The 288,358-nt window shown below is 38.7% G+C and overlaps 2 protein-coding genes and 1 pseudogene across 3 annotated transcripts; 2 read left to right on the forward strand and 1 right to left on the reverse strand.

Annotated features, from left to right (window-relative positions):
• Nucleotides 1–64,699: 64,699 nt before the first annotated feature.
• On the reverse strand, nt 64,700–202,754 carry LRRC1 (leucine rich repeat containing 1). Of its 2 annotated transcripts, none has more exons than XM_037843813.1 (14): nt 202,349–202,754; nt 161,614–161,731; nt 113,730–113,808; nt 110,875–110,964; nt 94,199–94,255; nt 93,838–93,901; nt 93,394–93,468; nt 90,814–90,958; nt 88,616–88,734; nt 87,182–87,265; nt 73,443–73,558; nt 69,046–69,218; nt 67,725–67,861; nt 64,700–66,171 (listed from the first exon to the last, which is right to left on the reverse strand). In XM_037843813.1, the coding sequence occupies exons 1-14, from the start codon at nt 202,505–202,507 to the stop codon at nt 66,013–66,015; spliced, it is 1,575 nt and encodes a 524-aa protein (XP_037699741.1). In that variant the 5' UTR covers nt 202,508–202,754; the 3' UTR covers nt 64,700–66,012. The 2 variants fall into 2 exon arrangements, with proteins under 2 accessions (XP_037699741.1, XP_037699740.1); XM_037843812.1 differs by having other exon boundaries at nt 67,725–67,864.
• LOC119539919 lies at nt 136,347–137,068 on the forward strand (annotated as a pseudogene).
• Nucleotides 202,755–265,004: 62,250 nt separating the features above from the next.
• Nucleotides 265,005–266,756, forward strand: LOC119539301 (disabled homolog 2-like). Its single transcript, XM_037842730.1, is given in 2 exon segments — nt 265,005–265,801; nt 265,804–266,756. Coding segments are annotated over 2 exon segments (1,620 nt in total). The 5' UTR covers nt 265,005–265,056; the 3' UTR covers nt 266,679–266,756.
• Nucleotides 266,757–288,358: the final 21,602 nt, after the last annotated feature.

The following is a 288,358-nucleotide window of genomic DNA, read 5'->3' on the forward strand; positions in this document are numbered from 1 at the left end:
TGGACTAACAGGTCCCTAAATCCTAAATGCCTTTTTACTTTAGCTGGCTCTGATATATCTCTGTTATTTGAGACCTAAAGGTCTTGATCTTGTAACCCTTTTTGTAAGCAAGTTCCTTTCAGCAAGTTTGGTTTGGAATCCTCCTCTGGTAAAGCTGGGGGCAAGAGTGATGAATGTCCACCCTTGGGCGTCACCCTCAGCCCTCATTCTCGCATCCGTTTTGGTGCAGCAGATATGACAGTTTTATCTCTACTGCCAGTCAAAACAAACCCAAACCCCAGCTCAAGAACATGAGCCAAATGGCGCAGAGAAATTGATTGTACTTAGAGGGTGATGGGAAGAATTACTAGGCTCTGATGCCAAGAGGGCAGCATCATTTCTCACTTCCCAAACTCCCCACTTCTCCTAAATGACATGCCTTGTGTTAATTTAACAGATCCTAAAGGTTAACATTTATTGAGCGTTCACTGTGAGCCAGGAAATAAGCTAAGGATTATATACATATTAATTCATTTAATCTTCACAACAATCGTATGAAGCCAGTACTAGTTTCAGTACCATTTAGCAGAAGTGGAGCCTCAGGCAGAAGGAGATTTAGGTGACTTCTTAGCAGAATTGGGATTCTAATCCCACCAATCTGGCTTTAGAACTCAGGTTCCTGATCACCATGCAATATGGCCACTTGGAATTAAAGGGGCTTACAATGGAAATAGCCAAGAGACAGATGATATAATGAATTAATTTCCTTCTAAGACATAAATAATTAAGGAGATATACTTTATTGAATGAAGAATAGGTGCCTGTCTCAAGAAGAGGAAACAATACAAATAGAGAAGGGAAACCAAGCCCTGAAGACAGGGTTCTCTGACTTCACTACCTTCCCCAGAGCATCCTCTGTCTTAGGAAAAAAAAAAAAAAACAGAACTAATGGGTGCAGGTAACAGAAGACAGAAATATGGTGGTCACTTACAAATCCTGAGGTTTCTAATCCCAGTGTCCACCCAGGGACCAAAGCCTACTACTTGCTATTGAAAACAAAGATATATAATCCCGAGATACCCTGATGATCTTGGTAAAGGCTAGCAAAGAGAAGAGAAAAACAACAGAGAATAAGAGCTTGCAAGTTTCCAAGAGAAAAAGAATGACCTGGGCGCCTATGCACATTCTTCAGAGTAAATGGACTGTCCCTTCCGAATTCAATATTCTTTCCTCAGATTGGGCTGCCCAGCCCTGCCATTTTTCATCCTCCAGAAGGCTTTGGGGTTCATTTTAACATGATATTACAGGAAAATAAGGGCAGAGTAAGGAGGGTACAGGCAGAACACTTTGCCACAGGCCCTACAACCCAGAAGGAGACTCGACCACCGCTTGATATGAGAAACCAAGCTGGAAGCTGGACGGTGACCCTGGTTTGTATATTTTTAGGTTTTCGTGTCTGAAAGGTTCAAATGGCTAAAGGGATTTCAGACAGACTAAGGAGTCAAGAGTGGAAAGAAACAATGCCGTGGTCAAGCTTGGCCTCCTAGTGACTCTCTAATTGTGGTTTTCCATCAAATTCAGGTTTTTTGAATCTTTGAAAAATAAGGTAACAGGCTAGTAATAAGGGCAACAGAGGGAAGCTGAAGATGCTACAATTATCATCCTAGTTCTCAGAAAAGCGATATGCCTACAAAAGCTAGTTTTCCAGTACAGCTTTTGAAAACAATTTCATTCCTATGTGTGCATATCATATTTGTGACAGTTATCAGGGATACAGGAGAGTCTGGACCGAGCTTCCTTGGACTTCTCAGACTGGCTAGGGAAGAAAATGGAAAACAGCAGGGATGCAGGATTGCTAAATTCTTAGCTCCCTTGTCAATTCTGAGGTTTCCAACAACCCAAAAGCTGTTGAATAGCCTTGGTGCTTGCAACATAAGATGCAAATATTCCCATTATACTTGATACACAGGCACAGTGATGAAATACCCAGAGAGATGCTGTATAGTCTCACTGTTCAGGTTGTTCCTAGACATTCCCCCAGTTTCTTGCAGGGAAGGTATCTTTCTTTCTTTCTTTCTTTCTTTTAATTAAAGAAGCTGTAGGTTTACAGAACAACCATGATGCATAAAATACAGAGCAGGGCAGATTTCTTGAATGTGCTCCCATGTAGAAACACTAGGCTTTTATTTTCATGAGAAAGCTACTCTCTTCCTACTTCCTGAGTCCTTTACAATGAGGTACAGAATGTTTTAAAATATAACCATTATAGAGTCAAAATAACATTCATGCTTGAGCTACTTAGTCCTGTACATACTAATGAGATGCTCAGCATGTCCCTACTTAGGAGTCTAAAAATGAGCAGGAATCAAAAACTCCTATAGGGACAATTAAATGAAAGCAGAGCAAAATGCAGTTGTAGTCCTCTAATAAAATCAGGAAATGTTACTCTTTGGACTTTTGTTTTTTGTGTATTTTTAACTTAGTTCTATGCATTTATTTGGCATAAGACACCACCACTAATCTATTTATATCATTTATACCTATTGTTTTGCTTGTTCGTTTTGTTTTTAACTTTTTAAACAACAAAATATAAAATAGAGAACAGATTCAAACTAATTGCCCTGCTATTTTAACTTATTTATGATTCTGATATAGTAACATGTTAAGTTCATAGGTAAGTTTACATGTCAACTTGGCCAGGTTCTGGTGTTCAGTTGTTTGGTCAAGCAAGCATTGACCTGATTTTTATTATAAGGCTATTTTGTGGATTTAAATCATCAGTAAATTGATTTGTATCCATGGCTGATTTCATCTATAATCAACTAAGGAGATTGTCTTCAGCAATGAGAGAAGTTTCACCTAATCAGTTGAAGACCTTAAAGGGAGAACTGATGATTTCAGCACTCAGAAAGAAGAATTCCTAATCTCTACATCAGACAGCCAGCTTTTCTTGGGGAATTCACCAAAAACCTTCATCAGCATTCCCAGCTTGCAGCCTGCCCTATGGAATTCGGACTTGCCCATCCCCACCACCATGTGGGCCAATTCCTATAATAAATCTCTTAATATTTACATACACATATATGTATGTATCCCCTATTGCTTCTTTCTCTGAAAAACCCTGACTAATACAACATCAAATCTTGTTTAAAATTGAAAAATATAGAAGGATGAGAAGATGGCAGCATAGAGAGGAGTGGAAGCTAGTTAGTCCCCTTTGAACAACTAATAAACAATGAGGAACAACTAGTAATAATCTGGAATAACTGCTGGGGACAAACATGACTGTCCACAAATCATACACCAGCTGGTTGGGAGGAATGCCCAAGATCACAGCATAAAATCTGTAAGTAAAAACTGCAGACCCAAGCTGAGAGCTCCTCCCCAACAGCACCCCAAACTGCAAAGCCTCACTGTGCTAGAGAGAAGCACTCTCTGAACAAGAGAATATACCTCAGCCCGGCTCCAACTGAGGTTTTAATTAACAAACTTGGACATCTCAATACAAGCTATGAATCCCCAACAAGCAGACAGAGGCTTTTGGTGATGACTGACTTTGGAGAGCCGGTGGACCTCTCTGGGAGGGAGGGGGAGCCCAGAGGACAGAGAGCTGTCTCTGGCGGATGGGTGAAACTGAGGGTGGCCATGGACTGGCCCTGAAGAGGGGCTTTCTGTCCCTTTTTTGGCTCGGTGGAGAAAGCCTCAGCCATTTTCAGTTCCCAGCACTCTGACCCAGACAAGGGTAAAGATAGCAGAGGAAGAGAGACTATTCAGATGCAAATGATATCTCTCCAGGGGGTGTACCCTCCCTAAGAGGAAAGAGGTGGTACCAAGCTCTACTACCCACCTTCCATTCAGAACCAGATGCCAGAGCCTGGGGAAAACAGCCACAAGTCACAATTCCTTACATCAGTCTGGAGCTGCAGGCTGACAGGTGCCACCTGCTGAGAAGAAAAGCACAGTGGTGTGAGGCCTCAAAGGGTGTATCAGTCTTCTAAGACACACCCTCAGGGAGACATGATACTATTTCCTTCTGAGACCTGAGCCTGTTCTGGTCTGGGAAAACCTGATTGGGGTAACCAAGGAAAGCAGATGCCTAGACAACAGAAAAATACAACCTACACTAAGAAAAACAAAGTTATGGCCCAGTCAAAGGAACAAACTTGCACTTCAACTGAGATATAGGAATTTAAACAACTAATGCTAAATCAATTCAAAACACTAAGGGAAGATATAGCAAAAGAGATGAAGCATATAATGAAAACACTGGGCATATGTAAGGTAGAAATTGAAAGTTCGAAAAACAACTGGCAGAATCTATGGAAATGAAAGGTGCAACACAAGAGATGAAAGACACAATGGAGACATGCAACAGCAGGTCTCAAAAGGCAGAAGAAAACACTCAGGAACTGGAGAACAAGACACCTGAAAGCCCACACACAAAATAACACATAGAGAAAAGAATGGAAAAATATGAGCAACGGTTCTGGGAATTGAATGACAACATGAAACACAGGAATGTATGTGTCATGGGTGTCCCAGAAGGAGAATAGAAGGGAAAGGGGGCAGAAGAAATAATAGAGGAAATAATCAATGAAAATTTCCCATATCTTATGAAAGACGTAAAATTACAGATCCAAGAAGCACAGCGTACCCAAAACAGATTAGATCTGAATAGGCCTACACCAAGACACTTCATAATCAGATAATCAAATGTCAAAGATAAAGAGAGAATCCTGAAAGCAGCAAGAGAAAAGCGATCCATCACATACAAAGGAAGCTTGATAAGACTATGCACAGATTTCTTAATAGAAACCATGGAGGCAAGAAGGAAGTGGGGTGATATATTTAAGATACTGAAAGAAAAAAACCATCAACCAAGAATCCTATATCTGGCAAAACTGTCCTTCAAATATGAGGGAGAGCTTAAAATATTCTCTGACAAACAGACAATGACAGAGTTTGTGAACAAGATACCTGCTCTACAGGAAACACTAAAGGGAGCACTACAGATAGAAAGGAAAAGACAGGAGTGAAAGTTTTGGAACACAATTTTGGGAGAAAGTAGCACAGCAATGTAAGTACACTGAACAAAGGTGACTGTGAGTATACTTGAAAGAGGAAGGTTAGGAGCATGTGGGACACCAGAAGGAAAGAGGAAAGATTAAGACTGGGACTATATAACTCAGTGAAACCTAGGATGCTCAGTGATTGTGATAAAAGGTACAAATATGCTCTTACATGAGGGAGAACAAATGAATATCAACATTGCAAGGTGTTAAAAATAGGGTGGGACTGGGGGGAAAATACAATCAATGCAAACTAGAGACTACAATTAACAGAAACATTGTATTATGCTTCCTTTAATGTAACAAAGGCAATATACGAAAATTAAACGCATATGGTGGGGGGGACATAGGGGAGGGGTATGGGACTCTTGGCATTGGGGATGTTGTCTGACTTTATTCTGCTTTGGTTTAATGCTATCTTTCCGTTTATCACTTCCCAGCTGTCATTTTTTTTTTCCTCTCTCTTTTCTTTTGTCTCTCTACCTTCTTTGACTCTTCCTCCTTTGTGGAAGAAATAGAGATGTCCTTATAGAGATAGTGGTGATGGTGGTGAATACATAAATACATGACTATACAGGGAATACATAAATACATGACTATACAGTTGTTTACTTAGGACGGAATATATGGTGTGTGAACAAAATTGTCTTAAGAAAAATGGGTTGAGGAAGAAGTCTTGAGGGCACTATGTTGAGTGAAATAAGACAGACACATAAGGACAAATATTGCAGGGTCTCACTGATATGAACTAGTTATAATATGTAAACTCATAGACATGAAATATAAGTTACCAGGATATAGAACGAGGCTAAAGAATGGGGAGCAGTTGCTTATTATGAGCAGAATGTTCAACTAGGGTGAATTGAAACGTTTGGAAGCGGACAGAGGTGATGGTAGCACGTTGTGAGAATGATTAACAGTGCTGAATGGTGTGTGAATGTGGTGGAAAGGGTAAGCTCAGAGTCACATATGTCACCAGAAGGAAAGTTGGAGGTTAAAAGATGAGATGTATAAAACAGTGAATTTTATGATGGGCAATGTCTGTGATTAGCTCTACAAATATTAGAACTCTCTCTCATGAACTAGAACAAATGTATGACACTATAACTAGAAGTTCATAATAGAGGGGCATATAGGAAAAAAATATATACCTATTGTGAACTATATACTACAGTTAATAGTATTTTAACATTCTTTTATCAACAATAACAAGTGTACTATACCAATACTATGAATCTATAACGGAGGGGGGAGGTGGTTAGGGGTATGGAAGGATTTGAGTTTCCTTCTTTTGTCTTTATTTCTTTTCTGGAGTAATGAAAATGTTCTAAAAATTGAAAACAAAATTAATTGCGGTGATGGATGCACAGCTGTATGATGGTACTGTGGGTAACTGTACACTTTGGATCTTTGGAAAATTGTATGGTTTGTGAACAATCTCAATAAAAAAATAAATAAAATAAAAATAATCTATTAGAATGATTTTTTTTAAAAAATTGAAAAATATAAACATCCCCAAACAAATCTTACATTTTTGTTTTCATTTTAATCTTTCCTTTCAATGCTGTAAATGGGTTGATATGTAATTGTGTTGCATATTTTAATGCCTCTAAGTGTGTAGCAAATACGTTTTGTTTTAGGATTTTTTATGTTGCTTTCATCTTTGTAAAGATAAAATTCATGAAATAGATCAGTGTCATCCAAAGTGAAGTGCACATACCCCAGCGATGTACACAAAAAAAGATCTGTTAGAATGCAGGAAAAAAATAAAAGGACTTCTGTGTAATTTTTATCACAGCCTTTTGTATCTCTATTTCTCTGTGTCTAGGTTTTACAATAGACATAATATATTAGTGTAGTATTAAGTATACAATTTATAAATAAATAGATACACACATGTTGAGGTTGCACGCTCAAAAGTGAGAAAGGTGCTCTTCTAAACAATTTAGGCACCACTTTTTCGTCGATAGCTATGAAATTGTTACTTTTCCTTGCCAGCCTACCTTTCAATCCTGGGGCACAGTGCCACCTAGTGGTGCCCTGAGATAACACGTACATGATATTTAAATGATTTTTGTAAGAAAAATATTCTTACTCAGATAGCAAGACAAATATTAACATTCTGTATAAGTTACACACAATTTTAACTATGTTATGGGCAACAATGAAACTGGTATTTGTATGGCTTACTTATACTTCTAGGCTCTTCTTTTAAATGCAAGTGCTTCCATGAAGCATCTAGTCTTCTTTCCCGACCTCAAGCATATGTCTCTTTCTGACCTGTCTTCCTTTCCAGTTTGCTTAGAGAAATCCTGTTCTTAAAGAATCATCTGACATTTCACCTCTTTGAATGTTTTTCCTGAGCAAATCAGGAAATGTTATGTTAGAACGCATTCTCTAACTTCAGAAGTAGAAACATCAGGGTGGAAAATAACAAACATGTTTTGACTAAGAATCAGAGCAAACCAGATCATTAGTTGCACACTTCTTCAAATATATCTCCCTTAAAGCATTTGTCCCATTGGCTTACATTCCTTTTATATTATCCTCCCTATTATATTAACGTCTAAAGAGGTGCTTTCAATACAAAGAAAATATATGCCACAAATGCAAGCCATGCATATAATTTTTAAGTTTCTAGTGGCCACATTTTAAAAAGTAAAGAGAAATAATTTATTTAATCCAATATTGAAAATATCACTTCAACCTGTAATCAATATGAAAACATTACTAATGAGATGTTTTGAATCCTTTTTTTTTCATATTAAATCTTCAAAATCTGGGTGTGTTTTACATTTATAGCACATCTCAATTCAGACTTGCCACATTACAAGTGCACAATAGCTATATGTGCTAGTGGCTACCATACAGAAGAGTGCAGTTCTAAAGGACAGAAGTCTGGTGTCTGCTTGCACTTTGTACATGTTCAACAAATGCTTGATAAATACATAATTTAAACTGACAATGCCACTAGATGTACTCTGAGAAAATCTGTCCTTTATATATCATGCATTAGGCCTCTATAAATAGACATGAAGAATCTACAAACAAGTATCTCCTACAGGAAAAAAGTAAGAAGAGTCTATGGCAAATCATATCAATTGCCAATTTTTGTTCAAAAAACTCCCTTTACACAACATTGTGAATGTAATTAATGCCATTGAATGGTACATTTAAAAGGAATTAAAATGCCAAATTGTATAACATATATATATATAATTTGCCATAACAAAATTTTAAAAAACAAAACATACTATTATTGCATAATTGAGATGCTCAAAAGGATTTGTGTGGGAAATGCCACCATGAATTCCATCAACATCAATATAGAAAAAAAATAGAATTAAAAAATCCTTCTAGAGGTAACTTTTATGCACATATATTTCAACATGTTTAAATAATAGTCTTAAAATTAGCAATTGTTAGACTCCTAATTATGTACCTGTACATCACCTTATAATAACCAACACATTCTTAATCACTTTCTAAAATGTCTGTCTGCCCTGCCAGTCACTACTCCCTCTGGAGTCATGAACAATTGCGTCTTTGTCTATTGCTGTATATATTCCCTGTGCCTGTTTTTGCGCCTGGCACGTAGTTGGCTTTCTAAAAATGTCTGTTGATATGGAAAATTTGAGAGCTTGGATCAGTGTACGTTAAATTTTTCTCTAGATTTCTGAATTTCATCATGTTTTCATACATTCCCAAAAACATGGAGTTCATAACCATGTGCTAAGCATTTGGGGCAAACAGGGTTACAAAATACAGCCCCTGCCTTCAAAGAGCTTCCAATCTAATACGACAAAATCCAAAATTTAATACCAGCTCGGGACTCTCTTTCCCTGAGATGCTCTTCCTAGACCTCAACAGCCTTCTGTGTTCAGGATGAAGATTAGGTTTACACATGCATATGCATCTCTGTCCACCAGACTCTCTTGCATACTCTCGTGAGCTTCCTAACAACCCAGAAAAGCAGACTGGCCTGGTGTTGTTTCCCCCTTCTGATAATCCTGAAAGGGTTAAATAACTAATTGAGAGATAAAAATATCAATAAGTAAAAGAATAAGTAGTAGATACCAAAAGTTCTGACTCTTAGTGGAAACATGTTTGTTTTTCCACTATGATGCTTCTACTTCTGAAGTTAGAGAACACATTTTCCAAAACATCTGATCTTTTGTTTATTATGCTCTTGTATTTAGAATTCATTTTTCTTTAATTTGTATCTTATGTAGTAGTTAATACATGAGGATAAAATTAAGGGAACCCCCTCCAGAACTCTAAGTTTAAAACCAGTGACTCCAATAAGGTTGGCAGTCTGTAAAAGTCGTCTTAGACACAGTGTCAGGCCACCTTGGGTATATGTGCAGAGTGGGCTTATGCAACCTTGCAGGGTGCAAAACATGCACAACTGCAGACAGTACCCAGCATCCCTAAGAGCAATTATGTCCTAGGTCAAAGGCAGGGAGAATGGACTGGCAATCAAATGTAGGCCTGACAGAGTATAAACAAAAGCTGAATATTATCAAGCGTGCTGAGACACCCAAAGGAGAATGTGTAGCTGAAGGGGGTGGACCTCAAACCCAACATGGCTTTCACAACAAGAGAATAAAGCACAGAGGAAAGATACCAGATCCAAGCTCTTTTTAGCCTCCAACATTGGCCTAATAGGCCTAGTTCATGAAATGCAGTAAACATTTGATAATTTATTCATTTAAAACTGTGTACGTGGAGGAGGGGAAAGATCACAGCACAGAGAGGAATGGAATTTAGTTAGTCCCCTGGATCAACAAATAAACAACCAGGAATAACTAATAAATAATCTGGAACAACTGCTGGGAGACAACTGTGACTATCCACACATCGTATACCAACCTGGATTGAGCGGAATGGCTGAGATTGCAGCACAGAATCTGTAAGCAAAAACTGCGGACCCATGCCGGGAGCCCCCTCCCCACACAGCAGCCTGAGCTGCAGGACCTCACTGTGGGAGAAAGCAGCATTCTTGGAGCAAGCAAATACAGCTCAGCCCAGCTCCAACTGGGGTTTTAATTAACAAATACGGACTGCTGAATACAAGCAACCAACATAGACAAACCCCAGTGGAGAAGAGGTGGGGCTGATGGAAAAAATAATAATAATTAAAAAAAAAAAAAGAAGGAAAAATAAAGAGGCTTTTAGAGACTGACCTTAGAAAGCCAGAAAACACTTGTACCCCTGGAAAGGGAGCCCAGAAGACCGGGTGTTCTATCTGACCAACAGGCGAAACTGGGGGGTCATAAACTGGCTCTGAAAAGGGGTTTTCTTTCCCTTTTTCTCTCTCTCAACATGAGTGGCTCAGTGGAGAGAGCCTCACCCATTGTCAGTTCGCAGGGCTCTGACCCACACAGGGGTGGAGATAACAGTCAGAGAGATAAAAGAGCTATTCAATGCAGAAAATAACTCCCTAGGGGGTGTATCTTCCCTAAGATGAAGGAGGTGGGGCCAAGCTCTAGGGCCCACCCTTCAGAACTCAGACCCCAGGGCCTGGGAAAAAACAGTCAAAACAGAAACAAACTAAGCTAAGAATTAAAGGGGCCGCATCTCCTTATACCAGTGGGGAGTGACAGGCTGAAAGGCGCCACCTGCTGGGCAAGTTAGGAAAAGCACAGCAGCTAGAGGCCTCACAGGAAAGTCTGTCAATCTTCTAAGACACACCCTCAGGGAAACCTGACTCTGAATATAGCCTCACTCTGAGACCTGAACCTGATCTGGTCTGGGAAATCTGATTGGGGTAACCAAGGAAACCAGATGCCTAGGCAACAGAACAAGACACCTGAAATCCTACACACAAAAGAACAGATAGGAAAAAAGAAAGGAAAAATATGAGCAACATCTCAGGGAATTGAATGACAAAATGAAGCACAAAAATGTACATGTCATGAGTGTCCCAGACGGAGAAGAGAAGGGAAAGGGGGCAGAAGCAATAATAAAGGAAATAATCAATGAAAATTTCCCATCTCTTGTGAAAGACATAAAATTATGGAACCAAGAAGCACAGCATATCTCAACAGAACAGATCTGAATAGGCCTATGCCAAGACACTTAATAACCAGATTATCAAACGTCAAAGACAAAGAGAGAATCCTGAAAGCAGCAAGAGAAAAGCGATCCATTACATACAAAGGAAGCTTAATAAGACTATGTGTGGATCTCTCAGCAGAAACCATGGAGGCAAGAAGGAAGTGGGGTGATATATTTAAGATACTGAAAGAGAAAAACCGCCAACCAGGAATCCTATATCCAGCAAAGCTGTCCTTCAAATAAGAGGGAGAGCTCAAAGTATTTTCTGACAAACAGACAATGAGAGACTTTGTGAACAAGACACCCGCCCTACAGGAAATACTAAAGGGAGCACTACAGGGTGATAGAAGACAGGAGTGCGTGGTTTGGAACACAATTTTGGGAGATGGTAGCACAAGAATGTAAGTACACTGAACAAAGATAACTATGACTACTGTTGAGAGAGGAAGGTGGGGAGCATGGGAGACACCACAAGAAAGGAGGAAAGATAAAGACTGGGACTGTGTAACTTGGTGAAATCTGGAGTATTCAATAATTGTGATAAAATGTACAAATATGTTCTTTTATGAGGGAGAACAAGCAAATGTCAACCTTGCAAGGTGTTAAAAACAGGGAGGTATTTAGTGGAAAAATACAATCAATGCAAACTAGAGACTATAATTAACAGAAAATTGTATTATGCTTCCTTTAATGTAACAAAGGCAATATACCAAAGCTAAATGCATATAAGAGGGGGGCATAAGGGAGGGGTATGGGACTCGGCAATGGTAATGTCTGACTCTTTATTCTACTTTAGTTTAATGCTGTCTTTCCTTTTGGTGCTTCCTGGCAGTCATGTTTTTGTTGTTGTTGTTGTTTCTTGTTTGCTTTTTGTTTTTTTCCCTTTCTTTTCTCTTTTTCTTTTGTCTCTCTACCTTTTTTAATTCTTCCTCCTGCTTTGTGGAAGAAATGAAGATGTCCTTATATAGATAGTGGTGAGAGTGGTGAAAACATAAATATGTGACTCTATAAGGTACTATCAAGTGTTTACTTAGGATGGAATTTGTGGTGTGTGAACAAAACCATCTTAAAAAAAAATGGGTTCTTTGTCTAGTTTATGGATGGATGAGTAGAAAAATGGGGAAAGGAAAAAACAAACAAACAAACAAATAAACAAAGGTACCCAGTGTTCTTTTTTACTTTAATTGCCCTTTTTCACTTGAATTATTATTCTTGTTATTTTTGTGTGTGTGGTAATGAAGGTGTCAGGGATTGATTTGGGGCATAAATGCACAACTATGTAATGGTACTGTGAACAATCAAATGTACAATTTGTTTTGTAGACTGCATGGTATGTGAATATATCTCAATAAAATAAATTTTAAAAAAAAAGTGTTCACTGAGTTCTCAAAAAAAAAAAAAATGGGTTGATGAAGAAACCTTGAGGGCACTATATTGAGTGAAGTAAGTCAGACACATAAGGACAAATATTGCAGAGTCTCACTGATATGAACTAATTATAATATGTAAACTCATAACATGAAATGTAAGTTACCAGGATATAGAATGAGGCTAAAGAATGGGGAGCAGTTGCTTATTATGAGCAGAATGTTCAACTAGGATGAACTTAAATGTTTGGAAATGGACAGAGGTGGCAGTAGCACATTGTGAGAGTAACTAACAGTGCCGAATGGTGTGTGAACATGGTGGAAAGGGTAAGCTCAGAGTCATGTATGTCACCAGAAGGAAAGGTGAAGGTTAAAAAATGGGAATGTATAAAACAGTGAACCTTGTGGCGGGCAATGTCCATGATTAACTGACATATATTAGAAATCTCTTTCATGAACCAGAAAAATGTATGACACTACAACTAGAAGTTATTAATAGAGGGGCATGTAGGAAAAAATATATACCTATTGCAAACTAAATACTACAGTTAGTAGTATTTTAACACTTTCATAAACATTCTGTACAAATATTAGAAATCTCTTTCATGAAGCAAAACAAATGTATGACTCTATAAATAAAAGTTAATAATAGAGGGGTATGTAGGGAAAAAATATACCTATTGAAAACTATATACTACAGTTAGTTGTATTTTAACATTCTATCATCAACAGTAACAAATGTTCTATACCAATACTATGAGTCAACAATGGAGGTGGGGTGGTTAGGGGTATGGGAGGATTTTAGTTTCCTTTTTTTGTCTTTATTTCTTTTCTGGAGTAATGAAAATGTTCTAAAAATTGAAAAAAAAATAATTTGTGGTGATGGATGCACAGTATATGATGGTACCAGGGACAACTGACTGTACATTTTGGATCTTTGGATAATTGTATGGTATGTGAACAATCTCAATTAAAAAAAAAAAAATGAAGGAGAAAGTAAATCATCAGTAAATTACCAGAAAACTGAAAGAGTTCATTACCAGAAGACCTACCCTATGTCCTATAAGAAGTTTTAAAGGGAGTCCTTTGGGCTGAAATTAAATGACACTAGACAATATCTTGAAGCCATAAGAAGAAATAACACTGGAAAAGGTAGCTACATGGGTAAATATAAAATCCTGTATTAATGTGCTTTGGTTTCTAACTGCCCTCCATATGATTTAACAGACAAATGTGTAAAATAACATTAAAAATCTGTGTTAATGGAACACAATGTATAAAGATGTAATCTGAGACAACAATATAAAGGGAAGAGATGGAGACATATAGGAGTGAAGAGTTTGTATACTACTGAAACTAGGTTGGTATAAATCAAACTAGATTATAAGTTTAAGATGCTAATTGTAGTTACAAAGGTAATCACTAAAATAATAACTTAAAAAATAGAAAAAAGAATGGAATCAAAATGGTACACTACAAAAAAACAACTAAATTAAAAAAAAGACAGTAATGGACTAATTGAGGAACAAAAAGTATAAAAGATATACAGAACAAATGGCTAGGTGGTAGAAATCAATCCTTCCTTCTCACCTTAAAATCAATGGATTAAACTACTCTATTAAAAGGCAGAGATTGGCAGATTGGATGAAAAATATGATCCATCTGTGTGTCATCTACAAGAGAATCACTTTATATACAAAGACAAAGAGCAGTTGAAAGTAAAAGGGTGGAAAAAGATATTCCATGCAAATACTAATCAAAAGAGAGCCAGAGTAGCTATATTATTGTGAGACAAAACAGACTTTAAGTCAAAAAAAGATTATGAGAAAAAGAAGGATATTTAGATAGATAGATAGATAGATAGATTGATTGATAGATAAAAGGTAAAATCGAGCAAGAAGATAATATAATTATAAACACATATACACCTCACAGAGCCCAAAAATATTTGAAGTAAAAATTGATAGAATTGAAAGGAGAAATAGATAGTTCTACAATAATAGTTGGAGACTTCATAAAACATTTGAACAGATATCAATAAGGAAATAGAGGAACACCACTCTTAACGAATTAGACCAAATGGACGTATGTAGAACACTCCACCCAAGCACAGCAGAATAGATATTTTTCTCAAGCGTACATGAAATATTTTCCAAGATAGACCATGTTAGGCCACAAATCAAATGTTAATAAATTTTTAAATATTGAAGTCAAACGAAGTATCTTCTCAGACCACAATGGAATAAAGCTAGAAATCAATATCAGAAGGAAACTGGAAATTTTACAATTCTGTGGAAATTAAACAACACACCATAAATAACCAATAGATCAAAGAAGAAATCACAAGGGAAATTAAGACATATCTTGAAACAACTGAAAATGAAAATACAACATACCAAAGTGTTTGGCATGCAGTGAAGTCAGTGCTCAGAGGGAAACTTTTAGCTCTAAATGCCTACATTAAAAAGAGAAAGATCAATAAACAAATCAGTAACCTAACTTCTCACCTCAAGAAACTAGAACAAGAGCAAACTAAACCCAAATTAGTAGAAGGAAATGGTAAAGATTAAAGCAGAGATAAATGAAATAGATAGTAGAAAAACAATAGAGAGAATAAACAAAACAGAAAGTTGATTTTTTGAAAAGATCAATACAGTTGACAAACTTTTAGCCAGACTGACAATGAAAAAGAGAAAGAGCACAAGTAACTAAAATCAGGAATGAAAGTAGGGACATTATCACCACCTTAACAGGAATAAAAAGAAATATAAGAGGGTACCATGAACAATTATATGCCAATACATTAAAATTCCTGGATGAAATTGACAAATTCCTTTAAAGATACAAATAACTTAATCAAATGCAATAAGAAACAAAATTTCAATGGACTTATAACAAGTAAAAAGACTGAATCAGTAATTAAAACCTCCTAATAAATAAAAGTCCAAGAAGAGATGGTTTCCCTCCTGAATTCTACCGAACATTTAAAGATTTAACACCAATCTTTCTTAAACTCTTCCAAAAAAAATAGAAGGAAAGGGATTACTTCCTAACTCTCTGAGGCCAGCATTATCCTGATACCAAAGCCAAATAAAGATAACACAAGAAAAGAAAATTATAGACCAATAACCTATATGAATATAGATTCAAAATGCTCAACAAAATAATGGTAAACCAAATCCAACAGTATATATTAAAAGGACTAAACAGTAACCAAGTGGGATTTATTCCAGGAATGTTAAAGACAGTTCAATATCAGAAAATTAATCAATGTAATATGCCACATTAGTAGAACACATGATTATCTCAATTGATGCAGAAATGGCATTTGACAAAATCCAACATATTTTCTTGATAAAAACACAAAGAAAACAAGGAATAGAAAGGAATGTTCTCATCATGATAAAGGGCATTTAGAAAAACCCATAGCCAATATCATACTCAATGGTGAAAAACTGAAAGCTTTCCCCTTATGATCAGGAAGAAGAAAAGGATGTCTGCTGTCACCACTGTTATTCAACACTGTACCAGAATATCTAGCCAGAGCAATCAAGCAAGAGAAAGAAATAAAAGGCATCCAAATTGGAAAGGAAGAAGTAAAATTATCCCTATTTACAGATGATATGATCACATATATAGGAAATCCTTAAGAAGCCACAAAAAAGCTACTAGAACTAATAAACAAATTCAGCAAAGTTGCAGGATAAAAGAAAAACACACAGAAGTCAGTTGGGTATCTATACATTGGTAATAAACAATCTGAAAAGGAAATCAAGTAAACAATTCCATTTTTTATGGCATCTAAAAGAATAACATATCTAAGAATAAATTTAATGAAGGAAGTGAAAGACTTGTACACTGAAATCTAGAAAACATTGCTGAAAGGATTTAAAGTCATCCTAAATCAATGGAAAGACATTGCATGTTCATGGGAGACTTAATATCATTAAGATGTCAACACTACCTAAAATGATCTACGAATTCAAAGCTATCCCTGTCAAAATTCCAGCAGTCATCTTTGAAGAAATGGAAAAGCAGATCTTCAAATTCATATGGAATTGCAAGGGGCCCCCAATAGTCAAAACAATTTTGAAAAAGAAGAACAAAATTGGAGGACTCACATTTCCTGACTTCAAAACTTGGTACAAATCTAAAGTAATTAAAGCATCGTGGTACTGGCATAAGTATAAACTTGAAAACTAATGGAATAGAATTGAGAGACCAGAGAGAAATCCACATCTGTGGCCAGTTGATATTTGACAAGGACACTGAAGTCCATTCAATAGGAAAATAGCAGTCTCTTCAACAAATGGTGCCAGGAAAACTGGCTATCCATATGCAAAAAATAAATAAATAAAAAAAAGCTCTTACCTCACAAGATATATAAAAATTAACTCCAAATAGTTGAGGGCCTAAATTTAAGAATTAAAGCCATAAAACTCTTTGAGGAAAACATGGGGGAAAATCTCTATGACCTTGGATTTAGCATTGATTTCTTGGACTATACACCAAAAGTACAAGCAACAAAAGAAAAAATAAATAAAATAGGCTTCATCAAAATTAAAAATGTTTGTGCAAAGGACATTATCAAGAGAGTAAAAAGACAACCTGCAGAACAGGAGAAAATACTTGGAAACCATACATTTGATAAGGGTTTAATATCCAGAATATATAAAGAAATCCTACAACTCAACAACAGAAAGACAAAAAAAAAAATTTTAAGGGACCATCAATTTCAATAGACATTTCTCCAAAGAAAATATTCAAATGGCTACTGAGTATATGAAAAGATGCTCAATATCATAAATCATTAGAGGAATGCAAATTAAAACTACAAGATGCTGTTTTACACCTATTAGAATGGCTATTTTTAAAAAAAAAAATGAAAATTACAAGTATTGATGAGGATGCAGATAAATAGGGACCCTCATGTAGTGTTGGTGGAAATGTAAAATGGCACAGCCTCTGTGGAAAACAGTTTGGTGGTTTCTCAGTTAGTTAAACATGGAATTACCATATGACCCAGCACCCCTACTCCTAGCTATATACCCAAAGGAACTGAAAGCTGGGACTTGAACAGATATTTGTACACCAATGTTCATGGCAGCATTATTCACAATTGCCAAAATGTGGAAGCAGCCCAAGTGCCCATCAACAGATGAAAGAATAAACAAAATATGTTATCTCCATACAACGTAACCTTATTCAACCATAAAAATAAGTGAAGTACTGGAACATGCTACAACATAAATGAACCTCAAAGACATCATATTGAGTAGAATGAGCCAGACACAAAAGAATTGATATTTTATGAGTTATCTTACTTGAAATACTTAGAATAAGCAAAGTCACAGACAGAAAGCAGAACTGTGGTTACCAGGAGTCGGGGGAGGGGTGAATGGGGAATAATTGCTAAATGAGTATGAGTTTTGGTTTGGGATGATAAAAATAGTCTGAAGATAGATAGTGGAGAAAGTTATACAATATTGTCAATCAAAGACAAAAAATGGTCTACTTAAAATGGCTAAAATGATTTTTAGGTTTTTATGTTTGATTTTACCACAATTAAAAATAAATAATTTTTTTAAAGTGTGTGTGTCTTCAAGGACTTTGCAAGAGGCAAATTTTATTAAAATTAATAAGAAATAATCAGAAAATAAGTACTTCTTGTCACTTATAAAAAACTAGAAAAATACCAGGAAAATGCTTTTAAACACACACTTAGAATATAATTTGAGGCCCATAACAGATTTCTAAAAGTGAAGGGCACTTAAGAAAGTCAGTTTTACCCATTTTGCATAGTCTTATAAATAATTTAAAGTAATCTGAAAAAGCTCCCAAAGAGGTTTTTTCTCTAGGGAGAAAAAAATATCAACAGCTACAACCTGTGAGGCAACTTTAAGTAACCATGCAATACAATTCAGTGTTTTAAAAGACATCTCTGGCATACCTCTGATTGTTTGCCTCTTCCTGGTGCACCAGCATTTTTGTTGAATTTTTCTTGAACAGCCTGCCAGGGAGGGCCCTCTGAGAACACAGAAAAATTTTATCAAACCTTTCCTCCCACAATACACACATGGCTTCAGAAGAAGTTAGGGTGAATAAAAAAGGAGAAAAGAGTAATTGAATTTTCAATCATCATCATTCAGCTGAAACTTCTAGAGCAAGGCTGGTTAATTCTTATTTGCTGACATGCAGGCCTTATAGAAGTTCACGTACCACCCACTACAGAGAGCAGAAAGCAGAGTGTGAGCTCACTAAGCCCTCATTACTTTTCAAATGTTGTCACTATATAATTTGTGAAAAGAGACATGATTGAACTTTACTGAACCCAAGAGGAGGGGCCAGGAAACTGGTTTACCGCCTTGATTTTTACCTCTTGTTTGGTCATGACTTTGTCAAATCTGACTTTAAGACTGTCTCTTCAATTAATAAAAATTAGCTATATCATCTCAGGGTGAAAAAAAAGTCTCAATACTCCATTCAACTCAAAACTGAAGTTTCCGTTTAAGCACACAGCTTTCTGCTGGGCCTTTTGGAGAATGTATATAAAATAGGGTCCCTGTCTTCAAGGGGCTTACAATTTACTTGAGAAGGCAACACATATAACAATGTACTTCCAGACACACACACATGCGCACATGCACACACACACACAGGATAAAACAGCAATCTAAGGCAGTGTGCACTGAGATTCAGTAGTGGGTGGATAAGAGGGCAGATTCCTAGTCAGTTTGGATTCAAATCCTGGCTTTACCATCCTGTGACCTGGGGTAAGTTATTTAACCTGTGTCTCTGTTTTAAAGTGGAGAGAATAGCTGTACTTACCTTACCAGGTTGTTGTAATGACTAATAAGTTAAAAACAGTTCACTGCAATGCCTGGCACATAGAAGGCACTGAATAGAAAAGAGCCATTATCATTATATAATTGAGAGCTAAATATATGGGACAAGAAGTGCTTAACAAGGGAGAGATCCCTGTGGATTTGTTGATTAGTAAAGGTTTTGCAGAGGAAACAGTTTTAGCATCTTAAATAAGACTTGAAGAGAAAGAGGAGAGGCCTACTCAGTATAGAGACCTGTGAGGGAGAATAAATGAGGGGAATTCAGAGGACCAAAAGTGGGCCCATCTAGTTAGAGTAATTTTTTCTCAATTGTAAAATAAGGGAAGATGTAATAAAGGATGGATGGCCCATTATGGATGAGCTGGACATCAGGAGGTTTGTGATTTTACCCTTTGGGTAACAGCAGGAAGCCTCTGAGGGTTCCTGGCAGGAGAATGAGAAAATGAATCACTGTCTTTACTAAGGTTAATTCTGTAGCACTTGGAAGTGAGGCTCGGAGGGGAAGAGAGATTCAAGATAGAGAATCTATTCCTGGGACTACTGTAATGATCCAGGTGTGAGGGAATGGGGAGTTAAAAAGGAAAAAGTCAGCAGAGATGCTTTCACAAAAGAACCATCAGCCAGTCTTGGCAACAGATCAGTAATGTGTTAGTAGACAGTGTTAGTGATGAGAAGAATGATGGTGTTAGTGACACAAATGGGTACATCAGCAGAGCTGACTTGTTTTTGGAGGCATAAAGAGAAACCCAGAATTCTGTTCTGGACACAAAGACTTTGAAGTAAGAGCACAATATCCAAAAGGAAATCTCCTAAGGGCTGATAGAGGTATGAAATTGTGATGAAGAGATCAAAGGTCAAAATAAAGGTTGGGGATCTGCAGATCATAGAAGCCAGAAGAGTGGATGAATGAATGCTCAGAAAGACACTTGCAAGAGCAAAGCCTCTTTAAGAAAGGAGGTTTGACCTTTTATTTTTCCTTCCACAAGGGGAAAAATGGGGAAGGACTCAAAATGATTACGGGATGACAATTGATGCCAATGCTTTGGTCCAAATCAATAAACAAATAGCAAAGCGCAGTATGTGATTAATGTGAGTCCCTTCCAGCTCCAAAATTCCACATGATTCTGGTCATCTCTGTGTATATGTTATGAATATCTTTAATCATTCTTTTTGGATTATTTTTATTTTCCAGTATTCCCTAATAAGAAAGTTTGACTTTTTAAAGAACAGGAAAATGTATTCTAGAAGCTTATAAGACATCTGTCTACAGAGATAAGGCTTCATTTAACATTTTTTAAGGAAAATCTAGATGCTATAGAAAATTTATGTAAATATTTGTAAAGATATATTTTACTTATATAGGATTTATAGACACAATTTAAATAATTTATATAAAGTGATTAGCATGTTTTGCTGTTTTTTAAAAGAAAAAAAACAGCAAATAAATGCCAGTTAGTTTTAATTTCATTTTCAAAACATACAATGCCTAAGGCAACAAATTACTTCTTAAAAAAAAAAAAATGACAGGCCTAAATCCTTTCCATAAATTCCAAAAATACTCAAACACTTCATTTAATCAGTCAGCAAATACTGAATCCATTAGGAAATAAGGAAACAAACAAACAAAAAAGATGTTCTCTCTCTGCTCAGAGTAACGGATTTTTTTTCCCTTGGCATCTTCTCCTTTATTCCCCACTGCACCACTAAAACAAAATGGTTGTGTAAAACGGACTTCTACTGAAGACTCATGACTAATGGAGAAATATTACAACATAAAGTAGAAACCTTAAAACAGAATATCATACATCATCATACTTAGGAGTTCTTTGGTCTTCCCTACCTCTTAGAAATTTTCACCAGCTCTCTTCCTCCTCAAACCCTGGCCTTCTTCTGCACTTCTGGGCGCCTCTTCTCTTTCCAGGGAACCTGTCCCTGTCACTGCCCTTCGCAGTGTCAGTGTCCTTTCATCCTGTCTTCTCATTGTCTGTGGAAATTTTAGATGCCCTGTTTCTTCATTTGCAGTGTCATTGCGTTCTCCAGCTCCTTCCCAGAATTGTCTTAACTTGCATACTCAGTCTGTAGGTCTCAAACTTGAGCATGGATTAGCATCACCTGAGAGCCTTGTTAAACCAAAGGCTCCACCCCCAAAGTTTCCAATTCAAAAGGTCTCCAGTAGGGTCTTCGAATTTGCATGCAGAACCAATCCCCAGGTGCTGTTGCTACTGATGATCTAGCTACCACTCTGTGAGAAGCCTAACCATAGAATCACCTACTTACACCTAGCTTACCGTTAGCCGTACAAAGGAAGAATCCAAGCTTTCAAATGAAAGTTTTTCTCTATTCTGGGCCTGTGTAAGACAGTCTCCCTTAGCAAAGTTTTCTGTAAATGGAATCAGTTCAGTAAGTACACTGAATGAAGATGACTGTGAGTACAAGTGAAAGAGAAAGGCTAGGGGCATGCAGGACACCAGAAGGAAAGATAGAAGATAAAGACTAGGACTGAATAACTTAGTGAAACCTATAGTAGTCAATGATTGTGATTAAGTGTACAAATATAAGAATGGTTTTCCATGAAGGAGAACAAATGAATGTCAACTTTGCAAGGTGTTGAAAATGGGATGGTATTGGGGGGAAAATACAATCAATCCAAACTAGAGTCTATAGCTAACAGTAACATTGTACTATGATTAGGCTTCCATTAATTGTAACAAAGGCAATATACCAAAACTAAATGTCTATAAGAGGGAGATATAGGGGAGGGGTATGGGAGTCTTGGCATTAGTCGTATTGTCTGACCCTTTTAGTGTATTTTATATTATATTAGTTTTATTTTTTCTTTTTCTTTTTTTTTTAGCCCTCATTTTCTTTTTCTTTTTCTTTTTTTCTTTTCTTTTTTCTCCTCTTCCTCTATCTTTGTGGAAGAAATGGAAATGTCCTCATGTAGATTGTGGTGGTAAATGCATAACCACATGATTATACCAGGAACCATTGATTGTTTACTTGGGAGGGAATGTATGGTATGTTTAAAAATAAACAGAGGGATACAAGTACTGGAGAATATGTGGAGAGAGGGATGTACCTAATCACTGCTGGTAGGGAAGTAGAATGCTGCAGCCCATCTGGAAGGCCGTGTAATGGTTCCACAGGAAGCTAAGTATGGGGTTGCCATATGGTCCTGCAACCCTGTTAGTGGGTATATACTTGGAAGAACTGAGAACAGGGATGTGACTGGACATTTGCGAAATCCCCTTGAGGGACTGGGGAAAATGGTGGAAATATTAAACTTCCCCACCTGGGGAATTACTGATATTCTCACAAGCATTGGGGACTACAAATTTAGAAGGCTGAGCCCTCAATCTTGGGGCTTGCCTTTATGAAGCTTGTTACTGCAAAGGAGAGGCTGAACCTAATTATAATTGTGCCTAAGAGTCATCCCCAGAGAACTTATTTTGTTGCTCAGATGTGGCCTCTCTCTCTAAGACAACTCTGCAGATAAACTCACTGCCCTACCCCCTATGTGAGACATGACTCCCAGAAGTGTAAATCTCCTTGGCAACATTGGACATGACTCCTGGGAGTGAACCTGGACCTGGCATCATGGGATTGAGAAAGTCTTTTTGACCAAAAGGGGGAAGAGAAGTGAAACAAAATAAAATTTCAATGGCTGAGAGAGTTCAAATGGAGTTGACTGGTCACTCTGGAGGGCATTCTTATGCACTATATAAATATTCCTTTTTAGTTTTTAGTGTATTGGAATAGCTAGAAGGAAATACCTAAAACTGTTGAACAGTAACCCAGTAGCCTTGATTATTGAATATGATTGTATAACTATATAGCTTACACTGTGTGACTGTGTGACTGTGTGATTGTGAAAATCTTGTGGTTCACACTCCCTTTATCCAGTGTATGGACAGATGAGTAGAAAAATGGGGACAAAAAGTAAATTAATAATAGGGAGGGACGGAGGTAATGCAATATTTTAGGGTGTTCTTTTTTACTTTAATTTTTATTCTCATTTTTTTTGTGTCAATGAAAACATTCAAAAATTAATTGAGGTGAATACACAAATGTGTAATGGTATTGTGAATAATTGATTGTAACTTGGATAACTGTATGGTATGTGAATATATCCCAATAAATTGAATTAAAATATATATATATAACGAAAAAAGCAAATATGAATATAGAAGAAAATCAAGGAAAATAAGAAAAAGGAATACAAGTTTCTAAAGAACTATTAAATTCATGGTAACTTTTTGTCACTTTATTTCCTTAAATGACAGAAATAAAAATGTTACAGCTATCACGATTTTGTGGGGGGCAGGGGGGTTAATTTTGTTTTGTTTTTGTGGGAAGAAGATAACTGTGATTTTTTTTTAATGCTATAAAGATGTTCTCATACTTTAAAAGGCTGAGAATCACTTAGCTAGAAAATTGTTTTTTGTCTCACAATTTTGAACTGATCTGCTTTTTAAAAGTGAATCCATTTCACTACTGTTCACATATCAGCTCTGCTTCTCCCTAAGGATAACTACACAAAATAAAGACAGTTATTTTTCCTGTATGCCTCAGGGTGTTTTAAAATATATATATAATAATTGGAATGTCTGTGCTAATGCTACTAATCCCAGGTGAATTTCTGCAAATGGGAATATGTGTGAATCTATACTTCTAAGGAATAACCACTTTCAACAACTGGTATACTTTTTGTTTGTCTATGTGATAGATGTAAAAGCTTAGGAAACTAGCCAGGGTCTTTTTTAAAATAACATTTAAATTACCATTAGGTTCCCTATTAATTATTAATAAATAGCTTTCCATGTTTTGTATTTCCTTATGTTTGCATTATTAAATTAGAAGCTTAACAAACTCTGCAAAGAAAAAGAGTCATTAATTCGGATAATAAAGCTCTCTTTTTTTTTGGTTTTAAGTTGTTTTATTTCATTTTCTAACATTTGTATTTTTCTTCACAAATAGCTATAGTCTATCTAAAAAAGGAATTCACCACAAAATTAAGATAAATTATTTTCTTTACGTGGAATCTGCATTTTCTAAAAGAAGGAAGAATGGGGAGAGGGGTTATCAAGAATCTGTAGTGCTAGTGGGACAGCCAACTAGCTCCGTCAAGTAGGCGTATGGATATTGGGATCTGAGGTTTTGGGAAGTGAGGGACTAGAGATAACACATTTGGACTGTGACACCAAAGGAAGGTTCAGAGTGTCTCACACAAAAAAGGGGAATGTTGGTCCTTAGATTCACCAAGACAAAGTTTGAAGCTGTTATGTACCCCAGAAAAGGCCATGCTCTTTTAATCCAGTCCTGCGGGGGGTAGACCTGTTGTGGGTGGGACTTTTTGGTTAGGTTACTTCAATTGAGATGAGACCCGCCTCATTTAAGGTGGGTCTTAATCCTCTCACTGGAGTCCTTTCTAAGAGGATAAAACACATGGAGAAGTTTGGAGAGAAAGTCACACAGAGAAGCAAAGAGACTCAGAGAGAAACTCACAGGGAAAAGCTCCTGAGAAGCTAAGAGAGGACCCACAGAAAACAGAGAGGAAGCCACTGAAGCCAGAAGCTGAAAGCAATGAAACCCAGGAGAGAAGGACCAGCAGACCCCAGCCATGTGCCATCCTAGGTGACAGAGGGGTCCCAGATGCTGGCAGCCTGTTTTCAGAGTCCAGGTATTGTCCTGTTGATGCTATCTTGAGTTGGGACATTTTCAGACCTAAGAACTGTAAATTGTAAGTTAATAAATCCCCGTTGCAAAAGCCAGCCCATTTCTGGTATATTGCATTCTGGCAGCTTTACCAAACCGAAACAAGGGGAGCTGGAAATTGTCACTGTATTTGGTATAAATATCAAGCACACTGATATATAGGGTGGGGGGTTGGGAATTACGAAGTACAGTGCTACTACTCTGCCTGATTGTGACTCTCTCCATCAGGGTTTGGAACAGACAAAAGAGTAAAGAGATGGTTGGGTTCTTTCAGCATTAGGTGGGTGAGACAAAAGAAGGGCACACAAGAGGTGTTCCCAAAAATGATTATAATCTAGCCTGGAAAGAAAGAAAGTGAAATTCTGAGGGGAGTGACTGATATTTAAAACTGCCTCTCAATAAACATCTTTTCTACACAAATCATTCTCCATTTTTTATAGTTTTTCCCTAGGATCAATTTTTTTTAAGTGGAATCAGGTTAAATGGTATGAAGTTTTAAGCTTTCCAAAAAGCTTATGCCAACTTAAACTAATAATCAAAATATAGCATTGACTTTCTCACAAAACTCTAGCCAGTTTCATTACAATATACAGGAAGAAGTTTTCATTGATATTAAAACTTTATTATCACTAAAACAAGTAAATTAGCTCCTATCCTTCCTTGAATCTCCTCCCCAGACATTTCTTTCTTTATTTTTTTCTGTTTTCATTATTAATTAAACAATCTTTTCCACAGTAAATAATTCTGCTTCAATTCAAAATTCTTATAGTAGATGTAAATACTTAAGTCTACAGAAAATTTGAGCAAAATTAAAAAGAAAATTATAATACCAATGACAAAAAAAAAAAATGGTTTCATTCCAGCAGCTAAAATGGTGTGCCCCCTGCCTACTCCCTCATTTCTGGTCACTAAGACACTAAGAATTTAATAACGAGTTAACTAGAGGTGACTCTCATCCTTCTCTTCCTTGTAGCTGATTTAAATCACTGTTTTTCTAAAAGATCTAAAGTGTTTACAGAGGTCCTTATGTCCAGAGTTTATTTCTAAGAAAAAGGATAAAACAACTAGAGGAGAAGCTATGCAACCATGTAAACCAGTCCTTGCATGTATTCGTGAATTTTTTTTTATAAAACTCATCAATACATAGATGTCCTCCTCTATATTTATAAGGTTCTCCTCTAAGCAATTGGCAGTTCTGGAGCTTGAGTAACTTGAGAGAAAGATTTCTGTTTCCTGCAGATTCTGTAATGACCTATGAAATTTAGGGCTGGCAAGACTTGGAGACCATGGGGATGTAGGACTCTTAAAGATTTAGAGACTAGAGCCCAGATCAGTTAAGCCACTTACCTCAGGACACACAGATCTTAGACAAGGACCTGTTCTCCATCTCCTGAGCCAGTTCTGCTTTTGCCATCCCCTCATTGGACAGACTCATGGAAGATAATACACAAACAACGTGTTTCTGCTTGTTTGTGGAAACAAACTTTCAATAACTCCATTTCAGATATGAGAGGGTAACATAAGCTTCTCTAAGTTGTACTATGGTACTGAGAAAATTTCATTTTTGGAAGACTCAAAATTACTAGTAGTTTCTAAATATGTGGGTCCAGGGAAATCATTCATAGTGATGATTACATTATGTGTTTAAACCCCCACAGCATAGCTCACACGTGCACATACACACAAACACACAGACATACACACACACACACACACACACACACACACACACAGCAATACCCAACAAGGGCATTTGCCATCTACAAGGATGCTCCTAAGTGGCAAGGTGGCAACATATCGCCGGGTGGATTGCTTTACCTTTAAGGGTTGTGGTGTTTGCTCTGTCACTCGGGGATATAACCTTGAGTGTTTCCAAAGATGTGGCCACATCCTAAGGAAAGGTGCTGGCAGCAGAAAGAAGAGAAAGCTCCACTTCCTCAATCAAAATCCTCTCTTTGGATGTAGCTTCTTGGCACTTCCCATGAAAATCTTTCCAGTCACTTCTTTCAAAGTTGCTGTTGACTACAATAGCTAAGAGATCACCAGATACTAATCCCCGTTTTGGACTTCAAGAGGAAAAACAAGCAATACACAGCTACTAAAACTATATTAAAGTAGAGTGATAACTCAACATTCATTTACAAATATATTGCTCATCCTACTGGCGAATAATAGTCTAAGGTGTAGACAGCATCTTTAATAGATTATTTCCTTCTTTGCTATATTCAATTCCAGCCCTTTCTTTAAACATTCTGAAGTTTCCAGCCTTATAACCCTTATAAAATGTCCCCTCTTCCATAACTTCACCCTGCCTTAATGAGGGGTGCTTGGGAAAAGCTATTTCTTTTATACATACAAGTTTAAAGGTTTAGCAAGGTTTTAGAAAATTATAGAATGCAGAGGCAAAAGAAAAAAGTTAAAACTGCTTAGAAATAGAACTAACTATTGCATTAAGCCAGTCAAAGAAGCAGGGATTGGGGGGGGGGTTGTATATTTTGCTAACCCAATCTGTAAAATGTTTAGAGCTGGACTTACCCAAATGATAGGCAGTCTACTAAAATACTCAGTAAGCAGTTCTGAAAACTATGCAATGCTGAGAATAATGAGTAATTATAGCAATAAACATCTTTGTGATACATAGACAAAAATTTTAAATCACTATAAAGAAAGCACCTATCTTTCCAAAAGGCCTTGATTTGTCTGAAAGACGATGTCATGTAGAAGCGACACTATATTAACTGACTATATAGATCAAATAATAAGGTAAACTTCTGACTAAATCCTCTAAGGCAAACTCCAGTATTAGATCAGGTATTGGAAATTTCAAACCAACTAAACATAAAAATAAAAATAAAGGACAAAGAGGAGCACAATGTGCATGAATAGTATTTTAAGAGATTATTTTTCACTCCTCTGCATACAGATATTCAATATTTTTTCCATTGTTTACTGGCATTCATGGAACTTATTAATTAGAGTAGTTAAATAATATTCTTTCCCCTCTTTCCTGTCCCTGATACAGAAAAAGGAAAAGCCCATTAAACAGGTCCGTCTGCAGAAAGCACTTCTCAATACCATGGCAACGCACTAACAAACACGAAGGGGACTAGGCCTGAGAAGATGGATAGAATTAGTGCAACAACCACTAGTCATGGGAAAAAAATAACATAGTGTTAGCCAGGCAATATTACCAACTTCACGCCACACTTCTTTGGACCAAACTAGAAGCATGTCTCTTTCATTGTTATTTCATTTTATACATACAAGAGAAATTTCTAAAACTAATCTTAGAAAAAAAAAAAAAAAACAACAACAAAAAACAAATATATTCTATTATGAAGGAAATTTCTCTTACGTTCTCATGTGGGTGCTTTATCTCCTCAAATTTTGGCTCTGGACTGACTCTTCCATTTACCATTACGTGATCTGAGTTTGTCCAAAAACTACCATGAAAATTTTCCTTTCCCTATAATAAGCCCTAGTACAAACTTTACAAGTCAGTCCTTAGGAGATTTCAGAAGCATTTTGCCCACATCCTGGGAGGACATACAGGACTGGGTGGTTGGTATCCTCACTAGTAGCCTCTCAAATGCTGCTGACACCAGACCCAGCTGAGGCTGCAGCTGGGAAGAGTTTAGAATGCTTACTAAGAAACACCTATTACAAGTGCAAACATCTAATGTCTCTTAACTCCGAGAAGGAGTTAAAAGGAAAAGAATTAATTACTCACATAAAACAAGTCCTTCTGCCATTTTCAGAAGGCCATCTTTCAGGAAATTTCCTTTAAGGCCATTAAATCACTTGATCATATTTATAAAATACCTGAAATTATATTGTGCCATAGAGGCACTATAAACATCTCTCCTTGGATCTTTGAAGGGTTAACAGCATTTGTTCACTCAACACATAGTCACTGGGCTCTAATTGTGTGCAAAGCTCTGCCAGGAGCTAGTGATGCTGCAGTGGCAAGGCCAACTGGGAAAATCATATGGGTCAGAGTGGTAGACTGAATTATCTACCCAGACAAAAGACATGTTCTTAATCTTAATCTGTGCCCCTGCTGTGTGAAACCATTGTAAACTGGACCTTTTGAAGATGATATTTCTAGTTAAGTTGTGGCCCAACTGAATCAGGGTGGACTTTATTCCATATTACTGGGTTTCTTATAAAGAGGAGTTGAAGATAACTAAAAGGAAGAAGACAAAAGTGAGTAGAAACCAGAAGAGCAAACACAAGGAGAGATCACCATATGATGGGAGGCAGGGGTGAAGCCAAGGAACCCCAAGGATTGCAGCAAGCAAGCACCAGAACACTACAGACCCAGGAGAAAGCATTGCCTTGCCAACACCTCCTTTTAGACTTCTACCCACTGAAACCATGAGCAAATAAATCTCCTGTGGGTTATATTTCTCTGGAGATCTCTGACTAATACGGCCAGTATCCACCAACAATCCCACATCAGGGCATTGTTATCAGCTAATATCTCCTTTTTTACAGGAAATATTTAAGTTGGGGATCCAATGGTAAATGTCCAGACAGAAGTCGAGCACAGATTTATTAAACCAAACTTTACTGGTTTGAATCTGTTACGTACCCCAGAAAAGACCATGTTATTTTAATCCATTCTTGTGGGGGCAGACCTATTGTGGGTGGGAACTTTTGGTGAGGCTATTTCAATTGAGATGTGAACCAACCCAATCAAGGTGGGTCTTAATCCTTTCCTAGATCCCTTTGGGAAGAGGATTAAAGAAGCCCAGAGAGCTGAAAGAGAAGCACCCTGGAGAAATGAACAAGGACCCACAGGAGCTGAGAGAGAAAACCACTGAAACCAGAACCAGGAGAGAAGGACCAGCAGACGTGGCCATGTGCCTTCCCATGCAACAGAGGAACCCTGGATGCCAGCAGCCTTTCCTCAGAGAAGGGGTCTTCCTCTTGATGCCTTAATTGGGACATTTTCATGGCCTTAGAGACAATGTAAATTTGTAACCTAATAACTCCCCATTAAAAAAGCCAACCCATGTCTGGTATATTGCATAATGGCATCTTTAGCAAACCAAAACACAAACTCATGCAAATAAAGCCTGACTTTCAGCAACAACAAATCTGGCAAAACAACAACAGCAATCCCAAAGAAAGACACCCAGAACCATAATAATTATAAGAAGTTGTTGATGGAACTAGAAGCACTTACTCTTTCACACTCAAGAATTCCACATCCCAGAAACAGCCCTGGAGTGGTCGTAGCACAATCAGTATCCAAGACTTGGTTCCACCTAACAGCTTGCTGTACTTTCCACACAGTCCTTTCAGCATTCAGTTAAATTCCAGTCTGTAACACATATCCCCAGACCAGTGGTTAATTTTTAAACTGAAGACCATAGACTCCTGTGAATATATTTTTGAGGGATTAGAACTTTTTAAGAATTTTAAAGTCATGTTTTCACTTCAATAGTTATTTAAATTTTTTTTTTTTTTACTTAAGCAAATTCTAGAGAATCTGCATGGCACCTAATAACCCAGTTTGCCCAGGCTGTCCCAGCGTGCATTTATATCTATGATCATGTTGATGCTCAGTGAAGTCCAAACAACCACACCGATGAAGGTTTCCCTGGCAGTTCAATGAAAGGGAGAATGGTAGGAGAATTGAGCTGTCATGTGATATAAGTTAGTTAAAGCCTCCAATGTCAAAAGGATCCACACCATTTGGTGTAGATTGTACCCTCAGATCACATATTTTCCATAGCAATTTGCAAAAGTTCATTAACAGTTTAATAAATCAATATGCAATGACTTCTTTTCATTTTTTTTTTTTTTTAGTTTTACAGCATGCTACTAAATTGGCCCATCAAAATAACAGATGTGTGGTTAAAACATTCATGCTTAAAAAGGGAAAATGACAGGAGTCATAGTGATGACTTATATGATGGTCCATGAGCCTCTAAATCAAAATAATCAAAGTCTCCATACACATTCATCTCTTCCAGTAAACCAACTATCTGCAAATCAATGTCAACAGATCAACACCATCTGTCACCTTCATATTCTTCACTGGCTTTTAGAGAGGCAGCCTGGCATAAATGTTAAGTTCACATTCTCTGAAACCAAACTGCTTGGGATCAAAGTTAAGCTCCAACATTTAATAGCTGAGTGGTCTGTGTACATCAACTTCTCACTAAAATAGATGGGTTCATAATAGCACCAGCCTCCTAGTGTACTGTGATGATTAAATGAGTTAAATGTACGTAAAGCATTTAGAAATGTGCCCCACATGTAGGAAGAGCTTCATAAGTGTGAACATTTTCCACTTCACACAGTATAGTTAGTCTCATTGGTAAATTTGATTTGGTTTATAGTCATATAACATGTATCAGCATAAGGAGTATATAATGAGTTTCATGTTTTTATATATAAATTAAAATTAAATTAAAACATTGTTCAGTCAAGATGGACAAATTGAGATTTTTTTTAAAAGAGTTGTATGTACTACTCAAGTTTTAAAAAACTTTTTCTAGCCATTGATTATCCCAGAGGGCCCACATGTTGCAAAATGAGGATTGCAAGTTACATTTTCTGGAAAACAATGTGATTTCTCTATCAAAGACAGCACTGATGGTAGATAACTCTAGATGATAATTAGAGATTCTTCAGGCAGTTTCTTACCTGGATACCTCCCAAAATAAACTAATTATGAGCTAACCTGGGATCCCATTGTGAAGAGATCCACACAGCTTCCAACAGGAACATTTCTAATGAAGACGGGCAGTCAGCCTTCCTGTTTTCCAGTCCTCTTGGATGAAAACAATCATGGCCAACATCCTGAGTTTGTATCTTGGCCACTTGAGAAAATAGGCCTATGAGCCCTGCATCTTTTGGTTCCACCTCTGATGGGCCTAGCTTTGTTGCAACTGGGTGAGTAGAGATCTGTAAAGGAACATGGCTCCTCCTATTGCAAAACCACTTGATTGAGAGGGTGAGAGGGTGAGAGACAGCTACCAGGAAAGGAGTGGAATAGGCAGGAGAGAGCCAACCCACTGTATTGGACCTCATACATACTGAAATCACCTTTAATAAGCAATATTAATCAAGGATTGAGACACTAGTCTGATAAAATAGGAATAATCAAAACTAATTAGAAAAGTAAAATACCCAAACTAAAAATTTAAGAACGTGGCTGATAACTTGAAGTGGCAGCAAAACTAGATGCACTAATTTTGAAAGAAAGAAAGAACACAACTCTATACACGTTGTGTTATGGAAAGACTTGCTTCTTCCCCTAGGAAACCAACAAGCCTCTTGAGGTTTTACAAGAGCAATTTTAGTAAGTGATTAAGGTAAACAGATAAAGCAATAAAAATACAAAATATTAAAAGGAATGGTTACATCAGAGGTAGCCAGTATTTCAAACAAAGATGGCCTTCATGAGAATGCAATGTTGAATTTGTCTAGATAGTGATAAAAGATAGGTTAGCTTGAGATGAAGTTAGGTGGATACCACTTCCAGGAGGAGGGTAGGGTCAGTCCTTGTTAAAACTATTTCTGTAATTAACAAATATGTATGAGTGCTATATGAATGTTAATTGGCATCAACAAATATGTATGCATGCCTACCAATGCTGGACAACCTGACTGGCATAATAAGCCATGCTTAGAGAACAAGCAAAGCCAGGACACATAAATAAATTGATCAGGCTTTGGTGAGGAAGGATTTGCTAACTTATAAGGAGAACATAACCATCATAGGAAAAATCTAAACTTGGATAGACTTTTCATCCATATTTCCAGTTGTGTATTATTTACTTGTGTATTTATTTTTATCCTGGGATGCATCAGAAACTTGTAGATATTTAGGGCCCTTAATCCCTTCCTGGAAAACTTTATCTGTTGTCTCAGCAGTAGGCTCTAGGGATACAAAGATGACCTGCTGGAGAAGAAAGCTCTTTTGCTGTGTGATCCCACAGAGAGTTTTCTCCTGGAGTGGGCTATCCCACACTAACTTTTCAGATACCCACTAGCATGTAAGTCCCCAGTGGCATGGCCTTGATTTGGTTTGTTTTTAGCTATATTCCCTGCACAAATAGTGCTTGGCACACAGAGTTGCTGAGTAAATATTTATTGAATGAATGAATCAATAATGGTTTCCTTTGGCCATTCTAGAAAGCCAAGATCCAGCCCTTAGATGTCATGATCCTTATCTCTTTCTTGTTTGATTTTCTTGAAAAATAATCACTAGCTAGATGTTAAAACACTTGTAATTGTTGAGAAGCTTGGGCTACTGCTGTTATCTAATAACTAGTTATGTTTCCTCTCCCGGCAAAAGTATCTTTGCCTAGTGCTAATCATATCATTTTGTCCCCCTAAAATCCAGAAAACAACTGCCCTCCCCTGGTTTCAGTTTTTTCATCTCTAATGTGAAAATAATGCCCCCACCTTCCCTACCTAAAAAATTGTTTTGAGAATTTAAATAAGTGACATTCAAAAGCTTTCAGGGCAGAGCCAGTACATGCTTGCCCCCAACAAATTGCTGTATCTTTTATTAGGGTATTCTAGGCTCATAACTTTAACTCCATTTCTGAAGACTCTTCTAGTACTGGTTTCCTATCTGTATGTTAGTTTTCTGAGTTATGTGGGCTAGCTGTGTGTACAGAGTACTGTACTGGTATATTTTCTGACAAAAGGGAGAAGATATTTGAAAGGAACTTACAATGATATAGGGATCTACCCTTGGCTACTGGCTACTTTTCTCTCCCTCTTGGCTACATTTTATTATGAAAGTGTTTAAATGTATAAAAAAGTTGAAAAAATTGTATCATGAACACCATATATCCACCAATTAAACTCTACAATTACTGCCATTTTTTCTTTATTTTCTTTATCACTGATTTATCCACCTGTTCTTTTACCAACCCATCTGATTTTTAAAACACCAGTATGCTTCATCCTAAATATGCCCATATATATCATTCACTAAAATTCAATATTTGTTGAAAGTTCTTAAGTTAAAATTTACATACAGTGAAATGCACAAATTTTAAGCTTAACATTTGATCAGTTTTGAGAAACATCCAAACCCATGTAAAACTCTTGCTACATTTCAAAAACCATTTCTACACTAACATTGTATATATAAATGAGCAAGTCGCTAAGCATATAATTTGCATCTCAGCTTCTTGTGTGATGAGAATTCCTAATAACAAGAATTAGGTTGCTCCATTTCATATTACAGGTTGGCCAATACAATTATATCTCTTGCAGTTTCAAAGAATAATTTCTTATAGGTTTATGTTAAATCCAAAAATCCTAAAACCTTACCCATCACTGATTCACAAACATGCTTCTCCAGTCCAGAAGAGAAATGCTTTGGAGAATATTATAAAGCTCATAATGCTAGATGAAAAGTTTCAAAGTTAATAAAGAAAAGATGATATAGTACAAGAAATTTTTAATAAATGACCGAAAAGCTTTTCCCTAAAATTTTCCAGGCTGCCATGCCCAACAGCCACCGACCTGACTCTAATTCACTGTAAAGTTCAGTGAAGATGCTCATGCACAATGGTCCATTCCAGGTGCAACCATGAGAACCTTAAAAATGGTGCACAGGTTTTGAAACTAAGATGGCGGCTAGATGAGACAGGGCAAAAAACACCTCCTTGAAAAACACTAGATAAAAACCAGAAAGTGACCCAGAATACCAGTTACAGCGATGCGCCAGCTGGACGAGTTCTGCTAGTATCACAGGGGCCGTATACTTGGTGAAACCGGGAGTCTGCATTCTGAAACAAGTAAGTAAGCTGGTTGGAAGACCTACAGCCACGTGGCATTGTGGGGAAGTCAGGGCTTGGCATTTGGAGACTGACTGGCTCTTTTAAAAAAGAAAAAAAAGGGAAAAACCCAGGAGCAGCTGCAGTTGCTATAGTGGGAATCACACAGTAAAACACAGCAAGAGGGGGCTGGGCCGGCCTCTCGGTGTCTGGCCTGGAGGATAGCCTGCTGCAGATACCCTTGCGGCTGGGGGAATGGAGGGGAGAGCCAGAAACTGAAAGTAAACCCCGCGGCTCGCAGCTGACTCCCTGGAGGGCTAGATAAACTCCTGCCCAGGGCCATGCCCACAGCCCAGAGCCCTGCCAGGTGTCCCGGAGCTGGGAAGGAGGAACTGTGTGAGGAGGAGGGGGTTGAGATGCTCCATTCGGCCACTTTTGCTTCAGGCTGAGTGCGCTGCTGCACGGCCCGGCAGCCAGGGCTTCCCTTGAGGGACGGCGCATACTGGTGACGTAGCACAGCATTCCCTCAGCTGAGCTCCTGGAGGATCGCAGCTGGGACGGGGGACCCACTCGGAGAACCCAGGGATGCTACACTAAGTCCAGTGGTTACAGCAAGAGAGAGGGGCTGGGACTAAAATGAAATGAAGGCGTAGACTCTTGCGGTGGCCTTGAATCTCCAGGAACCTGGAGGATTTGAATATTAAAGCTGCCCTTCCTCCCTGGCCACCCGTACACATGCCCCACATTCAGGGCAGACGGCTCCAGCAACAAACCCAAACTGAGTTCTCCAACTGAACCCCACAAGAATCATTTCCCCACACACTGCGGGGACAAGGTTGAGAACTGACTTGAGGGGTATAGGTGACTCACAGACGCCATCTGCTGGTTAGTTAGAGAAAGTGTACATCACCAAACTGTGTTTCTGAAAAATTAGATTGATATCCTTTTTTTTTACAACTTGAAAGAACCCTATCAAGCAAAACAAATGCCAAGAGGCCAAAAACAACAGAAAATCTTAATGCATATGATAAAACCAAATGATATGGAGAATCCAACTCCAAACACACAAATCAAGATATTGGAAGACACTCAGTACTTGGCAGAATTAATCAAAGAACTACAATCGAGGAATGAAAACATGGCAAAGGATTTAAAGGACATCAAGAAGACCATGGCCCAGGATATAAGAGACATAAAAGAGATCCTAGAAGAGCATAAAGAAGACATTGCAAGAGTAAATAAAAAAAATTGAAGATCTCATGGAAATAAAAGAAACTGTTGACCAAATTAAAAAGACTCTGGATATTCACAATACAAAATTAGAGGAAGTTGAACAACGGCTCAGTGTCCTAGAAGTCCACAGAACAGAAAATGAAAGAACAAAAGAAAGAATGAAGAAAAAAATTGAAAAAATTGAAATGGATTTCAGGGATACAATAGATAAAATAAAACATCCAAACTTAAGACTCATTGGTGTCCCAGAAGGGGAAGAGAAGGGTAAAGGTCTAGAAAGAGTATTCAAAGAAATTGTTGGGGAAAACTTCCCAAACCTTCTACACAATATAAACACACAAAGCATAAATGCCCAGTGAACTCCAAATAGAATAAACCCAAATAAACCCACTCCGAGACATATTCTGATCAGACTGTCAAATACTGAAGAGAAGGAGCAAGTTCTGAAAGCAGCAAGAGAAAAGCAATTCACCACATACAAAGGAAACAACATAAGACTAAGTTGTGACTACTCAGTGGCCACCATGGAGGCGAGAAGGCAGTGGCATGGCATATTTGAAATTCTGAGAGAGAAAAATTTCCAACCAAGAATACTTTATCCAGCAAAGCTCCCCTTCAAATTTGAGGGAGAGCTTAAATTTTTCACAGACAAACAAATCCTGAGAGACTTTGCCAATAAAAGACCTGCCCTACTTCAGATACTAAAGGGAGTCCTACTGACAGAGAAACAAAGAAAGGAGAAAGAGATATAGAGAATTTTAATAGACATATATAGTACCTTACATCGCAAATCACCAGGAGACTCATTTTTCTCTAGTGATCACGGATCTTTCTCCAGAAGGGACCATAAGCTGGGACATAAAACAAGCCTCAAGAAATTAAAAAAAAAAAAAAATTGAATATACTCAAAGCACATTCTCCAATCACAATGGAATACAAATAGAAGTCAATAATTTTTGATTTGTAACTCCACTATTTACTTCCTACATGATATAAAATACACAAACTCTAATGACAAATCAGTGGTTTTGAACTCAACGTAAAATATGTAATTTTAGACAACTATATAAAGGTGGGGGAATGGAGGAGTTTAGGAACATAGTTTATGTGTCCTATTGAAATGAAGGTGGTATCAAAGAAAAACAAGATTGTTATGGATTTAAGAGGTTAATTTTAAGCCCCACAGTAAACACAAAGAAATTATTAGAGAATATAACCATAGAGATGAAAAGTAGAGTATGGGTTAAGAGAAACGGGGGAAGGGGCAATGGGAGTTAAGGAATGAGTATAGGGTTGCTGTTTGAGGTGAAGAGAAATTTCTAGTAATGGATTGTGGGAAAGAGCATTACAACATTCTAAATGTGATTAATCCCACTAATGGGATGCTAGGGAGGGGGTGGAATGGGAAGATTTAGGCTGTATATATGTTTCCACAATTGAAAAAAAAAAAGAAAAGACAGTCTAAATAGATGACAATTGAATGCCAAGGATGAACCTGGATGGGATTGGAGGATGGAGGACAGGAGGCTCAAAGGGTCACAGTTGAGACATAAGGAAAAGGAAATATAGAATGTAAGCTTTGTATCGTTGTTGAATCTCTTGTACTTCTTAGCTGCGCTTAATGGGATTGCATAAAAGAATGTTCTTGTTCATGGGAATTGTATATGTGAATTATATTGTTTGTTCAAGGATGTGAGCAGCTAGCTCTCATATGTTCAGAAGACAGAGCAATAGATGATGGATGATAGATAGGGAGGGAGTGAGGGAGGGAGGGAAAGAAATAGTGATGTGACAGCATGTTAAAGTTGGTGGATTGCGCTATAGGGGGAGGGGGGTCAGGGTATGACGGAATTCTGTGTATGGGGTTAGTATTGTTTTTGCAACTGTTCCTATAACTTTGAATTTATTTCAAAATTAAAAAAAAAAAAAAAAAGATTCAGTGGCAACAACAACAACAACAAAAAAATGGTGCATAACCAGAGTTCCATGACCCCTAGGAGGTGACTGATGTGCAGGCCCCAAGAGGTTGTGATAACCCTAAAACTACACACAAAATCTACAAGGGACCATGTGTGCATTTAATTGGGGAAGTTCCAAATGGGTAAATGACTCAAAAATTTAAAAGCAAAATCCTGAAAACAAGCTTGAGGATATATTGCAAGTGGGCCCAATTGCCGATAACAAAAGAAAGAAAATACAACCACTGAATCCAAAAGATTAATTCAGACAACCCTTTTAATACGCAGCAAAAAACCACTGACTTGAATTTTACTTCCTTCCTTAACTCCACTTATCATTGGTTATAGATTCCTGTCCATAAAGTATCATTGTTATTACTAACAACAATTCTATATATAGCACAAGTCTTGTAGGTAAGCAAGACAGATATTATTTCCTCTTTGTAAATGAGAAAACTAAGGTTTGAAAAAGCTAAATTACCCACATCACTAGTGGAAAACAGAAGTTGTACCACTGGTCTTCTAAATCCAAAAAATTTCATAACACACATTACAGACAGGCAAGTTCGAAAACTAAAAACAAAAGGCGAGGCTGAAGAAGTGAGAGTTCGTCTGGAGCAATTATGCCTCAGGAGCTGCCAAAGAGAGAAGAAACCATTACCGAGTTTTAGGGACTGTTCCGTTGTCTCCACGGAATCTCCCCATTAACTAACATTCATTCAGAAAAGTTCTCAAAGATCTGAGAGAGAAGGCTTCCTGATCACTGTCTGCAGTATTGTCCCTTTCGATTGGGTCATCACCAGAACTCCATTTCCCTTCTTTCCTGCTTCAATCCTTTCCCATTTCCTACAACGGGCCTTAAACCAGTCTAACACATCAAGAGTATTTGCAGAACAATGAGTTTTCTGGGGTTACTTCCCAAAACCTGGGGTACCTTGAAAGAATGCCCAGGAAACCCAATGGAACAATGCTGGTGGCAGATCAAGAAGAATGAAATGAAGAAATACCACAAGGCCACCTTATGTTTGGTGTTAGCACTTGGTCACCAAATCCAGGCTACCTGGATCTCAACCCCAGCTTCACCATTTACTAGTTCTATGATCTCAGTCAAGTTATTTAATCTCTCTGTGCCTCAGTTTTCTCACATGTAAAAATGGGAAAGATACTTGTACCTTCCTCAACAGATTATTATAGTATTGAAGGAATTAACATTTGTAAATCACTTAGAACGATGCCTGGTATATATTGCGATGTGTGTGTGTATTTTATAATAATTGAACTAAATAGGCTTACTGAAGTCCTTTAAATGATTAAATAATTGTAAAAGTGATTAGTGAACCTTTTATTTTTAGATAACTGAATTCTTCTTGAACAAGGGTTGGTGGGGTGGCAAAGAGAGTCAGCACCCCTGCTGAGAGATCTAGGGTCTGCCAGATAAAGGGAGAAGAGGGGGAAAGGAAGGGTGAGGAAAAAGATCATTTTTAAAGTACAGTGTATGTTCACTCCCTGCAATATGGCTGCTAGGCATTAGGTAAAAACCTTACCTACTAAGGTAGTAGGAAACAGTCCCCAACCTATTTTATGAGGCTCAGATAAACTTGATACAAAAAGCAGACATGACACACAGGAAATTCTGGATAAAATGAACTGGCCAAGCACCAGTTCCTTGAAAATGTCTCGGGCCCAAGTTGAGAGGGAAGTTCAGGAGATTGAGTTAGAGAACCACGATTCTCAGTGCTAACATTCTCAAAGGATGACATCCACAGTGAGTAAAACAGAATCCCTCCAGCCAATCTCCCTCCCCAACAGAGAAAGTGGGTAGCAATACTCTGACTATTTTTGTGTTTGCTTCTGGGTGCAGCATAGAAGTGGCAGGAATCTTTCCCTGGTGCACATGTAACAGCTGTAACAGACAAACAATTTGAAAAACTTCCTTATTTGTTGGTAAAGGGTGCTGAAACGAGCCCTTCAGGAGACCACTCCTGCCATGGCTGCTTCTCTCCAGGTACTTCCCCTGATCTGGCAACTAAATGTCAATGTGGAACACAGCAGTGAGCTTCCCTGATTCATTATACCACCTCTGTACCCCCACCCTTCCCAGGAAACCCATCAGCCCTCTCACCCCCAGCCAGCCCTCTTTGGCTCCCACTTGTCACTCCCTGTTCTTTCATTTCCTCCAGAGCAAGCCTACGGCCCTGTGGAGAATATGGCACCGTTGCAACAATTCTGGAACCCAGGCAATTGACTTGCCTGGGTCTGGTTCCCCCAGGTTGGGACTCACCACTGAACTCCCCTTCAGTGTTGCCTTCTGTGACCACTAGGGGGAGCGGTAGTGCCTGCGGAATTAACCTCCGAGCGAGCTGCAAATAGGACAGAAGCAATAAATAGCAGCCCTGCCCAGGCCAGAGGCGAAGCCTGGGGTGGTACACCAGGTGCGCCCATGGCAGGGGTCTTTAATGGTTATAGGCCCAACCCATAGACTAAATCATAATTAAAATCTTCCCACAAAGAAAACGTAAGACTTAGAGGTGGCTTAGAGGTGAGCTGTCATTAGGATTTAAGGAACAGATAATTCCAAGCTTATACTAGCTTTTCCAAAGAAAGGAAAACAGGGAACAGTCCCCAACTCATTTTATGAGGCTCAGGTAAACTTGATACAAAAAGCAGACATGAACATTATAAGAAAGTTAAACTCCAGGTCACTTAGGAACATAGATGCAAAAATACTAAAAATATTAGCAAACTAAATCAAGAAACGTATAGAAGTGGTAAAGCATAATGATAGTTGGATTTATTGAAAGGTACAAATTTGTTTCAATGTTAGAAAAATCCAGCAATAGAATTCACCACAATAACAGACTCAAAGATAGAACCCATATAAGCATCTTAATAGATGGCAGAATAAGCTTCAATAAACGTCAATAACCATCTACATTAAAAAGTTCTGAGAAAGCAGGATTAGCAGGGAACCTCCTTAATCTGAAAATAACTACGTATTTTAAAAATCTATATAAATAACTCAATTGTAAAACATTACCTTATGTTAAAACATTAAAGCATTTCTTTTAAAATCAGGGACAAGTCAAAGATGCCCCCATTACCATTTCCTATTCATTGTATTGGAGTTACTTGTCAGGGCAAAACAAGGAAGAGAAAATAGAAGTTTTAAGGATTGGAAAGAATGAAATCTCTCATTATTTACCGATAATACGATTATGTATGTAGAAATCCAAAAGAATCCATACACAACATGCTAGATTAATAAGAGAGTTTAACAGTTCTTCAAGATATAAGATCAATACACAAAAGCAATCTGATTGTATATGCAAACCACAAAGAATAAGCAATTTAAAGGAAGATACCAGTGATTTCTGCTTCTGGTAATGGCAGATTAGATTAATTTGCAGTAACCATCCTAGTTAGGGTAACTAGAAAATCTGTACAAAATGTATCTATTTTTAGCTTGGAGGGTAATAAGATAGTAAAGAATTTCTGGGTAAAGATGTAAGAAATGCTTACCAGAGAGGTAGGCAAGAATGTGGATTTGGAAAAGTTGAAAATAAAAGGATGGGGTTGAAGCCTGGTGGGGTAGATTAATATCAGGCAAAATCGACTTTAAGTCAAAAAAGACTTTAAGAGATAAAGAGGGACATTTCATAATGATAAAACATTTATTCCACCAGGAAGGGTGAAGTTTAAATAATAACATCGTCTCACATTGAGTCATAAATCAAGTATCCACAAAGAATACCTGTTGTGTGGCATTATATTTATATTAGGTTCTCAACAGGAAAGACTAGACCATGTTATTTAGAAATTCCTCAAAAGTGGAAAAACTATGAAAGAAAGAGAAAGAAAGAAAGAAAGATAGAAAGAGAGAGAGAAAGAAAGAAAGAAAGAAAGAAAGAAAGAGAAAAAGGGAAAGGAGAGTGAAGGAGAAAGTGATTGCCATAAATGTCAAAATAATAATTATGACTAGAATAGAGGAAATGGGTTGCGATTAGGAAGGGGCACTAGCAAATTTCAATGTTCTATTCCTTGACGTGAGTAGTGATTACATGGGTATTTACTTTCTTCAGTAAGCTGTGCCTTTTCCATATGTATGTTTTATTTAACAATAAAGAGATTTAAAAGATAGCATTTGTAATAGCTGCAAAAATAAGGCATTTTTGTAGAAAATTATAGAACTTTATTGAAAGATATTAAGACTTAAATAAATGAAGAAACATGGATAGAAGACCCGATTTTGTGAAGACATCAGTTCTACCCAAATTAGCATGCAGATTCAATGTAATACAAATAAAAACCCCAAAATGCATTTTTTAGCAACTTGACAAGTTGATTTTGTAATTTATATGAAAGAGAGAAGAGATGAATAAATACTATAATAGGGATCGGCCAGAGAAGCAGAACCAGGAGAAGATGTATATATTGGAAGATTTATTGATTGCAAGGAATTGGCTTACATGATTGTGGGTCTGGCTAACGAAGTCTGAGATCCATATGGAACTCCAAAGGTACAGACCAAAGCTGTCACATACAGAGGAAATTTCCTCTCTCTGTCCCAGGGAAATCTCAGTCCTGCTTTTACAGCAACTAATTCAACCAGGTCCACCCAGATGATCCAACATATTCTCCCTTCTTAAAGTCAGAGGATTAGGGGCTTTAATTACATCTGCAAAATACCTTCCCAGAAACACTAGATTAGTAGTGGATTGAATAAATGGGAACTGCAGGCTAGCCAAGTGGACACAGCAAAAAGCTATTGCAAAGCCCCACGGTAACCACAAAGAACATCAGCACATACACAATCGCATAAAGACTGAAAGTAGAATACAGATTGGGGGAGGGGTAGGGTGGGAAGGGGGAATAGGCAGTTAATGCATAATGGGTGTAGGGTTTTCTTTTGAAGCAATGGGAAAGTTCTGGTAATGGATGGTGGCGAGGGTACCACAACAATGGTAATTAATCCCACTGAATGGTATGCTTGAAAAGTGGTTGAGATGGCAAATTTTATTTTGTATACATGTTTCTCCAACTGAAAATAAAAAAGACAGAGCAACTAAAGAAGCAATGACAATGAAATGCAATACATAATCCAGATGGAATCTAATAATGGAGCAAAAAAGGCTCAAAAGGACATTATTGGGACATATGAAAAAATTGGAATAGTGACTATAAGCTTTACATCAATGCTAAATTTCTTGAACTTGGTAATTACACTTAAGGTGGTTACATAAGTGAATAGACCTGCTCTTAGGAAATGTACATGGAAGTATTATGTGTTCAGGGAGCATGATGTAAACAACCTACTCTCAAAGTTTCCAAAAATGATAGATAGATAGAAAGATAGGTAGATAGATAGATAGATAGATAGATAGATAGATAGATAGATAGATATGGATGGGCAGATAGAGATAGATAGATAGATAGATAGATAGATAGATAGATAGATAGATAGATAGCATAGAAGCTATGCCCATGGTTATGAGAGACACTGGTTCCTATGGAACTTGGATCTTCTAAGCCAGGGTGGGCTCATATAGATAGATGATAGATAGATAGATAGATAGATAGATAGATAGATAGATAGATAGATAGATAGATAGAGATGGATGGGTAGATAGAGATAGATAGATAGATAGATATATAGATAGATAGATAGATAGATAGATAGATAGATAGATAGCATAGAAGCTATGCCCATGGTTATGAGAGACACTGGTTCCTATGGAACTTGGAGCTTCTAAGCCAGGGTGGGCTCATATAGATAGATGATAGATAGATAGATAGATAGATAGATAGATAGATAGATAGATAGATTAGAGGATCTGGGTATCTAGGGAGCAGGAGTACTTTAGAGTTCTCTGTGTGGGGTTTGCATTGTTTTTACAACTGTGCGGTAAGTTTGAAATTATTTCATAATAAAAAGTTAAAAAAAAAAACTACCACAAATAGGGAAGACAGATCAGCAGAAACAGGCTCCCAGATATTAAGGCTTGTGATAATACTATATTAATTAGGCACAGAGTTGTAATTGAGCAGCCTAGATAGCCAATAAACAGACTCACATACATAGTGAAATTTGAAAATCACAGTGCTGGCATTGCAAAACAGTGAGGAAAAATGAATCATTCAGTAAATGGTGCTAGCAAAATTGGTTACTGTGATGGTTTGAAGCTGTATGTACCCCAGAAAATCATGTTCTTACAGCTAATCCATTCCTGTGGGTGTGGACCCATTGTTAAGTAAGATCTTTTGATAAGGTTACTTCAGTTAAGGCGTGGCCCAGGGTGGTTCTTAATGCTCTTTCTGAGTCCTTTATAAGAGAAGGAAATTCAAATAAAGAGAAAAAGTCATGAAAGCAAGAAGCTGAAAGCAATGAAACCCAGGAGAGAAGGGAGAGTCCAGCAGATGCCGCCATGTGCCTTGCCATGTGACAAAGGAGTCCAGGATCGCCAGCAGCTGATCTTTGAGGACAGCAGTGCCTTGACAATGCCTTAATTTGGACATTTTAATTGTCTCGAAACTGTAAGCCTGTAAATTAATAATTCCCATTGTTAGAAGCCAACCTATTTTATGGTATCTGCTTTTGGCAGCCTAGCAAATTAAAACAGTGATCCACATAGAAAATAATTGAAATGGACTCCTACCCCATACTCAACACACACACACACACACACACACACACACACACACACACACACACAGAGTGAGTAAATGGTTAACAAAAACATTTCTTTCAACGTGGGAAATTAGCCTGGGGTTACCTTTTCCTGGTTCCCTTTTCCTTGAAACCTGATAAAGATAGACTGTTAGCTGTGTTACCAGGCAACAAGGCTTATGATAAAAATGACCCCTGATTGATAAACTGCACCTGGCCTGGGAAGACTAAGAACAAAGCATACATGTTAAGTGGGAAGCTTCCCTGATGCTACCTAACCTGTAACTAGGCACTTCCTTTGCCAACTTTCAGAAGTTATGCCCATGATCCGGAGAGATATTGGTTCTTATGGAACTTGGAGCTTCTAAGCCAGGGTGCGCTCATTCCCTCATATCTGAACTGTCACTTGTGAGGTTAAAGAGTAGCTACTGGGGTGCTGGGCAGACCCCCAGTAAAGAGATACATGGATGTGCTCTGATGGCTTGTTTCCCACCCTGAATCCTTCTGGTACCACAATGGCCTGTTCAGATATGAAATGTCTAACTGTTCAAGCATTTTGGGTTCTGTACACACACACACACACACACACACATATTCTAGATGGATTAAGAAACTTAGAAGTGAAAGAAAATTTTTTTAAACATTTAGAAGGCAATCCAGGAGAATTTACTTCTGTCTTCAGAGTAGGAAAGGATTTCTTAATATAAACCTTAAAGGAAAACATTGGTGGATTTGACTATGTTAAATTTTTTAAAACTTCTATTTATCATCTTCATCAAAGACATCATAAGGAGAGTGAAAAGACAAGCCACAAACTGAGACATTTGCAATTCACCTGACAAAATATTGCAAATAAGGAGTGCCTATGACACAATAAAGAAAAATAAAACCCTCTAAAATGGACGAAAGATAGCAACAGGAATTTCACAGAAGAGGAGAAAAGAATGGCAAATGATTCCTTGAAAAGCTACCTGACTTTATTAAGTTAGGAATTGCATTCATTAGCAAAATGCAAATGAAATAGCAGCTATTCCACACCCACCAGACTGATAACAAGTTAAAAGTCTGATAGTACCAATGATAATCGACGATGTGCCGCAATGGGAACTCTTATACACTGCTGGCATGAATATAAATTGGAACTACTTTGTAAAATATCTTGGGATCACCCATAAAGTTGAATATGCACATACTTCACCTTGGAATATAACACTATTCCAAGGATTATAATCAAAGAGAAATTATTGTAGATGCATTCCAGATGACATGCTCAAGAATGATCATGGTAGCATTATTCATAGTAGAAAAAAATGCCAAGTCTCAATCAACACTAGAACAAATATATAGATATTGATCTACTCATACTGTGGAATATTATACAGTAGTGAAAAGGAAGTACAGCTACACATATTGTCATGGAGGAATGTCAAAAGATGCATGTGAAAGAGCAAGACTCAAAAGAACACAATTTAATTCCATTTATATAAAGTTCAAAAACAGGCAAAACTAAACAATGCAATAGTAAGTAATATATGCATGTTGTAAAATTAAAAAGAAAACAAGGGATTGAGAAGCAAAAATTCTGGTGTGGTTTCCTCCAGAGTAAGGGGAAGGAAGGGGCCATCATCACTTGGTATATGCAGAGGACTTCAGGAATACTGGCAAAGTTCTATTTCGAAACTGGCTGGTATATATGAAAGTGCTCATTTAAAATAATTTAAAAAGTATTATTCTTTTAAATATACACATACATAAACTCATCATATGTAGTATATAGTTATTGACAGAAAAATAATTTTAAATATAAAGTATATGCCTTATAAAGCATGGCTGTTGGCTGGTTCCAAACAGTAACATGGTAGAGAGAAGAGGCCTCTTACTAGATTCTCAGAGGATAATGGGGGATAGTGGCCACACTGGTGGTACAGCTCAGTAGCCCTTTCACAAAGCTGTTTCTTTCTGACTCACTTCTGTGGGGCCTCCCCTCTAAAACCAAGGCCTCAGTCCCTGAAGCCAAGGCTTCCCTCGTTCTAATTCCATAGCAACAAATGTATTTATTCTGCACATACCTTGCTGTGAAAAGGAGCCATTTGGCAAATGATCTGCAGCCAAATGAAGGTGAGGCCACAACCACTGGCTCACTGGCTCCCATAACTGTGGAGCCAACAAACCTCAGCTGTGAGACTCCGGATTGCCACTGTTCTTCCATTTGGCTCTTTTTGGCAACCCAGCTAAAGCTAATTCCGAAAATATTTTATCCTTCGTGGCATTTTGACTTGAAAACAACTTCAAATCAAGACAGTTTGCTATGGAGAACATGAAAGTTAAATCCAAGCTCCTCAGGAGGTTTTCTTAACTAGAGTGTCTTCTGTATTCCTAGAGGCTCACTAACTGCATAGGTTCCCTATGATTTCTTCTCCAAAGGACTGGGGAGAAGGCGTGGAAAATAATGCATATTCCCACCCTTGAAAGTATCTGAAGTGTGAAAGATACTTTTTTGAAGCATGTGAGAATGTAGTTAGTAAGAAAATAGGCTCAGTTCTTAATTTCCTTGCGGTGGTGTTTTCCCCCAGTTTTAGCAAGTACACCCCCATTTCCAGTATACCTCCTGTTCCAGAAGCACATCATTTTGTCTTTCAACTTTCTTTCCTTTAATTTTGGCAAAACTCTTTAGGAATAATAGATTTCTCACTGTCTTCACACGGCAAAACACAGGTAGGGAGATTTTAATTGCTGTATGGAATTAAGCCTGACACAGGGAAACGTAATCATAAAATGGCTTTACTTTCCAGGCAGCACTTGATGAAAATTCAGGCTCTCCCTGAGCTCTCCCTAGTTACTCACAGCTGATGCAAACATCCTCAATTCAGAAATGTCAAAGTCCAGTTCCCTGTCAGAGTGCAAGCAGGCACAGAATGCAAAGCTGCACCTTCTCCCCTTCCTCCAGGTAGTGCTTGCCTGGGGCAGGAAGCCACCAGCTCTGCAGAAGAAAGGGCAAAGACAGCATATGTCCTATTTTATCACCTGGTATTTCTCCTCTGCCTCTTCCAGCTTGCTCACCTGGTGCTGGACCTACTGTTTTGGAGAGAGATAGGAGAGGGAGGTGAAGGGAAGCAGGGAAGGAAAGTTCTCCCCTGATAGGCACGTTTAAATCCTTTCTTGCAGTAAGCTGGCTTCCTGTGCTCTGGACTTGAAAACTGTGTGTGAACGACTGTTTCTCTCACTGTTGCCTTTGTGGACCAACGTGGCTCATTCCCCTGCAGTTCCCCTGACCTGACAGATGCATCTGTACCATGGCTGGTTGCTTGCAGGTCCTAGGAACCTAGCCCCATCTTCAGCTTCTCTCTGCTGAGCTGTATTAGCTCCTCCAGGTGGTCCATTGTTAGGATTTGAGATGATCCCAGGCGGAGTCTCTCACAGGCACCCCTACCTCATCACTCTCGGAGGTCAGGCTCATCCCATCCCCACAGCAGCTCTCCTTCACTCAGCAGCTCAGCTCCTGCATCCACCTGCTTGACCTATAGATTTCTCAGGGGAGTGTCAGTCTACAGTCCACTCTGTCTCTGTAACTCTAAAAGGCACATGTCTAGCTCTCTTGGCTTGTTCTGGGGAAGCCCTCTTGCAGGACTTGAAGTGAGAGGCAGGCACCCCTCACTCCTCCTCTTTGGTGGGGTGCAGCACCCATGCAGCCCTTCCTGCATACCCCTCCCCCACACACACACACTCTCATCTCCCAACCCTTCACATCCTTGGTGTGGGAACAAGTCATCAATCTGGTTCTGAGCCGCTAACTTTTCACAAGTCCTACGAAAGAGGATGGTCTTTCTCACAACTCAGTTGGACACTGATCATCGTTGGATCTCAGTAAAAACCTTCATTTAACCAACCATTCCACCAGGTAAAGGACAAGAAAACTAGGTTCTTGGTTTATGCAGGATAACTAGACAAATAATACAAGAAATGAAACGACAGCATGATTGCATCCAAGCAGGAGATGCTCTGGGCATCAGTGTTTCAAGAAAGAGCTTTGCAGATGTCTAGGCAAAAGGGAGTGAAGACACAAGAAAGAACTTAAACTGCAAATACAGATAGAAGGAGTAGGTTGAGTTAAAGGAGTGGGCTTTTGCAACAGGTTGGATAGGGAGATGAATAAATAAAAGACAAATACACCTTGTGTAAGAGACATGGTCTCCTTTTATCATTTCTAAATGAAGCGATCTGTTAGACTCTCTTATAAATAGTGTATGCTTAATAAAGAGAAACATTTAATTACTAGGAGTGGTAAAAGAGGAAAGAGCTGCTCACTCATTCAAACATGTACTATGTGCCAACCTCTGTGCTAGGTGTTGGAGGAATAAAAACCAACAAGATACCATCCTGCCCATGAGTGGTTCATTTCTTAATAGGGGAAGAGCCTAGAAGAGCTTGTTAGAGAAGGAGATCCTGGAAATAAGTCTTGATAGATGACTGGGGTGCAGCAGGAAGACTGTGTTGTAAAGGTCATTCCAGCCAGAAGGAGCTGCACAAACAACACCTCATTGAAGGTTCACGATGCCTGCAGCTGAAGAGGCAGACAGGCCAGATGGACCAGGGTCTCCCAGGCCACTCCAGGAGATTGTACCTTACTCTTTTCAATGATTCGACATGGATTGTTTTAAGGAGGGGAAAACAAAATGAGATTTTTGTTCTAGAAAGTTCCATCTTGGTGGCAGTTTAGAGAATGACACAAGGGTTTCAAAACTGGAGACAGGGACACCAAGGAAGTTTGGGTGAGAGTAGAGATTATGAGGTGGGTCAGCTGAGAAACTGCTGGGAGTGCTAATGCATAACAAAGGGTACAGGCTAAGATGCTGTAACAAAGAAACCCAAAATATAGTGGCTTAAATGACACAGCTGTCACATACACTCCAAACATATATGGATGGGCTAGAGCAGTGGTCGGCAAACTACAGCCTGGACTGCTGCCTGTTTTGCAAATAAACTCTTATCAGTATGCAGCCATGCCCATTCATTTATATGCTTCCTATGGCTGCTTTCTCACTACAGTGGTAGAGTTGAGCAGTCACAACAGAGACCCTTTGGCCAGCAAAGACCAAAATATTTACTATCTGACCTTTTACTATGTTGCTGATCCCAGTGCAAACAGATGTCTCCTAGCCTCTGGTCATCCAGGGACCTGGACTGGGGTGCTCAGCTTGGACATCTTCAACATGGACCTTCCATGATGAGCCCAGGGGTTTCCTGCAATTGTCACCATTTCCCAGTCAGGAGAAAAGGGGTTAGGAAGAAACTTCTGCTGCTTTCAGCACAGTGAGTCACATGGTGCCATTTAGCTGCAGGGGAAGCTGAGAATTGCAGTCTCCAGCCCCGGGCCATGGGCTCAGCTGAAACTCATCACTATCTCATTTTGTGTACCCTAACACATACACACATAAAATGTTCACATTTTGACATCTCTGAAGTCAGAATTCATGTCACAATCACTGTCAGCTTGGATTGAGGTTGTATTCTTCCAGAGCTGTTTGCATCTGCTTCTTCTGACAACCTCAGGGCATGCCTAACATGAGACCACTGAAAATCCTCTACTTGAGATATTTCAAACCACAAGACTGGGTGAATAACAGCTCCTAGCTCCGGTTCTCATGGCAAATTTCCTTGTTCCTACTTCTACCAAGTGCCAAGTATGAAACATTTCTTTCCTGCCACTTATTGTGTGAGGGACTTGGTTCTCATTTGCCCTTCCTGAGGGTGCAGCCTTTTGGTACCCTATCATTGTTTGGTATATCTTTTTAGACTCCCCATTCTCAAGCGTTCTTTCTTTCTTAATGGTAACAAAATAATGGTACATCTTTTAATGATGGTGTTTTAGTTTCCTAGGCTGCTCAATCAAATACCGTGAAACGGGTCAGGTTAAACAATGGGAATTCATTTGCTCAAGGTTTGAGGCTAGAAAAACAGAAGTCCAAATCAAGATATCATCAAGGTGATACTTTCTCCCTCAAGACTGTAGCATTCTGGGGCTGGCTGCTGGCAATTCTTTGTCCTTAGCTTGTCACATGGCAATACACATGGTGGCCTCTCCTGGTCTCTCTATTCCCTTCTGGATTTCATTGATTTCAGCTTCTTACTTTCTGTGGCGCTCTCTCTGTCCGGACTTCAGTTCACTTATAAAGGACTCCAGTAATAGGATTAAGACCCATCCTGACTGAGGTAGGTCACACCTTAACTGAAGTGACCTCATCCAAAGTTCCTATTTACAATGGGTTCACATCCATGAGAATGGATTAAATTTTTCTGGGATACATACAGCTTCAAAGCAGCTCATTAGATTTTATGAAATATGGTAAAAGAGAAAAAAAGGAGAATGCATACTGGGGCAGGTTAAAACATCTGTTGCCAGCTTTGGGTTCCTAGGTTCTTTGCCATACCGCCAGAAACAATTCAAGGGCACAGCACAGACTGAGTAAGCAGGTAGAAAGTTTATTAAGTATGTATATGAGAAGTCATGCAGGTACTCTCACAAGGAAAGAGGTGAGAGGCAAGAGGCCCCAGCACTGTGGGGCAATCTGCTTTTATAGATTTTTGTTCCTTTTGTGATTTTCATCAACTATTTTACTACCCTCTCCTCCTTGCTTTGTGGATGCTTGATCGTAGATGATTCACTCAAGTGGGGTTGGTTGGCCCCAGGTGCTGAATATTGCTTAGCTTTACTTACTCCCTCTTCCCCCTCCTTATTCAGGGCTTTCTCCTACCCTCCCTTCTCTCCACGGTGGCGCCTGAGAGTAGATAGTGCATTTGGGTGGGTGGGCTGCTGCTGGGTGTTTTGCATAAGTGGGTAGCCCCAGGTAGGACATGTGTGCAGCACAGGCTTTCCTGGCCTTGATCAACTGTCTTTGTGCAAGGGCTTCCTCACGGTATCTTCTCTCCCCTCTCTGGTCCCTGCTCTAGTATGCCTCACATCCATTAGAAGTTTTATAAGATGGAGAAAATGAAATTTACCCAAACTACTCTCAGTAAGAAGATTAAATGAAGTTAGAATGAATATTTCAAAGCTGCTGGGTAGGGAGAGACCCCTGAGGTGTCATCCTAAACCACTATACAGCTTTCCAAGATATGTAAGGGGACGGTCTGAGTCCACTATTGGACCTTGGTTTTGCTAAGTGGGGTGTGGAAGGCTGGAGCCCATGGAATTGCTCCACATTTTACAGGAGCCACGAGTGCCAGAGGCCCTTCTCCCCCACCCTTCTTCCACACAGCCCCATCTCTAAAAGTAATTGAAAGGAAATTTAAAATATCAATTAGTAGGGTCCCCAAATATTTAGACTGCCCATGGTGGCCACATATCTCAGCATGATCTTGAGTGAGAACTGATGAGGGCATGAACCAGGATGATGCAATGGGGATGAAGTGACAGGGATGGTGGCTGACGATGTTAAGGTGGTAGAATTGAAGGGCAAAGCTGAGCTGACCCGGGCTTCTGGCTGGGTGTGTGGCAGTGCATGAAAAACACACAGAAAAGGAAGCATATTTGGGGAGTGGGGTATACAGATGGGGACAGATTATGTGTGAGGTATTTGTGCTTTCAACAGGAAGAAGAAAAAAAAAAAAAGGCTGGAAAAAAGAATACCCTAAACATAAGGAAAGAGCTTTTCTTTCCATTTTAAGGACCTTTTAATAATCAATTGAGAATGGATGGAGGAAGATTAGATTATGCTTCTAATGTTTAGGTATTATATAACATACATCTTTCATTCCTAATCCTCATAAAAAAAAAAAAACCTATATTATAAGCACTGCCATTTTTGTGATAAACATGCAGAAATGAGGTTCAGAACCTTGAAGTAATTTGTCAAGGAAACTCTTCAAGTCTCACATTAATCATCACTTAGTCAATAAAAGCTTTCACTTGTCTCTTGAGACTGATCTGCAATTCTAAATATTAAATTCTTTCTAATAATGAATCTGTCCTCAGTAGACTGTTAAGTTCCACGAGGCTGGGAGTCCTGTCTTGTTCACCACTGTGATCTTCAGTGTGGAACCCATTAATATCAGTGATCTTGAGTTGCAAACTTCAGTTGGTTAGTCAGAGTGTTTTTCACCAGCTAGGCTGCCTCACCTGGCAGACAACTGCTCCTTTTTTAGTAGGAATTCTCTTTCTCTTGTCTTCAGTATGTCTTATCACTACTTACACCCCTTCAAGCTTCTCTGTCCTTTCCTTCACTTCTCTGTCTTTCCTTCTTCCATAGTGCAGTAGCCCTTTCATGATCTACTGTATCGTCTCTTACCAATGTCCTACAATTAATTACAAATTAAGGAATTAAAACAGTCAAAACCCAAACAGACAAAAACAAAACAAACAAAACAAAAAAAAAAGCAAAACTGAAACATCTAAACAAAACAAAAAAATTAAGGACTTTGAAATAAAGGCTATTGCTTTATTTTTTAGGGTTGTATTCCTGAAAGATTCGTATACTTCATAACTCATAATGCAAGATTATTTTTTCATAGAAATAAATTTAAATTTGGGGGTGGGGTGAGGGTGGAATGTGTTCCAGAGAACATAAACATACAAGCATTGTAAGCTCAGGGCCTCACTCAGGTGGAATTGACAGTGCAGCCACATCTCCAAAGGTTTTCCATTATCTTTCAGGTCATACAAAATTTTTATGCTAATTTAAGGGTGTACCCGTTTCACTGCTGCCTTTTATTTTCTAAGCATTTGCTCTAATATTTTGCAGAGAATGCTTTCCTCAGTTATGAATGTAATTGTTGGCCTTCTTTCCCTAGTCTTCAGCTCTAAATTCTGATTTGGGGGCATGTTTTCTATCACCATTGTTATCATGTAGTAGATGCCTGTATAATGTCATTGTAAGATATAAAAAAAGATTTTGGTCCATTTTGCAGGGACGGTAGTCAACCAAATTCCTTGAAAAAGTATAAATGCTCATAAACAACAGCATGGTTAACATGATCGTGATAAGGACAGTGGCTACTTCTGTTTACAAGATAACTTTTGCCATGAAGTGAAAATAGCACAAGTCTAGTCTACAATTTATTCAGCTAGCCACCTTTTCTTTTTAGATTAGAACTATTTCATTTTTTCATGCATAAAATAAGTCTGAATTATACATGACATGGTTTGAAATGCACATAAAATGTAACCATATATATTTGATAAAAATTAAAGGAGTCAAGGGTTTTTAGAGATTTTCAGATGAAAATTTCTCTATTTCTCCTGGCATATCTTTAGCACAATGCTATATGCATACACTAACTTTATATTAAGTTGACGATGATGGAAAAAAAGCAAGTATAGGAAATCAAGGAACCATAGGGTCTACCAACTCTTAACTATTTTGTAAAATTGGTAATTTAAATATTTTCTAAGAAAAAGTAAAGTAATTCTATCTCCCTAGCCTTTTGATTAGCTAAAACCATCAATAACAAAATGTATCATCAGTGATTTTGTCCTAATTTAAGAGGTAGAAGAGAGGGAAGGCCCTCACCGGATTAGAAATAAGACTATGTAGCAACCAGAAGGAGGCAACAAAATAACCTATGTAAGTCAGATTCACAAGACAATTAAAGGCATTTGGAAATAGGTGGTTTCATTTGCTAAAGCTGCCAAAATGCAGATACCATAAAATGGGCTGGCTTTTAATGACGGGAATTTCTTAATTTACAAGCTTACAGTTCTGAAGCCAAATCTAGGCATCATCAAGACAATGCCTTCTTCCTGAAGACAGGCTGCTGTCATCCTGGTCTCCGCTGCCACAGGGCAAGGCACATGGCGGCGTCTGCTGGTCTTTCCCTTCTGGCTTCTGGCTTCAGTGGCTTCCTTTCTGTTTCCGTGACTTTCTTCCTCAATTTCTGTGTCTTCTTCTCTGTGTCTTTCTCTGAATTTTATCCTCTTATAAAAGACTCCAGTAAGAGGATTAAGTCCTACCTGGGGCATGCCTCAAATGAAAGACCCACAATAGGTCTACACCCACAGGAATGGATTAGCCTGAAGAACATGATCTTCTGGGGTCTGTTCAGCATCAAACTACCACAGTAGGATAGTGTTTAATTTAATAATTCCACGACTCCTCATTGCCTGTCATGAGACTCAATAAGTGCTAATGAAAAGTGAGTTTAAAAAAGACAATGGCATCCTAGAAGAAAAATTATTTAAAACTGAATACTCAGGAAGTAATCCGATTTGTTTAAGATCAGTGGACTAGACTAACACATCTGTAGTGGATACTGGTCTGCAGCTTAGATCCCCCTTTTAGAAATGGGGTGCTCATGGCCCCAGCTGCTGAGTGAGTTGGTTGCTAAGGGCTCACTGTGGAGTTGTCCCTCTCCAGGAACTGTGCTCCAGTGAAGGGAGCTGGCTTGCCCAGGTTTATACCTCCTTTCCAGAGGTAGCCGGCTTCTGAACACTGGTGGTGGGGGTATTAAGGTCTGCCTTCTTGCCTCACTGGGCTCCAGGGTTCCCAGGTGAATTGGCAGAAGCCTCTGTCGCGTTGCACTGCAATTCAACATGCCCCACTGCCCAAGCCTGCCTTCCTCACTCCTTGACAAGTGTTGTTCCCTGAAAACACTCCCCAATAAATCTCTTCCCTACAAGTCTCCATCTCAGAGTCTATTTCCCAGGGGCTCAATTTCCAACAAAAGTAGAACAAAAACCAAAAGTAAATTGGCTTTTAGTGTAAGTTTTTACAGAGTAATCATGAAACAATTTCCCTAATTGCCATTCAGAGATGGTAAAAGAAAATATTTCAGACAATAAAAGAGCAACACGCAGCCACAAGGATTTAGAAATGCATATAAATGTGTACAATACTCAGAAGAGGGGCTCTGCCAAGGTTTATCTCAGCCACAGTACTGGAAAGCCCCTAGTTCCTTGGGTTGATTCTGTCGTCAACCAGAAAAGTATGCAGAGGTCTCCAGCAATTAACTCGCTAGGATGCAAAATGTAATGGAGAAACCTAGTCTGAGCAGGTTATCAGGTGGCAAAGAAAATGGGGATCTCCATTCAAAATGCTCCAGGTTTGATGAGGCTTTTTCCTTGGATCTTCACAGGGTAGTGAAAAATCACATGTGATTCTTACTCCATAATAACATATTACCTTTCTTCCAAAAGAGTTAGTCAGCTTGAAACCGTATTTCCACTCCAAAAATTAATTTTCACAATAGGCCTGCCCAGTAGGCAAATTTCTTTCTTCTTCTTTTGTAATCATCCTTTTTACCTCCCTACATGTCCTATTTACAAATCCAATCTCCCTTTCATCACTGCCTCTGCCTCACCCATCAACACTCACAAGCAAACCTTACATCTCACTTTTCCCTTCTCTCTTCCCACATTCACCCCAAGCTAATGAGTTTCCACCAACACAACCTCCTGCCAGTTGAACTGTATCATGGATGATAATCAACTGGTAGGAAGCTTCCTAGAGGTTTCATTACAATCTCCACGCCATTTTTATTCAGTGTGACTGCTCCCTCTCTACTCTCAGCCATAGTTCATTGGGTCCATGGTGTTACATATATGTTGGGGGAACCAATCAAGAGCCTGGACGGGAGGAGTTTGTACTTCTATGTCTCTCTCTGACACATCACCACTCCCAATGGGCATTTTATCTGGAAGGTTATGCAGATACTGGGACTGAGACTGGGGCTGCCACTGGAGGTGGCCATTGGAAGAGTTAAATAGACCAGGCTTCTGCCTGCCACTGTGGGCAAGTCAATTTCCTAATCATTCAAATGTGGATGATACCACCAAGCTCATAGTATTGTGAGAATTAAGACTGAATTGAGGTAGCATATGCACTATGACCTGGGTAGTTCCTGACACATAATAGTAGACACTCAGCAAAGGAGAGTTATATTCCTTCTTCTCAGATGTATGAGAAAGGCATGGGATTCCCTTGAGTGTGGACTGGACTTAGTGGCTCACTACTAATAAATAGAATACAGAAAGGGAAACATCAAGTCTTTACAGTGGAGAATTCTGGTTCTGTCTTAGACCCTTGCAAAATGACCAGTTTGGCTTTTTATTTTGGTTTTGTTCTTAGCTTTGTCTTGGATCAGCCTCAGGTCCATGAGTTTCAACCTGATGATCAGCCTTCTCTTTCCTACACCCCTCAATCTTGACAGGTATCTAGGAATCTAACTGGGGGTCGATGTCATTTTTTTGCAGGAGTAGCATGTGGAGCTTCAGGGATGGAGACATATTTTGGAATCTGCTGCATGAAGAGGATGAGTGGATGGTATCACCTGAGAAAAACAGACGGGGAATAGAAGGCTGAAGGCAGAACTCTGGGGAGCACCCAAAATTAAAGGAACCAAGGAGGACCATAAGAGATGTGTGAGGAGAAGCAGAGGAGGGGGCCATGGAAGACAAAGATGTAAGGGTTCATGCTGTAGGACCTGACCCATGATTGAGTCATGAAATCAAGAACAGAACAGGAAATAAGAGTTCCTTGCATATAGTTAAATAAATATTATTTGGAGAAACTTTAGTTTCAGCCATGCATATGTATGTGTTTACCAGGTTGCTATGTAAAAGTTTCCTTCTTAAGTTGAATTGCACTAAAAAAGCTGGAAAAGCCCTGAGGTAGGAGTTTCAAGGAGGAAGGAGGTGTCCACAAGGCCAAATGCAGCAGACAGGTTTAGAAAATAAAGAGTTGAAAGGTATGCCTCGGATGTGGCAACACAGAAGTCACTGGAGACCTGGCCACAGTAGGTTCCGCGGAGTATTGGAGGCAGGAGCCACAGAGTAATGGTCTGAGGGATGTGGGGACATTTCAAGGGGGAGAGAGCAAGACTAGACTGCTTTTTCAAGAAGCTTGGCAGAGAAAGAGGGGACAGGTAGCTGCGGATGGTACATCATGTTTAGGTTTTTTCCTTATTTGAGATGGGACTTCAAACATGCTTATAGAAGAGGCTGAAGATATGGAGCAACTTGGGATAATTGGTAGAGCAAGCTCTAGGAGGAGAAGGATCAGGAGAGTGGCTGGAAGGCAGGCTCTGACCGGAAAGCAAGTCTGGGGAAAGGAGAAAGGGGCCACCATAGAGATAACTGTGGGTGCATGAAGTGGGGAATGGAAACTGGTGGTCCATGTGTGAAAGCCTGAATTTCCTCCCTAAAAATAAGGCTGATAGACAGTGTGGAAATGTGCTGCCCACCACTGTTAAAATATTGAATTTTTCCCTTATCAGATGCTAAATCATTTCAGTTATGGGGACTACAATTATGCAGACTATGTAACGACATTGCCCAGCCAGGCCTGTGATGGTAATGGGGCCCAGGAGGGGTGGTGGAGTGCTTGCTCCAGGTCCTGAGCAGTCTGAGCAGGGGGTGTGTTGCAAAGCAGCCCAGTGTTGCAAGAGGCAAGGCAGGCTATGCTGTCAGCAGGGACCAAGGCACAGGCTCTCTGCATTTGGCACATGTGGGCAGCCAGGGTGTCTAGATGTGTGTCTGGCTGTGACAAGCAGGCCTCGTGTCCAGCACCTTCTGGTGGCAAAAAGTATCCCATGGGCTGTTATTGAGTAGAAGCAGGGGACTCTTGCTTTGCAGGCCATACCGTCTCTGTAAGTAAAAACATTTGGGCATGGCCATGTTCCAATAAAACTTTATTTACAGAAACATGCAGCAGCTACAGTTTAAGGACTCCTGGACTAGAGCATTTTAAGAGGTATGTCATCAAAAAAGTTTTTTTTTTTTTGGTCAAATTATGGCTAAGAGCATCATTTAGATAGTGACTGCTACATTAAACAAGTCCTAAAAATGCACAAATTATTTGTAAATTATTTGATAAATGAATAGCACTACCATTCAGTTCTCTAATTTATGGTATTTATAATTTTGCTTTAGACAACAAAAAGGGATATATTTTAAACTTTATGTATGAATCTATATATTAACATATAATGCCATCCCAGTTCTCTATTTTAACTATCATCCTGGGGGTGATGAGGGCAATAATGAATTTGAGGAAAGTAATGAAAACTTGGACCAGTTGAATAAGGCAACTTGACTAGTTTTCTAAGGACACTAAAATGCTATGAGGCATGAAGTACATGGTTGACGTTTGGGATGCTGCAATTTTTAGAGACACTATGCTTGAGAGATTTCCTCCAACAGTCCAGATATAAGAGTAGATTGTGGGTTTGGCGGTTTGGGGCTATCAGGCACAGACACACAAATGAATAAGATATGGTTCCTCTCCTCGCTCACTGCAAGTCCAGTGTGTGGGCTGATGTGCCCTCGGGTTGGTGAGGAAGTGTTAATGTATTCTAACCACATCTAGCCGCCAGCATCTCCAGGCTTCCCCTTAGGCACTCAACCACAGATAAGCATAGTTTATACTTCTGCTAGTGTGTATTTCTGCTCCCATTAGCTTGTGTAAGTTAGCAAGAAGTCTAAAGATCAACACTTGGCTGAAGGGACCAAAATGTTCTTATGCCTCCATAGGGAAACACACACATTTCAGGATAATAGAAAGAGCTGATAATTATTGAAAGCCTGCTATGTGCCATATGTGTCATCTAGTTCTCTAAAATATCTTGGGGTCAATATTATTCCCATTTAATAGAGGAGTTAATTGAGGCTTGGGAAAATTAAGAAAAGCCTCTCACGGTCACAAAATTAAGGGTTTTAATTTATTTCAATCCAGGTCTGCTTAACTCTAAGCTTTCTGCTCCTTCCCTTACACTAGAGTAGTGATTCTCAAAGTGTAGTCCCCAAATCCGCAGCAAAAGTTATCTGAGAACTTGTTAGAAATGCAAATTCTCAGGCCCCATCTGAGACCTCTGGGAGTGGGGCCCTGTAATCTGCTTTAACACAGCCACAAGGGGATTCTAATGCACTTCCAAGTTTGAGAATCACTGAACAATAAATACCGCCTCCAAGAAAGAGGATACCATACTAAGTGCCAGATCAGCCACAGTAAGCCTGAACAAAGCTAAGGAGCTAAGGAAGGAGACGGCAGTGGAAACTGATTTTCTGGCCCCTCACACCACACTAGGTCATTAAACAGCAATGTTATAACGGTAACCAGTAACTGTGAAGAGACAAAAGAACCATACAAGAACTCCATCATATTTTGTTGTTGGCATTTCTTCCAATAACCTATCTGCTACATGGACTTGCTATTCTGGAAATGAGGAATAGAGGTTTGATAACTTGCCCAGAGTCAAGTTATCACAGCTGACAAACCCTGGGTTCCCCAAGGACTGCTTCTACCCAGGTCCCTACCCATGTTGCAGAGGCACACTGCCTCTACCTGCTGGCAGCATCCCGGCGGCGGAAATGAAGACAGGCAGTCGCTGTTGGGAGGAAGTCAAGACCAAGCAGGTATCTCGTCTAACTGGTGATTTTTCAACACTGCAAAGCTTCAGGTGTACAGGTGAGTGCACAACATGGATGAGGGTTACTTAATAATGTCAGGCCTCTGTATGGTGCCTCCACAGGTGTATCAGCATCTCACATCTGAGAAAGAGGCAGAGCCAGGGAACAGCAACTCCCATAGTCCTGTACTGCAAGGCTCCTGACCCTCAAACATTCCAAAATGATTAAAACCCAAGAGCAACACCAGGTTAACAGACCCAGCCCACAGCCTGTTCTCGAAACTTCACAAACCAACCCCGAAACTTGCCCCACCCATTATGCCTTTGGGCCAATGGGCAGAACAAAAATTCAGGTAGAACATTCAATGCCCAGACAAGTAAGTGTGTTGTTTTGTTTTTTCAAGCAGTGCTGAGTGGGGTTTAAACAAACAGACACTTACACCTACAGCTGAAGAAGAGCTGGAAGCAGCAGCCAGGTGTGTGAATGTGAACAGGGGACACTCAGGACCCAGACAGGAACCAACTGTCTCCCAGGGGATCCCATTTGATGAATTATCTTCTTCAGGTGCTCAGTAACTGCTGTCCCATGGGGTTCTTGGGCAACTTTTTTGCAAGCTGCTTTTCGAAGCAGTAAAACCTCACTTAAAGAGAAGCATTCATGGGCTCTGTATTTATGCGGTATCAGGCGTGAGGTGTCTTTTATTACCGCCCTAGTACAAGTCTAGTTTCTCCCCACGTGTAGATTGCATAAGGCCCTGTCTTTCTGCAGTCAGGGCAATAGAGCCAGTTTCAAATAAAATCAAACACTGCTTAGTGACCTGTTTTCTTTTCTGCCTATTTTCTGCTTCTTTGATTAGATGATAGGTACAAAATAGAAACAATCATTTGTCAAATCTTTCATAACTCTTTTTAAAAGAGAAGTTTTAAATAATAATGAATGAGTCACCTTTCTCACTTCCCCCAAATTACATTAAGCCCAAGTTACAGCACCACTGATTTCCAGGTCTTCATTATCTGTCTTTTCTCCAAGGACTATTAAAGGTAGTGTGGATTGGAAAAAAAAAAAAAAAAAAAAAAAAATCATTCCTAACTAATCAGCTCACTCTAGAGCTAACTGCTAATTTTTGGAACATGTTAAAGCTGTCTCTGAGAGCTGGTTACCAAATGTCACTTGGGTTAACGTTGAAAAACCTATCAGTTGCTTCTGGTCACCCACTAATCAAATAATTTATTTCCAGTTTCTTGAGATTTGTATGCAATTTAAATGGTAGAACAAAGAACCCATGGACATTTTCATAGCACTTACCATAGGGCAATATGACATGGAGTCAGGGGGTGCTGGGGAAGGGTTGGTGGTGGGAGGGTCAGAGGGGTATAATCATTCACCGCCATAGATGGATACAAATGAAGGCCAAAGTCTGTATAAACGGTGACTATATTTCACTCAGTTCCATGCCAGTCTTTGCCCAAAATCTAGGCCTAAAACATATCAACAATTAAAACAAAACATCACCACCACGAATACAACGCTAAATGTACACACAGAAAGCGCTCAGCAATGGCTGTCATTGTGACTATTACCTCACTATTACAAAAAGGCAGTTCATTATTTGTTTAGAAATTAAGTGCTGAAACTTGGAGGATCAACCCAATCGGATTCTTGCCCAGTCAGAACTCAAGACCCCTTAGCTAAAAGTCATGACTACCACAGTGACTGCCCAAACTCAGTTTAAAATTACACTGTCCCGGCCAACTGCCAGGAGCAAAAACTCTTCCACACAGCCTAAACAAAAGTAACCAGATCAAGTTCTCCAGGTTCCTTTCCCTTTCCCACCAGCTGCCTGGTTTTAAAAAAGAAAACACTCCAGCAAGGTGGGAGTGTACTCTGCATCCCCGAATCAAGCTGCATTCATTATTATTTTATTTTTTCCAGTAGGTATTTTCTCCATGGATGATCACAGAGAATCTTAAATCTACTTGGTTCTCCTGACGCAGAAAAGTCCCAGGACACAGCACAGACAGGCATTTGACACAGAACAGACAGGAGACAGGACACAGCAAGAGGTTAAAAAGGAAAACATTATGAAAATCAAAGGAAATAAAGTAGAAATAAGACAGAAATTGAGCACAATAGACCAAAACCTAGAAAATGAAACATGGCAAAGCGGGGGACATTGCTCAGGAAACTAGTTTTGCCATGAGGCTAGTTAGCTAGTAAGACTAGCTCAAGTGAGCATGTTACCTGGAAACTGAACTTAACCACTTAGCTCACCTGACGAATTGAAATCTCCCCCGCCCATCACATAACTCAGGGTTCCATATGTAACACTGTAGGTGAAGAAAGTTTTCAGATAAAGTTTTCCCTGCTAGGAAACTCTTGTGTCCTCATTCATGAACACTACCATCTGATCATATGCCCTTAGCATGGAATTGCAGAGCTGCTAATGACACTACTAGAACAGCAGCATTACCTGTAATAATAGCAGCCACCCACTTGCTGAGAGCTTATGATTTATGTACCCCATTTAATCCTCACTGTAAGCCTATAAGAGGCATTACTGCCCCATTTTAGAGATGAAAGATGTGAGGTGCTTATGTAAAGCCAAGTGGCAGGATAGTGATTCCAAAGGCCATGTTATCCTGACTCCCAGAAATCTTTATCTCCAAAGAGCTGTTTTAAAGGCATACTTGCTCTGATTTTCCTGAGGTTTTGTTTTTTTATTTCATTGTAACATCACCTATTTATGGATGTATTTTAAAACATAATTTGTTTACTTTTCAATGGTTTAGTATTGGTTTTGTTTTGATAATCATTGAAGTTGAACAAAAGGTACATGGGCATCTATTACATAACTCTACTTTCCTATGTTTGAGATTTTTCATAATAAAAAGGTTTTTATTTTGTTTTGTTTTTGTTTTTCCTAAATTTGCTCTTTGGAAAGTTGGATGAGGTAAGTCAACACTAATTGCTGAAGTGAGATTTTCAATTCTCAATGGATGGCACCAAGCTGCAATATCCCTAATCATTTTCTATTAACAAGCAGCTACAGTGCACAGCTGCTTATTAGAAAGTGTGTGCACAGCCTTACCACACACCAGCCAGTGTGCCCATAGCAGGGGTGTCAGTCACTTTTACAAGGTTGGGATGGGTGTTCAGATAACTTTATGACAAAGAAAGACTTTTTCCCAGCCTCTACCCCATCCAGTAAGCCTGTCTTCTTGGGTGTGGTTAATTTCAGAAGAGACGGCATCAGGATTGCTGTAAAAGGTTGGTGCGAGTGATTCAGTCTGCTTCCTTACCTCACGGATATCTAACCAGTAAGTGATTAGACAGAAAGATTGGGTTGGTCAGGACCATTCAGTCAAACGTTTCAGTAGGAAAGAACATCCAGGCAAATGTTTCTCGATTTCTTACCTGTCCCCCTTTTCATCATCAATGAGTTTCATTATTTCTCTAATTTGTTTTTTACTTTTTTTTTAACCTCTGAGGAATAATTTCCTTGTGCAAAAGAGAAGGAAATAAAGAGCTAAGAAAAAAAAGCGGGTGAACAGGTCACACTAACCTCCCTTCCTGCTTTTGCCTGTCACTCCCACAAGACAAACATTTGGGCCATACACTCCCTTTCCTAAAGAGCGTCCAGACTGGGGACCCCCTGACAATGCCATGTAACACCCTCTAGAAATAAGTTCAGGAACTTTGGGCACTAGGCTCACAAGAAAAAGTTATTCTTTCACACTATTAAAACTACAAGAGAGGTCAACTTGAAAAAGGTTTGGTATGTTCTCAAGTTGGCACTGTTTGGTTGGTGTTGTTTTATATTGTGAAAGCCTAAGTTTGTTATCAGCATCCTGGTTTTAAAAAGAATTACAGTGTCATACAGCATATGAAATTGAAATGAAAGTAAAACCCCCAAACTGAAAACAAATGAACAAAAAACAACCAGGTGAGTGGGAAGTAAAGGAGATAAGCCAAAAGAAGCAAACAATTAGGTACATAAAATTTCCTTGAAAAATTTAAATGTACATACACACGATTCTGTCCATCTCTATTCCATTGAAGCCACAATAAACATAGTAAACAGTGGGCTTTATATTAAAATAAACAAAAAACACTATGTAAATTCTATTTTTTTCTTTGAAGTCAAGATAACTCTCCTTAAATAAAACTGATTTGCTGATCTATGATCAGCCTGAGTCAGTGGAGTCATCTTCATAGGCTTTAAAACAACAACACAAACAGAATAAGCCCTATCCTCAAATGGACAAAAGAAAATGCGCCCCCTCCCCAACCCCGATTAAGGAACTTCTCTGGGGGAGCAAGGTATAAAAGTGACTAGTTGAAACCACCTATGTACTTGCAATCCAGTAGCTTTAAAACCACACACATATACACACAAAACCAAAAAAGCAAAGTGAATACAGTAAGTAAATTTATAAAAGTAGAAAAAGGTATCGAATTTGTTGGCTGAAAACTGGTTACCAAGGAGTCCAATTGATCAGACAGCCAAAGCCCAAAGTTATGGGATAGAGTTGAAGGCAATTCTGACTTGTGTCTGTGACGAAGAAGTCTGAGTGAATGCATGTCCCATGGGAGGTTAATCAAAACTGACTATGGTGTAGATAGTTAATGGAAGGGAGTACATTTCCAAAGGACTCGGCTAGGTGCTACCATTTGTATAGAAACAGTAATGATTAATTTTATAAAGCTGTATGGCCAATGTCCAGGATGAGTTTATTTCATGGAGAAAAAATGCAATGTGATTTTCCTAAACACCATGTAGTGACTGGTCCTTTTCATTTCTCTTTTATCACATCATACAAAAAAAGAAATCAACGTGTACACCAAAACATACTCCCAGACCCCCTTAAATTAGCAGTCTTAAAATTAAATCTTGAAACAATATTTTGTTACATTTCAATTCAAACTCTATTTACAAATTAAATTGCACTTATAAAAACACCAACATTTCTATTATGGTTGTAGGTTACTTTGCTTTATTATGGTCTTATATCTGGATATAAAACTTCTAAAGCTTTCTTCAATAAAAATCATACTTTCTTCTGCAGTACATAATTTATTTACCCATTGAACCTTTAAACCAGTTTTCACTTTTTGTGCTTTTCTGCTCTATTTTGTTTTACAAATGGCACATACCTTTGGAATGGGTGCAGTCTCACATCGCACTCATTGTAAGAGACTTACACATGAAAAATTAAAGTGTAAGGAATGAAATATTAATGTTTAACCCTTTGGTTCATTTAAAAAAAATCAACCAACATAATTTACAAGTTGGTAGTAATTCTTCCTTTTGGTTCAAAACAGGTAGATTATTAATTAAAATCCAACACTGCTTTAAAAGTACCACATTCCTATTCTCATCTCACTGCTCAAGGATGCCACTGTTTATAATTGGCTTGACATGAAACAGGATACAGTAAGGCACAAATGGATGGTACAAATAAAAGCAAATACTTTAGGACTGTTTTTTTTCCTGCACAAATACTAAAATATGTACCGTTTTCCAGATAAAATAACAAAAAAGAAATACATTTTTTTTTGTTATGAGACATCTATACAAAATTTTAAAATTTACACCATCTGAGCTGCCAGAAAAGGTTTTAAAAAGTATCAGTTTTTTCTTTCCCCAAACATAAAACTCTCTCTCATCAGTAGGCCCAAGAGAACTTGGGTCTAAAACGTCCCAGCACTTTATGGAAGTGAATAGGGTATAAACTTCCCTTCCTGCTCTTCCTATCCCAACATAAGACAAAAACAAAGGTCAGGTGTTTACAGTGGTGTATTCTACTTATTACAAACAACTGACAATTTAAAAAAAATCACCCCAGGAGGTCACTGGTGCAACAACTGGTTGATGAGCTAGAGTAAGGCACTTCCTTGCAGACAGCGGCACGGGGAGATGATCGCCAGGTTCTGATTAAAACAAAGGACTGATGAGGCTCCTCAGAAGTGGACAGGAACATCTCCACAGCAGGGGAAGACACAGGAGGTAAAACTTGGAGGCGAAATTTATACAGAAGTGGTCACTCGGTCAATGGCATGGTTGACCTCATTTTTGTTTGAATCCAGTCCTTTAGCAGCATTCATATCATTCCGTAAATTCTCCACTGTCTTTTTCATGTTCTTTAACTCCCCTGGGTGTGGAGTGGCTCGCCTTAGAAGTGTTCTCTAAAAACAAACAGTGGAGGGAGAGTTTTGGTTTTATTCTATTCCTCTTTCAAACATGCAGCTTCAAGGCATTTGCATTCAGATATAAATCTTACCTTCTGAGAGATTATGATTTAAAGAGTTAAAATGGGTGGAAAATCTTTCTTTGGAGCTCTGTGCATTGATTGCTTAACAGTAGCTAATAGAAGATAAAAGGGTTTCATATAGCTTATCTAGTCAAGAGAGCAGGATTTCTTTTAGAATAAAAGAATACTTTAAAAAAAATGACATCAGCATAAGATAAAAGTAAAGTTCCATGAACAGTAAGAACAAATTAAAGACTCTAAATTATGGGATATGTGCCCTTTAGGAACAAAGAAAATCCTAAATTAAAATCACTATAGTGTTCTACTATAATCCATAAGTGGTTCTGGTTTCCTTTGGCCCTTGAGGCATGGGAGATGAAGAAAAGAGAAGCAAGAAAGAAGGACTTATTTTCTTATTTTGTTGCTGTGTGTGCTCTTTATATAACCTACTGATGAAAGGCCACTTTCTTCTAATAAAAGTCACAGTAATGGAAGTGAAGTATATGGTATAGGCAATTTTAGAAGACATATTATTTGACATTTTACATAATCTTTGGCTGATAAAACAGCATTTTAATTCTTTAAATAGCCAAACTAGGTTAACAAAATACAGAAAAAGCAGTATTAAAGCAATAAAGTAACTCGTGAAATAATCACACTCTAACCAGTCATGAGGTAAGCATTAAAAGGGTCATTTATGTTGAAGTTATTTGGTCATCCCCAATTCCTAGTTTTGCACTGTACTACTGCAAATGGCTACAATCCCATTTGGTGGCAGCTGTAATAGCATAGACTAAAGGCAATAATTTAAAAACTGCCCTTTGTTTGGGGGGTGGCAAGTATTCCCTCTAAGCTCTGCTTATGAAAATCTCAATTACTACAATGAATTTAAGAAGACAAAGTCAACTGGTCACCCACTCACAGTGATGCTGGATGGCAATGAAACACTACCAAGCATAGGTGAAAGTAAGGGTGAGAGATGCTCTCAAACCTTCTGATCTCTGAATGAAAGTTCATAAGGTAATACAGCGAGGATCACAAGCACTCAACATGAAGGCAACGGTGACCTAGTGATATGAAGGTCAGCTAAGTCACAGGTTATGAAATGTGAATGGAGTCTACATGGATCTATACCATGGTACAGTCATAAATGGGGGTGGGATGGGGTGGAAAGAGACTTAATTCACAAAGAACAACAAAAAAAGAAAATATTCCCAATCATGTCGGAGTGGGGAAGGGGAGGACACATAACAATCACAAAGTAAAAAAGGTATCCAAAACTACACAAAAAAACCCCAATGCTCTATTTGCCTTATGAATCAGTACCTAGTTTTGCCATCTAAAAAAGTTCTTAAATTATGAAGTCAAAACAGGGAATGTACTATTTTAAAACAAACAAACAAAAATCCTTATTAGGTACCATTCTCAATATTTAGAAAGCTTTTAACTCTGAACTTCCATGGAGGCAAAGAATCTCCATTTTCATACCGTTTCATTGTCCTCTTCATCTTTTTCATCTTCCAAAAAACGGATTGCACTGACTCTATGTACTGCACGCTCATTCCAGGCTTCATCGGAGACATCATTTACCAAGCTCTCTAGTGCACCACAACGAGGCAGATTCTCTGCTGTGACAAAGATCACATCAATGGTCATGACACTGGCAACTGCTGTGTACCAATTTTGTAACTGACGAGGCAGAATCCATATGAGAATCAGGGATAGAACACCAGAAATAAGGAAGGCAAACCATTGACTCAACCGCCAAGTATTGGTTTTAAAAAGAAAAAAACAAAAACAAAAACAAAAACACAAAAGGACAGGGTTGCCCATTCTTTTCAATGATGGATAAATCTATTGAAGATCATATAAAATATCTGCTAAGTTAAAATGATTCATATTTCATCACAGAATGTCTCAATCACTTAAAGAACCCTTTCTTATAATTCACTTTTACACATTAACTTTGAAAACTTTCTCATGACAGTACTTTCTATAGTAATACATTCTACCACGTTTTTCTTGTAGGGAAAACCTAACAAAGCTGGTATCAGCAAATTGGCTTTGTGGCCCTCCTGGTTCAAGGGTTCCCATTCTCTCAGGCATTACAGTTCTTTTCTCTCAAACCCAGCTCTCAGCAAAGGACTTAAAATAGCATTTTGACATTAGTGTGAATATTTTTTAAAAACCACGTATAATTTATAAAAACAGAGATACAATGACACAAGACAACTCACTGGCTTACAGACAGTATGCCTGTGGTGTTAACTAGTCTTCTAAACGAACAGAGTGGATTTTAAGTGATTCTCTTACGTTTTTTAGGAGTATATTGTGCCTAACCTAAGTGACCAGCTAAGCAGCACTTTAGGAGATGGTCCCCAGAACATTCTTCAGATTGCTTTTTTTCACCTTTTCAAGTCATTGATCATCTTCCTAGTAAGTCACATAACATCTGAAAGCAATTTTTCAATTTCTTTTGGCAATGAAGCCAGTGATATAAGGCACTTCACAGTGGCCTGCTATTCATTCTACAAAAGCTATTCACATTTTCATCCAGTTTAGTTCAAACTCATTCAAGCTATTATTCAAAACTGAAAAGCCATTTAACAAATTCCAGAAATGCTAAGTAGGTATAGCAGCACTTTTCTTGAAGGATGCAGGGGAAACTTCCCAGGGGACTCCCACAATGACCTCACCTGGGCAGGCTCTAGGGGAACATTAAACAAAATACAAACACATGTGGGAACAAAAGGCTTTATGGACAGACATTCTCAAGGCCACACGGATATTGTCCTTAAGTTAAATTCACCTTGGCAACTTGGTTCAGAAGGCAGCTGAGGAAGTAAGACACAGGTTAAAATCTTCTCTCCTGTGGCATGGTCTGTGTCTGTTTGGAATGTAAGCAGAGGCTGGGACTGGTTGTCAGACAGCCATAAAGCCTTCAACTTCAAGGCAGTCAGGGATAATGGCAGATGCAATAACCTAATTTAAAACAAAAGGAGACATCATGACCTTGTATCTAATTAAATCAATTCCAGGCAATAAAACAGAAAAAAATTAAAAACAGCTTCCGGGATTGGGTTCAAAATGCACAAAACTGTTATATTTACAATTAAGATGCTTGATTTACTCTTCGTAAGTAGATTCACCAGCAGGTTACTGTGTTTTTCCCTTTTCTGCTATTGCTGCTTGCATTAGGATCGCCAGGCCATAGGGTAAAAATGAGGAAATGTTCAGCTAATTACGGGACACATTATTAGTACCAGGAAGTTTTAATTTAAAGAGAAAAAAATGCCAGTGTAATTGTGGGAGGACCTAGAAGCAGGAGGCTCTTGTCTCAACGGCAACAGGCTCATGGACGGGGTCCACATAACACCCTGGGATTACCTGTTTCCAGGAGCACCTGGCAAACTGGGATGAGGAAGGAGATGCCCGAGGGCTGAAGAGTTTAAACCGCAGGTAAGTAGACTCAAACAGTTCATGACTATGGACTCCATTTGCTTCCTCTAAGAAGATTATTTTAGTTATTCCATTTATATTTCTGTCCATTTCTAGAAGATCCCACTTCTCAGACGCCTACATGATAATTAATATCCACATAAGATTGTTTTCAGTTTCAAATGACACAGCGTATGTGAAAGTACTTTAAAAACTGTGATGTAACATCTAAAGATTAGTTTTTTGCTTCCCCAGAGATTTGACAGGTTGGCTACAACCAGTTAAATCTATTTAGTAAATGGGGGGATGAAAAAACTACCCACGAGAAATCATATGTTCTTGAGAGTTGCTAAAAATTACTTTAGTGCAATGGTTCTCAAATGGGGGCCATTTGGCAATGTTGGGACATTTTTGGTTATCACAACAGGTGTGTGTGTGTGTGTGTGTGTGTGTGTGTGTGTGTGTGGAGGGGAGATGTCCATAAGTGTCTTGTGGACAAAAGTGATCCCAGCAGTGGTAAAGAGGAAAGAAAAAAAAGTCCCTGTTCCCTGTGCAGTCTGCACACAGAAATTCTACAGGCTGGGCTGAACCTCTTACTGACTCACTGTGACCTGGGGAAGAAAAGACACACACACTCCTCTGTTTGTCTTGGATGAACCATCCCATCTCAAGTCAGAAAACAGATTAAAAAATAGTCTTACTTTCCACAGGAGTTAATAATTCAGTTTTTGGTTTACTCGGGTACCTTCTGTACACTACATAATAAACAGAATAAACACGAGAAGCTACATTTGTACACATCTCTATGTTCTATTTAGGACCATATCCCCCAGAAATAAAAAGGCCTCCAGTTACTATTTACACTAATGGTACAAGGATTAAAACAAATGAATAACCAAACTGTGAGTCTCTCAACTCCAGTTATAACCACCACCAACCCAGTTCAAAGAGACCTTCCCCACCTCTGACCTGCTAAAGCAATTGCTGTTAAGATTTACTCAGCAACTAAACATGATTTACTGAATAATGGAATATTACCTTAACCTATGATTGAATACTTCTTACATTTTAACTTTTTACCTATTTAACTCTTAGTATAAATATTAGTTTTAAGCAAAGTTTTTAAAAATGTTTAAAATACAGATAAATAGAGAACATGATCAATGACAAAAAAAAATTAAACAATACTGACATATCTAAAATGAAAGTCCCATGGACCCTCAAGTCAAGTCTCCACCCCTCCTACTATTAATATATTGTGCACCGCACAAACAAGTTAAAAAAAAAAAAAAAAAAGTGAGAGCATTACATACTGTTCAACAACTTGCTCTTACTCAATAGCATGGACCTCCTTCCTTGTCACCTCAGAGAGAAACATTTCATTCTTTGGCTCCTTGGTATTCCACAGTAAGGCTATACTGCTACGTTTTGTCTTTTAATATTTTTAATTTAATTTTTTGGATTAGATAATGCATATACACAGTACAAAAAAGGTACAAGCTATCTCCCTGTTAAGAGGCATTGTTTCTAACATTTGGTACTACTAATACTACAATGAAGATGCTCGTATGCCTGACTTTGTGTACCTGGTAGATATTCGTATGGGACCGAGTCCAAGAATTAAGGAATTCTGTGTTCTGTGCTCATGTGTAACTAATGATACAAGATATCTTCTTCTTCAACTGTTATATAGAGTTTAATATTTGTTTCCAAGTGGTACTTTATAGTCATCCTTACTATAAGTTATCCTATCAAACTTGTAAAAGAAAGCCTTTAGAAACTAATATGTAGTCTCCCTACTGCCATTTGCTATTTTTATAGGCTTGTGAGGGGGTAGAAACTTCTGTGGTTTTTGCTATGATGACTTCCCGTGATGTGACATTTCCATAAGATAAAAGGCTGACATGGAAGCTTTTTTTTTTTTATTAGTAGTAGTAGTTTCTGTACTGATACTTTAAATAAGTAGCAATTAAATATTTTAAGAGGCTTAAAATTTGGTTATGAACCTATATACATGGACTAAATGACACACTTAACTGACTCAGATGACAGCTCTGTAATAGACTCTTTAATTGGGTTTTCTCCACCCCAGCCCAAACGAAATAAAAATTTAACTTTCTCTTCTTCTGAGAAATGGAGAATGGGGCTTTACTCATGTAAAACAATAGTTTTTAGACATCAGAGTCATCTTTCTGCTCAAGAATTAGTGATGTGGATTCATGCTCACAGCATGGCAAGAACTAGGGAACACTTTCGGAGTCACTGAGTTTCTACCACTGGAGGTGGGAGATCAGGAAAGAACTGTCCTTCTCAAGTTATAAATCTCATGCTATGCTTAGTCCGGCAGAAATTCAACATTCAATTTAAATTAAACTTGATTTTGCAGCAACCAGTTAATGGTCTTAAGAATCTATCAAGATGCCCTGAAAGCATTAACTTAAAAAAGTGAGCATTCCCTGAGGCCAGAACTCAGCTCTGGACTCCAGCTGAGAAGTGCTGTTTGTTTAGCCCTGCTGTCTATAATCCATTAGCAAGAATGAAAAATGGTAAATTGTGCCTAACCTAAGTGACCAGCTAATCAGCACTTTAGGAGATGGTCCCCAAAACATTCTTCAGATTGCTTTTTTTCATCTTTTCAAGCCATTGATCATCTTCCTAGTAAGTCACATAACATCTGAAAGCAGTTTTTCAATTTCTTTTGGCAATGAAGCCAGTGATATAAGGCACTTCACAGTGGCCTGCTATTCATTCTGCAAAAGCTATTCACATTTTCATCCAGGCCACAAATATTTACCGGGCATCTATTATGTGTCAGGTACTGGACATGGAACAAGTGATACGATAACACATAACTTTAGATATGGGAGGGTCACACATATATAAAAAGGTTATTATCATACAATGCTGTGAGTGCTAAAGTAAGGAGAATTCCCCAAAAGCAGACTCAGAGAGGAGGCTTTTCAGGAAAAGAATAAAGCAAGAGGTGAAGAGAGGTGGGGGGTAGAGCAGGGAATCTCAGTAGCGAGGATAGCCTGTGTAGGCTCAGGGGGAAGAGAGTGCATATGATATTTGGGGTGCTGACAGTTCAGAGCGGCTTAAACAAATCTATATTCTACAAAGGTGAGGACAAAGCATATACCAGAAACTAGTAAGTAGCCCAATACTACCTCTGACCCCAGAACTTGAGAAACGGTACTGCTGTGACCTTGGGAACATCAGTCTGGGGCTTTTAGCTTTTCGTTCTTTGGATTAGGAATCACTGGAGATTCTGGCAACAGCTGTGGTTCCTCTCACCAGAATAATGTCCCTGAATACAATTTTGCTTATGATTTCAGGGGATTCAGAGCAAAGCATATCAAGACCCCCGGTTAAAATCTAGTCCAAACTTATTCAAGCTCATTTTGCAGAAGAAGGAATTATGGGGTCCAGGTTAATTTACAAAAGCTAGCTACAAAAGCTAAGGTAAAATCTAAGCCTCCCAAATCTCAGGCCAGTGCTTTTTTCCTTACAACATGCTACCATTGTTCTGAGATGCATTTCTTCAGAAGCATCCGCTTAAATTTTACCCCATCCTCAGGTTGTCCCTGCACCTCTCTTCTCCACCAGGCTCAATGGCTCCAGTTCCCATATTGAGAACTCTCTGGGGCATGAGTTGTTTGACTCACTGGTAACATATTCCATAAGATGGAGAAAAGGCAAGCAGCAAAGACTGGGGTGTGTGCACATTTGTTTCTTACTCTCAAGCAAAGCAAACCAGAAGACAATCACCTGTTTCCTGCCACATCCAAGACGTGAAGTTCAGTCGCCTGTGACACTTCTGCAGGTATCCGAGTTAATCTATTGTCACGCACACAGAACACAGTGAGGTTGCTGCACCCGCCAATCTACAGTGGGAAAGAAAAAGCATCTTTTTTGGAAGGGTGGGGTGGGACTGGAGTATCCTGTTTATCAAAATGCCATGAAACACAAAAAGGATGTGTAAAACTATATCACATAGTTTTAAGTCTCACCAATGATCAAGCATAATTAACTTTAAATTATACAAAACACCAAGTAGTCTAATAAATTCATAAAAAAAGCTCTGCAAAATACTTAACATACATGTTCTAAACTCAATCAAGAAAGTAAAAAAATACAGTTTTCAAAAATTCATTCTGAAAAGGAAGACATATTCCACTGCTGATATATTTAGAGCAACTGTATTACTAAAATACGTTAATCAAACTACATAGGGCTGGACAAAGACTAACCGGTAACATGGGAGTTTAGCAACTTTAGGTTTCAAAAGTTACACCAAAGATGATACTGATACACAAAAACACACAAATATACATACACCCCTTTGAAGACCTGCTCATTAAATTAAGTTCAGTGTTCCAGTTTATTTAAGGAAAAAAAAGGGTGGGGGGAGACAGGGGAAATCTGGTCAATGAGAGTGTATTAGTTTCCACCATACATCTTTAAATAGTTTTTGGTAATTTACAACTTAGTTTGGTAAATTCACATTGACAAATGCAAAAAACAACATCATCTTAGTAAAAAGTCAATTTGAAAAACATATTTTAATTTCCTCAGCTATATGCTGCTGGCAAAAGCATATAAATCAACATCTGTATCCATATCAAATTATTTACCTTTTTTTTTTCTAAGTAAGCAAGCAATTCAAAGGTAACTAAGCTTTGTATGAGACTGGTCTTCAAAAAAGAACACAAACGTGAAAGAGTTCAATGACTCCCCTGAATGAATTGTCTAGGGCTTTTACAGTCGGGAAAGCTGAACCAAGGGGGTGGAAACTTAACCGGATCCCAGACACAACCTTCCTCAAAACTCCATAATGTACTACATTCTTCTTGTACTCACTCTCCTGACAAGAGTGATTACTAGAAAAAGCTCATGAAGGAAACTACTGATGTCTCTCTGACACATGGAAAAATATTCCACAGAACTTTCCATTTGAGGAAGGGCAAGAGACTTGAATCTTCAATGATATTTAAATATAACTTCTGCCCTTTTCTATTTATGTTTAATACATATATATAACACCCTAAAAAGCAGAATGCATATTTTAAAAGTTGCTACATGATTATCTTCATACACAATCTTTTTATCTTCCCTTAAGAGTCAATACAAAGATTCTGAAATACCATATTTAACCATGGTGGATATAAAAGAAAAATAAACACAGGAAAAACGAATGGACTAACAGTTGTCTGTTCTCATCTGGAAAGCACCCAGATATGTATAAAGGCTTTCTGATTGTTGTCTTTATTTCCCAGTATTCACATACTCACATTCCCAATCTTAACAAAACTGGTATATTCATTCTCCTGTAAATACATCTTGTATTTTTGGTCCCACTGTTTCTTACAGAAATGCCTTTTTTCTTACTGTCTTTCTAAATCTAACCAACCCCAAAGTTAAGTGTCCTCTACAACTCCATAAAGTCTTCCCAGAAGCCTCTGGCCCATACTGATACTTCTCTGTCCTTCCTTCACAACTACTCTTCACTAACCCTCCGACAGCACAAACTACCTCTTAAAGTTCGTTTGACAGAGGTTCTGCTTAATTTGCATATGCTCCCAGGCATACCAGGGAGCTTGGCAAGTACAGTACTCATCCACCCAGATGCCTATCAGTCCACCAACATTTCCCATCCCTGTATGCCTAAACGCTTATTCATTTACCTACTTAGTGAAAGGCTGCTACTTACAAGTCATCATCTGCTTCTAGGTGTAGCAATGGAAACAGCAAGACAAACAGCAAAACGTTTCTCTGTCCTGGTAAGAATCACCTGAGTAACCTCTCATATAAAGCACCCCCCGTCCTACAAGAGCAGGATGGTCAGTGAGGCTTGGTATTTCTTCCTTCCTATGAGGAAAGGATTCGTCCTCCTTACTTAGATGCCCAGGAATTTCATGGGAGTAAAGAAATCAAAATCTTGATCCTTTTGGGGGTAATTATAATCAGATTCTCTCTGATAAATTTTGATGATCCAAACAAAGGTCTCTTCATGGGAAGGAACATCAGAGTCCCCAAGGGGAACTCCTCTCATGGGAAGGGGAGTCTGCACTGTGATCTGGGCTCAGTGCTAGGCCTGTGAGCCATGGGGGAGGTCTGCCATGGCAGCATGTGGCTCAGGCTAGAGATCCTCAACTCTGCCCTCCTAGCCTGGCTTTGAGGAGACAGCATTTATCTTCACTCAAAGGAGGCAAAGCAGATTATATCAATTATTTATATGATGCTCCCTATGGGACAATAAGCTCTTGGAGGATGTATAGAGCTAAGATTAGTACTTGTTACTCTGTGGAACCAAGCTTCATGATTTTGGGTGTCTCATCGTGAAGCTGTGCACTGAACCCCAGCCACCTGCAAGAAAACTATTTGGGAGTCCTATTGTTATACCATGTGAATATTTAAAATTTTTATCATGTACACATATTCCCTATTCAAAAAATTAACTAATTAAAATGGATCAGACACGGTTCTAAAAGTTGTTGGAGAAATGAGTTCTGGACAAGTTAACATCCTCCCTTAACTATTTTTGAGGCAATAGTGTGAACTCCCAATGGACTGTGTAAGCTGTCTCCTGTTTATAGTCTCATTTAATTTTTTTCCATTTTCCTTTCCCACTCTAATCTCAAACACATTTGAGACTGTCAAGGGGTGGAAGGCAATTGTGTTCAAGAGCTTCCTAGCCCTCTGGGTTGTCAAAGCAGGCAGTGTGACCTCCTGATCTCTATTGTCTACAGTTTTTGGAAAACAATGCAAACAGAGAGCTCATGTTGTTGCCAAGTATGCTGGGGATGCCTAATCACCCGTCAATGGCACATGCTGTCCCTAGCAAACATTCACACAAACAGAACCCTCTTTCCAAATCAACCAGGAAGGCGTGGCACAGACCTTTGGTTTTTAGAAAAGATGATTAAGCAGTTGAAACCATACCTCAAAAGATACAGTCTCTATAGACGTCAGAGGGGATGTGGCATGCCAGAGGGAGCAGATGCTTTGGGATCACACATACAGACCTGGGTTACAACCTAAGCTCTGTCATTTTGGGGGTGGTGGTGGGGGTGGTTTGGATATGCTACTTTAACGAGAACAATAAAAGTGCAATTAAATGAAACCACATAGATAATTTAGTGTCCATTACAGAACCTGGTCTATAGCTGCTACTTTAGCTACTGTTTTCCAAGAAGTGAAAATCCCTGATCTAAATAACTAGTTCAATCAACACCTGAGTGCCTACTATGTTCTTGGAACCATGCTGATGCTGGCCATCTCTTCCCTGAACCCACATGAATGCCTTCAAAAAACGTCTCCTCTGCAGTGTATCAAAGGAACATGTTGTATTAACAGTGAAGAATTGACATGAGTTCAGTATTGTGTTATTCATCTCATTCATGCATATTTTTGCTTTCTCTTTTGGGTTCAGGAGGCAGAGTTGACAGACTCCTTAGGGGGTTCATCAGGATAAAATGTTTACATCACTTAGAAATTCTGAGAAGCAGAGTAACTGCTTAAATAACTTATTACCAGTTATGTAGGAAGCTGATATTTTTAAACCTCCCTTAAACCACATAATAGCACCTTCCCAGAATACAAGGGGTTGGACTTGGATTCTCTTAGAATTACAGAATGTAGCTGAGATTCCTTGTTTAGCTGTTTTGTGTCTCTCTTAGTTCAAGATGATATTGTCCTCAACTGCTTGGCACTGATCTAATTCATCTCAAGGAGATGGATCTGCAGATTATTAGCAAAACTTTGCTCATTCAAAATTTCACTATGAATTAATTGCTGCAGATTAGATTACCCTAGAAAAGACAACTGGACAGATTCAGTAATTCAAAGGGAAACCCTCTCTCAGTCACCTTTGTCTGCTTATATTCACTTTGTCAATGCCTGCCCTAAGTAGTTCTTAAACTGGCTGTTGTAAAGTAACTTTCATAATTTCCTTCAGTATCTTCCTTTCAATGTTAATTTAACAGGACTAAACTCACATTTTATTGGCAAAAAGGAAAAGGTACAATAAGTAATATCTGATCAAATACAATATGAAAAGAAATGACATGATTCATAATTTTAGAAACCAGAGTATTTTTGCCTTTTCCATCATCATCTGTGGCATATTATTAAAATGGTCATAAATATTTTGGAAATCATGTGGCTTTGGGATTCCCTGAATTGTTGGGCCTCCAACATCAAAATATCCACTAAAAGCTATTGCATTGTTTTTTTCTTTTTATAAGAAAGTAACTTATGTTGACTGGAAAATAAAAACCACAAATACACACATACAAAAGCACAATAAAAAAAAATAACTCAAAGTAAATCCTACCACAAAGGGATAATAATTTTGATGTACAATCTTCCAGATTTATTCCCATACATTTGTGACTACATATGTGCACTTTAATAAAATTAGGACCAACACTATGATCATTAGCTCCTTTGTTTACATATGACATCAAGAACATTTTCGCATGCCACTAAGTCTCTAAAAGGACTTTTGTTGACCATATGTTATTTCACTCTTCAAATGTCACAGACTAGCAAATTACCCATGCTAGACACTGCTAGTTAGTTCTGCCATTTCTCTGCTGTGTGATCTTGCACAAGTCACTTAACCTCTCAGAGCCTTAGTTTTCCAAGCTGTAGGATGTGGATAACCATTTACCTACATCTCAGAGAACTGCTATGAAAATTAGATAATAATCAGCATAAAAGCACTTGCTATTGTACCTGGCACGTATTGGCTGCTCCTACACACACTTGGCATGGTGCTTGGCACATATTACAAGCTCCAACATAGAATCACTGTAAGGAACATTCTTGTGCTTAATTCTATACATATATTTATGCTTTTCTGGGATAAATTCCAAGAAATAGAATTGCAGAATCAAAGGGTATGCTCATTTTTGAAGTTTTTAATAATATTACCATATCTGCCCCAGACAGGCTGTAGTAATTTATACTTCTATGATAATACTTCCCAGTACTCTCACCAATATTTGTATTATTTTTAAAAAATCTATAAAATTTGGTAATTCAAAATGATATTACATTACTACTTTAACATTTTTGTGAATACTAATGAAGCTAGGCTTTTTTCATATTAATAGCCATTTCTATTTTCTCTTCTGTGAATAGCTTATTGGTTTTTGTGGGGGTTTTGTTTTTTTCCCACTTTCTATAGGGGTTAATCTTTTCCTCAATGACATGAAAAAATTTCTAATAGAGTAAGGAGAGGCCTTCACTTGTGACGTTACAAATATTCCTTGCTCCCAGGCCAAACTTGCATTTTTGATTATCTTAAACCTAATTTTCATGTAGAAAAATCCATCAACTGTAACTTTTGTTAAAAATTTTTATTGTTACCATATATACAACCTAACATTTGCCCTTTAAATCATATTTAAACATATATATTTCAGTGCTATTAATTACATTCACAATGTTGTGCTACCATTTCAACCATCCCTCACCAAAACTTTTCCATCATACCAAATAGGAACCCTGTATATTTTAAGCCTTAACTTCCCCACCCCATCCCCTGCTAACCTGTATTTTAGATTCTGGCTTTTTGTGTCTGCTTATTCTAATTGTTTCAATTTGGTGAGGTCATACAATATTTGTCCTTTTGTGTCCTATTTCACTCAACATGGTATCTTCAAGGTTCATCCATGTTGTCACATGTATCAGGACTTTATTTTTTATGGCTGAATATTATTCCATTGAATGTATATACCACATTATATTTATCCATCAGTTGATGGACACTTGTGTTGCTTCCATCTTTTGACAATTGTGAATAGCGCTGCTATGAACATCAGTGTGCAAATATCTGTTTGAGTCCCTGCTTTCAATTCTTTTGGATATATTACTAGCAGTGGGATTGCCATGTCATACGGTAGTTCCATACTTAGCTTTCTGAGGAAAAGCCAGTCTTCCACATCAGCTGTGTTCCTATTTATCCTCATCCTCTCTAGCACTTGTTATTTTCCATTTCCTTAATAACAGCCATTCTAATGGGTGTGAAATGGTATCTCATTGTGGTTTTGAGTTGCATTTCCCTGATGGCTAATGATGTTGAGCATCTTTTCATGTGCTTGCTGGCCATCTGTATATCTTCTTTGGAGAGATGCCTGTTCAAGTCTTTTGCCCATTTTTTTAAATTTTTTAATTGGGTTGTTAATCTTTTTGTTGTTAAGCTGAAGGATTTCTTTATATATTCTGGATATTAATCCATTTTCAGATGCGTGGAACCAAATATTTTCTCCCAATGTGTAGGTTGTAATTTTACTTTTATAATGAAGTCCTTTAGAAGCAAAGTTTTTAATTATGATGAGGTCCCACTTATCTATTTTTTTCTTTGGTTGCTTGTGCTTTGGGTGTCAAGTCTGAGAAACCACTGCTGTGCCAGTTTGGATGTATTATGTCCTCCAAAATGCCATTACTTTTGATGCAATCATGTGGAGGCAGAATATTAGTGTTGATTAGATTGGAATTCTTTGATTGAGTGTTCCCATGGAGATGTGACTCAATCAACTGTGAGTGAAATGTTTGATTGGATAATTTCCATGGAGTTGTTACCCCACCCATTAAGGGTGAGTGTTAACTGGAACACTGGAGTCATATAAAGGAGTTCACAGACAGAGGGAACTCAGAGCAACTCAGAGTCACATTTTGGAGGAGCTGCAGCTTACAGAGACATTTTGGAGAACACAACCCAGGAGCAAGGAGATGCCTAGAGAGGAACATTGTGGGAGAAAGCCATTTTGAAACCAGAACTCTGGAGAAGACGTCAGCCACATGCCTTCCCAGCTAACAGAGGTTTTCCAGACACCATCAGAGTTCTTCAGTGAAGGTACTCTACTGCTGATACCTTTGTTTGGACATCTTCATGGACCTCAGACTGTAACTTTGTAACCAAATAAACCCCCTTCACAAAGGCCAATCCATCTCTGTTGTTTTGCAAAAAGCAGCATTAGCAAACCAGAACAACTGCCGTTAGAACACAAAGTCCTGAAGATGCTTCCCTAGGATTTCTTCTAGGCATTTGATAGTTCTTGCTTTTATATTAAGATTTTTAATTCATTGAGTTGATTTTTGTATATGGTGTGAGGCAGTGGTCCTCCCTTTTTTTCAAATGGAGATCCAGTTTTCCCAGCACCATTTGTTAAAGAGACTATTCTTTTCCAGTTAAGTGGTCTTTGCCAACTCAGAAAAAATCACTTGGCTGTACATGGGAAAGGGATGATTTCTGAGCTCTCAATTCTATTCCATTGGTCTGTATGTCTGTCCTTGTGCTAGTACCATGTTGTTTTCATTATTGTGGATTTGTAATAAGTTTTAAGATTGGGAAATGTGTGTCCAACAACATCATTCTTTTTCAAGGTGGCTTTAGCTATTCAGGGCCCCTTGCCCTTTCACATAAATTTGATGACTGGCTTAACCATTTCAAAGAAGGTTGCTAGAATTTTGATTGGGATTGCATTGAATCTATAAATTGCTTTAGGTAGCATTGACATCTTAATAATACTTAATCTTCCAATCCATGAATACAGAATGTCCTTCCATTTATTTAGGTCTTCTGTTTGGTTCCTTTTTAAAATACCTATCTCTTTACTTAGATTCATATATGGTTCTTTGTTTTCCTGATATCCTTTAGTTCTTTCTCTGTACTTTCCTTCATCTCCTCGAGCATTTTTAAGATAACCTTTTTAAAGGCTTTGGTCGATATGTCCACATTCTCGTTCTCTTCATTGGTGTTTTCTGTATTTTTATCTTCTTCTTCTGGATGCGTCATCATTTTCTGTTTCTTTGTTTGTCTTATACTCTTGTTGCACACTGTACATTTTAATATTTTAAAATGTTAACTCTGGATTTATTCCCTGAGATGTCTGGGTTTTTTTTTTTGTTTGTTTGTTTGTTTGTTTTTTTGTTTTTTTGGGGAGGGGGTATCACCAGCTGGTGATAAGACAGAGATTTTCTTGAGCTTGATTTTCTTGAGCTTCACCCCTCCTGTCAGGAAGTTCTGCCCAAGGTGAAAGCCATATGCAATGTTTTCCCTATCCTTCTGGGCCTCTGTCCTGGACTTTTACTTGTTGGTTGTTTTGGAATGCCCCCAATTACAGGAATTTTGTTGTCCCCTGTTTCCCAGGAGACAGACCTCCCTCTCCCATGTGTTTGAAGCCCCCAGGCCTTTGTCCCAGACTGTCTGTCTCTATAGTTTTTCACACTCCTTTTGTTGTCTCTAGCTATTTTTGCAAGGAGGGCAAATTCTGGAAGGCAGGTCATCCTTGAGAAGTCTTTCCCAAGTCAGTCTTTCCCAGTCAAAACAGGGCCAGGGACCCACAAAGGAGGTGCAGGCCAGCTCCAAAGTGCCCTGGGTAGGGAACAGGGAAGGGTGCCAAAAGCTTCTCCAATGGCTCCCCAGAGTTGGGCTTCCCTAGCCTTCCCAGCAAATGCAGCCCTTCAGCTAACTGTCCCCTGCAGCTGGAGGAAGTACTGCATCTTTAAATCTCTACCACCTCCGCCCCTGTCCAGGGAGAATTGAAACAATGGCTGCAACCATCTTAGGGAGGGTTGAAACAATAGCTGACTTCAGAGCCGGGACCCAGCAATCTGAATTCACAAATCAAAAGCCATGATCAGTGATCAGCTGTGCCCATCCTGTTTTGGGAGAAGAGGAATTTATGTCCCTTTCTGTCACCAACAGTTAGCCAGGGACTGGACCCTGTGGTGGCCTGCAGTGAGAGTGGGGGATGGACACCAGTAGCCACCACACAGAGAGAACAATTTTTAGTTCTTTACTATAATTTATCTGCCTTTCTCCCACTCTTCCCTGGATGCTTTGCAGTGTTTTTCTGGCCTCTAAGTTTCAAAACAGTTGTTTCAGACAGTTCCTGCCTGTTTAAAGGTTGTTTTGGTTGAAGGATTGAGTTCTGGAGCTCCCTACTCTGCTATATTCCCTGAAAGTTCATTTCATCAACTATTTCTTTTAGGATTTATGATATTTTCTTTCAGGCTTAGAAAAGCCCTCTCCATCTTGAAATATGATCGTCAACTTTATTCTAATACTTTGAGGTTTCATTTTACTTTTTTTATTTTTCTATACTTCATTTTAGAATTTGATAGCAAATGTACACCAAAAGAATTCTAAATTGTTATCCGAAGGCAGAAAGATATCCAGATAAAGACTATTCTATCACCAGAGACATTTCTGAATATCACAATAATATTCATGGGTAATTAATGTTTACTGGGTAGACTACTAAAGAAAACCTTGATGGATGATCTGTAAATCCTATCTGGTCTCATTTGACTAGATAAGTATCATATATTTAGGGTTATTTTCAGTTTAACTTAATGGAAACAAAAGATTGGACTCTCAACTTGGATGTATGCTCAATTTCTTTCAGCCAGAAACTCTTCATGATCCAGGTCGTTAAAAGTAAGATTTGACTGGGGTTATGAAGTTACCGGCTCTCTTTCATCAATACACTATACATGATCACACATATACCGACACCCTGTCTATCTGAACCACATGCTACTACAGTCTGTTCCTCTTATCCCACCACAAATATGAGTGGTTTAGGGATCCTGCTTTTCCCAGAAGCATATATACTTAAGCAACAGGATGAAAAACAAGACACAAATAAGTGGCTTGAAAAATCAGAAGCATGCCGCATTCAGCAAATAAAGCAAATCTAGCCTTTTTATTAGAGATAGAATCGTGCTGACAAACTACAATTTAATGAAGAGAGATGAACTGTCAAGTGATGCCTTTCAGAATTTTTGAATAACTTAAAATGTTATTCACAGAAAAACATTCTTTTGTAAGAGAATAATCTGAGCAAATCTGACAGAACAAAAATGAGGTAACAGGCCATGCAGTCATTAAAATAGAAACAACAGAATTTTAAAGAAAACATCCAATATTTCACAATGAAGGACATACAAAGCAGTCGGCTTATTTGAATCTTCATGCATTTAGAAAGCAAAATGGAAGTTAGAGATGCAACTGTGGTCCCAACAATACTTACAAGATAACAAGATTACCTGACTTTTCTAAATTTCCAAGCAGCTAACAATTAAGAAAACAAGAGACATTCATTGATCTGCAAATGTTTACTACAAATAAATAACACCACAAAACACAAACAGAATCTATTATTGCGACCCACACAGTACAGACATTTCCCCCTCAACCATTTGGAAAAACAAATGCAAATAAATGCTCCAAAGACTAAGGAGCTGTGTGCCATAAAACTGATGATATACAGTACTATTTAGTTTTTTTTTTTTTTTTTTAAAGACAAAATATAGGAAGAACTACACAGTGCACCAGACCAATGGCAATTATGGACTTTCGGCATATAAATTAAATTGGCCAGCATTTCGGTTTAAATATGTCATGCATGCAACTTAATTGTTCAAGGGAATTAATAAATTTTCAAAATAAAAGAATCCAATCAGGAAAGCGCAGGAGTGTGGGATTACCTAAGATGGCATCAAGCTCAGAGGCAGAGCTGAAACACACACACGCACACGCACGCACACACACACACGTCATCCCAGCGCCTGCTGGACTCACTGCACAGAGACTCAGGACATGACGGCAGCACTGCCCAGGCCAACATGATGCAATGCGAGGTCAGGAGGCTCTCTGTGGTTTGACTGCTCAGCCTCAATGGTCAGAGGCAAGCACTCATTCCTGCTGCATTAACAAAGCATGACCCACCACAGAACCGGAGATGTGCTCTTAGTAGGTTTCCTCCTCTGGGAACTGAGTGTGTGTGAGTAGAAGTGAAGGTGTGCTAGAAAAGATCCAATTCCTAAAAGCCTAAACATTCTTTCTTTATCAGGTGGCTGAAGGAAAAGGCACAGACTTTGTTCCTTTATAAAGCTCTAGATACCAGAAAACCATTCATAATTTCCCAGAAGATGGACAAAAATATGATTGCTAAAATGCTGTGAAGCTAGAAATAGTTTCACTTTTCACATCATGAAAAGTTAAAGATCTAAGTGAGCACACAGCACAGAGTAGGTATAACCCTCCAATCAGAAACTTGGGAGTACAAAATTTCATTGTTTTAAAGTGAAAAGAAGATGGATACTAAAAAAGATAGTAATGGTTTTATAAAAATAAAATTCTTATGTTTTGTCTAGAATGTGTTCCTGTAAAAGAGAGAGACTCAAAAGAGAGAGGAATAGGGGAGGTCGTGGACAGTGGTGAAAACTACTGGGAAGTAACATCAAACTTGCAAGTGCTCTCTTTAGCATTTACCTTGGAAAGACTTCTAAAATGTATTAATTTTCTAAAATGTTAAAAGTAAAGATAATTAGACCTTTCTTTACGAAGGCCACACAGATGAAATGGTTGTGCTGAATCTGTATTATTTGAGGTGCCATGTTTTATCTGCCACGAGGATACTCATCTTTGAAGCCTGGTTCTACCAAGTCTTAGCTATGTGAGCCCTGGTATGGAAAGAGACCCACCAGGTCTCAGTCTCATCTGCAAAACAAGGAAATCACCACAACCTCAGAAAGCTGTTGTAAGGATTCAATGCATTTGCATTCAGGGAAGCACCTACTACAATGCATAGCAGTGAGAAAGGATGTAAAAATCCTTTCTATTCTCTGTTGTATATTTACATGTCCAATATATCACTCATTTACATTTGCTATTCATCAGTAATAAAATTAATGTCCTGAATATCAGTTCTGTGTTTGGTTTATTGCTTAGAGACTGGAACCAAAAGGTTTTGACTAGCAGAGTATATTAATTGTGTCCTAGTTTAATCAAGATGCAGATGGAAGTCTTTCTGCTATAAACAGTTTAAAAAGCTGTGTTGGTATGAATGATACATTAGCATATGGTCACATTTAAAATAAATATCCTTATGCCTCTATTTGGGAACATTGGTCAGCACTGAGAATACTGTAGGTCAGAGGGTTGGTTCTAGCCATTTTACCCAGGGAGAAGACTGGGACACTGAGGATAAAACACCAAGTCGAGGAAAGGAAGAAGGAAGCCAGGCCAAGTTCAGACACCCTGAGAATTGGCCCTAAGAAAATAGGAACCTCTCAAGTTCTGCCTGGCTGGCTGGAAGCTTTAAAATTATTCCCAGAAAGATGTTGGAAAGGGTCAAAACAGACATATATGAAGAAAACTGCACCTGGCCCATGACCACACCATAGTGTGAGATCATAGCATAGGGGAAGAGTTCACCAACAGCTCATTTGATGGGGGGGTGGAGGTAGGGGAGGTGGCTTAAACTTAGTTTTAAATTCAGTATTGTCCTTTTCTAGTCAAGGTTCTCCTACTTCCAAATAGAAAGTAAGCCTTCTTTTTAAACAAAGTACTAGATAGTTCCTTGTTTGATTTACTATGGGCTTCCTCCTAATTATCGGCATGTTCTCCCGTCAGAACCTAAATGCCTTTAAATCCACACAGCTACTCTCCACAATGCATGGTGACTTTTCTCCTGTTTGGAGCGTCAACAAAAATAAAATCCCAGAACCCTGGCTTTAGCCTCTGTTGTGGGTTGAACTGTGTCCCATAAAAATATATGTTGAAGTCCTAACCCCAGCACCTGTGAATGTGAGCTTATTTGGAAATAGGGTATGTGCAGATGTAAACAAGCTAAGAAGAGGTCATACTTGATTAGCACAGGCCCTAAATCCAACATGACTGGTATCCTTGTAAGATGAGGGAAATTTGGACACAGACACGGAGATATACAGGGAGAAGAGAGAAGATGGCAATGTGAGGATGCAGGCTGAGATGGTAATTGTGCTTTGCAAGCCAAGGAATGCCTGGCACCACCAGAAGGATTCCTCCCCCATCAGCCTTCAGAGGGAGCAAGGCCCTGCTGACACCTTAATTTCACACTCCTAGCCTCCAGAACTGTGAGAGAATCCATTTCTGTTGTTTTAAGCCAGCTTGTAGTAATTTGTTACAGCAGCCCAGGGAAGCTAATACAGCCTCACACCCACCTTGCTTTATGTGTATGCCTTTGTGAAGAGTTAAATTCACTCTCAGCCTAGACATGAACACTTCCCATTGTAAATTTCTACCCAGAAGTAGAGTCTCATTATGACCCATTTTTATAATCCAGTGTCCTATGGGAGAGTTTAATTTCACATTAAACTCAACAAACACAAAGATACCCACTTCTGCCAAACTCCCAGATTACCCATTTCTGTCAATAGTGCCCCATTCTCTGTACGTCACGTCCAAAAAGTCAATCTCTGTCTTTCTCTCACTTAAAATCTTATGAATTCTCCTTTCCAACACTGTTCATAGTCATCACACCACCCACTTATTCTCTTTAATGTTACTGAGGATCACTCTTTGATATAATCCCTCCAACTGGCTTTACACTCACAGATGAGAGTTCCCACCTTTAAAAAGCATTGCATAAGTCTTTTAAAGTAATTGACATTTTTGAACTCTTGTATGTCAATATTATTAGCATTCTTTAAAAGCAAGCACATACCTCTTTTGGTAAAGACACTAATTTATTTCTGTCTGCATTCAAGTTGCTCAACTTCTTAAGTTTTCCGATGCTCTTAGGCAAGGTCTGTCAAAATAACATTTTTATTATTAATCTATAACATATTTTTATCATGGTATATAGTAAAACAGTTCTTTTCAAGGACTTAAAGATATAATCTCATCCAGCAAGAGAAGCAATAGTTCTTCCTGAATGTCAGGCATTTTTAATGCTCACTTGGGGGATATGGAATTAATTTTTTTAAAATTTTTGTTGAAATGATAGCTATATTTCAATGAAATTAAGTCAAAGGCACAGACAGGGAACAGGGAAACACCTAGTAAAGAATAAATGAATGCTCTTCAACTCAAGTAAGTGATTCAGGATTTATTCAGGATTTTTTCCTTCCTTTTCTGCACCTTCAAGGCTGGGCAATGGTATCTAGGGATGAATATCATTTTTATAATTTTTATGACTACTATTTCATGAGCCTAAAATCAAAAAACAGGATAGGAATATTTGGTAACTTACATCACAGCTGCCACAGGATGGCTACTTGAGCTACCTCAGGCAAGAGGGTGCTAGGTTCCCCCCACCAATGCGGTATCCTTGACCTGCTCTGGCTGGGTTTTTCATTGCTGTTTTTGTTTGTTTGTTTATCTATTTTCACCTAGGAGTATTACTTATTCTTTCTTTAAAGAAACGAGAAAAGAGAAGAGAGGAAAACGGAGAAGGAAAAACAGGGAAAAAAGAGGTGACAAAATGAAGATGGTTAGAAAAGAGAAAGGTGGGAAAGGAAACTGCAGCAGCAGCAGGAAGTGAGTAGGCAAACAAGACCTGCTGCCAGCCAGCTAACCCACCCTGGGTAAGGTGGTGATGTACCTCCATTGCCAAAGTCATCTCTATCCCCCAATTTTAGGATGGGTTTAAGAAGCAAAAATCAAGCAAAGTCCGTCAGATTCCACTCTCTGAACCCCAAAAGAGCATTTCTTAGCCCCAATCTCAGCAAGGCCAAACACCATTTCTTCCCCTTTTCTCCTGCTTTTCCCATTTGTTCACAGAACTCAGGGAGAGGCCAGAGGGCTCCCAGAACGACATGTGACTCCATGAGAGAGGCACCAGCACAGGTACCAGCAGTGGCTTTTCCCTGTACCCCACCCGGGACCTCTGTGGGGTGTCCATTCAGATCCTATATTAAAAGCACTACAACTGGAACAAATACTCTGACAAGGGATCTTAAAAACCATTTTCTTCTCTTAAGCAGATTAAACACTGATATTCTTTCTTTATATCATTCATTTGCTTAACAAGTCCCATTTTTAGATGTTACATGAGGGAATTTCCATTTAGTCCACCCAAATTACAAGTAAGTAAAATCTACTCTAATAAGTCTTGACCATATAGAAATACCCACTTGACTGTGCAAACCATACTCACCAGGAGCCGGTTTTCTGTAAGAACTAATTCAGTGAGGCTTTCACAATCCCCAACTGCTTCAGGCAACTGTGTGAGTCTATTCTGATCCACCTTCAATATTGACAGTTTCTTCAGTTTTCCTGTAAAAGTGTTATTTAAACTCATCAGTTACAATTTTTCCTAATTACCACTTGGTATTTCCTATCTGCTGTTCTTTTTTGTTTTAAACAGTTATTTTTCCCTCAAGTTATGAAACTATATCATTCTCATTTAGATCACTAATGGCTGAGAGTTAAATAATTTTTTCAGAACTGCAAAACCAGTAATTTGAAGCAAATTATTTTAAAAGGCACTACCTAAAAATATCATGAAGTCAAGGTCAGAAAATTAAAAGAAAAACAAACAACTGGCTCTTGCTGGCTCTTTAAGAAAGAATAGGAGCTACTTCGTATCCATATGAGAGAGGAGAGAGACTTTCATCTTACTCCAAGAAACAAGGTCATTAAACAATAAACTACAGTTTATTATTGAAGACAGTGAAAATCCCTATAAATGAAATATTTCTGTATGTGTAAGTATATGCACATGTAAAGAAAGTCAGTAATCTTTGAAAAGCCATATTAAGGACTGAGTCTATTTCACTCAGGGGAGGAAAACTGACTTCCTGGTGATGCCCACAGGCCATGGAGATGAATGAGTTCTCTTCAGAGTCCCCACACAATGAAGGGAATCTTAAATCATTCACCTGATTCTCACTTTCAACTACAAATCAAAGGACTAAGCCAAGAAGCAGATGCCCTTCATTATCTAACTTTCCTTAAACTCTTTGTTTAGCATAATCAATAACCTACTAACACTTTCCCCCAGGGGTTTTCTCCTGCCCTGTCAGGAGATGCACTAGCATTCTCAGCAAGACATACTGAATTCCTAGCACCAGCGAACAAGCCAGAACATCTGACCAAACCAAGCCAACGTAAAGTCTTGCATTGAAAGAAACTTAAATTTTGGCAAGTGGTCTTCTGACCTCTCCTTGAATGCTTCAAGTGTCAGGGTAGTTACTCATTTCTCCAGTAAACAGCCCAATCTAATTTGTAACAAGTATCTTTTTTTTTTTTACGCTCTTTCTTAAATCAAATTGAGATTCACAACCCTTTCATTTTCTCCCATTTGTCCTAGATAATGAAGTAAATCTACTCCATCTCCTACATGACAGCCCTTCAAATGCTTCAAGTCAGCCATCTCATGCCTCCTACTTCTTTCTTCCTATTACAAGCAAAACATCCCTAGTTCCTACAACTGTTTTCAGATTCCATTTTTGATTCTCAGTGAATACTGCTACATAAGGTCAAATCTTCATCAATATTCAAACCAGCCTTAACTGAAAGGTAATGTCTGCATTCCCACAGAGTGCTGTTTTAAGTTAGCACTTTTATCTTGACCAAATACTAGAAAGGACGTGGTCCTCTGTCACAAAGCTTCTCCAACTATTGAAAATCTTTCCAAAAATTCCTTTGATGTTTTGAATAAAAGTTAAATGAAAGTCAAAGACAGCAATCCTATAACAACCATATGGTCAAATATAGTTTCTTACAACTTCTACGTGGCTTTTCTAAGGCGGAACCACCAGTCCATGTCTGTTTATATCTCCTCTGTTTGAGTTTATTTTTCACACTGGACAGAGCTCCTTAGTGGAAAAGGAAATGGTCTGGACCATTTTTTTTTAAAGGAAATACCATAAAATGGTTACGGTAAAGGATTATTCTCAATATATTGGAAAGGCTCAACTCAAGCACACTGTTCTTCCTTTTAACAGTCCCTTCCCAAGGTCAGGCAATAAGGTTGAAGATATTTTTCATAAACTATTTAGGATGCTGAATTAGAAATTTCTTAGTGACTGCTCATAGGCCTTAAACAAAGTCTATTATTTGGGCTTAACCCCTACTGAAATCATTGAGACAAGATGCAGATGAAATAGATATGAATCAATGCATAGAATAATCCCTATAATTCCTATCAAACCAAGCCAACGTAAAATCTTGCATTCAAAGAAACTTAAATTTTATTACTTATTCTTGAAATATACTTTTAAAACAAGCAACAAGAAGACTTTCAGGAGCCACATCAGCAGCACCCAAGAGTGGTGACCCAAGGATCAGAGTGTACTCCAAATGCCTAAGACAACAGCCAGCCTTTAATAATTAGTTATTTTCTATACTTACCAATGCCATCTGGAATTGTTTCTAATAAGTTTTGGGAAATGACTAAATCTGTTAATGAAGTCAGGCCATTGATTTCTTCAGGAAGTCTTTCCAACCTGTTTTCAGAGACATCCAAGCATAGCAGATTCTTCAGATTTCCTATTTCCTACAACAGTGACATAGAAAAAGAAGCTCATGTTTCAACCTGCCATAGTACAAAGGTATTTATTACAGTGATTTTTCTCATTCATATCCCAAAGGAGTCCTAAAGATATATTCTTTATTGTACATCTAAATGTCAAAGCTTGCCTAAATTCATAAAGCCCCTTCAAATGGAAATGAGAAGCTGTATGACCACAGACATGGAGCTAGGAGGGATACCAAACCCTCCACCTTCAGGCAGGCAAGGAATCATTCTCACTTAGCAGAAAAAGAGACTGGCACCAAGAGAGAACAAATGACTTCAGGTCATAAAATTAGGAAAAAGGAAGCTGGAGTCCAGTTCTCCAAGTATGGAGTCAGTCACTGGGAAGACGCTTGTATTTCAGTGTGACCCTGGGATTTTCTCTGGTAAGAAATCACCTACTTTATATTTCTTCCATGACAGCTAGTACTTGTTACCACAAATATCAATGCAATTGCTCCTTGGCAAGCCTGGAGCATACAGACACCCATCAGCATTAAAGAAAAGCCTACTGCTTGCAATGTAAACAGTCTATCCGGGATTAGGAAAATACTTCAGTGAGTTTAACATTCTATTCGAGAGTTACATTAACTTCCATTCACAAAAATGCATATTTTTTTTAATGGATATCTCTTGCATCTGTCTCTACCTTTCTGTTCCCACTTCCCATACATTAAATTCCTATTCTCATTACCCTCTTACCTGGACAACAGCCTCTTCGACTCGAGTCTTGACAACACTTCCCTCAAGTCCATTCTAGTAACTGTGCTTCCTAATTTCCCTCCTGAAAACACTAGTAGCTCTAGTGGTGTAATCTTATCACTCTCCTACTCAAAAAACATCAGTGGCTGCCTGATGTCTACACTGTACTCAGTCTATATTTAAGGCCTTCCATAATTTGATCTATTCTTTGCAGCTTATTGCCTATCTAATTGCATATTAGATAGCCAATAAGCCTATGATTCTCCCTACTTGCCCCCTCTTATTTCCTGTCTATAGGAAACCAGATTACATTTCTACTTATCTCAGGTCAGACCCCTGAAGTTGTTATCTTTTTCATCAATTCCCTTTAACAGTGTCTTTACATATCATTTTATTTCCATTATCAATTGGAAGACAGGAAATAATTCTGATTATTTGAGACTTTCTGGTTTGTTTAGTCCTGGTTTAACACAAGTTTATACTACAGAGAGACATTTTTAAGACAAATGAGATTTAAAAATAACCATTTATAACATGATTATTGGAGTTTTAACTTGTGTTTTAGGATGTGGCATTTTTTACATAGTCATTTATGTACACCTGCTCATACAAATACCCTTCTACCCTTCATGCCCCATAGCTGGTATTTTATTACTCCCCTGATAACTTTGTTGTATTTTTTGACCCTGTCCTTTCACTCCTAAAGTAATAGGAGCTCTCTCAATCAGGATTTCCCACACATTCTTAGAGAAATCTAAGTCTTAATCAAGTCCTTGTTGCTCATCTGTCTGTCCACTTTTCCCAACTTTAGTCCAAACCTCAGAAATAGACTCAACTTGGTTCCTTAGTTCTGTTATTAGCAAATGATGTAATGGTAACCTCAGTGCCATAACTATGACAATTAAAAATTTACTTAAGTGATTTCTTCTAAGGTCAGATTTCCCTGCATTAGTGTGGCATTCCCTACCTAAGTGCATAGCCTGTCACAGCTGGTTCACATGACTGAGCAGCAATGGCATCTGAATTACTCTAAATTACATACACCCATAGGATGAATATATTCTGACTTTAAACACTGTAAAATACACCAAAGAATAAAATTCAATAATAGCTAAAGAAAATAAAAATAAGATTATTTTGTAAGGTTAACAAAAGGCAGGCCTGCTCACTGAGACTCCACAAGATGACTATGCTCTCAAAAGTATGTATAAGACCCCACTTATCTGGAACATGAGTTTTACTCTTGGTAATGGTAGGAAAAATCTGAATATGATGACATGCCAGCTAAACAATAGTATTTGAAAAAAAATATAAAGGCCTTTAAGATTGCTTTTACATCAACTATTAGAGGACAAAATGTAGTTAAAATTATCCCAAAGCACTTGGCACATGTATACTGTCAAAATAAAGGATCCTGGTAATTTACAAATCTGCTGAGCTTGAAGTAAGCAATGTGGGTTAGCTAGGGTGAAACAAAATACAGACCTCACAAACTAAAGGATATATTTACTATCTTTAGGAACGGTGGGTTGAGGTTTTCAGTTTTTCTAAGGCAATGTAGAATGATCAATGCTCGATATATTTTTTCCAAATATGATTTTTTAATCAATGTGTTTGGTTTTCAAGATGTCCATATATATACTGTAGCAGAAAGGAATATATGAAGTTTGTTGCCATTGTTGTTTGGGGGAAGGCGTTATGAAATTACTACTTACCTGAGGTAATTCTGACAGTTGATTTCCGTCCAGCCAGAGATCCTTGAGGTGTAAGAGAGCTCCGATTGATTCTGGCTAAAACAATAAAAATAATGTTACGATAACAAAGACTCGATTTTCACTCTTCTATTAAGAAAGACTGAATCCTAATTCGTTATTTAATAACTGGGTACTGTAGCAGATGTTTGTTGATAAGTCTCCAATATCAAGCACCCTTCCTGAAAGTACCCTCGGTTTCCCCAGCAACCCCAGTTCTTCCAGTTCTGACACCAGCCCCTCAAATCATAATTTTTAACCTGTGTAAACAGAAGCACATTCCTTAACCTCCCCAAACCATATCTGTAGAGATACTGCTTTATAAACATTCTTATGGACTCCCTTAATGTTTTGTGATCATAACTAAGGACAAGGTTAAATTTAAATCTCCCTACTAAATAGACTTACCAAATTATATATTTCATTGTTTCCTAAGTCAAGTTCTTCTAGTCTCCGTAGTTGTGTAAGAGAGCTATTTAAAAAAAAAAAAAAAAAGAACCCAGTCAGGCAGTAGCACCTACAGAGTATTTAGAAATGCTCAGCAATATGGTTTCCTCACTTGGACTAGTTTCCAAAACTAAGATTCATCTGAATTTTATGGTAGTAAACAGTTGCATAGGAAGGACTACCAAAAGAAGGTTGGCATCTCCCAAACTTTCCAAAGGACATGATATTTTTTTGACAAAATACTGTGGTCCTTTGTTGTTGCTTTTGAAATTCTCAAAGAAATCCACTCAGTAGAATTCTCCTATTTTCCCCAGAGACTCACTCAGGAAGATACGTAAGAAGATTCTCTCTCAGTTCCAGTGAAGCCAGGTTATAAAGACTAGAAAGCAATAAAAGAAAAAAATATATAAGGAAAAATTCCTGAGATTCTCCCCCCCCACCACACACACACACACACACACACACACATCCCTAAAGAGTAGCAACTCTGAATAAAACCTTGCATGTCACTTCTCAGGGGGGAAATATGTACCACCATCACATCTGCTCCCATTAAAAACAAACATATCCTCTACCTCCCAAATTTTAATATAAAAATAAAAAATAGCATGTCATGACTACAAGGCACCCTCTCACTCAGTTATCTTGTGCATTTGATATGTGGAAGTAACTCACCAGCCTCTGAAAGACAACCACACCCGGGACCAACATAGAAGCAGATATGTGTTTTTAGACTTTAGAATGTCAAAAATGTGCTGTTACTATAAAAACAATAATGCCTTTAATCTTGTGGAGTGCAAGGCTGTCCTTCAAAATATCAGTTAGATCGTCCCAGATCTAAACTGGGGGGCATCTCAGTCCAGAGATGCCCAAGTGCTCCTCTTCAGATCACACACTCACACAGCAAGCTGCACTCCGGAAATAATTTCCATTTAAATGTATTAGGGATAATGTAATGATGCTTCTCGCATAGTGCTCGGAACTAAGACTGATTCAATAAATGGTAGCTATGATAATGTTGCTTTTATTCTTATTAAACCCCAGAATGGTGCTCTCTTCAGCAGATTTTGCTGCCTCTCGGGTATAATCTGGGTCTATTAGAAGCACAGTGAAATGAGCCAGATGTTCTCCCCAGACACTGTTATTTGGATCAAATCTTGACAGCCAGTGGCAATTCTATGTCATCAGAAACCCTTAACATATCAAGTTATGTCCACACTGGCACAATGCACTGACTCAGAAAATTACTGATTCATCCACTACTCCAGCAGGCACTGTACTATGCTCTATATCAACCAAAAACTCAACATTTTGCTAATATCACTATAGTAACATTCCAGTTTGGAGGAATTTTGTGAGCATACAGAATACAATGGGTCAGACATTATCCCAATAGTCTAATCAGCCTTAATCCTCTATTCTCCCTTCTTCCAAAATAAAAGTCAAAATCATGTGTACTAAAATAGAGTTTCATAACACCTGAAATGTAAATTTGATATAAGTGAATAAGATATAAACATGCTTAAAATCTGTCTGCCTGAAAAGGTAGTTTACCGATACTATGAAATGCACAGATTCTATGTCTCTTTCTTCAATTTTAGGAAACTAAATAATAAAGAATTTTCACAATTAAAGCAATAGCAAACAAACTCTTTCAAACATTTTTCAAATAAAAATTCTTGCTAATAAATAACTATGAATTTAATGCCAACATTCTTCAAATAAAATGTAATTAATTGTGAAGTCCCAGTTATCTAGTTTTATTTCTCTTGACAAAGTGTTCATATAGAAAAATAACAGTGGGAGGGAGAGGGAGGTGAAAAGCACAACTCGCCCTCCCTGCCTAGCATCTACTTCCAAAAGCAATCTATAAATGATGATGGCAAAAAAAAAAAAAAAAAAAAAAAATTAAAAGCAAAAATTTAAAAACAAAGGGCTTTGTTTTCAACTTTAAATTCTCAGGTAACCCCTTCCCAGTTTTACTGGGGGGAGAGGGGTGGTAATCATTTGGCTATTTTTGCATTTGTATTTTTAAAAATCACTGACAGAACTGTCATTTTATCTATTCAACATCCATTATGGTCACGCCTGTTTTGGCAAACTAAGAGCATCCAACTAATAAAGGAGAAAAAAGAGTCCTTTTGCCTCAAAAACTTTACTCATAGGGCATCATCAGATGCATCTTAAAAAGCAGTTCTACACAGGCTTCGGCGCTAAGGTTGGACCAAGGCTCACAGCCTTGTCCTGAGAGTCTCCTGCCTGAAACAGAGAACGGAGACATGGAGATGCTGAGACACGCGGAGACGCTGAGACACTGAGGGGGGAAGGGAGGGATCCACCTGCTACAGCTGACAGTGCTGTGCAGGCTCTTTACATAATCGTCTCACTTGATTAACAACAAGCCAGGATGCTGGCGATACCATTATGACACAGTAAGGCATCGTGTGAGGTTGTGTACTCAGAAAACAGTGAAGTCACAATTCAAGCTTGACCCAGCCCTCACCCGACACTGCCCTGAACCATCTCCAGTGCCCTCCAGTCTCTGGAATCCTCCATACAATTAAAATTGTAAAAAACACTTCTCAGTTTTGGGTGCACATGTAAGTCCTACCTTCTGAACCACTCTGAAGGACATTGGGATTTTTTGTTTTATATTATTTTAAATGTACGCTACTAACTTTAAAATTATCTTTAAATTTTATGTTTTGAGGGTAAAAGGCACAGGCCACTGTTACTAAAAGCAAATAATGCTTGATCAAAAATACTGCAAAAATGCCAACAGATTTGACAACTGGAACTTAATAATAAAGTCATATTAGATTAAATGAAAAGTTCTTCGGCCCCATCACACTTAAACACTCAAATACAATATCCTGTTAAGTAAAAAACTTCTGACCACAAAACCCTAGTTTCTACTGTTTTTGGATAATAGGGAAAAGTGTGGATTTAAGGGTAACAACCACCACAAAAAACTCAAATCTTTGTAACTTTTCAAAACTCAAAAATTAATTAAAAATTAATTATATAAAACAATAGCTATTCTGGGTAATGCTTTTCCACTATTTTAAACTATTTTAAATAAAGAAACTCAGACATTATAACCAGACTGTATGGATTGATCAATAATAGTGCCATTCTAAAAAGAGCACAGACCGAATCTGAGAGGCCTGAGGCACTGGTTCAAATCCCTGCCTTCTCTAACCAACTAGCTGGATTTGCTTGGCTGAGCTGCTTCACCACTGGACTTCAATTTCCCATAGCTAGCCAGTTTTCCCCTTATTTCTTTGGGATAGGCCTTGTCCCTAAAGACAGTCGGGTACCTTACAAGTGTGCTGCCTTGAGTCAGTTGGGTCTTCAGAAAGATGGTGCTAATTATCATGGTAGCCATCCCCACTACTGAAAACCTCCTGGGAGGACAGCCCCGACAGATGCAGAGTTGGCAGCATTAGCCAACCTTTAACTTACCATATAACATCCATAGTAGATGACCCATGGGACAATGGGTCACTTCCCACATGAACCCCACCCTCGGAGTACAATCTGACAATTCAGAGGATCATTACCTGACTCGAGAATGAAACCAGGGATTTAATTCTCACCAGAAGCCCGCCTTGGTTAGTTCCAGACCCAAGAGCAGAACCCAACCAGCCCACTCCAGAACATGGTTCTCCACACTGTTCCAGTAAGCTGACATAAAACAGAATCTGCCTGAATACAGAATGGGACCAGACACATTAATATAAAAATGAATGAATGAATTAATGATCTCTGTTCCTGGTGAAGACCACCTATACAAATTCCATTCAAACATCCCTGCAACTCTAGCAGCATCTAACAAAGAATACACAGCTGAGAAGTAGTGGAGTGGGGTATTAGAACCCAGGTCTGTCTACTTCAGAGCCCAAGCTCTTAACCACTTGACTAAGGTAAAAGGAGACCCAAATGCTACACACATTTATCATCTACTTCAGCTTAAACACCCTACAACAGAGACAAAAGAAAGCATCAGATAATTCTAACATTTTTACAAATGTAACAAAAAAAATTTAGACATTTGAGATGCAATATCAGAATTACTGGGCCCTTAAAACATAATAAAGGTATCAGCAGCTTACTATATGACAGATATTGTTTTAAGTGCTTTGCAAGAATTAACTTTATAGATGAGAAACCTAAAGAAAGGAAACAACCAAGGTGTCACAAAACACGTAAGTGGCAAAGCCAGGATTCACTAGGATTCCTCATAATCCTGCTGCCTCTTGCCCTTGAATTGTTAATTCAGTTCTGCAAACAGATAATACATTAACTGGAGTGCGAAATCAATTATATTCAGTAAAAGTTTCCTTCCCACCCCTGTCCCCCATCTATCTAATTTCCCACTACCAAGACTCTTCCTCACTGGAAATCACCTTTTTTTTTTTAAATGCATTCATCCAGAGTTTTCTTTTATGCAAAAACAAGCAAATAGGAATATATAGTCTTATCCTGTCCCTTTTCACATGAAGGGTAGCATCCCATATACATCTGGCATTTTGCTCCCCTCACTTTAACATACTTTTGTCTCTCATTTCTTATCTGTACATGCCAGTGCTTTTTTAAACTGCATAGTATCTCACTGTTTATATGTACCTTAATTTTTTTGACTAGTCCCTTATTAACAGACATTTTCACCCTTCCATTTTAATTTCTGATCAATTAAAATTCCATGCAACACTGCTGGAATGACTTCATCCTCCCCTCACAAAAAAGCACCTTTTTCTATCATCCCTGCCACTCTCACCATTTCTATCATCAAAGGAGGTTCTCCCCACCCTCTATCCCCACAAAACAAGATTAACAAACTCCTGCAGGAAAAGTGTGTTGAATCACTTCTCAGTATACTAATGCTTACCATTTTACACAGTTCATAGTACCAGTAACTTTCTTTTGAAATTCAGAATGTAGGCCAGCCGTATTTTTAGGATTCTATTTCAGGGACTGGATGAAGTGGTTACTTTAAAGAATTTACATCTGCTCTCACTACATTTTAAAAACCCTTTTTAATCCAGTTGGATTTTTTTTTCCATTTTGGTTGCCAAAATCATTGATTAAAGTAGACCGTTAAAGCAGATGAAGTAAATAAATGGCAGTACACTGTATGAACATTAAAACCTAAAACTATAAATATTAAAACCTAAAACTATAAATATTTATGGCAACAATATTTAATTGGGGAAAATGATACTGATAGGGAAAGGAGGGGGATGCTTACACATTCATAATACTCCTGCTTTTTCAATATGAAATTAGTCATTTAAGTGGTTATATTCCTTATGATGACCTTGCTCTGAAAAACTTAAAAAGAACATCTTTATTTATTCTTGTCTTTGAAACAATAAATATTTTATAGCAAATGCCAGACCACCAAAAAGGTTGTTACATATGAGAATACTTTTCGAAAGATTTATTCCTTTTAGTCAGCATGCACTTCTAATACAATATTTAGCAATTATTATATTATATGTTATTATTATATTGTATAATAATACAATTATCATCAAGGACTCTGTGGCTCATTTAGTTCAAGCCCACTCAAATTAAGATCACCATTCCCAAGGGTAGCAGATACAAAATAAGACCTACACACTCTAGTTCAGTCTACAAGGAAAACCTGGGCCTCCTCACTTCTTATATTTCTATTAGCAAAATGTCATTAAGATAACCATTCAGTGTCTGACAACTATGTTTTTGGGCACTGCACTAGAATGTTACAAATGTTCTTTGCCCTTTAAGAACATTAGTCTCAGAGGTGAAATTTTAATTAAATGGGAAGTCAGAATGTTTAGAGATACTTAGACTAACTTACTTTTTTAAAATTTGAAGTGTAAATTTCTTTAATGGCCAAAAAAAAAAAAGAAAAGGAATCTCATGGAGATAGTTACACAAAGTGGAAGATAATACATGGGCTTCTCAGATTCCCCCAAACTCTCTGATTCCTCCCCGCATTTTTGGATCCTTCCAACCTACACCACCACTCTGCATCACCTGAGTGCTTTGGAAGCTCTGCCTATGTGCACCTGCCTGATCACCAGGTTTAGAAGTGATTGGTTCAAAATGACCTCAGCACATTACAAAGTATTTCCTATAAGAAGAGATAAACTGAAAGTCAGTTTCTCAACTATAGCATACTCCTTCCGTTGTACGAGGCCTCAAGTTTGCCCATGGTCCATTCTTTTTTCTTTTCATTTTTCTGAGATACAATTCACATACCATAAAATTCACACTTTTAAAGTATACAAACCAATGTTTTTGGGTCTATTCACAAGGTTGTTCAACCATCATAACAATCTAATTTCTAAATATTTTTAGCACTCCAAAAAGAAACCCTATACCCATTAGCAATCATTCCTTATTTCCCCGCTACCTCCCAGCCCCTGGCAATCACTATTCTGCTTTCTTTTTTAGTTTCCTACTTTGCTGAAAAGCAGACATCATGAAATTTACTAGCTTATAGTTTGAGGCCAGCAAAACGTCCAAGTTGAGGTGATCATCAAGGTGATGCTTTCTTCCTGAAGACTGGCGCTTTAGCTCCTCTGCCATAAAGCAGGCACATGGCAGCATCTGATGGTCTCTCCCTTCTCTTCTGGGTTTTTTTGCTTTCAGCTTCTTGTTTCGGTGGCGCGTGCACGCTCACATGCGTGCTCGTGTGTGTGCGCGCGCTCTCTCTCTCTCTGTATTCATTGTTTATAAAAAACTCCCAGTAATAAAATTAAGAACCATCCTGAATGGGCTGGACCACACCTTAACTGAAGTAGTCTCTTCAAAGCGTCCTACTTACAATGGGTTCACACCCACAGGAAAGGATTAACTTTAAGAACATGTAGTTCTGGGGCACATACAGCTCCAAACCACTGTACTGTCTCCATGGGTTTCCTTATTCTGGACATTTCATATAAATGGCATCATATAACATATGACCATTTGTATATGACTTTTTAAATTTAGCATATTTTAAAGGATCATCCATGTTGTAGCATGTATCAATGCTTTTTTCCTTTTTATTGATGAATAATATTCCATGGTATAGATACACATTTTGTTTATCCATTCATCAGTTTTTGGACATTTGGGTTGTTACTACCTGTTGGCTATTATGAAAAATGCTACAATTAACATTTGTGTACAAGTTTTTATGTGAACATGTTTTCATTTTCTCTTGGGCATATACTTACGAGTAGAATTGTTGTGTCATATAGCAAAGGTTTAACTCTCTGAGGAACTTCCAGACTGTTTCACAAAGTGGCTGCATCACTTACATTACCACCACCAAAGTATGAGGCTTTCAATTTCTCCACATTCTTGCCAACACTTGTTATTGTCTGTCTTTTTTATTACAGCCAGCCTAGTGGGTGTGAAGAATAATCTTCTTGTGATTTTGATTTGCATTTCCATAGTGAACAAAGATGTTGAGCATTTTTTCATGTGCTTACTGGCTAGCTGTATATCTTCTTTTGAGAAATATCTATGCAAATTCTTAGACCCTTATCAGATATATAATTTGCAAATATCTTCTCCCATTCTATGTATTGTCTTTTTACCTACTTGATAGTGTCCTTTGTCACACAAGTTTTTTTTTATTTTAATGAAGTCCAATTTATCTATTTTTTTCTTTTGTTTCATTGCTTTTGGTGTCATAATTAAGAAACCACTGGCTACTTCTATATTACACAGGATTTACCCCTACGTTTTCTTCTTTGAGTTTTATAGTTTAAGGGTTTACATTTAGGTCTCTCCACTTAGAGTTAAATTTTCCATGTGGTAAGAGTAAGAGTACGATTTCATTCTTTTGTACATGGATATCTAATTGTCCTGGATCCATTTGTTGAAAGATTATTGTTTCCCCATTGAATTGTTTTGATACTCTTATCTACAATCAATTGACCGTAAACGTGAGGGTTTATTTCTGTATTATCAACCCTATTTCATTGCTCTATAGTCTATCATTATGCCAGTACCACACAGACTTGATTACTCCAGCCCAGTCCTCCAACTTTGGTCTTTTCCAAAACTGCTTTAGTTAGTCTGGGTCCACAAGAATTATGGGATCAGTCTGTCAATACCTGCAAAAAAGCCAGCTGGGATTTTGACAGGCATTGAATTGAATCTGTAGACCAATTAGGAAAGTATTGTCATCTTAATAAAATTGAGTCTTCCAATGCATGAAACACAGGATATCTTTCCATTTATTTAGGTTGTTGCTAATTTCTTTAAATGTTTTATAGTTTTCAATGTACAAGTTTTGCACCTCTTTAAATTTCGTTTTACGTATTTTATTCCTTTTGATGCTTGTATAAATGGAATTGTTTAATTTGATTTTTGAATTATTCATTGCTATTGTATAAAAATATAATTGGGCTGGGAGGCACTGCATGGCCACCCTCGTTGCCATCTGAACCCCGAGCCTCTCACCGCTGCTGTATTACCAAGATGTCTCTTTCCAACAAGCTGACTCTGGACAAGCTGGACACAAAGTAGAAGCGAGTCACCATGACAGCGGACATCAATGTTCCTATGAAGAACAACCAGATAACAAAAACCAGAGGATCAAAGCTGCTATCTCAAGCTTGAAATTCTGCTTGGACAATGGAGCCAAGTCAGTTGTTCTTATGAGCCACCTGCGCCGGCCTGATGGCGTCCCCATGCCTAACATTCCTCGGGGCCAGATGCCGTAGTAGTCAGATCTCTGCTGGGCAAGGATGTTTGGTTCTTGAACGACTGCACAGGCTCAGAAGTGGAGAATGCCTGTGCTAACCAAGCTGCTGGTTCTGTGGTTCTGCTGCAGAATCTATGCTTTCATGTGGAGGAAGAAGAGAAGGGAAAAGATGCTTCTGGTAACAAAGCTAACATGTAGCCAGCCAAAACAGAAGTCTTTGGGGCATCACTTTCCAAATTAGGGGATACCAGTCAATGATGCTTTTGGTACTGCTCACTGAGCCCACAGCTCCATGGTGGAAGTGAATCTGCCACAGAAGGCCTGTGGTTTCTTGATGAAGAAGGATCTGAATTACTTTGCCAAGGCCTTGGAGAGTCCAGAATGACCCTTCGTAGCCATCCTGGGCAGAGCTAAAGTTGCAGACAAGATTCAACTGATCTAATAATAGGCTGGACAAAGTCAATGAGACGATTATTGGTGCTGGAAAGGCTTTTTTATCTTCCTCAAGGTGCTCAGCCACATGGAGACTGGCACTTCTCTGCTTGATGAAGATTGTCAAAGACTAAATGTCCAAAGCTGAAAAGAATGGTGTGAAGATTACCCTTCCTGTTGACTTTTAATTGCTGACAAATTTGATGAGATTGCCAAGACTGGCTAAGTGACCGTGGCCTCTGGCCTAACTGCTGGCTGAATGGGTTTAGACTGTGGTCCTGAGAGCAGCAAGAAGTATGCTGAGGCTGTCACAAGGGCTAAGCAGATTGTGGGGAATGGATCTGTGGGGATATTTCAATGGAAGCTTTTGCCTTAGGAACAAAATCCCTCATAGATGAGATGGTGAAAGCCTCTTCCAGGGGCTGCATCACCATCATAGGTGGTGGAGACACTGCCGCTTGCTGTGCCAAATGGAACATGGAAGACAAAATCAGTCATGTCAGCACTGGGAGTAGTGCCAGTCGAGAGCTCCTGGAAGGTAAAGTCCTTCCCAGGGTTGATGCTCTCAGCAGTGTTTTCCTGCCTTTTGTTTCCTCTGCATAGCCCCAAGTCAATTTAGTGCTTTCTGCGTCGTTACTTGGCATTAGCTAACATCCCCCCACCCCCACCCCATCAAGATTCAGTTAGTGGCCAAGAGATGCAGCCCAGGAACCCTTAAACAGCTGCATAGCATCTCAGCTCATCTTTACTACACCCTAATTTCTCTATATTCTTCACAATCCCATTTGAATTTCTTAGTGACTAAACCACTGTGGCTCTCTATAGTGTGTATATTTATATTTTGCCTGCTAAAAGAAAGTGAGTTGTGTTAGCTTAGTCCTCTTTCTGAAGTAGTTTACTCTGATAAACTGTTTCACATTTCACTACTCTGCATGGGAACAAGATGAAATTCCAGTTGCAGGTAGGGAAAAGGATAAAGCTGATCTATAAACAAACGATAAAAGCAACGATTTAAAAAAATACAATTGATATTTAGATATTGATCTTGTATCCTGCAATCTTGCTGAACTCATTTATTTGCTCTTATAGTTTTTATTTTGTGGCTTCTTTAGTTTTGTATATATATGAGCATGTCAACTGCAGGCTAACTTTCCTGTTTTTTGAAAGGAAGAAAATACCACATGTGACTTACTTAAGTACAAACTGTTACAATTGATGTTGAGAAAAATATTTTCAGTATTGAAATGTTCTTTTGGAAGACAAATCTATTCACACATTGCACCAACATTTCAAAACTCCTTCCAAGTGCTTTTGGTGACAGTAAAGTAAAATGCCACTGTTCACTGGGCATTGTTTTCAAGGATATATATAAAAAATCAAATTTTATATTCGGATAGTTTTCTTACAACCTATGCTAGGCTTTGAAACTCTACTCTCTAAGACCCCCCACTGCAAACCTTCTCCCCACCCCCTCCACCACTGCCCTTCCAGGCTGACTGACATTTTCAGTAATATTTTCAAGTAATTGACTTAACTTTACCCCAACTTTTCCTAAAAGGGATTTAAAGAGGTCTAAAAAAAGTGCACATATGCAAAAAGGTACACAAAATAGAAAATGAGGACTATGAAAGGAAGGAAGAAACTAATGCGCTTATTGTGGGCATCACGCAGTAAGGAGAACACAGCATCTTCAGGTAGGAGAGGTTTAAATTCAAACCTCAGCTCTTCCACCCACCAGTGATGCAAACCTGGGCAGATTACTTAGCTCCATTTTATAGATGAAGTTAAAGAAGGTCAGGAGGGATAAAGCTAACCTTATGAGAGAGGGTGTCATACTGAGACAGTGTATGCGCCTAGCAGAGGAACGACTCCACTGTAAATGTCAGCAACCCTCTCTCCCCAATTCCTTAATTCCCTTCATCACATGGAAATTAATACAGCTGCTCTCACGGATCTTTGGAATTAGCTCTAAGCTTTCTGGCAACAAAGGCAAAAAAGGAAATGTGATAAGCGTCAGAACTGTTATTTAAAAGGAAAAGCTAACCAGTTCTTCTGGTGAGGCATTTTTTCCCCTAACAATAAACATAAAAATAAAATCTCTCTCTCATGGCTCTTTATATCAGGAATATCATGTTAATAGGCAATAATTCTTCTTCATAAGAAGGTTTTAGCGCAGTGGAAGCATTTTTTCAGATTTGTTTCTTTATAACAACTCTTTAGAAAACATGAGTGCACAGCATTAAGCCAAAAAAGTGGCCGTACAGAAGCAGGCTCATGTGGTCTTAGTACATGACTTCCAGAGCACTAACTCAATCCATCAAGCGTTATTTCTGTATTCTTACCTATGACTTCAGGTTGGAAGCAAGCAGAGTGAAAGAGGAAATACTGTGTGCCTTGTCACATGCATTTGTTCAGTATGTGAGAACAACACCAGTGCAGGTACATGACACAAAGAGAGTTTAACAAGCGAGATCCCTACTGTCTAATAACACAAAGAGATCCAGCTATATACACTAATTATATACACACAATTAAACAAACACTGAACAATCAGACTTCTGTGTAGAGACAAAGGACTAAAGTATTTATTGTGTGGTGAGTAAAGAGTAGGTCTGGAAACCTGCGAGTCTGGTCTCTATTTCACCTCTTCTAATCATTGGTAAAGGCTTGATAAAAGAGGTTGAATTTCAGTCATTAAATGAGGGAAAGACTCAGATTGTTTGGAAAGAGAGGAGGCAGGTAGAATTTTTTAAAGTTCACCTTCTTGAAAGGCTTTGAACCTTTTTGTTTCACAACGCTTTTCGCTCAGTTTGAGCAGAGCTCAACCTACATCACAATAAAAACTCCATGATGCATGTTGCTATAAGTACTACCAAGTGTCTGAAGCAGTGGTCTCCAAACTTAACTTGAAAAGTTTTTGCAGAAAATGTTTTTAAAGGAAATATTACATTCAACCCCAATTAACAAAAAAAAAAAAAAAAAACACCCACAAAGCTAAAAGTAGAGCCACCATGGTATCAACAGGGATCAGCAGAAACCACCCACTTGAGCACTGGTTCTCACTTTCCACAATATCTTGGAAACCCTGGTGGAACCCCCAGGGCCCCACAAAGCAGAGTTTGAGAACCACTGGGTTTAGAGCTTAACTGGCTTCCAGATATTGTACTTCTAGATTGGCGATCTCCAAACATTTAAGAGTATACCTTCACAATCCTTATATTTATTTTTCAATTATACAGTTGTACTATGTACTAATACATTATATAAGCTGAAAAATATACATAAAAGTAAAATATTTAAAGTAGGAGATAAAAATGAAAGAACCAAATATTTTATATATTTTTTTAAAGACACAAAAATCTTTTCTTCTTTCATTAGAAGGACTGAAAATGCTTTATTTTTTTAATCTTTTGTTATACAAAAGATATGTACAACAAATCTTTACATTTTGTAAACACTGTATACATTTGTTGACATAGCAACTGGTTCTAAGTTATTTGTTTTTATAATTGGTTTAATGGCTGTAACAGATGAGAAGGATACTTTACAAAGTTATACTGCTCCAAGAAGAAAAATGGCCTCAGCGGCTACATTTATTTAATCATCATACTAATTTTTAAAATTCTTTTCTGATTATGGAAAGGTCTTCAATGAAATTTGACTGGCAAAATATGATTTTCCCTGACATCAATTAATTGTTCACTGACAACTAATCAGAAGGCATTGCATTTTTAAAATTTTTAACAAAAGGGTTTTAAAAATCAGTGAAGGTGAGTTAGTTTCTCCCTGATTGTTAAAACCCCACCTTTACTTTGAAGGATTGAGGAATGCACTGATATGCTTGAAACTATCTGACATTACAGAAAAGGGTCAGCAAATTTGGGACCCTTTAGTAAAAGAAAAATGTGTGATTTTGTATGAGATAGCCAGTATACATCTGTGTGGTTGAAAAGAGTTTCACGTTATTCCTCATTTCACTATCAAGTATTATAAACATTCTACTATTGAAAAGATCTGTTTTATTAAATTGACCATACTGAGAATACCCTGTAATGTAGAAAATAAACTGCAATGTTTTGCAGCCAGATGCTGCTGACCCCTTTGCCTTGTGAATTGCTCCATCTTCTCTCTGGGGCCTTCCCTAGACACAGCCAGTTGACCAAGTGGGACACAGGGACTGAGTGGCCATGGCAAATACTCACAAGGCATATTTTCCTTCTTGATTTTCTAAGTAAAAAATGACTAACAGTTTCTTCCCATACATCAATGGGTCATAATGTGCACTCCCAAGTATTCATAATAGTGCACACAAGTACTCAGGATAGCAACAGCGTATGGCTATTTTCACTGAGGTGTCCACTGAAGCAACAGCAAACTCACAGGGGCACCACAGAACATTTTAAATTTGAGAAAGATGCAGCAATAGTCAATAGCTGTGAACTACTTGCTCCAATAGTTCAATTTCAATCTTAGATTGCACTGTATTACTTTCAGTGACATCATACCTTTGCAAAGCTAGGTTTTCAGAGATTGATGCAATAAAAGGTATGTACTGAAAATCATGTGGAAAAGGAAATGAGGCAGTGGTTTGAGAAGCTGAGCTGTATACAATAGGCACTCACATCCCATTAGTAAATAACTGGGATATTTAAGAGTGAAATTAAAATATTTTTCTTCCAATTTATATGTATTATTTTTTCAAACAGCAACTAGGTTGTTGGGACATAAATAATTATCAAGTTCTTTGGCCCTAACCACCTCACAAATGGAACTGAGAAGTATTTCTAGGGGCACTCAGGAAAGGTTACTGAGTCTCTAAGGGCCTATGGGGATGGCAGCGAAGAGTAGTGGATAAACACAGGACTGAAACCAGGACAGCTGTATTCTAGCTCCAACTCTTTCATCAACTCCCTAAAACTCTTCCAATTAACTGATCCTGCGCAAATCTAATACATGATGGGACCAACACTCGCAGGTACCCCCAGCTCTAAGGCTCTGTGAGTCGGCCTGGCCTAGACAAAGGCTGTGGCTCTCCCCTCCTTGTCTGGACTCCCTTGCCCATCCTGAGGGATTTCAAGTCCCTGAGAAATCCATAGCTTCCCCAGGAATTCCAAGTACTGTGCTAGATGCCAAGAGGAGAAACACAGGCCCTGCCTTCACTGATGCTCAAAGAGGCTGATGCTAATATGGCTTCCTAATCTAGCCAAACAGATCTGGGTTAATTTATGCAAAATTAACCCTGATAGTAGTATCATCATTCAAATGACCCATATTATGGATTTTTAAACATTTCTGGAATATCAGATAGGTGTACCTTGTTTACAAAACCACACTCTCTCTGAGAAATTGTATTGGTTACTAGATATTTAGTTAACTACATACATTAAATGCTCTAAAGAAACAGTTTGGGGATCTTTGAGAAACATAAGAATCCCCTTGATGAGGAAACAATACTTTGCTTAAAATGCAGTATATCGTACTACACCAAAGCTAAGCATCAATAATGGGGGGGAGGGGGGTATAAGTGTATGAATTGTTTTTTTTGGAGAAATGAGAATGTTCTCAAATTGACTGTGGTGGTAAATGCATAACTATGTAATTATACCAAGAGCCACTGATTGTACACCTTGGATGGACTGTATGGTGTGTGAATAAAAGCTAAAAAACAAAGAATATAGGATTATGGAGAGAATGTATTCAGAATGTACAAGTTAGTAACTGTATACCATTGAAGAGCTAAAATTTAAAAAGTGGAAAAAGTGTTTGCATGAAAAAAATGCAGTATTATTTATGCAGATTGAGACTTCATCAGCAGTTCACTATTTCAACTGTTTCAAGCACCATTTCAGCACAGTTTAGGTAGCCAGGGGTGCCCAATCTTCTCCAAGGAGGAGTTCGTTCTTTGTTCTTTCAAAGCCTTCCACTACGTGAGAACACGCTGTTACTCTAGCATGCATCAATCTTAAATCCAATGGGAACAAATCATGAAGTTTCTTGCTGTGGTAACAAAATTACTAACAACTAGGAATAGCAAACTCTCCTTTTCTAATTTAATTTCACAAAGTGACCCTAACAATCAGTTAATTCACTTATCTGACCCCATATCATTACTTCCTGGACGATTATTAACCACAAGTTTCAAACTCAAAGCGGCACTTTCTTTTTCTTTTCTTTTTTTTGGGGGGTGGGAGGGGAGGGTTAAAAAAAATACCCAAAAGCAGTATATATAATGCTATAATAGTAACACAAGCTGATTAATTCAAAAACAAAACAAAACAAAAACACACAGCCTTTATATTGATAGATTTCAGAAACAAGAAATCCTAACCTCAACAAAAAAAAAAGGTACAGATATTAACAGAAAAGGTGGGGATAAGGAATATTGTAATTTATTCTAAAATTATCATTATGTAACATTTTCCATTAAAACAGTGTAGTGGAGGTGGAAGAGATACTCTGGTTTCATAAATATATGTTTCTGTCAGAGTATTCAAACAGGAATAAAAAGGCAGGAGCCAGGAATCAGGGCATAGAAGAGGAGCCAATCTAGGTAGCTGTGGGCTAAGAAAGAATGGAAGAATGGCTAATACACTAATTAAATTCCAGCAACCCTGAGGAACAGGACAAGAGCAGTGTCAGTCTGGGTATTTAAATGACTATAATATTTCAGTTTTTTTAAGAATTAGAACTATATGAAACTTCATACCACAAAAGTGAAGTGTAAGTGCATGAAATATACAGCAAAACATTCTCGTTTCCTTTACAACTGTATATACGATAAACTCAGGGTGAACTGGGTGCTACTCGTTTCCTACCCTCCTGAAAGCTTGAGGGCATAATTCCTAACCAGCAAGTCTACCAGCATAATGTTACACTATTAGAAAAGCATTGACTTGCTGAGGCAACTGGGGTCAGCCAGCACAGAGGTAAAGGAAAGGGGAAAAGTATCTGTTAAAAATTCCTGAAGACTTCTACAAAGAGACCACTGCAGAACAGACCTCTGTCCAATAGACTATGCTTAACGGCTTACAGTTGTTCTCAAGAGGCAAGTTTCTGTTTGGTCCTAGAATTTAGGCAGGACACGTAAACACAAGGGAAATCTTCTATGATGCTAGGGAACATTGGTTCATCAGGTTAAGCCCACCAAAGTCAGGCTTTTATTTTAAGTGGTTAAACATGCACAATCAGCCTGATTGAACCCACTCTATGTCCTGGAGGAATGGAAAAGGTCTGCTAAGATAATTCAATTAATTCATCTGTGGGAATATATAACAGAACATTTATTCATAGGCATACATTTTCTTCAAAGAATTTTGTGTTGTCTGCTTTGGCTTTAGAACTCCACGCCCTCTAAGCCAGCAACGTGGAAATGTGCTCATTTCATCCCTCAATTCCACACTTCCTCACTCCCCAATCCCAGTTCTACAGCTCCCAAACAGTCAGAGCTGTTGTTTACAGACACATTCTTGAAGTTTTCAGTGCAGTTATTTGCTGGTTCTCCTCCCCAGCATGGTTTAAAATTACTGAGAGTGGTAGATTCATAACGAACAGTATTTACTAACCACCTACATGACACATGCTACTTTGCTTAAATTAAACACTTTGGAATCCATTCGTTTAAAGAGAGCTTCCAAACAATTGAGGTTTGTCACTAGTAACAAGTAGCAGCATCCTTCTTACCGATTAAAATTCAGGGGTAATTGGAGGCAAAAACATGGGAGGCTATGGTATGATCTTTCTTAAGGGTGATACAGAAGGAAAGGTGAATGGCTTTCAATGCAGAAAAATAAGAGCTGGAAAAGGAAAGGAGGCTGAAGCTGATGATATAAATATCTTTTCGCCCCAATACACACAAACTTCACATAAGAACTTACTTGCCAATATTTTCAGGCAGGGACTGAAGAGAGATGTCATTTACAGAAAGGCATGTTAAATTCTGTAATTCAGGAAAGCTTTCTGGCAACCTAAAACAGAAAATACTGTTAATTAATGTGTATAGTGTGCTAAGCACAACCACAATGATTTCTTCTATATGCTTACTGAAATAACCTCCTAAAAATTACATTATATATGGCATGTTTGCCTTGTTTCCTAAATATAAGACACTTATTAAAAAAAAAAAAAGAACTTAGCCTACCTAGTAGAAGTATAGAGGCACGATAAACACTTGTTGATAAGATAGATTCAAAAGTAATTAAAGAGGAAAGATAAGCAAAGCTTAGGAATAAAGGGAAAATGTGAGACTGCTGTGAAAGAAAATATGAAAGAAAATAATAAATAATTGCTGCAACTACAAGTGACTAACAATGAAAATACTTTATTGAATAGCAGAAAATAAAGAAAAAATTCAATCAGTCCACAAGATTACAACAAAACAAGGGACAATTGCTCAATAATTTTTCTTCCTGGAACTTATAATACGCAGAGCAAAACTATGGATAACATAGAATTAATCAGTTGACAGCCAATTGCTACTTTCCTAATTTTTTTCTTTTAATTTGATTTAAAATGTCAATCACCTGAGGCAATTATATGTTTCACAGTATTCTACACAAAAGGAAATTTTTTATACTTCCCTTAAACTCTACAGAGCAGCAAGGTTTCAAAATAAAATTAACCTGTTATTTGAAAACTTACAAAGAAAGTTTAGTTTTAGTATTCCAATGGTTACCAGTATATAGAAAGGGAAAAAAACATAACTGAAGACAAAAAGATCTCGTTGCATCTAAAATGCTGATGGTCCTTATATGTAAATCTACAGAGACAGCAGAACTGTCATATTTTTCAGTGGGGGAGAGACTTCTAGCTTTAGTAGTAGTCCCTAGATTAGAATCTTTCATTTCTTTTCTTTTTCTATGTTTCTTCTTTTAAAAACAAATCGTATGTTATTGTTTGACATTTGATACAGATATTTCCAAAATTCAAAACCAAATTCAGGTCTGCAAAATGAGATTATTTGCTGGAATTTTCATCATCATTGAAATATATTCTTGAGAATAGTTTTTACAAAGTTGAACCCTCTTTGATAGTATAGTAGAATGACATTTTCACGTATAACTAAAAAGTTGTAATTTATCTGCTCTGAATTTTTAGCAGAAAGTATATATCATTTTATAATTTTTAAAGCTAGCTAAAGTGTTTGTTTGTTTTTTTTTAAATAAAATTAGGAAAATATATTTTTTAATGGCTGGTATATTTTTCTGACCTGGCTGTTAACATTAAAAGCCAAACTAGTTATAAGAAAGCACAGACGTAGATTAGGAGAAACAGGCTCTAATCCAAACTTTCACTAGCTGCATGATCTTGAAAGGATCATTTAATATCTTCGAGCCTCAGTTTCTTAAGCCATAAAATAAGTAGGTCTAGCTAAATGATTTTCAAGGTCCCTTCAACTCACAGATGCCAAGTCTTAATCCTGAAAGCAGTGTACCTGTCAAATTAAAATGTCTTTAAGAAAACATGCTAAAACATGAGGCCAGGGGGAAAAATAATTAGAGCCTCATACAGTGTGGGTGTTCTAGTCTACCAAGTTTTTAGATAATGGTAAATTCAAATGTTTGTAGACAATAGAAAAGGAAATTAAAGAAACCAAAAAGGATTGAGATTAAGCAACTGTGAAATTTACAAAACAAAAAAACAAAACCAAGAGCAGCACAATAAATATTTTCCAGCTTCCCTTATAAACTGTCTTAAGAATGAAAATTGGTTCAGTTCAACATTTACTGAGCAGTTACTACATTCCAGGAATTGTAGCAGGGATGGAGATACAACAATGAATAACAGACGAAACGCACCGGAACTATCCCAGTCTAGTTGAGCAGTCTCAATCAAAACATAACTTAAATATAAAATTTCAAGTGTTTGAAGAAAATACATACAGAGCATCATGGAAGCCCAGAAGAGGGGCTCCATGGAGGAAGCTAATACTCGAGCTATACCTTAAAAGAGGAGTGAGTGGGTTGGTATGGTAAAGATGGGAGTGGGTGAAATGAACTCTCTGGACCAACTTACTTCAGTTATCCTGGCAACACAGATGCCTGGAAGACAGAGGTCAGTGTTCTCACGACTAAGCCAGGACCCAAGGGAGAGGGTCAGGGCAGCACCAGGTAGCCATGCCCAGGCAATGAGCTCTATCATACCAAGGAGGGCAAAGTTGGACTCAGTAGTAAAACAATGACAGGTGACTTTATTTTATCGGAGAGCTGAATCCAAAGAAATCCCCAGAGCTACCGCTAATGCTAGGAAATAGTGGTGTCAATAGGGGTTAAAAAAAAAAAAAAAAGGGTGGTGTTGGGGGGTGCTGGAGAAAAATTCTGTTTTGTTACTGGAGTGGAAAAAAATATCTCTAACAGGACTTCTGTTTGGATAGCTATCATGTAAGCTCTCTGGGAGTTTACACCTCCGTCCTATCTCTTAAAGACCCAACAAGGGTATAAACTACTCTAATCCTTTATATTTCTTCTCTGCTGTTTTGTTCACTCCCCATGTCTCCCCACCCCCAGCACTGTTCGAATCCTTTCAATATATCTGTCAATAACACTCTGTGCCTTTCACTGTTGACATCTGGTACTGTGCTATTTATAAACATCTGTGAAAGTCAACAATCCTTGATAAAGACTGTGAGTCATCTAGGTACACCTAAAATAGGTAATCTGGTTGCATTTTTTACTTGGCTCCCAAAAAGATATCCTTAGTACATTATAGTTAGAAAAGTAAACAGAGAACTTACCTAGTCAGTGGGTTTCCGCTGAAGTCAGCTATCTGTAGTGCTTTACAGAATGAGATGCTTTCTGGAATTTCTGGAATATCTGTAGGAGTAAAGAATACTTCTATCATCTACCACCATTAACAATCTTTATCATCCTCAAGACACATCACAGTTACAATAGAATATTTGGAAAAGACTACCTCTATTCAAATGTAGCATGAATATATATTTTCTGCATTTATTTTATATTTGCTTTCCTAATACAAGTTATATCCCTAATAAGATCACATAAAGAAAAATATTTAAAAAAAAAACAAAACAAAACCACCAAGTCCCATAATCCTATCAAAAGTCACTAGTGGCATTCTGTTGTAATTTCCACTCAACTTTTTTTCCTTATGCTGTAATATGGTTGTGTCAGTATAAGGCATTCTAAAGCACTAGATTTTTAAATTATAGATTTTCTTCTGATTACAAATATAATAATTATCTCACAAACAATTTGGAAAATACAAAAAAGTACAAAGAATAAAATAAAAATCACCAACACTCCCAGCACCCAGAGATGATGTTTAATTTTAATTTGATGTACTTTTTAGTTGTCATTCATTCACATATACAGTGTATAAATATATATTTCCAAATAGTAGGTTCATGCTGATTTGTATTTTTTTTAAACTTTAACATTATTTTCCAAACTTTTAAAACTATCTTTATTTTTCCAAATATTTTGCCATTCTTAGTGGCAGAAAAACTCACTGCATGTATTTCATACTTTACTTAATCAATCCCCTGTTTTTGGATATTTAGGTTTTCACCTAGTTCCTGATGTTATAAATATATTTATGCCCATTTCTGATTGTTTGCTTAGTCCAAATTCTCTGCCAATTAATTTAGGAAGGGGTTGTATATATCTATTTATATTCCCATCACACTGTACACAGTGCCCATTCAACATACCCACACCTCTCTTTCTTGGACATTAAAAAAAAATACTGCTAATTTTTTTAGCAAAACAGCTTGACAATGTTTTATTTTACATTACTTTTATTACTAATGAGGCTGAATATTTTTTCCTATTGTTTACTGTCTACCAAATATTGCGATTTTTAAAATGACCAAAATTGTTAATTTAAATTCATCTTTGTCTTGGTACAAAATCTGATTGTAGCTTTTAGAGTTTTAAAAGCTTAGATCATAGCATTTAACTTCAAGAATAATTTTGTTTTGGACATGTTAACATTGAGAAAGGCTAAAATAGAAACGGTTTTCCTGGTGACGTGCTGTTTCTTCCACCAGTTCGACAAATGCACACTGAGCCAAAACATACCTAATATGTTTAAATTGGGGGTGGTAGAGAGAATGGAGAAATAAAGGGAAAAATGAACGAACTGCTCTAAAATCCTCAAAGTAATCAAATGCTACATGACAGCTTTTAGTCCAAATTTAAAAGCCAAAAACCATTTGAATATGTGGTAATATTTCTTCACACTATTCTCTACGATGCATAGTCATAAAAGGTACTGAAGAATAAACACTATAATCCTAGTTTTATAAATATAATAGCAACACACACACACACACATACACACAGCTTATCTACGGTTAAGTCTGGAATAGATTTTGAAAACTCACAAACATTGTGGGCCCTAAGATGCAAATACAGTGGTATGACCTTTTAATATACATTACCTTCTTTAACCCTCTCAAAAATAAATGATTTTAACTCCCACTATTCAAAACGGACAGGAAGGCTCAGCGAGATAAGTGATTTGCCCATCATTACAGGCCTATTTCATGGAGGGGTGGCTCTCCCACACTGAAGGTATGGCACTGTCATGCTTAAGAATGAATGAACATACATGAATCCCTTAGGGGGCTGACACTGCTGTTCAGGAAAGTGAGGCAACAACCCGCCACGGACTTGCCTTGGTCTGAAAGGTGATGGTCGGCCTGTGCACTCTGTGATAGTCCCTCTTTCTGCCACTACTTTAGGTCTTGTGACCAGTGCATAAGGCTGAGAAAAGAGGTGCAAGTGACTGCACCAGTCACCTCACAAGTGATGAGGAAGAAGATCAAGCTGGAACATTAAAACACAAAGTTTGCAATGGCCTACTGCAATTTCAAAAAAAAAAAAAATCAAGAAATCAGAGGGCAAAGATGAAAACATTTGCAGATGTCTTTAATATTACGGGGAACATCAGAAACATTGCTGAAGCCTGGTAAGACGGGCCAACCAAGGGAACACATTAATGGCAGCTATAAGAAATTCTGGTCAGGGTTCAAGTGGAATTTCAGGATCTGAGGATAACACAAGCAACTGCCAGAGTACACAGCTGGACTAAAGTCCTAAAGAGTCTGAAAGAACTGACCTGGAGGTTCGAATGCCTTCTCTCCTTCAGCTCCACTTACATACAGAAGGGAAGCAACAGACTGCCAAATAGAACATGGCTCTCCGGACTCCAAAGCCCATTTCTTTCTACCATATTCATGTCCCTAACTTGACGAAAAGAATGTATTTGCCTGAAAAATAAGACTTTTAGACAAGGGAGGAAATAATGTGGCTTAAGGAGTCCTGATTACTGTTTTGCTTTAGTCATGTTGCTAAAAAATAACAGAAAGGAAAACTAAGATAGGAAGTGGAACATTTCCTCATTCTTAAATACTCTGCTAAAATGTCCCAAGTTTGGGCTTCACCTTTGTAGAATCTGTTAAAATTTTAACTAAATAATTGTTTGGTGGAGGTCAATCTCTCCTAGTAAACTCCAGACTCACTAGGAAGAGAAACCATGTTGGCCTTGTCTGTGACTGTTTCCCCAGAGCTTGTACAGTATTAAGCATATCCTAAGTAATCCACAGGTACTGAATAAATGAGAAACTAACGTTATTATGTAAGCCTCTGCAAGGATGGTTTCTCTCTCATTTCAGTCATGAAATAGCCTCATGGGGTAAGTATGATCTCTGTTTTACCAGCAGGATAACAGTTTAGACCTTGATCACTGAAAGCCTGCAGGTTATTTCCAACTGAAATCACCTTTTAACTGACTCCCAAACGTTTTGCTGGGGACAAATGTGACATTTATGACTGAACATATGAACAAAAATATCACCTTCTCCGTGAGGTCTAGTCTAACCACTTAACTCATTAAAAAACTGTAATTCAAGTCCTTTCCCCAGAACCCCCTCTTTTGCCACTCACATTCAATTTCCAAATCCTGATATTCTCTAATTATTTTTCCTAGCTTTCTTTTCTTGTCCATTCCTATTACTGACAACCTTGGTCAAGCTCTAATCATCTAGATGACTACGATACCCTCTTAAATGGTCTCTTCCTACATCCAATTTGTCCTCCAGTCAAATACAAATTGCTATAAGAGGAATCTGTACCAGTTTTCCCCATTTACTAGGTTTGCGCCCTTGGGCAAACTACTTAACATATCTGTGCCTCAATTTTGTTATCCATAAAATGGATACTTGACAGGTATTTTTAAATAATGCCTATGTATCACAATCTAAAATGCTGCTGGAGTTCTGAGAAGGGAAAAAACTAAACAAAGAAGGATTCTATTATGCTTTGATCTGATTAAATAAGAACAGTGGAGAAGCATAGGAACGATTCGAACACTTGATACAAAGTGAGGAGAGGGTGAGCCCTGGGGCATGACAGTACAGTTTGCCTGAACTTCAGAATATCTATACCAGAGTATCTGGCAAGAAGGCTGGAAAGATCTCTTGACAGCCTACTACCAACTGCCAGGTTGAGCTGTCTGCAATTAATTTGCTACACAAAGAATTGCCAAAAAGTTTTGGACATGGTTATAAAAACCAAGCTGTACTAAGGGAAGAAGAATCTGATTGGGCTCTTTGACAAAGAGACATTAGGCAGCCCAAAAGTGAAGGCAGGGGCAGCAGTAAGCTTTGAAGTGAGTAAAGGTAAGAGGGACATCACCCACATCATGTTAGTAGGAATAAAAATAAGATACCAGAAAGGTACGACCCTATGTTTTACCTTTTTGTTAATACTGGGTGGGGATCAATAGATGATCTGTTATCTATTGTTGATGAACTGTTGATGAATAGATGAACTGTTATCCACCTGAGGCCAAATAATTTGGAGAGTAAAGCTATTATTAGAAAGGAGGGAATTCAGAGGGTTTTTGGTATTGTTTTAATTATTTGAGAAGCAATAATGATTAAATATAATGAAGAAACATCATTTACACACAAATATTAGACATTACTAACAAGATGAAGGAATATCCATCCCTCCCCTCCAAAAAAAGCTTCTACTTGTCAACACTTAGAGATCATGCTTCTATATAACGTGAAACAAAAAAAAAAATTTTGTAATCATACTTTTCATTAACTTAAACTGGCCTTGTCCCATACATGTCCAAGAATAAAAGCATGAAATTTGATATTTACAAAATTCTGAGAATGAATGTAAAATTAAGCAATTTTCTTCCCTACAACTTTCTTAAGATAGCTTTTCAATTTGGACCCCTCTAAGCTATCACTGTTTCTAAATTAGGATTGATTTGAACTAGTAAGACTTAATTTTACTTAAAAAATAAAAATACTCAATCTGCAGTTTAGCAACATAACCATTACCACAACCTGTGACATGAAATTCATAATCTGGGGGACACTATTCAGCCCTGAATCCATCAGTGCAAAACGTCTCCTCAATACTACCAGGTACACAACAATCCATTCCTGGCACCATTAGCCAAAGGGCTTTTGAGAGAACGTGGCTTTCGCCATGGACACTGTCATTTAACAAGTGATTTTAAAGGACATTATCTGCCCACCCTGGCACTCATATTCTCTTCTCAGCATCTATTATTAACACCCCAAGATGAGATTCTACCCCCACCCCTGGAAGTAATGCATAAGCAAGCTTAGCCTATATTCTTCCATAAGAAATCAGGTCTCTTTTCCCAAATCCTGAGACTCCACAAAGTGGACCACCACCTTTCCTGAAAAGCCATCACCCTTTTAGGGCCCCTCCTGTGATGGAGATAGATTAGACTAAGGGACTTCTCAGGTTCCTTCTATGTATGTTAAGGGCATTTTCTTTCATGGAGAACAGTGGGCAGACAGCCTGTTTGTCTTTGATCATAGACCCCTGTGCACAGAAAAATAGATTCTTTTTGAATGAATTAATTCTTCACTGGCAAATCTTCTTGACTGTAAAAGTAGTCTCTCTTCACCTCCTGAGTTCAAAGCCTACCCAATGGTAGTAAGTTATAATACTAAATTCTCTCCACTGAGAATACCACGAAATACCAAGCAAAACTAAAGTCTTAAATATTTTTGTGGCTCTTCTTGAAGATTATTCAATTCATGCTGATGACATTTGGAAACTGAAAGTTAAAAGAGACTAAAATTGTTTGAAGAAAGCAAATTATTACCTCCATCTTAACTTTGTCCTCTTGTAAAATTACAAAGAATAGCATTTCAAACCTTGGGACATACCATAGGGAAAGTTAGTAAGTTGAAGTTTCATTATTAAAAACGGAGTATGAGCTATACAAGTAATTATACTTATTGCATCAGCATCACTATCCCAACAGTAAAGTGGCTATGCTAGCTTAATTAGTTCAAGGTGCTAACAAGGTCAGGGTAGGGTCCTGGTTCCAGCCTCACTACACTCAGACAGCCCTTTACCTCATAACTTGTGATCGTAGTACAGCAGCAGTAGCACTTTAGCAGTCTTTGATATTTACGTGTGAACTTACGAATTGCCAGATTCCTGTTAGGGTTCATCTCTGTCCCTGAACCTTTGTAGAGCAGTTCATGGAGTGGCTTTCTTTGTGATATACCATGTGCTTATGCTATATTATTTTTTTTTCTTTGATTTGGCTTAATGTCCATGATATGGCATTGAGGTACTACTTCAAATGAACTCATTTAAATCTTTAAGACAGCTCTAAGGAAGGTATGTTATAATCTCCATTCTCTGAATGAGAAAACCAAGCCAACAAAAAGATAAGGACCTCCAAAGTTTACACAGCTACTAACAGGGAAGGCCAGGATTTGAACCTAGGCCATCCATCTCCCTTCAGAGCTGTGATCTTCCCCAAGATGCTACCTTGCCTTTTTTTTTTTTTTTTTTAAGGGGTGGTAATTTTTTTGTTGTTGTTGTTTGAACAGTTTTGCTATCTTGCTTTTAAAAAGAATAAGTGAAGTCAATAAAAACCACAAAATCAACACAAGGGTCCCCGTGCTATACACCAACCATGTGTACCACTGGAGAAAGCCAAGGATATTATCCTGATTATTGTGCAGCTCAATGGAAGGGAGCCAAAGAGGAACTGCATCAGATTATCCGACTTAAGACAGAATTAATTTTTTCTTTACCTAATTCTTCTGATTAAACAAAGCCAAACTAAAATTCATTTTCAAGATACATAGTAATAATATAAAAATAACATCGAGGATATTTTAAAATGAAAATTCCAACCCTATTTAGTTCTGTGGTATGGTTAATCATTACGAGTTTTTTTTAATTTTGACACCATAAAATGAAATATAGTATCTGATAAAGTGCATAATATTAAAAAGTTTCATTATTATTTCTTGCTTCATATAGTTCCTAGAAGAGAAAGAATAAGCATTACTGACAAAAAGGCAATGCGGTGTTATAAAATTTCAATGAAATCTTCCAAGAATCCCCTTAAATATATTAGGCCTCCCTTAGTGCCCAATACTCTTCCTTTGAAACACTTGCTAAATTTCTCTAAACTCCACATCTACATCCAAATATTTACTTTAAGATTTGTTCAAGTTGAACAATTTCCCTATTAGAGTTTATTTACATTTGTGTTTGTGATCTACATTTCACTTGGGTTTTCCTTCTCGTGGAAACTGTTAAGATTTGTATTGAACTCCTTCTATATTAAACAATGTTAAAGTGATGTGGATGATGCAAGAGCAAAATACATGACTGTAAAGAACTTGACCTACCTCTCACCCAACATCCTTCTACCCTCCCACCCTCCTATGAGGACCAGAGGAATTACCTTAGCAGATTACTATCCTCACTCACACACTGAATTCTCAATATGCTAGAGCAGCTCTTCGTATGAAAACATGTGCCATGGCTCGCCCAGGACAACGCCATGCTGGAGCTGATGTTCCTGCTGGCCACCACGGTATCAAGTGTACACAAACACTCTCATTTTCAATCATATAGACACTTTACATTTTATTAGCACAATACTTCTACTTTAGATGAAGATTTGAAATTGCTACCTGACTATCTGTTGCTTGTAGAAACTTTCTTTGAAATGGAATACCTGACAACTGTTATCACTGCCATCTTAGGCACAAGTGCTAGATCCTAGGCAATGGGAAACTGGCAGGGGATAGACTCAAGATCAAGTAAAGCAAGCAGGTATGGCTCCGAAATGTGGAGCTATTGTTCTCCAAGCCATACTATTCCATTTTGAACAGCCATGTGACTCCAAATTATACTGCCATTCACTAAAAGCCTATTAGGTAGCACGTATTTTAACTGATATTTATACATCATCTCTAATCCTCACAACAAATACTTAAATGGACAGTAGTATTCTCATTTAACAGATGCAGAAGCAGGCTCAGAAACAAATTGCCCAAGTCACTCTGTTGGCACATGTTGGAGCAGGGCTTTGAAATTCCAGTCCACCTGACTCACAGCTGTGGCAGACTGTGGAAGTAGTAGCTGAGGATCTGGATAATCAGAGTCTATCAGCTCCAGACAAGCTGATTAGAAAGGCCAGAAAAAATGCATACAGAAGGAGAGGCAGAGGAGTTAGGAACACAAGCTTGAGGTTCAGAGATACCATTTGGCAGTAATACGACACAGAGATGGTGGTGGATGAGTAGTTTGAAGAGCAAGGAAGCAAGAGAGGATGGAAGTGTTCCTACTGCTATGAAGGGAGGGGGCAGAGAGGCATTAGCAGAGAAGAGTGAACAGTCAGAGAAGGAAGAGACCTATGAGAGCAGTTACAGAGGTCAAGAGAGCACAGTTTCAGTTGGTTAACAACAGGTAAGAGAGGTGATATTTAATTAAATGTATTTATTGTTAATTTGAGATCATATTCTGACAGGGGATCTGAACCTCTTATCTTTTACTAAATGATAGTGATAATTTTTCTTATCAAAAAAAAGTTAGCAATCCTGTATCAGAACCCTTTCAAAAAATCTGTATTGCTCCATTAAATCTAAACGTCTAAGAACTTCGGGTAGCATATGCCTACAAAAAGTCTGGCAATTAGCAGGCAAGAGAAGGGATATATAGCTTGAGGAGAATACCAGGGTCAAGGGAAAAGTCAGTTTAATGTGCTTGGATTTTGTTTTGTTTTGTTTGTTTGTTTGTTTGGAAAATCTGAGAAGTCATCAGAGAGCCAGAGAGCCGTGGAATAGAAGAAAACTGTGGAAACTCGTTGCACTCTTTCCTCAGAAGGCAAAAGGAGGGCAGGCACATGGTGTGAACAAGGAAGCCAACAGCATGATACGAGGGAGGCCTCGAGAGTGAAGACGGGGCAGGGAGTCATCTACACATTCACAGAACAGGAGCCCTGGGAACAGAAGGTTTGTAGGCAATGTAAGAAAGCCCATAAACTGATAGCAGGTCCATGGGATGAGATCCACCAATCCACAGGAGGAGAGGCAAGTGACAAAATCCCATGATCTTAAAAAGGAAACTGGAGGCCACAATATGAAAAACGTTCTCAGCAAAAATGAACAGTGCGTCTACTTGGCAATGCTGCAGGAAGGGAGGGAGGAACGGAGGGCCACGTTGACATGAAATGAAGGATCCTATTATGTAAAAAAACTCCATGAATCAAGACCTGGCCAAAGACAGAACTGAAAAGCTACAAGGAATAAAACTATCAGTGATGCTGACAGGCTGTGGTAAAATACAGAATGTGGTAACTTTGGGCACATTCAGTACATCATACTGCTTCATCTAGAATTATTTACTACTAGGATAAAACAAGGTCCTTGTGTGCCAAACAGGATGGCTGATTAAGACAGTTTGAATGCTGTGCTGCTGGATGCCTGACTCAACCCTGCTTAAAAATATCTGGGATTGTCAAACAAGACTAAATATGAATGCATGATCCAAGTCTGCATTTGCTGCCACAGCTGTTCCTCTGGGTGTGCAGGAAAAAAATGCTAAATGGAGATTTTATTTTTAAAGGCATCTCATTTATTCTATTATTCCAACCACCACACACTCACCCAGGAGGCAACAAGCCACGCAGACATAGACTAATTAATCCCTACCCAAGCCGCACGTGAAGGCAGGACGAGAAAAAGACAAAATGCAGACCAGTAAGGCTGACGTGGGTCTCTCTGGGTGTTATGGGAAGGGAAGGTGGGACAGGGAGAGACCCTCTGTATAAGTTTTTTTTTTTTTTTTAATTCAGTTTTATTGAGATGTATTCACATGTACATATATTCACATGCACATCATCCATGGTGTACAATCAACTGTTCACAGTACCATCATATAGTTGTGCATTCATCACCCCTCTGTATAAGTTTTATTTTAAAGTTTTGGTACTTGTACTGACAACTGGAAGATTTTCACATAATTCCATCCACAATTACCAAAATAACCTTTATACCTCAGCTTTTACTCCTCAGCAGAGTTGGCTAAATAAACACAAACATGTACAAGTGCTTAGTCACAAAAAAAAAAAAAACAAAAAGTAAAAATAATTATAGACTATTAAATGTTATAATATGAAAATTTTTTTTTTACTTACCTTCCTCCCAAAACAAAATACATATGATTCTGATTAATGGCTACTTATAACTCAAGAAAACAGGAAATATCAAAAACTTAAAAAAAAAAGTTGTATCCATCAGATACTTCATCATATACTCAAATTCACAGCTCATTTTAATTATATCTACTTAATATATTAAATAACACAACTACTGGTATTTATGAATCAAAATTCTCTTGAGAAGTGACATCTTTCAATGGATGGATACTTTGATCTAGATATTAAGTCTTCTACTTTCCCCCAAGTCTTCTATGTCTTCCCTAGACCACAAGAACCTTTCCTTCCTCTGAACTTCAAATAAGCCCCTGTGATCAGGGCCACGATTCTTCTGCCATGAATTCTATGGTGGCATATTCCATGCTGTCTCACGTTACCTTTTAAAAATAATTTATCTTTCCAATCAGGTTTTGTGACTGGATAATCCAGTGTTGGGATAATCCTCCTACACTTCTTTGTATTCACTGCACACCCCCATGCCATTCACAGTGTCAGCTTAGAGACTCAATCACAGACTGGAAAGAGTCTCGTTCAGAGCTCTAAAAATACTTTCTGGTAACACACAGAATAGGTGAGAGGCGCAGAACCAGTAGTGAACAACACAAAGTTCTCTAAAAGTGCAGAGAGAAGACATTTGGTCCAGATACACTTACTGGCCAGAACGCTGGTTCTCAATAGTTCTCAGCAGCTTTTTCCAAGCACATCCCTGGCTAGGTCCTGATGCAGCAGCTGAGTGTCCGAGAGCCTAAGAATTCTCAAACTTCAGAATACAGAAGAATCACCTGGGGTGCTTGATGAAAGAGCTGTCTCCACTCTGAGCAACTGAGTGACCAGGTCTAGGGATGGGACAAGGAATCTGCATTTTACCCAAACATTCCAGGAAAGTCTGATAAAGAGGATCTTAGGACCACCTTTGATAAACACTGAGGCATTTCACTTTCATGGTTTTGAACCCTGGCTGCACATAAGGTTTACCTGGGGCCATCACCAGAGAGTCCAAGTCGACCTCAGGTGGGATTTAGGCACTGTTTAAAAGAAAAACCACCCACGCAAATCTAATAAGAAGCCAGGTTATGAACCACTGTTTATAGCGTGCTAGTCACGTTAGACTGATTGTTACTAATTGACTCCCATTCACAACTTATGTCCATAATAAAGTGAGTTCTCTCTTAGACTGAAGCAGATCTGGCATTGAAAGTACTGCAGGGCTTAGAGTGGGAGGTCACATAACAATAACACAGGGGAAAGCTGGTTTTTTTGTTTAGTTGAAGAAGAGGGGAGCATGAAGGAAGGAGTGGAGGAAGGAACAGGGTAGGAGGTGCCTCCTCACCATTTTTTAATAAAACTGATTTTCTAAAAAAATTGTTCTACCTGTAATACAAGTACACATTTTAAAAAGTAACCCTTAAGAAAAATGTGCGTGTGAGGAGGGGTATATGGGAATTCTGTATTTTCTGCATGATTTTTCTGTAAACCTACTTCTCTAAAAAATAAATAAATGAGGGCGGGGCAAGATGGTGGAGTGGTGAGGAGCAGAATTTCATCTCTCCCTTAGAGCAGCTGGCAATTACCCAAGAACTATATGAAACAGTGTTTTCGGGGTCTCCAGTAACCAGTCACACAGTGGATGCAAGTTTGGAATTGGAGGAAAAACTGAGATCGCAGCGAACATTGTAAGTTCCCTGGACCAGGGGTCTGGCGCCCCTCCCCACCCAGACTTCACAGACTGTCTTGCTGCCGGCTCCCTGAAGGCGGGGGGGGGGGGGGGGGGGGGGGGGGGGACGACGACGACGACGACAAAAAAACAGCAATCTGCTGAGGGCAAAAAGGGAGGCTCAACCCAGCCTCAACTGCAGAATTGATTAACAAATTAATTAACTAATTTTGGGAGCTGGGGTGCTAAAGAAGGGCTGGGCTCCGAGAAGTGGGGGCACGTAAACGCGGGCACCCATTCCCAGACACCAAAAAAGCCATTTTTTTTCCCCTACATTTTGTTCCTTCTGGCTTCTCACTGACCCCTTATCTTTTTGCATTTCAATAGCCCCCAGCAGGGGTGGAACTGTTGGAGAGTAATTATCAGACAACAGCCCAAAGCATATCTTTAAGTGTTCTATTCTGACACTGACAAAACTTCCAGGCTGGGGAAAGACTTTTAAAAGAGACTCTTTTTTCTTTTTTCTTTTTCTTGTTTTTCTTTTCTACTTTTTTTTTTTTTTTTTTAATCTAAAAGTAATATATGTGGTTATTTTCTATCGGAAAGCCCACGTTGAGGGACTAGGCTGGGCTTGGGGGAGACAGAGTACCCACAGTGTCTTTGAGTTCCGTATTCACTACTGAAGGCCTCCACCCCCGTCTTTAATTGGCAACTCAGGCTGACCAAGGAATCTACCTGGAGAGGACCCAAAGAAGAGAGGGGAGAAGGGAATAATGCCCCTGAGAGATAACTGGAGTTCTGAGGATTGGGAGAGTGGAGGGAAGTCCAGCTCAACTGGCAGTCCTCCTTTTGGGAACTCAGACCCCAGGGGCTGGAATTCAGATTCCAGCTTCAGTCAGCCACGCCCCCAACAGGATGAGAGTCACCAGGAGAACTAAAGTCTACATACCTCCTTACACTGGTGGGGGAGCTGCGGGCTAGCAAGTGCCACCTGCTGGACAGGAGAGGAAAAGCACCAATTCTAAAGGCCTCATAAGAGGGTCTCATTCTCAGGAAAACTCCATACCCTCCCAAAGAGACCTGGGCCTCGCTAGACTGGGAAAATCTGACAAGGGTCGACCATATCTGAGGAGACCCACTCACAAAAAGGTTACATAGAGGCAGAGCAAGAAACAGAAAAAACAAGAGGGGAAAAATTCTGGTCAACTAAATAGAACCTAAGTTAGAGGTCTAGAATAAGTTGAACTGAATAACACAGGCCAGAGAACAAAGCCAACCAACAAGAAAATACTAGGTAAAAGATAGAAAACAAGCTCCAAAATAAACTAATCAAGAAAATCAGATGCCTAGACAACTTAAGATAACAAGCCATACCAGGAAACACGAAAACATAGACCAGCCAAAGGAACAAACTAATAGCTCAGCTGAGATACAGGAGTGGAGGCAACTAATGCTAAATAAATTCGATGAAATGAAGGAAGATATAGCAAAAGAGCTGAAGGATATAAAGAAGACACTGGAAGACCACAAAGAAGAATTCATAAACTTAAAAAAAACAAATGGCAGAACTCATGGGAATGAAGACCACAATGGAGGAGATGAAAAACACAACGGAAGGACACAACAGTAGATTTCAACAGGCAGAAGAAAGGATCAGTGAACTGGAAGACAAGTCATTTGAATTCATACACACAAAAGAACAGATGGTGAAAAAAATGGAAAAATATGAGCAGGGTCTTAGGGAGCTGAGTGACAACATGAAACGCACAAATATACGTGTTATGGTATCTCAGAAGGAGAAGAGAGGGGAAAAGGGGCAGAAATAATAATAGAACACATAGTCACTGAAAATTTCCCAACTCTTATAAAAGACAGAAAATTAGAGATTTAAGAAGTACAACATACCCCAAATAGAATAGATCCCAATAGACCTACTCCAAGACACTTACTGGTCAGATTGTCCAATGTCAAAGACAAAGAGAGGATTCTGAAAGCAGCAAGAGAAAAGCAATCCATCACATACAAGGGAAGGTCAATAAGACTATGTACAGATTTCTCTGCAGAAACCATGGAGGCAAGAAGACAGTGGCATGATATATTTAAGATACTGAAAGAGAAAAACTGCCAACCAAGAATTCTATATCCAGCAAAACTTTCCTTCAAAAATGAGGGAGAGATTAAAACATTTTCAGACAAACAGACACTGAGAGAGTTTGTGAATAAGAGACCGGCACTACAAGAAATACTAAAGGGAGTGCTACAGGCTGATAGGAAAAGACAGGAGAGAGAGAGTTGGAGAAGAGTGCAGAAATGAAGATTATCAGGAAAGGTAAAAGGAGAGGAAAAAATAAGATATGACATATAAAATCCAAAAAACAAAATGGAAGTAGAAAGTACTGCCCTTACAGTAATAACACTAAACGTAAATGGATTAAACTCCCCAATAAAAAGACACAGACTGGCAGAATGGATTAAAAAACAGGACCCATCTATATGCTGTCTACAAGAAATTCACTTTAGACACAAGGACAAAAATAGAGTGAAACTGAAAGGCTGGAAAAAGATATTTCATGCAAACAACAACCAGAAAAAAGCGGGAGTAGCTATATTAATATCAGACAAGTTAGACTTCAAAAGTGAAACAATTAAAAGAGACAAAGAAGGACACTATAAATTAATAAAAGGGTCAATTCATCAAGAAAACATAACAATCATAAATATTTATGTACCAAGCCAGAATGCCCCAAAATTCATGAGGCAAACACTGCGATCACTGAAAGGAGAAATAGATACCTCTACAATAATAGTTGGAGACTTCAATACACCACTCTCATCAATGGACAGAACATCGAGACAGAGGATCACTAAAGAAACAGAGATGTTGAATTGTATGATAAATGAACTAGACTTGACACACATTTATAGAACACTACATCCAACAACAGCAGGATACACTTTTTTCTCAAGTGCTCATGGAACATTCTCTAGGATAGACCACATGTTGGGTCACAAAGCAAGTCTCAACAAATTTAAAAATATTGATATTATACAAAACACTTTCTCAGACCACAATGGAATGAAGCTGGAAATAAATAAAAGGCAGAAGGTCGTAAAATTCACAAACATATGGAGGCTAAACAACACCCTCTTAGAAAACCAGTGGGTAAAGGAAGAAATTACAAGAGAAATTAGTAAATACCTTGAGGCAAATGACAATGAAAACACAACTTATCAAAACTTATGGGATGCAGCAAAGGCGGTGCTGAGAGGGAAATTTATTGCCCTAAATGCCTATATTAAAAGAGAAGAGAGAGCAAAAATTGAAGAGTTAACTGCTCACCTGGAGGAATTAGAGAAAGAACAGCAAACTAACCCCAAAGCAAGCAGAAGGGAAGAAATAACAAAGATTAGAGCAGAAATAAATGCAATTGAGAACAGGAAAACAATAGAGAGAATCAATAAAACCAGAAGTTGGTTCTTTAAGAAAATCAATAAAATCGATGGACCACTGGCTAGGCTAACAAAAATAAATAAGTAACCCTTTTAAATAAGGAGGTTAAATAAGAAAACAGAGTGTAACAAGCATTCCAAAATGAGCTCAAAACATGTTAACATTTTTCAAAGACCTACTATAGTCTAAGAGCTTAAAAATTATAAATTGTCAACCAGTGGATAAAGGCATGATATTTATAATGCATTTAACTTCTTAAAAAGAAACGCATCAGGACTCTTTTACATTGAAATGAATACTGTACCCTTCAAGGTAATCACCATTTGAGAAATGAATATATTCTTTTGGTGTTGCCATTAGACAAAATGCTTTGGAGTTCTTTACAGCGACATTGGCTATATCTCATAACATTTGGAGAAGATTTTGCAGATACAGTGCTATCTCTATGAATTACAGAAAATTCTCCATCTTCCCTTCCCAACCTATCAAACACAGTTTTGCACACGTGATTTGAACATCTGTGGGGGTAGACTGTAACTTGTCCTCTCTTGGTCCGGATTCTTCCATCTGCTTTACCAGTGATAACATCTCAGTCCCTGACATGCACGGTACACAGTAAAAAGTTTTAGACTGTCTGAACTTAATGTATTTGAGATCTGGTACGCTTCTCTTTAAGAAGTTAAAATGCATTATAAATATCACACTCTATAATTCCATAGAAGTACTGAGTCTGTCATCTCTGATTCATTCTATCACCAGAGTCTACCATTTTCTGAATAGATTAATTTTATTCACATAATTCAAGAAATCTGCACCTCTAGGCTGGAGAGAGGGGCTATAGATCCTGCACATTGTTACCCAGCACAATCCATCTAATAAGCACTCCTACATATTAAAAAAGTGACAAAACAGGTGCTCTCTTCCTGTATCTAGTTTCTTTCTGAAACTACAATGGAAAGGAAGGAAACAACTGTCCCAAGGGCAAGATCTAAGAAATCACCCCATTTATTCATTTGTTCATTTATTCAATTATTTAAGAAACTGATATTTAATGGGCCCTGATTATTTATTCAGGCCCTATAGCAGAAGGTAAGGAGACAAAGATGAATAAGAGAGGCACAGTCTTTGCCCACCATGATCTCATAATCCCGTGGGGGAGTCAGGAATAAAATATTAAGCCCAATATAGAATGATCACCCAACACTGGCAATCTCAGACAGGGGAGTGAGTCTGGAAGTGGGAAAGGCATGTTATTCACTTTCCCTTTACTTGCCTCTATCGACTTTTTAAAAAATAACTTTTATTTTGAAATAATTTCAAACTTACAGGACAGTTGCAAAAATAATATAAAACCCATACAGAGAACTCCAACATATTCCCCATCCAGATACCCAGATCCACCAACTTTTAACATTTTGTCACATTTGCTATACCATTCTATTTTCTATTCCTTTAAGAGTAGGTTATATACATCATGCTCCTTGGACACAACAGTTCCATGTACATTTCCTAAGAATAAGGATATTCACTTATACACTTAAGTACAGTTATCAGGTTCAAGAAACTTAACATTGATAAAAGGCTTACAGACTATTTTCCAATTTTTTCATACACCAATAATGTCCTTTTAGGCCTTTTCTCCTCCATTATAAGATCTAATCCAGGATCATATATTGCATCTAATTGTCACTGTCTCTTTAGTCTCTCTCTCTTTTTTTTTTAATTGTGGAAACAGACATACAACATAAACTTTCTGATGTCAACCATTCCGAAGCACACACTTCAGTGGGATTAATAACATTCCCAATGTTGCATTACCCTTTCCACCATCCATTACCAGAACTTTCCCATCGCCCCAAACAGAAACTCATCATGCATTAATTCTCCCTTCTCCCTCTCGCCTTGCCCCTGGTAACATGGATTCCCACTTTCGGTCCGTATGAATTTGCAAATTCTAGCTATTTCATATAAGTTGAATCATATAATATCTTTCCCTTTGTGTCTGACTTATTTCACTCAACATGATGTCTTCAAGGCTTATCCATGTAGTAGCAAGTATCAGATTTTCATTCCTTTTTAAAGCTGAGTAATATACATTGTATGTATATAACACATTTTGTTTATCCATTCATCTGCTGAAGGACATTTGGATTGCTTCCACCTTTTGACTATTGTGAACAATGCTGCTATGAACACTGGCATACAAATTTCTGTCAGGGTCCCAGCTTTCAATTCTTTTGGTTATGTATCTAGAAGTGGGATTCCTGGGTTCCACTGAACTAAACAAAGAAACACAGGGATAAATGCAATCATTAGAGGACCCAAAAGGACGGGATATTATCTCTCTGTGGTCCTCACATTTAACCTTGAATAACCATTGTGAAAATGACCAGTCACCCTGGTTCCATAGCGAATAACCAGGATACAGAAGAGAATAACAGTGACCTTTTGCCTTCTGGGTCTACCTCACTGTGGCAATGGCAAGGCCTGGACGGCTTACTCCCACACCAGACACCGATCAAACATGTACACATTTATGAGCAGAGAGTTATGAAATCCCTCCATTAATTATATCATCATTAGCTGTCCAAGCCACACACCATCATTGTATTCACCCACACCCCTTGGAACCAACAGCTCCAGCAGGAAACAGTGAATGCTGATGTTGATTTTTCAAGCCTTCCTCTGATTGCTCAAAAGCAGCCAAGGGAAAAAGCATAAAACAATAAGTAATGTGTGCTGTAAACCATTGCTTTTGCTGTCACAGACCTCCTAAATGCCAAATCCAACGGAAAATTTTCAATCTGCGTTTAGTGATCATTCTGCCCCATTTTACACTGCAGCTCTTTTTATTTGCTTCCCTACCTTTGTTTCCATGGTTGAGCTCTTGTGATTCTCCTGTTTTCTGGCCATTCCTTTCAAGTCTCTTTCTCAAATTTCTTTTCAACACTGTTTAATAATGGTGCTCCCCAAGTTTCTGCTTCTCTTCAGGCTGGCTCAGACAGGTTGATCCACGATAACAGCTTCATCCACTCTTTAGTAAGCTTTAGTTCCAGATATAAGATCATCTCCATAATACTAAACTCAATGACAACTGCTCTGTTGTCTTGCTTGACGTTTTCTACAGCACCAGTCAACAACGACAACCAATCCTCTGACTATTCTAAGAATCTTACAAGGGCCCCTCTTCCTGCTTTCCCTTACAGTGTTCCTCTGCATGCTCATTAGCCCATCCAATTCCATATTGTCTCCCTGAGTGACCTCATTTATACTCGCCTTTAGTGACTCTCAAACCAATGGAGATGCTAAAATTTCTCCTCTGAGCCTCAGATCCTTAAATTCAGCTGTCTAGTGAACACCACTTAGATATACCAAAGGCATCTAACCCTCCACAAACCAACAAATAAACTTACCTTTCCTTTCTCCTCAGACTTGATCCTTTCTTCAGTGTCTCCTGCCCCTCCTGTATCAGGAAGTGGGAGTTCATCTCAGATCCAGGCTTCTCACTCACCCACCCCCTCCACATCCAGCGAGCCACTTCCTTGTCATCCTCATGCCTGGTCCAGCATCTGTAGGCCTCCTGCTCTAGTGTCTTCAATCCTCTGGCTCCCCTCCCCCAGCCTCAACACCCCTAACACCCAACATGGATACCCCTGTCCCCACTACTCACCCCCTCTCCAGGCTGCCCTTAATTAACTTCATGCTCCCTGCTATAGCCAGGAAGATGTGTGAGCCACTCCCCTGCTTGAAAGTCTTTCCTAGCTCCCCACGGCTTTTAGGAAAAATCTTAGCTGAGCACACAGGTCCTTCATGATCTGACTACCGTCTACCCTGATAACTTTATCTTTTAACATGTATTCCAGGAATATCTTGCATTTCCCCAAATGCATCACTCTATTTCACATCTTCCTACACACATGCACACACATGCTATTTCATCTGTCCTGAAATGTCCTTTCAGTAGTCACTGACTCTACTTGCTACTTGTTTCTCAGAGCTCTCCCAGGAAGCCTTCTTGATACTCCTTTCTTCCCAAGAAATGATGGAGCACCCTGCCTCCTCCCTATGCTCTTTCAGGCACACCTCTGAGATAGGGCTTTCAACACTGAACTGTCCTCACAGATGGACTTGGTCTTTCTATGCCTCTACCCTAAATCCCTTGAGAGCAATGGCCAAAATGACTTTCCATCTCTAGCTCCTGGTGCAGAACTCAAATATGTAGTGTTTGTTAAATATTCAAGAAATGAATAAAACTCATTCTAAAAATCTGTTCCTGCCCCTATGTTCCCTATTTCATTCTAGCCAACACTTCACTAGTACTTTCCTGTGCTCTGCATAATGAAACATTCTGCCTTTGCTTAGAACATTTCTTTGAATTTATCTCTTCCCATTTTGGAGCCCTAAGGAAGAACAGAACAGTTGCTAACACAGGAAAGAGATTTGGGAGATAAGAATGAACTTGAATGGCAGGGGGAAGGAGGTCCAGGAGCCTAAAGCATCTGCTTAAAAAAGTTGCCTCTGAGCTAAAGGGAAGAAATTTCCTTGACATGCTCCAACTGGTCAACCCTGAAGGCTGACTAGACCATGACCGAAACCCAAAGCAGAGACCCTGGTCTAGAGGAAAAGCAGAGATAAGTAACCTTTACCCTCAAATTACCAACATGCACAGCCCCTGAAAAGAGCAAGGCTCTAAAAGGTGTGATGAGTGGGTGGGAGAGCTGCTGAGGGACTTCTGAAAGCAAAAGTGCTCCCTGTGATGGTAATAAAGTACATTTTCCATGATATTTGACTCAATTTATGGCTAACTTCAAACTGCCCCAAGTCCTTACCATGCTGCATCCCCTCAGTTCCTAGCCAGTGAGACAGACAAACTCAATGCAGATAACACCTCCAGGTTTGATGAGGAACACCAATGACTCACTCAGTTCCCTTGAGCGCTTGCTGTCTTAGTTTTGGCCTCTGTCGAGAGATACCAGTCCCCTCAGTCCCTCCAGTGTCACTTGGGTTTCCCACAGGCTCTGGGCTATCTTTTGTTTTGGAAGTGTGTCAGGTTATTGGCACTCAGCCCTCCTAGTTTCTTCTAATTTTCTCAGACCCACTTGTTCATCTTGACCTAGCACTTGACAGCCTCACTGACCGGAAGAAAGCCTATTCTTTAACATTTGCAACACCATCAAACAAAGGGTGAACAATAAAGTTAAATACTTCAAGGCGTCAACTATTAATGTGTATGGTACTTCTACCAAGTACCTTCACAAAACACATGTTAGATAAACATAGAACTGATTGTTTTGTGGTGCCTTAAAAGAAAGTTGGAAATCTATGCTTGTTCTGCTTCTGCTAACATTCTTTCTGTATGTACCTCTGTACATGGCCTCAAGGGGTTATTGTGTCTCCCAGACTTATTTCAACACAAAAATCTTAAATCAGATAACAACTTCTAAACTGCTTACTTATCTCTTTCTTCATTCCTTCTGGTTGGCTGATAACTTAGGGGAAATGAAATTTCCTGGTCTTGTCCTACACCAATCTTACCTTTGAAATCTGTAGTTTCCTATTGGTGTTAAAGTTAAGCATCTCTTTCATATATTCTCCAGAAAGACTAAAAGGCAAGTGTTACTGATTAATCTGTCTTTAAAAAAAACATAAGAGTTTAATAATAAGTGCAAATAATGGCACAGGAAACACTCACAACCTACGAAAAGACCAAGACAGAAGTATCTATTTACTGCATGATGCCAATTTTGTGGAACAGGTAATGAAAAAGAAAAAAAAATTTCAATAAAATATATTAAAACATTAATGACGATTATATCTGAGTAGTGATATATAAATTTTTTACTTGGTGGGGAAGAATTGTGATTCTGGAATCAACAAACCTAGGATTGGATACCAGCTCTACTACACACCAGTCATGTTACTAAAGGCAAAGTTTTTTATATGATATTCAATTTTCTCATCTGTAAAAAGGGGATGCAAGCTTACTTCTTGGAGGAGATGATGTGTGGATAAAAATGAGACAATACACATGAAGCGCTTAGCCTTAGTCTGGTACACAAACAAAAAGCACCCAAAAAAATATTTTAATGATGAAGATTCACATGGTTTTCTTTGTTTCCCATTAATGTTTCTTTATGCTTCACTATTGTTAATTCTCAGCAATGAGGACATACTTTAAAAGTTAACCTGGAAAAGAAATGACCTTAATAATCCATTTCTCTACCCTTCTTAAGGTGCTCCTCTTAGTCTTTTCAGGGATGGGTCAAATGAAATTCACAGTACCAGTAGGAAGTAAACGGAAACGCGCTGAATTAATGCTACTCTAGCTGCAAAGAAGAGGGAAGCTCTTTGGCTAGCTGAGGCAGAGCTTCAGTGAGAGGAACTTTGGAGGGTTAATCGAATGAGAGTCATCCAGTTGCAGGTCAGTGACAGTCTGCCTAGAGAAGATAAGGCTATGGAAATATGTGCCACCATAAGAAAACTCATGTGGGTTTGAGTGATCAATCTGAATTCCAATGGAATGAGGTACTGATGTAACATGTTAGCATATACCACCACAACGACCACCACCACCACTCCCGCCCTTAGCATCCGTTTCAGAGAATTAAATAGCCCATCACAGTACTTGACTTTTACCTCTTTCAAAGGTAAAAATACATAATTATTTTTTTACTTTCCTTGTTTAGACTTCTGGCAGTCCACCAATCCTTTGCTGCAACAACACAACAATTAACTCAGAAGTGTTACATCCGAACTTGTTGAGAAATCCTTGCTATCTTTCACAGGATTATGCCTTGTTTCTAGCCATAAAAGACTGACGAACTGCCTCTTAGGCTGGGCCACTTCCACAGATGTTTGAGTTTACTCACTTTATAGATTTTTATAAGTTTAAATGTCTTAGGATGACTTTTCCTATTTTTATCTCTAAATTCAGAGGGCACCTAGTCATGACATTGTCTATATCCCTTTTCTGGAAATAAAATAAAACTATCAGCTTACATTTATCATCTTCAGTATGTATAAGAAGTAATAAGTTTTGCTCCTCTTGGGTTCCTTATTTCAGCTCCACCACTAACTAGTAGTTAAGATTTGGGAAACATCACCACTTCTTCAAGTCTGTTTCCTTATCTGTCTAACTGAGATTAGTTTGTGGATTAGGTAAGATGGTACATGTGATAAAAGAACACTCCGCCTGGCATAGGGGGCACAGTGCCTAGAAGTCACCTTAGGGCAGAAACCTGCTCCCCTGAATTCTCAGTCCCTCACACCTGCTTCCGACCTCACCCCAAAGCCCTCATTCTGACCTTCATGCCCCAAAATGAAAGATGATGATGACAGGAGCAACTACAGCAGCTGAGTGTTCCTGACATACTAGGCACTGCTCTAGGCCGTTTACATACACAGCCTCGTTTAAGAGTCACAAAACCTCTATGAGGTAGGTGTTGTTATAATCTTCATTTTACACAAAAAGAAACTGAGGTGCAGCAAAATTAAATAACTTGTTCAAGCTGGGCGCCTGAGGTGCGGAGGCACTGGGGGTGGGAGATGGTGGCAGCATGGCGGCTGGGTAGGAGCCATCCAACCCTCCTCTTCCTCACTGTCACTGCCGCTGGGATCCTTTAGCTGTGTGTGTTAGTTGTAAGCCCGTCGCCCGCCAGTCCTCGGGTCCACTGGTTCTCCCTTGCGCAGCCACTGCCGGCCCTGAGGGTCGGCGGCCAGGTAACCCCGCCGGCCTGCGGACCAGGACCATGGAGGACGTGAAGCTGGAGATCCCCACCCTCCCACAGTGCAAAGAAGACACCGAAGAATGGACCTATCCTATTGGAAGAGAAATGCAGGAAATTTCACCCGGATTGTTTTCAGGCCCATATCCTTCTGCTATGAAAAGCAAGGTATGAACTTTAGGTTAGGTTCACTAAGAAACTTTATTAGCCAACTTTTATGGGCTACCTATACTACAGAAAAATGGAATAACCCGTATAATTAGCATAAGACAAGAAATATTGAAGGAAACTTTATTAAACTAAACTTTCAGCAATTATTTAGACATTTAGTCTTGGATATTGCAGATAATCTAGTTGAAAATCTATTTTTTTTTCCCCTGACTAAAGAATTTATTCGTGGGAGCTTACAAACTGGAGGAAAAATTCTTGTCCATGAAAATATAGGGATCTCCAGGAGTGCTGCCTTTATTATTGCATACATTATAGAAACATTTGGAATGAAATAGAGAGTTGCATGTGCTTATGTTCCAGAAAGAAGATTTTGTATCAATCCTAATGCTGGTTTCATCCATCAACTTCAAGAACGTGAAGCCCTCTACCTAGCAAAATTAGCAATAGAGATGACGTCACCACTACAAACAGAAAGGTCATTATTTGTCCATTCTGGTACACACAGTTAGAAGAGAACCCATGAAGAAGATGACAATTTTGGAAACATGTAAGTGGTGACTGCCCAGAATGGCTGACTCAAGAGCAACATTATAGAAGATGTGAATTTCTATTTGGGGAGGAGAAAAAAATACTAGAGCCAATAATAACGTAAAATGGAATGAAAAAAAAAAGTAGTTTCTTTTCAATTATATGTTGCTTCTAAACATGTTTCTCTGTAACTTGTTGGGCAACATTTTAAGATGTTGGACTTCTGCAATAGATGGCACTGATGGTTTCACTCCTTTCTGGGTTTTTTGTTTTTGTTTTTCACTTTGGTTTTATTATAAACCAAGAATTCTGGACTTGCAAAGAGGTATTATTGCAATAATACACTTTTCATACTTGAAATTTATTTGTATGATATAAAGTTATTGCTTTAAACAAAACGCAAGTTAGAGGAGATCTGTTTATAAAATTTGGGTAATTTATAACAAAATAGTTTACTAAAGTTTGCTAACAATTCATTTTATGTTACATATATTATATTTAAAAAATAATTTTACATTTCAGTTTTATGATAGAGTCTCTTACAGAAACATTAACAAAATGAAGGATATGTCACATTTCTTTTTTAGTATAATTCAATACCTTAATTGTCCTTTTATTTTTCTGAGCTCTTCTTGATCCTTCATTAATAGTCTTTTAATCATGTAATTAGCTAATTTTCCTTACTTTAACATGATCCAGCTACTGCTTCCTTTCCTGTAACCTTCCTAATTTGTTTATTCCATTAAAAAAAACTTTAATGAACAAAAGATGATACTTTACTTTATAGCATCAGATTCTCCCCCAAAAAGGATAGCATTAGAAGTTTCAAGTGACTTCCCTTTTTTGCATTACTTACTATGGATTCTTTTGAGAATCTTTTTGTTTTTGTTTTTGTTTTGTCTGAAATGGTTCTAAATAGAATATACCAGTGTAGCACTATTGGCTTTTTCCCCTTATTTGAAACCCAAAAAAGAAAAGTGGCTTGCATCATTTAAAAAATAAAAAGATAAATCCTGACCTCCAAAATTAATATATAGAACAGTGAAAAGTAAGATTAATGTTTTCTGTAATTTGTTTTTTAAACCACAAATTAGTTTAAATTAAAAAATTAAGGTTTGAAGAGACCTTAGTAAATTTGGAACGTGTTCATTTTATGTTATCTTAATGATTCTGTGAGATTGTTCCAGCCTTGATAGAAGCTTTTCTCTGAAAATGCATTTACTAGGGAAAGTGACTGGTGGGAGACCTTATTGTTTTTAATTAGCTTTTTAATAAGTTCTTTAAATTGAGTTAATCCAAATTTCCCCCATAATTTAAATTAGCAAAGTCACTTTATGAATCCTTGGTTCTTCATGTTTTTACTTATATGAATAAGAATTGTTTTAAGAAAAACATTTACGATTTTAATATGTGATGGGAGGGAGGAAAGGAGTTGTTTTTAACTTTGTATAGTTGACGACTTTAGGGTAGCACAAACAAAACTCCTTTTTATTTCACTTTTCTCAGTCCTCTCTTGAGGTGCTTTATTGATGGGGACGATTTCTATACATTCCCTTGATACCAAGAGGTACTATGCAAGGTAACCTATTACACCAAGTTACTTGCTTTGCTTTCCTATGATGTAATAATATAGTAAAAGCTATTTTATCCAGCATGGTGAAAGAGTAGAAATGGATTAAAATGCTTTGTTAATTAAGAGTTAATTCTTGTTAACCCAGGTGATATTCTTCTGATTCCTTTCCCTTCCCCCATTCTACCATCCTGAAAACAGCACAGCATTAATTCCATTGTGGTCAAATATTCTGTTGTGTGATTAGGTCATTTGGTGTGGTGATCTAGCGGAGTCAAGATTTGCATTGGGTGTTCAGAAATTCCAGTTAGCAAAGTGCCAGATAACATGCCTTCCGGTATATAGATTACTTATTAGATAGGTCAGCAAAGATCTCTCTTGCAATTGAATAATCTCTGACGCTTCATTCTGCAAAGAATCTTCATAATTGTAAATTCAGGTTTTAAAAATGAGGCAGTGGAAGAGAACCTAAGATGGCAGCTAGGTGAGACAGGGCAAAAAAACACATCTGTGAAAAATGCTATATAAAAACCAGAAAGTGACCCAGCAATGCACCAACTGGACAAGGTCTGCTAAAACCACAGGGACCGCGCACTTGGTGAAACCGGGAGTCTGCATTCTGCAACGAGTGAATAAGCTGGCTGAAAGTCCCGCGGCCGCGCTACAGTGTGGGGAAACCAGGGGTTGGCGTTTGGAGATGGACTAGTTCTTCGTAAAACAAACAAACAAACAAACAAACAAAAAAACCAGGAGCGGCTGCAGTTATGACAGTGAGAACAGTGCAGCGAAGCACAGCAGGAGCGGGCTGTGCCAACCTCTCGGTGCCTGGCGTGAAGGATAGCCCGCTGCTGATTGCCTCAGAGCCAGGGGGGCAGAAGGGAGAGCCAAAGGGAGAAAGAAACCGTGCTGTCTGCAGCCAGCTCCCCAGCGTGCTGGTGACACTCCTGCCCAGGGCCGGACCCACAGCCCAGAGCCGCGCCAGGAAACCCAGTGTGATGGGGAGTGTATCCCATGGCACCATGCACACGCCACAGTATCGGCCATGGACAGTGGCCTTGGGTGCATACACAGCTAGTTGTCCCGGAGCTGGGAAGGCGGAGCTGTGCGAAGGGGGGAGGGGGGATTGAGACGCCCCATTCAGCCATTTTTGCATCAGGCTGGGAACGCCCGTGCACGGCCCGGCGGCCCAGGGCTTCCCTTGAGGGATGGCGTGCACTTGTGACGTAGCACAGCCTTCCCTCAGCAGAGGTCCTGGAAGATCACAGCTGAGAAGGGGGGCGCACTCGGAAATCCCAGAGACCCTACCTCAATGCCGTGGACTTGTGGGTCAGCGGCAGAAAAAATCCGTGGCACGACTGAAATGAAGGCTTAAACTCTTGGAATAGCCTTGAATCTCCAGGAACACCTGGGAGGTTTGAATATTAAAGCTGCCCTGCCTCCCTAACCACCCAGACCCACGGCCCACAATCAGGGCGGACGGCACCAACAACACACCCAAACTGAGTGTACCAACTGAACCCCACAAGAATCATTTCCCCACACACCACAAAGACAAAGTTGAGGAGAACTGACTTGAGGGGAATAAGTGACTAGCAGACGTCGTCCACTGGTTAGTTAGAAAAGTGAAAACCACCAAGTTGTAGATAGGAAAAATTAGATTGGTAGTTTTTATAACTTGAAAGAACTCTATCAAGCAAAGCAAATGCCAAGAGGCCAAAAACAACAAAAAATCTTAAAGCATATAATAAAACCAGACGACATGGAGAACCCAATCCCAAATATCCAAATCAAACAATCGGAAGAGACACAGTACTCAGCGCAATTAATCAAAGAACTACACTCAAAGAATGAGAGCATGGCACAGGATATAAAGGACATAAAGAAGACCCTAGAAGAGCATAAAGAAGACATTGCAAGAGTAAATAAAAAAACAGAAGATCTTCTGGAAATAAATTGTTGGCCAAATTAAAAAGACTCTGGATACTCATAACACAAGATTAGAGGAAGCTGAACAATGACTCAGTGTCCTAGAGGACCACAAAACAGAAAATGAAAGAACAAAAGAAAGAATGGAGAAAAAAATTGAAAAAATATAAATGGATCTCAGGGATATGACAGATAAAACAAAACGTCCAAATTTAAGACTCATTGGTGTCCCAGAAGGGAAAGAGAAGGGTAAAGGTCTAGAAAGAGTATTCAAAGAAATTGTCAGGGAAAACTTCCCAAACCTTCCACACAATATAAATACACAAAGCATAAATGCCCAGCGAACTCCAAATAGAATAAATCCAAACAGACCGACTCCAAAACGTATTCTGATCAAACTGTCAAATACTGAAGAGAAGGAGCAAGTTCTGAAAGCAGCAAGAGAAAAGCAATTCACCACATACAAAGGAAACAACAAAAGACTAAGTAGTGACTACTCAGCAGCCACCATGGAGGTGAGAAGGCAGTGGCATGACATATTTAAAATTCTGAAAGAGAAAAATTTCCAACCAAGAATATTTTATCCAGCAAAGCTCTCCTTCAAATTTGAGGGACAGCTTAAATTTTTCACAAACAAATGCTGAGAGAGTTTGCCAATAAAAGACCTGCCCTACTTCAGATACTAAAGGGAACCCTACTGACAGAGAAACAAAGAAAGGAAAGAGAGATATAGAGAATTTTAACAGACATATATAGAACCTTACATCCCAAATCACCAGGACACCCATTTTTCTCTAGTGATCATGGATCTTTCTCCAGAACAGACCATATGCTGGGACATAAAACAAGCCTCAATAAATTAAGAAAAAAAAAACAAACAAAAAAAAAAACAGTTGAATATATTCAAAGGACATTCTCTGACCACAATGGAAAACAAATAGAAGTCAATAATTTTTGCTTTGTAACTCCACTATTTACTTCCTACAGGATATAAAATACATAAACTTTAATGACAAATCAGTGGTTTTGGACTCAATGTAAAGTATGTAATTTTTGACAAGAACTATATAAAGGCGGGGGAATGGAGGAGTATAGGAACATAGTTTACATGTCCTATTGAAGTTAAGTGAGTAAAAAGAAAACCAAGATTGTTATCGATTTAAGAGGCTAAATTTAAGCCCCACAGTAAACACAAAGAAATTACCAGAGAATATGACCATAGAGATGAAAAGTCGAGTATAGGTTACAAGAAGTGGGAGAAGGGACAATGGGGAGTTAAGAAATGAGTGTAGGGTTGCTGTTTGAGGTGAAGGGAAATTTCTAGTAATGGATGGTGGGAAGGTGATAGCATTACAACATTCTAAATGTGATTAATCCCACTAATGGAATGCTAGGGAGGGGGTGGAATGGGAAGATTTAGGCTGTATATATGTTTTCACAATTGGGGAAAAAAAAAAAAAAAAGACAGTCTAAATAGATGACAACTGAATGCCAAGGATGATCCTGGATGGGATCTGAGGATGGAGGACAGGAGGCTTAAAGGGACACAGTTGGGACATAAGAAAAAAAAAAAAAGGAAATACAGAATGTAAGCTTTGTATCAATGTTGAATTTCTCGAACTTCTTAGCTGCGCTTAATGGGATTGCATAAAAGAATGTTCCTGTTCATGGGAATTGTATATGTGAATTACAGTGTTTGTTCAAGGATGTGTGCAGCTTCCTCTCATATGTTCAGAAGACACAGCAATAGATGATGGATGACAGATAGGAAGGGAGGGAGGGAAAGAAAGAAACGGCAGTGTGACGGCATGTTAAAGCTGCTGGATTGGGGTGTCGGGGGAGGGGGGGTCAGAGTATGCTGTGTATGGGGTTTGTATTGTTTTGGCAACTGTTCTGTAACTTTGAATTTATTTCAAAATAAAAAATGAGGCAGTAAGGTTTTTTTTTTTTTTATTAGCTTCTTAAATACACATATCTGCTCTAGTAAGCTGGCCAAAAATACAGATTTGGTTATTGATATTAATTTATAACTGGTAATTTTCCACTTTTTCTAACCACTGTTAATTTTTATGATGTCACTAAAGTGCCTGCCCAGCACTGTTTATTAAAGACAATCTCTCAAAAACACTAGAAAAAGGACTGCCATCATCTCTGGTACAATATTAATGTGGACAAAGCATGGCGTTTATTATTTCTTTCATAGGAACATTGCAAGTTTGTTTTTTCTTGGGTTCACTTTTACGTAATGCCCAACTAGTTCTTCTGGTAGCTCATCCTATTCTTACTTCCCTTGGTTCCACTTCTGTGATTCCTTTATTTCCATTGATGTTTTGTAATAGTAAACTAAGATAAATTTAACCAATCATGATTTCCTAGAATATCTGATTAATTTATGTATAACAGAGCACCCAATCAAATATGTAATCTGGTCACAGAACTTAAAGTGAAATTGTGTCAAACCATACAAAAACTGCATTGTTAATGCCTATTTTCGAAAGTAGGAAATAATTTATTGAAAATATTCAAACTGGAATGGCAGTATATGTACCTTTTAATTTCAGTCAATTGGTTCATGTTAATTTCTTATCTATTAGATGTTTCAACAGCAGTTACCTTTGTTTATTGGTATCTATTCTGGTGGAAATGTTAAACAGTGATAGTTTTGCTATACCAACTCAACCACTTAACTTTTTGAGCTGAGTATTGGTGGCCGGGCCGGGGGGAGGGGGGGGGCTGTTTTTGCTTCATCTAATTTTAGAATGTCAAAAAATGTTTAGAACGTCCCTTTTAAGAAAATATAAGGTTTCTAAATGTCTTATTACCATGGTAATTCAAATGAATTAGAAGTATTTAACTGCAGTCTTGAATTACACAGTTGGGATGTATATATCAGGATCTCAACTTGATGCAAAGTAAATGAGCAGTTATCTGGCAGATTTTTTCTTTAATAACTAGTTTAATTCATAATTCCATAACAAACTTCAATATTTACTTTACATTTGTGCATTCATCAGTTCCCCAATTAAGAAATGATAGGAAGTATCTGATAATTACTATAAGATTTTATTTTTTTTTATTGATTAGAAAAAATAAGTTTCTAGGGTCTCCAAATGCTGGATTTTTTGTCCCACCCATCCATGGCAGCTAAAAAAAAAAAAAAGAAAGAAAAAGAGAAAGAAAAAGAAAAAGGAAAGAAAAATCACTCAAAATACCCAGGTTTACATATTAGCTTCCTCTCAAAGGGAGTTGTCATACCTCACAGTTCAAAGTATTTTCTATAGATCAGTAACATTATACTAACATGTAGTTGCAATTTACTATGTAACAAAAATGATTCAAGAAGCAAAATAACCTACAGTGTCTATTTATCTTCGTATAGGCAACTGCTTAATTTACTCTTTTAACAAACATTTGTACTTGGATAAAATGCTTATGTGTATACAGGAATTGTTACAGTGCAAAATGCTGCTAGCCCAGGCACAAAGTATTAAAATTACTTTATGAAAATAATAATAATAATAACTTGTCCAAAGTGGTGACTCCAGCTTGAAAACCTCTAATGACCCCATATTGCTTACAGCAAGTGCTTCAAGGATTCTTCACCAAAAGACTCTACTTTAAAATATTTTTTAAACTAACTTTTTAAAAATTCAAATTTAAAAAAAACACCACACATGCTTGCAAAGGTTTTCATGCTATTAAATATTAACAAGTCAGCGGCCATCAATCATGTTAATCAATGCTTAGATTTCATGCATTTTTGTGCAGGTGTGGGAGGGAAGCTTGCCCTGTTTGTATGATCATACATTTGAATTTCCTATAAATATGTCACTCACTGGAAGGTTGTGAGCTCTGGAGTGCTTTGGGATCATGTGTGTGTGCACATGTATGTGTGTTTACTAGGTTTGCATATGATCAGTGACAAACCATACAATTCCAGCATTCAATTAAATGCCAGGTGTGGCAGGTGCTGTTAATGATCACCAACAGCCATGTTTCTCCTCCGCATTTCCTAGCTCCTTTCAGTTAAATTGTTGACATAAAATTGGCCAATATATCAGGGATGAAAATGTTGTTCACCACTTCTTGGCATGGCCCATAAAAATCTCCGCATGCACAATCCTCCATTTTCTTCCCCTCCAACAAGTTGAAGGAAGATGTGGCCTCACAAGAAGAAATAAGCCTGAATCCTCGAATGACTGTGTGGAGCACAGCCTCTCACCACTCGCCTTCCCATATCCCACTCCCACCCACCACCCAGTCCCCCCTCCCACAAACACACACACTAGACTGTAAGTTGAGCAGTAATAAAATGGCTCATTGTGCTGAGCTGCTGAGATTTTGGTGGGGTTGTTTTTTGTTTTTTGGTAATCTATCCTGACCAACACACAGAGCTTAGCGTTTTACCTGGCAGAGCATACTCTTTACAGCTCATTTGTCAGTTCTACAATAAAAGAGAAGGAATCTCATGTCAACACATATAGTTTCAATTCTTACATTACATGTGGGGTGCTTTTTCTTCAAATTTTTTTTTTTTTTTTTTTGATGAGCCTTAAAATTGTCAGTGAATATCTAACAAGTACTGAAATATTTGCATTTAGTGATACTATTAACCCCATAAATGTATAACAAACATTTGAAAATAATTTCTAACAAATAACAATGACAACCCTGCTGAGGAATCTACTTACTGACTCCCTCCAAATTTGCAACTAAAATATAAGAATTGTTCAAGATTGCCAGTGATTTCAACTTCAAATAAAAAAATGCTCCACTATTCCTCTTTCAAACCCCTTTAAATCAGTTACTTTGAAAAATATCTCTGAGACAATAAGGAATGCTATATAATCCTCTCCCAAAGCAAGAACAAAATAGCTACAACAAAAACCTTTTAGCAACTACTTATCTGCATGAGTCTGTATTTTTACAACAGGAGGCAACCAAACTAATTTACAGAAATAAATCAGAGACATAGACAGGTATATACATAGTTTTTTATGCATATACCTTGGTTTTAATTTTATTGTGTTTAACAAAAGAGCCACATTATTCCTATCATCAAAACTTATAAAAAATTAATTATAAATTTCACTTATAAGATTTATACCAATAAAATGATATCTTTATTTTATTGCTAAACAAATAATGCTTTATTTCTCTATTTTACATACCACACCACAGTGCCAGACACATTACAGACACTCAATAAATACAGAATGAAAACTTACATTTCAGGAAATGGTTATGCTGTTAAAAGGAAATATCTGAAAACCACTTGCTTAGATATTGAGGTACACACTCCTATGCACAGTGTCAAAGTCACAAAACAACTGGATCCCCAGCCTGTTTGCAGCCAACCTCCCTCCTGCATGCACCAACTATTGCTTCTTGCCTCAAAACCTCAGCATCTGACATCATACCATTCCCAAGTCTTCCCCTGCTTCTCTAAGAAATCTCAAAGCAAAAGGTAGCCGCCCTGTAACACTTTCCCTGATGGCCTTCTCACACCTCTCTTCTTGCCCCAGAGCATTTTATTTATACCATATTATAAATCATTAATGTGTAGTTTCTTTTATTTGTCTGTTGTGTCTATAGATTCATCTACCTACGGACAAGAAAAATTGTGCAGTCTTATACATACTTGGTGCTCAATACATGCTGCCTGGAGTAAAAATAATAATAATTATGGGCTACAGTTGATAACTATAAGCATTTTTTTTTTAAAAGCCAGGGCCAAAAGATTTTCAAACTGAAAATAATTCAGAATCATAATTTTCATTATTGGCTTTGAGCATACGTGTTGGTTGGACTGAGGACTAATTCAACACTTGAAAAGCCAACTTAAAATCAAATTAGTGCTATACAATGATCTTCAAACTGCAGTTCTTAGTACTGCACCTCAATCCCTTTCTCTTCAACTGCATCTTCCCTTTCCACGATTTGTCTTTTCTAGCCTAATAAGCTCAGAGCACTGTTTGCAGTGGTAGGAGCAGTTTGCTGTTAACATCCTGAAAAAAAGATGCCAGCCACTGTTTGAAGAGAGCTTTCAGCTGCCTTCAGGCTCATCATCATGGGCTCAAGCCAGATACACATGACAAAGTAGGTGACCTCAAAATCAAAATGAAGCCATGTGACCACTCATTTTCAAACCCTTTTAGAGCTGGAAACTATCAACCCAGTACCCAAATAAATTTCCTAATTAAAAGGCAAGCAGAAATTTTCATCCCAATATGTTGGGGTTTTGTTTTATTTCAGGAGAAATCACTGCATTATTTTTACTTCTTTAACTTGGTCTACTCTTTGTAAATCCACCATTGTTTTGGGAAGTTCAGCATCTAGCAAGAGCATAACATGTAAAGACTGAGTGAATGAATGGATTCAGGAGGGATGGAGGCTGGGGAAAGACAAGGAGCTACTTAAAATAGACAAAAGCAGGTTAAAAGTTCAATTACTGAAGTATTTAGAAAACCTCAGACTAAATGAAGAGCTTGGCCTAAAAAAGTGTATTCGGAGAAGGTGTTTCTCTCAAACTCAGAGTACCATCTCTACTACAGACTTAATTTAAAAAAAAAAGAAAAAGAAAAAGAAAAATGGAAGAGAGGGAGAGGGAGGAAGGAAGGAAGAAAAATATATAAACCTACAACTTATTCAGTATAGTCACAACTTTTCGGGTAACAGCATATTAACAATATTAACATAATAAAGAAAACAAACAACAGTTTATTCATCTATATATATGTTTTAGCAAATCAAGTGTGAAGTGAGAAACCCAGGGAGACCCTTATAGATAGGAGCAAAAAAAAAAAAAGCAAAAGGTGTAAAATATGCTCATCAGGAAGGATCCACCTGTAAAGTTAATCTCAACTTTTTCAGAATTTACAATGGCTTCCACATACCTTCATTTAAACAGTACTCCCTGGGTGTGGGGGTGGGTGGGTAAGTGGAGCTGTAGCATGGAAAGAAAGCATCACTGAAGTCCAATTTGTTTCCACCTCCACTTTAAAAATAATTACTATCATCTGGCATTAAAATGTGATTTCTACCTTAACCCCTCTTCCTAACAAAAGAGAAGGTAAAAGTTAAGACATAATAGGAAAGCAGGAACACTTGCAAAGGCAACAAAGCAAGCTCTGGGGTGGATATTTATCACCTAGTTCTCCAACTGGTAAGGTAAAGGAGCAAGCACAAGGGCACACTTCCCTTCACTGGACGTCTCCTGTAATATTTCAACATTGACAGTGACAAAAACTTCTCTTAGTGTAATATTAAGTCCAGTGTGTTAAACAGGGTGCTAAACTTGGGCCTCGGTAAGGCAGCAAGAAAGGAGAGAACAATGGCTTGACTGTGGCAGCTCTCAAAGTCTCCATGGGTAAAAATTAGCTTTTGGCACACTTCTGGTGAGGGTGTATTACATGTGGATATATGTTACTATTACAAAACAAAATTTAAAAAGGCTGACTGTTCATAACCAAGTAGGAGGACTTCTAGGCATTCTGAATTTACTGCTTGCCAGAAGCAGCTTTTCTCAGAACACTCAGAGGCACCAAGACTTGATGTTAAAAGGTCATTTCAGTAGGCTTCAAGATTGGTTTTAGATTTTATTAAACTAACCCACAGCAACAAACCACAGGCGCTTATCATCGCCCCTTCGTTTAACAGAGGACAACTAACTCAAGCATTTAATCAAAGTCTAGTCTCTAGAAGAGAGTGGGATGATGACCCTGCTGGTGGACAGGCTGTCCATATACTGTGAAGTACTGCCTCGTCCTAGAGGTAAAACTATCTTCTATTTAATTTCTTGTTAACTCAAGTTTTCAAAATCATTTGCAGGGTGTGCAGTCCCTGTCCATGCTTGTTCTGTATGCAATATTACTTGCCCCTTAAAAGAAATAAACTCATAGACTTGGTGGCATGGTATGCTAATACCAACCAGCATTTCCTTAGCTTCCACCACCTTCAGAATTCTGGCCACACTGGTACATCACCTATCACCTTTATTATTTCCTCAGTCTTTTAAAGAAACATTTAAATTTGAATATGATTTATTTTCAAAGGAAGCAATTTTTTAAAAATAACTAACATGAATAGAAAACTATTAACACCAGAAACAGAAGATAAAAATAAACAATAAATACAATACTGTATAGTGTTATTAAATTCTATAGAAGGCACTACAAAAAGAATAAAATTGAAAAAAGGATAACTTTCTCACCCTGATTCAATATTAAAAATTGCTGTTTCACAGTACCATCTAAAATCATCTGTAGCAGCACTGGCGCTGTAAGCCTTACACTTGTGGAAAATCTGAACTAAATGGATAATGATATAGTCCTGTGATGTAAGTCAAATTACAGCATAGACTATAAAATTCAAATAACTAACCCTTGGGGCAGAATTCATGATGTATTAAGAAAGTCTGCCCTGGATTCTTGGATAGCAAGATACTACGATAGGGTAATACAGTCTCTCACATATCCAGAGGTCATCTTCCTCTAACTGCTAAAGAATCAGTAAGAGACAGACGTAACAGAGTCCAGGCAAAGTATGTGCATCTCACCACAGAAGATTGCTTCAAATCTTAATTCTAAGCCGCCCCCCACCCCCTTTTTTAGATGAAAATTTAATAGCATATTCAGATCACACACTCCAATCATCTTTCAGTCTACATTCAGGGTTTCTTTTTTTGTCAGATATATTTTAGTCACTTGCCTGATAAAAAAAAAATCATAATCCACCAAGTTAGGACTCGTCCCTCACCTCTCAGGGTATTTGTACAAGAAGCAGGGCCTTACGGAGCACCTGGTCCCATCCTTCACTGGGGGCTGTGAAACAAGCCCTAGCGCCTCGGGGGTGGTGGGGTGGGCTGCTGCCCAAAGCCCCAGGTCCGCTCTGCTGAACACACTGAGTCATTCCAGGGACTAAACCACACACGCTGGGCTAATGCCAAGCCTCTCTGCTCAGAAAAAATCCTCACAGCCTATATAAATCCAGAAGTATTTGCCCTCTTTCTCCCCAAGCAAACATATTCTTTTCTTATACTACATACAACTTCCTTGACTTTATGCCTGAAATATCAGAAAACAAGGCCACAAAAGTCAACATTAAGAGGCCCTGGCAGGTTTTTTTTTTGTTTTTTTTTTTTGGGTTTGTTTGTTTGTTTGCCTAAGAAATGAGCCTGTAACAACTTATCAGTTACATACTTTTTTAAAATTAAATTTAGTTTTATTGAGATATATTCACATACCATATAATCATCCATGGTGTACAATCAACTATTCACAGTACCATCATACAGTTATGCATCCATCACCCCAATCTATTTTTGAACATTTTCCTTATACCAGAAAGAATCAGAATAAAAATAAAAAATATAAGTAAAAAAGAACACCCAAATCATGCCCCCCATCCACCCTATTTTTCATTTCGTTTTTGTCCCCATTTTTCTACTCATCCATCCATACACTGGATAAAGGGAGTGCGATCCACAGGGTTTTCACAATCACACTGTCACCCATTGTAAGCTACATTGTTATACACTCATCTTCAAGAGTCAAGGCTACTGGTTTGGACTTCAATAGTTTCAGGTATTTACTTCTAGCTATTTCAATACATTAAAACCTAAAAAGTGTTATCTATATAGTTTGTAAGAATGTCCACCAGAAGAACCTCTCAACTCCATTTGAAGTCTCTCAGCCACTCAATCTTTATTTTCATTTCATTTCTGCATCCCCCTTTTGGTTAAGATGTTGTCAATCCCACGATGCTGGCCGGGTTCAGATTCATCCCAGGAGTCATATCCTGCATTGTCAGGGAGATTTATACCCCCGGGAGTAAGGTCCCACATAGTGGGGAGGGCAGTGAGTTCACCTGAGGAGGTGGCTTAGCTAGAGAGAGAGGGCCACATCGGAGCAACGAAGAGGCACTCAGGGGGAGACTCTTAGGCACAACTATAAGCAGATTTAGCCTCTCCTCTGCAGTAAGGAACTTCATAAGGGCAAGCCCCAAGATAGAGGGCTCGGCAGACCAAGCAGTCAGTCCTCAATGTTTGTGAGAACATTGGCAACAATCCAGGTGAGGGAGTCCAATACTTCCACATTTTCCCCCAGCTCCTCAGGGGGACCCTGCATATATATTTTTAGTCTCTGTCCAAATTACTTGGGATCAGTTACATACTTTTTTGAAGAGAAACATGAAACTTGTCTTTTCTCCCTCACTTGAGCAAGTGAGCATCAGGAAAGGTCTAATTTTGCTTCTGGAGTCAAGGCAACCTTAAGCCTAGGTCACCTCTAGCATGGGATCCTTTAACTAGGACTACCCTGAAGCTGTCTCACCTTCCACCTGGGGGTGGCAGAGGCTGAGTGAGCTTGTGCTCATAACCACGTGAAACTGTTAAAGGAATGCTGATAGCAGGCTTGGGGGAGGTGACAAAGATCTTGCTACTCTGTGTGATCTGTGGGCCAGCAGGGTTGGCTTCTCAGCAATGCAAAATTTCAGGCCTCATACCATTCCTACTGCATCAGAACCTGCATTTTTAACAAAATCCTCAGGTAATTCGGTTCCAAGTTTGGGAAGGACTGACCCAATGGACATTAGATGTATGCTACAAACACCCTGCCCTCCTCCTGCATGGTCAAAGCAATGCTCTCTGGAAAATCAGAAATTGAAGAAGCCAATAAAGGCCCCACCACAACAGTGGTCAGCCCTGCTTAAGGCCCTGCTATAACCCAGGGGCTGGGCAGGGACTCAAAGGAACAGCCTCTGATCAGAGAAGGGGCAGCATCAGCTGGGGCAATAAAGACCAGAGGCTCATACAAGCCTCCAGACACCAGCCCTAAACCTTACAAATGCCTGCATCTGCATAATGGAGAGGTCTCTCCACAGCCTCCCAGGCTACAGACTTTGTGATATTTATTTTCTTTGTCTACTATTTTATTTTATTTACCTACTCAGTTGTCTAGGAAATTCACAATAATGTGATTTCATCTGCAAAAATATGAGAGGAAGCACAGTGAGATTCTCCTGACCTGGAAACAGCCCAAGACATATTCCTGCTGGTTATAGTTAAAGGTGTCCTGTTCTGCTCTGTCATTTGTGCAGCTTTTTCAAGAGCTCAGAAAAAGCCCTGAACCTGATCATCCTCCATACTGTCCTCCCCTCATCCCCAACACCCCCCCACCCCACCCCCACCCACACACATCTTCATGCTACTGAGCCAGAGCAGAGCTCTGCCAATCAGGGGAAGGAGTGGTTAACTTCCTCTCAGCATTTCTGAAGTGCTGATAAGGAAGTGCCACCAAACTGCAACACCTACAGAAGGGAAGGCTGAAACTAAGGAAAGAAAAAAAGGGAAAACAGTAGGTATCCCAAGGAGAGGATATTTTTTTTTTTGATACTGGCTTCAGTGGAAGCTTGACTTCTTTAATGAACATGCTGGAAAATAAAAATGGACACATGGTAAGAGGCATGTAGCCCTTCTCTCAAGCTATGAATGTTTGAAAAGAATAGCCTGATGTGGGGCCTTGTGAAATTGGCAGCTGACAATGCAGACTTCCTACCGAGCATCCCATTACAGTCAATAACGGAACTAGAAACTTTCAAGCTCTATGTTTTCCCTCCTCTCAAAAAATTAAAGCCAAAACTTCTCTTTCTCAATTATCTCTGGACCTCTACTTTCCTTCCTAATGCCAGTTTCAAATAGCTATTTTATTTTTTTCAGACTTTATTATTTCACTGACCATTTTAGAGTAACTGCTTCCTTGCAGAAGTAATAGCCAGCCACTCTTTACAACTCAGACAACTGCTAATACCGGATAGACTTAGAGGCAAGTTCTGGCCAGGCCAGGCCAGGATGCCTGCCCCATCCCACTCTCCAGTCTACAGGAAGCTGTCCAACAACAACTTCCGTGCTGAGGGGCAAAGCTGTGCTCTTCGTGCTGCTTGCCACCCATCTCCCAGGGCAGTCAGTCTTTAGGGTGGCCAGCAACCTGTGGCTTATGGCCTATGGATGGCATCAAAACAGGAGCTGGGTCAATCATTCTTCATTTAGAAATTTGTCACTGGCAAACAGATGCTACAGCAGGGGCAAAAGTCATAAAGCACACAAAGAGAGGTCAACAATTTGAGTCGGGAGAAGCCACCACAAGCCAGTGCTAGAAGAGCAGGCTCAGCAAGGAGGGAAGAATAGAGTACCCACGAAGAGAGAAGCAGACATGTTCTAAGACAGTGGCAATAAAATCTCCAAGATGGTCTCAAATGCAAGCTCTGTGCCAATGCTTTTGGAATGTTCAGTTCCACCCTCATTCTTACTATCAAATCCTCCTTTCCTAAGGCCAATCTGGGTACCCTCTCACCATTACCACCACCCCCAAAAAAAAAAAAAAAAAAAAAAAAACCCAAAAAAACCAAAACTGTTTTCCAGTACCTTCAAAGCAAGCAAGAAATAATGCTCATGAAAAGTAAAATTAGACCCTATGTCAATAACACATACATTGGCCTAAAGATAGTTTCCAATGTATGAATTCTATAGATGACAGACCAATTTAAAATCTAGTAAAAGTGGGAAGAAAATCTTTTTTTGTCCTGCATGATTTCAATCAAGTACTGATTATCATTTGTGCTAGTTTGAAACTGTTATGGACCCCTGAAAAGCCATGTTATTTAATGCAATCTTGTGGGGCCAGACCTATTAGTCTGGATGAGGGTGTGATTGAATGTTTCCATGGAGATGTGACTCAATCACCTGTGGGCGATAACTCTGATTAAATTATTTCCATGGAGATAATTAGAGGAGGCGGGGCAAGATGGCGGCATAGAGAGGAGTGGAAGCTAAGTAGTCCCCTGGAACAACTACAAAAAACCAGAAACAACTAGTAAATAATCCAGAATAACTGCGGGGGGACAAACGAGACCATCCATTCATCATACATCAACCTGAATTGGGAGGAATGCCTGAGAACACAGCATAAAATCTGTAAGTAAAACCTGAGGATCCAAGTCGTGAGACCCCCTCCCCCATAGCCCGAGCTGCAAAGCCTCATGGTGCCAGAGAGAAGCTCTCTCCCACCAAGTGAATACAGCTCAGCTGAGCTCCAACTGGGGTTTTAAGTAGCGAGTGTGAACTGCTCACCACAGGTACACATCCCCAAAAAACAGACAGAGGCTTTGGGTGACAACTGACCTTGGAGAGCCAGAGGGTCGCCTTGGACTGGGTCTGAAGGGGACTATCTGTTTCTTTTTCGGCTCAGTGGAGAAAAGTCCCAGTCATTTTCAGTTTCCAGCGCTGTGACTCGGGGAAGGGTGGAGACAGCACAAGCAGAGAGGGAGACCATTGAAATGCTAATGACCTCCACCTGGGGGGTCTGTCTTCTCTAGGAGGAAAGGGGTGGGGCCCTTTCCATTCAGAACCAGAACCCAGAGCCTGGGGGAACACGGCCATACCTCCTCACACCAGTCAAGAATTATAGGCTAACAGGCATCACCTGCTGGGCAGAAAAGCACAGTGACCTGAGGCATCAAAGGGTGGAGCAATTTTCTAAGACACACCCTCAGGGAAACCAGATACTGAATATTTCTTCCCTCTGGGACCTGAGCCTGCTCTGGTCTGGGAAAACCTGATCTGGATAACCAAGGAAACCATGCCTAGACAACAGAAAATTACAACCTACACTAAGAAAAACAAAGTTATGGCCCAGTCAAAGGAACAAACATACACTTCAACTGAGATACAGGAATTTAAACAACTAATGCTAACTCAAATCAGAAAGTTTAGAGAAGATATTGCAAAAAAGATAGAGGCTGTAAAGGAAACACTGGGCATATATATGGCAGAAATCAAAAGGTCAAAAAAACAACTAGTAGAATCTATGGAAATGAAAGGCACAACACAAGAGATGAAAGACACAATGGAAACATACAACAGCAGATCTCAAGAGGCAGAAGAAAACACTCAGGAACTGGAGAACAAAACACCTGAAAGCCTACACGCAAAGGAGCAGATGGAGAAAAGAATGAAAAAATATGAGCAACGTCTCCAGGAACTCAAGGATGAAACAAAGTACAATAATGTACGTATCATTGGTGTCCTAGAAGGAGAAGAGAAGGGAAAGGGGGCAGAAGCAATAATAGAGGAAATAATTAATGAAAATTTTCCATCTCTTACGAAACACATAAAATTACAGCTCCAAGAAGTGCAGCATACTCCAAACAGAAGAGATCTGAATAGGCCTACGCCAAGATACTTAATAATCAGATTATCAAATGTCAAAGACAGAGAGAATCCTGAAAGCAGCAAGAGAAAAGCAATCCATTACATACAAAGGAAGCTTAATAAGACTATGTGCGGATCTCTCAGCAGAAACCATGGAGGCAAGAAGGAAGTGGTGTGATATATTTAACATACTGAAAGAGAAAAACCACCAACCAAGAATCCTATATCCAGCAAAGCTGTCCTTCAAATATGAGGGAGAGCTCAAAATATTTTCTGACAAACAGACAATGAGAGACTTTGTGAACAAGACACCTGCCCTACAGGAAATACTAAAGGGAGCACTACAGGGTGATAGAAGACAGGAGTACGTGGTTTGGAACACAATTTTGGGAGATGCTAGCACAACAATGTAAGTACACTGAACAAAGGCAACTATGAATATAGTTAAGAGAGGAAGGTGGGGAGCATGTGAGACACCACAAGAAAGGAGGAAAGATAACGACTGGGACTGTGTAACTTGGTGAAATCTAGAGTATTCAACAATTGTGATAAAATGTACAAATATGTTCTTTTATGAGGGAGAACAAGCAAATGTCAACCTTGCAAGGTGTTAAAAATGGGGAGGCATTGGGGGAGGGATGCAATCAGCATAAACTAGAGACTGTAACTAATAGAGTCATTGTATTATGCTTCCTTTAATGTAACAAAGGTGATATACCAAGGTAAATGCAGATAAGAGGGGGGAAAGGGGAGGCATGTTAGACACTTGACATTAGTGGTATTGTCTGATTCTTTATTCTACTTTGATTTAAGGTTATTTTTCCTTTTGCTGCTTCCTAGCTGTCATTTTTTTCCCTCTTTCTTTTGCCTCCCTACCTTCTTTGACTCTCCCTCCTGCCTTGTGGAAGAAATGTAGATGCCCTTATATAGATAGTGGTGAAGGTGGTGAACACATAAATGTATGACCATGCAGAGAACCATCGATTATTTACTTGCGATGGAATGTATGGTGAGTGAACAAAACCATATTAAAAAAAAATGGGTTGATGACAAAACCTCAAGGGCAATATACTGAGTGAAATAAGCCAGACACAGAAGGACAATTATTGCAGGGTCTCACTGATAGGAACTAATTATAATATGTAAACTCATAGACATGAAATATAAGGTACCAAGATATACAACAAGGCTTAAGAACAGGGAGTGGTTGCTTAGAATGAGCAGAATGTTCAACTAGGATGAACTTAAATGTTTGGAAATGAACAGAGGTGTCGGTAGTAAGATGTGAGAATAACTAACAGTGCTGAATGGTGCGTGAATGAGGTGGAAAGGGGAAGCTCAGAGTCACATATGTCACCAGAAGGAAAGTTGGAGGTCAAAAGATGGGAATGTGTAAAACTGAATCCTATGGTGGGCAATGTCCATGATCAACTGTACAAATACTAGAAATTGCTTCCATGAACCAGAACAAATGTATGACAATACAATTAGAAGTTAATAATAGAGGGGCATATAGGGAAGAACTATATACCTATTACAAACTATATACTACAGTTAGCAGTATTTCAACATTTTTTCATAAATAGTAACAAATTTACTATATCAATACTACAAGTCAATAATTGAGGGGGGTTGGTTAGGGATAGGGGAGGATTAGTTTCCTTTTCTTTTTTTCTTTTTTCATCTTTCACTTTATTTCTTGTCTGGAGTAATGAAAAGTTTCTAAAAGTTGAACAAAAATTAAGTGTGATGGATGCACAGCTGTATGAGGGTACCCAGGGGCAAGTGATTGTACACTTTGGATCTTTGGATAATTGTATGGTATCTGAACAATCTCAATAAAAATGAAAAAAAAAAAATATTTCCATGGAGTTGTGGGCTTTGCCCATTCAGGGTGAGTCTTGGCTAGTTCATTGGAGTACTTAAGAGTGCTTAAGAGCAGACACAGACATTGATGCTTGGAGACACCTGGAGATGCAGACAGAAGGACATTTGGAGATGCCAAGCTAAGAGATGAAGCCCAGACTTTGCCCCAGAGAAGCTAAGAGAGCACTCGCAGATGCTTAGAGAGAAAGCCACTGGAATCGTAAGCTGAAAGCAATGCAACGTGGGAGCAAGGGACCAGCAGACACCAGCCACGTGCCTTCCCAGCTAACAGATGTGTTCCAGACCCCATTGGCCTCTCTTCAGTGAAGCTATCCTCTTGTTGCTGCCTTAGTTTGGACACCTTTATGGCCTTAGGACTGTAAATCTGTAACCAAATGAACCGCCTTTACAGAAGCCAATCCATTTCTGATATTTGGCATAACGGCAGCATTAGCAAACCGGAACATTGTTCCTACAGTGAAACGATGATCCACAGAAGAATGCCGTATCTGGGCATTCTGAAAGACCCAGACCTGAAGTTCAATAAAAAGAAACTTACAGATTTTGTGGGGAAAGCAAAAACAAAACAGAAAATAAAGCAAAACAACTATGTAATATGGAAGAAATAAAAGGATTATTCGTTTTATAAATAATTTAGACTATATTTGGGTCTATCGTGAGGAAATTATACCAGAGTATTATTTAACCGATGTAAATAAACAAATATGCAATAACAAGCAGGGATACTAGCCTGCTCAGGGAGTGCACCAAGGATTATAAAACATAGGGTTAAACCAGAATACCCATGAAAAAGGGAAAGGATAAACACAATATAAATACCTTAGCAAAATGTTCCAAAAGTCGGGGGAGGGCAATATAATAGTGAAATCTAGAAATCAAAATAAACTGACAAATACACCACACAAACTGAAGTGGACAGGACTAATTCTAAATAAATTAAAAAAATGACAGAACATAACTGTTCTAGTTTGCTAATGCTGCTGGAATGCAAAACACCAGAAACGGATTGGCTTTTATAAAAGGGGGTTTATTTGGTTACACAGTTACAGTCTTAAGGCCATAAAGTGTCCAAGGTTTATGCATCAGCAATCAGGTACCTTCACCGGAGGATGGCCAATGGTGTCCGGAAAACCTCTGTTAGCTGGGAAGGCATGTGGCTGGCGTCTGCTCCAAAGTTCTGGTTTCAAAATGGCTTTCTCCCAGGATGTTCCTCTCTAGGCTGCATTTCCTCAAGAATGTCACTCTTAGTTACACTTGGGGTATTTGTCCTCTCTTAGGTTCTCCAGAGCAAGAGTCTGCTTTCAACGGCCGTTTTCAAACTGTCTCTCATCTGCAGCTCCTGTGCTTTCTTCAGAGTATCCCTCTTGGCTGTAGCTCCTCCTCAAAATGTCACTCACAGCTGCACTGAGTTCCTTCTGTTATGTCAGCTCATTTATATGGCTCCACTGATCAATTCAGACCCACCCTGAATGGGCGGAGCAACACCTCCATGGAAATTATCCAATCAGAGTCATCACCCACAGCTGGGTGGGGCACATTCCAAAGAAACACTCAAAGAATTACAATCTAATCAACACTGATAACGTCTGCCCACACAAGATTACATCAAAGATAATGGCATTTGGGGGACACAATACATTCAAACTGGCACAATAACCAAAGAAGTAAAAGACCTATACAAAGAAAACTACATAACTCTATTAAAAGAAATAGAAGGGGACCTTAAAAGATGGAAAAATATTCCATGTTCATGGATAGGAAGGCTAAATGTCATTAAGATGTCAATTCTACCCAAACTCATCTACAGATTCAATGCAATCCCAATCAAAATTCCAACAACCTACTTTGCAGACTTGGAAAAGCTAGGTATCAAATTTATTTGGAAAGGGAAGATGCCTCGAATTGCTAAAGACACTCTAAAAAAGAAAAACGAAGTGGGAGGACTTACACTCCCTGACTTTGAAGCTTATTATAAAGCCACAGTTGTCAAAACAGCATGGTACTGGCACAAAGATAGACATATAGATCAATGGAATCGAACTGAGAATTCGGAGATAGACCCCCAGATCTATGGCTCACTGATCTTTGATAAGGCCCCCAAAGTCACTGAACTGGGTCATAATGGTCTTTTCAACAAATGGGGCTGGGAGAGTTAGATATCCATATCCAAAAGAATGAGAGGACCCCTACCTCACACCCTACACAAAAATTAACTCAAAATGGACCAAAGATCTCAATATAAAAGAAAGTACCATAAAACTCCTAGAAGATAATATAGGAAAACATCTTCAAGACCTTGTATTAGGCGGCCACTTCCTAGATTTTACACCCAAAGCAGAAGCAACAAAAGAAAAAATAGATAAATGGGAACTCCTCAAGCTTAGAAGTTTCTGCACCTCAAAGGAATTTCTCAAAAAGGTAAAGAGGCAGCCAACTCAATGGGAAAAAATTTTGGAAACCATGTATCTGACAAAAGACTGATATCTTGCATAAATAAAGAAATCCTACAACTCAATGACAATAGTACAGACAGCCCAATTATAAAATGGGCAAAAGATATGAAAAGACAGTTCTCTGAAGAGGAAATACAAATGGCCAAGAAACACATGAAAAAATGTTCAGCTTCACTAGCTATTAGAGAGATGCAAATTAACACCGCAATGAGATACCATCTCACACCAATTAGAATGGCTGCCATTAAACAAACAGGAAACTACAAATGCTGGAGGGGATGTGGAGAAATTGGAACTCTTATTCATTGTTGGTGGGACTGTATAATGGTTCAGCCACTCTGGAAGTCATTCTGGCAGTTCCTTAGAAAACTAGATATAGAGATACCCTTTGATCCAGTGATTGCACTTCTCAGTATATACCCAGAAGATCGGAAAGCAGTGACACGAACAGATATCTGCACACCAATGTTCATAGCAGCATTACTCACAATTGCCAAGAGATGGAAACAACCCAAATGTCCTTCAACAGATGAGTGGATAAAGAAAATGTGGTATATACACACGATGGAATACTACGCGGCAGTAAGAAGGAACAATCTCATGAAACATATGACAACATGGATGAACCCTGAAGACATAATGCTGAGCGAAATAAGCCAGGCACAAAAAGAGAGTCCACTAATGTGAACTTTGAAAAATGTAAAACAAATGGTTTATAATGTAGAATGTAGGGGAACTAGCAATAAAGAGCAATTAAGGAAGGGGGAACAATAATCCAAGAAGAACAGATAAGCTATTGTGGGTAAATTTGGTGTTCTGGGAATGCCCAGGAGGGACTGTGGTCTGTTGGTTTCTGATGGGTGTGGTGGGAGCAGGTTCACGGAGGTGTTGCTATATTAGGTTACTTTCTTGGGGTAGAGTAGGAACATGTTGGAAGTAAAGCAGTTATCTTAGGTTACTTGTCCTTTTCTTACTCCCTTGTTATGGTCTCTTTGAAATGTTCTTTCATTGTATGTTTTTTTTTTTTTTTAATTTTCTTTTTTTTTTTTAATTTTTTTATTTTTCATACAGTTGATTTAGAAAAAAAATAAGTTTTTTTTTAAAAAAAAAACAAGGAAAAAATATGCAGAGCCCCCTTGTGGAGCCTGTGGAGAATGCAGGGGTATTGGCCTGCCCTACCTCGATGGTTGCTAACATGCCCACAGACATAGGGGACTGGTGGTTTGATGGGTTGAGCCCTCCACTATGGGATTTGCCCTTGGGAAGACTGTTGCTGCTAAGGAGAGGCTGGGCTTCCCTATAACTGTGCCTAAGAGCCTCCTCCCAAATGCCTCTTTGTTGCTCAGATGTGGCCCTCTCTCTCTAGCTAAGCCAACTTGAAAGGTGAAATCACTGCCCTCCCCACTACGTGGGATCAGACACCCAGGGGAGTGAATCTCATCTCCCTGGCAACGTGGAATATGAGTCCTGGGGAGGAATGTAGACCCGGCATCGTGGGACGGAGAACATCTTCTTGACCAAAAGGGGGATGTGAAAGAAAATGAAATAAGCTTCAGTGGCAGAGAAATACCAAAAGGAGCCGAGAGGTCACTCTGGTGGGCACTCTTACGCACAATATAGACAACCCTTTTTAAGTTCCAATGAATTGGGGTAGCTGGTGGTAGATACCTGAAACTATCAAACTACAACCCAGAGCCCATGAATCTTGAAGACAATTGTATAAAAATGTAGCTTCTGAGGGGGGACAATGGGATTGGGAAAGCCATAAGGATCACACTCCCCTTTGTCTAGTTTATGGATGGATGAGTAGAAAAATAGGGGAAGGAAACAAACAAACAAACAGACAAAGGCACCCAGTGTTCTTTTTTACTTTAATTGCTCTTTTTTCACTTTAATTATTATTCTTGTTATTTTTGTCTGTGTGGTAAAGAAGATGTCAGGGATTGATTTTAGTGATGAATGTACAACTATGTAATGGTACTGTGAACAATCGAATGTACAATTTGTTTTGTATGACTGTGTGGTATGTGAATACATCTCAATAAAATAAATATTAAAAAAAAAAAAAAAATGACAGAACATCCCTGAACTGCAAGTAGGTCTGTTCCCTGCAAGGAGAGAGATGCTCACCAGAGCAGAGCAGGCAACTCAGCTATGGCCAAGAAAAACCAAGCCTTCCCCAGGGCAGGTTTCCCCTAGTTTCCAGCAGTATCCATGCACTGGGACAAATAACCATATCACCAGCCCTCAACTTCATTTTCAGTAAATTTCCCAGCCAATTTTATAGCTCTGTGAATGAGAATGAACCTATTTTCAGAAAGTTGTCTTTTAAAAAATTTTGTTGTAAAATTTTTCTCATGTGTATCTACATTGATTTAACTATTTAAAAATGGAAGAGTATCATATTAATTTCACCCAAAAATTTATGCATAGCTTTCCCATAATCATCAGGAAAAGCATCTCTAACAACATTTATCCAGCAATATTTACTAAAAATGCTCCAGTGTCAGAAGAGACAAATGGACAACACAAGTGTAATCATTTTCTTACCATTTCGAGACACATCAAGTTCCACCAACTGCATGAAGTTTGCTATTTCTGGAGGGAGCCGCTGAATTTCATTATCACTAAGCCCAAGCTTTCGTAATTTGACTAGCTGGAAAAATTGCTGAAAGACAAAATAGGTTCACACAGATCTCACATTATTTGCAAACATAAACTTTTGATCAATATGAAATGTAAAACAATATGCCTTTTAAAAATCAATGAGGACTGTACCAGTTCAATTTCCTGGTTCTGATATAGGGCTCGTCACTGCAATGTAAGATGTTACCATCAAGAGATACTGGGTACAAAGGATCTCTCTGTATTATTTTTGCAACTTCCTGGAATCTACATTTATTTCAAAATAAAAGGCTTTAATAAATTAATGAGCCAATTCAATGAGTATCGTGACTACTAGTTTAAACTATCCAGTAGGGGGTCACATTTTCTACTTATGGAGATTGATGTTACCTCTGCAATGTTAAATAAATATACGTGACAATCAGAATAAAATCTTTCAAAAGACATTTTTAAAAGGAATTTTTATGCACCAGAAAATACAATATCCCAAAAATGTGTGGAAAAGAAAAGAATTATTTTTGACCTAAGAAGAGTATACACTGGATACTTTCATTCACCATGACAGATTGAGCACATGACATTTTCCCCCACATCTGTACTAAAAAAAAAAAAAAAAAGTAAAGGAATTTAAAGAGCGATGGTTATACATATAACAATATAAAATCCACCTATGGAGACAGTTAAAAATGAGAGGGGACAAAAAGCAAACTAAATGTGTACCAAGTCCTAGAAGCTACAAAACAGATGGACGTGGGTAACTGACAAAAGAAACAAAACATAGCTGAAACTGAAGTCTGTAAGGGTGAGTAGCCAATAAAAAATGAGGTCCAGGTATCTCTGAAGAGAGGAGACCTAGTTAAAAATTTATATAAAGAATAGTTACTTATATCCCCATATCCTTTTCTCTATCATGCATCGCCAAGCAAAAGTCTAGAAATTTTCTCTATAGAAAGGATGACCCAGAGAAGCTCTGGACTCCAAGAACAGCTAAGCACACCTGTGGATTGGGGTGACGCACCCTACTAAAAATGGGGAGACTAAGTCAAAGTCTGAATACTGAGACCCCACCACCCTGCTCCCTGCAGCCAGGCTCCCCAAGCACCAACAGATACCAGTAACCCTGTACAGAAGCCCCAGGTTACAGGTCTCACCCATGCACACAGAGCCTCCAATCATCTTTTTTTTTTCCCCCACAAGTGCCTCCATCTTGAATTTAAACAGAGCTAAAGTTCTCCAGAAACTTGAGGAAAACCCCTAACATACAAGACAGAGAAAGAGTACTCATGGACACATGTGCAGGCACACATCAAAAGAAACAAATACAATGCAGGGAGTAAGAAAAAAACTTCATCAACCAGAAAAAAATATAATTATTACCCTTAAAGAAATAAGATGAAGGAAGCAACATGATGCCATAGAAAGCAAGATTCAAATAAGAAATAAGCACCTAGAAATTTAAAAATATTGTAGCACCAACAAAAGAGACTCTAACAAAAGAGATTTTTTAAAAAGTTAACAATCTCTCAGAAGGTAGAATGAAAAGGCAAGGAGATGGAAAAATGGGGGAAAAAAGATAGAATGATTACAGGACCAGTCCACATGGTACAACATTCAACTAATAGGGATTCCAAAGAGAGAAAACACAGGGAACTGCAGAATATACATTCCCAGTTTGAAAGGGCCAAGTGACCAACAAAACGAATTAAAAACGATGCACGCCAAGACTTATTATAAAATTTCCGAACTGCAAAAGTAAAAAGACTCTAAAGGCTTCCAGAGGGGCTGAGGGAGATGAAAGGTCATCTGGGAATCAAAGTGGCACTGGAAACAACAGCCTTGAAAGTAAGAAGGCGATAGAGCAATTCCTTCAAAATTCTAAGAAAACGTTATTCCCAAACTAAAATTACATACCCAGCCAAACTATCAATCAAGTATGATGACAAAATAAAGATTTTTCAGACGTGCGATGTCTCAAAAAAATTTCCTTCCTTGAACCTTTCTTAAGAATCCTTCAAAATCAGGAAGTAAATTAAAAAGGGGGAGGATCTGGGGTCCAGGCAACAGAATTAGCAACAAAATCAAGAGACACAAAGGAAATTCCCAAAATAAATAGTGAAGGGAATTCCAAGATGTCAGCCAGCAGCAGGTCATGAGACAGCCAGTCCACACTGGAGAAAGAACATGAAGGGTCCCAGAGAGAAGTTTTGGTGTGGAGGGGAGAGGGGGTAAAACTCATCTGAGAGATTATCTGGCATGTCTGAAAGAATCAAGAGATTTACAAGTCGGTCAGAATGTTTAGCAATTAATTAGTAATGGGAATAGGGAAAACAAAGCAAGCAAAAAAAGAAGAGAATTATTAATGCCATGAAAAACATGAAATACAAGAAGATATAATCATAAGACTTGGTTATGAACAATAATTACAGTCATGATACTGTAACACCTACATATTGATAAATCAAAATTTACGTTATGTCACTATTGGGACAATGAGAAAGAAACTGTGTGTGTATGAGCTAAACATCATCTTCCATAGGAGGAAATCAAGAGATCACTGTAAAGTGAAGAAAAAAAAAAAAAATCTAGCTGTAAAAATAGATCATCTAGTAATACAGAGGCAAAGGCAAATAAAACAACAAAGAGCCGGAGTTTCTCAAGGATCAGAAACTGGAGTGAGGAAGAGGAGGGCAAGAGGCTGCTGTTCTTCACTGTCACACTATGCAGTTTATTAGGTTTTATTTGCACATATTACTTTAATAAAAATAGAAATTAAATAAAAGAAAAAGTATCTACTAAGATTGCAGGATGTTTCAAATGATAATTTTGTAGGACTAACTTTTTAACAGCCTATATCTTTTTTTAATTGGTAAAGGGGAATACAATCACACAAGAAGAAATACATTGGTGAAAACAGTAAACAAAAATGGAAACTGAACAACCATGTCATAGTCAAGTAAATGCAAATCAAAACAATAATGAGGTATCATGTTAGGCCTCTTAAATTAGGGGGAATTTAATGGTACTTCAGGCAAAACTGCAGTAAAACGGGCACAATCACACATTGTTGGTGACAGGGCAAGTGGCACTGTCTTTTGGAAAGCAACTGGACAAAACATAAACTACAAAAAGTTTTCACGTCCACTGACATACTAATAATACTTCCCAGCACCTGTCCTAGTAATATAATTGAAGATAAGAAAAATAAATTACAACGCACAAATTTCAGCAACTGCAACATTATTAGTAAAAATGAAAAACTGGAAAACATACATGTTAAATAAGGGAAATGATTAACGTGATTAAATAGTTCCTTATGAGACAAGTAATAGAAATGATTATTATAAAGACCACAGAACTTGAAAAAAGTTTTACTAAACTGAAAAAGAAAACAAAATTACAGGTACATTATGTAAGAAAACATGTGCTAATGTGAATAGACAGGGAGGGAACATAGGAAAAACATGGCTGCATTAGGTGAAAGGAATAAGGCATGAACAATTTTTTTAATTGCTTTTTTTAAAAACAAAAGGGAAAGGTATTTTAAAGTAAAATGTACTATAAATCCGAGCAAATGAGTGCTACCAATTAGCTATATATGATAATGAACAAAGTGCTCAACAAAAGGACTAATCCTTCGGATTTCTTTAATCATGCAGTTGAAGATTAAATTCTTAAGGAAAAGTACTGAAATTTCTTTATGCTGGTTGTACTAAAGCATTAGCTGACACAAAAGCCATTCAAAAGAGTCACATATTTGAATAATTGAGCTTATGCCAATTGTTCAAAGAGTCTGACAGTTTGATAATACATCAATGTGTTTACTCAAGCATGAAAAGCTCACTTTGTTTTCCAGGAAAGGCATAACAGCAAAAGCACAAAAACCATCACCAATTCCATACTTTCAGAGATCATTCTGAAATAATACAAGAAATCAAGTCAATAAAGTACTTAGATCTACAGTGAATCATAAGTTAGTTTTTACGTCTGTGGAAATGATAAACGATAGCCTACAAATTCCCACATCCAACAGAAATGATAAAAGCTAGCAAATTTAAGGTTTTGTTCTGCATGTTAAAAGCATCCTCAAATACAGCCTGTCACATACACTAGTTTATTCAACTTGGGAGACACATACCAGATGTAAAAACAACTCTATATGACATGATTCTAAGAAAATATTAATTCCTCAGTCCTTCCCTCATGATCCTGATTTGATCTTAATATGGCATTCAAGTATTTTTAATTAACTATTTTTTATAAAATGGACACATTGCCACTAACACTTTATTAAATCCTCAAATTTTCAACTTTTTCAGGTAGTTAGGATAAAGCCTCAACAAGCCATATGCACTTCTTCCTTCCCTTGACATTAGCCAGGGCACAGGAAGAACAATTCGTGTAACTTTCTTGGCAGCGTGCCCCAGCACAGAGCAACCATGTGAAGGAACACACAGACACCATTCTTCAACTATATCATGTTTGATTATAGCACACTGGCACACTGAGAGCACATTTTGTACAATTATATGCAAAGAAACCCAAATTGCTTTGGCCTGTTATGTTACATCACAGTCTTCTTATAGGCACCCTTTTCTTTTTAGTAGATACAGTCTTTAATTTGGCTGAACAAAATGTTTTTCTCATTCTCCATTTCTGACAAGATTCTTTTTCCTTCTTTTTTAGTAGAGTGTAGTACCTCCCTTCTTCTTAGGAACGGACATAGGAAATCTCAGTCCTATAAGAGTTATGCCCTTTTTATTATGATATGGCCAAGGATTTACCAACTGTCCCCTAGTTATCCAAATTCCTCCACCATGATGTAGAGAGAACATTAAAATACACATTGCAGACACACACATACACACATACATTGTCACAGAGCCACCTGAAGGACAATATTGTAAAGAAGATTATGAACTCCTGAAAAATTATTTGACTATGAAACATAATAAACAGCACATTTACTCACAGATTTCCCTTCTGGAGGCATTCTTACCCTTCAACTAAATACTGACCCTTTTCCATCCTACATAACTCACATCTCATCCCTTCCTCTGTCATCGCTGACCTGGACTGCTTTTTTGGTCAATAGCCTGTAAAGACAGGGTACACCAATGGTTCTAATCTCAAGGTAAGATAGACACTTAATAAGGTATATGTCTTTTTGTATCATCTGGTATTGTTCTTTCCCATGAGACTTGCAAAAAGTGACTGTGACCTCGTAACCTAGAAATTCTACTCCTAGGTATACACCTTTAAGAAAACAAACAAGTAAAAACCTCATGCATAACTTTATGAGGGAATACATATACGAGAATGTGCCTAACAGATTGTTTGTAATTGTCCCAAACTGTAAATAACCAACCAATCAATAATAAACCTAATAAATAAATAGCAGTGTATTCTTAACAATGAAATTATATACAGCAATGAAAATGAAAGCATAATATGAAGCTTAAAAATTATGTTGAGAAAATGAAGCCAGACCCAATAGAATAAATACTATTCCATTATAACATTGAAAAAATAGCCAAATTAAACTATTTGATTTAGAGATTCACACAGAGATGGTTAAAACTATAAAGAAGAGCAAAGAAGTGATTACTCAAAAATCAGTTAGTGGTTACCACTAGGTGTGAGGGAGAGGATTACACCAAGAAGAGCACGCAATGGGCAACAATACCATTTACAATGATATAGCAGTTAAACTTTAAGGGATTCTCTATACTTGGCAGTGAGCTAAGGATTTTACATGGATTACATGCTTTAATCATCTCAACTTTTCCACAGTGCTGATACCTATATGTATCAGCTTTTGTTGCATAACCACTCCAAATGTAGTGACTCAAAACAATGTGTTTTTGTTTATGTCTTTATTTTCTCACAATTGTATGGATTAGCTGGGCAGCCCCTCTGCTGCTTTCACCTGGGCTCACCAGTGACACTGAAACAGGCTGGAAAATCCATGCCTCACTCGTGTCTGGCAGGTGATGCCAGCTGTCAGCTGGGGCGCCTCTGTTTTCCACAAGGCCTCTTGTCCTCCATTAGACCAGAGTGGCTTCCTTACATGGAGTTCTCAGCAGAGCATTCAAAAAATGCAAATGCGGAGGATACAAGGACTCTTGGAGACTAGGCCTCGAAATTTGCATGATGTCATTTCTGCCACGTTCTGTTGGTCAAAGCAAGTCACAAAGCCAGCCCAGATTAAAGGAACTGGAGAAACAGCCTACACTTGTGACTGGAAGGAGCAGCAAAAATCACACTGAAAAGAGGAATGGGATGGAAGAAATTTGAGAGATTAAATAATCTACCAAAAAATGAGGTAGGAGCCTCAGGTAGGCCACAGAAGAATGCATATTCAAAAATGGATTGATTATGCTAGAAAATTCTATGTTGGTTACAGAGTAATGATTTTTCTAAAGAAAATTAAAATAGAAAACATAATAATATATTGAATAAACTTTGGCTAAGGTAGGGTTTTTGCCTCATGAGAAGATTATAGACAAAAGGAAAAGCCAAAGAAATATTTACAGAATAGTAAAAGGATCAGTTTGGTTGAAGCAGAAAATTCAAAAACTCTGAATCTGAATTCGAAAGAATTTTAACAAACACTCAAAAGTAAGAATTATTAATTAAATAAGTGTTAAATAAAACATGTTTTTTCCCCAAAAGTGTGACCAGTGTGTTTTGGTAAAGAGGTGTGGAAGGAGAATGTTCTTGGGTGAATCACTTGACTTCTCTGCTTCCTTATGTAAAAAATTAGTGTTAAATGATTTAAGGACTCTTTTTAGTTCTAAAAATTATAGAAAAAAAGCAAATCCTATTAGACTCACTATTATAAGCAGAAGGTTAAAAATGCATAAAATTATGGAAAGTAGATTAGCAGTTGTCTAGGAAATGGGACATGATTGCTCATGGGTATGGGGTTTCATTTGGGGTTATGAAAGTGTTCTAAAATTGATGGTGGTGATGGTCGCACAATTCTGAATATACTAAAAAACACTGAATTTTGCACTTCAAATGGGTGAATTGTGTCTTAGGTGAATTATATCTCAATAAAACTTAAAAATGCATGGTACTGACAGACGGTGGTCAATGAAAAAAGTACTCCTTTTATGAACAGAAGACTGAAAAAACAGAAGACATAAAAAGTATACATGTATACTTTTCTTTAATCACATCCCTATACCCATCAGCGAGGCCAAGTTGTTTTAATCTCCAGTTAAAAGATAAGGAAATTGAGGTTCAGCAGCATTACATGGCTTTGCTGACACTGTACATCAGTAATATTCTTTAAGAAAAACTCTAAAATTGGAACATATTGGAGGGTCACAGAGCACATATCTGAAAAACCAAAACCCACTTGTAAAACTATGTCTAATTGGCATAAATATGAAACAAAGTCATCTGGGAGGGAAAAGCAAAATATTTATGCTAGGAGAAGGATAACTACTAAATTATGCCCTTGCTATATTCCATCTTCATTAATGAGTTGAAAGGGGAAGAAAAGAGCATGCTAATGAAACCTGCAAGTGAAAGCACATAACTGACATTGCTGCCAAGCAATCCAGGCAAATAGAAACATGAAAAGAAAAGAATCCAGACAGATAAGAAAATGAATCAACTTCTAGAGGATCCTGGGCATGGAGAAGTAACAAACATCCTGATAAAGGCTTGGGCAAGAAGAAAACAGAAATAGTCAGGGAAAGCAGTAGACAGAATTTGATACAAGTTAGTAATAAGAAACAGCAAAAGCACATATAAATAAAAAAGGCTTGGTTTAGTTTTGGCGTGAAATCAGGAGGTATCCCAAGTAGTCTTGTGGAAACTCAAAAAAGACCACATTGTCTATTCAACTGACAATTCACATTTTTTTATAATGCTGAACAATTTCCAGGTAGATGTAGAATGCAATCAAAATGAGTCACAAATACTAAAGAATTTGAAATGCTGATTCACAACGTAGAAAGCTTATATCCATATACCACTGCTCCAGATAGCATAAAATATAAATGAAATGACATAAATGGCTTAATCCCTCAATAAAACGAACCATTTCCTCTACAATCTGAAACAAGGAGAAATACATTTAGATTGTATTTCCTTGCCTATTGGACAGAGTAAATTCCATCCTGCTCCAAAATATAATTTTTTAATCTCAGCATGTTTCACTGGCACATTCTTACCCAATGAAGAAAAGGGTGCTAACTCCTTTCCTTACATGCCCCTAAAAAGTCACAGGGAAACCAAATTTCAAAGAAGCAAATTAGTTTCCCACTGAGTTTTAGCATGTATACTTGAGCATTTATAATAAAGATGCTTTCTTTACATCTGCTGTGCACAAAATAACTCTTTCCAATTTTTCTGTCTTCTGCCTTCCACTAATAATTTTATCCCCTCTCATTGCTAATATCTTTTAACTTTTTCAAGGTGCCTTCGCACATTATCAAGCTGTCAAGGTTAATGATCCTCAACCAACATGTAACTGCCCAAGGGTATCCCATAATTAGAATAACTCAGGGGTGAATCACTTTGAAACGATGAAATGAGGAATACTTTATTTATTGTGCTATGATTAGAAGAGTGGATAAGGCTGGCAGTGGTTATTGCAACGTTTTGGAGAAGAGAAACTTTTATTAAAACAAGATTGACCAGGACAGCATTACTTTACTGAGAACCTGAATGAGGGAATGAGCTGTGGACATGGGAGGACAAAGCTGATGGCACAGATGGAGAATTCAGGAAATTTGGATTGAGCAGGGTTGGCAAGGTAAAGGAAGCATCAAATATAATGCGGAAAAAATGTGTATATATATGTATATATATATATCAACCTGAATTACTAACAATAGAGGAATGATTAAACAAGGGATGGCAAATTCAAACAATGAGCTATTATGTAGCCATTAAAAATCACGTTTCAGGAGAATATTTAAAAACATGATAAATACCTGTGCTCCAGGGTTAAAAGGGGAGAAAAAGGTAAAATTGTATATACAGTATAATCCCTGTTTTGCTAAGTATATATATAATAGGAATTTTAAGGGAAAACTGCTTCAAAAAAAATAATCTGCTGAGAAAAAAAAAACTTAAGACAAATGAGGATCATTCAGCTTTTGGTATTGAAAACCAAAGGGCACAGAAAACCAGACTCTATTTATCTGTAGGAAGAATTGTTTCCCCTTCAAATTTTAACCAATTATATCATCAAGCAAAACGTGAAAGAATGGAGGTATAACCAGTTTACATACCAAGAAAAAAGTTCTTCCAACAAGATGCCAGATAGTCAATGAAGTTTATTAAAGTGATCTTATAATTTGACAGAGGTTGAACTTTTCACACATTGTACTCAGGAAAATATGACATGACTCAAATGGAATAAAATTTTGTTTAGTGGGCATTTCACCAAGGATTCAATACAATTTATGAAACCTAAGAGCAGTAACAAGCACGATATAATGTGTCTACTACATGAAGGGTTTTGAAGCGGAGGAAAAGATGTTTCAACAAGATGCAGTCTGTAGTCTCAAGGGAAATGGAGGAAATGAAATGAGATAGGTAGCTGGTAATTAAAATACAAGATAGAAAGTGATAATCATAAATGAAGCACAAACTGCCATGAAAGGATAATAAATGTTACCACAAACTATGTCCGTTAAGTTCTTTCGGGGGTGGGGATCAATTATGTGGTTTATAGTCATTCACACCACACCAATGGGATGTAAAAGATTCCTCTGAGACATCAGAATAAGAATTAATTATTCAGAGACGCTGCACTGGAAGAGTCTTTCTGAATTTTCTCAGCAAATACTCCAACAATTTGATCAGCACTCTTAAGTATCTTCTGAAGAACAAGCACAGCAAAGAAAAAAAAAATCATATAGCCAAGACAGATGAGCTGCTGCCTAGGACGAATAGGTTTGTCATCTACTAAGGTTTGTCATCTCCTGCGGTAATAAGTTGATACTGCCCCTAGTCAGGGCTTTGATCTTTTTGGACAGAAAACAAGAAATGGAGGAACTTGGTCATTAACAGAGTGGTTAAAAAATTAGTCTGAGCAGATTACTATCACTTAAAATGTTCAAGAATAGCCCATAATCTTCTAAGGCAACATTTAATGGCACTACTTTAGTGCATGCTAATTATAGGTAAAAGGACTTTGTCTCTTATACTCCTTAATGCTGAAGATCACCAAGTGTTTTTAACCATTATCAAGAGATCGCTGAGTCAAGGGGGTTGACTAACTGGTAAATACAATATATTGCAGCCAATAAACTGCTGAACAGGTAAAGCTGTGCAGCGGTAGCCATAATGTTACTGTATTTATGTTGGCAGGATCATGTCAAAGAATTGCCATACTACTTTTCCAATAAGTAGGAAGGACATTATCAAACTTTATTATACTGGCAAACACCAAAAGAGCAAATAAGCCAAGAATCAGATGCATGCATACTGAAGTCTCAGAGGACCCCAAACAATTTGAATATGCAACGTGGCTTTGTATTTGTTAAGAAGTCACGTGATCTGGATTAATTGTGCAATGCTGTTTGTTCAGACTGTCAGGTCCTAACCAGACTTCAGGCATTTAGAAATACAATGATCTAATTATAATAACTTAAGAGGTTCAACAGTGGAGAAGGGCTTAACTGGCCCGCCAAAATTTTTTTTAACATTCACATAAGCTACAGTAGATATTGTGGCAACTCTGTACTAATAACAATTTAAGATTAAAATTGTGTAATTTTAGTGTAAGAGTTTCTCTCCACCTAGATAGGATTTTGTTCCAAAGTGTTTATAGCTCTAATAAAAGGCAGCCTCATATCCTCAAAATAAACCGTCTCTCAAATTTAAATTTCTCACACATACCAAATTCACAGTTTCCTACTGGCTGACCAAAATAGTTAAGTAAAAAGCAAGATGGAAAAAAACTGAGAGTATATTCCCTAGCAACTCACCAACAGTTATGCAAAAACAAATCTCATGTTCATCACATTTTAGCTGCACAAACTAAATAAATATTAAATTCTAATAGTAATCCAGATGAACAGCCACAAACACAAGGCCTAACTTTGAAAACTGCCTGAACTGCACTAACGTTTAAGGAACAAGAGAAGCCCATTAGTATCCAACAGACTCCATTCCGCTCCCATGTTCTGAAGTTGCATCTGATTGAATGGTAACGTGTAACAAGTCTGCTTTCTTTATGAGAAAGAAAAAGGCAAAGCTCTGTCAAAGCCACTTTTTAAAGCTGCTCTTTCTGACATTCTTTAAATTTTAACTGTTTACCAGCACACTAGATAAGAGGCCAAACGAACATTCCTAGCATTCATTCAATGTAAGAATGTACAGAAATGCTGGACAGTGGCCTGTGGGCCACATAATGAGTCACCCTTCTTCTACCACAGCATCTGACTAAGGACATGGCTCTTTAACTACCACTAAGCTCTTTAAATAAGTTCGGGAGACATGATTATATTTGCTGACCATTGGTTCCTTGATAGAGAAGCTATATATGGTAAGTACCTTATCCAGTACATCACCTCAAGAGTTCTCACAATCAGAAATCTCTTTGTGACATGATCAAAAAGAACATTCAAGAAGAAAGGAATGTAGGAATCCTATAGGATGCTTCCAAATATGAATTCCAAAATAAAATGTGGGAGACAACACCACTGCAATGTCCTTGCCACCATATCACAGCTGCCTCAGTGGCCATTCTAACTACAGTTCCCATACCCACAGGCCCGTGTACGCCATATTCTAGCCCTGGTGGACTATCTGCTGTTCATTATGCCTTTACTTTTCCTGACATCCTTTTTCTGGCTATCAACGTCTTACTCACACTCAAATGCCATGAGCTCTCTGAAGCCTTTACCCAATCACCTGGACAAACTCAAAGCTGCTTCCCCAAAACATTCTGTCTCTGCTCTTTCACTAGACTAATAAGACCCCGTGTAAATAAACCACATCATACACACCAGCATATCCCTCAGAACATCTCAGAACACCTGTTCTGCTGTAGGATCGATATTCAACACCCAGGTGTTCAATGAAGTTATACAACACTATATTTTGACAATGTTCTATTAAAACATTGATTAGAAAATGCATTCTTAGTTTCAAGACAGGATATTTAGAGTGCATCTATGCTTTGTAAGAGACCCCATCACCACCCCAATGGGCCCTAGTCAGGAAAATGAGCGTAAAGAGCCTTTGGTTTTTGTGTCAGAGCAGAAAGAAGAACCCTGGCAGATTTTAAGAATTACTGGGACAATCATTAAGCATACTGATCCCAATGCCCCACCTCAGACCTATTACCATATGATCTCCGGTAGAAGGGCTTGGGAATCTGATTGCTTAACAACAGCTCCCGATAATTCTTATGATCAAGCAAGTTTTGCCAATGCTGGGTTCCATCAGTGGCTCTCAATCCTGATTGCATATCAGAGTCATCTGTGGGAAGCCAGGTATTACCTTGTCTCAAGTGGGCCCAGGGTTGGGCACCTGGGTTAAAGTATGTGTTCTCAACAAGGGTAATATCACCCCCAACTGGGTGGAGGAAGGGCTGGTTGGTTTGTGGTCCTCCACAGTACATAAACAGATACATGTTATATCCCCAGCATTAAAACTTCACGATGAGGTGTGATTAGGGAACAAACGTCTCGAAAGGTTGGGGGGGGGGGGGCAGATAATGGAAATAAGATGGAGAAACACTGGATAAAATTGATGAACAAAGTGAACTGATACCCTTGACATTTGCATAAAAGAAGACACACACACCCATGCTCCGCCTATAGTTGTTCTGAATTGAGTAAGGATTTGCTGACTGAGGAGGGGTCAAACATGATATGGGATTGAATACTGGAGCCTGAACATATGTGGGAACCTTCAGAACAGTGCAGCTTATCAAACACAAACTTATTTAATATATTAACCAGAGGAATTACTGGGGATTCTTTATTTTGTTTTTGCATTCTCAGAGCCAGGATGTGGTGGGACATGTCTTCTTATTTCAAGCTGGCTTGGAAGGTCTAAACTTAAATCAAAATGAGGCTTTATGTCAGAGGAAGAAATTTTTAAAAATTAAAATATAATAAAATAAAAACCCAGACCGACTTCACAAGTGGGGCCCCCCCAAAGGCACAGACTGGCCAGCTGTGGTCATTAGGAGTTCCAAAAGACAGGCGGATGTATAACTTGGAGTAGATATAAAGATCACGTCTGAGCAAGCACACATGAAAGCAGAGGGTAGTCTCAGGGTCCCAGAAAAACGATGACCTGATTTCATGTGTTCTTTTGATACCGATGGAGAGAATGGTCATCTCAGGCCAGCAAAGAGAAACAAGGGACCTCTGATCATGCCATTCCTCTGCTTGAAAAATCTTTCAGGACATTCAATCAGTAAGTTACTTAAACAGGTTAAAGAAGCCAGCAATAACCAGAGAGGGAAAAATGAAAGAATAAGGCAGTAAAAGAGTAAACACCATAAAAATGACAGTACAAAATAGAATCAAAATGATACAGAAATCATAATTTTATAACTAGAGGGCAATTTAAAGATGATCTGGTCCATGGTTCTAAAAACTGGCCTCTCTCCTGCCCCCCACTTTCCCTTTGCCAACCAATTTGCTACATATGAGATCCCACCCTTAGAGAGTTTGATTCAGTAGGTCCAGAGTGGGACCTATTTATGAGATGTACACAACTCCCCAGACAGGGTCTGGGAGGCACAGGTCTAGACCTGATTTTATAGATACAGAAACCAGCTGGTTAGAAGACTCCAGAAGCCAGCTCTCTTCTTTCTCATGTGAAGCTATTCCTCAAGCTCCTCAAGACTACATCTCTATTTCTGAATGCTGACACAGTATAATTTCTAGTTCTATTTGCAGATTTCCTTTTTTCTGAACACTGTCAGCTTTGCCGAGTGCCTCCCTCCCTGTTTCTACAACTCAAAAAGCAGAAAGCACACCTATAATTTTTATGAGACTCCCTATTTTCCACACCAATGACTTGTCTGCCCATTTCCCAATATGAATTTTCATTAAAAAGTGGCAGTAGAGAGAGCTCATGGAATGCTAAAGGGAGAAGGCTAACATGGTATCCAAGCCCCATAGCCATAAAGGAGTGACTGGCTACCCAAATTAGCAGCTTCTATACAGTTATATTTTTAAGGTAAAGTAGCCAAATTTTAGAACTTGGTCACTTTTCAAAGATGTCTTCCTCTACATATAACTACAAATCTACATATCCAAGGTACATATTCAACACTTGGAATCTACTGCCATATGAGGTATATCTAAAAACAGTGTAAACCAAATGCTGAGGGTAAATTTCAGGCCCTTTTCCCACATATACCAGGCAGAAATGAGTACCACACAGAATATGAAAAACATGCTCAGTACAGAGTACCCAAAACAGCAAGGTGACTGATGAAATTTAGTCATGGCATGTGAAAAAGTGAAAGCAGTTAGCTTTGGAGAAGAAATTTGTGGGGAACTTCAAATGGCCTATGAATATTTGAAAGTCATGATAAAAGAATTAGACTTGTTCAGTATAACCCAATAGCAGGAAACTACAGGAATGAAAATGTTCCTCTATATATTGAACTAAAATTCGAAACAGTCCTATAAGGATACAGTGAATCCTCTGTTCAAGCGCAGAGTGAAGCATCAGATGAGTGGTTGATCTAGAATGCACCTCCATGGCCCCAAGGTTCTGCAAGTTCAATTTCCAGGCACATTCTTCTCAAGTTAAGCAAGGTTCTTAGATAACAGCTTGTGATATTCACTCTGGCCTATAATTAACCAGCACCAACTACAGCATTTGCAGGAAGCAGTAAAGCAATCTACAGGTTATCTGCGGTCATAACATAGCATCAAAACTCATGTTAAAACATGATATAACATCAAGAAGAATAAAGGAAGCACTGATCAAGTCAAGTAGCAAAAATGCAGCATTTCTTATGGGTATTGGAGGGAAGGAGAAAACAAAGATTTCAGTAAAACAACATAACCAACACAGTTTTTTCATGAAGAAAAGTTGCAATATATTAACTTCTTTATGAAAATTCAAGTCTTCTCTCATGAGTTACAAAGAACTTTTAAATATCATGGAATTGTGACTCCTATCAATATTTTCCACATAAATATAAGTTTCCCATTTTATTTTTAAATTAAAAAAAAAAAAAATCCTCAAAGATGAGAACAGTATTATGAGTGGGAATGACATGTCCCAGTGAGGGGCTATGAGCAGGCTACACACAGCTTTAACTGGGGCATAACTCTGTGTAGCCATTCTTTCCCCATGTTATGAAGAAGCATATTCCACTAGGACCTAAGATGGAAATAATGGAATAAGAGAATTTATATACAGTCAATGAGATTTCAATACCTGGCTAGCAGCAGATGAGGGGTCATTTGTCTGGTAATCCTGAGGGAACCACAGTCAAAACACTAACCAGTCGCTTCTCTGTCCATGCATCTAATAGGACCTGGCCTACTGCCCAGGAACTACATAGGCACTGGAAAGTTGCCCTCCCTGGTGACCTTTCATAAGATACGTTTTCACTGCTCAAAGTCAATTACTTACGAGGATAATGGAAATGCCAACTTTCCTGGCTCTCAAAATGCCAAAGCTACCCTCCTGGGCTAGGCTATAGCAACACTGATGGAATAAACCTCACCTTATTTCTCCCTGATCTCCCCCATTCCAAGGGTGTACTTCATTAAGATATACTTTCTCTGGCTTTTTGTGGACCTTATTTCAGTGTTGCCCATCTGTTTAAATGCTCGAGGCAAGTTTAAATCATGGCCCTCGGTTTTTCTCCGGCATCTGAGCCTTTGCTATTGCTGTTTCCTCCCCAACTCCTCTGCAATTTTCCTCCCTTGATTGCTATGTTCCTCTTGTCAAGGATCTCTACTCCTTACTGGCCACCTGACACTTTAACAGTGGATGAGTCGTTTCTACATGACCTAGAAATCCACAGCTGGTGTAAAAACAGATAAAAATGGTTTCTCAACAGGAGACAAGTGCAGTAATTGTATTTTCTTTAAAAAGTTTTATTTCAAAATCATCACTGACAAAACCTAAATACTTTTAACTGGCCCCATACAAAAAGGAAAAGAATGGAATAATCTCACATTTAAGGAAACAAACAAACGGACAAAAAACCCTGGCATTAGAAACAAAGCATTAACCTTGAAGTCTTTCCAAAGTCAGTCTATTGATGCAGCACCAGTAACATGGGCCAGAGAAGTTATTGAAAAATTACCCTCTTTATAGCCAACTTTAATAGTGCTAGAGTACGAAGAACAAGTGATTATTTCTCAGATGATAATTGGGACCATCCAATATTCTTAGAGTAAATGAGGATATAAAAGAGAGATGCACGGTATATACCCAGAAGATCGGAAAGCAGTGACACAAACAGATATCTGCACGCCAATGTTCATAGAAGCATTATTCACAATTACCAAGAGATGGAAACAACCCAAATGTCCTTCAACAGATGAGTGGATAAAGAAAATGTGGTATATACACATGATGGAATACTACACAGCAGTAAGAAGGAACAATGTTGTGAAACATATGACAACATGGATGAACCTTGAAGACATAATGCTAAGTGAAATAAGCCAGGCACAAAAAGAGAAATATTATATGCTATCACTAATGTGAACTTTGAAAAATGTAAAACAAATGGTTTATAATGTAGAATGTAGGGGAACTAGCGACAGAGAGCAATTAAGGAAGGGGGAACAATAATCCAATAAGAACAGATGAGCTATCGTGGGTAAATTTAACGTTCTGGGAATGCCTTGGAATGACTACGGTCTGTTAATTTCTGATGGATATAGTAGGAACAAGTTCACAGAAATGTTGCTATATTAGGTTACTTTCTTGGGGTAGAGTAGGAACATGTTGGAAGTAAAGTAGTTAGCTTAGGTTAGTTGTCTTTTTCTTACTCCCTTGTTATGGTCTCTTTGAAATGTTCTTTTAGTGTATGTTTTTTTTTAATTTTTCTTTTTTTTTTATTTTTCATACAGTTGATTTAAAAAAAAACAAGGAAAAAATATGCAGAGCCCCCTTGAGGAGCTGGTGGAGAATGCAGGAGTGTTGGGCTTCCCCACCTCAATGGTTGCTGATATGCTCACAGATATAGGGGACTGGTAGTTTGATGGGTTAAGCCCTCTACCACAGGACTTGCCCTTGGCAAGACTGCTGCAAAGGAGAGGCCAGGCCTCCCTACAACTGAGTCTAAGAGCCTCCTCCTGAATGCCTCTTTGTTGCTCAGATGTGGCCCTCTCTCTCTAGCTAAGCCAACCTGGCAGGTGAAGTCACTGCCCTCCCCTCTACGTGGGATCTGACACCCAGGGGAGTGAATCTCCCTGGCAACGTGGAATATGACTCCCGGGGAGGAATCTAGACCTGGCATCGTGAGATGGAGAACATCTTCCTGACCGAAAGGGGGATGTGAAAGGAAATGAAATAACTTTCAGGGGCAGAGAGATTCCAAAAGGAGCCAAGAGGTCACTCCGGTGGGCACTTTTACGCACAATATAGACAACACTTTTTAGGTTCTAATTAAATGGAATAGCTAGCAGTAAATACCTGAAACTATCAAACTACAACCCAGAGCCCATGAATCTTGTAGACGATTGTATAAAAATGTAGTATATGAGGGGTGACAATGTGATTGGGAAAGCCATATGGACCACACTCCCCTTTGTCCAATTTATGGGTGGAGGAGTAGAAAAATGGCGGTGGGGGGGAGGGGCAGGGAAGGAAGGCACCCAGTGTTCTTTTTTACTTTGGTTGTTCTTTTTCACTTTGGTTTTTATCCTTATTACTTTTGTGTGTGTGGTAATGAAAATGTCAAAAATTAATTTTGGTGATGAATGCACAACTATATAATGGTACTTTAAACAACTAAATGTATGCTTTGTTTTGTATGACTGCAGGTATGTGAATATATCTCAATAAAAATGAATTTAAAAAAAGAGAGAGAGAGAGAGAACTGTGGAGGGGAAGAAAGTCTATTTCATAGGGAGTAGAGGGGGTTTCGATTCAAATTCCAGTAAACCCAGAAATTCCTAAGGCCTCCAGCCATCACAAGCCCAGGACAAGACTCAGGCTCAGAAAAGACAGAGAGGACCCTGGACTTTACTTTCTTGTTTTGAGCTGATATTCTTGTTAGGAGGATTAAATTCTGAAAGACAGTACCAACAAACCCACAGCCAATTAGCAATGATTGTGAAAGGTGTGTTTTTGCATTGTTTTGTTTTCCTTTGCTCTGGGCTCTCAGGGAAATCACTGACATACCAATAACTGGACATAAACTTAAGGAACAGACAACCCAGGGACTATATCCCAGAGTTAACACTCTAAAATATTAAAATGTACACATTTCCCAACTTAAAAAAAAATCATTACAAAGCTATAATAATCAAAACAGCATGGTAAGGGCACAAGTACAGGCATATAGATCAATGGAATCAAATTCGGAGTTCAGAAATAAACCCTTATATCTGTGGCCAACTGATTTTTGACAAGGGAGCCAAGTCCACTCAGTGGGTAAAGAATAGTCTCAACAAATAGTGCTGGGAAAACTGGACATGCATATGCAAAAGAATAAAGGTGGACCCCTACGTCACACCATCTACAAAAATTAACTCAAAATGGATCAAAGACCTAAATATAAGACCCAAAACTATAAAACTTCTGGAAGAAAAATAGGGAAGCATCTTCAAGATCTTGTGCTAGGCAATACTTCCTTAGACTTTATACCAAAAGCATAAGCAACAAAAGAAAAAACATAAATGGAATTTCATCAAAATTTAAAACTTGTGCATCAAAAGACTTTATCATAAAAATAAAAAAGACAACCTACGGTATTGGAAGAAAATATTTGGAAACCACATATTTGATAAAAGATTAATATCCAGAATATATATAAGAAATCCTATAACTTCACAGCAGACAATCTACACAATTAAAAAATGGGCAAAAGACTTTAATAGACATTTCTACAAAGAAGATATACAAACAACCAATAAACATCAACATCATTAGCCATTAAGGAAATGCAAATAAAAACAAAATGAGATGGCATTTTACACCCACTAGAATGGCTACTATTAAAAAAACGAAACAGAAAATAAGTGTAAGAAGGATGTAGAGAAATAGAACACTCTCTCATTGTTGACAGGAATGTAAAATGATGCAACCACTTTGGAAAACAGTTTGGAAGTTCCTCAAAAAGTTAAGTATAGATCTACCATATGACCTGGCAATCCCACTTCTAGGTATATACCCAAAAGAATTGAAAGCAGGAACTCAAATAGATACTTACACACTGAAGTTCACAGCAGTATTAAAAACAAACACCAAAAGACAGAAGCAACCTAAGTGTCCATCAATAGATGAATGGATAAACAAAATGTGGTATATACAATCAATGGAATAGTATTCAGCAGTAAAAGAGAACAAAGTTCTGATACATGCAACAACACGGATGAACCTTGAAGACATCATGTTGAGAAAAATAAACCAGGCACAAAAGGACAAATATTGTACCATCTCATATATATGAAAGCAAATTTATAGAGTCAAACACTAGAATGCAGGTTACCAGGGCCAGGGTGAAGGTAGAGAATGAGGAGCTAATGCTTAATTGGTAGAGTTTCTGTTTGGGGTGATGGACACGTTTTGGTAATGGATGGTGGTGTCGGTAGTACAACATTGTAAAAGCAGTTAACACTACTCAATTATGTATTTAAATGTGGTTAAAAGGGGAAATTTTAGGTTTCCGTATATGTTACTAGAATAAAACTTTTTAAAAATGTATATATCAACCCCAATGAATTATTTTTAGCTTAAAAGCTGAGGCACTTATTAAAATTCTGGTTATCTTATTTGTCTTAATCTATTAACGTAAAGCTAATCCGTTGAATTGTTTATAAACGGGAAGAAAGCTGGATTTTTAGAGGAAGTTTGGACTGTTTCAGATTATTCTGCATATGTGAAAACATGCACAAGAAGACAACAGTGGAGCACTCAGAAAGAAAAGGAAAGAAGAGATGCTGAGGCAGGCTAAGCCCACCCAGGGACACACGTACTTGAACATTCCTAAACACATGGCACACTGTGTTCTGAAAGGGCAGCACCCTCCAGCCTTCCCTCTAGACTTCATGATGCTACTTTCAAAAGAAACATTTAGTTTTCAAGGTAGCTTAGAAAATACATAAAATTCTGAATAAGGAAGTTTATCATATTTTCAAATGTAAATGAATACAATAAAGCCATAGTGATAGTTACAAATTTACCTCTATTTTGATTTTGAGAGCTCAAAGTGAACACAAAAGAACTTTTTACTACACTGTATAGTCACTAGCCACTTTGCATTTCTACCTCAGTGATACCTCTTTCCGCAGGTGTTTCTTTTGCATAAGATTCAAAGACTTTGGGGAAAGATAATAAGGGAATGGATTCTAATCTTAAAAACACCAGTGTTTTCTGCTGGAAAATGAACTCAGTAATTGTTATTGTATAATAAATGGAGAATGCAGACTCAATATCTATTTTGTAGTCCAAGACTAAATTATTCTGAATATAATTACCAAGCCAAGAATGAGGAAGCATGCCAAACGAAAAAGAAATGAGCTCTTTGGTACCATGCTCATCACAATTTATATACTAAAAATATTTAATACATAGGCCAGTGTTAAAGGCACTGAATGAGGATTAAAGTCCCTTTTAAAAAAAAATTGCTCCTGAAACTAAAATTACGTTAGACACACCTTCATGCATTTGCCAAAAGAGCTCAAATTATAAAAGAAAAACTTTCAATTAAAAATTAAATGATTAGCAAGAAAAGAACACAGAGTTATTTCAACTTCCAAAGTTACAAAAGAGAGATGAAAACTAAAGGCAGCAACACGCTTGGGTATGCATTAAACCTGCTTATACCCTGGATACAGGAAGAGTTTTGTTTTGATGGCACCATGCAACTGAATCAAAGTATTATTTTTCAGTGCTAACATTAAAAGCAAATAAAAAATAAAATATTAAAAAAAACTGACCTGCCTGTCTTCCAGAAAGATCAAGGTCTTATTAGACAAAACAAAAAGTTTCACAGGGATGCCTATCGGTGCACAGAGAAGCTACCTTCCTGTGTGGTGAATATAAGGGCAAGGAAAACTTAAGGTTGTCCACTGAGAGCTGATTCCTTAATTTCCTTATAGATACAACAAGCAGAGCCATACTTTATAATCTGGAGAGTCTCTGGGCTGTGGCAGGCCAGACTTATAAACAATTATCACCACGTTTCAATGACCTAAAAGAGGAAGAGACCTGGATGTGAGCCAGGCCTCAGGACATGGGCAGCCATGTGTGTACATGAAAATGTGAGACAAAGGGGTACTATGGCAAAGGAGAAAATAGAAATAGAGAAAGGCATATCTCAAGTAGTGGCCCATTAAGCAGGCCATGGGATACTCTCGTGGCTTGAACTACATTCCATGCCATAAACATGAGTGTTAAATAGAACAAAAAGACATTCAGCATCCATGTGCCTCACATAGTACTAGATGCTGTGGAACATACAAAAAAGCATAAAAACGTGATACGTATCATCAGGGGCTAATTATGTAACTCCCTCTGAAAGGGGGCCACAAATTCAGAGTTGGAACGGAAACTCTTTATTTCCAACCATGGATGTTATGGACTGAATCATGCCCCACCTTCAAGTCCTGGTCCCAATCCTGTGAATGTGAATTCACATTCGGAATTTAGAAGATCCTATTATGGTGAGGCCAAACTAAATCAGGGTGGGCCTTCAACCAATATGACTGGGGTCCTTATAAGCAGAAAATTGGACACAGATATAGAAGACAGATGGCCATGTGACTGAGGTAGAGACTGAGTTATGGATTGCTTCCAAGCTATAATCAGAATGCTACAGACTTCAGAGAAAGCATGATCCTGATTATTTGATTTTGTACTTCCGGTCTCCAAATCTGTGAGATAAATTCCCGTTGTTTAAACCAACTAGTCCATGGTACTTTCTTACACAAGCCTTGGTAAATTAAGACTATAGGTAATTAACTTAATAAATGTGCCAAACAGAGCTGTGTGCTTTATGTATATTTACTGCACTCCTTACAATGCTATTGCATGGTACCAAGATTCTTACTTTGTTGAGGCTCAGATGTTTGCAAGATCATAAAACCTTTAAGGGATAGAGATATGACATAAACTTAAGTTTGTCCAACCCAAGGCCAGCTACACCATCAGCATCAGTGACCTGGGCAATTGCTAAAACTACAGATTCCTGCCCCACCCACCACCCCAATCGAATGAATCAGAATGTCTGGGGATGGGGCTCTAGAATCCATATTTTTTAAAAGAACTTCCCAGGTACTTCTGATAAAGAAACAAGTTTGAATCCCTGGGGTACCCCCGCCAGTGACAGGCCAGAGAAAAGTAGTCTGATTATTTAACAGACGTACAAGAGGTGTGGCACTGAACCTGATTTGTGTGGTGTTGTTCAACAATCATGCCGCTTACAGCCATATGCACACCATTCTTTATAATCATCATGTAGGTTGCCAAAATACCCCAAAGTTTCCTAACCTAGGGTTTCCAGAACCCAAGGGGCCCAAAGTCTATTTTAATATTTCAAAGGCCAACAGAAATTGTATATTTATCTCTAAAAGTCTATATTGTCTAAAGTAAAATGTCTTTGGAAATAGGAAAATTTAACTGTTATCCACTTAATAAATATGGTGTTTCTGGAAGCAAAGTCTGTAAAGCCCCGCCAAAATGCAGGAAATAAGTGGTATATACTCCAACCAGGCCACCGCTGTTCAAATTATTTGCACACCTCCTTGTTTGGTGCTGCCTCAAAGACACGGTGATGAGCAGTTCAATAAACACCGCATCAGTACTTTACTGTCACCTCTCTTTTTACACAGAACTCTGGTATTTCCCAGTCTGATCCACAATCTTATTGTTTAGACTTGGTTCCAATGACCTTAGCATGTCTCAAACATCAAATCTAACTTCAAAGGGCCAAAGACTTGCAAATACTGGTGACTGTCAAATACATTAGCAGGTGGCCTGAAGGTAATTCCCAAAGAGTCCCAGTGGTGTTTTGAAATTTGAATAAAACCTCACGAAGTGATTACTATGAAGGGCAAAACATTCAATTGGATGTATGAGTGCCTTTTCATCTGTTAATTAAAAAAAAAAAAGTTCATCACTCTATAATCATAACTCACATAGTAAATTCACTGAGTTTGAAAACTAAGAAAATATAAAATTTTACTAAACTAATAGAAAAAAAATTGACATATACATTACTTTAACTCAAACTAAATCCCATAGGAAAATGAATTGGAGATAGAGAAGAGAAAAAAGAGGAAGGAAAGAAAATGCTGTAAATAAGCAGAAGTATGAATCAAGAACCAAAATATGAGAGCTAAGGAAGGACACTCCATGCAGAGAAAAGGAATAAAGATGCAAGAGTTTCAGAAGGAGCTAGCAAATTTCTCATCACAATCTGCAGTTCATCTAAACTAGGCTCTTCAGATTACTATCATCTCCTATTAGTCCCCACTGAAAAACTAATTAGCTCTTTATCTTTAAAACCTCTGATCCCCCAAGCCAAACAAGATGGCCAAGTAGGTAAGACATTGTCAAGCCTCTGAGATCCAATTTGCAATCACTTCCTGTGGGAGAATGAATTATGAACCCCTTCAAAAGGGGTACCTGCAGATATTTGGTTTTGTGGCTCCTGGTGGAGTTAATCCATCCAACAAGAAAACCCAGCAACATCTGGGCTTCCTTAAGACTAACAACCTCCACAGCCCACTGTATATTGTCATCCACTCCCGGGTCACACCCTGGAATACTGACTTCAGCCAGAGCTACTTCATTTCAAGCATCCTCAACTCTAATATCTCAGATTTGGTCACAATTTCTTCCATGACTTCATTCCCACTATTATTTCTCTCTGACCACCAGCCCCTTGCTAGGATTCCCTTCTTTCTCTGTCCAGCCTAAATGACATCCTACCACCCCCTTATTCTGTATGTGGAACTGACACCCACAATCCATCTTCACCATCCTAGGCCTGTAGAGTTGAGTACTCCAGCAGAAACAAACAAACAAAAAAACATGAAGACTAACACCACCAAAATTCACCTCCAACCCCAACAATCCTTGCTAGTTCCTGCTCTTAATTCTTCCTATTGCCTTTGCTACTCTAGAAGCACCCGGTGTTCTGCCTCCACCTCCCTTACCTAGCAGACTGCCCTATCTTGCCCTAATTGAGAAAACTACGGCCATGAAGCTTGATCTTTTATTTAGCCACACCCATCCTTACCCTCTTTCCTCAAATTTCTGAAGCCAGTATCAGTCACTCAAACTGAAAACTTTACTGTTATCCTTGGCCCCTTTCTTATGCCCTGGACTATCCACTCCAAATCCAGTGAGTCACCAAATCTTGTCCCTATTTGCTTCCTAAATATTCTCCCTATCTACAGTCTTGTTCCTTTCAAATCAATACCCAAGCTGCCACTGGGCTGAACTCTATAAATTCAAAACTGACAAGACACTCCTCTGCTTAAACTCTGTTTATGACACTCCACCAACAAAATAAAGTCCAATCTCCTTACTATGGCACACAGGACTGCCCAGGATCTGGCACGTGCCTTCAGCACCACTGCTGTGCTGTGCCCCTCTGTCTTGCACAGGCTGCCCTTTGTCTACAGGAAGCTTTTGCTGCCACTACCAGAGTCATGATGACCTGCTCATGGGTTGGATTCCACCCCTAAACCCTGACACCTGAAGGCAGGGACTGTGCACCCCAGCGCCAACAGCACATAGCACAGTGTGGGCCATCAAGGTGTGTCAGCTCCAAGAAGGTCTCAAGGCCATCCAATCTGCTGAATGAGGGTATCACATGAAAAAAGTATCAGTCTTTGGCGTCTGACACACCTGGAGTCTGACACCCCACAGCAGTCATTTACCACCTGAAGTGGCCTTAGGCAAGTGCTCAGCCTCAGTTTTCTCATCTGTAAAATATGACTCAAAAAATCTCCCATATCAGGCTGACATGAAGACCAAACAAAATTTATTTAAGTACCTAGCTAGCCATATGTCTGAAATATTGTAGGCATCAATAAAGAGTCACTGCTGGTATTTTAAAAATTGTAACTAAGACTTTTTTTTATTCAACTCTTCCTAAAGCAAGGGCCTGTGTGTGGGCAGCCCAGACCCTCAGCTTCAGAAACACTTCCTGCCTTTTGGCCATTTTACTCCTCATTAACACCTCTACTAACAGGCAAGAGGGAGAGGAAACATTCTTCTGTCAACATGACTAATGATGTGTTATCTTTCTATGCTACTGTTGACCCTCTGCCAGCAGAACATGCTGACTCAGCCCACACTACCGCCTCCCTCTCAGGTGGACAGAAAACAAATGTAACTCGCCCCGCTGGGGCCAGTGCTGCAGTCTGTGGCCTGCACAGAATTTCCTCCACGATACGGCTAGGCAAAAACTACAGCTGCACTGTTAGCATCACTGGCGCCTAGAATTACTAACTACACCGAGGCAATAAAAGGGAGTGGTTAGATAAAACGAGAATGTGGAAATGTCTGAGGACTTATACATCCACACTACTCCACAAAAAAATAAAATAAATTTGCAACGTAACAAGCATTTTCTAGCATTTTCAGTGCATAAGGCACTGAATTCCCCTATGTCCCAGACAGAGAACTACAAAGTAAGTCCTTGATGACAAATCAAAGGGAAACAGACGGATGCACATGTAGGTCTGAGTCTGACAGACGTCATTAAGGGAAGTGAGCCATAAGGTACTGAAGGAGTACGGAGACATGGGTGGCTATTTCTGACTGTAGACGTGACAGGACTTCACAGAAGAGGCAGCATCTGGATTGGAGAAGAGCCTTCTGAGAAGAGTGGACAGCACCAACAAAGGCACAAAGGTCTGGAAAATGGGAGACCACTGAGTTAAATAAACGTTAGCAATTTAGAAAATAAGTGAATTTTGTACTTTAAATTTTTATAATACCCTATGTACTTATGTTTCTCTTCTCTCATATTTCTCACAAACACCGAGAGAACAAATTCTTGGAAAATTGTTCTCCATATATGTTTTAGTTTCCTAGGCTGCTCAAGCAAACACTGTGCAACTGGTTGGCTTAAATAACGGTAATTTAACAGCTTATGGTTTTGAGGCTAAAAGAAAGTCCAGATCAAGGTGGCAATGCTTTATCCCTAAAGACTGTGGCATTCTGGGGCTGACTGCCTGTGATCCTTGGTCCTTAGTTTGTCACATGGCAAGGTACTTGCCGGCATCTCCTGGTCTCTCCCTTCTCTCCTGGGTTCCATTGATTTCAGTTCTTGCTGCTTCAGATGTGGCTTTCTCTCTCTCATGTCTGAATTCATTCTGCTTATAAAGGACTCCCATAATAGGATTAAGATCCATCCTGATTGGGCTGGGCCATACACACCTTAACTGAAGTAGCCTCATCAAAAGGTCCCATTTACAATGGGTTCACAACCACAGGAATGGATTAAATTAAGAACATGATTTTTCAGGGACATACAGCTTCAAACCACCATAACGCACTTCTTTTTTATTAAAGAATACTTTGAAAAAGAAATCACTCCTGCCAGGGATTTTTTTCCTGAGCAGATGGTCCCTGTGTTTTTGGCAGAAGACATAGGGTTAAACTAAGAGACATAACAACTATCTACTAGTTGTTGTTGGGAAAGGAAGGTGTCTGCAAAAACCAAGCAGACTCTCACTGCCTGCCTTCCTTCTCCTTGTAGCAGACACTGCAGATTGCCCATCCCATATCCACTCCCAACTACCCCATCTCTCCACCCCACATCCACTGCAACCCCCTTATGCCTCCACCTCACATCCATTCCAACGCCCCATCCATCCACCCCACATCCATTCCCAAACCCCTTATTCCTATTCTTGCCTACCTGCCTCCACTATAGAGATACCAAATAAATAAATAAATAAACGAATACATAAACAAATAAAATAAAATAACATAAAATAAAATAACATAAAATAAAAACAAGAAAAAGCAAACCACCACCACAACAAAGCCAGACCCAAGCACTCGGCATTCTCAGCCTCTTTTGTTACTAGGGCTGGCCCCGTGACTCCATGTCTTTTCTTTCTGCTTAGGATGCCGCCATGTGAGGAGATGCATGCAGTCAGAAAGAAGTTAAGTCACACCAGTGCATTGCCAATCTGATGTGCTAACCCTAAAACCACCTTCCTTCAGCTTTCCTGATATGTGAGACAGTTAAACGTCTCTTTCATTTCAGGCATACTGAGTTTTTTGTTATTTGCATTCAAAAGTATTCCAAATATAAGCTTCTCTTTCTCCATGGCTGAACCCTCTTATGAGGGAAACTATGAGCGAACAGAAACCAAGAAGTTAGCTGATACTTCTTTGGACCAAATTACTCTGGACCTAAACCTGAAAACTGACATAAAACATCCTAGAATATATAAATTTAAAAAGACTGTATAAACTAGACATCACAAGTAATAATCCTCCACTATATTTACCTTACAAAAACATTTTTACACAGAATTTCTTTTTTAAATAATAAGTTACTAAAGGAAGTGGAGGTGTGGGGGTAAGGTTGAAGAGCAACAGTCTCATTAGTTTTACTCCTTGCTTCTTCATAAATTCAAGTATGTAGTTACTGAATGGGGTATACAGTTACTGTATGTAGAGATGGAGCCTACATAATACTTTGCCCTCTCCTCCTTTACCATTTTAGAATGAAGATATCAAAAGTCAAGTTATGTGAATAACTGTGACATCTATTAGGTAAAATGCAAATGTGTATTAACTTAATCTTATTTTTATTAATTTAGCATCCATTTGTAGCATTATTTGGAAAATGCATAGTTTGAGAAAGTACATTAGAACCTCTTTATAACACTGACCTTTACAGTCAGGACTAATAACTGCCTTATAAGCTAAACACTGATATCAGGCTTTGGGAACAGGGACAAATAATATAATACCTGAACAGCTAGGAGCAGAATGATAGTGGGTGTACTGCTACGATAAAACCACTACTTGTTATGTTCAGTAAGATTACCCTTATTTGCCAAAATGGATGTGCTTTTATTTTAAGAATGTGTGAAAATACAAGTATAAGTTACTTCCTGAAGGTAAGAAATCTAGCATCAAAGAATGGGGCGCTAATAATCTTCTCTCAAAGATTATGCTTGAATGAGTGTGTTAATATTTGCTGACCTGATTCTTAAAATTATATTTCAGCTCAGAGCTCTGTTGCTTAATGATGCAAAAATAACCCCTGGGTCATGGTTGTCTCTCTGTTCCACTTCACATGATAGATACAACTCATGGCTCATAAGGTAGCATTTTCCCATGTTTGACCTTGAGGCAGGGATGTCCAGTGGTTAAAAGCACTGGCTCTCGAGCCAGACTGTTAAATACTAACTCTGCCACTTCCTGTGTGACCTTGACAAGTCATCTAACCTCTGTACCAGTGTCCTCATCTGTAAAATAAGGCTATTTATGTAAAAAGTGAGGCTCTAGTTGTTGTGAAGATTAATCACAAAAAGTGTTTAGAATAGCTCAAGACACTTCACTTATAAATGTTAGTTGTCTTTATTACAATTATCATTATTCAGGATTCCTCCCCTAAATCCTAGGTCTCATAAAAACTTATTCCTTGCCCCAACTCAACTACTTACCAGTTCGTATACTGTGATTATTCCCTTTTCCAGTCCTCTCCAATCTAATAAATGGCTCCAACATGTCCTCAGTGGATAAAATTTAAAACCTGATACAATGTATCAAATGTATACATTACATCAGCAGGTCTGTCACCTTTACTCCCAAGATATTTCTCACAACCTCACTGCTACCACCCCAGTCTTAGCCACCATGAGCTATTTTCTGGTCTCTTTCAATAAACAGCCTCTTCTCCTAGACGACTTGTGTTCTCTCCTCCCCCTACAATCTAATCTCTACCCAGCAGATTCAGTGAACTTTCCAAAGCATAAATCACACATCTTAAGTGTTTATGACCCACCAGTAGCTTCCCATTTCAAATGAGGAAAAAACCACACACCTTACTAGGATCTCCCAGCTCCTATATAAATCCTGCCAACCTCCTCAACTTTATCTCCAACCATGCTCCCTGTCATATCAAGTGCTCCAGTCACAATGGCCTTTCTTCTGCCTTCAAACTTGCCAAGTTCATCCCCATGCCTTTGTAGGTACCTCTGCCATATTCACATGGGTTGCCTCCTCTATGTCAGTGTAAAAGTCACCTCCTCAGAGAGGCCTTCCTGGACTTAAATAGAAACTTTTGCTCCTATCACTCTCTACTACATTTCCCTGTTTTGTTTTCTTTATAGTTTTTATCACTATCTGAAATTCTTACTTGTTTATCAATTTACTGGCTGCTTCCCTTGCTTAGAATGGAAGCTCCATAAGGATAGAGATTGTATCTGCCTAGCTAGATAGGACAATGCCTGAAACACAGGCAGCACTCAAAAAATACGTGGAATGACTGGGGTAAGAAGGAGGGAGGGTCTGTCAGAATCCAGCAGAGATCCATCCCCAGTCCCCATTCTTGGATCATGCTGCCACAGAAGCCTGACACTACCAGTATCCAGTAAGAGAAGCCAGATATTCTGCAGAAGAATAGACAGTTATAGCCTATGATGCAAACATACTCCTCAAAAAGTCATTTCAGTCTGACACTGACCCACAGATATTCTTAATCTTCAATCCCCAAACTAAGTTTCCTGAAATACAGTCTCTTGTGTACTCAAATCAACCCAAAATGAAGTTGCAAACAATCACCTCTGAATTGCTTGAGCTCATCTTAACAGATTTTAACAAAGAGACAAAAAGTCCCAGCAAAGTGCTCATTTCAGCTCACTTCTAAATGCTGGGAAAATAAAATTGACATAGCAAACAACAACAACAACAACAAACAGCAATCAAGATATGTTTGTGTGTATGTGTGTGCATGTTCATTTTAACCAAAGAAAATCTGCTGATCTTTTTCCCTTAACTGGTTCTGGGAATCAACAACTGGCCACAGGAGGAGAAGCATTTGAAACAGCTTCTCCTCATTCTCAACTCCTTGATTATAATGATTAAGACTAGACTTGCGGTTCTACTAAACCTCCATAGGCTCCTCACTGCACATGCGCACAACTGTGACACAACTCTCCTAAGGTTAGCACTGTGGTATCGTCATAAAATTAGCATCAGAGATCAGAACTCTAAAGGACCTTGGACATCACTCACACCAACCCTTCATCAGTCAAATAAGGAAACTGAGGTTCAGGAGATTATGTCATTTACCCAAGGTCACACTACTAGAGTTGGAAAGAGCAAGGACAAGATCCCATGACTGACTTCCAGGTCAGTGCTATTTCAATCCATCTTGATGCCACCCATATATGAAAGCACTACAGAGAGCCCAGCTCTTCTTGGCATAATTGTGAAGCTCTCACTTATAGGTCTGGCCCAAATCCATTTCTAAATCCACTCTGCACAAGGAGCAAACAACTTCCCCAAGAATGCTGTTCAAGTATGTATTAAATGCCTCCTCTTTGCCAGCCACCCTGTTAGGCAGTAGGAACACAAAGAAGTAAAGATGTGTAGCTTTAAGGAACTCACTTTGGTGGGGGCAGAGATAATCATAAAGAGGGGAGGGTAATGGCAGAGACCACAGAGGAGGGAAGAAATGTTTCCTGGAGGAATGTCATTTCCTGAGCTGTGTCCTATGGGATGAGAAGGAGCCAGACAAAAAAGAGAAAGTACCTCACAGTAAACGGAATAGAAAAAAAAATAACTTAGAAGTATGAAATGGCATGCCACAACTAAAGGCAACTTACTGCTGCAAAGTTCAAGTTGGAGAGAGATGGAAGATGAGGTGTAAGGGGTAAGCAGAGGACAAAATTGTTACCAGACTGTATTCTGCAGGTGTTAGGAAGCCACTGCAGCAGGGAAATCACTCATCACTTCTGTATCTTAGAAAGATCACTCTGACCAGGTACTGAGAAAGGATTTGAAGAAGACAAGAATGAAGGAGTTTAGACTTTACCATAAAATAGTCAACAACAATGATCAACTTTTGGAGGGAATTTTCTATAATCCAGACACTGTTCTCAGCATTTTATATATATTAACTCATTTAATACTCATACAACCTCACGAGATAGGGAGTATTATCATCTTCATTTTACAAATGAGCAAATTGAGGCACAGAAAGGCTAAGTTATTTGTCTAAGGTATCATCACTATGGGGACAATCTCCTAACCACTATGCATACTCTCTTCAAGCAAGAGACAAGGGTGTGAACCAAGATTTCAGTAGAAGGGACAGAAGGAGGGGCTGTTGCATCCAGACATCAAACCAAGTTAATGCCCAAGCTTCATGTCCCCCAAATCCTACAAACTGTCCTGCCCTCCCACTCTAGAAACAAAGCAAGTCACACTAGAGTGAGGGTCTATGCTCCATAACACAATATCGTGTCACTGACAAAAGCTCTGTCTGTAATGCCCTCCCTACCCTTCCCAGACTGACTGAATCTAACTTCAGTAAAAACCAGAGTCCTGTCTTCCGAACTGCCTCAACTCCAGCTAGTCTTCTCCAAGGGCCCACAGCAACTCTTGCTTTGCAGACCCATTTGCCACTTAGCTACATTAGGAATCCCATAACTATAAGTCTCTCCCATAGACTAAAGATTGTAGGCTACTTGAAGGCAAGAATTAGGTGCTATTCTTCTAAAAACCTAGTATACAGACCTGGAATGATTTCTGATTAACTAACCAAAGCCTACCGGGGCTTTTCCAAGGTGACAGAGAAGAATTAGAGTCAAAGATAAAGGGAGAGCCAATGATGGAGCCAGTCTGGAGGCCTATTCGTCCAGCTCCCATAAAGAGCACAGGATCAGAGTCAGGACTCAGGGATGTGCAGCCCATATCTTCTCTCTCCTTTGATATGTCATGTCACCTCTCTAGACTTTAGTTTCCTTGGCTACAAAATAAGTGGATTTCTGCAATTTCTAGGGCTCCATCCAATACCAAAAATTTATAACATTTATATACCCGCACCTAGCTAATATGCTTCTTGAAATTTATTCTAAAAGAAACATTTGCATGGGTATACAAAATAATATGTACAAGAATGTTCAATCCAGCATGGTTCATCATTGCAAAGAATTAGAAACAATTTAAGTGTCCAGCAACAGGAGGCTGGTTAAATGAAGAAATCAGATACATTCAATGCAAAGTAATACTATGGCACCAGCATGAACATTAAAATAGATCATTATATATTGATGTGGAAGATGTCCAAGATATAGTGTTAAGTAAAAAAAGCAGTGGCAAAACAACATACATAGTAAGAGCCCTTTTTTTAGTTTTAATAATAATAAACACATGGTAGGGCACAAAGAGAAAAAATCTATAAGAATACATTCTAAAATGGTTAATGGTTAATGGCTGGTACTCCTCAGAGAAAACACAAGGAAAATGTCACTTTTTTTAATTCTCTGAATTCTTTTAAGCACCCAACGTATATTACTTCTGCAATCAGGGCCAAGGTCATGCCTGCTCAACTAATAGCATGAGCCCCAGAGATATTTATTCAGCATCTTCAGAAAAATGGTGCTGGTTTTCCGAATCAAGTTAAACATATCCTGAAAGGTTTTAAAGCTACTTTCTGACCTTCACAATGCTCAGATGACACAAGCTCCTAGTTCCTACCACAAACCAGCTGACAGCCCCTCCTGTTTCCCTTTTCCAAAGTAATGGGTGTGGACTGTGGAAAGAAAGGTGACCACAATGATCAAGGTGGACAGAGTCCTCTCCATGTGGCCAAACAATCAGGAATCAGTCTGGAACATGCTGTAATTGGGTATAACATCTCCTTCCACCCAACACATGACAAATCCATTCCTTGGCGTTACTGTAAACAAAAATAGCAAATTTCTCCCAACTGAGTTAAATGTTCTGGAATCAAGACTTTACAGCCTAGATAAGAAAACTCTTCAGAGGAATGAGGAAAAAAAAAATAAACTATTCCATCTTACTTCTAAAGAGTCCAAGGTATTTTACACCACACACACACACACACACACACACACACACACCATTAGATCTTCTAAAATACCACATGCAATAGTAAATTAGCATTCCTTGTCTACCAAATAACACCTAAGAGAAAGTTAATGGACATCCAGACATTTTTTCTATGCATTTACCAAGGTCTAGCTCATGATCTCATCACTCTTCATAACTATGTTATGAGGTAAAGGACAAGCACTTCCAGCCCTCCGTCCTGGGTAGAGTTCTAAAATAGGCTAATTTTCCAAGACTCCTGTGAGCAGAATGAGAAGCCTGTAGCACTCACTGCATCTTCACCCAAAAGAGCACAATTTCTCTGTTCTGTGGCACAGCAGGATTGTGGTTGGGATTTTTTTCATCATTGCTAGAAAAGGTTCACACTGCTATTTCTGATTCTCTTGTGTAAATATTGGCTACACATTGCCCCTAAAATTTCAAGTCTGTAGTAAAGGATCCTTTCTAAGGAGATCCCAAGTACCTACCTTTCATAGTACAGAGTCGTTGCAAATTCTGGCAGAGAGGACAATGCACTGAAAAAGTGTGAGACACTCCTGGGCAGAGGGAAGGGGGCTGGGAAAGCAAGCTCATTTTGCTATGTTATCATGCTGAAAGCATGACACAATCTTCGTAAACTCTAGAGAAGTTTAAGTGAATGGTATTACTTTTTCTCCAAGTCGTCAGCTATTATTAAAAAGACCTGCCAGCAACAAGTTTACTTCCAAGTTACTCTACAAAAATAAACAAAAATTCTCCAAGTATTTGTCTTTTAAAGCATCAGCAGAGGATGATGAAAATAAAGTTCATGGCACAATGCGCACAGTACACATTCATATTACTCAGGAAAACAGAGCCCACAGGGTAGCCAATGCTACTGTGGGTGCATTTTTATAAACCTGACAACTACATTCATCTAAACAAAACCAAAAATAAACAAGTGCTTGTCTACCCATAACACATCTGGGTGTCCCCTAAGCAAATGCCTATATACAAAGTTTGCCGTATTTTGTGGGCAACTGACAAGATGAACACAGGAACACCCCACAAGCAAGGAAAATATATCCACAAAAAGGAGGTAGGTGCTGTACTCTATCAGGCACAAGTATTGTGTGAGTGACTCAGGTAGGTCAGTATGACATGGAAGGCGGTAGAGCAGAAAGAGCTCTTGACTAAGAAGGTAGGAAACTCCCAACATTAGAATCTTTGACAAAGCCATCTCCTTCTCTTCATCCTCGCAGAGACTGTATTGTTTTCTCTGGCCTAAACTACTGCAAGGGGCTCCTGAAAGGTCTCCCTAACTCGACTCTGGCCCCAGAACAATCTTTCTAAAACAAAGTTCTAGCTGTACTGTATCTCTGCTTCCACACTTTCACTGGGTCTCTTCTGCCTACAGGAAGGAGTTTATCTCCTTAGCACAACTGACAAGTTTTGCTTTATGATCTGCCCCAGGTTTTCCTCCAGCCACTCCCTCCCGCTCAGAGGCCCCACACTCCAGTCATCTGAAAATGATTGGTTTCAGCAAAAGGGGGATGCTTTTTCCCTCTTCCAGTCTAGTTTGAATGTCACCACCTCTGAATCCTTCCTTCAGCTCCCCAGAGAGCACGAGACTTCTTCCTCAAAGCTCCCATGGCAGTCTGCAGAGGCTCCCTCCTAAGAGTTCACCACACTCCCAGGCTGACTTTTGCTTCCTGCTGAGCTTCCAGTGTGGGCAGGAGAGGATAGTGGAAAGGGCACACGTGGAGTTTGGATGCAAATGCCCTCCCTGGTGCTGACCTTAACCGAGTTTCTTAAACAACCATAAGCCTCAGTTTCTGCCTTAGCAAAACTGAAATTATAATGTCTACATTGGATTGTTATTCAGATTAAGAGAAATAATTTATATAGAGCACTTAGTATAATGTCTGGGGCCTAGTAAAATCTAGACATAGGTGGCTCTTATTATTATTATTATTAATAATAATAATAATAATAAATAGCAGATATTCACTAAATGTTTCTTTACCAAAGAGACTCTAACCCTGGGAAAATCCTAACTTCTCTAGGTCTTGATTTTTTCACCTGTAAAATATGTGCATGGGGTGAAGGGGAATACAAGGAGAGGGAGGGAGGGTTGGAATAACAATCAGAAAACAATTAAGTGCTAAACTATGTAACAATAACAGGAGAGGTGAGAAATTAGAACTGTTTCCCTAATTTGAAAAATATGTGGATCAGAAATAGAAAGTAAAATTACCTTCTTGGACCTCTTCCCCCTGCAGTATTGACTTAAATTATTTTAATTATAATATTATTTAATTATGTCCAAACAAAAAATTAGGTATGTCTTCCTTATGCTTTAGGTCTAAAAATACATAAAGCAAAACAATTTAAAAATCTGATAGAAAAACCAATAAAGTTTTTAAAAATTCAACATTAATTTAACACAACAGATGATATTTTGCACACACTGCACTGTAAATACAGTACTACTTACAGTGCAAGTTCCTTAAAATTCCACATGCCTATACCACCATGGGCTCTGTGGCCCCTTCAGCTACCCATAACTTTAATAAAACACCATGAAACCATTGTTCATACAATTTCCAGCCATCACTAGACCCACAGGCATCATTTCTGAAATAAGTCCATATCTGTTCTTTCCCCATTTAACTAAAGAGAATTAAAGGAGCACTCAATCAAAGATGGGCACTAAAATCTTATGGCACAACTCATTTACAAGGTCATCCAGATGCCAGAGAATCTATAACTATTTTTTACAATTAATAAAAAGAACACAAAATATTGCACTCTGGTTTTGCAAAATAACTTACAAGCATCCAGAAAAATGTCCTCAAACTCTAGCCTGAGAAACACTGCTCTATAATAAAAGTATTTTCCCACAGTATTCAGAAAGATCTTAGACATCTCAGATCTAACTGCATGCTGACACTGTGCTTTACACTCATTATCTCTTTAATTCCCAGAATAACCCTATGACATAGGGACTACTTTAACACCTAAGAAACCCCAGGTGATGGAGTGGAGATTTGAACTATCTGATTCCAGTGCTCCAGCTCTCTGCCTTTTCAAAACAAGCCCCCTTTACTTGGAAAGGGAAGAACCTAGCCAGCAGACAGCAATGGACAATGTGAAGCCAAGGTAAAACAACCAGACGAGAATGAGTCACTGAGAAAGGAAAGACGGCATTTGGAGGAAGAAATAAGAGATTTAGTGATGAGATGAATGGAGAGAAAAAGGAAGGACAGTGAAATCCAAGAACATCTGAGAGACGGGAAGAATGGCTGTCCAGCTCCCCAAAAAGGAACCATTGGAACAAGAAGTCAGTTTGGGAGACGAGACCTAAACTGAAACAAGGGAGGTTTAAGGCAAAGGGGACTGATTTCAATTATTCCCTGTGGGGATGGATGTCCTCTTAACAGGTCACAGTTGGAGATGTGTAGAACTTGAAGTCATATTCATAGAAATGATGTAAAAAAAAAAAATTATTTCAAAGATAAGGTAATTGAAGGTGTCCAGCACAGAAAAGGTGGCGAACAAAGACTAGTGAGACAAGGCCACTAGACTTTAAAAGACTTTAGCATTACTAGTTTCAGTAGACTGGTGTATAGTAGCAGTCAGAAGGTAGGAAGGGGAATTACCATGGTCAAGAAACAGGGACAGACTACACATGACCAGCACATGACTCATTCGTGAGAAAAGCATTTGAGTGTCCACCATGTATCAGACACTGTTCTTGGCTCAACTGTGAACAAAACCATCCCTGACCTTGTAGAGATTTTGTTCTGGTAGAGAATGCAAAGACAAATAAGCAAGTATACAATCTGGAGTTAGAGAGGGAAAAGTGCTTTAAAGGCTAAGAAAAACATAAAGCTGGATAGGGAGAATGGTAGGAGGGCAGGTATTTGAGATACTGTCATCTGACAACCAATAAAAGATCAATTGAATTCTAGTTAAGAGGAGGTAACAAGAAGAAAATCAATTTTTTATCAATGAAGGCTTGAGAGCTTCAAATATTTACTGCCTAACACAAAGTAGGCACTGCATTGGCCCTAGAGAGATAGCGGAAAATATCTTCAAATTTGAAGATACTTGAGAACCAGTGCATGTTGAGGTGAAAACTAAAGATGTCAGAGACACTGAGAAAAGTAAAGAAGCCAAGGATCCCGTCCAGGAAGACAAAACAACTTCAAAATGTACATGACGGTTACTTTTGAAGTCTCTTCCAACTTGAATATTTGCTTATTTTATTAGAAACAGATAGATTCCTGAGCAGTGATATGCTTAAGGGAAGAAAAAGAAGCAGAGGAGGATTTTTGCAGTACTCTGCAATATTCATTCAACAGATAAATGTAACTGTTCATTAAGAAGAACCTACTGGATGCCAGGCTCTCTGATCTTAAGGGTGAACAAAAACATCCATGTGCCTCAAGGAGATTAAAGTCAAACTGTCTGTGTTAAAACAGATCCCAAAGGGATCAAACTGAGAAGTGTGTGGGGTGGGGGGGAGCAGGTTGTGAATAGGGGGATAGGAAAGGGATGGCAAGACTATCATGCAAATTGGGCCAGGCTAAAGATCAGGGTTCTGAAGGTTTCTCTGCAGAACAGGAGTGTAGAGATGTTATCACAAGGTTGAACCACAGCAGAGAAATAGTAGTCCAGGTTCAGTTATCTGCTAGAAGAATAAAGTAAATAAGGATCAAGACCACAGCTGATGAGAATTTTTGGTAACTGGGGGTGCTCTCTTTAACCCATACTCACCACATCTGTATGAAAGTCATTTGTCTCCTTACCAAGCTGTGAGCAGCCTGTAATCTCTATACTCCCAATAACTCCACATAATGGAAGCTCAATAAATTATTGACTGAGGCCAAGTTTTAATGACATAAGTGAAACAGGAAAGGCTAAATAACTGAAGGTTTAATGGGTGTGAAAAGTGGAACAACCCAATTCTTGCTAGTATGCAAAGCTGTTGGATACACTTGAATGCGGATTTCTGGTAACTTTGCCTCTACCCAGCTGGATAGCCCAGAGAAAGTCACTTCAATTCTGAGTCTCCATTCCTTCATTTGTCAAATGAGGGAATTGGGGCAAATCAGAAATTTCAGACCTTTCAGTGGGGAGGAGATGCTTTTCATTATCCTGAGGCCTGGAGAAAGTGTGTGGCTTTGCGGGGGTAGAGGGTACACACACTACCACCACCCCCCTTTGTTTGTGATTCAAAACAAATTACAGCAAGGAGAACATACAGATGGCATGGCTGCCACAACAGCATCTTTTGAAGTTCTTCAGCAAAAGAGACCTGTTGATGATGTGGCAGGTAAGGAGATAGGGTTTGAGGGAAGGGGGCAGGGGCAGCAGTGAACAGTGCTAATGAGTAATACAGATCTCAAAGGTGAAACAGCCCAAGGAATGACACAGAGTCCAGTCACAGAGAATGAAACAAACATTTATGCTTTCAAGGTAGTAGTTGTTTGTGTCTGACGATACACATCCAGGCACTCAAATGCACAATAAGTCAGGGAGAAATAGACTGTACACACCTAAAAGCTATAAAACTATTTTAAAAGCTGTTAGAACAATAATTACTCATAGGCAGACCACCTCTAGCCTTTGAAAAACTTGTTCATTTACTGTAGTTAGAGTGCTGTCAGACCATATTTTGAGCTTCTGAGAAGTTTCCATGTAGTATCAGTAGACCTGATTCTTCCAAAACCCACAATTTCCCATGCCAAGTTGAATTCCTCAGCACTACAGGAAAACCCACAAACTGCAGAAGGGAGTGAAAAGCCAACTCAGTCAAAGGAAATTTTCCAGTTCTATATAAGAAAACAAACAAACAAAACCACTACAAAAAGCACTGAAACATTTCCAGTTGAACAGCTTTTCACTCAATCTTTAATAACTTCATTCTGAGGCTCTTGAAAGCATTAAGGTATATATTCTATATTTCTGAAGATTATACAACTAAAAGCAGTGCATTTGCTTAAGACTTTTAAGTCAAATTTCACAACGCAAAAGAACAGACAAAACCATGTGTTCAAAAATGCCTGCAAAACAATAAATGCCTGAGGGAACTGAATGGCATTTCTGCTTCTAAACTAAATAAAGCCTGAGGGGCTTTGCAAAGATCCTAGTGAGGATAATCTCAGTGATTACACACTGAAAACCGTCCAATCAACTCCACACCAAGCAAGGGAGTTAATCCAAGGAGAAGAATCACAAATCTGATTTTTTCAACACTCTGTCAGCACTGGAGAACACATCAGGTCATTACAACATGCCAGAACATTTCACTAGTGAGTATTTCTGTGACAATGACTTGACTTTGTCTTAACTATGGGACAAGCAAGATATCTGAGTTTCCACACACAGGGCCTCCAGGCCCTCTCCCGGACTCCCAGCAGTCTACCTACTTCCTGCACACCTTTGCATTACTGTACACTGGCTTCCTGCACAACCCTGGATTTGGGATATCTTCCTCCTTAAGGGTTACTCAAGCAAAATTCCCGAGACAAGGTCGAAGGTTAAAAGTTCGTAGTCCCCCGTCCCTCTTTTAAAGCACAATCAGCATGTGTCGCTTGACAAGTTCGGCCGCAGTGGCGTGATTAATTTATGTAAACAACTCTGAAGACGTAACGCATCACTGCATGGACAGAAGTCAGCAGGCTGAAAGTAGCTGCTGCGGGACAGGCAGCTGCAAGCCTCGCCCGCCGAGCAGAGCTCCTGCTGACGTCCACCGCGACTCTTTCCACGCAACAGGTCCACGCAAGCAAGGCCCGAGTGGTGGGCATCTAGGCACCTGCCCACAGTTCCCCAGGCCTACTGTTCCCCTGTTCCCTCCTCCCACCCCACCCCCCATTCCGCGGCCGCTCTCAGGTAAGACATGCGGGTCAATCTACAGGTCTTTCGACGCGGCCCACTCGCGATAAAACCCGGAGAGCATTCCTCGGAAGATGCTGAGATAGTGCGGATCTCCTGCGCGCCGCCCTGGCGACCTGCCTTGGCAAAGGGGAGTTGCGCCCCAGCCAGTGGTCGGGGAACGCGGGGCTACAGGAACGGCCCCGGTAGCGGATGCTGCGCTGGGTCCCTCCAGCTGGGGAAAGCCTGAGCCACCTGGTTTCTCACCTGCTAGGTGTTAGTTCGAAGTTCTTAGACGTGTATCTAAACTACTTATCAGCCCAGAACATTTCTCCAATCGCACAAGCTCTAGCGTCTACTTGGAAAAACATCAAGTCGCTCGAAAAGGAACTTCTACTGTGAACGGGTGTGGGGGAGGCAAAAGGGTAAAGAAGCAGGTGAATGCAGGAGAGGGGTGGTTCCTGTGAGTCCGGCGGGCCAGCCGAGGTTCGGAGGTGAGAGAGGGAGCGAGAAGGGAGGAGAGGGGGCAAGCGGGGGAAGGAAAGGGGCAAGGGCTGGGCTGGCCCCGCCGCGCTCCCCGGAAGGAGGCACGCAGGTAAGGCCGGACACTCACCTCGGGCAACTCGCGGAGCTGGTTGGCGTCTAGCAGCAGCTCCTCCAGGCTGCGGGCGTAGCGGTAGATCTCCTCAGGGACGTAGACCAGCGAGCAGTGGCGCTTGTCGATGGTCTCCACATGACGGTTGCACCGCCACAGGGGGATGCAGTGGAACATCGCCGCCCCCGCCGGAGCCGGGGTCCCGAGCCGCGGAGACCCGGACTCCGACCCCCTCCGCCGCTGCCCGGTCCGCGCTCGTTGGCTCCCTGGGTTCGCTCGCTCCTGGCGCGGGGTTGCGCTGCCGAAATACTCCCAGGAACCTCGGGCGGGAGCCCCAGCCGCGTCCCAGCGCCCCCGCCCGCCAGTCGGTCTGTCCCCTCCCACCCTCCAAGTCGCTGCCGCGGCCACCGCGCGGAGCTTCCTACTCGCCGCCGTCGTGTGCACTGAGCATGCGCGGCAGTGGGTGGGCGCCGCCGAGGGCGTTTCCCGGTGCGGGGGATGCTCCGCTCCGGGTTTTCCGAGCAACCTGGCTCCGGAGAGGGTCGGGGAAACTCGCGGGACTGGCTCTTGCTATTCCCCCCACTCCAACTGGGGCCGGGAGATCTTAGAGCCCTCTGGGGAAGTCAAACACTGGAGGGGCGAGAGGGTGAAGGCGCCAAATGATGCGGGGGAGGGACGGCATGAGACAGCAGAACAACTTTAATTTTTGTTTTTACTTAATTCGCTCCCCTTCCCCAAAACAACTTTCCCTTCCGGGGTCAGACAGGCCCGCCCCGATGCGTACCTTGAGCGCCTTGGACGCCCAAAGCTACGGGGTTCGGTAGGGGGTTTGAGGTGTCTGCACCTCCTTCGCTGCTGCTTTCCGGGCCACTTGTGCATTCTCTCCCCACAGAGCTTCTGCTGACGTCCAATCCCAGAAGTGTAAGCGGGGGGACCTCAGCCCCCCACCGCCTGCAGGCTTGTAACCCAGGAACACAGCCTCAGTAATCACTTTATATACATAGTAATAAGGAACCCCCCTCCCTCAAACTACCGAAAGCATCCGAATCTAAGAGTCTGCGAGATTCTCATGGATGCGAATGCATCCGGTCAGGAGCCTAAGTGCAGAAACTAGAGCTGACAAAGATGAATTTCTGAGTCGGTTATAGCCCGGCAGATGTTGGGCTCTGGAGACCAATCCTGGCCGGTGCGGAAGGGTAAGGGGGACGGCAGATCTCGCGGGGGCGATCAGGTGAACATTCTGCACCAACAGCCCTTCCAGGCAGAAGAGCGAATTTTCCTTGTGGCTGATTGCAGCCCCAGGAGCAGTTGGAGAGGACCTGGGAAGCTCACTATTGGGTGGTAAGGACTATTCCACCCTACCCGCAACTCAGTCCCACGCATCACAGCCAGAACCCTGAACTGCCCCTCTTTTATACAAGTGTTTGCTCTACATTCCCGATCCCCAGATATCCAAACTAGCCCCTTCACAAAGGGTTACCAACCAGATCACGAGCTGCAATCATATTAATGGATTGTTTTCTCTGTGTCTCCTCTGACACCCTGCCCGGCCGCCCCCACACTTTCCCCTTCAAGTGTATTCAAACTCCAGGTTTAACCTGTAGTCTCTGCCGCTACACCACTCCATTTCTCTCACCACCACCACCGCCCCCATTCCCGCCCCCGAGCTGCCCTAGCTAAAATCTGGAGCCACGGAGTTCACGTTTCTGCAGAAGACTGAAAGCTGAGCATGCCCATTGCCCAAGGCAAATTTTGAGCTGAAACTAGTTTTTAAAAAGCGTCTGGGCTCCACCGCTGCGAAACCAGCGCCACGATCCTGTGGGTTAGAGCCGAGCGCGGCCTCAGACTCTCCTCTCTGTTCCAGTTGTGCACGGGAGGGGGCACCTCATCATTTCACCTCTACTAGGAGGACTCCCTTCTTCCCAGACAGTGGTGAGGGTGGTTGCGGGGGCGGGAGGGGTAGTTCCAAGTACTACTGCTGTGTCCCTTTCATTTCTACCTCAGCATGATGGGCTCAACTCTCTCAATCCAGCCAATCTCTTAACTCCCGCTGCCCCACCCACTCCACCCTCTCCTTTCTTTGTCCTGATTTGATTCCCACATTCTCAAGAAAGCTACCTGGACTTTCAACCTTCGCCCTGCTTCCTTCATTCTTGCATTCCAGAAACTTGTATAAAGCCAATTTTGTGCCACCATTAGTAGAAACTGTGCTTGCTGACTGAGAGATTGCAGAACGGTGAGCAAGTCACTCTTGGGAAGTTTTCCAATTGCCTTTAAAAAAAATAAAAATAAAGCCTGGCTGCTTCAGTTTAATCCTCTGTCGACTTCCAGACATTATTGCAGTAGATTATTTTAATAAATACCAAATGTGTTTTAAAGATGTGGAGAATCTTTCTAAGAAATCAGACCTCAGTAAGCATTAGATGTGTGCCTCTCCATGGTGCTCACCCTCTCCTGTGTTATGACTATTTTTGATTGGCCTTATCCCCAGGGAGATTGTGACCTTTTGGTTATTAGGCACTGTCTCACTTGCTTTGTAGATCCCAGCAACTACCACAGTGCCATCTGCAACTTAAATGATCAATGAAATTTTATTGAATTGACTCTCTTGCCAATCAGTGGTAGAATTCTTGGCTTTCCTTGTTTCCAAGGATCTGCCAAGAATCTGAAACATTAGTCCAGTGAAAGAAAAAAAAAATGAAACCTACACTTTGTCACCTGTAGACTAGGGAACCAATTAACTCTTTATCTTCCTGAAGAGTTTTAGGGTTTCTTTCCCCAAATACAAATGAATTTGACTCAATATAAAGAAAATTAGAAAGACACTCTGAATCAGTTTCTTCTTGGAATAGTATAATTCTTTCATTTTTCACTCTGAATCATTTTTCATAGACATTGGAGCTAGAGATATCTGAGTTTCAATTCTGTCTCTCATGCCTAATAGCTTTGTAGCACTGGCCAGGTTACTTAACTTTTATAAGCCTCAGATTTATCATCTCTAAAATGGGAATAATGACCCATTGGTCACTGTCAGGATTAAATGAGATAATGGATGTTAGTGCTTAGCAGAGGCATGCACTGCTTTATTCAACAAATGTTTATTATGCATTGTGTTACCCAGCCTCCTGGATGGTCCCAAATGATCCCCAACCCCTTATTTGTTTTACCAATAAAATATGACAGAAGTGATTGTATGTCATTTCCATAATAAGTTATAAAAGACATTGTGACTTCTCTCTTTGTCTCTTTCTGATCATTCACTTTGGGGAAGCCAGCTTGCCATGTCAAGCAACCCAGTGGAAAAGTATGTGGCAAGAAGGTGAGTCCTACTGACAGTAACTAGCAGGGAACTGAGGCCTCTTACTAATAATGAGTTATCTTGGCAGCTGATCTCATGAAAAATCAGCAATCATTCAATTGGCATTAATGTGTATGTAATGTGTCATTTTTCTCTGCTTTCAAGATTTTCATCTTCTCTTTGGTCTTCAGAAGTTTGATTAGCATATGCCTCTATCCTGATTCAGTTTTACTGAGCAATTTCAATCTGTAAATTTATAACTTTCACCAAATTTGGGAAATTTTCAGCCATTCTTCAAATATTTTTGCATCATTCTTTGTTTTTTCTTCTGAGACTCCAATTTTATAAAGGTTATAACCTATATTATCCCATGTGTCCTTGAGGTTCTGTTTATTTTTTTCAATGTTTTTTCTCTCATATTGGATAATATGGATAATATATTGGATAATATATAATGATTGAGCTTCAAGTTTACTGGTTCTTCTGTCATCTCCAATCTGCTATTAAACTCATATGAATTATAATTTTAGATAGTATACTTTTTAATTCTAGAATTTCAATTTGATTCTCTTTTATAGTTTTTATTTCTCTGCTGAGATTGCCTGTTTATTAGTTAACAGCATATGTTTCTTTGTATACTGGATCATGATTATGATAACTGCTTTAAACTCTTTGTAGGCTAATTCCAACATATGATTCATTTCAGAGTTAGTCTCCATTGATTGCCTTTTCTTTTAAGCATGGGTCACATTTTCTTCTCTCTTCATGTAAAGCAATTTTGGATTGTGTCCTGGACATTATGAATGATAGAATCCCTGGAATCTGTTATAATCCTCTAAAAAGTATTAATTTTTTGTTTTGTTTTTGTTTTAGCAGGCCATTAGCTTGGCTAGAATCAATCTCCTGACTCTTATTTCCTCTGTGGTAGGTAGCTGCTGAAATTTCTGTTCAGTTATTTTAGCCTAAAACTGGACTATTTGGAGGCTGAATTATATATGCATGATTTAAAAGTCAGCCAAAGATTTGGACCAATTTATATGTGGAATTTGGAGCTTCCTGAGATTTCCTTTTCTCATTTTCCAGCTGCTGTAGTTACTAAATCTCTGGCCTATGGTACTTCAAGCCAGTCAGATTGTGGGAAACATCAGTTTTAGCTGACCCCTTGTGGTAGGTTGATTCATGCCCCCATGCCCCCACAAAGACATGTTCAAGTCCTAAACCCTGATCCTGTAGGTGTGAACTCATTTGTAAATAGGCTCTTCAAAGATCCTATTAAAATAAGGCCAAACTGAATCAGGGTCAGGGTGGGCCTTAATCTGGTGGGATGAATAAATAAATTCATGTGTTCACTTGGCCAGGTTATGGTGTCCAGTTGTTTGGTCAAGTAAGCACTGGCCTGGTTGTCACTGTGAGATTTCATGGACTTAAATCATCAGTAAGTTGATTGCATCTATGGCTGATTACCTCTACGATCAACTGAAGAGGCTGCCTTCATCAATGAGAAAAGTCTCATACAGTCAATTGAACACTTTAAAAGAAGTTATGATTTCAGCAGTCAAAAGAGAGAATTTGCGTCTCTACTTCAGCCAGCCAGCTTCTCCTGAGGGATTTATTGAAAACCTTCATCAGAGTTCCCAGTTTACAGCCTGCCCTATAGAATTTGGATTTGCCTATCCCTACAGTCACCTGATCTAATTCCTGTAAAATCTCATAATATTTACATTATATACGTACATACATATACATGCATATATAAATATATCTCTCCTGTGTGTTCTGTTTCCCTAGAGAACCCTGACTAATACATCTGTTATGACTGGAGTCCTTATAAGCAAAGGAAATGTTGGCACAGAAGTACAAGCCACAGGAGGAGACTGAAAGAAACAGATCACCATGTGATGGAGGAAGAGACTGATTGCCAACAAACCACCACTAGAACACCACAGACTTTGGAGAAGACATGGCCTGCCTATTCCTTGATTTTCGACTTCTAGCCTCCAAACTATGAACCAATACATTCCCATTGTTTAAGCCATCCAATTTGTGGTATTTTGTTACAACAGCCCTGGAAAACTAAGGCATCCATATCATACACACTAGTGCCTATACGTGTACAAGACATAAAAACAGGAATCTTAACCAGTGCCATCCTTTTTCCAAGTGTAGACTCCCATTCAGTTTCTACCTGCTTTTGGTCATTCTCTAATACCTGTAGATAGTTTTTTATTTTTTTTTAATATGTTGTCTATAGTTACAGTTATTATCTGTGAGAAGGTTGGACTGATAGTAGCCACTCAGTCATTACTAAAAGACAACCCACTTTCCCTTGCTTTTAAATATATGTATATAGTCATTTATTTACATAGCTTCACAGGTTGTAACAGATGTGAATAATCCAGAATTTCACATTACAAAGATTTTAATCTACTCCTCCATGAAGAGAAGTTACAAATGAGCAGTTATGAATGAGCAGATGAATTTCATTTGCTTTTTAAATTTTTCTCAATGTCTTAATAAATGTGCTAACGATGAATCAAATATTAAACATTTTGCCTTGGTGGAAATAGGCCAAACACTATCTGTTGTGTGGGAAGGTGTAAAGGACTCAGGATTTTGCACTGAATTTTTGAATCTGCCACTACTAGGGATGAGATATTGGGTGAATCATACATAACTCTAATATTCATTTCCTTTATTTCTTAAAAGGAGATGGAAAACGTCACCCTTAAAGAACTGTTCATATGTTTACGAGTTAATGTAGTAAAGAGCTTTCTATATTGCAGAGCACTACATATTAGCCATCTGTCATTGTCAATACTCTTTCCTCAGTTATCAGACAACAGAAAGCCAATCATAAGAGTGCTTTGCTTGGGTAAACAATATGTAAATTTTGGATTGGTAGAAATGAAACTGTCAAGTATTTCAACTATAAAGTATTTCAACAGTCTCTTTTTAAATCACTCTAATTTTATAGTTAAGGTCCCTACAATACAAATTAAATCAATATGGATGTAAGTTTTCACTGAAGGCCAGGGACTATTTCAGAAAAATAAGAGAAAAGGATACCACAGGCAGAACTGGGATTTTACTAATGAGCAGTGCTGTCCAGACAATTCAAAGACCATTAGAAATGAAAGTATGTTGATTAGCTAACCAAAATAAACTCTCAAGGTGTCATATTTCTCCAGTCAAGTTTGAACCATCCATAAAATTGGTGCAAACTTGATTGAGTAATAAGACACTTACTTTTAGGCCCTGCCAGCTTTAAATGCTGTGACGTTTTTGATAAAGCTTTCTTAAAGGAAAAAAAAGAAAACTGTTAACTTCCCAGCTGACAATTCTTTAAAAAAATTTTTTTTAACTCTCAGAGAGCTTATTTTTCATTTCCCAATTTTATCACTAATAAAACAAACAATAAAGATAAGAACAATATATATTTTGAGTAATAGGTTAATATAATACTTAGGTTTTATTGAATCATATTCCTTTACTTAAGAGACCACTCAGAGATCTCAATTTTTATTCATTCTTACTATTTACATTACTGGATCAACTAACAGATCTTCTCCATTTTCCATTTTCTTTCTATAAAACACAAGGGAGAAATGTTTTCAAAAAGACTCCATTGTTTTCTTAATATTTGAGTAGTTGGGAACAAATAATATTTTATCTATTCTACTCATGCCTTGAAAGAGGTAAAAATTAAAGAGTTTGGGAAATATCACTGTCTTAGTTTGCTTGAACTGTATCACAAATACCATAAACAGGTTTTGGATTAACAACAGTAATTTATTGGTTTACAGTTTTGAGACTAGAATGAATCCAAAATCAAGATATTGGCAAGGCTTGCTTTTTTTCTGTTGCATCCCACTGAACCAGCAGCAGGACTCACCCCAAAAGAAGAAATAGTGAGAGACCCAGCTGGTAGTGCCCCAAACTGTCCCACTGTGGGGCCTGTTGAGATTCCGAAGAAAGAGGCATTGAACGCTAGGGTGATCAGTCCTTAAGTATTTATTAGGGGAGATGCAGCTACCTCGCGATAGATAGCGAGACGGCAAGAAGTTCCTGGAGTATATAAGTGCCTATGGCAACTACTCTAGATTGTATAGGGCTGGGGGGAAAAAGGGGGCTGAATGCCACAGGCTTGAGTGAAAGTTTTGGGAAAACGTCTGAGTATGTGCTCTCTTTTCAAAACAAGATGAGGTTAGGATGGGCAGCGTTCAAGTTTATAACAGCTAAAGCTCGGTGTGCTTCCCGGGAGTTACCCGGAGGCTGCTCGAGGAGGGGGAGGCAGGGGTGAGGTCGGTCCTTAGTAGGAGATGCTATGTGTATTATACACTTCCAGATTCTATACATTCTGGTGCTGGTTGCCAGCCATACTGGGGTTCCTCGGCTTGTGTTTCTGCTTCCTGTCATCACATAACAATGTCCTCTCTTTTCTTGGTTCTCTTTTCAGGGTCTCTTTATAAGGTCTCCAATAATTCAGAATAAGGCCCATCCTGCTTCAGTTGGCCATACCTTAACTAAAAATAACATCTTCAAAAGGTCCTGTTTATAGTGGATTCACACCCATAATGATGAGGATTAAGATAAAGAATACATGTTTCTTAGGATGCGTGATTCAGCCTACCACAATCAGTATCTGATATTATAAATTTATCAGTGGAACCAGCTGAATCAGTTTATAGGCAGACAACACTAAGGAACATGCCCTGCCTTAAGAAAGTCAAACATGAGGATGTCTAATCTTAAAGCAGCTATCAATGGGGAGGTTGTTCCTGCTGTGCCAGGATCTGTTGCTTTGCCAAATGAATTTACTGAAAGGCTTAAATGGATAATTCTTTTAATGCAACTGAAACTGAATAATACTTACCAAGTTAAGTTGCATACAACTTTGTAGGTGCATATCTAATACACAGTGCTAGGTATTAGCCTTGAATACTATTTTGTATAGTATTCAACACTTGTGTTCAACAAACACTTGTGAAGACACCACTCTTTCAAAGTCCTAAGCCATTCGGTATGTGAACCCTCACCGGACAGTTTTAATCTCCCTCAGACATGACATGTAACGAAAATTGGGGAAAGTTCACTTCCTGAAATCCACAGACATAGAGAAGATAAGGAAAGTTCATTTGACAGGCTTATTTCAGATTATTAAATGTCTTGAGTGATATCAAAGAGATAATAAGAAATTTCACATTTATATGTAAACACAATCCCCTTCCACATCATAAAGAACAATTATTAACAAAAGCCACCAAACAGAGTTCAGTAAGTCCCAGTCCTGGCTCTTCAACAAAATACCATTGGACTTCGGAGGAGTCACATCTCCTGTGCCTCGGTTTCTCACCTCTAACCAGAGCAGGTGAGATAACAAAGTATATAGGGTCCCTGACAACTCCAAAATGTCTCTGATTCTTTTTTCTCATAATGTTCTGCTAAGAACACCTTTTAGCATAAGTAAATGGCAGAAAGTCCACTGTAAGTAAATTATCCTAGCAGGTTTTCATTTTTGTAAATATTTTCTCTTTTATGGTTCATAGCCAATGCACCTCTATTTTTCACTATGATTTTTTCTCTCCCCCTTCCCAGAAACTGTCATTGTCTCCTCCATTTGCTTCAGAGTATTTACCAGACCCAAGCCCCTTATCTTCTTTTCTTTCTTTATTCATCTGGTTCCTTATTTCTCTCCAGTTCATTGAAAAGGAATAATGCAAAAGCAGAATTTGTTAAGTACAATAGAGTGACAGGCAGTCATAGACAACTGAATAATTAAATATTGTCTTTAATAAAATGGACCCACAATAATTCATACAAACGGAAGACTATGAAATTTTAAACTTCCATTGTTGGATCTGCTTTTTTTATTCCCAACTGGTAATATTTAAATAAAATACATGTTTTAATATTTATACAATAAAAGTTTAATATAATGCATATTTAACATTTGTGTTGTCTTACTAGTTACATTGTACCTATTTTAATATTTATATAATTTTTAGCTTAAACCTGCATGGATATAAATATCAAATCTGATCCATTTCATCCCCTCTTGGGAAGATAATGCAACTAGGCAGTGCTATGAATAAAAGCAGCTAGTGAGAAAGAGGGAAATAATCCACAGGCAGGATGCACCACTCTGGGGAAATGGCTGGAGCACACTGTAACTTAGTTGGAATAATAAACAAGCTGCCCTTCGAGTGTGGTTTGGGAGAGGTATTTATATTTTACCATGACTATCTACCTGATCTTTGGCACTCCCTAAGGAAGGAAGCTGAAGCCTGTGTTTGTCTATAGACCAAAGAGGAGGAAGTAGAAAACGTACCAGGGGACAGCCAAAGGGGAAATGGTTTTAAGAAACAGATTCCAAGGAAAAGTATAGCTTTGCATCAAGTGGGAATGGAAAGCTACAGAAGTTGTGATAATTTGTAAGACAATGCAGACAAAGTCATTTTGTTATTGTTATTGTTATTATTGCTATTATTCCTTGGTGGATTGTGCTGGTACAGCCAGTTACCCAGCTTAGCAACATTTATGTTCCCAAAGGTGTAGGTCCCTATATAAAAGCAGGACTGGCTTTTCTATAATAATAATGAAGTCAGATTGGATGGATCATGTTCCTGTTTGCCAATGCTGCCCTTTTGCAAAACACCAGAAATGGATTGGCTTCTATAAAGGGGGTTTATTTGGTTACAAAGTTACAGTCTTAAGGTCATAAAGTGTCTGATGTAAGACATCAACAATCGGATACCCTCACTGGAGAAAGGCTGTTGGCATTTAGAAAACCTCTGTTAGCTCGGAAGGCACGTGACTGGTGTCCCCTTGCTCCCAGGTTGCGTTTCAAAATGGTGTTCTCCAAAATGTTAGTGTCAGCTTCCAACAGCTATCTTCAAAATGTGTCTCTCAGCTGCAGCTAGCTGTGAGCCCCCTCTATCTGAGCTTTTATAGGGCTCCAGTGAGACAATCGAGGCCCATGCTGAATGGGTGGGGCCACACCTCCATGTAAACTATCCAATCAGTTATCACCTACAATTGGGTGGGTCACATCTCCATGGAAACAACTTAAACCAAAGGTTCCAACTTAACACTGATACCTCTGCCCCTACAAGGTTGCATTAAAGAATATGGCTTTTTCTGGGGGAAATAATATATACAAACCGGCACAGCTCATAATCCTGGGGCTAGTCCTGTAAGACTATTAAGCCATGTGGTAGGCAGACTCTAACATGACCCCAGTGATCTCTACCTCACTCCTTTGTATTATCCCCTACCCTTAACTGTGGGCTGGACATATTGACTTACTTCTAATGAATAAAATACAACAAAAGTCATGGGCTATCACTTTCAAGATCAGATTATAAAAATACTATGGCCTCTGTCATGGGTGATCTTGCTTGCTCTCTCTTAGATTGCTTGCTCTGGGGGAAGCCAACTAATATGTTTTAAGGCAAACCTGTGGAGAAGCCTATGTAAGCAAATTTGGAAATGGAGCTTTTGAGGCTGTCAGCAGCCACATATGTGAGGTTCGCAGTAAATCTTCCCCCAGTCAAGCCTTGAGATGACTCCAGTTCCAGCTGCCATCTTGATTGCAGCCTCACAAGACACTGAGCCAGAACTACCCAAATAAGCTGTTCCTAGATCCCTAACCTACAGAAACTGTGAAATTATAAATGTTTGTTGTTTTAAGCTGCTCAGTTTGGGGAAATTTGCCTTGCATTAATAGATAACTAATACAAACCACAACAGATGACACATAAGTGAAATTAAAGTGAAGCAAGGAAGTCAGAATTAAGGTGGGGAATGGGTTGTAAAAGAGAGATCTGAAGAGAAAATTGTGCCCTGAGCCTCTATGTTGTGCTAGACACCAGTATCGGGCATTTTACAGACATTATCTTAGGTTATTCTCATGAAACTGTAATGCTGGTACCATTATCCCTAATTTACAGATGGGCAACCTTAAGTTCAAAAGGATTAAGTAATTTGTCCAAGATCACACAACTAGTAAGTAGGAGGCCAGATTTTGAAAGTTTTTTAAGTCTATATCTGGAGTGCCTGCTTCTATTATAACCCTAATTGCAATAAAAGGAGAGCAAATACTTCATAACACTAGTAATGAGCTTAACCTTTCAGGCACATGCTTAACATTTTATTTGATAGTATCTGAAGTAGGGTATGGATACAGCACTGTGGAAACATGAAGAGAGCAGCATCTCATTCTGTTGGTAGCATGGGAATGGGATGGAGGTTAGGCCCCCACAGAGGGTCTCCTGGGAGAGCACAGTTAACAAGTAGTGGAAAGAGCTAGATGGCTTGGGCTCCACTGACACAGATTCAGAACAGTTACTAGTTCTGTGACCTGGACAAGTTACTTCTTTCAGTCACAGTTCCCTTATCTGTACTGATTAAATGAGGCAATGCTTATAAATTGCTTGGCAAAGAATCAGGTATATAGTAAGCACTTAATAGATGTTTGCAATTAATAATACTGTTGGTATTGTTTGCAAAATTGACTTTCCTTTGATTAATGATAATTACTAGTATGACCTTTTATACTTATCAATGATTTTTTTAGGAGAGTTAAATATTATTTTCCTTTGGTAACTGGGCAAGAGTTGGGGGAAGAAAAAAAAAAAAGACAGAGTATGACAAAACGGAAAAGGGGTTAAAAAAAAAAGATCTGTTTGTAAGACAGTGATTGTGTAAGGCAAATGAACAGAGCTGGGAGCAGAGGCAGGGAGAGGAGTCTGGCTTGTGGACTCTTGTCTGTAGGGTGTGAAGACCATGCATTCTATTTATCTTCATATTCTCAAGATCAGTGCCTTGCCCACAGTCATTTGATGAACATAAAAGGATCTCATTCATTCTTACCTTCAGCAAATACTAACTGAAACCTACTGTGTGTCATCATTCTTCCATGAGGGTAGTATTGTGAATGTTATATTATAATGAAGCAAGATAGGCAATGAACACATAATATGCAAAATAAAATTGCATATGAAAAGTAAAGTGGTAATTGCTAGGGAGACCTTAAAGCAAGAAAATAGGGCAGTGTGCAGCTTTAGCTAAGGCAATCAGGAAAGCTCAGGATGAAGGAAGAGCAAGAGATGCTAGAGATGACAGCAGCATATCCCTTGCAGTGCTCCTCCATGGCCAGAACCTGCAACATGTCACCCACTGTTGAATTGAGGGAGAGGAAAGAAAAAGGAAAATTAGATGTTACTTTCAGAGTCTCTAATCAATTAACTTCTAAAGTTTAGAAGATATGATTTCTTTTGCAGACAGTTATACCTACATTGTTCTGCCAGTCCTCTCTGTATTGTTTGCAGAGCTGGAACTACAGTGCAAGGAGTGAGGATCCTAGGGTGTATTTGCATGACCCTGAGACAGTGTTCCTCCTTAAATTTTGCACCCCAGGCACCTCACCCTAGTCCCTGCCCTGATTGTTTGATTGGTTATCTGGTTGGTTGGTTGGTGGAGTTTTGCTTTTGCATTGTAATGACTATTTTCTAACAATTATATATGCTCATTATTATAAATGTCAATCAATGCAAAAACTTAGAAAGAAGAAAGTAATAAAGCACCCCAAATCCTACCCCCCAGAAATAGTCAGCTTTAGTACTTGTTCTCTTTTTGTATATAGAGAAAGGTAGAAGGCTGATAGAATATAAGCAATGTAGACAATCAGAGAGATAAATGGGTGTAAAAAGAAGGTATTTTATAAAGATAGGATCATATTATACCTGTTAGTTTTTTAAATTTAATTCTGATTTGCTTTAACTTAACCAAAGAATGCCAAAGGGAAATTAAAGGAATTACTGAAACTCAGATAAATACTTCTTCACCCAAAAGATATTTATTCCTAAAAGATCATTTTCTAAATAGTTATTAAAGTTATCAATTTTTGAGGGTGTTGGAGGGAATGCCAGAGGAACTATATTTTTCAAATGTAGACAGTATTGATTTACTCCAACTAGGAAAGATGAAATAATTAGCACTCTTACCCTTCCTTCAAACTTTTGAATTTTTTGCTTTGGTTTGTATTCTATTCTGAAACCATAATTTTTCAGTATCCTTTAGTTAAATTCTGTAATTGACTCACATTGTTTTTCCTGGTTCTGCCCTTACCCTTTTACAGAGCAATCAGCATTTCAGTGGCTCAGTTTTAAATATGAATGGACTACCATGGATCACCAGACATTTCAGGAATACCGCCAATATTAGAGAGAACAAGATAGGAAAAATAAAACCTCAGAAGAAATAAGAAAAGAATTGGAGTTCCACTTCTAGCATGACAGTGTAAGAGGTCCATGAACCAGCTGAAACTAGAGAAACTATAGAAAACTTAAAACACACACACACACACACACACACACACACACACACACACACAACCATTTAACGTCCCTGGAGGTTCTAGCCAGGGAAGTTAGGAAAATAAATAAATAAATAAAAGACATCCATATTGGAAAGGGAGAAGTAAAACTATCTCTGATTGCAAGTAACATGATCTTGTACATAGGAAATCCTAAGGAATTTACTTAAAATCTATTAGTACTAATAACTGAGTTAAATCAGATTGCGGGATATAAGATCAATATAGAAAAATCAAATGTATTTCTATAACCTTGCAATTAACATTCAAAAATGAAATTAAGAAAACAATCCATTTACAATAGCATCAAAAAGAAAAAAAACTTACAAATAAATTTAATAAAAGAAGTGCAAAACTTATTGTTCCGGTTTGCTAATGCTGTCATTTTGCAAAATACCAGAAATGGGTTGGCTTTTATAGGGGGTTTATGTGGTTACAAAGTTACAGTCTTAAGGCCATAAAGTGTCCAAGGTAAGACATCAACAAGAGGGTACCTTCACTGAAGGATGGCCGATGGCATCTGAAAACCTGTTAGCTGGGAAGCAACGTGGATGGCATCTGCTTTCTCCCAGGTTGTGTTTCAAAATGGCCTTCTCCAAAATGTCAATGTCAGCTTCCAACAGCCATCTTCAAAATATGTCTCTCAGCTGCAGCTGCTCCAAAATGTCACTCTTAGTTTCTCGGAGGTCCTTCTGTCCGTGAACTCCTTTATACGACTCAGTGATCCAATTAATACCCACCCTGAATGGGCAGGATAACACCTCCATGGAAATTATCCAATCAAACGTTTTACTCACATCTCTGTGGAAACACTCAAAGAGGTTCCAACTTAGTCAACACTAATACATCTGCCCCCCACAAGACTGCATTGAAGAACATGGAGTTTTGGGAGACATAACACATCTAAACCAGCACACTTACACTCTGAAACTAAAAACTGTTGAAACAAATTTAAGAATATCTAAATAAATGGAGAAATATGGAGATATTCAATCTCATGTTCATGGATTGAAAGACTTAATATCATTAAAATGACAATATTCTCCAAATTGATCTACAGATTCAACACAATCCTTATCAGAATCCCAGCTGGCTTCTTTGTACAAATTCACAAAATTCATGCGGCATTACAAGGGATCCAGAATAGCCAAACAATCTTGAAAAAGCGGAACTGATTTAGAAGACCCAACTTCCCAATTTTAAAACTTACTATAAAACAACAATATTCAAAAACAGTGTGGTATTGACATATGGATAGATATATAGATCAATGGAATAGAATTGAGAGTCCAAAAATAAACACATGTCTACGGCCAACTGATTTTCAATAAGTCTGCCAAGACCATTCAATGGGAAAATAATACTCTTTGCTAAGTGTGTTCCTAGGACAACTGAATATCCATATGCATAGGAATGGAGTTGAACTCTTACCTCATACCATATACAAAAATTGACTCAAAATTATCAAAGATGTAAATGTAAGAGATAAAAATGTAAACGCTTAAAAGAAAAATGTACATTTTGTGACCTTGGATTTTGCATATTATGGGCGAAGTATCTGAGTAGACATTTCTCCAAAAAAGATATACATGTGGACAGTAAGCACATAGAAAGATGCTTGACATCATTAGTCTTCAGGGAAATGCAAATAAAAAGCCACAGTGAGTTAGCACTTTACACCCACTAGTAGGACTAGAATCAAAAAGTAAGATAAAAACAAGTGTTAGCAAGAATGTAGAGGAATCAGTATCCCCATACACTACTGGTTGGAATGTAAACTATACAGCCACTTTGGAGAACAGTCTGGCAGTTCCTCACACTGTTAAACATAGAGTTACACTATGACCTAGCAAAATTCCACTTCTAGGTATATACTCAGGGGGAATGAAAACATGTCCATGCAAAATCTTGTACACAGATATTTATAAAAACATTATTCATAATAGCCAGAAGTTGTATATAACCCTAATGTCCATAAACTGAAGAATGAATAAACAAAATGTGGTGTATTCACACAATTGGATATTATTCATTTATACAAAGGAATGAAGTACTGATTCATGCTACAACGTGAATGAACCTTAAAAGCGGTATAGTAAGTGAAAGAAGACAGTTATAAAAGACCACATATTATATGATTCAATTTATGTGAAATATCCAGAGTAGGCAAATCTATAAAGACAGAAAATTGATTAGTGTTTGCTTATGGCTGAGAGGAGAGAGAGACAGAGAAGAGATGATAGCTAAAGAGTACAGGGTATCTTTTTGAAGTGATGAAAATGTTCTAAAATTGGCTGTAGTAATGGTCATACTATTTGTAAATATACTAAAAATATCAAGACGAATTGTATGATATGGATTATTTCTCAATAAAGCTGTTAAAGAAAAGAGAATTTTTTAAAGAAATCCTGTAATAGCCTCAGAGAGATGTAAGACAATATTACATCTTAAAGTAAGAACAGGGTGCTATGAGAAAGAAGCTATTAGATAACAACAAAGAGTTCTTGACAATTAAAAATATAAATGATGAAAAAACTCATCAGAAAGGTAAAAGATAAAACTGAGAAAATATCCTACAAACTCAAAGAAAAACAAAACAACTAAGAATTGAAACATAAGGTAAGAGCCAGAGAGAATCAATCAGAGAAGACTGATATGGGGAAATTCTTAAAGAAGTAGTATAATAAAATTTATAACTGTAAATTCTTACATTGAAAAAGAAGAAAGATTTCAAATCAGTAACCTCACACTTGGAGGAACTAGAAAAAGAAGAGCAAACTAAACCCAAAGTGAGTTGAAGGAAGCAAATTTAATAAACATTAGAGGAGAGGTGCATGGAATAGAGAATAGGAAAACAATAGAATCAACAAAACCAAAAGTTGGTCCTTTGAAAAGATCAATAAAATTGACAAACTTTTAATTAGACTGACATAGGAAAAAAACAAAAAGGACACAAAAAGGAAAATTCAGAAATGGAAGAGGGGGACATTTCTACCAACCTCTTAGAAATATGAAGGATTATAAGAGGATCCTATAAACAACTGTATGCCAGCAAATTAGATAACCTAGATGAAATCGACAAATTCCTAGAAACACACAAATTACCTAAACAGAATCAAGAAAAGACATCAAAACTGCTGTAGTTTTCCATTTCTACTGTATTTCAGTTGTGACCTACTTTTAATAAATTTCATATGTACTTAAAAAAAAAGAAATAGAGGATCTCATCAAACCAATAAGAAGTAAAGAGATTGAATCAGTAATCAAAACCTTCCAACAAAGAAAAGTCCAGGACCAGATGGCTTCACTGGTGAATTTTATGAAGGATTCCAAGAAGAGTTAACACCAATCTTACTCAAACTCTCCCAAAAAATTGAGGAGGAGAGAACATGTCCTAACTTATCTATGAAGCCAACATCAATCTAATACCAAAGCCAGATAAAGATGTCACAAGAAAAGAAAATTACAGACCAGTATCCCTTGTGAACATAGACGCAAAAATCCACTACAAAATATTAACAAACCAAATCCAACAGCACGTTATAAGAATTATACACCATAATCAAGTGGGATTAATCTCAGGAATGCAAGGGAGCGTCAATATAAGAAAATCAATCAATGTAATATACCATATTAATAGAAATTGAAGGCAAACTCTATCAGGGCATGTAATTGTGAAATTCAGAGCACTAGGAGTAGATAAAGAAACATCTTAAGAACGTCTGGAGAAAATAAAACAAACCACCCAAAAATGAGCAAAAAGAAGAATGGCATTAACTTCTCAACAGCCTAAAAATGCTGAATAATGAAGCAATGCCTTCCAAATTTCAAGTGAAAGGGTTTACAGTCAGGTAAAAGTCTGCATTAAGCAAAACTATTTTCCAGGTGTGTGGGTATCATAAAGATATTTTCAGATATGCAAAGCTTCAGAAATTGTCTTTCCCATCTTAAGAAATTAGTAGAAAATGTGCTATATGAAACAACATAGCACACCAAAATAGTAAAGACAGGAATTAAAAGAGCACTAAGGTCAAGTTCCAGAGTGACAGCCATATAGCAGATCTAGAGAGCTAGAGACTGGAGCATCAGAGAGGACTCTGGGAGCGCCTCCCCCATAAAAAATAATGGCATCAAATAATTATGATTATGCTTTTGAAAAATGACAGTGAGGAATGAACAAACAAAAAAGCACCAAGGAAAAGAGATTATTAGAAGGAAGACATTGCAAGAAGAAAGGAAAAATGCTTAGAAAGACCAGGGGGAAACCAAAAGTTGTACAAAAAAAAAACAAAAACAAAACATAATCATAAGATACTACTTGGTGACATTTACATGCAATTAGTCTTTATTAATTTAACTAAAAATAATGATAGAAATATATTGGAGGATAGAAAGATAAGAAAAGATAGGGGTGTAAGAGAAATAAATCCTCATTTATCATAGTAGAAGATAAATTTAGAGACATGACAATACTTATCAAAACAAATAGCCCAAAGAGCTAAACTGGCTGTTTCTGGGAGGAAGGAAGTGATGAGGGCAAGGGATGGTCACCTTTCATTATAAACTTTTATAGTATTTGATATGTATTTTTTTAACAATGTAAATATGTTATTTCTATAAGATATTTTATTAATGAAAGGGAAAGACAGAATAATCTGAGAGATGATTGTCAAATATCCAGAGGTCTATAGCAGTTTGACCAGAAGAATTTTCAACGTAGGGGTTGCCATCCACCCATCGCAACTACAGAGACATTAACAGTATGATGTCTAGTCTGGGCAACAAAGAGGTTTACATGTTATTATTGTTGTTTTATGACATTGACTTTGTCAGAGGTCAGACCTACATTCTGGATCTGACTCTTTTCTCATGATGCTGTTTTACTTGTTTCTCTATTTCTTATATCTCCCATAAACAGAAGTTAGGCATAAGGGCTTAATTAGATTCAGGTTAAACATTTTTGGTAAGCATACTTTATAGGTGATGTTGTATATTTCATTTTACAACTCCTCAGGAGATTAGTGATGTTATGTGTGGTTACTTGGTTATTACGGTGTGGTGGATGGGAGTTATGTAGCCCCCAGAACAATATTTAAACTTAATCTATTCCTGAGGGTGTGAGCACATTGTAAACAGGACCTTTTGATGAGGTTACTTCAGTTAAGGTGTGTGTAGTCCAGTCCAAACAGAATGGGTCTTAATCCTATTTCTAAAGTTCTTTATAAGCAGAATGAAATTCAGATGCAGAAAGCTAGAGGGAGCCACCGGAAGACAGAAGTCAACAGAATCCAGAAGAGAAAGGAGCAGACACCGCCATGTGCATTGCCATGTGACAGAAAAGCCAAGGACCAAGGATTTCTGGCAGCTAGCCCCAGAATGCCACAGTCCTGGGACGAAGCATCACCTTGTTGATGCCTTGATTTTGGACTTCTCCCGGCCTCAAAATTATGAGTCAATAAATTCCCATTGTTTAAGCCAACCTATTGCATGGTATTTGTTTAGCAACCAGGAAACTAATCTGGTGGCCACCATATTCCTCCAATGTAAAGACATACTTGTTTAGCTAACATTCTTCTGTAAAGCAGAGCTTGATTTTATTAACTGGGGATGAACTAGGACCACTGAATTTTAAAACTTCAGCCTTTGCAGATAACTCCAATGATAATTTCACTAGAGATGCCCCTTTATGGTTTTGCAGATTGTGCTTTGCATAACTCTTGGGTGTGCCCATAACATAGTATTCACTGTAGATTTGTACAAATATTATGGCAATTTTCTGGAAGACAGCAGAAAAGTATCTTGAAGAAGGGAACCCTTTCCTAATTTACACAGTCAGGTTTGGGATAGCAGCTGCAGGATAAACACCCCCACCCTTGGCCACTCACCTGGTCTCAGGCCAGAAGAACCTTAGAAAATACCAGCAGCCAGAAACCCATCCAGCATCTGGTCTGTTCCCATGTTGTGCCTCTCCCTAAAACTTTGTCCCACCAAGACAAAGCTAATTTTTAGCTTCTTACCTACAACCTATATCATCTACAGGAAGAACATTGAGGCAAAGCTGTGAAAATTTGGGGGGTATTATTCAGTGTGGAGTGCTGGTTTGGATGTATTGTGTCCCCCAAAATGCCATTATCTTTGATGCAGTCTTGTGTGGGCAGGAAATGTATCGGTGTTGATTGGGTTGGAGACTTTTGATTGGATGTTTCTGTGGAGATGTGATCACTCAACTGAGGGCAAGATCTTTCATTGGATCATTTCCTTTGAGGTGTGGCCCCACGCAATCAGCATGGGCCTTGATTAGTTTACTGGAGTACTATATAAGCTCAGACAGAAGGAGCAAGCTTGCTACAGCCAAAAGGGACACTTTGAAGAACTTACTGGAACTGAGAGAGGAGCTTCAGCTTACAGAGACATTTTGGAAACGGCCTTTGAAAGCAGACTTTTGCTCCGGAGAAGCTAAGAGAGAACAAACACCCCAAGAGCAACTAAGAGTGACATTTTTGAGGAGCTGAAGCCTAGAGAGGAACGTCCTGGGAGAAAGGCATTTTGAAAGCAAAACTCCAGAGCAGATGCCGGCCACATGCCTTCTCAGCTAACAGAGGTTTTCTGGACGCCGTTGGCCATCCTCCAGTGAAGGTATTCTATTGTTGATGTGTTACCTTGGACACTTTATGGCCTTAAGACTGTAACTGTGCAACCAGATAAACCCCTTTTTATAAAAGCCAATCCATTTCTGGTGTTTTGCATTCCGGCAGCATTAGCAAACTATAATAGGAAGGTACCTGTCATTCACTGATCCTAAGGCCTCTGATATTTCATGTGTTCACCATGCACCAGGCTCATCTCTCTTCTGTCCCATGCAGGAATAATCAGTATCCATCATTAATCTCTTTATCTCCTTAATGTTTCTACAGACAATAAATGCTCTACATTTGTAATGTATTTATAAGCCACAAATGTGTCTTATTGGAAAACATTTATACACAGAGGCAATTCTTCCTCCACTGGATGCAGAAAACATTCTGTAGTCTAGTGGAGAGGAGCAAAGTGTCCTCTTCTGGGCTCATTAAGCATCTGCAGAGTCACTCTATTTCTGGCTCACCTAGAGCACAGTTTGGTAAAAAGCTGTCATGTCCACCTCCCCTTTGTATTCTTTGTTAGAGCAATTCAGAGTCTTGAAAATTTTATAGTTCTGCCTCTCCCCTTCTTTCCCAGGAAGCCTGTTGGCAATTACAGTCTTTACTTGACAGGGTCCTTTTGACACAGCATGGCTGATGGCATTTGCCTCCAGGAGGGTTCAGCTGTTTTAGGCACTGGATAACAGTTATCTACTTAGATTTCCCTGGCTATCACTTTTGTTGTTAAAACTTTTCCATGACTTCTGGGGGTGGTTTTTTTTTTTTATTTTGTACCATCATTACAATTTTCTTTTCTCACCATGGGTGCTGTTGCATATAATTAAGTTCTTTGATCTAAAATAAAGGCAGAACTGGTGATTACATTACCATCAGCTGAATGCCACCAACTTTATCCCTCTGAAATATATGGAAGTTCCATATGGTGACTTTTATTTTTGTTTGCTTTTAACAAGAACTCAGGCCATACATCTGTGAAGTACTTCAGTTTAGAATCTAGAAGATAGGCTTGAACTACCCTGTCTATCTCTAAATAAGGGTTTCTCAACCTCGGCACTATTGATGTTTTAGGCTGGATATTTCTTTGTTTTGGGGGCTGTCCTCTGAATTGTAGGATGTTTAGCAGCATCCCTGGACCCAACCCAATAGAGGCTGGCAGCAAAGGGTCCTCCCCCAAGATAAGCAAAGATATTTCCAATGTTGCCAAATGTTCCCTGGGGGACAAAATTGCCCCCATTTGAGAACCATTGCACAAAATAATTCTTAAAGTATAGATACGGATTATGTTCAATTTGGTATCACACATTTCATTGTTTCATTCTGTAAAATCTCACAAAGTCTCTACCCTGCATAAACATAAAATGAAAATAAAGATCTTACTCTTATTTTTCTCAAGAGTTAGCCAAAATGTTTGCCAATGGGTTTAACCAATTAAGAGACTGATGGGCAGCAGAAAGCTTTTATTCTGTATAATAGATTAAATAGTGTTAATATATTTACAGTGAGTAACTTTGTAATGGACATAAAATAAGAATTTGTGCCATTATGCTACATTATTCACCTTCAGTTGATATGCTTTTAAGAATAAAATATTTTGGAAACCTAAGTTTAATAGAATTCTACTACCATAAAGACTAGTTTATTTTACAGGTCCCTTCTAAAATACTTATTTCATGGCCTAAGATACTTAAAGAATAATGGAGATTGATGGGATTTTCCAGATCACTTCATTTCAACCTCTCAGTTATAGCTGAGTACACTAAGACCCCATGCGGTAAAGCAGTTTGACCAAGGACACAGTGGCAGTATCAAGAGAGGACTCCTGAGCCCTGGTCCAGTGGCTCTTGGCACTGAACATGCTATCTCCTTCAGAGTTAAATAATTCAACATCTGGCACCAGAGCTCATGAGAAAACAAAAGAATTCACAAGAAAAGTAATGTAATGATGGTCTTCTGTATAACTCTCATGATGTTATCACTCAAATAAAGCTGCAAACAAAAATCATGATAGACCTCCAATAGGAGGACGTGGAGGTGGGAGAAGGGTTTAGATGAGGTGGGGGTGGGAGCAGAAAGGTAGGAGAGCTAATCCTCATCTGCCATGACAGAGCGGATGTAGGTAATGTCTGAAATTGAAAAAAATAAAGAAATAGCAGTATATGCACCTTATTAAGAAACTGCAAGGAGAGCTGAAGGTGGTTGCCTGTGGGAAACAGAAATCCAGTGAGAGTAGGGGTGAAGCAGGGAGTTCCAGTTTTTCAATTATATGACATGTTACTTGACTTTTTAAACTAGAAACATATTTTACTTTGAGGAAAATTAAAATTAAATTAGAAAAATCTTGGATGATATTGCCACACAGCCAGATTTGTCAACCACCGAGGATAAGCTACATCATGGGGCAGGGAAGTGTGAGGAGAGGAGGAATGACAGTAGTTCTCAAACTTGTATTCATAAGAATCATTTGGGGAGTATGTCAAAATTCAGATAACTAGGCCTCACTCCAGACTTACCAAATTAATATCTCTGAATATGGGCCCAAATATTCGCATTTTTAACAAGTACTCCCTTTGATTCTGATGCTGGTCATCTATGCAGATATTTTGAGAAACATCAAATTATTGGAGGATAGACCCCTTCAGTAGACCAGTGAGAGGGCTATTCAAGTTTTTCCAATCAAGAAATAATAAGCAATCAATGGAGACAAAGGGATACATTTGAAAATTATCACCAAAATATTGGCAGTGTTGCTAAAAGGATGTTGTGAAAATGAATTCAAAGATGAATGCAAGATGGCCACTTCTTTAAACATGGGTGACAAGAAGTGACAATGCTGCATAAGAATAGTAGCTGACACTTACCTGTAGTTCTTACTATGTGCCAGACACTGTTCTAAGTGACTGTATTCATTAAGTCCTCGGAACAACCCAAGAGGTGGGTACATTATTATCCCCATTTCACAAATTAGGAAACTGAGACACATAGGATGTTAAGTATCAGACTTTAAGTTACTAGCTAGGAAGTGATAGAGCCAGGGTTGGGACCCAGGTTATCTGCCATGAATTTAACTGCTATCATAAATTGTTCTCAAAGCATAAAAATTAATAGGTTTATTCTATTGCATCTAATGTCACTGACCTCAGTTTCCTTATTTATAAAACAAGAATAAAACACCTGCCTCAGAGATGTCAATAGCATTAAAATAAATAATCTATAGCTCATAGTAGGAGCTCATAAATTAATGGCTATTGTAATAATTATCATTATTATCTGAGGTTGGGGAGGATGAGCACCTTGAGACCCAAGTAGGATAGCCAGGTTACATGTCCCCCCCCGCCCAGTTGAAAGAGCAGAGCTAGAATTCAATAAGTAGAGACATGGAACTAGATTCATTTGCATAAAGTAAATGGCTTAAGCAGCAGTAGCATTTACCATTGTTCAGGGAGAGAGTACTATTAAGAGGAGGAGAGAAGGACAAAGTCAGAATCTTAGGACTTGCCTACATGCAGACTGTGGGTAGAGGAGCCAGTGGAAAAGCAAAGAAGGATCCTGAGGGGATCAGCACCAAGGAGGGGAGAGTTTCAAGTGGGAAGAAGTAGCTGAGGGGGTTCAGGGCTCCAGGGGTCTTGGCAATTAGGAGGTCCCATTTTAGCTGGAATAGAGACATTTCAGAAGTCAAATAGGATGAGAACCTAAGATGGCGGCTAGGTGAGACAGGGCAAAAAACACCTCCGTGAAAAATACTAGATAAAAACCAGAAGGTGACCCAGAATACTGGTTTCAGCAATGCAACAGCTGGACAAGGTCTGCTAGAACCACAGGGGCCGTACACTTGGTGAAACCGGGAGTCTGCATTCTGCAACAAGTGAGTAAGCCGGCTGAAAGACCCATGGCCACGCTGCAGTGTGGGAAAGTCGGGGGTTGGTATTTGGAGACAAACTGGTTCTTTAAAAAAAAAAAAAAAGGGAAAAGCCCAGGAGTGGCTGCAGTTGTGACAGTGGGAACCATGCAGTGAAGCATGGCAGGAGTGGGCTGAACCAACCTCTCGGTGTCTGGCATGGAGGATAGCCTGCTGCAGATTCCCTCAGGGCCAGGGGAGCGGAGGCAAGAGCCAAAAGGACAAAGAAACCCCGCTGCTTGCAGCTGGCTCCCCAGAGGGCTGGAGACACTCCTTCCCGGGCTGTGCCCACAGCCCAGAGCCATGCCAGTTGTCCCAGAGCTGGGAAGGAGGAACTGTGTGAAAAGGGGGGGGGGGTTGAGATGCCCCATTCAGCCATCTTTGCATCAGGTTGAGAGCACCCCTGCATGGCCCGGTGGCCCAGGGCTTCCCTTGAAGGACGGTACACACTTGTGATGTAGCACAGCCTTCCCTCAGCAGAGGTCCTGGAAGATCACATCTGAGAAGGGGTCCCGCTTGGAAAACCAAGGAATGCTACATCACGGCCAGTGGTTTGTGGGTCAGCGACAGAGAAAAGCTGGGGCAAAACTGAAATGAAGGCTTAGACTCTTGCAACAGTCTTGAATCTCCAGGAACACTTGGGAGGTTTGAATATTAAAGCTGCCCTGCCTCCCTAACCACCCAGACACATGCCCCACATTCAGGGCGGACAGCTCCAACAACACACCCAAACTGAGTTCACCAACTGAACCCCACAAGAATCATTTCCCCACACACCACAAAGACAAAGTTGAGGAGAACTGACTTGAGGGGTATAGGTGACTCACAGATGCCATCTGCTGGTTATTTAGAGAAAGTGTACGCCACCAATTTCTATTTCTGAAAAATTAGATTGGTTTTTTTTTTTTTACAACTTGAAAGAACCCTATCAAGCAAAGCAAATGCCAAGAGACCAAAAACAACAGAAAATTTTAAAGCATATGATAAAACCAGACGATATGGAGAACCCAATCCCAAACACCCAAATCAAAATATCAGAAGAGACACAGTACTTGACACAATTAATCAAAGAACTACTATCGAGGAATGAAAACATGGCAAAGGATATAAAGGACATGAAGAAGACCATGGCACAGGATATAAGGGACATAAAGAAGACCCTAGAAGAGCATAAAGAAGAAATTGCAAGAGTGAGTAAAAAAATTGAAGATCTCATGGAAATAAAAGAAACTGTTGGCCAAATTAAAAAGACTCTAGATACTCATAATACAAGATTAGAGGAAGTTGAACAATGACTCAGTGTCCTAGAAGACCACAGAACAGAAAATGAAAGAACAAAAGAAAGAATGGAGAAAAAAATTGAAAAAATCTAAATGGATCTCAGGGATATGCCAGATAAAATAAAACATCCAAATTTAAGACTCATTGGTGTCCCAGAAGGGGAAGAGAAGGGTAAAGGTCTAGAAAGAGTATTCAAAGAAATTATTGGGGAAAACTTCCCAAACCTTCTACACAATATAAATACACAAAGCATAAATGCCCAGCGAACTCCAAATAGAATAAATCCAAATAAACACACTCCAAGACATAGTCTGATCAGACTGTCAAATACGGAAGAGAAGGAGCAAGTTCTGAAAGCAGCAAGAGAAAAGCAATTCACCACATACAAAGGAAACAACATAAGACTAAGTAGTGACTACTTAGCAGCCACCATGGAGGCGGGAAGGCAGTGGCATGACACATTTAAAATTCTGAGAGAGAAAAATTTCCAACCAAGAATACTTTATCCAGCAAAACTCTCCTTCAAATTTGAGGGAGAGCTTAAATTTTTCACAGACAAACAAATGCTGAGAGAGTTTGCCAATAAAAGACCTGCCCTACTTCAGATACTAAAGGGAGCCCTACCAACAGAGATACAAAGAAAGGAGAAAGAGATATAGAGAATTTAACAGACATATATAGAACCTTACATCCCAAATCACCAGGAGACTCATTTTTCTCTAGTGATCACGGATCTTTCTCCAGAATGGACCATATGCTGGGACATTAAACAAGCCTCAATAAATTAAAAAAAAAAAATTGAATATATTCAAAGCACATTCTCTGACCACAATGGAATACAAATAGAAGTCAATAATTTGTGAATTGCAGCTCCACTATTTACATCCTACATGATATAAAATACACAAACTCTAATGATAAATCAGTGGTTCTGAACTCAATGTAAAATATGTAATTTTTGACAAGAACTATATAAAGATGGGGGAATGGAGGAGTATAGGAACATAGTTTATGTGTCCTTTTGAAGTGAAGTTGGTATCAAAGAAAAACAAGATTGTTATGGATTTAAGAGGTTAATTTTAAGCCCCACAGTAAACAAAAAGAAATTATCAGAGAATATGGCCATAGAGATGAAAAGTAGAGTATGGGTTAAGAGAAATGGGGGAAGGGGCAATGGGGAGTTAAGAAATGAGTGTAGGGTTGCTGTTTGAGGTGAAGGGAAACTTCTAGTAATGGATGGTGGGAAGGAGATAGCAGTACAACATTCTAAATGTGATTAATCCCACTAATGGGATGCTAGGGAGGGGGTGGAATGGGAAGATTTAGGCTGTATATGTTTCCACAATTGAGAAAAAAAAAAAAAGTCAGTCTAAATAGATAACAATTGAATGCTAAGGATGACCCTGGATGGGATCTGAGGATGGAGGACAGGAGGCTCAAAGGGACACAGTTGAGACATAAGGAAAAAGAAAAGGAAATATAGAATGTAAGCTTTGTATCAATGTTGAATCTCTTTTACTTCTTAGCTGCGTTTAATGGGATTGCATGAAAGAATGTTCTTGTTCATGGGAATTGTATATGTGAATTATAGTGTTTGTTCAAGGATGTGTGCAGCTAGCTCTCATATGTTCAGAAGACAGAGCAATAGATGATGGATGATAGATAGGGAAGGAGGGAGGGAAAGAAATAGTGGTGTGACAGCATGTTAAAGTTGGTGGATTGGGGTATCGGGGGAGGGGGGTCAGGGTATGCTGGAGTTCAGTGTATGGGGTTTGTATTGTTTTTGCAGCTGTTCCTATAACTTGGAATTTATTTCAAAATAAAATTTTTTAAAAAACTGAATGATTACATACATACACATACAATCATCGGCATCAGTAAGACATTTTTATGCATCTATGAAAGCAATGTTTGGAGAGTCTAGCATTCTCCCTTTAATGTCATTTTATGTACTACCAGTGATTATTCCCCCAATATGTAGTTGTTATATCTCTTTTCATTCATTGGCCAGTCTATTATAAAATACCAGAATGCGTTCTCTCAAAAAAAAAAAAAAGTCAAATAGCAAAGGGTTAAATAATTGGAAGTGAGGGAGTGGACACTAGAGAAGGAGCAAGGGAAAAGAGTGGTAGCTTAAATGGACAATGTTCTAGTTTGCTAATGCTTCACTGGAGGATGGCAAACGGCGTCCGGAAAACCTCTGTTAGCTGGGAAGGCACGCGGCTGGCGTCTGCTCCAAAGTTCTGGTTTCAAAATGGCTTTCTCCCAGGATGTTCCTCTCTAGCAAGCTTGCTCCTCTTCAAAATGTCACTCACAGCTGCACTGAGTTCCATCTCCTTGAGCCAGCACGTTCATATGGCTCCACTGATGAAGGCCCACCCTGAATGGGTAGGGCCACGCCTCCATGGAAATATCCCATCAGTTATCATCCACAGTTGGGTGAGGCACATCTCCATGCAGACAACCTAATTCAAACGTTCCAACTTAATCCCCACTATTCTGTCTGCCCCACAAGATTGCATCAAAGAATATGGCTTTTTCTGGGGGACATAATACATTCAAACCGGCACAGACAAGAAAATTGAAAATAAACTCTTTAAGATAAGGAGACCTGAGTCTAAAAGGAGAGGAGACATCAGGATGAGGACAATGAGTATGTTCAGTAAGAGTCGGGAAATGTACTGGTAATAGCACAGGACTTGGAGTCTGTCAAATATGGGTTCAAATCCCAGCTGTGTGGCCATGGGTAAAACGCTTCACCTCCTGAGCCTCAGATTTCCTGTACAAATAAATTTGGGGAACTCTGAGTTAACCAAAGTTTATTTAATTTCCTTTCAGGAAAATGAAGTCAATAAAATCTGCCTTGTATGGTTGTTGTGAGAATGAAAAGAAAATATATTTAAAGCACCATCCAGGGCTTGACATACAGTGGGTGCTCAAAAATCGGTGAATATTATTATTGTTAGGGAAAGATGTGAGGTAAGGGGATTTGATCAAAAATGAGGATTTTGAATGTCTTAGTTCTTGAAGTCAGTTTTGGCTTAATTATACATAAGTTCAATTCGAAGTAATTAAATGTGAGGAAGTAGCTACTAAACACATGGTAAGCCTTTCTCTGTGTTGTAGAGGAAACTGTAATTGCAGCCAAATCTCATGTTTATGTAAAGCAGGAAGGAATGGGACTCTATCATGGTACCAGAACATCATATTAACTCACTATCCTTGAAGCAAAAGCCTGATTTAAACTTGCCTTGTCCTGGCTCAGATCAGCTTGCTCTTCCTATTTCCCTTTTTCTATTGCTGGTGTCACCTTGGAGTCCTTCACAGCAACCCCCCCTCTTGCCCTTTCCTGTCACTATGTCCTATCAATTCTCTCTCTATTAGGCCTTACATATCCATTCCTACTTTTTATTTATTGCAGTACTGCCCGGTGCAAGTCTTTCACCTTGCTTTTGAACTCCTGACTGATCTCCTTTCTACAGTCTTCCTCTAACATCCTAAAACATTGCTTTGTACATGACAGTTTTCTATGCAAAAAATTTAATTATTATTGAGATGAACAGAATGAAATCTAAAGCTGTAGCCTGATGTTCAAGGCTCTTAAAATCTGGCCCATACTTACTTCCTCAATTATTTTTTTCAGCTCCTTCCCAAACTCTTGTCTTCATGTGACACTAAACTCACCGTGTGTATTCCTACCTTCCTGCCTTTGCTTCACTGTTCCTGTGCATTCTTTTCATCCCATAACTTTGCTCATCTAAATGCCTATCTCATGAGGCTGTGCTGATTTTCCTTTGCCTCCCTAAAATGCTTCTGTAACACATCAAGCATAGAGTGATTTCTTCCCTTCTTAAATCCTTAGCCTATCTTCTATAACAGCATTTTCACCATTTTCTTGGGAATGTTAATAGGTGGTACACAAAGATGGTTTCCATGTTCAAATAAATGGGAAGCTCTGGGTTAACAAAAGATAAGCAGATTTTATTATGGCAGGACCTCTCAGATTCTGTAATATGCTAATATGCATGGAGAGTTTCCAAGGAAGGGGCATAGTATGAGTGTTTCCCCAGTCTAATTGACCATGGGACATCTTTTTCACAGAGCATCTCATGGGGCTAATGTTTCATGTGACACTTAGCATATACGGTCTTCCATTTTTATCTCCACATTTAAGTTCACCTTTCCTACCACTAGAGTACAGGAAACGCCATAGAAAGAATAAAATCTTAACCATATACATAGGAGATGCTCAATAAATTTGTTGATTTTTTTTAAAAAAGCATAACCCAAATATCAACCGTCCCTTCACTCAAGGTTACTGTATTAGTTAGGGTTCTCTAGGGAAACAGAATCAACAAGAGATATCTCAAGAAAAGAATTTATAAAAGTGTCACACAACTGTAGGGATGCACAAGTCCAAATTCCATAGGGCAGGCAGCAAACTGGCAACTCCAACAAAGGTGTTCAATGAACTCCTCAGGCAGCGAACTGGCAACTTTGATGAATTCCTCAGGAAACGCTTCACTGGCTAGCTGAAGAAGTGAAGGTCCTCTATCTGTCTTGCTTAAAATTCTTCAAATGATTGGATTAAATCCAGCTGATTGCATTCTCGCAATGTGGAAGACATGCCCTTAGTTGACGTAATCACTCACAGCTGCAGCCAATCGACCGATGATTTAATAAACCAGCCTTCTTGTTTATTAACCAACCACAAATGTCCTTGCAGTAATGGTTAGGCAAGTGCTTGCTTGACCAACACCTGGGTACGATCACCTGGCCAAGTTGAAACATGAACCTAACCATCACAGTTACCATCGATGATTGTATAAATTGAGAAAGGCACAACATAGCAAATCTTCACATACTCTTAAATAATCTACTCACAAAATCATTAGCTAATACCATACATTTTACTGAAGAGTCTAAGGAAAAGATGGTAGAGGGGATTTACAACACATACATTCAGCGAACATTTAAAAAATCACCCATTACACATTTTTGTTTTCCTGAAGACACTCCAGCTTTGCCACTAGTATGGGCATTGTTCCCTCTGGCCTTCCTCCTAGCAACACTGGTTTTCCTCCTTTTTAATTATAATTTTTCCAAACCACTGTGACAATGCATAGAAAAAGAAAGAACAGCCTCAAGCCACCACAGAAAGTCTTTATGATATCAAAGAGGAATAACTAGTGTTTGAAGGTTTTCAGGGATAGAGTGTAAATACCAGCAAAACAGACCAACATGGAAAATTATTTATGTCAATGAATTATAAATATCTATATTTATCAGCTGCTTAAACTGTACAATGGGATAATGTCTAAGCCATGCATTTGAAATGATTCCCGTGCTGAAATGCTAAAGTATGATGCAGTCCTCAGCACTGCTCTAATGGTCTGGAACCTTCAGCAGCTCATAAAATACTAAGAATAGCTTATATGTGCTCTGCGCATCCACAGTAAGAAAAGTGGGAGATTGGGCTAGGAGGACCCTTTAAGGGACAGAATCAATCACTGTCCTCCCCACGGGAACATGGGCAGAGAATTTTAGGGTCAATCTTCAGGCAAAGGCATCTACTTGAGGTCAACTGGGGAGGGGGGGTCAATATGAAGCAGGATCTGCTGATCTCCTAGCCCATGAATCCAGATAATAAATAGTCCCCTCATACCTCATGCTTCAAATGCAGCTGCTATTAAAGGCTAGTGACACTGGGAGGGCAAGGGGCCAGGCTGAGGAGAGCCCCTTTCTTTCACAGACACAATGTCAGATGCCTGGCAAAAGTGAAACCACCTGTGCAGGTTTGGATATATTATATCCCCCAAAAAGAGCCATGATCTTTTAATCCAATCTTGTGGGATATTTGGATTAGGTTGTTTCCATGGAGCTGTGACTCACCCAACTGTAGGTGATAACTCTGAATTATTTCCATGGAGGTGTGGCCCCACTCATTCAGCATGGGTCTTGATTGGTTTACTGAAGCCCTTTAAAAAGAGCCACACAGGCCCAGAAAGCTGCTGACACTAAGAGATGCCAGCCAGAGTTTGTTCTGGAGAAGCTAAGAGAGACAAACCTGGAGACCTTTTTTAGGATGCCATTTTGAAATGCAGGAGCTGAAAAACAACCTGGGACAAGCAGGCGCCAGCCATGTTCCTTCCTAGGCAACAGAGGTTTTCCAGGCGCCCACAGCCATTCTTCAGTGAAGATATCCTCTTGTTGATGCCTTAATGTGGACACTTTTATGGCCTTAGGACTATAAATTTGTAACCATATAAACCCCCTTTATAAAAGTCAATCCATTTCTGGCATTTTGCATAATGGCAGCATTAGCAAACTGGAACACCACTGTTTAGCTCTGAATTGCTGAGAGGCCCAGTGGGGGTCTTTGGACCATGTTATAAAGCAGGTTTTAATCAAACCCTGGTGCTTTACACAGAAGGGGAGGCCTGAATGTTGGTTTACACTCCACTATATTATATTAGACACTTATTCCTATGATTAAGTGTTACTTAGCCAAAATAGAAAATGCTGGCAGGGCATACCATTTTGTGCTGGTTAAACCTTGAGCTAGTGATTAGTGCAAATCTGCAGAAATATTTTATTAGGCTTTTTAATTTCCTACAGGCCAATTCTAGCTGCTGTGTACATGTGCTCAGAGAAGCTTATCTCCCTCCTTTTAAATGTGTTCACATGAGAAGAGACCACGAATGGCAAGCAGTACAGTCACTGCAAGTTTGTCTAAAGAAAGAAGCAATCAACAAGGAGATGAATGAAAGTGATAAAACTCTTCTGCTCCCTTCCATGATGAGGTCACACAGCTACAGTGCAGGCTTGGACCCATTGTTATATATGAATGCTTGAAATCTCCTCAGCCAAGGAAAGCAGTGCTCTTTGGTGTTCAGATGCAATTTGCTGGTCTCTTTGGAATATGGTAGTTCCTTCCAAAGATGTTGGCCAGGTCCTTAGGATATGTTCTTTAGTGCCCTGGGTTTTACTCCTTGCATCTTAAATCTGTACATTTCTCCCAGTTCTGTGGGTCTCTGAATGGCTTTAGTTTGATCAGTATTGCATATAGAGAGCCAATGTGATAATGTTGTTTGTTACAAATAGCAGAAAATAATCTCTTTTTTAAAAGGCCTATATTTCCACCAACATGAGATAAATCAATTCAATAGTTTCTATTGTGGAATTTGTAATTAAGATATAGGTGGTTGGAGGTGGGCAGAAACTACAGACACATGGAGAGACATAGAGGCAGAGAAAGAATCATATTGTTGGTAGAGCATGAGTAAAGGGATCAAGAAATTCCTGCAGCTGAAGAAATTTTGACCCTCTCTACTCAAAGTGTGGTCTGCAGACCAGCAGCAGCAGCATCATCACAAGCTTGTTGGAAATGCAGAATCTCAGGCTGCTCCCCAGACTTAATGAATAAGAAGCTGCATTTTAATGAGATCCCCAGGTGAGTCACAGGTTTAAGTTTGGGGAGCACTTCTCTAGATGACCTGGAGGCCACAGCTGTATAGGATCCTGAAAACTCTCTTCCTATCTTTGTGAAGCCTAGTGGTATGTGTCTTCCTGTATTAGCATGAATTCTGGTCATATGGACATCTTTTTCCCACATGCATTCTCATAATAATCCCCCACCCCCCTCATGTGCAACCACCAAAAATCTGTTTAACAGACTTCCTTTATCATGGATTAAATTCTTATAGAAACTAGCAGTTTGTGTCTGGTGCCCTATTCTGTTTCACCGATATATGTCTGGTTAATTAATAAATTGGTTCACTCTGTTCTAATATCTTGTTGAGCTAGTCATTCTTCATTTGCTCCCCTCACTACTATGTCCCAAGTGTTGTTTCCTATTCATTAATCCAGAAGAACTTTAGAATTATTTTTCTAAATTTAAAAATATCATTGGGATTTTTACTGAAATTGCATTAAGCCCATAGATTTGATAGTACCCAGTATACCTGCCATTTAATTTTGCTTTATATGGGTTAGGCACCATCTTAAACAATTTTTATATATAATATGATGGCATCAGTTATCTACTGCAGAATAATAAAACACCCAGATTAGTGACTTAAACAAATAATAATAATTTGTTTTGCTCACAAATGTGTAATTTGGGCAGGGATGGGCAGGGCAGGCTTGTCTCTGTTCCATGTGTTCAACTGTGAGCTGAGGATCTACTTCGAAGATAGCTTGCTCATGTCTGGCAAGTTGTTGCTGGCTGTTGACTGGGCACTTAGCTGGGGATGAGGGCCTTGGGCCTTAATTTCTCTCCTCATGAGCCTCTCCATGGGGCCTAGCTTTCTTACATCATGATGACTGAATTCCAAGGATGAGTGCTGCAAGAAAGAGAGCCAGGCAGAAATTGTATTGCCTTTTATGACCTGGCCTTAAAAGCCACATGGTAGGGTGATGTCATTAACATGGCAATTTAATACATCCCCTGGAAAAGTCTCCCCTCAGAATCAACTAGTAAAAGGACAAATCCCACTTGCTTGGAACTCTGGAGTGTGATAAAGACTGGAGAAGGATCCACAGACACTGAATAGAAGAAAAAGGAAATACAACACCAAAAACAGGTAGGAGATTTACATCCCAGACCTGCCAGTCCAGATCCCTCCCCTTCATTTGGTCCTGTGCAGTTTAAGAGTCTCACAAAGGCAGCATAGCCTGAGTCCCTCCTGTCATAGACATAGTCCATAGAGCCACTCACAGCAACAAGTTAGAACCCTACACATTTCCAGTCATACCACCACTTCAATACCACACTCACGTCAATAGATAGAACATCTTGACAGAAGATCAGTAAAGAAACTGAACTCAAATAATATGATAAATGAACTAGATCTGAGACCCAGATGCTTGCTGATACTTAGCTATGGTTGGAATTGTGGACAGAAGGACGCTTAGAGACACTAAGCTAAGAGATGAAGCCCAGAGTTTGCCCCAGAGAAGCTAAGAGAGACCCAGGGACATTTTAGAGAACACCATTTTGAAACACAACCTTGGAGCAAAGGATTAGCAGACATCAGCCATGTGACTTCCCAGCTTTCAGAGGTGTTTCAGACACCATCAGCCGTTCTTCAGTAAAGGTATCCTCTTGTTGATGTCTTAGTTTGGACACTTTCATGGCCTTAGAACTCTAAATTTGTAACCAAGTAACTCCCCTTTATAACCATCAATCCATTTCTGGTATTTTGCATAATGGCAGCATTAGCAAACCAGAACAGATTTTGGTACCAAGAGTTGGGTGCTGCTGAGTTTGCAAATACCAAACATGTTGGAACAACTTTTTAAATGGATAAGGGGAAGATTCTGGAAGAATTGCAAGGAGTTTGATAGAAAAGGCCTAGATTGCTTTGAAGAGACTGTCAGTGGAAATATGGACTCTAAGATATTTCTGATGAGGCCTTGAGCAGAAATACTGAATGTGTCACTGCCAACTGGAAGAAGGGTGATCCTTGTTTTAAAATAGCAGATAATTTGGCAAAATTGAGTCCTGATGTCAGATGGAAGGCAGACTTTGAAAGCAACAAACTGGAATACTTAGCTGAAGAGATTTGGAAACTAAATGTAGAAAATGCAGCCTGGCTTTTCCTTGCAGCTTATAGTAAAATGTGAGAGGAAAGAGATAAGCTGAGAACTGAACTCTTGGGTACAAAGAAACCAGAAATTGATGGTCTGGAAAATTTTGGGCTTCCAGAAAGTGATACCCTAGAGGTCCCATGTGAGAATTTAACCAAACATAGAATCTGACTGCCATTTCAGTACAAGCCAGGATTGGAAAAGGAGTTATGCAGAAAGGATTTGTGCAAAGTCCTATTGTCTGACAGTTTTGACCCCTGTATGCTTCTTGCCAAGCCAACAAATTTTTTGCAAGATCTGTATAAACAGAACCACAGCCAGTCTGGACTGGAGGGGATGGAGAAGAGACAAATTGAAGGAAAAATTTTTTCCAAGACAGAACCATAGAAGTTGAGGTCTAGAGCCAAGAAACCTCAGGCCAGAAGAGTGGAGCTGCCCATGCATGTGGAAAAGATGAGTTTGACCCAGAGGCAGAGGTCTGGCCTTCTGCCTCAATGCTCAGGAAGAGTGCTGCCACCCTAGGCCTCAGAGAGGATGGAGCACATTCCCAGGAGTTTGGGGAGAACTTGGCCACCACCTCACTGTTCTGAAGGAGTTGAACATGTGCCCTGGAGATGGAAGAGAGTCTGCGTGGTACCCTGATGCTTGAAGAGGGTGGGGCCAAGAAGAAGGTGGTCTTCCCAAAGTGTGGATATGTTGGAGCACTCACCCCAGCATTTGGAGAAAAAAGGGCTGCCGCAGAAGCCTTTGGAAAGGATGGGAATGCAGCTCTCTCAAGCTCTGAGGATAAAATGCCATTCTACAGATGACTCTCAGACTTTGAAATCTAATGAAGTTTCCCTGCAGGTTTTAGGAACTGTTTTTGAACCAGTGATGCCTGTTTTCCTTTCAATTTCTCCCTAAGGCAAAGGGAACATTTATCCTATGACTGTCCCTCCTTTGTATATTGGCAGCCAATAACTTGTTCTAAGTTCCACATGTCCACAGGCAGAGGAGAATGTTAAGACTTTGTACTTACTTATATTGTGATGGAAAAAATGTATTTTATCCTGGAGTGTCTTATGCCACCATCTTGGTCACCTGGAAACATCACTATTTTTTTTTAAAGATTCCTAAGTGATTCCAATATGCAGCAAAGTATGGGAACCAATGTACTAACTTTTGAATTCTGTAATAAAGCAAATGACTGGCTCCTAGTTTATCTGTTTAATAAATCCATATTTACCAATGTTGGGTTTGTTTGCTTAAAGTTAGGCATATGCATAAAGTATTTGATATTTATACAGGCATACCTTGGAGATATTGTGGGCTCAGTCCTAGACTCCTGCAATAAAGTAAATATTGCAATAAAGTGACTCACACACATTTTTGGGTTTCCCAGTGCATTTGAAGTTATGTGTTCACTATACTGTAGTTTATTAAGTGTACAATAGCATTATGTTTAAAAAAAGCAATGTACACACCTTAATTTAAAAAATACTTATTGCTAATAAATGTTAACCATCATCTGAGCTTTCAGCAAGTAATCTTTTTTGCTGGTGGAGGATCTTATCTTGATGTTGATGGCTGCAGACTGATCAGGGTGGTGGTTGCTGAAGGTTGGGGTAGGTGCAATGACATTTTCCACATTGATTGAGTCTTACTTTCATGAAAGATTTCTCTGTAGCATGCGATGTTGTTTGATAGCATTTACCCAGTAGAACTCCTTTCAAAACTGGAGTCAATCTTCTCAAATCCTGCCACTGCTGTATTGACTAAGTTTGTGTAATATTCTAAATCCTTTGTTGTCACTTTCAACAATGTTCACAGCTTCTTCACTGGGAGTAGTTTCCTTCTCAAGAAACTACTTTCTTTGCTCACCCATAGGAAGCAACTCCTCATTTGTTAGTTTTATCATGAGATTGCCACAATTCAGTCATATCTCCAGGCTCCTCTTGTAATTCTAATTCTCTTGCCATTTCCACTACATCTGCAATCACTTCCTCCGCTGAAGATGTTTGGCATGAACTTCTTCCAAACTCCCATTAATGCTGAAATTTTGGACTTTTATGAATCACAAATGCTCTTTATGGCATCTAGAATGGTGAATCCTTTTCAGAAGGTTTTCAATTGACTTTTCCCAGTTCCATCAGAGGAATCACTATGTATGGCAGCTAAAGCTTTATGAAATGCATTTCTTAAATAATTAGATTTGAAAGCTGAAATTATCCATATGCTAAAGAATGGATATTGCATTAGCAGGCAAGAAAATAACATTAATCTTGTTGTACATCTCCATCAGAGCTCTTGGATGCCCAAATGCATTGTCCATGAGCAGTAATATTTTGAAATGAACTTTATTTCTCAGGAGTAGGTCTAAATAGTGGGCTTAAAATATTCAGTAAACCATGTTTTAAACTGATGAGCTGTTATCCAAGCTTTGTTATTCAATTTATAGAGCAGAGGCAGAGTAGATTTATCATAATTCTCAAAGGCCCTAGGATTTTTGTAATGATGAATGAGCACTGGCTTCAACTTAAAGTCACCAGCTGCATTAGCCCCTAACAAGAGAGTCAGCCTATCTTTTGAAGCTTTGAAGCCAGGCATTGACTTCTCTCTGGCCATGAAAGTCCTAGATGGCATCTTCTCCAGTAGAAGGCTGTTTTGTCTACATTAAAAACCTGTTATTTAGTGTAGCCACTTTCATCAGTTATGGTAGGTAGATCTGGATAACTTGTTGAAGCTTCTACATCAGCACTTGCTGCTTCACCTTGTGTTTTTGTGGTTACATAGATGGCTTCTTTACTTAAACCTCATGAACAAACCTCTGCTAGCTTCAAACTTTTCTTCTGCAAATTCCTCACCTCTTCACAGAATTGAAGACAGTCAGGGCCTCCTCTGTGTTAGGCTTTGACTTAAGTGAATGTTGTGGCTGATGTGATCTTCTGTCCAGACCACGAAAACTTTCTCCATATCAGCAATAAGGCTGTTTCACTTCCTTATTGTTAGTGTGTTCACTGGAGTAGCACTTTTAATTTCCTTCCAGAACTTTTCCTTTGCATTCACAACTTGGCTAACTGTTTGGTGCAAAATACCTACCTTTGGCCTATCTCAGCTTTTGAAATGCTTTCCTCACTAAGCTTATTCATTTCTAGCTTTTGATTTAAAGTGAGAGATGTGTGACTCCTCTTCCTTTCACTTGACTACTTAGAGTCATTGTAGGGTTATCACTTGGCCTAGTTTCAATATTGTTGTATCTCAGGGAATAGGGAGGCCCAAGGAGAAGGAGAGAGATGGGGGGAATGGCCAGTCATTGGAGGAATCTGAACATACCCAACATTTATTGATTAAGTTCTCTGTTTTATATGAGTGTGGTTTGTGGCACTCCAAAACAATTGTAATAGTAACATCAAACATCACTGATTACAGATCATCAAAACAGATATAATAATATTGAAAAAGTTTGAAATCTTACAAGAATTCCCAAACTGTGACACAGAGACAGAAAGTGAGCATATGCTGTTGAAAAAAAATATACTTGCTCAACACAGGGTTGCACAAACCTTCAATTCATTAAAAACAAAAATAAAAACAAAAACAATATCTGCTAAGTGTGATAAAGTGAAGCTCAATAAAACAAGGTAGGCCTGTAGTATTCTTTCTTTGTGTGTGTAAGAAAATGCAGAATTTTGGCCCCACTCCAGACCTACTAGATCAGAATCTGCAATTTAATAAGATCCCCAGCTGATTCTCTTGCATTTTAATGTTTGAGACACCCTTGTCTATCTTCCTTTCCAAGATATAACTCCTGCAAGACCTGGACTAGGCCAGAACCACCTTTGTTTTCCCCACTGGGCATTGCAGGTTGGGGGAGTTGAACAACTGTTTAAGAACCATTTACTGTTTATTGAATTGAGTTGAAAGTGAAACTACTGCTGGTTCAATGTGCAAGGATGGGATGTTAAGGGCATTGCTAACACCAGTAGAGAGCATAATCACTCTTAAATTGATTCTAGAGCAGTAAGTCTTTTTTAAGTCACAAACCACTTTGAGATTACAATGAAAGCTAAGAAACATTTTTCTATCCTTAAAAATTCTGCATCTAAGATTAGGTGGTTCATGGATCCCCAGAAACCCATACATGGACTCCCTATGTCCATGGTAGTTAAAACTTCAGTACGAAGTAGTCACTGAACCCTTGAGGTGTATATTCAACTTCCCTTCATCTTCAGAATGGACAGAGGGTAGAGTAGGATTTTTAAAAAGTACTGATGGCATTTAATGAAAAAAATAAGCCAAAAATAGCTTTACAAGGAATGGCAAAGATTTTTATTTAGGCCTTTATCAAGTCTCAAGGAAGTGTTTTGACTAACACTTTGGTTTTCTTACTTCTTTCTTTGGACTATGAAGTTCTTTAACAACTTTTTATTTTTTAATTTTAAATAGATCTATGATTTAGAATGACCAAGAGCTTTAATAGAATAAAAGAGGCATGCAAGTTACCACAAATACTCAGACCTTGTCTAAAAGAGATCAGGCCATGTAAAGAAAACAAACAATTGAAAAGGTCACTTACATCAGTTCCACACCCAGGCAATTAGTCCTGTTATTGAAACATAAAGCATAAAGGGGAAACATGCTGAAAAATGATACTGTGACTACACAAGGCTGGAGGTGGAATTAGAGAAAGCTTATAAACTGGGTTTGGCCCACAAATCCAATTTAATTGAAGTTGGCAGTAAAAGACATTTTCTACAGCTTTGCTGCCTTTACTGATTTAAGTCATAATCTAACACTTAGTATTTGGAAAACAATTATCATATTTTTTATATCCTGTTCTATTCCACATAAGTTTTAAAGTCAGTTATATGAAAATATGTATGATAGAAGAAAATAGAAGTTTGAATAAAAGAATGAAGAAAATAAGCCAAATGGAAAAATGATGGGATGAAGCAAAGTAAAAAATTGCATTCCATAGGTTCTATATATCTGGGATACCAGATCCACTAACAGCTAAGACATGAGAGCCACTCAATGGGCTGTAAATTTTATTACAACAAAACAATGAGTAAATTTACAATTTCCTAATATAAAAACAAGTCTATTAATCTTGTAACTGAAATTAGAGAGAAAATATCTTATGCATTGTCACACAGAGGACCTTGTAAAAAAATTGAAAAAATCCTTAAATTCTGTATAGCAAAAAGCTTCACAGGATTACTGTGCCAACTCATTGAAGCATAAATTTCCAGGGCGGGAAGACGGAACATATGTTTATTTTATGCTCTGCATATAGATATCTGAGCTGCCAAAAAACCATTCCTCCTGACTCTGACTTTTATAGGAGCAGGTTCTGTGTGTAGCTCAGTGAAGGGAGGTATATATCTATCTCATGCAGCTCTGCCCATAGCTGGGACATTGGCCGTAAGAACCACAGCCTTGTATTATTTCTAACATATTTCTTCTCAAGTTAGTAAAGATATAGTAAAGGTCAGTAATGGAATAACTGTCAGCTTCCTGCCTACTTCTAGGGTAGAATCTTAGTCTAAGAAACCCAGACTGGAGATCTTTCAAGGCAGAAAATAGCTAAGAAGCTAATATGACTTTTAGAGGACAGTAAAGGGCATTACTTTTTTTAAAAAATTCAACCAGAGAGATCTCCCTCATAGTGCTAACAGGATAAAATATTGGCAAGAATTAGAGCCCATCATCCTTCATCCACTCTGATGGTGGGAAATCTCCCCCAGGTGCTGTGTTTCGTTTGAGACGGGATTTTGGTGTTGGGTTTTAAATTAACAGTGTTTCTCAGACTGAATTAGAAGACCACTTTTATTATATTTGTGATCTTTGCAAGCCATTTGTACTGTTATTTACTTAATATTTTTCTTCAGATTGACTTCAAAACTTTATTTATCCTAGCATCAATATTTGTGACATCATATATCATACTCGCGCAAAACATTTTTCCCAACAAACAGTAAAATAAACATGTAAAATTTTTAAAAGTTCCATGAACTGCCTCAATCGTTTCTCACATCCCATGTTCTGGAAATTGTGACTTACAGGATACAAAGGCCATTAGGATGCAGTGAAACATAGTGGTTTGAGACTGCAGGCTCTGGAAACAGACTGCCAGGGTTCAAGTCCCAGCTCTGTTCCTTCTTAGCTTTGAGACATTGAGCCAGTTACTGAACTTTTCTTTGCCTCGGTATCCTCATCTGCAAAATAAGAACAATGTTGCTGGTACTTATGCCATAGGATTATTGGGAAAACTAAATGGATTAATATTTATAAAATGACAGTAACAGGGCTCAGCACATGGTAGGTGCTATATACTATATACCATTGTTGTTAGAACATAGCAAGTAAGAAGTCTTTACTCTAGTGAGGTCAAGGCTGTTAACCTGAATAAGTGAGCTTCCTGAGTAAAATCAGGAACTGATCCATTCCTGTCTCCCTCACCCACGTCATACCTCAGAAAGCTAGTTGCTGCCTTCAATATCAAAACGATGGACAAACACATGAATCTATTACATCTAAATTTTCTGCGGTAATGCAATATTTATAACAGGTGTTAAAATTTCACTTTTGGTTTGCAATTTGTTATTTAGTAATGGACAGGCAAATGTAAAGAGAATAGGGTTGGGGTAGGCAAAAAGAAGGACGGAAAGAGAGGAGAGAGGTGGGAGGAAAAGGACATGATCAGGCCTGAGAACATCAGGAAAATCTAGTCAGAGAGTTTCAAAAAGTTGTCACAGAGATTAAAATAATATGTGAAAGTGGCCACCACTGGGCAATAGGATAATGGGTAAATTTTATTTTCTTTTTTCTCCTTTTCTATATTTCCTAAGTTTTCTACAATGAACATGTATTGCTCTTATAATCAGAAAAAAAAAAATGAAAAATGTTGTTTTTAATTCAATAAAATGTGTCACAGGAACAGTCCAAATAACAAAAATGTTCAGGGAGAAAGGAATTCAAATTAATAATAACTGAATATATAGAATATAAAAACTGTGACAGCATAAAATTTTATATTTACTCACCCATAAAAGACCACCAAGAATCTCAAATGCATAACTCAATAAAAGCATTATCATCAAAATAACATTCTGAGCTAAACCATGCTTGGAAAGTCAAGTTTCTTCACACAGAGATAGTTAAAGAAGCGGGAGGCTGGGATAGAGGCCAAAAATCTTCCAAAGTCCACCTGTATTCTGACAGCATGTGTGTGGGCTTTACCTAGCAGTGTTTACTTTCTCTGTGAGATTTTACTTGTACAGCCACAAGCCGGCAGCCAGTGAGTGCCTTACGTGGGAATCATAGGGGTCATAGTACTGGGACATGACTTTGAAGACTTGGCTCTCCCCTACTTACAGAATTGTCATGTCCTAAAAAGTTGTCTTTTTTTACTGAACTCTAAAACCTCTATTTCTATAAAAACTACATTTTAATTATTTAATAGGGTTTGAGGCTTCTTTGTTTTCAGATAGTTCACATCCTTTTTTTTTCTCATTTAAATCTAGTATAGACTTACCAATTTTTGTGTGCTTCATCTCTGAGCCTCAAAGCAAGGAGTATTAAAATCCTTTTCTCAGCTTCTGAAAGGAAGGAGAATTAAAACCTCCCACTATGATTTAGAGTTTTCTCATCTCTTCCTGTAGCATCAATTTTTTTTCTTTTTAAATATATTTCACATCTTTGTTGCTAGGTGCATATAAGTACATGTTTGTTAAAGTTTCTTGGATTATCACTATTATGATCTATAATGACTTTTATTCCTTATCTTGGTGTGACACTTTACTAGAGAGGTGCAAGACAGTGCAGTGCAGGTGAGGAAAAATGCAAGACAACGTGAGGCAATAAGTTCCATACTGACTACTAACCCAGAAAGCACATCACTTTACTGAACACAGATCTGTTCCCTGGTGTTAGGAACTTTCTCCAAAAGATTGAAAGAAGAGAAAAAAGGGGAGTTTATTTGTTTGGCTCCCTCCTCTCTCCCATTTACCCTTGGTTGAGGTTTATCCCACAGGGACTTAAGTCTCCCATATTTTAGTGTTGTGTTTTCTGGTCCTTCAGGGGCTGCCCAGGAAGTCAGCTCCTATGCCCTGTAATGAGGCATTTTATCCAGATTTGGAGTGGAATGACAACTCAGGGTGTGTGAGGCACCAACAAAGAGAAAGGATGGAAGCAGTTGAAAGAATCTGAGAAGGTAGACAGGTTTGTGTCTGGTACATCCTTAATAACATATGTTCTCATTTAATAATAATATGCTTAGGCCAATTCAATAAAAATTGACACTCCAGAGAGAGATTGGAAAATTCAAAATTAATTCAATATGTGTCCAGCATTTATCATATGCAAGCTACCATGCTAGGTACTATGAGGGAAAAATGATGAGCAAGGCCTGATTCTGGGCCTCATGTGAGACGGGTGGTCTCTAGAGGAAAGATTTTGCATTTATACAGACCTGGGTTTTGCATTCATACAGACCTGCCCTTTTACTTAAAGCTCTGTGAATTTGAGTGAAATATTTAACTTTCTAAGCCTTTGTTTCCTGGGGATATAATTTTACTTGCTTTATAGGATTGCTAAAAAGATTTAAATGTAATAATGTCAAAGTAGCCAGTGCATCTGATTGATGTTAAATGTTATTTCCTTCTCATGGGCTTAAATCAAGCAATAAAGATGGATACCTCGAAAACAGCCATTATAGGCAAAAGATGAGTAAAAACCATGAAGCACAGAAAAGGGAAAGTTAGTTCCAGCTGAGAATTCCTTTCCTTCTCCTTGTGCATTATCAGCCCTTAGCAAAATTTCTAGATTGGCAAATTTGGTCTTTGGCACTCTCCTTTCTTTGTGTACCCCTTGTCTGGCCCATGTTACCTCTGTCCTTTAGATCCTCATGCCCTTGTTCATTCCCTGACTTGAAGGAACAGTCAGGGTAGGCTGTGTTCTCCCAACCTAACACCCTTGCCTTTGGAACTGCTGCTATTTGCTAGCTAGCAGGAGGAAACACAAACTGCTTCCACTGTTTCCAATCATGTTTGAGTGACTGCTGGCCGTTTACCCTCCTAATGTTTTGTACATTTTCCTAATTGAAGCTTATTGCACGAAGACACATCTCTAATCAGAACCATCCTCCACAAGAACCTACTTAATTGAGATAGCTCCCCAAGCTTTTCGGGCTTTTTAGGGTCTTCCTTTCTCCACTCTTATATCCAGAGGCTCTCCGAAAGCCGCAAGGTTTTCGGCAGCTTTCCAAGAGGATTTCTAGCCAGCAGGGAGTCAGGGTTATCTTGTAGGTATTAGGTTTCTTTACAAGCCAGGAACTGTTTGTTCAGAAAGCACAGAAGAACTAATGTTTCCAAACTGCCTCTCTCTATATTTTTCAGTCATCAGAATGTCCTCTCTAGTTCCACTCCTTTCTCATTTTCCTCTTTTTGTTTAGCATATGTCTTACATATTAAAAACAGCATCTGCATATCAACTCTTTGGTTGAGAAGAGACCTAAAGAGCAACAAAGATTTCTAATTTCTTATTTGAAAAATCATATTACTCATACAAGAAACATGTGAAAACAAACTCCTTATTTAATCAGATAAAAGCTGTGAGGCTTATCAAGAACTATTACACATAGTTCTCTTTCAGTTAGTCATTTCTTCTATTTTCCCAGCTAGCCTGAATATTTCTCTACAGTGAGCTCATTAGGAAATACTCCCTTTCTTAATATTCTTTTTACCTGATATTCCAAGTCTGTTAGTAGGAACTGAAAAGGCAAGTTGCACAAATCTTAGAGGGCATGTTGAGCTTAATTTAGCAAGGCCTTCCAGGAGTGCTGCAGACAACTGTCTTGACTTTTCATGGTGGTGGCAGATTTAGGAATAAGCAGAGGCAATGCGCTATGGTGGAAGAATACTGGATTATATGGGGCAAGTTTTAGGCTGAACCACTTCCTAGCTGTGTGATATGACCAAGTTACTTAGTCTTGCGGGGCCTCCATTTTCTCATATTCAAAATGGCAGTGACAAACCCTCCTTCATGAAATCAACAATAAATGAGATTACTTGACTCAACCAACATTTGAATACCTATGTGCTGGACACCATGTTAATCACCGGGATATAGATTCGAACAAGACCAAAATCTTGACCTCAAATTGTGCAGCATCTAGTAGGAGTATTGGATATGTTAATAGGTGAGTTTTGACTAACTGCATTAATTGGGACTATAGAATTATATTTAACAGTGGTTCTTAAGATGGGAAATTATGTCAAACACATGGGGAACTTTTCAAATTACACATAATCCCACCTAGGCAGAGGGTGCTAGACTCTCAACAATTCTTGCTTCTTTAAAATTGCTACCACACATATGGAAGACAGATGGTTGACATCAACTCCCTTCATCTTTAGGTAGGGAAACACCCATGTAACCCCTTCCTACCACAGCTCCTCAGAGCCTCTGCTTCACACACTATCCTTGAGCAAATTATGCCACAGCCTTATTTTCAACTTCCATTTGCATACTAAATCTGTATCATCAGTCCAAATGATGTAGCTGAGCTACAAAACAGCTGTCTCCTGGTGGATGCTGCCTTCTGGATGACCCATAGATTCCTTATTTGCAATAGAAGCAAAACTGAACTCAGGACTTTCCTTCCTTCTGCTGGTAGCTCATTTCTCCTCATTTCCCATTGTAGTAAAGGATACACAAAGATTGCCCAAAATAGCTATTTGGAGTCATCCTAGTTTCCTTCTATCCTGTGCATCATTTCCAGTCAGCAGCCAAATGCTATAAGAGCAATCTCTGGAATACATAATACATATTCCCAACTCTCCATCCCCAACAGCCCTCATGCTTATTAAGATAGGTAATAGCTTTTTCCAGACTATTACAATGACCTTCTTGTCTACTTTGAAGTGTTCTCTCTAAACCATAGTTTCTTTCCCACTTGTAAATCTGATGATGTCATACCCGCTAAAATTTTCCAATGGTTTCCCTCTCCTTCCTCTTAACCCCAGCACTCAGAACTGTCTCTTACTTTTCTAGATGCTTGATCAATTTGGGGAAGATGAGGAACTGCTGTGTGCTAGAGTAAGGAGGTCATATAAATAAAGAATTGTAGAAGAGACCATCCTGCAGTGAAGTAATTTACATTCTTGTTTGGAAGGCACTGGAAGAATCAAATAGCATAAAATTTATTCAGTGACCTCTCATTGAATTCCTGCGGTATGTTAGGCACCAAGCCAGTTGCTTAAGTTATAATGATCAAAATACATGGTTCCTGTACTGGAGTTGAGAAAATTACAATATAATTATACATGTATAAAGTACTGCTACAGCATGGAGTTAGGGGAGCTTGAGTTGAGACATGAAGACTGAGTAGGAACTTGCCAAACTATGGTGGGTTGCAGGGGAAGATCAAGGGACCAGAAGTTATAGCAAGGGGAAACATTCATTGAATGTTCATTGCCACAGACTAACCCTTCATGAAATTGAAGGGTTAGTCTGAAGCATTCATTCATTCATTCATTCACTCACATGTTCATCAACAAATGTTTATCAACTATCCTTTCCAGAGTCTCCTATTAGTTTTATCAGCCCCAGGAAGTTAGTCCTGAGTCATGGCTTAAGTCAAGACCTTGAAAGTTGATTGTGGGTAGATAATGATTCTAAATGAGGTTACCATTTGTCTATCACTTTCTCCCTCCCCCACCTCCATCTCTAGTCCCCATAGCATGCCTTTAAACTCTTAAATATTTCTATCTAATATTCCAGCCATAAATTAGAGATTTCATCCTTTAAATGATATGGGATGGAAGTAAATAAACACATTTAAAGAGAAATAAAGGGGTTCATAGTTGCACAGAAACTTCTTTGCTACCATAAATATTGGAAACTAGAAAGTACATTGTTTAAGCCAATTCCCTGCCACATTCAGTGCCATTTTTCATTTTTTTTAAACTATCAATGTTCCATCATTACTCCTGTGCTAAGCAGACTTTTCTTTTGTATATGTGAGTTTCTCTCTATTAAATAAGCCTCTCTTTTGGAAGCATTCTTATGACAATGACTATAATTACAACTTGACTGAGTTGGAAAATGCCCTGATTTGACAGCTTTTGTGATAGGAAGGGTGGAGAAAGAATGAAAGCTTATAATTTCCTTTGAGGTGTCCTGAAGTCTGACAGCAGCCCTGCCCTTACGATGTAAATGTGCAGTGACCTGGAGGAACAGGAGAGAATAAGGCCAGATAAACAGGCCAGGTCACTGCTACATGGACTACCAGTCAACAAGCAAGGGAGACTCAGCACTGTGCTGAATTCTCTAAGACTTTAAAAGGAATAGAATAGAAGGGCAGTTCCCAACAATCTGGAATATGAGGGCCTCTTTTAAATGCCAAAAAATGTTATGCCTCACATGAGATGAGTTACTCTTTTCATATCCACCATTTGAAAAAATACATAATGATAAGCAACTACAAATATATTACTTTGAAATGAATTTGTTTCATTAATCACAATAGCATTTACATAAACATGAAAAATAATACAAACATGTTTCATAAATTTGATTTAATCAACCTATCAACAAAAGTTTTGCCTCTTATATTTTTGTTGACATTTGTAGGAACCCAGAAATCTGTGATTTCCTCCTCTTCCTCACAGGTCACCGGCTTGGAATAGTGTGTTCCTTGTATTCATTTGTTTGATCATTTGTTCAATTGTTTCTTTATACACACACACACACACACACATATATTAGGGACCTACTGTATTCTGGGCATAGTACTAGGGATTTTAGATATAAAGTCATGTTGGTAGACAGTTCTGCAATAGTACAATGGGATACAAAAGAGGATGTGGTCACTTCTACTGGTGGAGAGGAGTTATAAAAGCTTTCATATGGGAGGTGTATCAGTCAGCTATTGCCATAATAATGCTTCATAACAAATCACTCAAAGACATTGTGTCCTAAAACAATAATCCAGTATTCTCAAGCTCATGATCTGTGTGCCAAAGTCCAACCAGCTGAGCTAGACTAGACTCCAGGCTTTGGGCTCCAGACTCCATGCTGTAGGTTGGGTTCAGACCTGTTCCAGAAGCTCTCATCCTCTTTGGACCAGAACATGTTCTTCTCCTAGTGAATCATACCAGAGAGCAAGATTCAACTGTGTACAAACATTTCAAGTCTCTGTTTTTGCTACAGTCACTAAAATTTCATTGGCCAAAGAAAGTTACATGGCTAAGCCCAAAGTCAAGGGGCAGGGAAGTATACTCTGTCCACCATGAAGCCACAATGAATGTGTGGCTGCTAATACAGGGAAGTGAAAACTTGAGACCAAAAAACTCAATTTACTGCAGGAAAGGACTCTTGATCTACATCCTGGGAGATGATTATAAATTTGTCAGGTATATGGAAACATCTGAAATAAGGGTCAGGAGAAATAATGAAACATTAGTGCATAGTATCTGGCCTAAAAGAAATGTTCTAAGGAAAAAAAGCGGAACCGTTCGAGGGGGTTCGTGCTCAAGTCGGGTGGGCCCATGTCATGGAAAAGACCTCCAACAGGGGGGCATTAGTGTACAGAGCACCGCACCAATCTTAGGCATGACAAAAAACTAACCAAAGGGGATTTAATGAAAGGCCTCATCGACTGGGGAAGTTCATTGTAACCCAGTGTCTCTAGTATGACAGCAGTAACATTTAAAGAAAGAAAATAATACTAAAAGATTCTATGCTGCCTCTTGCTGTAATCATGCTGCTGTCTTCAGAGTACTGAGGTTGTGATTTATATTAGTTTCCTATGGCTACTGTAACAAATTACCACAAATTCAGTGGCTCAAAACAGCACAAATGTACTATTCTGCAGTTTTGGAGGCCAGGAGTCCAAAACAGGCCTCACTGGATTAAAATCAAGGTGTCAGCAGGACCGCATTCCTTCTGGAGGCTCTAGGGGAGAATCCATTTCTGTTCTTTCCAGATTCTAGCAGCTGTTTTCATTCCTTGGCTCATGGTCCCCCTCCTCCATCTTCAGTGTCAGCAGCTTAGCATCTTCAAATCTCTGACTCTGACCTATTGCCTCCCTCTTCCACATTTAAAGAACCTTTTTGATTACCTTGGACCCACTCAGATTATCCAGGTCAATTCTCTCGTTTTAAAGCCAGCTGATTATCAACTTTACTTCCATCTGCAACCTTAATTCCCCCTTGCCATGTAACATAACATATTCACAGGTTCAGGGCATCTTTCAGGGGCCATGGCTCTACCTACCACATGGTTCTTGGGAAACAATTTAATAATGCCTCATATGAATATTATGCTTTATGGCATACCAAACACTTTCATTTTTTTATGCTCTCCCTGTTGAATCAGCAGAATAGTCTTATGAGATAAAAAGAGAACCATTTTATAGGTGAATAAACTGAAACCTAGATATGTTAAATGACAGTGCAGCACAGCATAGTAGTTACTTGCTGCTTTTTCAGTTACCTCAGGATGTATCTTTGCTAGTCCTTATCTCACTCTATTGCAATTATTTGTTATGTTTGTCTCAACATCTCAAGGCAGTCATGGAACCATTTTATGCTCTATGCCTTAGCACTTAAGGAAGGTGAAAGAAACTAACACTTATTAGACACTCATTGTGCCCATCATGTGCCAGGAACTCTTTACGTAATTTATAATTTATTCTTCCACATACTTATAGATGAGTGAACTTAGGTCCAAAATCACACAGCTCAGCATGGAACAAGGCTGGATTTCTTTCCTCTGCTGCCTATGGACCAGAAGATCCCTCAGCTCACTTTTGAAGAAGAGGAGGTGTGGGCTAGGAGGATTTAAATGACTAAAATCAAGAGGTGGAAAAACAAGGAGCAGTAATGTCCAATACCATTGTTTATTTGTTTGTTTCTAAATGATTTGTGGCTTTTGTAATGGAGAAAATATTCAATCTGAGTCTTAGTTCCACCAACTAAGTCTTAGTTCTGTCAAATCACTTGCCTCTCTGAGCTAGTTGCTTTTATAATGAGGATGTTGGACTACACTATCTCTAGGATTCCCTCTGTGACTTGTAACTTGTTGATGTTTGCACAGGTTAGCACATGAAGAGCAGGGACAGATACTTTCTACTAGCTCCTTCACAAAGGGGTAGCTTTTTCCACTGTCCCTATTAAGTCTGTGCCATGTCCCAGTTTTAGGATAGAACTTTGAAACCAGAAGTACATAATTAAGTTTATCTCTCTAAACCTAGATGTATTCTGGCCAAATCAACTATGACACAAAAATAAAACCACTTCAGTTTTTCAAAAATGTCATAAATTTCCTTAGAATTATTTTCATTGGCTGCTTTTTTAAATTAAAAATTATGAAATATTTTTCATAGATATAAACAACAGCTACAAAAGGGGGAATGATAATCTAATAAGAACAGACAAGATATTGAGGGTGATCTAAATGATATGGGAATGCTCAGATGTGACTATATGGTTTGTTAATTTTCTTTTGATATGGTAGGAGTATATTGGAAGGAATGACATTATTTCAGGATATTTGTTTTTCCCATTGCTTTGCCTTGTTTTGTTTGGAGGTGTTTTATTTTATTTGATAAATAAAGTAATTTAAATAAATAAATAAATTATGAAATATTTCAAACATATATAGAAAAATATGGGCAATAACATAGCACCAATACATCCAATACTCAGATTGAGCAGATGTTCACATTATACAATACCTGTTTCAAACTTTTTTAGAAATAAAACATCACAGAAAAAATCAGTTTCCTAATCTCATATTCCTTCTCATACCTTCCAAAAGAAAATTACTGTCCTAAAGTTGGTGTGTAATCTTGCACCCCTTAATTTTAACACATATGTTTGTATCCATAAGACCATATAATGTTCTGAGTGGTTTTGAAACATATAAATGGCATCATATAGTAAAGATCTTTTGACAACTTGTTTCCTTTTTCACTTAATGTTCTGGTTTTGAGATTTATCTGTGTTAATATGTGTAGATCTAGTTTATTCATTTAAATTGCTGTGTTGTATTTCATCGTATATCTATAATATCTATATAACCTAGGATGGTGAATTTAAACGTGTTGATATTTAAAACAGTGCTGCAACAAACATTCTTCCTTAAATGCATGCCATCATTTCTGTGACCTGGAGTTACCGATGGCAGTGCTTCTCAGATTGTGGACTGAGGCTGTTATGGGTTCATGACAAGTACAGGTATTGGGAATAAGCATTTAGGAATTCTAAAAGCAATTCAACCGAATACTTTTATGTCTATCGAATATAAGAATAAAATATTCAGGCCTGTATTTTGTATGCCTGTTTTAAAATTTCATTTTATTAATTCATTTTTATTGTATTTTACAAAACTATTGATCCTCAGCAGAGTGAAAAACTTGGGTTTTCATTGCAGGCTGTGAGAATCTCTGCATGGTATGTTCTTAGAAGTGGCATTTGTGGCACGAAGAGTACATGCAACTTTAGGTCTATAAGATATAGGACTCTAGAACAGTATACCAATTTACAAGCTCACCAGCTGTGTTTGAGAGTTCCATTTTCCCACATTCTGTATTATCAGACTTTTAAATCTTTACCATCTTAATAGTTGTGAAATAATATTTCATTTTAATTAGTATCTCTCTGATTAATAATGAGATTGAACGTCTCTTTATATGTTTATTAGGTTCTCAGCTGTTTGACTTTAACAAGGTAGATTTTCTCAGTATGCAGAGTGTGGGGAAAATAGGCGGTAAAGTTTATAACAGGTTTAACTGGTTTTGATGAGGAAAAGCCTAAGAATAGCTAGTTGTGACTTGATGAAGGACAGGAAAAGCTAGTTGTAGCAAATAAATGCATAGGCAGGCACTGTAATGTATAATGCTTTTCCTGGTATTTTGGTTTTTGATCAATCATCCAGTCATCACCATTAAGACGTTTTAATGAAGCAATTTTCACCAAGAATTCTGTACCTGTCATCCAGTTCTGATCATCCAGTGATTTTTTGGTGCTAATCAGATTGAGGACATAGAGTGAGGCCAAGACTGCGTCTGTGAGCGTCATTATTTTCTGGAGCTATGATATGATTTCTCAATCACTCAGACTTTGGAGTTGGGTGAAAGGAGAGCTGTGAAAAAGGTGTGTGGAGATGCACAAAATTAGGCATTTCCCTTCCAATCTATCCGCACTCAGCCTGAGAGATCTTTTAAAAATGCAAATCAGAACCTATGCTTCCACACTTAAGACCTCAGTGTCTTCCTACAGCATGATAAAATCTGAAATGCTTGGCATGGATCTTTCCTCCCTCTTCCACCTCATCCTCCTTCTTCCACCTCATCTCACCCTACCCTCCTCCTAGCCCATCACGTAAAATTGCCTGCAGAGCCCCAATTTATGGCTGTTTCCCACTTTCACTCCTTTTGTAAAGATGGTTCTAATTCCCAGAATGCCTTCTTTCCCCTGGGGTGCCTGGTGCACGACTCCACCTCCCTCATACCTCTAGGAGAACTGGTTACTCCTCTTTGTATGCTCTACCAAAGTTTCACCCTTTTAAAAACAAACATTTTATGCAAGGTGTGTAGTTCAGTGAATTATTACAAAAAAACCAGCAGTATAATGATCACCCCAATCAACAAATGTAAAACATTACTGACTCTTCTCCCCATTGATTCATTTTGTCCTTTTTTTTGAACTTTATATAAGTGAAATCATACACTATGCACTTGTTATGCCTGGCTTCTTTTGCTTAATATTGTATTTGTGAGATTCATCCATGTTGTGGTATAGAGCAGTTCATTCCTTTTCATTGCTGTATAGTAGCATCTCCTTTATGACTACATCACAGATTTTGTCATTATGGTTGATGGACATTAGGGTTGTTTACAGTTTGGGGCATTACAAATAATGCTGCTATGAACATTCATTCACCTGTCTTTTGCTTCACATTTGTGTATGCATTTCTGTTGGGTATATACCTAAAAATGGAATTGCTGGGTCATAAGTTAGATTATACGTTCAACTTTAGTAGATACCGACAAAAAGTTTTCCAAAGTGGTTGTACCAATTTTTACTCCCACTAGTAATTTTGCTTATAATTTGCTTTTTTATTTTAGCTATCTCATTGAATAGTGGTGTCACATATAGTTGTGTCACATTGTGATTTAAATTTGCTCTGATGACTAATGAAGTTGAGATTTATTGTTTATTAATGAAGTTATGTTTGTTGGCCATATAGACAATCCTGTTTTCTGAAGTGCCTGCCTTTTGATCTTTTTTTTCCCTATGGGTCTTATTGATTTTTTTTAGGAGTTCTTTATATATTCTGTATATGAGTCATTTGTTATGTATTAGTATTTGTTATGTATTTGTTATGTATATATAATATATATAATATGTATGTATATTTGTATATATATTTTTCTCCTACTCTGTTGCTTGCTTTTTTACTCTTTTAATGGTTTACTTGGATGAACAAAAGTTTTTAACTTTAATGTAATCCAATGTGTCAGTATTTTCCAGTCAACCCACAGAATCATAAGAAATAACAGTGTCATAAGTCACTTAGTGTTGGGGGGTTGATACAGAGCAATGGATAAGTGAAGCAGAAAAAGTAGAGAGGTGCTTTTATCTAAGGGAGTGAATTTATAATTTGATACATCAGCAATTCATAAAACTTTGAAAAGAATTGTATCAGCTTGGGCTGAATGTAACAGTTCAAAATGAAAAGTGGCTTCTGGGTCCTCAAACTTCTATGGAATGGGAGCAGACTGAGAAAGTTCATCAGCTGCAAACATAAGTCATTTCTAATGAAAAAGTCAAGGTGTCTCAATGGGCAGAGTCAAGAGCTCAGAGGGTAGAGCTAAGAGTCATGGAGAACCACTCCTAAGAAGCAGGATTGGCAACATGTGCCTGGTGGACTTTGGAATTGCTAGGGACCAGAGACTTCTCTGTGCCTCCTACCTTCCCTCCCACACCCAACTTTTGACTGCAAATGTCTGTTTTAGTTATCTTATCCCTGTTTTATGAATGTATGTCAAATGTGCTTATGAATGTATGTTGAGTCTGCATGTGCTTGTGTGTATGGGGGTGGAGGTGGGAAGCAATCACTTGTCTTTTTAATTCACAGGTTCATTAACCACACCTGAGAAGTTGTACCTGAGAGGACATACCTTAAGAGCCCCATCGGACCCTGAACCTGATTTAGATGACAAAATACTGGACTTTGAGCTGATGCCATAATGAGATAAGGCTTTGAGAGCTTGGAGGAAGATAACGTGAGTGTGTTTTACATCTACAGAAGGTAGGTGGTGGTAGCTAGTCTTCAGATTCCTCCCAGGAAACCATACCACCTGATATTCATGCCCTTGTGCAGCCCCCTCCCACATTAAATCTAGGTCGATATCATGGCATGCTTAACAATTAGAATATGGCAGATATAACACTGTGCTGGTTCTGAGCACAAGCCTTAAAAAGGCCAGGCAGCTTCCACTTTTGCCCTTTGGGGATCCCTGAGCTGCCATGTAAAAAGTCCAGCTACCCTGCTAGAGAGAGCACATGGAAAGGCTGTGTGGAGAGGGAAAAGCCCTGACTACATGAATAGAGAGAGAAGCACAGTCTTTTCAGAATCCCAGCCAGGCCCAGACTTTCAACTGTCCCCACCAATATGTCAGACATGTGAGTAAAGCCATCTTGGATGTGCCAATCTCAGCTGCCATCTGATGGCAGCTGCAGGAGAGATGCCAAGAGAGATCAGCAGAACTGTCCAGCTGAGCCCCAGTCAAACCATAGAATCATGACAAATAATAGAACTGGTGCTAATTTAAGCTACTACTTTTTGGAGTGCTAACCAAAATAATATTTTTATATTATTTTATGTTTCATAATAATATATATTTTATAATTATATTTTATATATTTACATTAGATATAGTTCTATTATATTTTATAATATTTCTAATGTTAATCTTCTATTATATAATATGGTATATCCCTCTATCTGGTTGGATTATTTTCAATTTCTCCAAAAATGATTTGTAGTTTCCTATATAAACATCTTGCACATTTTCTTTACATTTATTCTTAGATATATGACTTTATTATGCAATTGGCAAATGGCATTATGTTTAAAACTTTTTACTAGTTACTTGCTTGTTTGTGGTATATAGAAACATAATTGATTTTGTTTATTGACCATGTATCCAGTGACTCCTCTTAATTCTAATAATTTATCTATAGATCTTTTGGGTTCATCTACATATATAATTATATTATATATGAATAATGACAGATTCATTTCTTCCTTTCCAATTCTAATAAGATTTAATTCTTTTTGTTTGTCTTGTTGCACTGGCTAGAAGTGCTTTGTTCCTGATTTTAGGGGAAAAGCTTTTGATATTAAACTATTAAATATGATGTTTCATATGGTTTTCTAGATACCTCTGGTAAGGCAAGAATTTTTATTATAAATGGAGATTGAATTTTATCAAAAGCTTTTTCTGCATCTATTAAGATGAGTGTGATGTGTTGTTTTTATTCTGTTACTACGGTGAATTACATTGATTTTTGAATTTAAAACCAACATTACAGATTTGAAATAAACTCAGCTTTGTCATGATGCATCATTCTTTTTATCTATCATTGATTAAACAATAATATTGATTTGTTAATATTTTGTTTAGGTTTTTAGCATCTATGTTCATAAGAGAGAGTGGGCTGTAATTGTCTTTTCTTGTATGTCCTTTTCAAGTTTTTGCATAAAAGTTTTGCTGTTCTCATGAAAGGAGTTGGAAAGTGCTTCCTCTTTTTATATTCTCTGGAAAAGTTTGTGTAAGATTGATGTTATTACTTCTTTAAATATTTGGTAAAGTTTACAGTGAAGCCACTAGACTTTGGCATTTTTCTATGTAGGAAAAATTTTAATTATGGACTCAATTCCTTTGACTTATGTACAACTACTACTATCCAAATTCCTCTATTTCTTATTGTGTCCATATTGGTACATTAGGATTTCTTAGTAATTTGTCTATTTTATTTAAATTTCAAACTTATTGTCATAAAAGTATTCATATGGACATCCTATGATCTCTTCATGATTCTTTTCTAATTCCTGAAATTGTTCATTTGCACATTCCCTCCTTTTCTTTCTTGATCAGATTTGCCAGGTGCTTGTCAATTAAGTAGCCTTTTTTTTTAAGATAATATTTTGGATTTGTTAGACTTCACTATATGCTTGTTTTCTGTTTCATTAGTTTCTGGTTTGTTCTTTACTATTAGCCTCTTCCACTTTCTTTGAGTTTAAACTTGCTGTTCTTCTTCTAACTTCTTGAGATGGATACTTACATCATTTATTTTCAGTTTTTGTATTTCTTTAATAGATGCATTTAAGGCTATAGATTTCTCTTGAGCATGGCTTTAGATGCAGCCCACAAGTCTTGAGATGTCATATTTTCAATAAACAATTAAAAACGTCTTTAATTTCTATTGTGATTTTTAGTTTGATCCATTGGGTTACTTCAAAGTATAATACTAACTTCCAAAAATGTGGGTTTTCACATTGGCATTTTTGCCATTTATTACAAGAATAATTTCATTGTGGTTATAGAACATACACTGTGTGATGGCTTGGGGGCCATTTTAAACAGTGAAATCCCCAACAGAAAGCACAAAAATGTGAAAAATGTGGCACTAAATATACCGCGAAAAGGACACTTGTTTATACTATGAAAGCTGAAACAAGAAGGTGAAGTATCACTTTTCATCCCCAGCTGGGAAAATGAGGATGGGGTAACTCAAATTTTTTGCCACTCTATGCATGTCTACTCTGCAAATAGTGATTTTGGGGTTACAAATAAATTTTAGCAAGTAATTGAATTCACAAATAAAGAATCTGTGAGTAATTAGGATCACTGTATATGTAAAGCACACAGAATAATACCTGATACACAGTAACTATTTTAAGAGAAGAGAAGGAATACTGTGAATTCATTATAAAGAGAACTTGATGGGAATAGCTAGGATTCACCTAGAGAGAACTAATTTGCATGAGGAATGGAGAAGAGCATGTTCTAGTCAAGTGAACAAAGGTATAGAGTTGTGAAGGCAAGGCCCTCTCTACACACATCACAATGAGTCCAGGGTTCAGATAGGAAAATGGTAGGTGGAGGCAATCAAGTCAGAAAAATAAGTTCAATCCACAAAATAAAGGGCCATGAGGACTAGGCCAACGACTTTGGTCTTTGCATCATGCCTCCTCCTGCCAGTTTCTTGACTTATTTCCTTGCTAGAATATAAGTTTTCTGAGGACATACCTAGAAGGATACCTGTACCTAATGGGCAAGCACATCCCATTCATTGCACCCAGGCCTTGGAGTGAGAGTGCTGGGTTCAAAGTCTGTACCTTTCCTTCGTAACTTAGGACCTTGGGCAAGGTACTTAACTTTTCTACACCCCATTTCCTTAGCTATTTATGAGGACCAATGAAGGTCCCCGTCTCCCTTTGTAGTGATGAGGATTAAATGAGATATTATTACATGTGAAACACTTGGTATGCAACTGGTCACTTAGTAACATCAGCTAATATTAATTTAGAAACTTCCTTATTTCTGTAATATTTTCCCTTCATTCACAATTCAAAATTCTGCCCCAAGAAAGAAGACTTATAAGTGGGGATGTTGGTAGTATCAAAGATAAATTGAGGCATTTAAAATTTTTTTAAAGTTTATTTGGGCAACAAAGAATTTGAGGCCTGCAGTGCTAACCCAAAAGTGATAAGTAACTCCGGGAGAGTGGAAAGTAAAAGCTTATATAGGGCAAGTGTGGAAACAAACAAGGAAATGTTCTGACTGGATGATAATAAATTTCCTTTTTTAATAGGGGGTGTTTTACAGAGTGGGGAGCAGATACACATTGATTGGTATGGTGTGCTTGTCCATTCTGATAATCTAGCTCTACTGTACCAAAACTGGTTTATCACCAGGTGTTGTTTATCTGCAGTTCTGTAGGGTGCATTCCATTATTCTGCTTTTTCAGAAAGCCCCTTCAGATCAATTGTTTTGTCTTCTGGAAAACAATTTCTTGGAAAGGGGCTCCTCTCAGCAATGCCCTTTGCAGGCAGCCATTTTGTTTTACTTAACTGTAGAGAACTTTTACCAGTCAACCCAGCCTAGTAGTCATATCCTCTCAGACTCTCGCAAATTTCTTTGGGATTTAGATGATATTAAGGTTGCAAAAACTTCAATCAGCAACTTCCAACAATTTCTTATACCAACTGGAAAATATTGCAATAACTCAATTCAATTCAATTCTGACTCTACCCAGAGTTAGCCTGGACTCCGTAGGTTAAGGACAGTCCTTCAGGCACCAGTTACAAGTTGGAGGACACAGGCCACCCGCACTTCTGAACAACTGGCTACAAAGTCAGGGGTTCTCACTCCCCCTCCCCCCACCCTGGTTTGATAATTCACTGAACGATTCACAGAACTCACTGAAAGTGTTACATTTACAATTATAGTTTTATTATAGTAAATAAGAAACCAAAAGAAGAGCCACATAGGGCAAGGTCTGGGAGGGTCTCAGATGCAGGCTTCCATGTCCTCTCCATGTGGAGTCAGAATGCGTCACCCTCCCAGCACAGAGATGTATCTTATCAATCGTGGAAGCTCATCAGGACTTTGAGAGTCCAGAGTTTATATGGAGTCTCATTATATAGGCATGATTGATAGAATCACTGTCCTTATGGTTGAACTCAATCTACAGGACCCCCACCCCATATCAGCTATGGGCTGATACGATGTGGCTCAGAGCTCCACCCCCCAATCACATGGTTGGTCTTTCTGGGGTGGTCAGCCCTCACCTCAAGACTGTAGGTGTGACACTGACCTCCAGAAAGGCTACACCATTCTGTCTCCTCATCAACAGTAAATAGGTACATCCCTCTCTCCATGTTGTCTCCAGCACTTTTATCCCTATTTATATTTTTTCCTGCAGTTTTGTGCAGATGTGTTTGCCTACCATGAAGTTATACATAGTGTACGATCATCATATAGTTGTGCATTTCTCACCACAGTCAGCAGTCAAGTTCAATTTTTAAAAAACACTTTGGGGATTTTTATTGGAATTAAATTGAATTTATAAATTAATTTTGAGGAAATTGACATATTTATGATGTTGAGTCTTCCCATCTACAAGCATAGTTTATTTCCCCATTATTGTGGTCTTCTTTAATGTCTTTCAATAAAGTTTCATTGTTTGCTACAGAAAGAAAAAAGACTGCAGGTGCGATTGCCCCCATCTCCTTTGTATATGAACTATCAGATGTGATGCTGGACTCACCATGAATAACAAAAGACACTCCTATCATAGGAAATCACAAAGACATAGAAGTTACCTCCCCAGGAACTAGGGACAAAGACCAGCCAATTTTCTTATTATAATACAGATGGTCTGACCCAACTGACAGAAATTATTTCTGATTCCAAAATTTTGCACATTCAAGTGGCAATGTGGCAGTGGCCGCTGGGATTTTGATCTGTCCTCATGACACTTAAGACTTAATGAACAAGGAAAGGATGATTGGGGAACCTTGTATCCCCGATGATTATTTTGTTTCCAAGGGCTATTTGTCCTTTAAGATTTTTTTTTCCTTCCTCCCAATGGATGATTAGAAACCAGATATGTTTGATTCCGTAACAGCTGATTTTCCTGACTAATGTGTTTTGTAGGCAGCTTGCATAGAACTGATTATGCTGCCATCAAGGATTGGAAATAAAAGATTTAACCAGAGCAAGTAAAACAAAACCTGAAATGCAATGTAGATATATAAGAAAGCTTTTCCGTTCTTGGTTTGTGTTCTAACTTTCCTCCAAGTGTGATTGAAAAGGAGTTTGACAGGATAGTCAGGAGGGTAACACCACTGAGGCAACACGGTTGCTGAGAAAAGTCACTTGACAAATCCTAACATTGAGAAGAGCCACTCCATTTGCAGCACAGACACTAAGATACAATTCATGCAAGACTGTACCCTGGAAAAACATAACTATGCTAGGATTCTCTTCTCACTGAATTTCTTTCATCACTAAGCTTGATATTTTCAACACTTATCTCTAAGTCTATTTTCAGTTGCTGTGCAAAGGATTAATGAAAATAACCCCATGTAATGTGATTAATGTCTCAGAAACATATCCCATCCTAGAATTCATAGAAGAAATGCCTTCCTATAGAAAGGCTTTCAAAATAAAAGTTAAAGGAAATAAAATTCTGTGTGTCTAAGTGGGAAAAAATTTTAATTTTGATATTGAATTCATTGAACTTTGGTCAACAAATATTTGTTTTAAAAGAAAACATACTGGAGAAAAATTCACCGTCTAAAGTTATAAAACACATAAACTACCATAAGCAGAAGTCAGCAGATGCCACAAACAGCCTAAGAATTTCAGGAGAGTCAGACATAGATTATAAAATAGGTATGTCTAAAATGATTAATGACAAAACAGGAGAAAAATAAAACTGCAAAAATGATGAAGTAGAAACTTAAGACATAAACACAGAATGCTCAGAAATGAAAAATATATTCATTGAATTTAAAGACTTGATATACAGATTAGAAAGAGCAAAGTGAGCATTAGAGAACTGGCAGATAGATCTGAGCATGAATCACAGAGAGACTAAGAGATGGAACAAATGAAAACAGATGAAGAGACACTGAGAATAGGATGAAAAAGATCCTCAGATAAAGAAGTTCCAGAAGGAGATATAGAAAAGATGGGAAAGAAGCAATATATGAAGCTACAATGGCTGAGAATTTTCTAATTCTATGAAACATACAAATCCTCAGATTCAGAAAGTTCAGTACATCCTGACCACGATAAATAAAAATAAATCCATTCCTAAACATGTTATAGTGGAAGAGCAGAATATCAAAGACAGAGATCTTACCAAGCAACCAGAGGGAAAAGCCAGACTATCCAAAATGAACAAAAATTAGATTGAAATAAGAATTCTCAACAGCAACATTGCAAGTTAGAAGATAGGGCAATAATATTTTCAAAGGGCTAAGAGAAGACTGTCATCAACCTAAGATTCTATTTCCAGCTCAACTATCTTTCAAAAAAATTAAGAATACACTTTTAACAGACCTCACTAATGCAGGCACTTTGGGAAGAACAAAATTGAACTCAAAAGAAAGACTGAGATACAAAAGTTGTATAATAAGCAAAGAAATTGGTAAATATGTAGGTAATTTAATATAAGACTTGGATGTATAAAGCAGCATAATAATAATTGATTTTGTGCTTATAAAAATAGAATGGAATTAAAACAAGATATTGGAGATTATTGGCATAGAGTATTCTAAAGTCTATTATTTGGGAAGTAGGTAGAGACATCTGTTAACTTTAGACTTTGGAAAGTCACATATGAATTGTCAAATTGTGAGTATTACCACCAATAGAAATGAACTGTATAATTTTCAAACCAATAGAGAAGTGTGTGGTCTATGCAGCTGACAAACTTTTCCTTGGCACTAGAACTGAAGCTCCACTTCTTTGAAAGTTCCTCCCCTCCTCCAAACAGACTTAGAGATTCCTTTCTCTCAGTTCTTGTGTATCTTTCTTAGCACAAGTAGTAATTGCCTGATTCTCAGGTCTGTTTCCTTTGCCTTCCTTACTCACCGTGCATCCCTGATCATAGCAGGCACTTTCGTGTTTGTAGGATGAATGGATGTGGCTTGTTCAAGGCCACAGAGCTCCCAAAAGGCAGATAAAGAATAAGAGAAAGAATAAGAACCCCTATCTTTGCACCCAGAGGCCTGTTACTTCCTTTATCCAATCTGAAAAAAAAAAAAAAGTGTTGTATCATATAGAAATAGCAGCTGCTTGATTAAAGCAATGAGAAGTCCCTTTGAGATAAAAAAGCAAATGAAGACAAAAATATTTTCACATTGGAAACTAGCATCAATCCTCTGTTTAAAGAAAGTCTGCACTTTTCATGTTATGCTGGTAATGGAGGCAAGTCCTAGCATAGGCTTTTGGAGCCACTCACTTTTCCCAGGAGTCCTTGACCATATTCATCCTGAGGGTTGGCCTCATCCCAAAGCTAATTCCAGTGGAGCATGATCCCAGGTTGCTGAGAGGGTCCCTACCTGCCAGGTTGTTACTGCTAGGAATTAAACCTTCAAAAATCCCATATCAAAATGTGCCTCAAGATCCTTTTGGTGATCAGTTAATGGAGGTGGAAGGTGGGAGGGCTGAGAGCCAGCTAAGAATTCGGTCTTGGAAGATTCTGCACTGGATGAACTAGATAGGAAATGGAATTAAAGAGAGGACTGAGAAGGAGGGGAGAAGTGAAGGGAGGTGCACAATGACTACTTCACAGTTTTGCTTAGGATTTCGTTCAGATTTTCAGGCTCAATACCAAATGTTTTAAAATGGGTAACATCACAGTTGACCTTGTGTTATCTCGCAACAAGATTAAAAGGTAGGGGGGAGGCTGCAGCCTGGAGGCTCCAGGGACAGAGAAGTCATGCTCGTATTGCAGAGGCGTTAGCTAGCATGTGTGTATAGGGTATGTTCATTTGAGACTTCTCCACCGGAAATCACCTGGTATCACTAAGTCTCCACTAAAGCCAGGGTTTGCTGCCTGATTTCTTGCCATGTCGAACGAAGTAGAGACGAGTACAACCAACGGTCATCCTGACCAACAGGCCGCACCAAAAGCCCCATCAAAGAAGGAAAAGAAGAAAGGCTCTGAAAAGACAGATGAGTATCTCTTGGCCAGGTTTAAAGGTGATGGTGTGAAATACAAGGCCAAGCTAATTGACATTGATGATGTGCCAGATGCAAGAGGGGATAAAATGAGCCAAGATTCTATGATGAAACTAAAGGGAATGGCGGTAGCTGCTCGGTCTCAAGGACAGCACAAACAAAAGCTCTGGGTCAACATTTAGCTATCTGGGATAAAATTAATTGATGAGAAAACTGGGGTAATAGAACATGAACATCCAGTGAATAAAATTTCTTTCATTGCTCGTGATGTGACAGACAACCGGGCATTTGGTTATGTATGTGGAGGAGAAGGCCAACACCAGTTTTTTGCCATAAAAACAGGGCAGCAGGCCGAGCCATTGGTCGTTGATCTTAAAGATCTCTTTCAAGTTATCTACAATGTAAAGAAAAAAGAAGAAGAAAAGAAAAAGACTGAAGAAGCCAACAAAGCAGTAGAGAATGGCAGTGAGAACCTCCTGACTCTTGATGACCAAACTACCAAATTGAAATTGGGTATTGACCAGATGGATTTGTTTGGGGACATGTCTACACCTCCTGACCTAAATAGTCCAACATCTTCAGCCAGTGACTTGTTCCCATCAGACCTCTTTGCTCCTCCCGTCTCAGAATCTCCCAACAGACCAACCCTCTGGATCTCTTCAAAACAAGTGTTTCTGTCCCAGTAGGGCCCCTTATGGGTCTACGTGGTGTACCAGTTACACCCCCTCAGGCAGGACCATGGAACCCCCCACCATCCTTAGTCTTCAATCAGTCCCCTTCAATGGTCCCAGGAGCTATTGTGGGTGGTCAACCTTCAGGATTTGGTCAGTTGCTTATTTTTGACACAAGACCAGCGGTTCCAGATTGGAACCAGCCTTCATCCTTTGCAGCCTCAACTTCCCCTCCAGCCCCTGCTGTTTGGGGCCCTTTAGCATCTGTGGCAGCTAACGCTTGGCCCTCAACAACCTCCTTAGGGAATCCTTTTCAGAGCAATGTCTTTCCAGCTCCTGTGCCAGCCCAATCCTCTTCTATGCTCCCTTCTCTTCTGGTCGCTCCTCCTCAGCCACCTCCCAGAACTGCTGCTGCCCAGGACATCGCCAAAGATGTCTTCACTGCCTTAGACCCACTAGGGGATAAAGACGTTAAGGAAGTAAAAGAAGTGTTTAAGGACTTACAACTGCGGCAGCCACCTGGACCTGCAAGGAAGGGAGAGCAGTCTTCCTCTGGGACTTCCAGTGCTTTCTCCAGTTATTTTCACAGCAAAGTTGGCATTCCTCAAGATAATGCAGACCATGATGACTTTGATGCTAATCAATTGTTGAGCAAAATCAATGAACCACCAAAGCCAGCTCCAAGACAAGGTGCCCTGCCAGTTACCAAATCTGCTGACAATGCATTTGAGAACCCTTTCTCTAAAGGTTCTTTCAGTTCTTTACCACAAATCCCTGTGGCTCCTCAACCCACAGCTCCTAATGTATATAGGGATCCTTTTGGAAATCCATTTGCATAACTTCTGAACTTGGTATGCTGACGATACAGAGGAACAAAAAGGTGGAAGAAGAAAGTGACTGCTAAGGATCTAAACAAGATGGTGACCTCATGAACCTCTATTGATTAGCTCAAAATAGTCCACGTAAATTCCTGTGGTTATATGTCCAATGGTAAGAGCTGAACATATGGGATTATTTTCCATCTGGTTTCCTACTTAGTCATTATAAACACAGACTTGACATAGCATTTTAAATGTCCAAATATTGAATGTGCTAAACTGGAGGCAACTATTTCTAGGGAGTTGCATTTTTGAAAGTGATGTTCAGCCACACAGCTGTTTTATACGTACTTATTTTCTCTTGTGCACTTTTCTGTATGCAAATAAAGCTATAAGTTTACTCATTTTAATAAACTGGAATGGCAGAAAAAAAAAAAAAAAGGGTAGGGGCAAAGTGGGGGATCTTTTGAGAATCTCTGATAGGCACCAGATGACTATATTAGAGTCTTCCAACTCAAAGCTATATTATCCGCATGGTATTTTCTCCAGCCCTTTCGTTATCAATCACAAAGCCAAGAGAAGCTGATAGAGAAGCAAAATGATTCCAAAGTCAGCTTTCCTTCAAGGGGAGGATGGTATCTGGAGATAGTAAAGGAAGGCAAGGAATGAGAGCAGGCAGCTCTGGATGGGTGAAGGGAGGAGCTGAGGCTGAGAGCTTTCATTTGGGTTCATATCTAAACTTACTGATTTGCTATGGAGGTCACATAAGTACTATAGGTAGATGTCTTCGACAAATAGATTAAAGGTATTAAATACGGCCTATTTCATCTACTCAGACAATCCTTTCTGTCCTTTATCTGCCTTTCACATAAAGAAATATCAGAAAGGAAAACAGCTCTGCTAAAAAGACTAAGAGGTTAGGACGAGTGTGTGTGTGTGTGTGTGTAACGTTATTGAGAATGGCCTGAGGAATTTGGGCAGCAAGAATATGTAGCATTTCTGCTACACTTGAGCAACTAAGTTAATTGTCTACTTCAGCCTTCAACTTTGAGGTACAAGGTGAAGTTCTCTTTTTACATTAATTAATCTGCTTTGACATTTTTCACACAATTGTGGCACTTTCTCAGAAAGGGACTTCATAACTGTCATAACATTTAGATCTCCCTGGGCCTGGACAAGGTGAAACCTTACCAGTTCCTAAGGAGATTTTTTTCACAATTAGCATTTCATAAAAGTCTTAGCTCTGTAAAAAGCACATTGTAGAACAAGAGCTCCCACTTCAGCTGCCTGTACCGGGCTCTGAATAAGTTGGTTGTGGTCTCATGTTGAAAATAAAACTTTCTTTCTTAAGCCTAAGTATTTGTACTTGTTCATGCATGGTCTAATACTTTTACCTGTGAATACATGCATGGTTCCAAGGGCTTTATTGTGCACAGTTTGTTGGGACAATCCCAATGTTCTGTCAAATGGGTTTGAGGTGAGAATGTCCAGTTAATAGGTAAACATTTCATAGAACTGGAATAGGGTCTGGATTGCTGTGATCATTTGCTGCTGTTGTAACCGAGCCCCTTTCAAAATGCTACCTTAGAACTGCTTTAATGGCTTCATTGACACTAGACACTTGGCAGTAGTGAATAAACCACTGGGTTAATTAGAACCCAGACTTACAGCCTATCTTCAGCTCATAAGGTAAACACTGTTTTCCTTTGACCTAATTACAAGATGTTCTTAAACAACATCATTTTTATAAAAGAAACCATTACCACCAATTGCTTCATGAACCATCTTGTTGGGACTAAAAAAGGTATCTGCAATTTGGACAAAGAGAAAGTGTTTGCAATTTGCCAATAAAATGCAGTCCACAGAAAACAGTGCTATTCATAGGCAATGGAAATACACTGTTTGCAGATAATTTGTCCTTTCTCCTACTTTCCCTCACCTTCTACATTGCCCCTATCTGAAAAAGTTAAGATCAGAATCAGAATGTCCTTCTCCCTTATCAAGAAATTTTATGTGGTCAGTTCCATAAAGCTCCTGGCTTCAGCAATATTCTAGATTAGGTACTCATTTCCTTCCCTAAGTTCCAACAACAGCTATTTTAATGATAGATTTAAAAAATCCAACAAACCAAAAATTACCACACCATCACCACTATCGAGAACAACAAAACTCAAAACTCACAAACAAAAACAATTTTTAAAACAATGTAATCAGACTTGATTAAATACTTCAGGGTCTATTGTGAGTATATTGTGTTGGGCTACCTTGGGCCATTTTGGTAGAATTTTATTTGAATATTTACTTGAAGGGACTATAACACATCGAGCCATCCTGAACCCTGATCTGCACAGGTGCCCCTATACTATATGGGAGAATAGCTGGGGTATAGAAGAAAGAACACATTTGAAGCGGCCTGTGGGTTGTTGCCAGGAACCCCAAGACTCAGAGTGGTGAGGACTCTATTCTTAAACATACAACCCCCTTCCTGAAAGGTCCCCCTGCTGAATATGGCTGCAAAGCATAGACTGCTTTTGCTTATAGAAAAAAACAAAAGTAAGGTTGAGTTAACAACTGGATATGTAACACACTGACTAGCATCCCAGGGCCATTCTTGACAGTTTTTGTTCCTGCAGATAGTCTTTGAAGGTGCTGTGCAACACGGCCACCACTAGAGGGCAGAGCAGACCACATCTCCAGAGGGGTAAATGAAAGAAAGTGCATTGAACTATGGAGTAAAGGCTAAATAGATCTTCTCTTAGAAGTTTCTCAGCCCCTTAACGTCATCCCATTCTATGAATCACTTCTAAAGGTTAGGGCAAAGGGATGGGCAGGCAAGCACTACATAAATTGCATTGAAATTTAGTATTTCCTTAGAAGAAAAGACTCTTGCCTTTGATAACTTTCATTTATTGACACATTTCATCCCTTTCCCTATGCCAGATACTGTACTGGACACTGGGGAAATAAACACAGGTAGCTCATTTCATTGCCTTCTATGTGCTTGTATCCAGCTGGGGAGGCAAACAAGTGATTTAATCAATTAATCAAAAGACTGCAATGCCCTAAATGCAGTGAGAGCTCAGAAGAGGACAGTCTAATTCAGAGTTGGGGAAGGGCCCCAAAGCAGTATTTCCACACAGACCTAATGCCTGAGCATGTTGGAGGCTTTAAGACAGAATCGAAATTACTGGGTAAACAAGAAAAGAAAGGCAGAAGAAGAGATGATATTTTAAAAATGCTTCCAGTGTAAAAGAGTATATTACAGAAAAAATACAATATCCAAATGCAAAAGAAGGGGAAAAAATCCCCAACAGCTACTACCAAGAAACCATTGCTTTTTAACCATAAATTTTTCCAGATTTCAGAAGGTTTGGGATACAAACAATTTAGGAAGAAAACAGCAGCATAACCACACTCACCAATAATAAGCCATTTTAAATATAATTCCTATTGTGTGCAGAGATACACCTGGGATCTCTGAAGGTCAGCCTGGGCAGTCCCCAAAGGACAATGACTTGGTTCATGGGAATCATGTTGTGCCGGTATGGATATATTATGTCCCCCAAAAAGCCATATTCTTTAATGTAATTTTGTAGGAGCAGATTGACTAGTCTGTTCATTAGGATGGAAGTGTTTGATTAAAGTATTTCCATGGAGATGTGCACCCCGCCCATTCAGGGTGGGTCTTAATTAAATCACTGGAGTCCTATAAGAGAGCTCACAGACAGGAGGAGCTCAGAGCAGCTGGGAGAGACATTTTGGAGAAAGCCATTTTGAAACACAACTCAGGAGCAAAGGAACAGCAGATGATAGCCACGTGCCTTCCCAGCTGACAGAGGTGTTCCAGAAACCATTGGCCATTCTTCAGTGAAGGTGTCTTCTTATTGATGCCTTAGTTTGGACATTTTTATGGCCTTAGAACTGTAAATTCATAACCTAATAAATCCCCTTTATAAAAGCCAATCTATTTCTAGTATCTATTTTAACAGCAGCATTTGCAAACCAGAACACATGTCCTCAAAGGAAACATGTTAGAACATGTCCTCCAAATGTCTTCTAATCCACAAAATGTATCTGGAGTACTAAATACCAATACAGTGGTTCTCAATCCTAGCTACACTTTCAAATCACTTAGGCGATTTTTAAAAACACAGATGCCCATCCCCATCCCCTGCTTCATGTTTAATTGATCAGGGTTGATGCAGGCATCAGAATTCTTGAAAGCTTTCCAGATTATTCTAATGTGCAGTCAAGGTTGAGGCCTATTGAGAACTACTAGGTGATGACATCCCAGTGGGAAAACAAGATTCAAAATAGGGATCTGGGCAACATCACTTTCTTCTCTTTGACACTAGGAATGAATTGAACCTTCTATTTCTATGGAACTCTTACTTGCACCTTCAACATCTGGTTTGTAAATAAAATCCATTATCATAAAGAAAATAAGATGAAAAAGAATACACAGACAGTAGAAAATATTGCAAAGTATTTATTTTTTGTTTTATCGTAAGTCGTCTTTTAATTTCTCAAGACTTTTCCTCAGTTGGGCATCTGAAGGCCATCCCCTTGGTCTCTCTTTCTCTTTTGTCCTCCCTTCAGAATCCTCAGGGTCTTCCTATGTCGCAGGTTTCCCCTGAGAGTTCCTGCTTCATCTCTGAGCAGCAGAGGAAGTTTCCCCAACTTCTAAAGCTCCCTCTTAGCTTCATCCTGGACTGTGAATGGCAGCCCCCTACCATACTTTCCTATGAAGTGAGGGTGGTGGCAGTTAACAATTTTGAATTCTTCATCATAGGGTATCTACATACTCACAAATCTTTCTCCTGCTACCATTTACCTCCTTCGATTATTATGCTAACATATCACTTTATTTTGTCATGTTACTTTATCTTTTTAAATAATTCTTCCCCATTAGCAGAAGTGTAAAGGGATGAGGTGTGTGTATGTGTGTGGGGGGGGGGGAGGGGGAATCATTCTGCCACATGGCTCTGGGGAAAGCTGTTCTGACAGCCTGCAACCCATCCTCCAGTGTGCTGAATTGGAGACTAATGAGAAAGAGATTGGATTCCAAAACAGTTGCTTCAAAGTGGCATATTCTATGTAGCAAGATTTCCTATATTTCTTGGGCACTCCGATTCCAACTAATGGACAGCTGTTGTCCATTAAAGTTGAACTGCTTCTGACCACAAGGCTGCATCAAGCAAGAACTGTAACTGGATGGGTCAAGAAGAAAGAGATTGAAAAAGAGTGAGGGATGAAGAATTCATTCGCAACCTCAAGTAGTTGGCAGAGGTGCTGCGGCTCTTATACCATAGTAACACTAGAGGGCAGGAGAGAGCAGCAGTCCAATCACACATCGCTTCAGCAGCTATAGCAATCACTGGGCTGCTCCAATAAAACTGGCACAGTACAAAATTAGGAAGGTTCCTTTGGAAGTTTACCAGAAAAAGATACTAAAGATAAAAGGTAACCTTTACTTTTAGTAACTTTACCTAATGAGACTTTTCCTCAGTGAACATAACAGTAGGCTACCTTTAGAAGTAAGAAGAGAAGAAAAAGGGAATTTTGCATTTATTTGAAAAAATGGTTTACCCTCAGTAGACATGGCATATGTCCACTTCAGGAATATAAAGTTAGCCACCAGGGACTATGCTGGCTCTCCTAAATCTCATGAAACACTTGCAATAACTCCCCACACTTGCCCTGGTTTCAGGTGGCAAACTCTAAGGGAAACACAAAGACAGGGGTTTGTTTCACATGAGAGTAGCCCAAGAAACCAACTACATGGGGACCACACAGAGAGTTTCTCCAGCAGGAATGTAGCAGAATTCAAAGTCCATCATTTCATTTCAGATGTAAATAGTCACAGTAATTTCAAAGAAGGCTTTTAGCAATCACATGAAAATATTTTATAATGCTGGTTTTCTGTAAGCCTTTATGGAACATTTCTCCCTGGAGCACAAAGCATAGCAATAAAGGATCAAAAGCGAGAAAAAGTGGGGTTGTGACTCTCAAAAATTTTCCATAGAGTCCCGAAGAAGCTGGAAAGCATTTCAGTCAAGGTCCCAAAAGGCAACAGATGGTACACCCAAATTAGGACAATTCAAGGAGGGTTTATTTAAAGAGAATATTTACTAACGTGTGGGCAGGGTGTAGGGGATCCACAAGAGATAGTGCACTAAGTGAAGCAGAGCTACAGCAACAGAGCAAAAAGGGAGGTGGGGGTGGGCAGCTAATGCCGATGCTGAAGGAGAGAGGCATGGAAAGAAGGGCACCTTGAGAGGAGCAGTGGCCTTCTGTCACAGCCAGCTCCAGGTGACCACAAGGGGAGCCCAATCTTACTTTCCTCCCCCACCCCCCAATACCTACTGGGGTCCCCAAGGGCAGAGCCCAATGGAAAACCAGAAGACAAGACAGTCTATTGATACAGTCCTTCCAGGCCAGACTTCCAGGGCAGATATCAAGCTGGACAAAGAAACAACAATATAATCATGCTCATCTGAAATAAACCATTTTGAATATCATTCCTACTATATGTGCAGAGATACCCTGTGAACATGGCATGTCAGCCTGGGCTATTCCCAAAGAACAACCAGAGCTGGTGGCTTAGTATGTGGGACTCGTTTCCTCAAAAGAATCATGGAATTCAGAAGTTGCTCTCAGTTTAAGTGTAGTTTGCTGTAGTAATCTGTCTTTTCCTGGCTGCTTTTAAGAGCTTCTTTTTATCTTAATAATATGAAATTTTACTAGATATGCCTTCGTGTGATGGTTAAGTTCATGTGTCAACTTCACCAGGTTACAGTGTCCAGTTGTTTGGCAAGCAAGCATTGGCCTGATGGTTACTGTGAGGGTATTTCATGCATTTAAATCACTAATCAATTGGTTGCATCTATGACGGATTATGTCTACAATCAAATGAAATTGCCTTCAGCAGTGAGAAGTCTCCTCATTCAATTAGTTGAAGGCTTTAAATGGAGAAGTGATGATTTCAGCAGTCAGAAGGAAGAATTTCTATCTCTACTTCAGCCAGCCAGCTTCTCCCGGGGAATTTGTTGAAACCTTAATTGGAGTTTCCAGCTTGCGGCCTGCTCTATGGAATTCAGACTTGCCAGTCCCCGTGGTTGTGTGAGACAATTCTTATAAAACTCTCATAATACTATGAGATACACACACACACACACATATACACATACACACACACACACATACATCCTGTCAATTGTTTCTGTGGCAGCTTTTCTTTTTCAGAACCTTAATTATATCATACCTGCCTTCTTGCCGCCACGGTTTTTGATGGATTTCTTGTATGTGACAAATCACTTTGCTCTTGCTGCTTTCAGAATTCTCTCTTTGTCTTTGGCATTTGACATTCTGATTAGTATGTGTCTCAGAGTAGGTCTATTAGGATTTATTCTGTTTGGAGTACATTGTGCTTCTTGGACATGTATATTTATGCCTTTCATGAGAGTTTGGAAATTTCCAGTCATTATTTTCTCAAATATTCTTACTTCCCCTTTTCCCTTCTCTTCTCCTTCTGGGACAGCCATAATGCTGTGAAGTTGGAATGGTAAATAGCTTTATTAATCATCTTGATCTGCTTAAACTCCCATTTTACCAAGGAAACTACAAAGAAGAAACAGAAGGCAAATGAGGCAGGCTGCCATGCCAAAGATTCCTTGGGATGCTGATAGAAACCTCTGACCTTGCCAGAAAAGAGGAACTGTAATAAAAACAAGTCAAACTGTCAATAGCAAGTCTGTTAATCTTCACTAGATAGCCTCTGCTTGTGTAGGTTACTGATTAATGGACTATGACCCTGCTCCAGGCAACTCACATCTTCCTTACCCCTCTGCATCCCCCCACAACCCCTCTTTGTCCCAAACAGCCATATAAGCTGCTTCCCAAAACCCAGCCCTTTTGAGCAATAATCTTTTTGTGGTTGCTGCTTCACATGCCTGCTACTTTAGCTCAATAAACCTCTTCTGTACTTTGGTTTTCAGAATTCATGTATTCTTTTGTCAGCATACAGCATGTCTGTTTAGGTGCTTTGTGTTGTCACTCAAATCCCTGAGACACTGGTCAATTTTTTCCAGTCTTTTCTCCATGTGTTCTTCTGCCTGTATGATTTTGATTGTCCTGTCTTCTAGTTGGCAGATTGTTTCTTTTGCCTATCCAAATCTGCTGTTATATGCCTCTAGTGTATTTTTAATCTCTACTACTGTGCCTTTTGTCCCCATAATTTGTTGTTTTTATACTTTCAAATTTTTCTTTATGCTCACACATTGTCTTAATATCCTTTGGCTCTTTATCCATATTTTCCTTCATCTTCTTGAATTGATTTAAGAGATTTGTACGAACTTCTGTGATTAGTTGTTCCAAATTCTGTGTCTCCCCTGAAGTTGTTCCCTTGACTGAGTCATATCTTCCTTTTTCTTAGCACAGCTTGTAATTTTTTGCTGATGTCTAAGCATCTGATCACCTTGATGAGTTAACTCTAAAGGTCTGTTTCTCCCTCTTGTTTAGGATTTTCTTGTGATTGGCATTTGTGGTAAGGCTCTTCTTTGACACTTGGTCCAACTTATTCTAGATCTTTAGAGTAACCTGTGTTTAATTGCTCAGATTTTCTCAGCTCTTCATCCGATTCTTGCTCTGAAAATACAGTAAGATTTTTAAAAGTGCCCTTTTACATGTAATTGTTTCATCTCCAGGAGAAATCTTCCTTTCCTCTGTTCCTTCTCCAGGAATCTTTATCTGTTCTGTTTATTTTTGTGCAGAATTTTCTCCCCAGCTCCTGTGATTTGTTTAAATTCTCTCCTTCGCTCAGTGCCGTTTTCCTTACACCTTTTAGTTCTGTGACCCATTCTGTCTTACAGCAGTTCAGTTTAACCCCTGCTACCCTTTTTTATGTGAGTCTTTTCTGCCTCCAGTTTCTTGCCCATTAGGATATCCTGCTCCAGGGAGCCAGATGGGGTGAATCCAAAAATGAGGGTCACTCCAAAAATGAGGGTCACTCCAGAAAAGTCCATTTTGTGCTTAGGTGGTCCAGCCAACAGAAACTGGATTGACAGAGTGCATGTCTTTAAACCTGTTCTACTGTGCACTGCCTCCCTCCACCCCCCCACCCCCCCACACACAAACAGGTGCCCTTTTGTATGCAGCTTAACTCAGCAACTTGTGTTCTGCCCTGGGTCTCTGCGTACTTAGGTCCCTGTGCCTGGATAAGCATGGGGTTCTAACTTGCTGCTGTGAGTGGCTCTATAGTCTGTGTTTGCTGTGGGAGGGATCTGGGCTGCTGCCTCTGAGTGACTCCCAAGCTGCATGAGATCAAGTGATGGGGAGGGGAACGAACCTGCAGGTTGAGACAGAAATTTCCTACCTGATATTTTTCTTTTCCTTCAATTCAACATTTGTGGAGTCCTTTTCCAGAATCTACTGTCCTTCAGAATTCTAAACAAGTGGGATTTGTCCTTTTATTCACTTTGAGGAAGATTTTTCAAGATGTCTTATGTTGCCATGTTGATGACATCACCCCTTTAGCAATCCATTTTAGCAGATCTTTTAAAAATTCTTTAACATTCTTAGTTAGGTTAGCAGAGGTTTTTGCTTTGTTTTGTTTTTGTTTTTTAGGATATATTTTCTGCAATATTCTCAGAAACTCCCAGATCGCAAATACAAAATGAATGATAGTATTTTTTTTTTCTTTTTGGAATACTTTGTGCCAAGTTTTAGTAAACACTAAATGCATTACCTAATCTAATTCTGAAAATCCTATGAGGAAGGCATTATCATTTCCACACTTTATAAAGGAGGAAATAGAAGCTCTGAAAGAATAAATAAACTGCAAAGTTGACATAGTTATTAATTAATGAAGCCAGTTCATCTGATGGCTAGGCCTCCATGCTTTTAGTCAAAATAAGCCCTACGTTTGGACTACTGTCTTAAAGATTTGTAGCCTAACTAGTAAATGTTAGTGGATCTCTTCTTCCCTAAGCACTCAACCAAGTTCAACTTTTTAGCCAAAGTCAAACTAAAACCAGCTTGCCACAGTCAGAGTTCAGACAGGAAAACAGTCATTAGAAGTCTTACAGGGATGTGAGGTTTAATGTAAACATCAGAATTTACAGAATGTGGGAGGAGTTGGAAAGGTGAAGTTCTAGAGGGGGATTGGCAGGATTAGGGAAATAGTCCCTAACCCCATCAAGTTGCAGCACTGGCTGGAAGAGTGGTCAAGGCTTGAAGGAAGATGTGAAAAGCTGTGGCCATCAAGGTGAGAGCACCTAGGGTGTTCCACAGAGGTCTGTGGAAATTTCTACCACCAAAGAAATGGCCACCCTTATGGGTGGTTGGTGGGCTTGAGGGTGCTATTAGTTCATGGGTCTCACAGTTGGGAAGACAAACTGGACAAGGAGCAGAGGAGAGCCAAGGCAAGCTGAGGCCTGCTGGCCCCTCTGTGTTTGTCAGTCACTGTATCCCAGTACCACAACCTTCCATGAGTAATGGCTTCTTCCTCACATCTGCTTTTCTAGTTTCCAGCAACTTAGCCAACAATAGTCCAGAATCATAGAGAAGAGGATTCTGGGAAATGTAGTTCCTAGCCTTAGGGAAGGTAATGCCAAGCTGTCAACAGACAATCTAGCACCCAGCTCTATTGTCAGTAAAAAAGTGGCCCTTTGAATATCTTGGATTTAACATAAATATGCAAATTCTTAAAGCACAGTATTGCATTTCAAATTCAAAAAAAAAATGAATGAAATATTTAGTTATGCTTTTGTTTTCATTGTCAGTAACAAAATTATGACATAAAATTTAATACAACTTTTGAATGCAGATCTGGTATTTATCATTAGACTTCAAGACAGTCCAGCTGTTGCCCAGGAAAAACTGAGAGGCAACACAATTGGATGACATTTGAATACTTTCATTTGTAGAATCAAAGTAGTTCCCATTCTGTTAACTCTTAAATAAGCTATATTTCCATCTGACTAGATCTAAAGAGTTCTAGTCAAGTTTAAATCATAATGAGCAGATTTTCCCACTGTTCATATTTGTTTCATTATGGCCCCTCAGGGTTTTTAATACTCTTAATAATCTGACCTTCAGAGAGACAATTTCTGAAAAGGTAAATATTTAGCATTAGCTTAAGTGTTTGAGTCAAATTCCCTACTTGCCCAAGTAAAGCCATTTTAGCCACTACATGTATCCCAACACTTACACAATTCATAGATAATAGGAACCAACCCTCTCAATTTGAAAAGGCAAGAAAAAATATTAAAGATGGAGAACAAGTCTGAGGTGTCTTCTTACCTTTTTGCTACTTTTTTTTTTTTTTTAACTAATCTTTCAGACTAAGTAGAATTTTCTAGCTTATTATACTCTCACTGACATTTCTGGAATTATATCTCTCTCTAAGTTCCATTTTCTGATGTTGAGACATTTCTGAGTATAGTGTTTTTTGGATTTGTGTCTTTCATGAGGAAAACTAATTTTAAACCAAAGCTTATCAAGTCCATTAAGATGAATGAATGAATATCTAAGCAGCAGTGAGTTCCCAGCTCTACCTTCCTCTCCAGAAACATGAACATGGTGACCCCTAGTGGACACATGGAGTCAGAAAGCCTAATGCATCAATGCTTAGTCATTGATTGAATGATAAACACTCCATTTCATTTGGTTTGAAGTATTTGAAGTTATTAGGTCCTTAACAAAGCTCAACTAAGGCACTATGAAAAAGTGGCTCTTCCTCTCCAGACTTCCTCTCCATTCTCTTCACACCAATCAGGGAATTTTATTGATAGAACTCAAAATGTTGCTGGTTCTCAACCCATCATGTGCCTCTCATTTCCTGCTACCTCAGAGGATTGTAACATCAAAACTCAGCAACACACAATCCTGGCCATATCTCCTAATTAGTGGGACTTTATAAAAATACAGATACTGGCTTCACCCCAAGCCTAAGAATCAGAATCTCTAGGTGGGATCTAGGAATCATTTTCAGAAGCACCACATATGATTCTAATATCAGATCAAAAACTACCATTTATGTTGCATCCTCAGTCTGTTATCTTTATTCCCTATTAAAAACTATTTTTTTAAAATTTCATTTTTTTGAACAAGTAATATGACTACAAAAAGTAAAAAATATTTACATTCATATCTTCAGTGGAAAGTTTTGCTCCATTTCTTTCCAAATGCCCTTTCCCCCCCCTCACACTAACTGACCACTGTTCTTAGATTGTCATGTCTTCAAAACTTTATTTATGTAGATATAAGCAAGTACAAGCATAGAGTACCATTTTCCTCATTTTATACAAAAGGTTACATTATACAGATTTTTGTACTTTGCTTTGTTTACTTATATCTTGTAGATCTTTCCAAATTAATATACACAAAGCTTCCTCATTCTATTTTTGAAAGCTGCATATTATTCCATTCTATGGATGTACCATAATTTATTTAACCATTCCCCTGTTGATGAATAATGTATGTTTACTCAATCTTTTTCTATTAAACAATGCTCTAATGAATAATGTTTCACACAGATCATTTCATGTGTGTACAATTATATTTATAGAAAAAATAATCCCCAATGTGGACTTGGTGGTTCCAAAATAATTTTGTACATTTGATATCGCAAATTGCTGTCTATAAGGTTTTCCTATAACTTAAGTTTTTTTAAGGTATAATTTACATATTATAAAATCCACTTGCTTTAAGTGTTTAGTTCAGTGAATTTTACTAAGCTACAATCCAGCATGAGAGATTTTTGCGAGATGATGGAAAAGTCCCACATCTTTTAGTTCTTCACTTACCTAACCTCTTTACAGCATTTGACACTGCTGAAGATCCCCTCATTCCTAAAACTCTCCTTCTATTGGTTTCTGGAATCTATACTTCTGGTTTTCCTCCTACCTCTGACTATATCTTCCCAGGCTCCTTTGCAGGCTCTGCCCTGCTTTTCTGAAACAGGGACTATTCCTGAATCCTTAATGCACTAATGACCCCTAAATTTCTAAATTTACTTCCCAATCCATGTCTTTCTCCTTTACTTAAGATCTGCAATCCATCTACTTATTGGCCTCTCCCTGAAGATATATCCACATACTCTAACTGAGCTCTCCATCTCCCCCTCTTTGCTTCCATACCCTCTGTCCTTCCTCACATATTCCTGGTCAGCATGAACTACAGCCACACCCAGGCAGAAACCCAGGTGTCATCTCCAATTCCTCCTCCTTCTTCACCACCCCCCACCCATAGCCACCCAATAAATGTTTGGTATTTTAGGTTAATGAAGTTTTCATTACCTCTTACACACTGTCAACATTTGTAGATCTAAAGTATATTAGAATGCATAACTTCCTTGATTTAATACCTTTTGTGGCTCTCAGTGATCTGCTGGGTAGCATTGGGCAAGTTTTTTCACATCTCTCACCTTCAGGAATGAAGGTATACCATGTGCCAGACAATATTATTAGGGAAGATTGTGAATCATATGCCTATAACATAGGGTAATGTTGGTATGTTGGTATATGGGAGTGTAGAGGAGTGACATCCAGCCTAGACTCAAGGCTGTGGGGTGGGCTGGTGGTGGTGGCCATGAGGACTGGACTTCTAGTTGTGGGAAATCATAATTTCCTTATAGTTTGAGCAAGTTGGAGTTGGGGTTCACTGCACTTTGACTTTCCATTCATTGAAAATGTCATAATGTGTACAATGTTCCACCAAAAAGGAATTACTTCATGTGGAAAATGTAAAAAAAAGGAGATTTAGATGCAAATGAAGACTTAGTCATAACTGAAGTGCATGGCTTAAGTGACAAATATATTCTACAGTCATAGCTCCTGGCAATATTATCTTGGACACTAAATTATGAGGCAGAGTCTGAAAGGACTTACTGCCAAAGATCCAAATATTTTTCCTAGAAAGTAGAATTAAGGCTCATCTGGAAACTTGCAGCTTCCTGTGCACCTTCCATTTTTTTAAAATTACCATTTTGGCCTCTATCCAGAATCTGATGGAAACCAATTCTATGTGTGTGGGAAGATTTTATCTATGTTATCAAAAATTCATTGGCCTTCTTTTTGTTCCTTTGAAGGCAATCCCTCTTTTCTCCTTGACTGCTTTGTCTAAGCATTTTCATTATAACCTGCTTAGATGAGTATTTGTGTCTTTCATCACTTGTGGAAAATTCTCAGCTATTATCTCTTCAGGTATTTCCTCTTCTCCATTCTAACTTTCTTCTCTATTTCAAGAACTCGTATTATATGGGTGTTAGATCTACTTATTCTGTGCTTATTTCTTAACCTCTTTAACAGGTTTTCCAACTTTCTCTCTCTGTGCTGCATTTTTAAAAATTTCTTCAGAACACTCTTCTGTTCCACTCTTTCTTCATCCTGTGTGTAAACCCATCCTTTGTGTTATTTCTTTTTTTATAGCTTAATTTGTTTCTTTTTCATATTTATTTGTTCATTCTTTGTATAATCCTATTCCATGCTCATATTTTCTAGGTTTTCCTTAATTTTTAAATTATTTTCTTTTGACATAATTACAGATTCAAATGCAATTGTAAGAGATAATACAAAGACAATAAATTATAACAAATATTCCATACCAATGCAAGATGTTGGTGGTGGGGTGGCGTATGGGAATCCTGTATTTTATGTATGATTCCTCTGTAAACCTACAACTTCAATAATAAAAAAAAAAGAAATAATACAGAGAGTTCCCATGCCTTTACCCAGTTCTCCCAATGGTAACATCTTGCAAAACTATAGTACCATGTCACACCAAGACTTTAATTTTTAAAATACATTATGCTACTTTTAATATTCTGTCTCTGATAATGCTAATAATAGAAAAGGTTTTGTGGGTCTTTTTTTTTTTTTCACTGTCTTCTTATTTCTGTTCTTTCTCGTGGTGGCTTGCTTCCTTGTGTGTTTTATGATTTCTGACTGTGAACTGTTTTTACTTGGATTTTTAAATGGAGGGATCCTTAGATTGAAGCTGGATTCTATGAGAGAGGAATTGCCTTTGAATCTGTCAGGCACCTGTAGCACTACCTGTTCAGGGATCCCTTACACTAAATTCTTGGCTAGAAGTATTTTCAGATGACCCAGATACTATTATTTTAGGCTACAAATCTATACAAGGGCTGTATTGTGGATGTTTAGAAAGGTAGTCTGCTGGAATTGATGGGAGTCAGGTTTATATCTATTTCACCCTTTCATAAAGCGTAGCAAAGGGCAATGTGCTCAGAAGAGACCTTTACTTAGTTTAGAGCTCTGCCGTCAATGTGTTAACATTTTTTTAAACTTTTAAACAAAGGGCCCCACATTTTCATTTTGCACTAGGTCCCACAAATTATGTATCCAGCCCTGCAAGAGGCATGACTCTTTGAGAGTCCTAGTTTTATGGGGGGAGGTCTCCTATTTGACTGGGTTTTCTCTTACATCCTGTAACTTGCAAGTTGCTTAAAACTTAAAGCTCACATTTACTGGTTTGGTAAGAGCAGATTCAATGTTCTGATTACCTCTCTAAGTTTTGGTTGTAGATTTTGTCCTGAAAATCTTTTACTCCGTGCCCTTCCCCCCCCCCACCACACACACACACACACACACACACACACACACACACACACGTCACTAATGCTTTTAAGAAGATAATTTAAGTCAGTGGAAAATGCAATCAAGGTACTTATTCCGAAATTCTGCTGGAAGCTAAAGCCTGGGCAGAATTTCAGTGCTGATTCCTCTCCTCTCAGGTAGTTCTTTCAGGGGCACTCTTTCCTTCACGTGCTAACCAACCTCCTTTTCCATCATGCTCTATCCATTTCTTCTCCTGATTCCACAACTAGTCTGTAGTGCCAGAGCATCTATTTGCTCTTCAATATATTATTTAAGACACAGACCCTATAACCTGATTCATTTGGGGTTTATCTCTTTTGATTCTCAAAAGCCTTTCTTCTCCAAAAGTCAATTTGCTTTTACAGATCCAAAGCTCTGCCTTTTGAAATCTCTGTTATGAAATTTTTAAATGTGTTTAGAAATTGAAAAGATGAATATTGATTATTTCTTTTTCTTTGCATTCCTGCTATAACAATCTTAATCCGTACTTGGGGAAAGGATGCCTCTGAATCAATAGATGAGAAGTGTTAGGGTAAAGGGTCAACAGGCAAAAACCTTTGCTTTATTACTTCCAGTTTTGTCCTGACACATATTGTCTGAGTGCTTGAAGTCTTTGAGACCAACTCCACAGCTGGACTTCCCAGTTATAGAAGCAAATAAACTCAAATTTTAGATGTAGGCCATTTTGAGAAGAACTTCTTATCTTAAAATTGAAAGACTCTCAACTAATCCAATGGTTAATGGGATGTTGGACAGTTAGGGAATCTTTCTCCCAAGGGTCAGCAAGGAAGTCATAGTGAGTTCCATCACCTATAGATCTGATTAAAAAAAAAGCACAGCAACAGCCAGTTTGGGATGTTTTAAAGTATCACTTTAGATTTGAGCTTTCATTTCAAAAGAAATAATTTCCAAAAGTTAAGCACTAGAAACACAAATTTCAGTTACAGTTAGTTACTGGAAAGCAGAGCAGGAACCAATATGGTCTACCAGTTGATGGCAGCTTACCTCCTTATAGGTATTTCAGGCTGTTTCTGGGATATACATAGTAATCAGCTGAAATCTCTGGGAAGCTGAGAGAATTCATCATTAAGGGGATGAGGTGTACTTCTGATTTCTGCTCAAAACTTGGATAAGCTGTTATTTCCATGTCATTAGAAGTATTATCTTAAGTTAAATATGAGTTAGAGGATTGTGGGAAGATGGCAGAGTAGGGAGCTCCAGGACTCAGTCCTTCCATCAGAACAACTATTAAACAGATAGGAACTATCTGAAGCAACTAATTTGAAACCCCAGAAGCCAGCAGAACACTGTACAGCATCCAGGGAAGAGTGGGAAGAAGAGGCTGCTAAATTACATCAAAGGACAGTAAATTGCTCTCTCCCTTCAGCTGATATAGGTGCCCATCTCCACTCTCATGGAAGGCTGCCATGAGACAGAAAAGGACATAAAAATCCTCTTCCCCAAGACCAGGGAGGGTACAGCTGACCACTGATCATGGCTTTTGATTAGTGACTTCAGGTCACTGGGGGCCCAGCTCTGAGGGCAGCCATTGTTTCAACCTGTCCAGGACAAAGGTAGTGGCAGCCATTGTTTCAACCCATCCTGGCTAAAGGCCACTGTGGAGAATTAAAGATGCTATACTTCCTCAGGGCTGTGGGGGACAGTTAGTTGAAGGATTGCACTTGCGAGGCAGGCCAAGAAAACTCAGCTGTGGAGAGCTGTGAAAGAAACTCTTGGCATACTTCCTGATCCCCTCCCCAGGGCACTTTGGAGCTGGTCTGTACCCCCTTCATGGGTCCTGGGTGCTATTTCAGCTGAGAAAGACTACTTGGAAAAGCCCTCTCTGGTGGGTCCCTCCTCCCAGAATGTGCTCTCCAGGCAAAATCATCTTGAGACAAAGAAAGCAGTGAAAGAAACTACAGAGGTGGGCAATCTGGAGCAAAGGCTTGCTGGCTTCAAACACCCAGAAGGACGGAACAACCAAACTCTTGTAAACAGGGGAACTCAAAAACAACTAACAACCAAAGGCCCAGTATAAGACATAGGTCCAGAAAGATGGGGAAAGCCTGCAGACTACATTCACCTTAGGCAGACCTTTCTGATAGGAGGGCTGAAGCTCAAGAAAACTCTGTCTTATCATCAGTTGATTACAAAATCAAGAAACAGACATTTCCTGGAATATACCCAGGAGTTAACATTTTAAAATATTAAAGTATACAGTGAGCAGAAAAAGAGTACAATACAAAGAAACAGTAAATAATGGCCCATCCAAAGAGTATAAAAATCCAGAAAACAACAACAAAGAAAACCAGCATGTGGACATATCAAACAAAGCCTTTTAAAAATGATCTGTAAATTGCTTAAGGAGATGAAGAAAAATACAGAGAAAGAACTAAAGGATATCAGGAAAACAATGAATGAAACATATGAGAATCTAAGTAAAGGCATATAAATTTTTAAAAAGAACCAAACAGAATGTTTTGGTTCGCTAAATGAGTTAGCTTTTATAATGGGGATTTGTTAGCTCACAAAGTTGCAGCTCTAAGGCCAAGAAAATGTCCAACTTAAGGCATCAACAGGACAATACCTTCTTTGAAGAAAGGTTGCTGGCATCTGGGACACCTCTATCATGTGGGAAGGCACATGTCTGGTGTTGCTGGTCCTTCTCTCCTGGGTTTTATTGCTTTCAGCTTCTGGCTTCAGTGGCTTCCTCTCTCCGCTTCTGTGGGTGTGTCCTTGTCTCTCAGCCTCTCTGGGGCTTCTGCGAGCTCTTATCCTCTCATAAAGGACTCCAGTAAAAGGATTAAGAGCCATCTTGAATGGGCTGGATCATATCTCAATTGAAATAACCTAACCAAAAGTTCCCACCCAGAGCAAGTCTGCACCCACAGGGATGGATTAAAAGAACAGGGCCTTTTCCGGGGTACATAACAACTACAAACCACCACACAGGACTACTGGAGTTGAAGACCACAATAACTGAAATGAAAAATGTCCTGGAGGGTTTCAACAGCAAACTGGAGCTAGCAGGAGAAAGAATCAGTGATCTTGAAGACAACACACTTGAAATGAGTCAGGCTGAGAAGAAGAAAGAAAAATAATTATAAAAAGTGAAAATAGCCTAAAACAGCTATGAGACACCATCAAGCACACCAATATACACACTATGGGAGTCCCAGAAGGAGAAGAAAGAAAGTGGCAGAAGGAATACTCAGAGAAATAATGAAAGAGAACTTCCCAAATTAGCAAAAGACATGAAAATGTACCTCCAAGAAGCCCAGAGAACACGAGACAGGATAAACATGAATAAAAATACACCCCCATCGTATACTGATCACACTATCAAATGCAAAGGATAGAGAGAGTTCTTAAAACCACAAAAGAAAAGCAACATGTTATGTACAAGGTAGTCCCAATTATATTGAGTGCTGATTTCTTATCAGAAACCATGGAGGCAAAAAGGCAGTGGGTTAAAATACTTAAAGTGCTGAAGGAAACCTGCCAACCAAGAAAATTATATCCAGTGAGAGTTTCAAAAATTAGGCAGAGATTAAGACATTCCCAAATAAACAAAATCTGAGGGAGTACTTCAACACTAGATTTGCCCTACAAGCAATGCTTAAAAGAGTGCATCAGACTGAAAGGAAAGGATAGCAGACGTGGTTCAAAGTGGCATAAAGAAATTAAGACCCGCAGTAAAGTTAACCACTTGTTAATTAGAAATGCCAGTATTATTGAAATGTATTGTTTAGTATGTAACTCCACTTCTTACTTCCCACAGGTGCTAAAATGCAAGTACATAAAAAGTAATGAGAAATCTATGGTTTGGGACATAAAATGCAGAAAGACATAAGTAGTAACAAGTACCAAAAAGAAAAGGTGGGGAATTGAAGGGTACAGGAAAAATATAATGTATGCTATTGAAGTTGGTATCAAACTGTTTTTGTTTCCTATTATATGGTTTGGCTTGAACAATGGAAATTTATTCACTTATAGTAGTCTGGGAAAATGACCAAATCAAGGCATCATCAAGGCAATGTTTTCTTCCTGAAGACTGTCTTTTGGTGATCCTTATCTCCTCTGCCACATGGCAAGGCACATGTGGCATCTGCTGGTCTCTCAGTTCTCTTCCAGGTTTCATTGATTTCAGCTCCCTGCTTCTGTGGCGCTTTCTCTCTCTCTCTGTCTCCTTCTCTCTCTCTTCATTCCATTTATAAAGGACTCCAATAATAGGATTAAGACCCATCCTGAATGAGGTGGGTCACACCTTAACTGATGTAGCCTCATCAAAAGATACTATTTACAATGGGTTTACACCCACAGGAATGGATTAGATTTCAGAACATGTTTTTCTGAGGTACATACAGCTTCAAAACACCACACTCCATCCTCTGGACCTCAAGAAGACATGTTCTTTCCACATACAAAATACATGCATTCCATCACAATATCCCAAAAGCCTTGTTATTTCAGTAACAACGCTAAGTACAAAGTCTCATCAAAACCAGTTATAGATGTGGTCTGTCCTGGGGCTCATTTCCCTTCTGTCTGTGGACCTGTGAAGCCTAGAGAACAACAAATCTGCTTCCAGTATACAAAGGAAGGACAAGCATAAGATAAACATTTCCATTCCCATAGGGAGAAATTGGAAGGAAAACAGGGGTCACATGTCTCAACAATTCTGAAACACTGCAGGGCATACTCCATTAATTTCAAGGTCTGAGACTCATCTATGGAATGATGTTTTCTCCTGTGGGCCTGATGGAGCAGCAGCCCCACCCTTTGCAAGTGCTTACACAGTGCCCATGCTCTCCCTGAACACTGTAAGGCTCCAACCTCTGAAAACACTGGGGTGATGGCCAAACTCTCCTCAATCCCCAGGGCACAGGACCAACCCTCTCAGAACACTGGAGTGATGGCCAGACTCTGCAATCTCCAGGGAAAATGCTCCACCTCCTCTGAAGTCTGGTGCAGCAGCACTTTTCCCTAATGATAGGATGGAAGGCCTGCCCTCTCCAAGCACTGGGGCTGATTCAGCTTTTTCATACATGAGTGGGCCCACTCTCTTGGCTAAGGAAGATGTCTTCTGTCCAGTCCTCAGCTTCCATGGTTCCACCCTTGAAGTGATTTTTTCTTCAAACTGTCACTTTTCTGTCCCTTTTAGTCCAGGCTGGCAGTGGTTCCATTCTTACAAATTATATAAGAAACTTTTTAGTTTTGCATGTAGTACACAGGGATCCAAACCATCAGACAGTACAACTTTCCACAGATCCTTCCTGGATAACTGCACCTTCATTCCTGACTTGCATCAAAATGGCTGACTGGATTCATGTTCAGTAAAATCCTCACATAGAGCACTATTCCTTGGGACTCACATTCCAGAAACCCAGAATTTTCCAAACCATCAGTTTCTGGTGGGGTTTTTTTGTTGTTGTTGTTGTTTTGTTTTGTTTTGTTTGTGCCCAGGAGTTCAGTTCTCAGCTTATTGCTTTCCTCTTGCATTTTACTATAGGCTGAAAAAAGAAACCAGGCTTCATGTTCTTTTCAGTTAGCCTGGAAATCTCCTCAGCTAAATAGCCAAGCTCATCACTTTCAAATTCTGCCTTCCATTCAATAGCAGAACTCAATTTTGCCAAGTTCTCCACTTGGAAAGGTTTGTTTTTCTTCCAGTTTCCAATGATACATTCATCACTTCTGCCTAAGGCCTCATCAAAAGTAACGTTAGCATCCATATTTCTGCCAACAGTCTCTTCAAAGCAGTCTAGGCCTAGTCTATCAAGTGCCTCACAATTCTTCTACCCTCTACCCATTACCCAATTCCAAATCCTTTTCCACATTTTTGGTATCTGCAATAGCAGCACCTCACTCTCCTGGTAACAAGATCTGTTTTAGTATCCTAGGCTGCTCAAAGAAATACCATGAAATGTTTTGGCTTGAAAATGGAATTTATTCATTTATGGTTAGAGTCTGGGAAAATTTCCAAATCAAGACATCATCAAAACAATGCTTTCTTCCTGATGACTGGTGGCTGATGATTTTTGGATGCTCTGCCACATGGCAAAGCACATGGTGGCATCTGCTGGT

This window comes from Choloepus didactylus, chromosome 7, assembly GCF_015220235.1.
Source record: "Choloepus didactylus isolate mChoDid1 chromosome 7, mChoDid1.pri, whole genome shotgun sequence".
Classification (NCBI taxonomy): Eukaryota; Metazoa; Chordata; class Mammalia; order Pilosa; family Megalonychidae; genus Choloepus; species Choloepus didactylus.

Bases quoted from the DNA above. Each gene is read 5' to 3' on its own strand.
- LRRC1 (XM_037843812.1), bottom strand. From the start codon at position 202,507: ATGTTCCACTGCATCCCCCTGTGGCGGTGCAACCGTCATGTGGAGACC. The intron at 93,902-94,198 runs GTGAGTCTCTGG...TTTTTTAAATAG, and splicing joins CTTCTTACGTATCTTCCTGA to CTCTCTTACACAACTACGGA. The intron at 93,469-93,837 runs GTAAGTCTATTT...TTATTGTTTTAG, and splicing joins ACAATGAAATATATAATTTG to CCAGAATCAATCGGAGCTCT.